We start from the raw sequence: 288,358 nt of genomic DNA on the forward strand, positions 1-288,358 counted from the left end.
ATATTCGTCATTGTAATACTTCTTAAGTTCATTATATCATGATAATTTGTCAAAGGTTTTGTTGATAATTTGTCTTTTAAAATTGATACAATGTCATGTTATTGTATGTTGATGGTTTGTCACTGTATGTTGATGGTTTGTCACTGTATGTTGATGGTTTGTCACTGTATGTTGATGGTTTGTCATTTTAAGCTTATAGTTTTTTTTTTAGTACATAAGCTAAAAGTTTTTCACATTATGATGACAGTTTGTTATTATCCAATAACTGTCACTGTATGCTGATGGTTTGTCACTGTATGCTGATGGTTTGTCACTGTATGCTGGTGATTTGTCAATGTATGCTGATGGTTTGTCAATGTATGCTGATGGTTTGTCATTGTATGCTGATGGTTTGTCATTGTGTATACTGATGGTTTGTCATTGTGTATGCTGATGGTTTGTAATTGTTTGCTGATGGTTTGTCATTGTATGCTGATGGTTTGTCACTGTATGCTGATGGTTTGTCATTGTATGCTGATGGTTTGTCATTTTGTGCTGATGGTTTGTCATTGTATGCTGATGGTTTGCCATTGTATACTGATGGTTTGTCACTGTATGCTGATGGCTTATCACTGTGTATGCTGATAGTTTCTCATTGTATGCTGATGGTTTGTCATTATATGCTGATGGTTTGCCATTGTATACTGATGGATTGTCACTGTATGCTGATGGTTTGTCACTGTGTATGCTGATGGTTTCTCATTGTATGCTGATGGTTTGTCATTATATGCTGATGGTTTGTCATTGTATACTGATGATATGTCATTATATGCTGATGGTTTGTCAGTGTATGCTGAAGGTTTGTCACTGTATGCTGATGGTTTGCCGTTGTATACTGATGGTTTGTCACTCTATGCTGATGGTTTGTCACTGTATGCTGATGGTTCGTCATTGTATGCTGATGGTTTGTCATTTTGTGCTGATGGTTTGTCATTGTATGCTGATGGCATATCACTGTGTATGCTGATAGTTTCTCATTGTATGCTGATGGTTTGTCATTATATGCTGATGGTTTGCCATTGTATACTGATGGATTGTCACTGTATGCTGATGGTTTGTCACTGTGTATGCTGATGGATTGTCACTGTATGCTGATGGTTTGTCACTGTGTATGCTGATGGTTTCTCATTGTATGCTGATGGTTTGTCATTGTGTATACTGATGGTTTGTCATTGTGTATGCTGATGGTTTGTAATTGTTTGCTGATGGTTTGTCATTGTATGCTGATGGTTTGTCACTGTATGCTGATGGTTTGTCATTGTATGCTGATGGTTTGTCATTTTGTGCTGATGGTTTGTCATTGTATGCTGATGGTTTGCCATTGTATACTGATGGTTTGTCACTGTATGCTGATGGCTTATCACTGTGTATGCTGATAGTTTCTCATTGTATGCTGATGGTTTGTCATTATATGCTGATGGTTTGCCATTGTATACTGATGGATTGTCACTGTATGCTGATGGTTTGTCACTGTGTATGCTGATGGTTTCTCATTGTATGCTGATGGTTTGTCATTATATGCTGATGGTTTGTCATTGTATACTGATGATATGTCATTATATGCTGATGGTTTGTCAGTGTATGCTGAAGGTTTGTCACTGTATGCTGATGGTTTGCCGTTGTATACTGATGGTTTGTCACTCTATGCTGATGGTTTGTCACTGTATGCTGATGGTTCGTCATTGTATGCTGATGGTTTGTCATTTTGTGCTGATGGTTTGTCATTGTATGCTGATGGCATATCACTGTGTATGCTGATAGTTTCTCATTGTATGCTGATGGTTTGTCATTATATGCTGATGGTTTGCCATTGTATACTGATGGATTGTCACTGTATGCTGATGGTTTGTCACTGTGTATGCTGATGGATTGTCACTGTATGCTGATGGTTTGTCACTGTGTATGCTGATGGTTTCTCATTGTATGCTGATGGTTTGTCACTGTGTATGCTGATAGTTTCTCACTGTATGCTGATTGTTTGTCATTATATGCTGATGGTTTGTCATTTTATACTGATGATATGTCATTATATGCTGATGGTTTGTCAGTGTATGCTGAAGGTTTGTCACTGTATGCTGATGGTTTGCCATTGTATACTGATGGTTTGCCACTCTATGCTGATGGTTTGTCATTGTATGCTGATGGTTTGTCATTGTATGCTGATGGTTTGTCACTGTGTATAATGATAGTTGTCACTGTGTATACTGATGGTTTGTCACTGTATGCTGATGGTTTGTCACTGTGTATACTGATGGTTTGTCATTGTATGCTGATTGTTTGTTATTGTATGCTGATGGTTTGTCACTGTATGCTGATGGTTTGTCACTGTGTATGCTGATGGCGTGTCACTGTGTATGCTGATAATTTGTTATTGTATGCTGATGGTGTGTCATTGTATGCGGATTGTGTGTCATTGTATGCTGATGGTGTGCCATTGTATGCTGATGGTTTGTCACTGTTTGCTGATGGTGTGTCATTGTATGCTGATGGTGTGTCATTGTATACTGATGGTTTGTCATTGTATGCTGATACTGATGGTTTGGCACTGTATACTAATGGTTTGTCACTGTATGCTGATGGTTTGTCATTGTATACTGATGGTTTGACACTGTATGCTGATGGTGTGTCGTTGTATGATGATGGTTTGTCATTGTATGCTGATAATGTGTTATTATATGCTGATGGTTTGTTTTTGTAAGGTAAATGACACTGTATGCTGATGGTTTGTCATTGTATGCCGATAGTTTGTTATTCTTAATGATAGTTTGTCAACTTATGCAAATAGTTTATTGTAATTTGCAAACTGTTTGTCATTTGTCTCAAAATTATTGTATGCTAATTTGTTATCATTATATGCTGATAGTTTGTTATTATTTTTCAAGAGTTTGTCATTTTATTCTGATAATTTGTCATTAAATGCTGATTAAATCTCTGTATGCTGATAATGTGTCATTGTATGCTGATAGTTTGTCATTGTATGCTGAAGTGTTGCCATAGTATGCTGATGATTTGTATATAAAATACTTTCATTTTGTCACTTTATATATGCTGATAGTTTGTAATTCTATCACGAAACTTTGTCATTGTACGTGCATGGCTATTCAATCTATGCTGACAGTTTGTCACCTTATGCTGATAATTTGCTTTTAAACCTGTAGGTTTGACATTGTTGCAAACTTTATAGCTTTCTTATAATATGCTGCAAGACATTTTGTCATTGTATGCTGAGAGTTTTTCGAAGTTTGCTGAAAGTTTGGATTGGATGCTAGTAGTTTGTGCTCGGATACTGATGGTTTGTCACTGTTTGCTGATGGTGTGTCGTTGTATGTTGATTGTGTGTCATTGTATACTCGTACTGATGGTTTGTTATTGTATACTGATAGTTTGTCACTGTATGTTAATAGTTTGTCATAGTATGCTGAAAGTTTGTCAATATATGCTGATATTTTGTTATTATATACTGATAGTTGGTCATTGTTTGTTGATAGTGTGTCATTACACATATGCTGATGGTTTGCTAGTCTTTGCTTACAGTTTATTATTGTATATGATGGTCTGTCATTCTATGCTGTTATTTTATTACTGTATGCTGATGAATTGTTATTTTAGTTAACATATTATTTTTTTTATCATATGCTGCATGAAAGTTTGTCACTGTATGCTGACATTTATTCAATGTTTTCTGAATGCTGATACTTTGCTTTTATATATGCTTATTCTTCTATTTGTCTTATATGCTATTATGCTGATTGTTTAACATTCTTTTCAGACAGTTTGTCATTGCATATTCTGTTAGGGGTTTTTTTTGTTTGTTTGTTTTTTTTGTGTTGTCATTTCGCTGTATATGCAGATAATTTGTAATATATGCTGATACTTTGTTTTGTATGCTGATAATGTGTCGCCAGCTGATATATAGTTTTTTTATTGAATAATGATAGCTAATCGTTAGGTAATAGTGATGATAGTCTTTCAATTTGACTTTTTTTTCATGATTATGATGAAATTTTAAGGGTTAGACATTTCCAAAAGACATCGCTGCTATTCTACTCAGATTATACAATTATCGATTCCTGATTATATTATTTAATGTTTTATCATCTCAATTTCCTTCACCGAATTGTCTCATTCCGTACTTTAAGTCTATCCTTTTGAATTGACAGAAATTGCCCCATATAATTTAACTTCTATTCTCTGTAGATCTTGCACGAACTCATTATAGTATAAGCATCGTCATAATACTATGTTGATCAAGAGAACGTTGGGGTTTTCCATAAACACTTTACATGAGTTCAACATTTGCTCGGGTTAATATAGGAGTGTGGGATTTATCTGTGCTGGTGTAAATATAACTAACGTATGATGTGATATTAAATACCTGACCCTAAAATACAGCAATGAACAAGATAAATATGACACTTGCCTTACTTATCTGATATAGGTAAAAGCCCTGTAAATAATTTTAACATTTGTACTACAATAATTTTGTCTATATCCTCTAATTATTATAACCCATGTAACAGAATAAATTTTATTATGAACAAATCATATATTATGGTACATAATCGAAAACAAATTTTAGAAAAAATGACCTTGTCGTGTTTTTGATGATGAAAAATTGTAGGAAATATAAGACATCACCCCGGTAAGTCCTTTTACAGTTTTTATTTTAGGGCACAATTCCTACTACATGTATACCTGAACTTGTCAGCGACAACCTCACATGGCTCTCCATAAGACTTTTCATTTTTTCCCACCTCAAATCTGGTTCTTGTGAACATAGGCGATGTTACGAATTTTACAGAATATCGCTGTTGGTCCAGGATGTGAATTTTGATCAAACTGATTTATAAATTCAAGAAATAGACTTGGACGCTTTCAACAAGAAAAAACAGAATTTTACACTTTTTATGGAATGTGTGACATACTTATTTTTATCTGATGACCTGGAGATTGTAAACCTATTTTACATCTTTAAGTAACATTACCTCATGTTTACATCGCTTAGTTTAAATCACGGATCCCATTTTCACAACTGAGTACTTACGCTGACATTGTTTGCATTGTCGCTTTAATTTTCAAAAAATTGCAAAACTTCGGAAAGCGTGTAATGTTTGCTCATGTAGATCCACCCGTAGCTGGGGTTTCAGGATGTGTGTATGTTAATTGTTCACTTAAATCCGGCGAGTCCAATGATCCATTGGTGTGATTTTATACTGACTTCAATACAAGATGTTCATAATTCATACTCAATCGAATCTTCACCGGGAAACCGTGCAAAGCAGTTAAAATACGCTTAAAGTGCAAACAAGGGCAACAAATAAATCACGTGTATTTTGCCGATATTTATTATCTGCGTTCTAATAAGTATGGGGGACTTCAGCAAGTGTAGTTCGATGGGAGTGATTATTTGTGTATTGATTCTCGTTGTCTCTGCATCGGTCACACAGAGAGTGCTGAACGTTCCCCTGTACGAGACCGGAAGACTGTGGATGTCTCATTGGAACTCTCCTGTGTGGAACCTTCTGACGGATTTCTCCACAATTTACACCTACGTAGCATATGCAGTCATTGTTTTTGTACTGTACAAACTGCATGGTATTCTGTTTGTACCTGTCAACAGAATTCGTTACCTTGGGGACCTAGGTTATATTTCAGATGGGGATTTAAAGGAGACGGTCAATAGAGTAAGAAAACAGAGAAATGTGGGGGACATTCCCCCTGTTTATCCCAATGGATGGTTTGCACTTCTGGAGGGATTCAAGTTACAACCCGGAAATGTACAAAACCTTTCAGTCTTAGGTAAGATGTATTTTACGTAGCTGCATGTTCACATACATTGTATCACTCCAACAACCTGTTCTCTTTTAAACATACACGTAGGTCATGCTTATTACAATAACTTTCTAACTTATATTTGACAGTTGACTTATTTCAAACGCTTTAATTTCCAGCGACCCATAATCTGTGTAACATTAAGCATTGAATTCGATATTGTTTACAACTGAAGACAGCAAATATCTTCTTCTCACGACAAAATAAATACTTTTTATCAAGAGTAGATTTTGAAATATACTGATAATTAGACATTCAAGGACCCAGTCAATTGACAATCAACAATATCATTTGTCTGTGCTTTTTAAAATTTCTTTGTCTTTACGAAGGACTTGAATTTTAAATTTATTCGTAATAACCTTGAATTGTTTGTTTCCGACCATGCGATCCTCTGGAACAGGATTTTGATTATTTTTAAGATAATTTCACTTTAAATTTTAACACTGATGCTTAAATGAATATGTAGATTAACTTTTTAACAAATCTCTAGAGTTAAACATTTATTTCCTTCTTCCTTATGAGTCGAAAAACTTGGGTTAAGCAATTTAAATTGTTCCTGTACAATAGAACCGATCGTTTTTAGGGAAAAACTCGAGTTTTACGAGTCAATTTGTGCGTGGTGCATTTTGCGTCGTAATTATTATAGATTCAATGCATTTTGAAGGTAATCGGGAAAAGGATGTCTATCAGGTTTTTTTTAAAGTGTCGTGTCGCTTTAGATAAATCTTTAGTATCATGCACATTAGAATATATTGCACTGTTAGTTAATGCCTCTAATTATTATTTTTACCTTGTAAAGGTAAAAAAAGAACCATAAGGGAAATATACCAACACAATACTGATATTTCAAATAATTGTTATGTAGAAAGGTAAACAAACGCCCAGCAAATAATAGAACTTTAATACTTAATGATTTTCATTTATACGATTATCGCATTCCTGTTAGAATTGTATTCAGATTTTTTTTTCTAAGCAGAATTAGAAACCAGAGGTGAATCAAGCTGTAGGAAGCTATAGGAAATCGACAACAAAAAAAATGCTCATATTGCAAAAGTGAAATATGCATGTACAAAACAGCTTTTTGTTCTGTCAAGTTTGACGTAGGTTCAAAAACTGGTGTATATAGACTAAAACTTATCTCTTTACAATCTCTTTAAAACAATTTATGGTTCTCCAGATATTCTGCAAATAGCTTTTGTCAGGTAAAAGATACGTTCTAAAAAAGCAATTTTTTTAATCTAGTTCCATATGTTGTCATCAAATTGTAGTTGGCATTTAAATTCCACGTGTATTGTGACTTTAGCACATGCATAATTAAGGACAATATGTGGTCTAAAATATTACCCCTCTCCCTACATTGAAATCTTTTTAGCCCATTACACTTAAAAAAGAAACATTAAGGGTCATTTTACATTAGGCTGTGCAACATACTACGCTAGAATTTTCCTTTACATGTAATTCGAGCACAGGTTTTATTTCACTGATATCTAACAGAAACTTGAATTTCAAAAAAAAAAAAAATGAATTGCTAGCATCAAGATCGATTGATATTTGTTTCCGGAATACCTGAACGTATTGCCCCAGTTCAGTGATATCGCTAGCTACCAATGCTTCCATAAAACCTGACATGGATTAATTATTCATAATCTGTTACCTTTGAAGCCTGTTCATGGCCATCAAAACAAAGTTTTTATTTTATCGTTAAGTTCATTCACAGAAAGCAAAGTATCATTTGGGGTTTGTCAATGTTAGGGGTTTTTTTTTTGGATGTCTATTCCTTGATATTCATTATATGCAATGAAAAAGGGTAAAGATAACGAACAGTGATCGATCTCATAGAAACTTAAAACAATACAAATATGTGAACAGGGCATAAACACGGACCCCTGGAAATTCCAGAGGTGGGATCAGGTGCCTAGGAGGAGTAAGCATCCTCTGTTGACCGGTCGCACCTGCGCGAGCCCTATGTATTGATCAAGTAGACGGAACATTCCGTAGTCAAAGTTAGTACAAAAACAAAAGCCTAATGATTGGTATGAAAACAAGTCAGCCAAAATATGACCCAATGATAGGATATATTTGCTAACAAGGTCATTTTAAATACCATAGAATTTACGGAAAGCTGACTTTAAACGAGGTTGTTGAAATCCCTGCAACATCAACTTATGTGTGAGTAGCCTGCCTTGGTTTAAAAATTGATCGTACTCAGAGCATGCTCTTGAGTATTGAATATGTTGGGAGACATAAAAACCGTATGCAGGTGATAGCGGACTATAGGAAGTTTGGGGTGGGCGCATAGAATGTAGAACTTGATGACATGATTGTAGAATGGATGACTGTTTTTAAAATAAACAATAAGTTAAGTTTAATGTCCCTAATCAAGGGGTTTTCTTTCATTTTTCCGATATAATCCATTCGATCTATCATTTATTAGATAGGTGTCGATGAGAAGCTATTGTTTATTCTAAAGGTCGCCAAACTTATGAGTGCTTCTTTGTACCTTTGTGGTCCTCGTATAATTTATAATCTCTTTTTTCCAAGTCTCTAGTCCAGAACATACGAACAACAGTGTATCCATGAACTTCAGATTATATGAATACAAAGGGCTCAAAGTATATCTTAGTGGTAAACAGTTTGAGTCCAGAGTGTCATGAAACTACTGCAGTATATACCATAATACTACAAAAGCATCGATCCAAATGGTTTCAAAAACAGTATTTCCCTGTTCTAGATTACACAGATTACACAGATTATGACAGATTACACAGATTACACAGATACAGATTGTTTCAAAAGCATCTATTTCGTCCTTGTGTAAATTTTAGAAAAAAAAAACTCAAACTAATTAAACAATACGTTGTGTGATTTTGCTATTCACCCGGACTGCCTCATTTCTTTACCACTTTTTTTTGTTAATAATTACTTTTTAAACTCTTGCCTATTTATCAGTGATCCGTGTACACAAAATTTGGGCATGATATTTCGTCAATTGCAATGAAGTAAATGTCAATATTTGGATTGGTCACACTCTTGTTGTACAATATAACAGCAGTCATTTTAAAAAGAATACTGTTAGTACACATTAAAATTTTACGTAAAAATACCACATTATTTGGAATCACAAAATGCCAGTATACTATTTATTATGAATACCCTTCCATTATAAACACTCCGGTGGGATATAGGCGGATTGTTGCCTATTATTTCACTGTATTAATGATAAATCCGATGATAAATTCGATTAAAATGTTGCCACAAGCTAATGTTTTGGCATTTTGTATAAACTCTATTGTTGAGTACCCACAATATATACACATATAGTAAAAATATTTACAAGAGCTTACATGGCTCTGTGTATAGTGTGTATTATCCCTTTGTTTGTCTTAGTTCTTTTAATCATTGACCATCATCAATTATTCATCTTTTCTGGCCCTAATTCTATACATGGAAGACAGAAATCCTTGATGTAGAATAAATAATGATGTAAGTCACTGTTTACTTGGTTACAGTAACCATTCATATGTTTTCCCTGGTCACAAATGGCTTTCTTTTTACTTTCAATGAATCTAATATTTAAAAGGCGTGATTCCGTGTATTGAAAGACGGCAAGCATGTGTGATTTACTAAGCTTTAGTAAACAGCGTTCCATTGACAATCCAATGGCTTTTTATCCATGTACAATATAAAAGAAGTTGAAGAACTTTCCTTAATATCTCAAAAGCGCATAATTATAAATCGACACCACAGTTACTTCAAAACGCAGTATATATACAGATAACCCCAGACTACAAATATCAAGATTTCAGTCATGTTTCCAGTGAAAGTCAATAGTTACCATTGTGACAAAAATATTTTTGAACAGCCTATCAGCTAAATGCTACATTTAACGTCTTTGATGTATAGTTTGCATTGTTTTTACTTTGTTAAGGTATAACATTACCATTTCTGTTAATAATAATGCATGTGTTTGTAAATTTAGCTTAACAAATCGAGCATTCATAACGTGACACAAGCTTCGTTTCAATCAAAATATTTTTAATGTTACCCTGGGTGACAACTCGATGACTTGACCAAATGTTCAAATGCGCAATATTAGCTGGCGTATAAAAATATTGATCTTGGACTGTTTTTTCCCTCTTTCTTCATGGTTGAGCAAATATAGATCAAAATAATTTGAAACGCAGTCATTGTACCTTACCTTTATCATATATCTCGTTAAAGACCACACAGCTGGTCAAGGTCTTGATCATCAGATCTGATTTAATAAAGATACATGAACTAACGACACCTTCTATAACAAAGCCTGTTGAAAGACCGTATATTATCCATGAGTTATGTATTTTAATATATAGAGAAAAAATCTAGAAATCAATTCTGCGAAGCAGGGGGCATTGGTAATCAAAGACGCCAAGTGTATTTGCAAAAGCTCTCAAATGCGTTCATTTTACTGTTGGTGTATTTTGTCAGTCAAGTGTAAGAAAAACTCTTAATAACATCATCGAAACTTGGTTGAAAAGGTGATCGATATAGAGTTTGATTTATTGCCAATTCTATGTGAAAAAGATCGTTAATTAGTTGACGTTTTGTAGGTGGAATTGACAAATATTTACAAATGTTTCAAAAGGGCGACAGAGTGTGGAAACGGAGTGCGACCTATGACACCTTTCAATTATAGTTCATATATACATAAAGAATATAAAATGTACTCTGAAAATGAGGCAAGTCCTGTTTAATATGGTTGGTAGGTAGAGAAAAAAAATATTAATGAGCCGCGACTTGCAGAAGTTTTTTTTTTTTTTTTGTTATTGCTTTTAAAAGAATGTGATGAATTTTTTAACACTTGTTTTCAGATGAAAACTTTGCACTTTCAATACAACGAAGTGTAAGACATGTTGAAGAGTTAGTTAGTCGAACTATATAATGTAAAATAGTTTTGAATAATGAATCGCAGGTTTGACTTAGATAAATAAATACTAGGATTCAATTTCATGCACAGAGTAATTAAAGCTTTAATACATGTACTTATATATTGTAACACTTGCACATTTCATTACCGGTATAAGATGAAGTCTTGAACTTGTTATTCGACCAAGCTGTTTAAGATAATTTATAAGACGAGAATTTGTCTTATCTTCCCTGTTAATGGATTTTCAATGAGTGTTTGTTCCCTTGTTTCTTTGGACAGGATTAAACTTGGCTGTTTTTCGTGGAGAGGATGGCGTTGCCCATGTAGTTGATGCCTATTGCCCACATATGGGCGCTAATCTTGCTGTGGGTGGGAAAGTTGTTGGAGACTGTATCCAATGCCCATTCCACGGCTGGCAGTTCAGAGGAAGCGATGGAAAATGTACCAAAATTCCTTATTCCGAGAAAGGTTGAAAAACATTTTAATTCATTGATACTCACTAAGGTTGCTTTTCACTTATTTCCTACAACATTGTGAATAATGTATATTTAATTTATATGTTGATTATAACTGCTGTTTTCATGGCTAACTTCATTAGTTGCATATTGATATGTTGGTCTTAGTCATTAATGAGAGAAACCCAGTCGGTGTTAACTACTTTGCTTACAATATCTTTATCATGACAGTGCCTGATATCGCTAAAGTCAAATCGTATACCTCCACTGAAGTCAACGGATGGATCTATCTATGGTACCACGCGGAGGGATCCGAACCAACATGGAGCATTCCGACAATTCCCGAGATAACCCGAAAGGAGTGGGTGTACAAAGGTCGTACAGAACACTATATCAACTGTCATATAGAGGTAACAAAATAATAATGTCTTCATGCCTTCTGTACATAGAACAGGGTATAGTGTGGACTAAATGTAGCCTGTTTTTGACGTTAAATACTAAACAATAAAAATGCATGCGAATTAGCGAAAGTGCGAAGAGCATAGACAAATTCGAAATAGCGGTCGAAGGAGCGATATCTATATCGCACCTACGCCTTTGCATCTAAATTTGCGGTTTCGCTCCTGCATCTTAGTAATTTTACTACAATAACTTTGTTTGTGCGGCTTCTTACTCTCGCTTTCGTCCTATAGGCGAAAGTGCAAAGCGTTTTCAGAAGTAAAATGTTCCTTAAAGTTCATGAATAATCAGTAAATTGTGTTGCGGATAAACTTTTTTTTATTTGAGATATCTTTAAGCCTGCTGGTAGTTATTGCAAAATTGATACATGTACATGTATGTATTCAAAACTGTCATTATACATGAATATAATGCGTCCATTCGTGTCCATACAGGAAGTGCCTGAAAATGGAGCCGACGTGCAGCATTTGCAGTGCGTGCACACTCCGCTGATGACATCAGGTATTGATCTACGTCATATGTGGAACAAGTTGTGGTCATTTGGCTCTCATTCGTGGTTGGCTAGTTGGGAGGCTCATCCTCCTCCGGAAGAACATATAGGGACCATGACATTGAAACACAGCCTTAATCTGTTTGGGAAGCAGCTCAGTGGGTTAGACATGGATGTCAAGGCCAGACAGGTGACATATTTATCCATCCATACAATTTCAGTCACACTAAAAGACACATTTCAAAACGCTCAGAAACATTTCAAAACGCTCAGAAACAGACTCGTGTTCAAAATGTGAAAGGTAGCTGTCATGTTCTAAATTTTGAATTTACCTAAGAACATGACATAGCTTTCAATAATAAATGTTTATTCCAACAATATTTTTTGTAAGATATTTTACTTTAATTTAACACAGTTCTTAGTACGCAATTTAAAATCAATTTGTTTCATGGCGCCAATTCATAGCAACGAATATTAAACTTTTTTAGATTAAGTGACAACTGGACTATCATAATTGTCAACCAGATCTGTAATTTTTAGGAAAATTAAGTACGTACTAAGTCTTGATCTTTGGCCCAGAAAGTTAAACGAACACGCACTGACGATTTAAAATGAAAGAAGTAAATACATGTACCCGTTAACTATGGGCCTGCTTGATTTCATCTTGTTTTATAACGTGAAATTCTATCGCCATTTTCATTTACATGACAAATACATGAATTAGTCGATAAATTTCACTGTTGACTGCCATGTATCTTGTCCGACATGATAAAATTAATAACATGCAGTTATACATGCATAGATTGAACTTGCAATCCATCGCAAATTTGAAAGACAAGGCTTTCAAAATTATATTTCGAGATCTGAGATCTGTGAAAGTTTTTCTTGTTTTTAAAGTTGAAGGTTATTTCGAATAGGTTTGTTTACCATGTCCTCCCGTAAATCCACTTGTTCAAGTGAGATAACGTGTCCCGTGTAAACTTTTTAATCGACTTCAAGTTTACCATTGACATTTTTTCAAATAACCTTAACATTTTATTGTACCGGTAAATTATTCCAGCTTCGTTAGTGATTATAGAATTTATCGATAAAAAAATATTACCATTATTTATTTTCAACCAACACTAAATTCCTTTACTTTTCAATTCTACTAAAATACCAACCAAAGAAATTTACAGGACGAATACTTTGTAGGGAAAAGCTGGCACTGTCTGTTTCATATTATGATTTGTCTGCGTCCCTGTAAATGCAAAAATGCAAACACTAACAGAAATAGTTATTTATGCTTACAGGTCAATTCAAACTAAACGTCTGGGCTTATGGCTCTCTATAATCGAATTAATTTTATTTAAGGAATTGCAGATAATTTTTGCAAATCGTAAATTCGAATGAAATTGATTAAAAGAAGATGGGCGAACAAGCCGATAAAAAATGTCTTAGTATGGTTCGACAAATAAATTGAAAAATTAAATCTCAATTATAACACAATTTTCTTTGGTATTTCAGTGAACATTGAAGTATACTTTGTGTAAAATCTCCAAAATTTGCCACAATCTCACAAATTTAAAGTTACTGGTTTATGAAATGACATGCACACACCAAAGAGCGCAAAAATGATCAATTCTTCAACTGTTACACAATATTTCTGTATAAGTGGGTCTCCCCTCCTCTTTTTTTTCTTTTTTTTTAAGTATATCTTCAAACATCGTCTCGAGCCACGGTTCGGAGTCCGCATATAGCACTCTCCAACGGGAGAGGATCGTACATTTTGGTCGTGGTTTGCGACGATGGTCTTCAAAAAGTATGTTTACATTTTTTGCTAACAAAAACATGGATCATAGACCCTCTCTACCATAAAATATCTTTTTAAGGTACAAATTTCGTATCATTCCGAGAAGTATTCAAGTCCAGTTACTTAAGGTATGTCACTCGTCAGCTTTTAAGAAAATTTCAGTCAGAACCTCTAACTTCAAAACTAATTATTATAACTCAATTTTTATAACATATTTGAATTTTAACCCCACATTCTTTTACTCAGAGAATCTTTTCCGTTATTATAGACTAGAAATATTAAGTATATAGGTTTCAGTTTATATTTTTAGAACAAATTTTACACATTCACTCAACAGACTTTGCCAAGAAGTGAAGATACATTAAAGAAGTCAAGATAAAACTGACACTGATTTTTGCCTGAAGATCGCATATTTTGACCAAAATTTCAAAATTTACATCACTGAACTCAACTCTTTCTTTCATTATTTTAAACTACACGATACCCCCAACCAATCAGCACTAAAGTCATAAAAAGTTTGATACAAGAAAATATTTTATTGCCTATTTAGATTTCTTATACCCCAAATATGATACTTTTTAAGTGCAAAAAGGTTACACAATAGTTTATGCGCATTAATTTGGATGATTTGTTCAATGATAAATATTATTCAAACTATTTTACGTAAAATAAGATTATATTTATTGCCATGATTACATCTGATAAAATATGATGAAGATTAAAGTGATTGACCTAAGAGTTACAATTTAAGTGCAAAAAGGTCAAGTTAATTGTACCGTTGCTCAGTAAGATGCACACTGACCCCCAATTTTCTTTGCGATTTTGAGTCATACTATATGAGTACTTATCTAAATTATACTTCTCAAAAAATCCTTGATATAACTAATTTCACGAGTGACATACCTTAAGGGTCATATGACTCATATCACAAACAAGATTTATATGCCATTACCCGTAATGAGATGTGTGGTGTAGTGGTTGGCGTGTCAGTATCTAAGAATGAAAACGATACTCTGGATTTTTTATCGCTTGGGTTCAAATTTGCAAAAAATCTTTATGATTTTTTTTTACCATAGAATAATATTTGCCGAGAGAATTTTTCCACAAAAGATTTTTCTTTGTCATAATTTCTTACCTTTCAATGATAAGAACTTTGCTTAATAATTGAATTTGATTTTTGAAATTTGAAGCTAAAGGCATTTTGCAGGCCGTGTTCGCCCATTTTCTTTTGAATAAATGTAAGATTCGGAGATATATACATTTAAAAAAAAAAATGCACTTCCTTGCAAATTTCATATTTTAAAATTTGGAGGTTAAGAATTCTACCATAGATATATGTGCAGATATTTGAGTTTAAATATTGCAAGGTATCCGATTTTACTCAAACATATCTTTATTAATATTTTTTCACTCAGATTGGTCCAGGAATTGTGTATCTAACCTTCGAGTCACCAGTAGGAAATGGAGCCTATATCCACCACATTACACCCGTAGAACCTATGTTACAAAAGCTTGTACATAATATTTATGTTCAAAGATATATGCCAACAATTGTAGCCACATTCTTCATGATAGCGGAAGCCATTCAGGTATATTACATGTCATAAATATTAATAATTAACCATGATCATAATTTTTTGTTAAATACGCAAAATTTATTTTCAAGAGCTATCTGCTAAAATTCATGAGAATATAGATTTTATTTCGTTATTACTATCATTTAATACATTCTTCTTGATCAATTTCAAAAATATAATCATTAGAAAAAATACTGAACAACAATAACATCCCTTTGTTCACTATATCATGTTTTAGGTGGAAAGAGACATAATGATTTGGAACAACAAACGATATGAAAGGAAACCGATGTTTGTGAAATCGAAAGAGGACTCTATGGTGGCTAAACATAGAAGATGGTATTCTCAGTTCTACTCCGAAAATAGTCCCAGATTAAAGTTCCAGAAAGAGTCATTAGACTGGTGAAATGACGTCACAATAGGACTCTTATAAGTGTAATAGAGTAAGCTTGATACTCCCAACAGGCAACCTTTGAAAATCACCTAAAAAGTACTAAAATAATAAAAATGATGGGATCTTTATACGTAACTTTCTTTCTCTTAAAAGGAAGAAGCATTAAAGTGAACATTGTTTGTGATGGGGGTGTCCGTCCGTCTGTTATGCTTTGGGGTACCCATTTCTTATCCGCAACTCCTCCTTATACCACTGAATAAAATTTAATGAGACTTTCATGGAATTTTTTTCCTCTGTGAAATACTCTTTTCAGAAGTGGCTATCGATAATATATCAAAGGATCTAATTTAATTTTGGTGGGACTGATTCAGTGGTTAGGGGTAGTCCTAGGGTTAGGGGTAGTCCTAGGGTTAGGGCTAAGGAATGCTGATTAGACTTTGATCATATTTTTTGCACAATTATATCTTTTATTCATATATGTTGGGGGGTATCCTCTCAATTTACGAATTACTCTCTCCATGATGTTTTCCCCCCCCCAAAAATAGAAATAATGTACACAAAATTGTGTCTTAGAAATTCTGATGCATAAACATGAGTTATCCCCCTTATAAAGAGGAGAATTTCTTTAGTATCTCTGAATACTCTGTGAATGACATTTATATGGCATTATCTTATCTGTACAATATGTACTGCCAGAATACTTGCTCACTAACTGTTGAGGCATAAATTTATTTTTAGCTTTAAAAATACATAATAGAATACACAAAGAAATATGTAGCATAACAGTATATAGTTTGTTTTTCAAATAGATTCTGTTTAGATTGCGATACAGTTAGTATTATTATTCAGATGAGTGTTCATGGCCTGCGAAGGAAACATGATACAGCTGAAAGTCAAACAAATGAGAACAAATGAATACAGAATTTTGAAAATTAAATTTTCATCGAGTCTTTGTGTCTTAAGATTAAACATGTACATACTTTCAACTTTTTAAACATGTTTGTAAAAATCAAGATATTGGAAATCTGAATTCCTGAGGATTTTTGTCAAAACTTCAAGAAAATGCAACTTCCTGTTTGATTCAAACAGACGATTGTAAGTACTTTGACTGGTGTGTTTTGCACTTTAAACATATCTGATTGGTTGCTGAATGTTTAATTTATTAATGTAAGAACGTTAATGATTTTTTTCTGTCGTTATTTTTGTGAAAGACGCAAAAACGTGGGAAAAGAGTATAACTTGTATTTAAACCTTACAAATGTCAACTTTGAAAGTATTCTTGTTTGAACTGTTCAAGGTGTGAAAGTTGGAAAATGTAAATATTGGTGACTTGTTTTTTTTCTCTTTGTTTGTTTGTTTTTTTTTTTTTTTTTTTTTTTTGTTTTTTTTTTTTTGTTTTGTTTTTTTTTTTTTTTGAATGATTATGATTTGATCCAATCATTGGTTGGAGGAATGTAAAATGATTTTGAAACTATGAATATGAATTGTATGTTACGATTTTAAAATTAAATAGAAATATATTGTCTTGTGATATTAATATCAAATGCAAATGTGTTGAAACCATTCAACAACTTGCTTTAACAAGAGGTCCAAGGGCCTCGATATATCTAAAAAAATACGTGTCATTTTACACGAAAAGTACACATATATGATGAATACAACCCTTAAAGGCTGTACATTGCTACTTTATCACTAATTAGTTACTAAAACAATGGACAAAAACGTTTCAAAATACAGCAAATAAAATATCCTATTTTCTATTACAGTAAATGCTAATTTTAAGAGTGATAATTACTTGCAGATGGTTGTGCGTCGTATATACGTCATATATACGTCATATATATAGAGAGAGAGAGTATTTTTTTTAAAAATGGATAATAGCCAAGGGGTCTATAACGAGAGGACGGTGTTGTCCTATATACAGTGTATTTTCAGAAAACTTGATGTCTTTCCAGGAAAAATAAAAATAAAATAAGATGCACAAAATTGTGTCATGGTAACATTGAAGCATAAAATGAGTTTTATTAAAAGGATAGATATTCCAGATAACGAGTTGAGTTAATCTCAGAATACTGTATGAATGACATACATGTGACATTAAGTTAAGGACGTATGGTAGTGACGATTTTGAATCCACCGCGCAACTCCGAATGACGTAAATGAATCGTATGTCGTTCATCTCTTTAGTAGAGTTGGAAATAAAATTTACAATGCTACTTAGTTTAAAGATATACTTGATATAAAATCATATAAAATGTGACTAAAATTTCATTGGATTCAAACTAACAACAAGTCGAGGTAATTTTACGACTTATCTTACTTTTCGGTAATGTAAACAAAGCGGATGTTTCGAAAAGAATGAAATGCGGAGAAAACGAGGATTTTCGTCAACCAAATCTATTCAGCGGCACAGCAAGGCTTCGTTGACTCAAGAAAGGCGATGGTGAGCTGCGTCTGACTGAAAATTACTGTGCAAAGATTAAACCCATCATTCGAATCACAAACGCATGACAACTCTAGCCTAGCAAAAACGATCTGCCCAGGTTTGTCTCTAGTATTTGACACCATTTAACTAACATTACCTCAGAAATTCAGTAAAAGTGATTGTGGCTCAGCAAAATACCGGTATTAGATAAGATAGATATATATGTATATATATATATATGAGTGAACTGGGTACTTTTTTCTGAATTGGGGGCATGAGTGAACTCACAACATTATACACTGCATGATAGATCATTTTTAGCAAAAATTAGGTTAAGTGCACATAATTTAGAAATTGAAAAAGGTAGATATGTTGAAATTAATAAAAATGATAGGTTGTGTAAAGTTTGTCAAAACCTTGATATTGAGGATGAAAAACATTTCATTTTGCTCTGTCTGAAATATGAAGCACAGAGAAAAATATTCAAAACAAAATTATCTACTTTCCCTAATTTCAACCAAACAATCCATAATAATGACAATTTGTTAAAATCATTGATGAAAACCAGGTGTAAAAGGGTTCTTAAAATATTATCTTCATTTTTATGTCAAATATCTGATATTAGAAAAAATGTTCTAGCTATAAATGAGTAACTACATTGTTATGAATCACCTAGTATCTGATGAGTACACTACATTATTTGCTACACCAATTGTTTGTATTCTAGTTGTGTTCTACTGTATTATTATACTTATTAATGTGTTCTGTATGGGCCTTTACCAATTACTGTAATTGTGTTTGTGCCAATAAAATATTTGTATTTGTATTTATAAATTAGTGACGATTCATGTTAAAGTTTTTTTTAAAAAAAAGCAGAGATTTTGTGATTAAAAATTGTTATATTCTTCCTTAGTTGTTGTTTACAATATAGATTCAAAAAAGTGATAAAGAGCACTACACTATATTATAATAAAAACAATACCACTGGTTACCAGTGCACACATGAGGGGGTAATTTACATGATTTATACACAATTCTGTTTTGCAATTTATTTTTATATTGTGTGACATGATTGCATTCCGGAATGTTGGTGAATCAATAAAAATTCAAAAATTTATAGATGTTATTCAGGTGCGCTTGATTTTGGAAAAACGTTTCGAGTTTCATGTACTCTATCATGTCTACATGTATGTATTGATGCTTTTAAATTTAGCAAACATAGAAAATATATTAAAAGAAACAATAATTTATTATAAATGTTAAGTCATATGAGACACAGTTATAACTCAATGAAATTTGAAGGTAACCAGATGCAAGGTGTTGGACACTGTCTAGACAATTTTCTTCCAAAACATACTAGATAAAAAATTCACTACACTACAACACAAATAATACTTACCACTAAATTCTTTGGCCTAAAACAGGACTTTTCTTTTTATTAAGATTATTTCTTTCCTTATTAATTTCCAAGTTATGTTGATGGTAGAGTGTATGAATTGCAATTTTGACTATAATCATTTTTTTTAATTGAATTTTCTTCTGAGTTCATGAAAGCTAAAAGCATCAATACATATTATAGAGTATGTGAAACTCAATCATAATCATGTAGACCACACAATATGAAAATAAAATAAAACACTCGTTTTGTTTATACTGCATCTACATTTACATATATGCAGTGATAGGGAAGAAATCTCAGCTATATAGATTTAGTAGTACATGTATATTATTTGAATAGGTATCCCTAATATTGTGGACATTGAACATGAAGTTGAGATGGAACAGGATCTGGAACCCTTAATATCTGCTATCTGGAAACTTGGAAGGAGGGTTATGGAACTGGGGGTGATATGACAGATGCTCAAAATGTCCATGCCATTTCAGCAGCTCTTTCATGCTGTGGATATCCTAACTTATGGATCATCAGCTACCATTAAGGTACATTTACATTTGTCAAAATGTTAGGCTGTGGTGTTGTTAGGCAAAATTGTTTCCACTTTCACAACCCAGTGAACCCACCCTATTTTGCAGCTGACCCCAATTTTTTTTAAAATGCTTTTTCAAGAAAAATATGAATATTCATTTTAAATTCCCCAATAATAGCATGTATAAAAAAATTTCCACCATAAATAAAACACTATTTCTTTGACTTCCAGTCTATGCAAAAGACATCGGACCGTCAGACCTGACCGATGTGTAGTGCCTCTGGTCCGATGCGTCATTTTTTACACCGGACCAGAATGTCCGATGTGTCTATGTCCAGTTTTGAGCATTATTATTTTGATGGGGAGTCATGTATATGTTCGTTATAAGTAAAAAATTTCTCAAAAATCCAAATACGTAAATGAAGGTGATTAAAACCGTATGGACCATCTACAGTACTATGCGGGAGCAATCCCTTGTAAAAGAAAAGGTGTTAGGCTTACTACTCTGCATTTTCATGTTTTTCACTTTTTTACATTAGGTTTTTTGGTCCAACAAAAATTGATTCGGTCCTGTGTGTTCATTGATTACACAGGACCCAATGTCCTGTGTGGTCCAAAAAACTTTCGCATAGACTGGACATCAGTGTTACTTGGTTGTTTTATTTAAAAAAGTCCACGCAAAAAAAAAGAATTAAAAATATGCCTACCAGTACCTACCGGAACTCTAAATTTTTCAAGCATGAACATGATAAAAGTGGAAACAAAGCAGGTTTAACCAATCATTTTCCTTGGCTTTACTTACTAGATTATTTTCTTTGATAATTGGCTAGATTTCACAATTAGTAAGCAAGTAAATTGTATTTTATACATGTAGTGATATATTACAGTATGAAGAAAAACATAAAAATACATGTAATCAGTCAATCAGACCTATGTGTCACTTTTAGACAAATACATGTATATCATAGTTGATACCCATGACAAGTTTTAGATAAAGTTGAAAGTACCATATGTAGTGATGTAAAGATTAATCGATTAAATCAATTATCTAATTGAAATGGTCCCCGATTATAGATAATCGATTACTCAAAATATTAGTTAAATGCAAATTATTCCTTTAATTTTTGATTCATTCTTCTTTGAATTTAACTAAATCCTAAATAATAATCTAATAAATGAATCAAATGATACAAATTATTTCAAAAATGTATTTTGGAAATCACTCCAGAATTTCTAAACAATTTATTCTACATTTGAAATTGAAGAAATATAATATTTGAAATTAATCAATTTTTTTTTCGATTATAGTGCATCCCATTATTCCAATAATCAATTATGAAAAAAATCCCAATTTCCCATCACTAACCATATGCAAGAATTGTAACTGTTTGATGAATACTAACTGGTATATTAGGTTTGACATTAAATATTATGAATTATACATAAATACAAACATACTTAATTATTGTTTATTTATAGTATCATAGGGACATACAACTTGTATGTTTCATAGTTATTAACTTATTAAACATTTCATGTTTGAAATAAAGCCAACAGGTTTAGGTATGTGAAATCACTAACTGCCCATATACATGTAACAAGTTTATTGATGCAGACCTCTAGTAAAAAAAAAAAGGGGGGTGCAACTGACATCTTAATGAAAATTTACTCTATAGCCAAATACTATTCTCAGAAAAAAGTTAGGAGGACAGACCCCCACCCCCCCCCCAACACACACAACCATTCTGTAGGCCTGTATTGACTAGATCAGGTGGACAAGATCATTTGATTGTTATTAAAATGAAAATTATTTTATCACCTGCACTAATAACTAAAACAAGATTATTGTTTCTTACAGAGAGCGGGAACATCATGATCATATAAGCAATGAGACGAGAAAAGTTTTCAACTTTTTCCACAAAGAACAATCAATAAACAGGCAGACAAAATTCCAGGTCTAAAAATAAATGGAATGAAGGTGTACAATAACAAGTGAACAAAGAAGTTTCTCTTGTAACAATCAGAATTAGACTAAAGTTTTGAGTAACGACAAGAAAAGTGTAGTCACTGGATACACTATCATATCCTATGATGTCCCAGTATTAATCGAATGCAGTTTAAAACTGGCATTGCCAACAAATTCGATATGGAGTTATTGATGGAAGATGTGAATTGAAAACTGTGTGTGACTCGTTATAAAAAGTAAAGTGGATTCTATCTCAGAATGCAGACTTTTTCAGTTGAAAGACCCCAGAGTTTTATATGAAAAGAGTCATATATCTTCAGTCTGTTTGAAATGTCCATGACATCAGTTGTGGATTCATTATTGGTGTTATCAGAATTTGCCATGTCTGTAGCATCATTTTTAGATACAATGTCAGTGTTTGGTACTAAATGTAATAAGTTTTCATTAATTCAAATTTGGTCAAATTACAAATTATTTTTCTTTTTTTTTTTAATTGTAGATAGAGCAAATAAGTTTTCAATATGTTAATGTATTTTGATTCTCATGAATTTTGCAATATTAAATACATTTCATTATAAAATTATTTCATTACCTTATCATTGTATGAACAGATGCTAAATACACTGCATGTTAAAAAAAAGAGTAGAACCTGGGAAATTCATGTTCCTTATTTTTAACAAGGTTTTCCATTGGAAAAATGATGAAAATGGCACACAAGGACTGCTAATGACCCAAATGCGTGCCATGACCTTGACTCAAGATCCTTTGATCAAGTTAAATGTCATTTTAAGAAAAACATTGAATTCCTGTATTTTGTATGGAGAACATGAGATGCTCATACTGATCGTAAATATTCCATATAACCTAAGGTTACATGTATGTATTGAGTAACTGACCTTGACTCAAGGTCATTCCAGCAAGTTCAAGGCTTCTGGCAGAAAAGGTGTGTTATTTGTACCTGGTCTATTACTCTCAAATGGAGGCTAATTGGTAGTTGATACTTGACACAAAAATTGCTTATGACTCAAATCTGTGTCATAATCTGACCCAATGTCATGAATGTATAATCTCCTACAACTTTCTTGTATTAATAATCTCCCGTCCCTCATGCATATGGTTACATTGAGGAGGTAATAAGCTGCCTCACGTCATGTACTGTAAGTTTTTATTTTCATTTATAAGCTCCTGTCAGTGTGTGAGAGTTATGTCAGGTGCAGTATTACAAAGCTGCTCAAGCCCGTAGAATGCTGGGGGGACCTACTTTTTCCGAGTATAGTAGTTTGCTATAGTGATTGCCCCCGTTGCTACAAGGTCAAGCACTGTCAATTTCCACAAAATGGACATTTAATAAGTTTGGTTTCTTTTTTTTTTTTTGCCCATCAGATTATTTTGGGAAGTTGCCCCTCCCCTATTTTTGGTGAGTTTAGTTTTTTTTTTTTTTTTTTTTGCTTGACAGATTTTTTTGGGGGAAGGTGCCCCCCCCCCCCCCCACTTTTGAAACCGTTGCTACAAGCCTACTGCTTGACTTGTAAACTTATGATACTTATTATTAGAGAAACAAAGGTTATTTTAACCATAAAAAGAAAACTAGAAAAAGATATTTAAGATAAATAGTTTAAAACCCTTCAAATTATAAAACATAAGTTCATCTATTTTAGTGAAGGACTATTTTTGTACTTTGTGGTTTTAGCTCTTAAAATTTTATCTGATTTTGTTAAATATTGCTGTTACTCTACACCATATTGTACACATGCATAGCAAAGTACAGTGTAGTATATTGTGGTGGTTTCACTATTTTACCTAGCTTCAACAGCATGTATGATGGTTTAGTCAGACTTGTAGCAACAATTTCAAAAAAGGGGGGGGGGACAACTTCCCAAAAAAAATCTGATAAAGGAAAGAAAGACCAAAAAAGGGGGCAATATTTCTCAAAAATCTGACAAGCAAATATAAAAAAACACCTAATTTCACTATCCAAATCCTGGAATTTGCTAGTGCTCGACATTGGAGACTAGCATCTAAGGAAAAATTTACAACAATATACTTTACTCAGACCCCCCCCCCCCCCCCGCATTCTACGGACCTCGGTTTAATAGCTGGTTAGTTAATACATGTAGTTACTGAATCATATCTAATCTTTCAATATTGCTCAAGATGGAAAATATTCATTCAAGAAAAAGATTTATTATTAATTAAAATTAAACATGGAGACATAGAACGAATGTACAATAAGCCTCGAGCATTCTGTCTTCGTCAATTCACTTTATTTCATCCGTTCCACTAAAACGTTAGAAATTATAAGCCGGAGTTTCAAATTCTATTTTTGTTTTTGTTCAAAACAATTCATAGATAATTGTAAACACCTCCTCCAAGTCTACTTTCAACTTTGATTCCGATTCGGCATTTTGTATACGAGTTGCAAACTGGAAGTGACATGTACACGATAATGTACAAAACCAAACTGGGAAATCGGAAGATTTTCGGATTGTTCGGCAAAAATCTGGTGAAAAGCATTGCCCGCCGTGTCACAAGAGAAAAATAATAACTATAATAAAAATTTGAGTTTAAAACGACAAAATCAGGAGAGTTAGAAACTATAAGCAAGTAAATAAATTGCAATCTCATTATTTTAACATTTTATAACAGCTTTTTGAGCAGAGGAAATTCGGGTCAGGAAATTCGGGAGCACATTACTCCAAAACTACACACTAACATTATAATTTTTTATTAGCAATTTGTAAAGCAAGCAAATCACTATAAATATAGCATAAGATATCAAACTTTTAATTATTCTTTCATTATTAAAAAATACGTTGTACATATACATGAACCCATTTTCCCAATAAATTGTCATGATATAAATGAATCAAAATTAATTTGTCTTTTTGGCTTTTTTCTTGCACTATTTTGTTTTGAAATTAAAATTTCAATATTGTGGATGACATTGTTTTCAAAAAAATATTTTTATGTTGTTTTTATTGTTGTTCTCAATTTTTTAAAAATTGGTTATAAAAATATCACTTTATCATACAGAGTTACCCCCCTTATTTTAGTGCGTCATAATTTTTGATTTACTCACTAGAACCTTTTCTTATAATATTTTATGAAATATATAAAGGTACTTCTTTCATTTTATGTGGATGTTTTAGAGTTTTAATTACTCTGAAATTAGGACTTGTCAGTACCATACTCCCTTAATTGTAAAATACATGTACTTCTAGTATACTTGCTCACTTAAACTTATTTTTGCTTTACAATTTTATAATAGAAAACATAAAGCAATATGTAGCATTACAGTACGTATATACTTTTGTTTGCAGTTTGTTTTTCAAAATAGATTCTGTTTAGATTACAATATAGATTTAGTATTATAATTCGGCGCATTGTTCAAGGTTTGTGCAGGACACATGATATAGCTGAAATGTCAAACGAAGAAAATCTGGGCCAAAGACATACATTGAAAACAGACTTGAAATTTCAAATTAGTGTAATTTTTTGAAATAATTTTGAAAATAAAATTTTCATCGTTTCTTTGTTTCTGAAGACTTTACACACGTGCACGTTTTTAAACATGTTTCTTAAAATTAACAATCTTAATTCTGAATTAAGTCTCTTTTCGTCTCAGTATAATGTCTAGGGGCGTGGTCGTTTTTTGATCTGAATTCCTAAGTTACTTTGTATAAAAACTTCAAGAAATATGTGATGGTATGTAAAAGAGCAAAGGTTACACCAATAAAAAAAAGAAAGGGGACAGAAACAATGTCCCTTATTACATGTACAAACCTATTGCTTATCTCCTTATTAAACCGGAAAAGTAATGGAAAGATAGATGATATAAAAATTATATATATATATATATATATATATATATATATATATATATATATATATATATATATATATATATATATATATATATATATATATATATATTTCTTAGATGAACTTATTGAAGACAAAATATAAACGCATCGCTATCAACCCCATCCCTCCCCCACTTTATCTGAACAATGTATCGAAAATGTGGGAAGTCATGAATTTTTTTTTAAAAGGCTAATGTAAACTGCACATTCAATCAATTGTTCTGAAAGCATCTCAACGTCTTCATGTACAAAGAAAACTTAAGTTTATCATTGACAGAAAATTCGAATATATACATTTGTGGTATCTCTCTATTATATAAACATACAGAGAGCAAATATCTTCATACCTGTATGAAGTTTTTCGAAGGTCATAGGTCATTACGTGACCTAATCACACAGCGCAGTAATATCTACATAAAAAAAGACTTGCTCTATTTAGCAATATAGCATGTTTTTCATGTATAAAAATGTACAAAATACGCAAGTAAAATAATAATCATTTTATTTACAATGTAAACCATTATTTTAATACAGTTTTTGATCGATTTTACATACAGAATAGGAAACTACGTGTTTTAAGTTCCATGTTTGAGCTGCATAGTCTCAACGTTTACCCTTATTTTTCTTGTAGACCTCTGAATGCTATAATTTTTTTTTTCATTAAACTTTACTCACAATAAATTTGAAAATCTGTTGGAAAATATCAATGTAATGCAATCACGCCACAAACAGCTGACAAACACTGCACTTCAGAAGTTCAGTAGGCACACCTCCATCACGAGATCGTTGTCTTAACAATGTAAGCTGTCGCGAGTGTCTCCGTGTCAACATCATAATAAATATGCCTTAATGAAATCGTAGATTTTATGTTTCTGATCAAATTTTATACTTGATTTCAAGTTAACTGGTCCGTCCATCCCTTTCCGACCGAAATTCCTCCAACTTTTTATTATCAAACATCGGACGTGTTTCCTGTGTTTTTTAAAACATCGAATATGGGTTCTTAAGAATACAAAAAATTCCCAGACACCAATATGCTCACTATAATTGATCACAAGTAGCCTTTCACAGAATATTCCCTTCAATACACAATCATTTGCCAGAGGAATTTGAAGCGTAACCGCTTTTCAAGCCGATTTACACCTTGCGTCATTTGTCAAAATCTACGGCGAACAGTTAGTGCAATATTTATATTTGATTATATCTGATTGTCCGTCTTAAATGTATATATAAGTAATAAATAACAAGTTTAAAAACTTCACTGGGAAATGAAGTGGGTCGGTACGTGATCAAATCTTCTGAGAAGGCCTTCGGCCTTCACAGGATTTGATCACGTGACCGACCCACTTCATTTCCCAGAGAAGTTTTTAAACTTGTTATTTATTTCTTAAATAAAGTAACGGTATATGGGGATAATATATCCATTGATCTTGTCAATAAAATTGAACATCTCAATATCGGGGCCGATAGTGCATGTATGACCACGTAGTTTGGGTCAAAAATATTATATGTCGTTGATCGGGTAAGAGGGAATGTTGGCGTAAAACGAGTGGCGCTGTGGGCCGGAAGAAGTAGTGCCGTATTCCTAGGGCTCTTCCCGAAATCACATATCATAAATCCAAAGTAACGGGTAATTTAGTTTCCGAGTTTATTAATAAAAGCATTTAATTTAATGATGGACAACAATTTTAACATTCAAGAAATACATGCGGGGAACACAGACGGAAGTGGCCAGTAATGCGTCAGGCCTCCGAACTGCCACATACAATTCAGATACTGGTATATAAAAGAGTTCTTTGACAAAAATTAGCAAATTGAGTGACAAAATAACATATGCTGAGTAAATTACAATCTGTGAGGAGTTTTGATAAGATAGACATGAAAGAAAGATAAATAAAATAATTACATGAATGTTTTTATAAGGTATTAGAAATGAGTGGTTGTATTAACACTCTGTCCCTTTGTAGTTCTCAGCAATTGTCCAAAGAGTGTCACTATGCAATTAAGTAAATAATTCGGTGTTTCATAGTCCAACAATGAATAAAGATTCAGAACTAATTTCAATGAAAATAACTGATAAAACATAATTATTTAAGTGCAAAATAAAAGTTCAAAAGAAAATTGGTAAAAAGGGTTAATTCTGCTCGGTGATAGTTTCCCACCGCTCCGGGGAAAACACGTCCTCGTGTATGGAATGGACTCGGTCGGTCACCGGTAGTAGCGTCGGTCTTTGTTCTGTTTGCATCTGTGGTGTCTTCTGCAATTTGGATAGAGTTCATTACGTAAATCATCGATAACTTCACGATGTTGTTTTATGGCATGTTCTAAATCATAAGTTTCTTGATGTAAGTCTTCAATTTCCTCCTTTTGATGTTTTATTTTTCGAATATGCCGATGATTATCCTCGCGTAGGTCATCTATAACCTGACAATGCTTAGACCTGGCATCTTCCAAAGCAGAATTGCGAGAACTTAAATGAGTTATTTCCTCTTTCTGATCTTGAATTATTTCCACTTGGTGAAGATTTTTATGAGTTAGGTCGTGAATCCGCTCCGAAGCCATTTTGATAACTTGTTGGGATGCGTCGACTTGTCTCTTCAGGTCTCCGACTTGCCGTTGCAAACTAATTTCTTGTGTGCTTGTTTTCAGTTTGGATTGAAGTTCCGAGATTTTCTGTTGCGAAGTCTCTTGAAGCACGGAATTTTGATTTTTGGTCGACTTCAATTCATTTTCTGTTTTACGAAGTTTTGAAATTATTTCTAACAGTTTGTCCCGGGAGTCTTTCACAGTTTGTTTTGTTTTGGCAAGCTCGTGTTTAAGAACAGATGAAAAGTCCATAAAATTACGTAAAGCCGAATTTCTAATGTTGTTAAACGGAAGTTCCTTAAGAAGTTCTTTTTGTCCATAGTATTCTTGAATTCTGCGCTGATCACGTACCTGGTTCGACTTTGATTTTAGTGCGCTGCGAAAATTGCAGTTCTTGGCGAAGTGTCCAGGTCTGTGACATCTGAAACACTTGGTGAAACGATGTAGAACTTGTCCATTAATCGTTGTGGGAAAGGTCCATGACGTCCAAGATGGTCGAAATTGGTAGTTGTCCATCATCATGCAGAGAAGTCCACGTAACGTGGAGAAACTCGCTAGGTTTAGGTACGGGATCAAACTACTGCAAAATATATGCAGTAACCCCGGGCGTTGTTTTACCCGGATTCTCCACCATTTATGACCACGTAGTTTGGGTCAAAAATATTATATGTCGTTGATCGGGTAAGAGGGAATGTTGGCGTAAAACGAGTGGCGCTGTGGGCCGGAAGAAGTAGTGCCGTATTCCTAGGGCTCTTCCCGAAATCACATATCATAAATCCAAAGTAACGGGTAATTTAGTTTCCGAGTTTATTAATAAAAGCATTTAATTTAATGATGGACAACAATTTTAACATTCAAGAAATACATGCGGGGAACACAGACGGAAGTGGCCAGTAATGCGTCAGGCCTCCGAACTGCCACATACAATTCAGATACTGGTATATAAAAGAGTTCTTTGACAACAATTAGCAAATTGAGTGACAAAATGACATATGCTGAGTAAATTACAATCTGTGAGGAGTTTTGATAAGATAGACATGAAAGAAAGATAAATAAAATAATTACATGAATGTTTTTATAAGGTATTAGAAATGAGTGGTTGTATTAACACTCTGTCCCTTTGTAGTTCTCAGCAATTGTCCAAAGAGTGTCACTATGCAATTAAGTAAATAATTCGGTGTTTCATAGTCCAACAATGAATAAAGATTCAGAACTAATTTCAATGAAAATAACTGATAAAACATAATTATTTAAGTGCAAAATAAAAGTTCAAAAGAAAATTGGTAAAAAGGGTTAATTCTGCTCGGTGATACATGTATCTTTTTTCTAATCTCTGATGACCTCAACACTTTAAAAATTGACCCTGTTAAATATTGACTCCATATACAGAGTTTGAAGTGACGTTGAACTGGAAGTTGTTTTACGCGATTTATCTGTATCTTTTTATTAATACAGTTAATTTAGTTCCAAAATTTTCATTTTTCTAGAATAATAAAAATAGGTCTGAGATCATCCCGCATATACATATGTACATGTACGTTGTTGATCAGTACACGATTTAAGTTGTTTTCATGTTAATACCACGAGGACGAAGAGGACTACCATTTGACTCTTAAATGGGGTGGGGGTAGCAACACACTTATTTCTAAGGTAACAGGAGCATATTATTAATAAGTTTCCCCAACAGGAAAAGGTTTGCAGAAAAAGAGATCCCAGCTACGGATTCCAAAAGTCTAAATTTGGGGGAAGAGGGAAGAAGGTTGCGCACCAGCCAATGGTTGACTAAAAAATCTATTTCAGGAAGTGGGTTAGATCATTCAAGGTCAAATTTTTTGATAGTGGAGGGCAATATCTTTCAAATTTTCAAGGACGGATTCCCAGGCAGGGCATTCAATGACTTATTTTGGTTACTTTATAATAAAATGTAAATAACGCTGTAAATCAGGATTTAAATAACGCTGAAAATCAGGGTTGTGAGTCCAAGCCCTTTGGGGGGGGGGGGGGGGGCGGAAGGGGGGTAAAAAAAATCAAATGCAAAACAGATACAAAAAATCAAAATGAACAAAATACAGCCACAAAAACACAAAACAAACCAACAAACAAAAGCAAAAAAAAAAAAAAAAACAAATAGAAACCTTGTCGGGGGTGGAGTTACTCCTTAAACTCTAGGCGATTTCCTTCACATGCATTTCCTAAAAATTTTCAAGGGATCCGTGTTACCTTGGACATGTTGGATGGTGCTATTTCATATACTATAGATTTTAAACTCTGAAAATCCCAAAGGGGAAGTCTCCCCTCTCCCGACGCTGGATCCTACACTAAACAAAATAAGTTAGTGTCACTGAGTTGGTCGTTTAACTGTTTGGTGAACATAGGCAGTGAAAGTCCTAGAAAGATCACAACTGTTACAAAAATCCCGATTTTTGAGATGGATATACTGTAGTTACTGACATTGCACATGACTGAGTATGCATGAAAATGCATCACCTCAAACTTCCAACATTTCCAAAATACTGAAATTTTTGGAAATATTTTTTTTTAAACTAGGGTGCGATTATCCTATAGCAAATCAAAAAAAAAAAACGCATTTCTACACTAAATAGTATATTGTGTTACCATGTTTACTAATATTCTAAATTAAGACATATTTCTTTTATATAAATATTAGAATACACAAAACATTGCGATTATGCGCGAAACATTCACTACAATTAATTAAAGAAGAAGGTACGGTTTTAGCTTTATTGTGCCCTAAATATTTTATGTTTTCAAAAAGTTTTGAAACTGGCTTAAATAATAGTTGAGCATGTGATAAGTCAAGAAAACATATGGCATGAAGGAATACCATTCTGGAAATATGACGTCATTAATTTGATGTATTTCTATATTTTAAATAGAAAAAGCCTCAAAATGACCCATTTCAAGGGTTATTTTCCTTAAGGAAATAGTGTCCACAGCCGTCGCCCACTTTAATCTTCGGATACATTGTGTAAAATTCTGTGAAAAATCACATATCTCAAAATCTTTGTGGGCGATGCTTGTGGATATTATCTGAAAGAAAGTTCCATTGAAAATTGGTGTCTTCTGCAACTTTCTAAGAAAATATGGGAAAATGCACAAGTTTTTGACATCACAATTAGCATTTAGAAGGTCATGTGAGAAAAATGATTTGAATGATCTTCCTGCATGGAATTTCAATGATTCAGAAAGCATGAGTTTTAATTTTTTACATAACTTTCATTTTTATGAAAAACAAGGGGCAAAATTTGTATTGAAACCGTACCTTGTTCTTACTTGAATATTTTAAGGGCTCTTCGGAAAGTTCTAGACCTTCAATTTTAAAGAGTTTCATGTTTGAAATTCAAGATATTAGGTTGCACTACAGTATTTAATTTTGCTATACATTCTCACCAAAAATGCACAACTTTAAAAAGGCGGTTTTAATATAACACAAACTTTTGAAAGGTTACTTTTTTTTTTAGATCTTTAAAACAATTCTTTGTAAACATTTCAGTACCAAAAACACTAGCCACCCCGCAAGGCATGTAAGTTTGCATGTCGATGTTATGTCGAAGTTGAGCAGGTGCTTGAAAATCAAGTAAAGGACTTAATCACTTCCCTCTCAAATTAATACAGTATATATAAAAAAAATCAACACACCCTAAATTTTAATGACTCTGGTAAATACAGGAAGTTTACATATATTTTTTCCATCTCATAAAAAAAAAATCAGCTCCAGTCTCGTGCGAAAATGCTCAATCGGGAGCGGATATTCAGGAATCATTTTTGCGTCAGCAATGTTTTGACCTGAATCTCAACAGAAAAATTCTCTATCCAGAGTTGTCTATGAGGCGCCGTTTTGGTATTTACTGTCATGAAGTGATATCACCTATTTGAATAGGTGATATCACCTATTAAATAAGTGATATCACCTACGTTTCGAATAGGTGATATCACCTATTCAGCTTTTGATTTGGTGATGTCACTTATTCGAATAAGTGATATCACCTATTGGAATAGGTGATATCACCAATTCAAAGGAATAGGTGATATCACTCATTCGAATAGGTGATATCACCTATTCAAATAGGTGATATCACTCATTCGAATAGGTGATATCACATATTCGAACAAGTCATATCACCTATTTGAATGAGTTATATCTCCGATTCATTTTGAATTGGTGATATCACCTATTTGAATAGGTGTTATCATCTATTCGAATAGGTGAAATCACTTATCCGAATAGGTGATATCACCATTTCAAGTTGAATAGGTGATATCACCTATCCGAATGAGTGATATCACCTATTCGAATAGGTGATATCACTTTATTGCAGTTAATACCAAAACGGCGCCTCATCTGCCGCTACGTTTGTGGGAGCGTAGCGGGAACGACAACTCTGGATAGAGAATGTTATGACACCTGCAACATGTTAATTTAAAAAATAACAAGTCGTGTTTGTGAAACACTGATGCCCCCGCATGGCAGCTTATGGCGAAGGTTAAATTTTCTCAAATGCAAGTCAAACTCTAAGGTCAAGGTCAAAATATCAAAAATGTTGGTACCCAAAGAAAGGACTTGTGTCAGTGGATATACCTGCTAAATATGAAAACCCAAGCACCAACCATTCAAAAGTTATGGTCAAGGTTAATGATTTTTAAAAGTGGGTCAAACTCCAAGGTCAAAGTCAAAGGGTCAAAATTAATGGTTTACATGGAAAGACCTTGTCATAAGAAATACACATGCAAAATATAAAAGCCCCAGCTCCAACGCTCAGAAGTTACGGCAAAGGTTAAAGTTTTTCAAAAGAAGGTCAAACTCGAAAGTCAAGGTCAAAAGTGTTGGTATCCAAAGGAAGGCCTTGTCACAAGGAATATACCTGTGAAATGTGAAAGCCCTAATGCTAAATGTTCAAAAGTTGTGGCTAATGTTAAAGTTTTTTTTAAAGTTGGTCAATCTCTAAGGTCAAGGTCAAAAGGCCAAAAATATTTACAACCATGTAAAGGTCTGTCACGATGAATAAACATGTGAAATATGAAAGCCCTAGCACCAACTGTTCAAAAGTTATGGCCGAGGTTAAAGTTGGTTACATCTTTTGCAAAAGTGGGTCAAACCCCAAGGTCAAGAGGTTTAATATGCTGGTACCCAAAGGAAGGTCTTGTCACAAGGAATACACATGTAAAATGTGAAAACCATAGCTCCAACCAATCTAAAAATTATGGGCAAAGTTAAAGTTTTTGCAGACAAACAGACAGACAGACGGACAGGGCATAAACTATATGACCCGAATTTTCGATTACGGGGCATAAAAATGAATTAAATGTAAATTTTTAATTTAATAAATCATTGTTATGAATAACAATTCATTTATGCTTTATGTTTTTGAATTTACAACCGGTTTCGGGATCAAAATTCCATGACGCTGCTCAATTTTCAACAGACTAGGTTCTAAATTCAACACCTTTGGTCTTAATATTGAACATTGAAAAATGACTCCAGGTCAATTTTCAACTCGGTTCAAAATTCTACGGTACACCAGCTCTACAAAACTTGTTAGTCTTCACAGTCTCTCTCAGAGAGACTGGTTGGGAATCTTTAAAAGGTCAGTAACATAAAAGTGAAATTAAACTGTTTCACAAAATGGTCTGTGGTTAAACTGCTCAAAAACACCACAAAATCAAGATATATACAAAATCATTCCATCAGAAAAAAATAAGCGTAACATAAAGTAAATTAAATGTAGAACAAGTCCTTCATCACATCAACTATCAAACTTTGGAACGAAATACCGTGTAGCTGGTTTCTTTAGCGGTGTAAAATTTGGCGTTTGGAATGCCAGTAATTTTGACGGAACTTTTTTTTGGCATACAAGAGTACCATAACGTTGAAAAAGATATAAAATTCATCTTCTAGAAGTATTTTCAGTACATTAAATGTACGTTTGAATACAGATTTAGGCAAGACATTGAGTAAAAACCAATACAGCTAAAAGGTAAATTGTCTAACATCAGCCTGATCAGTTATCTTTCTTCTCTCCAGTACTTATACGCAAGGGTGCAAATTTAGCGATTAAGATTTAAGCGGCGTTATTCAAAACCGCTAAAATAAGTCAAAGTTAGCACCCCGCTATACGGTACCTGATGCTATCAACAACAAAAAAATGCATCGTTATCAAATCTAAAACGCAATTTAAAACTGCTAATCGTAAATCCCCACAAGATTCTTATCCCGGTTAATGTAAGGAATAAATATTACACTCAAGACTACGACTCGACTGTAGCAGCATTCTTTTATTTTCTGTTGGAATTGCCATGGGTACAATTAAGCCCCCTTATTAGCAGACCTATTTTTGTATTCATATGAAGCAGAATTTATTTAAAAACTTCTACATGAGAAGAAGAAAACCCTTCCTGTGGCCTTCAGCTCGACATTTAGATACATGATCAATTAACAATAGTTACTTCCATTCATATGTCGACTCGATATATCCCAGTGAGCTTGAAATAAAAGATACCACAGAATCTGACACATCTGTTTCATATATGAATATTTTACTAGGAAAAGACTTTAATGGTAACCTAGTAACAAAATGTCACCGGGTTCACAGGTGTGTGAAAACCAGTCAATACATCGGGTCTCAAAAGCTCAGTGGTTAGAGCGGAGGCACGGTACAAGTCCCGGTTGAGACTTGATTTTTCAATACCTTTGACAAAAGCTTTATAATATACGTGATGACTTCAATTTTTCAATCATCAGCTCCCCTTACTTATGTAGCAATATACCTTTATCACCTGCATATGGGGGTTTTGTCTTCCAGCTGATTCGATACGCAAGAGTATGCTCTACGTACGAACAATTTCTAAAACGAGGCAAGCTATTGACAAACAAGTTCATGAAACAAGGACATCAACAGTCTCGTTCGAAGTCATCATTTTGCAAGTTTTATGGTCATTACAATGACCTTGTCAGCAAATACAACCTACCATTAAGTCAAATGGTGAATGACGTTTTTATACTAATTGTTAGGCCATTATTTACAAACAGAATTGTATACGGATTTTTTTTCGTTTTTCCCGATCATGACAATTAGCACACAGTGTGAACGGATAACAGGGGATGCTTACTCCTCGATGGTATCTGATTCATCCTCTGATGGCATCTCCATATGAGTGAAAAATTCTCAAGAGGGACGTTAAACAATAAACAAACAAAAAAAAAACATCCTCTGATGTTTATAGAGGTTCGTGTTTGCTCTGCTCCCTAAATGTATTGTTTCAATGGACTTTGAGCTTGAATACTGTTCGTTATCTCCATATTTCTTTTCACGAAATATTGTGAATAGCCCCAACTGTAATTGTGGCGAGATAGAAACCTCTAAACATATCCTTTTGCAATGTCCTTACGTTGAAAATCTCAGAGATAGATTTATTTACACTCTTCCACACTACATCAACACCAATATATTGTTAGGTGACCAAAATCGTCCAAACCAGCAGAAAATATTGCGATCTTTAAATATTGTAGCTACCAATAATTAACCTGATTTCAAGGTGGAGGATATTACATGAAACAGGTCTCGTATTAGGTCTTGTATTTTTTTATCACAAATTTAAGAATACTTAATAATGTTATTTTAAAATGAATATACTTAATACATGTATTTCATAAAGATCAGAAATACTTTAAAATAATATTGTTAAATCACAACTCGAAATATACGTGTCATTTTACACAAAAAGTACTCGTATGTGATTAATACAACCCTTAAAGGTTTTCCATGTCCTCCTTATCACTACTTAAGTCACTTGATATATAGACCTATACATAAAAGCAGGAATTTTTTCGCGGAAAAGCTGTGTCGAATCTCGAAAAAGTGATTAGTATTAATGGCTAATGTTTTGTAGTTGGATATAGAATTTATTTCATGAGTGGGACAGGATTTTTTTAAAAAATATTTTCACGTTTTCAAAGCACACATATCCCTTAACCTGGTTCAATAAATTCCTTATTTTCCTTCCTCTGTCAGTGTGTGTGTGGGGGAGGGGGTAAAGGGGGGATGCTTCGCAGTAGTGAAAAAATAAAGAAAAATTATCCATCCCAAATGCAAAAAAGTGCACAAAAGTAACAAATTATTTCATAGATTCGGAATTGGTCCAGTGGTTAAGCAGGTGGACTGTACGAGTTCTATTTTTACCGATAATGGGGTTTGAATCCAGCGTACTACAACTTGATAAATGTAAGAGAGATAACCCTTCTTGCTACACGTTCCACCATTCAAGAACATAATGAATTTGTTTACCTTACAGACTAATATTTTTAAGCATTTTAGATTGCTTATTTCTTCATTGAGAAACAAAAAACTAGATTTTTTTTTTTTAAATCACTTCTAGATTAAGAAAAAGAGGAACTGTCATCATGGCCATAGAAAAAATGGTAAAAGAACCATAGTGTTGAAAATTAAAATAAGCGCGTTTGGCAAAAATGAGGAAGAAAATTCCCTTGAATCAAAATCTCGTCTCATGCATATGCAAATCCATATGTTATGACTGACGTTTTTCTTCCATTCACAAGACACCCCCTATGACTTTTTTTTTTTTTTTTTTTTGGTTAATATTCATTAATTGTTAAAAACACCACCATTCTGTGCACTGTGAATTCAGATATTTAAAAATATGATTTTGAACAAGAAAAATACACTTGTGTTTTCCTTAATCCTGTATATGCAAGAAAATGACATTGAGCAACTCTGAATCACTGCAGGAACATTCTTACGCGTTTCTCTCTATCAATAAAAAATCTGCATTATGTCAACAATCAAGTAGTATATTACGTAATACCGATTATTGATCAATATATCACGCGACAAGTCCTCATGCACGCTTCCTTGTCTGTGCACTACATGTTGTACTGATGAAGCAACACAGGGATGGATCAAGAAAAAAGGGTCAGTTCAAAAGGGTCAAGTAGGCGCCTCCTTCAAGCTGCATGATTCATGGTTCATTTCTGTGGGAAGAAGGGGGTACGTCTCTTGGAACCTTATGCATCCTCCTTTTTATTTGTTTCTGTCTCATTATATAATAGATGGTTTGCTTTTAATGGAAATGGGGGGGGGGGCAAAGTCTCCGAAAGGTTTTTTTGTTTTTAAGGCTTACTTTCAATGTGAAGAAAATTGTCAAAGTTAGCTTATGGAATTTCTGGGGACTTCGAATCTTCGCTATCTCACTATGTTCATCGTCGGAAACCCACGGTCGGTCTCGGGTCTCTTACCTCGGTAAGAGAAGCGAGACTGACCGTGGGTTTCCGACGATGACTATGTTAGAAGGTAAAGTGAAAACTTCAGGGACCATATTGCATATTTTCTGAGAACAGATACACACTGTACACTTTTCAACCTATCCTTTTTTTTAACTATCACGAGTATGGGTCCATTTTTTGTCCTTGAGAGAGGATTGCATAATCTAGTTTTTAAAAAGCGTCTTGGTTTTTCTAATGTCACGAAGGAGGGGAGGGTTCGTGTCCAACCCTCTAAATTTAAATGTACATGACACTTTTCCAAACATATTAGAAAGTCGAAAAGGGGGTGTCTCTGTTCGAAGGGTGTTAATTTATACTTAAGATAAGTGCAAGTTTTAATCCAAATTTTGAACATTCAAGTTGAGAACCAATTGTTTGTATTCTAGTTGTGTTCTACTGTATTATTATACTTATTAATGTGTTCTGTATGGGCCTTTACCAATTACTGTAATTGTGTTTGTGCCAATAAAATATTTGTATTTATTAAAGGATTATGTACGTGAAATATCAGTTCTGAATTGAAAGAGATGTTTCTAGCATCGTCTGTTTTGTAGCATAATAATCTTTTAAAAGTATATTTTTTGTCAGAAAATATGTATTCTTGAAAAAAAAAATCACTTTGATTGACGGGATATGAGCAAGTTAAGTTAAAGTTTAAATACTAAATGCTTAGTACACAAAAGTAAATGATTTCTCAAATCGCACCAATAATTTTTAATAATAATGAGTAACTTGCATCGTGGCTAGCTGGGAGGCTATTTTGAACATAAAGTGTATGTGCGTGCAAATTTGTGTATTACTTTAAGGAAACATCAGCATTTCGATCTTTATTTCACAATTTTATTTACAAATTCCGTAATTTGCATGAACGAACTTGACCTAATTCGAGAAGATTCTTCAGAAGGTGCATTGTCGTTCAGAAAGGTACAATGTCATTTGATGAATTTTGCAATTTTTCTGGATTTTCCTAATTTTAAGTGTTACCATGTGACTTAAACATGTGTAGGTGGATTACAATTAAGTACCGGAAGTTTCAAGTAATTTAGATACAGATACCGAACTAGGATAAACGTCCATGTATATAGTTCATTCTTACCTAGGCTACATGATAAAACAATCTGTCGCAGTGATAAAGAATGTCAGTGTTAATGAAGTTTTTGTTTTTGTTTGTTTTATTCAAGATTAATATTAAGGAAACGTACAATAAATAATTAATTGCACTACTGTTGCAGACAATAAAATGAAAACTGAATTATTTAATTAGAGTTGTCTTTCTTTGAACATTCTTAGCACTAGCGCAAAATACAAAATCGTACCTTTTCAAGGAGAAAAAAAAATATGTTATTCACAAAGCCACATGTATCACAGATAGATTTTTGGGGCGTGGAGGTGGTTAATCAACTAAGGCCATCTCAATGGATAATTCAGTGAAAATATATAATAAGCATTACAAATACTTGATCTCCGTGATATCTTGTTGTATGTCAATAAAAATAATAGCAGCAGATAAAAGTTCATAGATTTTATAGAGAGTATTTGTGGTAAAAGAAAAGAGGGACAGGCAAGCGCAATATATAATTATAAGATGCAAACAGGGTTTTCGGGAATAATATGGAGAGAGAGAGATTTCCCAATTTCTCTTCTCAAAATCCAAATGTGCAGATTAATTTTTATTTATCTCGTGGTTTGAAGTATTGTTTATTAAAAAAAAAAAAGTATGCAAATTTGTACAATCTGCACAATTCACTTTATGTTTTTATCAATACATCAATTTGTGGGGGAAAAAATATCTAAAGAAAAATAAAATATGTCATTTTATCCAAAGTAAAGATGTTTTTTTTTTTTTTTTTTTTTTTTTTTTTTTTTTTTTTTTTTTTGCTTTGTTTTGTCATTTTATGAAATTGAGAAAGTTAAGATGGTGCGTTTAGAATTATTAAATTATAAATCAGTCAGATCTGTATATTTTAAAATTGTGGAGAAAAATATAATTTATACATTTTTAAAGTTCATTTTCTTTAGTGTCTCGTGTGTCTTTGAGGAAGGTGTCAATACTTTACAAGCAGTTGTAAGTGTGTTGTTTTATTTGTAATATTTGTCACGTGACGCTTAAATAAACAATTACTTACTAACTGTATAGGTATGGTCACGTTCTTTCTGGAGTTTTTCTTCTCTTTTCTTCTAATTGTTCATTTAAATCCAACAACAGAAATCAGAGTGATTTCAAAATGCACGTATTTTTATTGCTTAAGTCTCTACTCGCGTCCAATCATGTTAGCGGGCGGAAATATAAAAACACAACAGCATGGAATCTGTGTAGTATTAGAGTAAAGGGAACCGGTGAATGCACGTGAATAGAGTCTGTTAACAGTAACGCTACTAAGCTTAAATTATGGGGGACTTATTCAGATGTTGTTCTGTTGGTGTGACCCTTTTTGTGTTAATTATAGCAGTTTCAGCAACCGTCACGCAGAAAATTCTTAATGTGCCTCTGTACGAGACGAGCCGGTTGTGGATGTCCAAATGGAAATTCCCTCAAATTCAGTTTGGGACAGACTACATGTCAATAATTTCCTATATATTTTTAGCAGTGTTGTCTTATCCACTTTACAAATTATACGGTATTTTATTTCTTCCTATGAATCGGGTGAAGAATTTAGGTGATGTTGGATATATTCCGGAGGGGCACCTGTCTATGAAGGACATGGTGAATAGGGTGAGGAAACAGAGAGCAGTGGGAGATATACCTCCCGTGTACCCTAACGGCTGGTTTGGACTGATAGAAGGATTCAAAATCAAACCCGGGGAAGTGCAAAATATTTCTGTTCTAGGTATGTTTATTTTCAAAATACATATTGTAGTGCTTCATTAATTAATGATAAATTTAATTTTCAAGGAAATTTTCATTTCCTAAGCCATATATTATAATGATAGTTATAAATGTAAGATAATAAATGATATTATATTACTGTATCATAAAACATACATACACTGATTATTGATATATTTTAAATTAAACAGGCACATATAATCGTTTAAGAGCAAAGGGGGGAGGGTGCTGAAGAAAAAAATAATTGACCACTCATAAGCCAAAGAACAAAAACAAGACAAAACGAAAAGTTGCCCAAACTCGAAAAACCGGGGGGGGGGGGGTTCCTCCTTTCCTTTGCAAAAAATGTAGAGTATTACATTCTTGTTGGAAGATTTGACCATAATTGATTGAATATTCTTGAATAAGCAAAATTGTCATTTTATAAAATTACTTATATTAAACAAATACCCGAAATAGTGAAATGGAGTAATTATATAATTTCTAAGTTCCGGAGTGTAAACATAACCTCCCTTACACATGTATTGGCTTTTGGATCAATCTGATTTAAATGCCCCATGAATGGAAACAGAATTGAAATAGAAAACGAGTAAACGATAAAATTCAGTCGTGCGTTGTCTAAATGCATATCCGTAATTTAATTTCCTATTTTCTCACCTCATTCATGTTTTCTTTTGAAGTTTGCCGAGGGCATGTCATGCATTGTTACCTGTAAAAGCGACTATTGACATGTTTTCTTGTTTGGTTTTATCTTTTATATATGCTACTCAGGGTTCTCGTCGTGGTCAATCAACAAAATAACAGAATCTACAATATCAATTAATTAGTCGCCTTTGTGGTCAGTTTGACAATTAACATGAACCATTACACCTGTCCAAGCATGTTGGTAACTATCTAAATATCAAACATAGATACGCAGTTCATATTATATCAAGATCTGTTAAAACGTGAAATATATGATATTAAGAGATTTTTTTCGTAATCCTTATGTTATATAACTGGCAAATAATAGTAGAATAAAACTTATTTTTTATTCCATTATTTTCGAGAAAAAAATGTTAATTGATATAACCTTAAAGTTTCTATTCTTGTCTTGATTTTTCACCTGCAAAAGTGTAACGCTACGATGCAAAAAAAAAATGTACTAAATGAACCCTAAGAACCCATAATATACAGAAACGAAAATTTAACAAAGCTTGTTAAAAAAGTTCTACCCTTATTATCTTGAAGTAATGTTTTTGTTCCCTTTTATTTTCTTTAAATGTTTCCCCCCTAAATTATTTCAATATGACGTCCCTTAATATTTTGAGTGGCAATAACTGAGATATATTATCTATCTAAATGCCATTTGAAAGATCAAATTATTCACATTTCATTACAGGCTTAAATTTAGCAGTTTTTCGTGGAGAAGATGGGACTGCTCACGTGACCGATGCCTATTGCCCACATATGGGTGCCAATCTTTCTGTGGGTGGGCGAGTTGTGGGCGACTGTCTAGAATGTCCATTTCATGGTTGGCAATTCAGAGGCAATGACGGACAATGTACAAAAATTCCTTATTCTGACAAAGGTAGGAATCCTCAACAAAGTTTAATCAGAAGAAAGTCAAACACTGTAAAGTTAAATTTGGAAAATAAGGGGTTTTTTTTTCTTTAGAAATTGGAACAATTAAAAAACGACACATTAACCGGGTAAATTTGGGATAGGCATTAACTGCATATTATTAAGTACTATTGCATGTACTTGTTAAATTTATTCTGATACTATACTGTAAAAGTTCGATTAATCAGTAAGTGTGACTAATTAACTAAATACATGTAACTATAATTAACTAATAATAACTTTATGTTTTACTCTTACTATGAGACTGACTTTTCTTACAGTTCCAGAGTTTGCCAAAGTGAAGAGTTATATATCAGACGAAGCGAATGGCTATATCTACTTTTGGTACCACGCTGAAGGGATAGAGCCCACGTGGACGGTACCTAGGATAGAGGAAATTCACAATGGGGATTGGATATACAGAGGGAGAACGGAGCACTACATTAGCTGTCATATAGAGGTATACACTGACTATTAGCTTCTCTTTGAATAGGCTCCGGGTCAGTAAGGATAAATAACACAAAATAAGAATTTGATGCATGGAGAGAGAGAGAGACTGATTTTGAATAGAAATGACAAAGATAATAAATCCCATAAATATAAAGAATTCATAGATTTTTTTGGTGCTGAAGTATGCGACTTGGGCCATTTTCTATGTAAATCTAAACAAAATTTTTTGCACACATTTAAAAAAAAACATTATTACAAAATCTCATAAAATTTTTACACTTACCCTAAGCTCGTCTATAGTCCTGGAGCCAGATCTATGAAGTATTGGTTGAACAATTGAAATATATTTTAGTATGAAATTTAAGTTCGGCAGACCTTTCGTATCTCATTACTGCAGGGGAAATGATTCTGGGTGGATTCAGAATTTTCAGGGGGGGGGGGGCTGAAAATAAGTTTAAAAAAATTAAATTGCCCTTTATTTTGCTCTGTACTCTACATCTGGGATAAATTTCATTCAACATGCATTATATTTTCATTTCTTATTTATAATAAAAATCACTTAAATATATACATTTAGATACCAAATATTTGGAAAGCACAAATTTTGGTGGTTAGGTGATGTCAGAAGCCCTCTTTTATTAAAAATTACGCCGACAAGCATACAACACACATTTTCACATTGGATATACATGTTTGCCATCTACTGATCTTTCCTTTGGAAATTTACGATGAAGGTATGCATGTATGTTACTTTGTAGAGGAAATTCCTTCTTGTAAAAATAGATTTTTTAACAGCAAAACAAATACGGGAGAAAATTGTTCGACAAATTGGCAGTTGTAATATATGCATATTCCATATTACAAACTCACTGGCGGATTTAGAGGGTGGCCCGGGCCCCCCTATATGTCCAAAATATACATAAAATTTAATAAATCAATTTTTTTTTGGTGTGGCTGTGAGCCCCTACCCGACCCAAACTGCTCGCCCCCCCCCCCCTTTCAAGATTCCTTTATCCGCCACTGAAACTAGTAGCCTATTTATAACACAGAGACGACTAAGAGGAAAACATTGTCCCATACCGATAAATTTTCTTCGAAGACTCAGTACATCCTCTGATACATACCTCATGTTAATTATTCGTTCTTATAATGTTTTTAAAGTAATCTCAAATCAGTGTTTCAAGAGAAACAGTTTCTGTGTATACATGTAAATTGTCTTTGCCTAGGAAATACCTGAAAATGGGGCGGATCTTCAGCACCTAGAGTGTGTTCACAGTCCTCTCATTACGTCAGGGATAGATTTACGTCACATGTGGAACGAACTTTGGTCGTTCGGTAGTCACACGTGGACAGCTCAATGGGAACCAAGTCCGCCCCCTAACGAACATATTGGCACACTCCGACTAACGCATTCCATGAACCTGTTTGGAAAGGCTCTCCGACCTATTGACATGGATGTCACTGCGAGACAGGTATTTATATTCACTCATCTTTATTTACTAATTAAGTTGATCTTACGGGAATAATTAATATTTCTGGAAAAAAAAAATACTGGTCCATCAGACACATGTATATGCAAGGGTCAAATTTCCTTAATTTATTAGCCCCGGGCAAATGGTTCACTTAATTTTTTTTTAGCCCTGAACACGTTACTAAATAGAGGGAATTTTTCCTTCAAAATGAATATAGTTAGGGGTCATCTATATTTATAATATGTGTCGTTTGAAAATTTAAAAAAGTAATTATTATTGCGTAACCGATGTAAAACATATTATTTGGAGAAAAAAATACATGAATATCATAGATTTCACACTTTAGAAAGGAACATTTAAAACTTTAACTAAGCACTTGTCCGTGTAGTGTACAAAGCACTTTTAAAAACAGCGCAAAGATCGTAATGTTGCTGAGTGCAGTATTAAAATGACGCACTCAGTGGTTGGAGTTTATTAGAAAATGATGTCTTACAGAGCATTTCTTACGCTTCGCTGCGAGAAACTCATCGACTTTCCATATTTTAATCAATAGGACGAGAAAACGAGGGTTAACGTTATTAACCAGCGGTTTTAGTGGTTATTGATAATTAAATATATTAATTGTGTTTTAACTGGTAAAATTTATGATTAATACTGAGAAAATCTACGCATATCTATTTCTTATCAACTATATTAGATTTATTTTACAGTTGTGCAATGAAATTCATAATTATAGATTCCGTGCATTTTAAACCTATATTAGAATTTTTTACAATTAACTTTGTAGCATGACAAAATTGATTGTATTTTATACGCTAAAGATGTATTTGTGTTCCACAGTCTTAAACACATGCAGGAAGTAAGCTATGTAATATAAGTTTCTTAATTCGTTCAGAAATTAGTTAAAACCATAGAAGTATCTTATTTGAAAATAACAAGCGTGAGGTACATACAGTGGAGGAAAAAAATAGCAGAATCTGGAAACAAGTTAGAAACATATATCAGTGTTTCCTTATTATTTGTTTTTGTTGTAAGTAATAGATCCTTATTTAATAGTACAGAATAGAATACAAGAAAGAGTTTAAAATTGAATGTAAATGTTAAGAAATTGAATGTAAAACAAGGCTCATAGGAAGCAATTTCAGTTGGGGGAAGTATTATAACCAAATATATTTGGGGGGGATGCCAAGCAAAAAATCAATGACAAGCAAAAGAAGTCTTCATATTGAGGGAGCACATACATAATGTAGCTTGTTTTCCGTAGTATATATTATGAATCAGAAAAATTATTGGGGGAGGGGGAGGGGGGTTGCTTCTTCCCTCGGTTCCTACGTCCATGAAAATTGAGCTCATGATTTTGAAATTTAATTTCTAATTTTCTTTTCAGATAGGACCTGGTATTGTATATCTAACATTTGATTCGCCCATAGGAAGTGGGGCATTTGTTCAACACCTTGTTCCCACAGAACCACTGCTCCAGAAGTTAGTCCATAACCTGTACTTCCAGAAGAATATGCCAGCATTTGTGGGCAAATTTTTCTTACTAGGAGAGGCCATTCAGGTACATTTTATTTAAGTGCACAAAAATGAACCTTTAGGAATAGCCAGAGGAACAACTGTAACAAGATGTCATAATTAGGCAAAATAAAACAGGCCCGTAGAAGCAATTTCACTGTGAGGGGGCACAACCATACATTTTCAGTTGAGGGGGCACTTAAACTACCAAAATTCCTTGACAAGCAAAAAAAAAAAGGTCATCAGACGTTATTATTGAGGTGGCACAAGCATATAGTAGCTATGTTTTCTGTAGTTTTCTATATATCGGCAAAATTATGGGGGGGGGCACGGCCCCCGCCCCCTCCCCCCCCCTCCGCCGGTTCCTACGGCCATGTAAAATTGGCAAGAATTCCCCTTTGACTGGAGGACACAAACAACTATTAATTAAAAGAAAATTGTCTTTCTTGTATCAGCACACCATTTTTCAAACTGCTATAGTATTCAAATATGGTGTGAAGCTTTTAATGTAATTAGCATGAAATTTTATCAATCGTTATTATATATTTTGCAGTTGGAAAGAGACATAATGATTTGGAACAACAAACGATATGAAAGGAAACCAATGTTTGTGAAATCAAAAGAGGACTCTCTCGTTGCTAAACATAGAAGATGGTATTCTCAGTTCTACTCCGAAAATAGTCCCAGATTAAAGTTCCAGAAAGAGTCATTAGACTGGTGAATGGTGATACACTGTGTTTTATTCTCTTTAGAGGACCTGGTATACAAAACTTGGGAAAACAGTGTCACTTTTTTTTTAATAAAGTTGTGAATTAGCAATCTTGACAACAATCATTTCTTCGGTCTGTCATAACTTGTTTTGGATTCAAAATGATTTTATTACACATAATTTATCAATATGCTTTTTATGCTTCAGGTTTAATGATACCTGAACGCATAAATATGCTTCCAAATGCTTTTAGTGCCAAAACAATCTGGTTTTACCGTGGCATTAATGTGATAGGGTTTGCAAAGGTAGTCAACTGCTGTACACTAAATACATTAACACCTCACACATATCGCTGATTTAATGTGCAATTCTCATACTTCAATGCAACACATACATACAAATGTATTTATATACATGTACATGTATATTTATGCTATTTTGTTTGTTCTTTGATCATGTAGTGAGTACATTTATATACAATTCTGCATCGTATTCTACCTGTAGAATCCCACAATTCATAAATGTTACATTTATACGTATACATGTTTTTTATTTGTTTTATTGACATTTATTTATGCAACACTGCGATTTAAATGTATGTTATATATACAGTAACAAACAATCCATATCTTTTCTATTATTTACTTATTTTTATAATTGCATCAAAACTGCTGCTTTATTCAATAAATAATTATTTTTATCATTATTAAAGTGTTATATTTCATTTGATGTAAAAGACCTGTACACGTCATTGGTCTGTTCCTCACTCCCACTTTTTATCGGATTGTGAAGTATATCTGCAGTGTGGATTAATGATGTCTGTTTATTAGTCCGCCCGGGTTAATAAAGGAGATGGGTGGACAAGACTCGCAGAATGTCTATAGCTTCAGATATATAAAAATCATATTCAATTTGTGAATTTAGTATTTAGAGTGAAGTTCTCATCAATGAAATTATTGAAATAATGGGGAAAAAAACTTTTCTGAGGAAAATTTTCTCAGCAAAAAATATTCTGTTATTAAAAATAATGTGGTTTTTGTGGGGTTCGAACCCTAGTAATAGAAAAACCCTGGGTAACATTTTCCGTTGAGAATTACACGCTAACCACTACGCTACACATATCTTAATGAACGGTGGCATGTAAATCATGTTTGTGATATGACCCTTGAATAAATGGACTTCTCGGAAATATGCAAATGTTGTGTCATAAAAGGGCATTTTTAGGTATAGTGGGTCTTTGCTCCATGTTTTTGTTAACCAAAAAATGTTAATTTTTACGCAAACTTTGAGGATAAACTTTCAAAAAAAAAAATGGAGCGAAGACCCACTCATATAGAAAAATTGTATCATCGTATGAGAAAATGATCCTTTTTGTCCTCTTCAGTGTGTGTATGCTATTTCATAGTCAAATAATTTCAATCTTTGTGAGATTTTTGCAAATTGTGGAGATTTAAAATGAAGTATACTTTAATTTTCGAAGAAATATCAAAGAATTTTTTTTATAATTTAGATTTATTTTTTCACCTTCTCGTTTGTTGCAATATAGGCATTTCGCTCGATTTGTTCGCCCATCTTCTTTGTTTGGATCTAATTTGTGTTAATTAAACCCTATGTTCGGATTTTACAGAAAAACCTCAAATGTCCACATGTGAATAAAATTACCACCATATTTTTTTGTCATATTTTTATTTATAGCAGTTTGTCTCTAAACTTTTACAGAAGAGTTGATAAAGTTTGTGAAACATATTAAAAAAAAAGGTTCTTATACAGACTTGAGAGTATGTTGTTTCACTTAACCCCCCCCCACCCCCCAACATGAGGTACCGGTATGTTAGTACAATGAATGCGAACAGTTAACATAAAAGGTTTACGATATAGATACCAGTGTAACATAAAACTGTCCTGACATACGACTGACTACTAGCATATCATGTGGATGTTCTCCGACTAAAAAAAAATTAAAGGAGTTTTATTTTGCCAAGAGTCCCACCCCCTGCCGTAAAAAACTCTAAACCTATTATTGGTATTCTTTCAACATCAACGTTTCAAGAACTATTTTCTACTAAAAAAATTCCTGTGCTATGCCTCACAATTTGTATGAATTGATGTTATATTATGCAGTGAGATGTATGCTTTATATAGACAATAAATTGAATTTATAGTTAATAAATTAGTTTATAATACATAAACGATTTTAGCGAAAGCGAAGGGCAACAATTGCATCGATGAAATCTAACCTAGATCGGTAACACTGTACTTCAATTGATATATTGTATCGTTTGATGTTTTTGGGCGTTAAAGGATTAAGAAGGCTATAATTGTATAAATAGAGACTTAAGACACTTTGAAAGAACCCAGGATACTCGAAGATTAACGTCATCAGTTTAACCCTACATATCCCTAATCCCTAATACAATTAAGTACGCCCTTAAAAAGTCAGGGAAAACGGGAACATGTGACAACCATTATAAGAACACCATTTTCATCATTCAACTGTCATCTTACCAACCTTATAATAAAATCAAGGACATTCCAATGACGTCAAAATATAGATTTCTCTCTCTTTTTTTTCATTATTTACAAGTATTTGCAAGTAACTCATACAACTTTAAGAGGTCCATCTGGGTTTTTTTTTATTTCACAAAAAAATTATCAATTTAAGCTAATCTTTAAGCTTATCTTATTTATATCGGCATTTGTAAAATTGATGAATTTTATTTTATAAATTTTAAACTTTTAATATAAATACAACAGTACAGTGACGCGTATATTTATTGAATCCTTCAAAGTTTTAAAATAACAAAACTGCAAACTCTTCAAAGAAAAATCTTGTGAAACTTTATGCCAATATTTTTTTTATCAAATATAGAGAATGTCTGTCTTATTTTTTAAATAAAATATAGAGAATGTAAGTCGTCATACTAATTTGAGCCTTTCCAACCAAAATATCAGACTCTAATTCAGACATCAGTTTATGGAATTGTTCATATCGTCCATGAAAAGATTTTCTTTTGCCTTGAAGTGTAGCATATTGCAGCTTCAATCAGTAATTATTAATTTGTCACGTTTATAACGTGATCTGGTCATGAAATGTGCACGAAATGTGTCGCATGAATATCAAATCATTTTCTATTCAGTTTACTATTATAAAAAATCCTTTTGAACAGCCAAATCTTTGTCTTCAAGACACACCGGAATGATCTAGCCACCAATGACGACACTCCTGATCGATATCCCACGCCATTAAGGTGCACTCGAACATCAGCTGTTGTAACTAAACGTTGCTGGGAACCATCATTATTGCATATAAATGTATTTTACCATTCAAATAGGCGATACAAGCATTTTCTATTTGATGCTAGAAACATTCATTTGTTTCAATGTTTTAATGCATTTACCGGCAATGTCGTATATTAGAGGAGTTCTCTCTCTCTCTCTCTCTCTCTCTCTCTCTCTCTCTCTCTCTCTCTCTCTCATAAAGTTCAAAGACTATTTGAAATTTTTGTTTGTATCTAAAAATTGCACAATACTATTTGAATATGATTTGATATAACATATTGGTGTCTTAGCTCAAATGTACATACCTTTTTCCCATTATTTTGATTATTTAAACCTCAAGTATCGACCGAGTACGGTATAACCCGGCTGAACATTTTAACCTTAACTTAGCTTCATTTTGGTAACAATATTTATATACTAATATTTATACTGTCGGCCAGTGACAATTATAGGCCATTTTGAGGAAAACGTCAGTCAGACCACGTTTTCAAAATATTGAAGAATGCAATAAAAACATATCAATTCATTAAATGCGCCTACAAGACCAGTGTACGTCAAGAGTGATAAAATAACAAGCATTGAGTACATGTATGTCCTGACAGTTTCTCTCTCTCTCTCTCTCTCTCTCTCTCTCTCTCTCTCTCTCTCTGAGAATAGGATTTTCTATTTGAAATTTGAAAATATGTAAAACTAAAAATATTTTTCATAAAATATGCAAGTTTTTATTTTTTGGGATAGCATACTAGTACTTGTGTATAGTTATCTGACTGAAATTCGGATATGATAAACATTACAATTAAATTACTCATAGATCTACTACTCGATGTGAAAAAAAATATACATCCTTTTCATTCAGCTATTCAGGATTAAATCGTCAAGTCATCAAGAAGACAAAAATTACGGAATCGCAAATGGCTATCCAAAATTTTCAAGTACAATGTAATTCAAACATACATATATAATGTTGCACATGTTTATCTTATTTGTCTCAGTTGTCTTGGATGGATGCACTCAGTACTGATCTTAATTAAATCACCTTTTACAGCAAGAGTAATTCAAGGTCTTTTGCCCCCAAAAAATATATCAAGTAGACAAGTACTAAATTTAGAAACGACGAGAATCCCTTTCAAAATTACATGCTTAAGGAAGCTCTCAATACTGCACAGTAAAGAGTTCAAATTCCTTCTTAGTTTTATGCAGAGAGAGTGATCTACAATTTGGTATAAAATGAAATAAATGAAACTCCATAGTTAATGACACAATTTAGAATAGATTGAAGTATTCTTAACATTATATTAGATAATTAGACCAAAATAAAGTAATTGAAAACACTGTAACAGTTTGCATGTACATTCCAAATGTAAGTAAACAACAGTGATTTCTGTTCACTAATACTTCGTTGTCTTTGAACATTTTTTCCTGGAGAAATATGGCAAGTACCCTATGTTGAAAATGAACTCGAAAAATTCATTATATATACATCTTTTCTGCAGTAAAATTTTATCACAGTCCAAAAAACATTTCTTGTCAATGTTTAGAGCTTCCTTAAGGACATACGCAACGTACCTTACCTACTGATAATTTTTCAAGATATTCTTAATTTAAGATTCTAATGCCATCAGGTGTTCGTCGACAAAAAATCAGCATGCATTACCAGGGGTTTTGAAAAGATATCAATTGATGAAAATTCTTATATAATTCAAGAAAAATACACAAAAATTACTAAACACATATTCTAGACGTTTTGTTTATCCAAACTTGTTTTAAAAGAAGTGTACAACAGCAAATATAGACATACAAATGTAGCACACAATTTCTTTAAGTATTGGAACTCTTCAACTCCAGGGAAAAAGACAATAAAGTTCAAACTACATTGCGTATGTCCTTAAGAGCAAATGAGTGTGTTCAAAATTCAGGAGGAGGATCTTTCAATGTATATTTCCAAGTGTACCGGAAGGGGATGGGAGGGGGGGGGGGGGGGTTATCATCATGCAACACACATTAGAGTAAAACTTCCACAATAAATAAGAATTGGTGAAAGGGGAATAACTTCCATTCTTTATTTCGATATTGTGTATATGTATAGAAACGCATACTCGGCTATTATTTATAGAGAAATTATAACAGAGTCCTAAACGCTTTTTAGGATTACGTGAAGATTATGTGAAAACATAAATTATTTTTGCTTGTCATAGGCCTATGTGAACTGTGCATTATATAAAAAATTTCATTATGGAGAAATGAAAATCCGTCTTTTGATGTTTTCTGGTGTTGATTTTATTCTTCGTGATTTTGATCCATTTTGCAGTGTTTGTGTATACCAGTATCTCTCTTTTTCTATATCTTAATGTTTGCTAATTGCATAAGAACTTTTGAATTGTAAAAATCATCATTCTTGAGTATTATAACAATGAGATTAATCACAACAAATATATTTCAACATAAGAACCAACATATTCCTCACAAATATATATTTTGCAATGTATTTAAACTCTTTTGCAATGTATTTAAAAATCAAGTTTTTTAACTTAAATCTGTGTCAATCACAACAATAGCTAAGGTACGCCTACACCTACAGTTTTTATTATTACTAGTATTCAAATCAATTTAAATATCTTAAAGCTACCATAAATCATTCATTTCAAGGCATTAATTTAAAAGAGAAAAGAAAAGAAAATAGAGCTTCTACGTCACTGCTGTAATACGTTGAATGTCCTTGAGGTAACAAAAACTTATAATGGCAAGGATACGGTATATACAACAAAAGATTCATCTGACCGATTTTAAAGCTACCAGTACAATGTACTGTAAGATATTTCGTCATAAATTAATGACCTCGTCCAAATGACACAGGGTAGTGATATGAAACAAACAGAACACCTCTAATCAGTGCCCTCGTGAGCTTCTGATGTTTTTCAATTACAAATTAAGTTATGAACCAGACAAGAACTGTACAATTCCAATCTGATTTGAAACACAGACACTTGCAATTTAATGCTATTTTTTTCACTTTCCAGTGAAGAAATTATACAATTATTGCTTGTTTTTGAGGTCAATACTTATACAATGATTTAGACACCTGAGGAGTACAATATTCACCAAGCCCGAAGGGCGAGGTGAATATTGTACTTCGAAGATGGCTAAATTATCGTATTGACCAAAAAAAATAGCAATAATTGTTTTATTATATTATTCAATGATTGAATGACATTCACTCATTTTAGCAATACATACCATCTTACATGTAACTTGTTTACATTTCCTGAAGTACTAGCCAAACATAATGAGAGAAACGTGGTTAAAAAACAACCAGTTGTATATTTTGGAATTTATAAATTCTAGTTTAGGTGCTAGGTAGAAAAAATAAAAGTCAAGCACAGATATAGGATTTATTTTGAAAAAGGGGGCATTATAAGGAACAAAAATTACAACTTACCTGAAAACAAATCTCTGACCAGCCCCCCCCCCCCAAAAAAAAAGAATTCTCCTAACTAAAAATTTTATTTGATGTAAAGGTCCATAATCGAGGGGAGGGGCTTTCATTGAAAATTTTTATCCTAAAAATTTAAATAAAAAATTTACATTCTCAAAAGGTGGGGAGAGGGGCAGGCCTCCTGCAACCCCCCTCCCCCCCCCCCAACACACACAAGAATCTATGTGCTTTAATGTTATGTTCATATTAGTGGAGGTTAGATACAAGTGAAATTACTTTCCGAAACTATTTGCATCAATTTAGTCTAATGTGGAGAAAATAAATCCTCATATTCACCTAGAAGTCATGGGCAGGTGAATATACATAGTATTTTTTCTACATTGTTGGATCCCAGTGATCTGGTTTTGAGAGAATAAAAAATTGAAATTATTCTATACTGGTTAGCGAGACACACACGCCAGCATTTAATCTATTTAAACATTCCAATTCATAAAAGTTGTCAAATGTTACAATATTGACGTCATTTCTGTTTAAAAATTAAACTTGTAGGAGGAAGAAGATTAAATCTGAAAGTAAAATATTTTTTCTTAAATTCAAATGACAGCTTAACCGTAGTGACTTCTCAGATATTTTTAAATATTCCAACGCAATCAATATGGGAAGTTCTTGGTCTTTCCTAGGCGACTCTTAACGTTTAAGAAAATGATAAAAGGTGATAAAATCAACGTGGATTATCTTACAAACTACAAGATCTATAGTGTAAAACATATATGGGAGAACAGTCTGTTGACTAAAATAAGATTTGTATGTAATTTTGACGATTTTCTAATAGAAAATGGAAGTAATCAGAAGTCTCTGACAAGACGTAGCTCTACTGGTTTGTACATATAACAAAGGAAAAGAAAAGTAGCCTTTGGACTTAAACTTTGCAACAGCAATAAATAGAACAAGAGGGCCATGGGCCACAACACTCACCACAGTAAGTTTGGCCCTGCTGATCTTCACCAGATTTTCCTCCTTGTAATACCTATTATGGTCCCACCCTACCCCAGGGGTCATGATTTGAATAATTTAGAATCTACAATACCTCAGAAAGCTTTCACATAAGTTTCAGCTTTTCTGGCCCAGTGGCTCTTGAGGAGAAGATTTTTTAAAGATTTTTCCTATATATTTCAATGTAAAACTTGGATTCCCTAATGTGGCCCCATCCTATCCCCGGGGGTCATAATTTGATCAATTTAGAATCTACACTACACCAGAATGCTTCCACATAAGTTTCAGCTTTTCTGACCCAGTGGTTTTTTAAAGATTTTTCCTATATATTTCAATGTAAAACTTTCCCTATTGTGAGATTCCCTATTGTGGCCCCACCCTACCCCCGGGTGCCATGATTTGAACAATTTTGGATCTACACTACCCCAGAAAGCTTCCACATAAATTTCAGCTTTTCTGGTCTAGTTGTTCCTGAGAAGAAGATTTTTTTAAGGACCCCACCATATTTTTGCCTTTTCTTGATTATCTTCCCTTGGAATGGGGCTTGGTCCTTCATTTTAACAATTTGAAATTCCCTTTACCCAAGAATGCCTTGTACCAATTTTGGTTAAAATTGGCCCCATGGTTCTTGAGAAGAAGTTGAAAATGTGAAAAGTTTACAGACGGATGGACAACAGTCAACAGGTGATTAGAAAAGCTCTCTTGAGCTTTCAGCTCATGTACCTCAATGTAGTCTTAATGTATGCCAAGTTATATCAAAATCAGACCAAAACTTTAGGAGGAGTAGCATTTTGAAAGTATTTCTTAGAAATTCTATTTTTTGTAACCATGACAACATTCATCTAAATTAAAATACCGATATAAAAAATTATGTATCTTAGTGTTGTCTACTTGTGTGCCCCAAGGTATATGGAAATTAGACCAAAACTGTAGATGGAGTAGCGTTTTGAAAGTATTTCACAGAAATTTTTATATTTAGTAACCATGGCAACATCGTTCATCAAAATCAAAAACTGACTGATGGAAATATGTATATTAGTGTAATCTACTTGTGTGCTAATTTATACTGAAATCAGACCAAATCTATAGGAACAGCAGCATTTTGAAAAATTGTTTACAGACGGACAGCTAGACGGACGGACGATGGACACCTTACTATCGCATAAGCTCTTCTAGTCTCTGACCAGTAGAGCTTAAAACTAAATTTGAACAAATGAAGTATACCATATGAGGCAAAATACGAGACATTAAAATCATTTTACACTGTATACACTAATGAAAAATGTTTTTGAACATATAAAAATTATATATTATACAGATGTATAAACATCGAGTTCATTTTCAACTTAGAGTACCAGGATTTTACCCCCTGGAAAAATGTTCTCAGATTTAATCGATTTCAAACTGAGTATTTTAGATCTACGTGCACATCATTCTGTGTAAAAATACCAAAGAATTTTAATACCAATAGAACTAGAAGGTCCTTTAATCAAATAAAGAGTTACCTCTCTTGGCAAATAATTTCTTTTGTACATAATGATTATTCCCCCTCTGTTTGATAATTGTCTTCTTGCATGTCCTACCCTCAATCTGAACCCATACATCTGATATGAATCATGCAAGATTTTTTTTTGAGAGAGAGAGAAATAAAACCAGACATTATTTCCTGCACAGATATTCAGGTTGGGAAGTCTGAAGATTACTAGTACATGTATATATTAAGTTACACTCTGTTGTGCTGTAAAGTAACTTAACATCACTGGGTACAATAGATATTGCATACATGTCACATCCACAAAGCAAAAAAAAAACAAAAACAAAAAAAACAAAAACAAAAAAAACAAAAAAACAAAACCAATTCCAACATTTGTTAATTGTTGTTACAAAACATGTCATATTATTGCCCAAAAAATTCTCCTATACTACTCTCTGTCCCTTTGTTATACATATGGCCATGATATGGGACCCAAATATTGGCCAATTCTGATTCAGGAACACGAGTTTTTCCACAATTTTCAGCAAAAGAGAGATAACTCTTATGTAACCATTTTTTCTCCAGACCACTATACTAGATAACCTGAGAACGTTCAAAATTCAATGACAACAAAGAAATCTCTAATATAAAATCTGTATTTTCTCCAAAATAAAAGTGTTCACCTGCTTGTCAGTGTCAACCCATCCAACATTTCTACAAGGTCAATATCCACTTTGCTGTTGGAGTCTGTTATAGACTTTTGTAACATTGTCACATTGGCACTAACAGCCTTGATTAATGGGTCCACTGAACCCCCTTTCCTCTTGCCCCCAGTGTCAGGTTTCTCTGTGGGGTCAGGTAGGACAGGCTGGGAGGGTAAGGCATACAAAACAGTGTTCACATCATCTGAGAAGTCTTTAGTATACACACAGGGGAATACTTCCATAATGTCGTTGAGAACCTGACTTTTCAGTTTGTCATCTCTACAGACCACATTTATCATCAGTAGACCTTATAAAACAACAAAAGAGTATTCACCATATTTTTAAATTGATAGTTTTTTCTTAATCCTAAAGACAATTAAAATCAAATCTTTAAAAAAAAATTAATGTTTATTTTCAACATTTTTTGCTTTTCTAATTACGTTGCAAAAAACTTTGTTCCAAGGTTCCCTTTATGTACAAAAGCCCAGTCAATTTATCTGTTTATCATTTTCATTCTATGTCCAATTTTAAATTCTTGTTCTTCTTATAAGTTGAGACTACATATGCTTACACTTGGAAAAAAATATGTGTGGAAGTTTGTGGTAGAACAATTTCTGTGTGATAGAGGAAACACAGGATGTCCCTGGATAAAAGCCTTGGTGAACATGCTTTACCAGAGAATACTTGTAAAATTAGATCTTCAGCTCACCAGAATCTTTTAACAAATCTCTGACTGTAGAAAGGAAGGATGTGGCTACAAAAGGCAGGGGAGGACAACTCATTCCAACTGTTCTATCTTTACTATCCACATCTAGGATTACAAGATCTTTCTTCTGTCCTATAAAACATAAAACCACCTATATAAGGATCACACATATTTCTACATAGAGCATCCTAAGACCTAATGGATAAAGCATATAATTGTTCTTAAATTAAACACAGGTTTTAAAGCAAAAGAAGAAAATACTTTAGAAACATATATGCCCCCTGCTATACTGAAAAGGATTAATTTAACTTTTAATTTTGAATGTTTGTGATGTGACTTGAAAAAAAAACTGGTACTCCTTAGGGGGTGCAAGTGTACCAAGTTTGATGTCTGTCACAAAATATTGAGAGAATAAAAGTTTCCATGTCCACTGTAGTTTGACCTTTGACCTTTTATCTTGTGCCCTCAACATCAATAGGGTTTATCTATTTCTTAGGGGGTACCAGTGTAAAAAGTTTCAAGTATACCTATCAAGCAAGAGTTTTCAAGACATCATGCAGACAATATCTTAATATTATATATTATATCAAGAAAAGTTTGATCCTTGGCATTTGACCTCATGACCTCAAAATCAATGTAGGTCAACTACTTCTTAAAGGGGTTGCCTGTGTGGTGAGAGCATCTGCAATTGAGTCAAGGTATAAAGAGTTGATTGATCCTTACATCCTTGAATCCCACTGCGGGATGTGGAGACCAGTCCTTTGGATGAGACCTAAAACCGAGGTCCCTGTCGCAGTAGGTGCTGGCGAAAAAGATCCCTCACTGCTCAATGGCCCTGAGTGCCAAGTAACTGTCTACATTTGCAGCCCTCCACAGGCAAGTGGTGGCATCTCCATATGAGTGAAAAATTCTCAATGGGGAAGTTAAACAACAAACAAACATACTTCTTAAAGGGTACCAGCATAAATAAGCTTGATTTCTGTCAAGCAAAGGGTTCTCAAGATAATGAGCGGGTAATATCTTCCTGTGTTCAGAGTAGTTTGACCCTTGACCTTCTGACCTCAAAATCTACAGGATCATTTACTTCTTTAGGGTATAAGTGTACCAGTTTGATAAACAAAGTTTCTCAAGATACTGAGCTAACAACACCTTGGTCTACTGACAGGTGCAAACTAATATGCCCCTTTTTCAAAAAGGGGGGGGGGGGGGGGGGGTAAAAATATTTATAATATTAATTCAGTGTTGACAGCTACATGTATGTACCCTCTCTCACTGCATCTTGTACAAATTTTATTCCATCAGCAACATGAACCCTCTGTCTCTGATCTTCTTGAAATCCAAACCATTCCCTGGCCACCTCTACAATGTCTGGGTCTATATCCACACTATCTATCTCAATCTACAGTGTATAACACAAAATCAGTGTATATCACAAAATAACATGAGGACTTTGGGCCTTAATGATGAAAAAAATATTTGCCATTTTTAACTCTAAAATAAACTTACAACATTGGAATCTGTATATCATTTTCATAAGTGAATTCTGATTGCCTCCCATAACCAGGTATAAGAGTACAAATATATATTAAAGATTGAGCTTAAAAATGTTTTTCAATGCAAAAAAACTGCACACTAGTTAATAATTATCTTACCTGAGATATATGCTGATGTAGAAAGTTTGGCAACCCCCCTCCTCCAAGACCAATCAACATGCAGGTTAACTTCTCTGAGAGAGAAATCATATTTCATATAACAAGGTAGCCATTTTTACAGGTGTGTATGCTATTATTTAATGCTTTGACAACTCACCATCTTTATTTATTACAGACTTGAGAAATCCTAATCCTGTAACCATAGCAACATAATATTGGCTGGCTAGGTAACTGTGATCTATGACAGGCTTCTTCTTTCCCTTACCCTTCTTTTTTGGCTCTGTGAACAAAATTTTTTTCTCCACAATATCAAATTCCATAGGCGCTTGGGTCAAAGATAATGCATATTATCTATATAATGTATTGTCGAGGAAATTCGAACTATATTCGTAACATTTTTTTTTAAGCGCACAGTGGTAATTTTTAGTTTTTTGTAAATCTTTCTGCTTGATATAAACTAGACTGTCACATAAATTTGATATATTGCACGTTTTAAGAATGACATATCCCAACTGTATACTGTTTGGATATGTCATTCTTAAAACGTGCAATATATCAAATTTATGTGACAGTCTAGTTTATATCAAGCAGAAAGATTTACAAAAAACTAAAAATTACCACTGTGCGCTTAAAAAAAATGTTACGAATATAGTTCGAATTTCCTCGACAATACATTATATAGATAATATGCATTATCTTTGACCCAAGCGCCTATGTCAAATTCCAATGAATTCATATGAGAAAAAAAAAATTAAAAGAATTAATACAAAAACTAGAGGTACCATGAGAACACAGCCCACAAAATGATACCCCCCACTCCAATACGAATATAGTGGCAAAGTTCATTTTCTTGCTATCAGAAACTCCAAATATCTGTCCAATCAGAACATAAAATAAAATAAAATTGCACAATGACACTTTGTAACAAGATTCTGTGAAAGTCTCATTAAATTTTATTCAGTGATATAGGAGGATTTACAGATGATGCAGGGCTTTCAAAGAGATTAGAAACAGGTGGTACTTTTACAGAAGTAGGAGGTACATGTACCTTGTAATGGAAGCGATTTTAATTAAATGTTATCGAATTTTTCTCAGTCGAACATTCTGGCCAAAACAATCATGATTTCAGGCAGGTACAAGATGTGTTTGTGAAACACTGATGCCCCTGTATGGCAACTTATAGCAAAGGTTAAACTTTCTCAAATGCAAATCAAATATGTTGCCAAAGTAAGGTCTTGTCTCAAGAAATAAACCTGTGAAATATGAAAGGCCTAGCAGCAACCATTGAATAGATATGGAAAAGGTTAAAGTTTTTTTCAAAAGTATGTCAAACATCAAGGTCAAGGTCAAATGGTCAAAATTAATGGTACCAAAGGAAAGGCCTTCTCCCAAGAAATATACAGGTGAAATATGAAAGCCGAAGCACCAATCGTTCAAAAGTTATGGCCAAGTTTAAAGTTTTCCAAAAGTAAGTCAAACTCCAAGGTCAAGGTCAAAGGGTCAAAGTTGTTGGTATCCAAAGAAAGGTCTTGTCACAAGGATTACACATGTGAAGTATGAAAGCCCTAGCACCAACCGTTCAAAAGTTATGGCAAAGGTTAAAGTTTTCCAAAAGTAGGTCAAACTCAAAGGTCAAGGTCAAAGGGTCAAAGTTGTTCGTATACAAAGGAAGGTCTTGTCACAAGAATTACACATGTAAGGTATAAAAGCCCTAGCACCAACCGTTCAAAAGTTATGGCCAAGGTTAAAGTTTGGTAAAATTTTGCAAAATTGGGTCAAACTCCAAGGTCAAGGTCAAAAGGTCATATATGGTGGTACCCAAGGAAAGATCTTGTCATAATGAACACTCATGTCAAATATTAAAGCCTTACCCTTGACAGCACAATAGTTATGGGCTAGGTTAAAGTTGACAACAGACAGACAGACAAACAGACAGACAGGACAAAAACAATATACCCCCGGGATCTTTTGATCCAGGGGCATAAAAAAGTGTGGCGCTGGTACCGACAGATTTTGAAAGGCCTGGAGATGGGAACCAGTATGTACCCCCAATTCTACAGAAATATGGCAGTGCATGTCTTTGTTTTGCTATGGGAAATCCCAAATATGTGTCCAATCGAAAAGTAAACTAGGAGATGCACTACGTCATTACAAATTAAAAATTGGTGAAAGTTTCATTAAATTGTATTCAGTGATGTTAGAGGAGTTATGGTTAAAGGATGGCTATCCCCAAGTGTTACAGATGGATGGGCGGACAGTTCCTATTTACCCCCTACTTTTCAAGCTGGGGATATAAAAAACATCCATTTATAAATCCTTTTAATCAACCAGCAAAATGTTCTACATAGATCATCTAAGATGGAATTTCAAACCTCTTAAGTACGGTAATTATCTTGAAAGATATTGTGTCACAGAATTAAGAAAAAAGTTCTCTAGTACAAGTTTGAAATGATCGGAATATGGACAACTTGGACAATTTAAAATCTTATTTACTAGAAGTCCTCTATCAGTTACACATGGTAAGTATGCAATTTTCCTTTACAACATTTCAAATTGAACATGAAGGTTACTGCTGTGATTAAAACTGCTTAAAGATTTCCAAGAGATAGACAGCTACCTTGCTTTATTCTGGCCTCAGATTGAATAACGTTTGGACAAGAAGTGAAGATGAGTCGCCTAAAAATCTGACCCCCGTCTGCTACCACATCCTCCACAATATAGTCCCCACTCAGCTGACTGTGACCCTCACACACCACCGTCCGGCTTCCAATGTCATCCCCCAGGGACAGGAAGGGTATCTGTAAAGTATGTAGTGTGTGAACAAAATACATAAGCATCAATGCCAAGACCTTATGATCACCTCTCCAATTTTTGTTCTTTAAAAAACCTTCTCTGAATTTGATTTATAGAATTATATGCATATATGTTATAAACAATCATATAGAATTTATGGAACAATACTAAACTTCCATCATATCTTTTCCATGCTAATACATGTACATGTATAGCCTTTGTATTCATTTTGCCCTTTCATTAGTTGTATCTGCCAGATCTGCTGTCCCAGCCATTTAGTAGGGAACTCATTCACTATTATTTAGTTATGGTACCTTTACACATTGGTAACAGTTTTCAAAAGTCTAACTGCCTGCATTACCTACCTTTAAAAATTATTTTCTCCTTATAGATCTTATATTGGCTTGTACCTGTACTCCTTCTTTGAATCCTGGTGGTGCCAGCTCCATAACTTTAGAAGACAGCTCATGCTTAACACTATCCATATCAGAGTACGAGTGGTGCCTACTCAAGGAGACCACCACTAGCCGCTCAAAACCAGCGTTCTTAGCCAAGTGGTTCCTCCCTTCCTCAGAACCAAACAGCCAGTCAGTTTCTCTATTAAATACATATACGTGTATAAGAACTTAACAACCAGTCATGTACTACACAAATGTAAAATATACAGTTCACAACAGTTATAAAAAAGCATATCTGAAGCAAGAAGTCTCATAATTCATAAAGTCTCAAGTTACCTCCCCTGAGGAACAATGAATATGGCAAACTTCCTGAGGCCTGTCTCTGGAACATCAACAATATGGAGGGTGTATCTAGGTTCTGATGATGAGGATGTGAAAAGCGTCAAGGAAACTTGTTCACCATATAAGTTCCTGTAATATAATTTTACTTACGAGAAGTTGAGAATTTTTTAATGATATATTTACTTAAAATATTGCTTAAATATGTAAAATATGATGTTAATGTCTTTGTCGTGGGGCAAGACCTCCTACTTTCTTATGATATATACGCAGTTTTCATTTATTACCTCCCTTTTACTTTACTTCCTGTCATCTGCTATTGTTCAAATGACAGAAAGCCTATTTTATGTTTGTATTATTAAGGGATGTAAAACCTGGTAGTAATTCTAAAACAATGTTTCACTATCTTCTTTCTATTGTGTGGTACAAAACATTGAAAAAGTGAAAGGAATTCAGCAAAGAGAAGGATCTGATAGGGCTTTAATCTAACCCCATTTCTCTACATTCAGTCGTGTGTTCTTACTGAGCAGATATCCAAGCCTTCTTTGATCTGTAAACATTAGTCTCCTATGTCTACTCCTTCCTTTCCCCACTGTCTGTATTCTCCTTTGAGTTTTATAGGGAAAAATTCACTATAGAATTCTAAATATATTTTTAACCTGCCTTGAACACTTTCCAAGCACATTGTTCAAGAGTTAAATAGACCACATTTTTTTAAAAATATTTCCATTCTATATTGTTCAAAAACCCTCTTTAGCATTGACTTTCCTACATACATGCAAAACTTGAAGGAGTATACAGGACCTATATGTACATGTCTAACCTGAATGAATTGTGTCCCCTATCCATTATGGAGTACACAGTTTCCCTCTACATAGATAATCCTTTTAGGTGTCCACTTTATTCCCATATTAATATAAGCTGTTTCTGTTACCTCTTACTGAGTTTCTGTCTTATCATGGCGTAATACTGGACCTCTTTGATCAGGGTCTTCACTTCATCTACCGAGTTATATCGACTGATTTTATCCTCGGAGCTGCTTATTTCAAGTATCTACCAAAAAACAAAAATGACATGGTAAAAATACTATATTTACAACATTTAACATCAGAAAATCTCCCCATGATTTTTTTTTTTAACCAAAATCCAATTTGTTTCCTGTTGCTTACTGGTTTCATGTTTGGTAATTTCTTGAATTTGGTGAGCACAACAGCAAACACTGGCAGTGTGAAATCTTTGTCAGTGTTTTCAGAATTCTCTGTTTCTATCTTGTGAATCCTCACTGGCCATCCCCTACAAATACAACCAATAACTCCTCAAATTCTCAAGGCTTAATTTAGGTGATGTAAATCTGTATGGTTTTGGTGAATACCTGGTTACAAAGAGGTTTTATTCTAGAAGTAGAAAATAATGTTCTGATTAAATATATCAATATAGTACCTCTGAAAGTTCTTAACAGCACAGTGCTACTATTTAACAACCAACATACCTACTTCTTTGTTACCCATTTTTGCAATAATATTAGAGAAACTCACACATCAGGAAAATACTGTAGAGTTTTATTCAATATATGGTCTTGCATTAAAGAAATGCAAATGTATCGACCACCAAGCTTTAGTACTCTTCCGATTTCACTGAACATTTTATCGATGTCTTTATTCACAGCATCAGAATCATCAACCATTAAGGCATCTAACGTCCCCTTGTCCAAGACAACACTAAATGAGGAATCTTCAAATTCCATCTGAAAAGCAGGAAACAGGCAAAATAAAATGTAACTCAATTTGCCATACATTATACAAATGTATACTTTAACAGTAACCAACATATAGGGCAGTCTAAAAAGTTTGTGGATGATGGTGTTTTTGCCCTCTTTGAATGGTATTAGATATATATAATTATTTCAAAAACCAAAATATCTGTTGAAAAATTCCATATCAAAATAGTTTGGTTTCGATGGTTTGACCTTTAATTTTATGTAAAAATCACCATCTTAAAAGGTTGTGGATAGTGCACACAGCCAAGGGTTAAAGTACATGTTATAAACTTTGTAATAAAGTTTTTGGATTTGAATGATTACATTTTTCAAATCTAAACAAAATTTACATGTGGCATACCTAAATTGGCCGATCATTTTCTGATGTCATATTAATATGGGTTATTATCCAGATATCAAGAAAACAAGGGGCCCATGGGCCACCACACTCACCTGAGTCACTTTGGCCCTGCTGTTCTGCGACAATTTTTTTCCCAAACATACACATATTCCTCTGTATTTTTTATTACCTTTTGTGGCCCCATCCTATACACAAGGGCTGTGATTTGAACAAAAATGGATGTATACTACTGGAAGATGCTTCCACATTAATAAGATTCATCGTGGATTTTGAAGAGTTTCAAGGATTTCAAGGATTTTTCACTATATAATCCCTAACATGGACCCATCGACTCCTGGGGGGCATGCTTTGAGCAATTTTCAATCTATGCTAGCTCAGGAAGCTTCCACATAAGTTTCAGCTTTCCTAGTCCAATGGTTCTTGAGAAAAAGATTTTTAAACATTTTTTCTTTATATTTCAATGTAAAGCTTTGATTTCCCTTTGTGGCTCCACCCTACCCCCAGGGGCCATGATTTGAACAATTTAACAACTACACTACCTCAGGAAGCTTCCACATAAGTTTCAGCTCCTGGTTTTGTGGATCTTGAGAAGAAAAGATTTAAAGATTTTTCCTTTATGTTTCAATGTAAAAATTTGATTCCCTGTTGTGGCCTCACCCAACCCCCGGGGGCCATGATTTGAAGACTTTAGAATCTACACTACCTCAGGAAGCTTCCATATAAATTTAAGCTTTTCTGGTCCAGTGGTTCTTGAGAAGAAGATTTTTTAAGGACCCCACCCTACTTTTGCTTTTTCTTGATTATCTCCCTTTGGAAGGGGGCTTGGCCCTTCATTTTAACAATTTAGAATCTCCTCCACCCAGGGATAATTTGTACTAATTATGGTTAAAATTGGCCCAGTGGTTCTCGAGAAGAAGTTGAAAATGTGAAAAGTTTACAGACGAACAAACAGCCACACAGAGAGATGGACAGACGCCTGACACAAGGTGATCAGAAAAGCTCCCTTGAGCATTCAGCTCAGGTGAGCTAAAACAGAAAGAATATGTACATAAATGAAAAAGTAACATTGGCCATCCTAACAGACCAGTGTTTGACATGAAATTATTTGGGTTTAGTGGGAATGCTGTTAGACATGAGGAAAACCATGGTATCAACAAGTAATAATGGGAATATTTCCATTTCACTGATTTACAAGTGGCATAAATGGTTTTCACTGATCAGATGTTGTGTACAAATTGGAAGAAGATGCAAGAAACAAAAAACCACCATAATGTGATGAAAACATGAAATCCTTTAATCATGGCATTATTATGAATCTGGCTTAATTTAACAGTCAGATTGGGTCATGTGTCTAGAATATACAAAATATTTGTGCTGTTTACTTTTGTAATATATTGTGTATTGCTCTAAATTTTATACATGTATATTTACTCTATCATGGTCTGTGTAAAACTTATCACACATGCTAGGCAGTGTCATTATTAAAAAAAAATACAGCATATGTGTCCACAAACTTTTTGGATGATCCTCTTATATGCATTGATAATTACTGATATAACACAGTAATAATAAACAGGTGCTTTGTAGTTTTTGCAGTTTGCATTTTTTTGTAGTCATTCTTGTCAAATTTCCATGTAACATGATGAATCACAAAACCTTTATTCTCAAATAGAAATTTTATTTTTGATATAAATAAATTTGGGTTTTTTTCTTTTTAAAATCTGAACTCTATGTACAATGATTCATAGAATGAGTAGAAATTCTGTATCATAAAATTAATATTTTTCTTTGTGTGCTAAAAAAGGACTCTCACTCTTTATGTAAGTAATACATATGTATTCCATAATGTATTGTGAACAAAAGGCATATATTATCACATCTATAGAACATGGAATCTATAATTTTCCCTCTGCAGTTCAAAAAGGTCATTCCAAATTTTAAAAAAAAATAAAGAATATTAACAACACAATCTCATCCAAAACATAATTCAACAAGTATAGCCTTACACTGAGTGCATCCATTTTGATGTACTTCATGTATGGTCTCTGCCCCTTGTTTCTGTCTGTCATCTGTCGCACTACCACATCACTGATATCAATGTTTGTGATGTCATGATGACCAACATCATAGAGATTCTCACTCAGGACTGAGTTACCACAACCGATTACCAGGATCTTATCTGACGTCTTTACGTACTTATGAAGAACTCCACAAAGTTCTGGATATTCTCCATACCTAAAACAAAGTATAAGCTAGAAGTGAAACAAACTCAGATATCAAGAATACATGTTAATAACAGCCTTATTTTTTATTATAATGTTCTTAATATTCAAATTAAAAAAATTAACATTGTTCACTTTGCAACTTCAACATTTAAGAGATCATCTAAGAGTAATCATAAATTTATAAATTAGGGCTTCTTAAAAATTTCAAATAAAATCTGTAATGGTGACTAACAAATTTGTTTTATATACACTCAAGACTACATTAATTTTATGAAAAAATATGTCATTATTCTTTTCATTATAATGTAGATAAGAGGAGAAAATTACCACTCAAATGCCTTTGTTCCTCGCTTTTTGAAAAAGTTTTCCCAGTATTCAGCTGAGTGGAAGTCTTTATAATTTTGAGGAAGCAGATTCATGTCTTGTCATTCAACATTTACATAGTCATCCAAAATAATGCAAATCCTGTCAAAAAGGGAATAATTATAGTAATGAATACCAGTAGTTACTAATATTTCATTACACTGTGAACTCTAGATTGACAAAAGGGTTTCATAATGACCCAGAGTTTTGTATCCCTGAATTTAGTATCACTTTTTTTGATAAATTGGACATACAATACTACAGTGTTACATATTCTAAAAATCCAAATTCAGCAACAGTGGTCTGTGCTTCAACATTTCCCTTACTCATTTTTTAGAATAAATTCAAAAACGTTCATTTTCTGGGCATCAGCATTGAACAGCAAACAGAGCATTGTTTTATGTATTGAAATTCATTGATTTCTTTCTTTTTTTTTTTTTTTTTTTTTTTTTTGTAAATTTTAGTAAACTTTGGTTTGAAAAGGAAATTTTTCAGTTTCACCACAGGAGTGTAAACAAGAGGCCCATGGGCCACATCGCTCACCTGAGCACTTTGGCTAGGAAAAAAAAGAAATCAGTTTGGTATTGAAAAGTTTAAATATAAATGTTGTTCTGACATTTGATCTTCTTTTGGGGCCTTGCCCTACCTCCAGGAACATGATTAAAACACATTTGAAATTACTTATGGCTTTACTATTCTTGAGAAGAAAATTTTTCAAAATATTTTTCATATATATTCCTATGTAAAACAAAACCCAAATTGTGGCCCCACCCTACCCCTTGGGGTCATGATTTGAACAAAACTAAATCTATAATACCTAAGGATGCTTCCATATCAATATGACTACACAAGACTTTGCTGTCCTTGAGAAGATTTTTCAAGATTTTTCCTATATATTCCTAAGTAAAACTTTAATCCCCTATTGTGGCTCCACCCAATCCCCAGGGAGGAAAAAAACTATAAAATAAAAATCTGTGAATAGGACATAAAACATGGACCCAAGAGGTGGGATCAGGTGCCTTTAAGAAGAGTAAGCATCCCCTTTTTACCAGTCACACCTGCCGTGAACCCTATATATTGATCATGTAGAAAGAATTTTCTGTAGTCAAAGTTAGTATAAAAACCAAAGACCTAACAATTGGTGTGAAATATGTCAGTCAAAATACAACCCAATGTCAAGCTATATTTGCTATCATTCAGTCATTATAACAACCTTAGAATTTATGAAATGCTAATTTTAAATGAGGATGTTGAAATCACTGTAACATCAACTTATCTGTCAGTAGCCTGCCTCAGTTTATAAACTGATTGTACTTAAAGCATGCTCTTGAGTATTAAATAAGTTGGGAGACATAAACACCATATGCAGGTGAAAGCAATATACAATGTATATTACATGTACTACATAAATATGGGAAGTTGATGATGGAAAAGCTGAAGTTATCTCCTTTGCCAAACATTTTAGTTGTTAATAGGGCCCGTTATTTATCGAGGTCATAATGATCACATGTGAAAATGATGCTATGTGATGCATGTGCACTGAAAGTTCATGTTAATGTATAGTACATGCATGCATCCTTTTTTTAAACGTACACATACTATATATTTACATGAAGAGATGACAGAAGCAGAAACCACAGAAGTTTACCGAGAATTGTAACATCATTGTCATTTACGCATGCAAAGGAAATCTAACATTTGAACAGCTGTAGTATTTATTCATTAAGAAAACTACACTCACCCTAGTCCAAAATATCTGACGTTTTCCAGGCTTTTTCATGATTTTGAAATTTTACGTGCCAGGAAAACGTCAGAACCGGCGCCGTTACGAAAACTGGGAATTCGCCGCCTCCAACCAGAGGCGGCATTCTCGGGTTGATTTTCGATATTTGCAAAGCGAATGAAATGTCAAACTCACAATTTATCAATAGTACAATGTTTTTAGTACTCACCAACATCGTTTTTATGTTTGTTTATAAAATATACAATCTGATGAAAACATTTTATCTGACTGTCGAGATTTGTTTTCATTCCGTGCATTTTAAAATCTTTCAAGTCCTGTATCGAAATGATGAGTGATGTTTTCTTTTCATCGATATTGGTGAGAACTAGAAGCATTGTGCTATTGGTAAATTGTGAAAACGACATTCAATTTGGTTCCTAGGTATCGAAAATCAACTCCGAACCGAGACAGCGAAATTTCCAGTTTTTGTAATTGCGCTGGTTCTGACGTTTTCCTGGCACATAAAATATAAAAATAGTACTAAAAAAAAAGCCAGGAAAACGTCAGATATTTCGGACTACACTCACCCTAATGGATTGATCATCAAACATTTTATATCCCAGGAACAAGCCCCTTTGATCAGGTGATATTATCAAAAGTAAGAATATAGCAAGGACTCACATGACATCAAATGTTACAAAAGGTAGATACAAATCATAATATGATATACAGTTGAACTTCAGTATCTCGAACACCTATATCTCAAATACAATGGATATGTCAAAGTAATTTGGAAGTATAACCATATATTCCTCTAGTATATTACCATTGATATCTTGAATCCTCGGATATTTTGAATATATATTCTCAGTCCCATGGATTCAAGATAACGAGGTCTAACTGTATTAAAAATTAGGACTTGAAAAACTCCGAATTCAGAAACCATGTTTATAGGCTTTTCTGGACTGCTATACATAGAACATATAAGGAGTGTGGTTATAATAAAACCAATAACAATTCATTGGTGAAATTTTAAACAGGTTGGGACCACTCGATCAAATAAAATATGAATAGCCCATTTGGGTAATAATATCCCAAATGGGATATAAATTTAAAGTGCAAAAAATGAAAAATAAATATTTAGCTGAAAATCTTGTAAATCAGCATAAAATCAATGCAGTGACAGTGAGCACAGCTAGAAGCATGAAACACCACTCTCAAGACTAACATGTAAGAACAGAGAAAATCCTAACTAAATCTGTATATTTGTCTAGGAAAGTCCTTCTTATGTGAAGTCTTCCCAGAATTCTTTCACTACCAGTATTTCATGCGATTATGGCAAAGATAACAGACCCACAGTTATAGTGAATATTTGTTCTTAAAGAGAGCTTAGAAAAACATAGCATAATTGCATCTTCTCTACGATGTCTTTTGTTAAAAAAATTCCAAAAGGCCTATTAAAACTCCCTTATGGAAATGCAAGTTGCATACAATGTCATGCCACATAATCGTCTATACTGTGTCTCATGCGGTTTGAATAGGCGGATCAAAGTTACAAGTGTAAGCTTTTGAAAGGTTTTTGATAGTACAACAGAGCTCGCCCCAAAGGTCACACCATAAAACATTGAATGCAACGACTTTTGGCAAGCAAGTTTTTCTATGACCTTATAGTTTGAAACTGATCTCCAAGAAGTCTTGGATCTTCTGTGGGATCAATGACATAAATAGTAAGGATACAGAAAAGGTTGTTTACCAAAACTGATCCCAACCGTTCAACCTCTTGTAGTACGTTGTAGCACTTGAAGAATGGCGTTTGTGTTGTGAGGGTTATTTTTTTTTAAATGTAATTCTAAATCTTTTTTTTAAAAAAAGATCACTACGTGACAACCTACAATTTAGTCGTTAATTTGCAATTTATCCAATCCACGCTGTTTTGGTTATCTTTTTTTTAATCAGCGTCAACTTGACACCTAAGTCCCACATCCCGTTTGTCATTTTAAAATACGTTTTCATGATCAAGATTTCGGAAATAGTCTTTCGTACCTTTAAATGCAAAAGAGTCATTTTTCTGACACAGGAGCAAGTCCCTGTGCTGAAACTGAAAGGTGTCATATTACTAACCTAACAAATACTCAGAATTTTGTATTTAATTAATGACTGCACGATCAATATTTCTTGTTCGAGCTTCATTTGAGTTTGTTTTGGATGCCGATTTTCGACAGTGATAAGAGCAGTTTCATTTTTTTTTTCTTAGGCTGTTAGGCTCCTACCAGGCATACAAATTTATGTCTTTGCAGCTTCAAGATAAACAGATAAAATGAATAATTTATCAGTGTTTATTTTTTTACATGTCTTAAAATGATGTTTCAGTTTGAGGGTTGTTTGTCAGAAATTTGGCACAGACTCATTTGCATTTAAACATCATATATATGAAGAAAAATGATTGTCTTTTATAGTGATTTGTAGAAGTTTCTTGCATGTCTTTGTTGATGCTATCTCATCTATTTTTGAACAGTATCATTCATCCTGATGATATGATGCTGCAGATTTTTTATTATTATTTTGGTTACACATATGAATCTAAAATGTAAACTATGTGTAGAAGTTACAGTATGTAACATTTTTTAGACATTTGAGCATTATAATACTGTAATGATCTATTAATTTGTGTAATTACAGAATGAGCTGAAACTTTGGTGCAAAGATAGACTTCACAAAGAGCAGAGTCATGGCGATGATGGACAATACAGCTTTTTTACTCTCTCATATACGTAATTCATTTATAACAAGTGATGATACGGGCATGTGTGAATTAATCATTGAGAATGATGAAGCTGACAGAGATACAAAAAAATCATCCAGGTATGAAACTGCATTAAGGAAAATTAGTTTAAACACTTGTTTTTTTTCAACATGTAATAAAATTTATTCTTTTCTTTACATAGACAAGAAATCAATTACATTTTAATAATAAGACTTAGTTGTGATTTTTGATTTTCACATGCTTGGATAGGAACAGCTGGGATCAGATATAGGGGAATATTGCTCCCTGTAAATTTAACTTGAAAATTAAGTTATAAATTGACTAAAATGATTATATTTCTAATTTTTCCTCAATGTGGATCTACAATGTATATAATTTTTTTTAGGCTAGATGGATCCCTAACTGACAGTGGTACAGAGTTTTCAGATCATGAACTTTCTACTTCTTACGACATCCTTCCAGACATGGGATATGGTGTGTATTTTGTATTACATGCAAAATATCAACTAACATCTGAATTATTTGCATATTTACTGATCAAAGTTACGGGTAATTAAGTCTCTGTCACTGTTCCCTTTTTTAATGCATCTCCCCAGACAGGTTTGACTCATAAGAAATGTGGTACATGTATAAATCATGAAATGTGCATTAATTAACATGGTTAATTATGTATGGTAGTTTCATATTTCAGTGAGTAGAGTGGCTGCAGTTAGAAAAGAATAATCTTTAATAGGGGTTTTTCCCAAAGCAAATAAAAAAAATTGAAAATGAAATTTTAAGAGCTGATGTGCACATATTTTCTTGAGACCATGCATTCTAAAGCAGACAGTAGAAATATCGTCTTATTGGAGTACTACTATCTGGTGTGTTTACATTAACCTTTCCATTAAACATAGGTAATAATTTTTTTGAAGTACAAGTATGCTTCCAATTTTCAGCTAAATCCTATAAAAAAGATTAATAGATTTTGGAAAGAAAAATATATTATTAATTAAGATAAACTTTTGATATATTTTAACAATATACTCCAACAGGACATAGATTAAGATCCAATACTGCACAGAGACTGGAAAGATTAAAGAAGGAGAAGAAAAGTCAACGAAAAGTGAAAAATATCTCATGGCGCGACTGTCCATCCGATTACACAGGTACTGACTGGCTGACTACTTCATGTACTGTAAAATCACTTATTTTTGTGGGGTCAAATTTTCATGGTTTGAGGGAAAAACTATGGGTTTGAGGGGGTTTGATTTTGTGGATGAAGAATTGTTGAGTAGTTGTGTATATGACATTTAGCATTTCGTGGTGGACATGAATTTGTGGGTGTCTTCATATCTCGAAAACAATGAAAATTAAACCCCCATGAAAATTAGTGATTAAACAGTATATGACATCCATGCCATATATTTCAAAATTTTTGGCTATTTCTTTCTCAGGCAATTTTATATTTATAAAGAATGAACTCAAATGCATTTTGGTGTTAGATGTGTTTCATGCACTGAAATAATTACTTTGTAATCCTGTGTAATTATGATATATTGTAAAGAAAAAAAATCCTGTTTCTTTTGCAGCTGAAGATAAAGGTCATTTGTTTGAAAAGAAGTCTCTGCCCTACCCAGACTCGGACCCGGGCGAATTTTCAAAAGCTTCCAAACTGTCTCAGCAAATTGAAAACTATGCTAATCTGGGAGAAAATCCATTCCTTGAATATGCAAAGTTTGATGGAAGGGTGTGTTAAAAACTTAATTGTAGATTTTAGTTTTACTTTGTTTTTATGCCCCCGTATCGAAGATTCTGGGGTATATAGTTTTTGCCCTGTCTGTCTGTCTATCCACAAAAACTTTAACCTTGCCCATAACTTTTGATTGGTTGGAGCTGTGGCTTTCATATTTCACATGTGTATTCCTTTCTTTGGGTACCATCATATTTGACCTTTTGACCTAGACTTTGGAGTTTGACCCAGTTTTGCAAAATTTTACTCAACTTTAACCTTGGCCATAACTTTTGAACATTTGGAGCTAGGGCTTTCATACTTCACATGTGTAATCCTTGTGAAAATACCTTTCTTTGGATACCAACAACTTTGACCCTTTGACCTTGCCCTCATAGTTTGACCTACTTTTGAAAAACTTTAACCTTAGCCATAACTTTTGAACGGTTGGTGCTACGGCTTTCATACTTCAGATATGTAATCCTTGTGACAAGACCTTCCTTTGGATACCAACAACTTTGACTTTGTGACCTTGACCTAGGAGTTTGACCTACTTTAGAAAAACTTTAACCTTGGCCATAACTTTTGGACGGTCGGTGCTAGAGCTTTCATACTTCACATATGTAATTCTTGTGACAAGACCTTTGAATACCAACAACTTTGACTTTGGAGTTTGACCTACTTTTGGAAAACTTTTTACCTTGGCCATAATTTTTGTACAGTTGGTGCTAGGGCTTTAATATTTAAAATGTCTTTTCCTTGTGACAAGATCTTCCTTAGGATACCAACAATTGTAATCAATTGACCTTATTGTTTGACCTACTTTTGAAAAACTTTTACCTTGGCCATAACTTTTTAACAAGTGTATTTCTTGTGAGAAGGCCTTTCCTTGGGCACCATCAGTTTTGACCATTTGACCTTGACCTTGATGTTTGACTTACTTTTGAAAAAATTTAACCCTTTCCATATCTGTTCAATGATTGTTGCTAGGGCTTTCATTTTTAGCTCTTCTGAGCCAAAGGCTCAAAGAGCTAATGCTATGGCCATTTGTGCGGTGTGCGTAAACTTTTTAGAATATGGGCCATAACTCAAGAACCCCTTGGCCAATAATTGTCAAATTTGTCACAGGGTATCCTTGGCCCAAGGGCTCCCTTTAATACTAAAACTGGGGTTGTGACCCTTTAACAAGGGGAGATAATTAGGAAAATAGAAACAAAAGTACTGGTTGCTAAAAAATCTTCTTCTCAAGAACCACTGGGCAGATTATCACCAAACTTACACAAAAGGATGAGGATATGTTGTAGATTAAAATTTGCACGGGGATTTACCCTGGGGCAAAGGGCGTGGTTTCAAGTCAGTTGGTGCATCTAAGGACCTCATATCATGTTGACTCAAAAGTAAGTCACGGTGACCTACTTTTTAAATTTTGCGGCCATTCTTTTTCAAAATGATTTAGAGGCATATTTTGAACAATTTAAGGCCTATGATCATCAAACTTTGTCAGTTGATGCATCTTGGGTCCTCAAAGTACGTCAACTAAAAAGTAGGTCACCTTGACCTACTTTTTGAATTTTATGGCTAATCTTTTTAAAAACAATTAAGGTCATTAATTCGAATACGGGGAGGCTTAGAATCATTAAATCTTGTAAGATGATGCATCTTGGGGCCATAAAACATATTTATTAAAAAGTAGGTCACAGTGACCTACTTTTTGAACTTTGCAGGCATTTGATTTCAAAGCGTTTTAGAGGCATAATTTGGACATTTTAAGTCCTATGATCATAAAACTTTGTAAGTTGATGCATCTTGGGTCCTCAAAAAAGGTCAACTTAAAAGTAGGTCACCGTGACCTACTTTTCAATTTATATGACTATAATTAAATATTTCAGGTACTAATTGGCTTAGAATCATCAAACTTTGTCAGTAGATGCATCTTGGGTCTTCGGAGTAGGTCGACTAAAAAGTAGGTCACAGTGACCTACTTTTGAAAATTTATGGCATTAATTAAATATTTTGGGTACTAATTGGCTTAGAATCGTCAAACTTTGTCAGTTGATGCATCTTTGGTCCTCGGAGTAGGTTGACTGAAAAGTAGGTCACTGTGACCTACTTTTGAAAATTTATGGCTTTAATTAAATATTTCGGGTACTAATTGGCTTAGAATCATCAAAGTTTGTCAGTTGATGGGTCATGGGTCTTCGGAGTAGGTCGACTAAAAAGTAGGTCACCGTGACCTACTTTCGGAAAATTTAAGGCTTTAATAAAATATTTCGGGTACTAATTGGCTTAGAATCATAAAACTTTGTCAGTTTATGCGTCATGGGTCCTCGGAGTACAACAACTGAAAAGTAGGTCACAGTGACCTACTTTTGAAAATTTATGGCTTTAATCAAATATTTCGGGTACTAATTGGCTTAGAATCATTAAACTTTGTCAGTTGATGCGTCTTGGGTCCTCGGAGTACAACAACTGAAAAGTAGGTCACGTTGACCTACTCTTGAAATTTTATGGCTGTATTTAATATTTTCAGGAATTATTTGGCTTAGAATCTTCAAAATTTGTCAGTTGATGCATCTTTGGTCCTCGGAGTAGGTTGACTGAAAAGTAGGTCACTGTGACCTACTTTTGAAAATTTATGGCTTTAATTAACTATTTTGGGTACTTATTGGCTTAGAATCATCAAACTTTGTCAGTTGATGCATCTTGGGTCCTTGGAGTAAAACAACTGAAAAGTAGGTCACTTTGACCTACTTATAAAATTTTATGATTATAATTTTAAAAAATATCTTAGGTATTAATTGGCTTAGAATCATCAAACTTAGTTGATGGGTCCTCAGAGAATGACAAGTGATAAGTAGGTCATCATGACCAACTCTCAGGTACTAATTGGCTTAAAATCATCTTGGGTTCTCAGAGTGTGAATTGGAATTTCAAGGGTTTATGTAAATATACAGGATACTTCAAATAGAAGTGATAGGTTGTACAGTTTATCAGAAGAGCGATTCAAGGCCCATGGGCCTCTTGTTCACAGGTATATTCCTCGAAACAAGACCTTACTTTGGGTACCAACATATTTGATTGGCATTTGAGAAAGTTTAACCTTGGCTATAAGTTGCCATACAATGCTGTCAAACACATCTTGTTCAAGTAGTGTAGTTATGCTGGCTCAATGCAAATATCTCTAAAAATGTTATCTCCTTATAAGTGCTGTTAGTTGATTTTTTTTTCCCTATAGTGTTTTAGCTTACCTGAGCCGAAGGCTCAAATGAGCTTTTCTGATCGAAATTGTTGTCGTTGATTAACTTTTCACGATTTCATCTTCTTCTCAGGGCTCAAAATAATTGATGGCCCGCTGGTCTGGGGCCAGTGAATTTTATATCTGGGCTAGTATATTGCAGAGGGCATATGCCCTTTGGGACAGCATTTTTTTTTATGCATAATAAAATTCATTCACAGTCTGGCTAGTTAACTTGACAGGGTTGTGTGTCCCAACTTCTGCTGTTTCTTGTTTTTTTAAGTTGTACTTCTAAGTATCACAATATAAAAATAATATTACTATTATTATTATGGTTTTGGGCCAGTCTTTTTAAAATCTACTGGCCCAGTGGGACAGTGAAAGTACTAAGCTGACCAGTAAAAATTTACGGCGATAGCCTGAGTGACCAGTAAACAAAAATAATTATTTCTAGCCCTGCTTCTTCAGAACCACTGGGCCAATTTCAACCAAACTTGGCACAGAGTATCATTATGTGAAGGGGATTCAAGTTTGTTCAAATGAAGGGCCACGCTCTCTTCCAAGGGATAATTACAAATTAGTGAAAAATTAATGGCATCTTTTAAAAATCTTCTCAAGAACCACTGGGCCAGGAAAATGAAACTTATGTGGAATCATCCTCAGGTAGTGTAGATTCAAGTTTGTTCAAATCATGACCACCGGGGATAGGGTAGGACGATGGACGATCAAAGTTTTACATAGGGATATATAGGGAAAATCTTTAAAAATCTTCTTCTCAAGAACGGCAAAGCCATGATTGGTCATATTTATATGGAAGCATCCTCAGGTAGTGTAGATACAAGTTTGTTCAAATCATGACCCCAGGGGGGTAGGGTGGGGCCACAATGGGTGATCAAAGTTTTATATAGGAATATATACGAAAAATCTTCTTCTCAAGAACAAAAAGCCATGATTGGTTATATTCATATGGAAGCATCCTCAGGTAGTGTAGATACAAGTTTGTTCAAATCATGACCCCAGGGGGTAGGGTGGGGCCACAATGGGTGATCAAAGTTTTATATAGGAATATATACGAAAAATCTTCTTCTCAAGAACAAAAAGCCATGATTGGTTATATTTATATGGAAGCATCCTCAGATAGTGTAGATTCAAATTTGTTCAAATCATGAGTTGGGGGTAGGGTGGGGCCATAATTAAAGTTCAAACATGTAGAAAAAAAAGCCTCAATAATAGCCTCAGAAATATGTATGCATTTTTAGTAAGTGTAGATTCAATTTTGTTCAAATTATACCTTCCTTTTAACGGTAGGTCTGGACCACTTATGCATTTAAGCTTTTCAATACTGAACTGATTTTTGCTTTTTTCATAGTCACAGTGTGAGCGATGTGGCCATGGGCCTCTTGTTTATCATTTTAGGCAAGTGTGGGAACTCTCTCTAAGAAAATTGACATATTTTTAACCATGTGTCCACCAGGAATGAGGGAATATCCAATCACAGTCATTGTTGTAGCAACAGCTAAAATTCAAGATCTGATTGGTCTAATTTGCTGGCAATACACCAATGAAGAAAGAGAACCCAAGCTGAAGTAAGAAGTTTGAATTTAACATTGTTTTAGGAGAATAAATAGGCACAATGATTTGTACTTTAGGACTACAGTGATCATTTGAGAACCTTTAAAAATAGTAAGTCAATTGGTGTAGTTGTATAAGGTTTTCATGTTATGCAGTGAGAACATAGAGATGTACTGCCTTCATATCGCTGAAGATGATGGAGAAGTAGACACAGATTTCCCCAGTCTGGATAATAGAGAACCTGTCTCTAAGTTTGGATTCTCTAAGCTGGCTCTGGTAGAAAAAGACATTCCTCCCCCGGCCAATAACCGCTCCACACATGTTGTAACTGTGTAAGTGAATGTGTACTCACAATTGATGGATGTAAAGTGTTATCAAGACTTTCAAGTATGCAAGAACAATTAGTGTGTGTCATTATGAATAATATCTTCTAGATACAATGGCTTATCTGAATCCATACATACATGACATAAAGGATGAGATCAAAAGTTCAATGTCTGACAAAAAACTAAATTCACATAGTTTTCATGAAGATGATCCCCAAACTCCCCACCCCACCCCCCGACTAAACTTGATGAAAGTTGATTGAAATTTGATAATGAAACAAATATTAGTACTTATAAGACTGTAAATAACTTCAATTTCTTTTGTTTATTCATAAAAAAAGAATCATTTCAAATACCAATAACATAGTCTCATGTACAATATACACTTTTGATGGTGGACAACAGAAACTTTTAATACACAGTAAAACATGCTTATTGCAAACACTCTTAATAGTTATAATGAATTGATGCTTACAGTGAAGTGATTTTCTTTCCGGTGGCTTTAAAAATAATGGGGACTAAATGGAAATAATGAATAATGTTTATAACAAAGCAAAATCCTCCATCCCTGGCAATTCACTATAAGTATGTTTTACTGTAATTTTTTATTTGACACTGATCTCTTGATCTCACCCCTAATCTCTCTAATTCCTTCTCAGTCATCATATAGATTAATCCATTTACAATGTCTATCAATGAGAGATTGGATTTATTTATCAGACATGTTCCTAATGCATATATTGTGCTTCTCATCAATGGTACATTAACCTTCTTTCAGATCTTCTATTAGATAAATGAGAGCCTGCATATCAATGGATCAAAGTCTACTGATCAAAATACACATGTATTTATTTTTGTTTTCAGGCATGTTCCAAACAGAGGTTTTAACAAATTTCAAGTAGAGAATATGAATACAACAATTAGAGAAATTCTACAGAGAGTGTTAAAGAGGAGGAAAGTCAAGATAAGACCAGGTGACCTTTATTGTACAATACATATTTTGTTTGCAAGGTTAATTTGTTGTGTAATTTAACATAAACAGCATTTCAAAAGATCTTAGACTAAGCACAGAATAATTAGAAAAATTCATGTTAGCTAGCTTTTATTGTACCGGAAAGTATTTATTTCAGAATATGATAGCATAACATTCTGAGTAGATCACAAAAATTCCTATTATTATTGTATCTGCAAGTATTTATGTTAAAAGTATGATTATAGACTGAGTAAAATGGTAGTAATCTGAATTTCCTCTATAGGTCAGCAGTACAATATGATTAGACTGAGTAAAATGGTAGTAATCTGAATTTCCTCTGTAGGTCAGCAGTACAATATGATTAGACTGAGTAAAATGGTAGTAATCTGAATTTCCTCTGTAGGTCAGCAGTACAAAATGATTAGACTGAGTAAAATGGTTGTAATCTGAATTTCCTCTGTAGGTCAGCAGTACAATATGATTAGACTGAGTAAAATGGTAGTAATCTGAATTTCCTCTGTAGGTCAGCAGTACAATATGATTAGACTGAGTAAAATGGTAGTAATCTGAATTTCCTCTGTAGGTCAGCAGTACAATATGACTAGACTGAGTAAAATGGTAGTAATCTGAATTTCCTCTGTAGGTCAGCAGTACAATATGACTAGACTGAGTAAAATGGTTGTAATCTGAATTTCCTCTGTAGGTCAGCAGTACAATATGATTAGACTGAGTAAAATGGTTGTAATCTGAATTTCCTCTGTAGGTCAGCAGAACAAAATGATTAGACTGAGTAAAATGGTTGTAATCTGAATTTCCTCTGTAGGTCAGCAGTACAATATGATTAGACTGAGTAAAATGGTAGTAATCTGAATTTCCTCTGTAGGTCAGCAGTACAATATGACTAGACTGAGTAAAATGGTAGTAATCTGAATTTCCTCTGTAGGTCAGCAGTACAAAATGATTAGACTGAGTAAAATGGTTGTAATCTGAATTTCCTCTGTAGGTCAGCAGTACAAAATGATTAGACTGAGTAAAATGGTAGTAATCTGAATTTCCTCTGTAGGTCAGCAGTACAATATGATTAGACTGAGTAAAATGGTAGTAATCTGAATTTCCTCTGTAGGTCAGCAGTACAAAATGATTAGACTGAGTAAAATGGTAGTAATCTGAATTTCCTCTGTAGGTCAGCAGTACAAAATGATTAGACTGAGTAAAATGGTTGTAATCTGAATTTCCTCTGTAGGTCAGCAGTACAATATGATTAGACTGAGTAAAATGGTATAATCTGAATTTCCTCTGTAGGTCAGCAGTACAAAATGATTAGACTGAGTAAAATGGTTGTAATCTGAATTTCCTCTGTAGGTCAGCAGTACAATATGATTAGACTGAGTAAAATGGTAGTAATCTGAATTTCCTCTGTAGGTCAGCAGTACAATATGACTAGACTGAGTAAAATGGTAGTAATCTGAATTTCCTCTGTAGGTCAGCAGTACAAAATGATTAGACTGAGTAAAATGGTTGTAATCTGAATTTCCTCTGTAGGTCAGCAGTACAATATTATTAGACTGAGTAAAATGGTAGTAATCTGAATTTCCTCTGTAGGTCAGCAGTACAATATGGAGAAACAGAGTGAGCCCGGCGTGTCATTAGAGCTGGATGCTACACTGGCCAGCATGGACACACTTGAGTTCTGTCTTGTCAGGGAAAACAGTTTGTATTTTACGCTGAAATTATTTTCCATTATTGTGTCAAGATACATATTATTGAGATATTTACAACATTATACTTAAGCAATCTACCAAAATGTAAAATCAAAAAAATATGTAATTGATACAGTACTTAATTATTTTTTTTACAAAATTATATTAACTTTGTTTGTCTGTTTTTCATTAAAACTATGAATGATATTTCAATTGAAACAAACACTTTGTTAATTGCTGAATAGGTACAAGAGGGGAAATGGAGGATGAGAGAGAAGGTGACATGTCCACCATCGCAGACTCGCTGACGAGTCACCAGTATAAGAGTTACATAGTCAACATGATACACAGACTCCGGACTAACACAGAAGTTCAGCTAGGTATAAAGTTTCTACTGTTAATATTAAAGATCAGGTACATGACCAAATTTGGTATCATACGATGTTAATTTACTACTACAAGGTGAGATATATTAAAGGGATAAAATTCAAAAAGACTGCACTTATTGTCGATGATTTTAGTTTAAAGTGTGTAGGTCAAAAAAAAAGAATTTTTATAGATGGCTTTCACTTGTAAATTGGAAATACAATTATTTGGGTCATAAAACTATACAGCAGGAAATTAACTCATGGAGTTAATATTCGCTGTATTTGTTGAAATAAAAATTCTGCAGATTTAACATACAAAGAATAATTGTTTAAAAATGATAAGGATAAATTAAAATATTACCACTATCTGTGATTAGATTTGTTAACTCTGTGTTTCCATGCAAACATAAAAGCTGTAATTAACATAGCGGAGATGTAGACCATCTTTCTAATTATGAGGATGTACGGATCAATCACTAATATGTAGTTGTTGGTGTTTTTAAATCTTAATCGATAAATATTAAAATATCTACAAATAACCCTTAATTCTGCCACCAAGTGGAGATGAGATGTAATTACCTATAAAATGTATTGTTAGATTTCATCCGTGTGTATTACTCAGTCTTATTATCTTTAATCAAGCAACTTAACATAGTAAAACACATTAAACCAATTTTATTAACAGTTTGAAATTTTAACGACCAGTACTGACAACCGATTTAGATTCAGGGAGATTTAAATACTTATCTGTACCTGGTACTCAACTCAAAACATCTCTATAACGAACACCTGCCCAAGGGCTTCTTTTTTAACATGAATGTTAATAGATTTGGATACAAGTTAAAATCACTTGAATAAATCCCTAAATATAGACACGTATGTATTTCAAGAATATTAATTTAAAAGAAAGAAAGGAAAAGAAAATTTATCAGAATGCGTAACATTGTAAATCATACATTTTGATTTCAAATCAGGATCAGTACAGTGTTTCAATCTTTTTAATCGGGTTCAGAATCGACACAATACACAGGCAAAATACTTGCAGTGCTGTAAAAAGTGTTGGTATAATTTTTCTTTTCAGCGAATTCAGACAATTTTAATTTGCTGCAAATTGAACAAATCTTGATCTTTTCCAATGGCAATTTTAACCTGCTGTACAGTACACACACTTTTATGCAGATTGTATTATTGTGAAAGTATTATACATGTACATACATGTATCATCTGGAATTGAAGGATAAAGCAGCACATTGAATTTTATTCAATATTATTGAATAAACCGTTATCTGTTGTTGTAGGGATAAGTGGGGAGAAAGTAGAAATAGACCCAGTAGGAACAAAGGGTTCCGTCAAGTTCCTACGACAAAAAGCAGCTACTTATCCAGCGGATACGATAGCCTCAGCAGACATAATAGAGGAAAAATCAAATGGTAAGGATTATCAGACTTCTTCCACCTGAAAGTCAAAGTGAACCAAAAGTGTCACCAAATACCACTTTTCAGCTCACCTGAGCTGAAGGCTTAAATAAGCTTTTCTGATCAAAATTTGTCTGTTGGCTGTCATTGGCATTGTTGTTGTTGTTGTAAACTTTTTATAATTTTTAAATTTCATCTTCTCCTTCAGAACCACTGAGCCAATTTCAACCAAACTTGGTACAGAGTATCCTTGGGTAAAGGGAATTCAAATGAAGGGCCACACCCTCTTCCAAGGGGAGATACCCCGTAATTAAGAAATAGTAAAAATTGGGTGGGGTCATTTAAGAATCTTCTTCTCAAGAACCAGAAAAGATGAAACTTACTTGAAAGCCTCCTGACATAGTGTAGATTCAAGTTTGTTCAATTCATGACTCCCAGGGGTAGGGTGGGGCCAGCCAATATGTGAAAGCAATCAAACTTTTACATAGGAATACATAGGAAAAATCTTCTTTTTAACAACAGCAAAGCCATGATCAGACATATTTATAGGGAAGCATCCTCAGATAGTGTAGATTCAAGCTTGTCAAATCATGACCCCCAGGGGTAGGATGGGGCTTCAATGGGTGATCAAAGTTTAAATCAAAATTTATAGGAAAAAAATCCACTGATGAAGAACAAGAAGGGCCATAATTATGCAGGTGAGCATTGTGGCCCATGGGCCTCTTGTTATTTTATTGATTACTTGAATTTGCTGAATGGAATGAATCAAGATTCTGGGTGGTTAACAGAATCTTTTTTTCATACTTTCCAGTTTTTATATTTTTTTTGTATTTTTCAAGTAAAATTATTTTTTTGCAGGGAAATCACTGTTCCGCCTGACCTATTTTACTGATAAAGACAGTTATAAACACCATGACTTTGAAACTGATGAAGATATAGCTAACGAAATAGTGCAAAAAATTAAAAATATTCTGGAAATGAGGCTTAGTCCTGTACGAAAGGATTATGTTGCTAACAAGGAAAGGAAGCTAAAGAAGAGAGAGTCGTTAAGATTTAGTTAGCATTTATCATTCATAAATTTATACCGTGTCAAACTATCTCAGGTGCAGTTTACCACAGATACATGTATATGGATTGCAGAAAACAATATGTAGAAATAAATATGAAAAAAATCTTTAAAATAAAAAAGATCTCAGAAAATAATCCAAATACTTTGAGTTCTTTTTTTTTACTGGTTAAGGTTTATGAGCACTTGTGACTGATGTTTTAATGACAAATTTGGGTATACTTTATAAGGGCTTGTGGAATCAACATTGTGAACACTCTTGAAAATCATTTAAGATTATGTAGGTTACCTAGTTAAAGAATTGGCCACTCTATAATAAGAATTTGAAGTAAGAAGAAAGAACACATGATGTTGCTCAGAAGAACCTATTTCATGTCATCATGTGACTGCATGATAAACCCCCCTTTTCTTTTTGGTAAGGTTGGAGTAATGGTGTGTGTCTGTATCTATACAGTGTGTATATATTATATTTATTGTCATAACTAATAAGCAATACTGTTTGTCTTTTTAATGTGAAAAACTTGCTGTGGCTTCATAATTTCTTGTTGAGTGCAATTTTTGTGATTGAGGCACACCACAAAATTAAGTTATCAAATACAAAGTTTCTTAACAATAGATTAATTTTGGTTGTAAACGATGCAAAAAATAAATTTCTACAACATTAAGTAATTGTAAAATTTCTATGAAGTTCAAAATTCTTCCTTTCTGCAGCCATCCTTATTCATCTATACAATTTTTGACACATTCCCTGATCATGAGCTACATCTGGCTTAATTTCTGATTTCATTAAAAACTTAGAAACCAAAGAAGACTATCACATTTTCAAATTTTTGTTTCGTGTTTTTCTTCAAATGATCATGGTTCAATTTTGTGTCAAACCCTTTGGCCCAAAGTCACTTACCAAGATCGATTTCGGGGGCATAATACAATGTAATTAAGCATCCATAAACCGTCTCTAATTCTGCACTATCAAATCTTTTATTGAGAGATTGCAGGAAACGTCATTCATTTTGCATAGGGAATACTGTTTAAAAAAAAAAAAAATATATATGTACGAAGAACGGTAACAGACTGCTGTTTGGAAATAAATTACGCAACCTCATATCTGTCAAGTGGTCAGCTATTGCTTTACTATAAATATAGTTTAATTATAATATATAGTCAATATTTTTCGTAGCAAATATATTATTAACATTACTAGAAGGGTATCGGAATTTTTTAAATGCTGTTTTGACGGTAACCAAAATGGAAAAAAAAAAAATTTGCGTTTATGATCATCCAGTCTAATTATTTCACTAAAGGGGTTTGTTTAACAACTGCTATATTGAAATCAATCAATGCCTGAGTATTAACCACTTTGATCTTCAAAATGATCTCGGCGGTTAATCTGCTTGTTTATTTTTTTCCTATCGACTGTGTTGATATGTAAACCCTCTTCTACCTCCCAAGAAGTTGAATCTTAATGAATGGCATATTTTCCGTCTAAAGCTGACATAAATCAAATCGTTGGGAGGTAGCCGTTGTCGAAACTTTTTTTTTTTCATTGCGTCTGTCATCAGTTTTTAAAAAGGCATGCAGCGTACATCAAAGACTCAAAATCTCCACGTTTATACCAGCCTTAGTTCCTTGTCGGGAAGATGAGATCGCACGGAATCTATATTGATTGAAATATTCTCAGAATAGGCATTTCTTATTGATTCATGTGGCCACGATATAAATATTTTTCTTTTCTGTTATTACCTCTGTACTATTAGCGAATGCCACAGGGCACATAAATACTAGAGCTGTTCGATTTTTCTCCGAGTCACATTGTATCTTCCGCGACTATGTTTCATCTTTTTTACAGTTTCAATAGTACTCCGATAGCAACGAAAAGAGGATAAATATGCTAAATATGATTTTAAAAACGCTTCCCTAATTATTTTTCTAAAACGCCAGTTAATTGTTTATAATAATGGCTCTTGACTTTGCCACAAACCCAGATTATTTTTTTTTAGAAAAAGATCAGATATTGTTCACCCGACAGACGCCAAGAGCGTTGAAAAATACATTTCATTTTAGTGAAGTCACTGTTATAAATTCTCTTTTTGAAATACATCATGCGAAATCGCTTAAAATCGAATTCCCAGAACACTGAATAGTGCAATATTTAATTAACTTTTTTTTGTTTCCTTCTCATTTTTAAGCACTGTGCATTTCATCCGCAAATAATTAGTATGTTTCCTATAGGTACAATCTCATTAAGTATTAATTAAAAAAACCACTAAAAGGCATTAGAACTACCCATATTTGCAGTCTACTACCTGACGATACCGTGATCGATGCGGTGATGTACAACCCTTGAGCTACGCCCGGAACGTTATGGGTAGTTTATTATTAATAATGTGGACCTTAATCAAACTCTTCAGGAAAAATAAAGATCTCATTCGTCGATGGTAAATAGATTGTGAAATCTAATCTCCTAGCTAGGAGAAGATCGAGTCTGACGCGTTTTCCTGCAGTCTTTGACGCTAATTAGAGGATTCTGTGTAAAGGTGGGGCACTGTTATAAGGTACGTAGGATGTACACGTTTACGTACATGTAGATCTATAGTACGTGTATTGTTGATTTTTGTAAGATATAACAAAAAGGAATTACGAGTAAAGAAGTATGAAATGATCTAATAGGGTTAATTTTTTGATGTGTATGATAAATGTGTTCATTTATATTATATATTTTTTTTAGCTTTATCATTCAGGAACATTTTAAAAGTTTGTCGTCTTAAGCAATTTATCTTAGAATATTTCTTTATGTCAAATATCGCAAAAATAACATATATGGTAAATACTGGTGCAACATTTTGTGCTTTTCAGAAGATATGTCACGTAAAGAACCAAAGAAACACGTTTATAACAAATCACAGAGTTCCATAAATAATGTCTGGAACAACGTGTCTTCAAATTCTGACCAATCAGCGCAAAGTGTGCATCACAAAAGTCCCTGTAAAGTTAACCAATTAGATAAAGGACATTCGAAAAATGACAACCAATCAGAGCGAAGGAAAGTGTCTGAACTGGTGGAACATGTAGAACTTTTATGACGACAGTGTGCGTCAGTCAATTCTTTGGAAAATAATTTGGAATTTTATTTTATTTTAATACTTTGATTTCTTAAAGGACTAAGAAATGTTGCAAAACTTTACCTTAATATCTCGACATACCTCTTGAAAATTCTTCACTCCCATTCGACAAACCTCGGCTGATTCCGTCACCTTCATCAGAGGTACGAATCGGCCGAGGTGTGCCGAGTGTCTTCACTCCCAGTGCAAAGTCATGCACTTCTAAGACATTATAGCATCAGCTAGAACTCCAAAGCAACCGATCAGTACTTCCGATTAAGTATTTCGCTAGATGTTAGAATTTGTACTTTTATATTAATTTCATGTTGGCAAGACATATTTTAAAAATAGGATTGACACTTTTCACGAAGAAAATGCAATAAAAGTAAAAGATTTTGTGATTTCTAGTGTGCTTAATCAAGTAAATTTGTCCAAAGAAGAATATGCAGTATTGATTTTGTATATGTACAAAAGGGCATTGTCCATTCTTTGTATTTGTATTCACCACCCCAAACATTTCTGCCAAATCCCCCCCCCCCTTTCAAATGGCCTTCCAGAGGGGTATAAATACATACTGAAGATATAACTTGATTAAAATGATCTTGATATTTTTATTGACTTTTTATGACCCGGTGATACAAATATCTACATGTGTATTCCTCTAAAACCTACCTCTACAGTAAATATCAACTCTATAGGTCACCCGAGTCAAACGAGCAAATTCAGGAATTGTGGTTCTCCCCTTTCGGGGTCTTATTGGTTGGGTTGTAATGATTTATGGTATATTGTTACTGACTCGTCTGTCTTGACTTGTCTTATATATATATTTTTTTATATTTTGAAAGGATATGTAATATAAAAAAATTATGAAAGCCTTGTCTCCTCGGGTGCAAAAGTTACGACCAATGTCAATGTACGATATACATGTATTATTTTAAGGTCAAGGTCTTGTTGCAATGTCTGTTGCCAACCCATACAAGTTTACAAAACCAATACTTGGGACGAAGCACGAAAGAAGAACAGGAATAACATCTAGCAGAAAAACAGAAAACAGACAGAATGATAAAAGGCAATGGGAGCACTTAGGAAACTGTGAAAGAATAGAGAGTGTTCCAGAACAAGATGCACCGATGAACATTAAGGAATCAAGAGAAGTAGTAAGTGTAGAGAAGAAAGCTAGATCTGCATCGGCACCGAACGGGATTCCATACAAAGTTTATCATGCAGATTTAAAAAAAAAAAATCCGTGGAGGCTATTGCATGCCCGTAGGAAGGAATTTCAGTTGGGGGGATCAAACATTTTCAGTTGGGGGGGGGGGGGCTCTACCAAAAGTTCAAAATTTTCTTGACAAGCAAAAAAAAGGTCAACAGAAGATACTATTGAGAGGACACAAGCATATAGTAGCTATGTTTTCTATAGTATTCTATATATCGTCAAAATTATTGGGGGTGGGGGCAGGGATGGGGTAATTGAAAAAAATAATTGTAATTGAGTGTAATTACATTTTTCAAAGTAATTGGAAGTAATTTGTAATTGACCATTTTTTCAACTACTTGTAACTGAATATGATTAATTACATTGAAAAAATACCCTGTAATTTCAATTACATTTCAATTACTTTACATAATACATATTATGTGTATTTCATAGGAAAATATTTCCAAAAGAGTCACATTTTACAGTTAATTTAATTTATTCAGAGAAGCCCTTCTGTTTTCCAAATTCTTAAAACTTTATTGGCTTGTTTATAAAAATATTAGTTTGTTTTAGAATTATAATGCACATAAAGAATTAATTCTAGTTTTATGTTTATCAAAAAAAAAAATTCTACCTCTCATTGGTATCGGCATGAAAACATTTCAATTTTTTTTTTGCTTGATCATCAAAAGAATACAAAATAATTTAATGTGTCATTAAGACCTGCCTTGTTGCCCTTCAACTCCCAACTGTAAATTGCTATCAAAACAACCCTCCAAAGTTTTATATAATTTTATACCATGCTTTGTTTAAATTCAAAGATATGACCAGTAGAGGTGATTTATTAAATACTATTTAGAATGCTCTACTACATGTATATCTATACTTCAGAAAAGAACTAAATATTGAATCACTATTTTAACATTTAAACAAATCTTTAATCTTTATATACATGTATGCATTTGGTATCTGAAATAGTTATAACATAAAAAAAGAATTATTTGTCAACATTTACAATTTAACATGATTAGCTTGCCTGGTAGCTGAAATAATTTGAGAGTATTTTATAGTTGATTCATAAACTGTTGAAAGCTTGCTTTTAATCAAATTTTATAAAGGCAGTCAATTGATAAATGTAGGACTAGGTCTTATGTTGATGAAACACACAAACATGACAGGCACCTGATATTATTTATTTTAAATATCCCCCCTACCTTAAATTTACATGTATTTGATCTTAAAGATTTTTGAAAGGGAAACAAAAGTAATTGAAATGTATTTAATTACATTCTTCAAAGTAATTGAAAGTAATTAATTACATTTGTAAAAATCAATGCAATTGTAATTGCAAGTAATTGACAAAATATTCAATGTATTTCAAAGTATTTAATTACATTTCAAAGTAATTGACCCCAAGTCTGGATGGGGATCGAGGGTCCTACAGCCATGTATTAAAAATACATGTAGTGTAGAGGAAGGGGAAAATACCATCATGCTTTTAGAAAGCAGAGGGATGTTTCATTCTAAAAGAGGAGATATCAGAAAGCATCATATTTTGGATACTAAATGCATTGGAAGAGACAATATCATGGGCAAGAATGGCTTTCAATCCAATGAAATCAAAATCTGTGATAAAGATCATACACCAATTTCAACTGAGGGCGCAATAGGAATGGGTATCGCCAAAAATTTCGTATAGCGATATATCACGATTTTTCCCAAAACATCACAATATCATGATATTTTTACACACAATTTTCACAATGAAGGGCAATGAGAAGTCATTCCATCCGTAACTGACAATGTCAGTCAGTGCTTAGGACGCCCCTGGTGCAGTATTATTAGCAGCCAGGTATAATAACAAACACAGCTTCATCTACTTTATACATTTTATTTCATCAGATACATGAAAATTTATCATAGATGACAATGAAATAGCAAAGATTACATTGAAAAAAAAATCTGTTTTCTTTAAAAAAAAAATGTACAACAGGTTCATTTGAGGTAGATAAATAGGTCTTACAATTGTAAATCCTGACCATTAAACTTGTTTGTCACTACAGCAAACACACTCGCCTGCATCTCGTGGTTATAATATTACAGACCATCGTATACAATCACACAAATTACCTTCAATACATAAAACAGTTGTAATTTTTAAAAATCCTGTTTTATTCACAAATTTTATCAAGGATTTTCAACAGCAAGATTCAAAGATGAACTATGGCACCGGGATTATAAAGTCTGTCCAAAGACACGACAAAAAGCTGCATAAATAATTTAACAGAGTTCTGATGAGCATACAGACAATTATCATTACAATGAAAAAAACACACACAACAAATTTGCTACACATATTTTATACATTGATTTTTATATTTTTCAAACAAATTCACTTCAAGGGACAAAAATTCTGGACATTTTTTTTTTGTATTTGCCATTTATTTTTAGGAACTATAAATATGAAATGTATATGTAGTTTGTAACTTTTGTAAATAATTTGAATTTTTTATTTAATTGCCAATATTTTAAAAGCTATGTTTATTAACAATGCGATAATTTTTTCCCTGCCATATTTAAACCAGATACTTATATATGTACATACAGAGAAAACTACCTATCAATGGCCAATATACAGGTTTATGATATATAAATACAGCACTTATTTACATGCAAATTTTTACATTTCAAAACAAAGATGTAAAATGATAAAATGACATAATTTTAAAAGAAAAAAAAAACTGAGGTAGAGCTCAAGCTCATTATAAATAATTGAAATGTATTCAAAAAATTTCTTAAAAAAAAAAAAATTGAATATGTGTACATTTTTGCATTTGATTACCAATCAAGATTCCATCTTCTTGTCATGTTTCTGAATCTGTTAAACCCCAAAATAAGACTTTGATATGGCGATGATCATAATGAAACGATCATGAGGTAACAAACAATGTAAATGGCTGCATAAAACGTTGTAGTGATAATTAAACATGACTGAGGTCAGGTCAATGTGATATGAGTTCAACATTTTGACAACTATTAGGTACGAAGATGATTTGTTGAATAAAAACAGGAGAAAATGTTGGTCAACAAAGGCTCATTTTCAATGACAGACAATGAGAATGTAAAGTGAAACTTCTAACAGACAAAAATCATACCTAAATGCTACGTTAAAGATTGCTCAATAATGTATCTAAATCTTTTCAGTTGAACTTTTGCTTAAAAGTGCAATTTCTAAATTATAACTTAGCACACAACCTTTTTTGGAATTAATCTTAGCAACTTAAATAATTCAGCCAGTAACTCTATCAAAATTTTAATGCAAGAAATTCTAATTCACTGCCAACTCTTTGCAAGAAATTCAAAAATGAGAAATACTAGTGCAATGCATATTTTGTGAACTATTTATAAAATGGTTATATTAAAATGAGTGCTTTAAAAACAGCACCCATAACTGAGGTAGACATATTGACGAAAAAATAAAACCACACAGAATATAATGCGGTGCAAATACAGAAACAAACGAACAGACAGACAAAACAAATGTATGAGATATCTGTAGTGATCCAATTGAAGATTAAGCTACATGAAAGGTTCCCTATAAGTGACCATTGTAACATACAAAATTTATGCTGCCTTTTAACAATATATATATATATATGTGTTTTAACTTCAGTCTTTCTTATGAATGAAATGCTAATTCAATATTAAGTTTTACCACAAAATTTGGTGATGTGAAGAATATTGCTGCTTACAACTGCCTAGAATAAATGTATCCTGACCTTTAGTTACATTTTTTTAAAACTTAAAATTTTGAAAATGTATAACAGATCTGGGGTTTTTTAAATGAGAATTTTTTTGTTATAAATAAAAATGTAAATGTATAAATGAAACATAATTACCATATATTTCTAAATGGAAAGAAATTATATGTCTGGTCTTGTCAGTTAGCAACAGTCTTATTTTACCATCATATCAAACAACTTAGGCATATATATGTAAATTTGAAATTTCTGACAATATTTTCCAACTATAACTATCCATATACAATGTACATGAACTCACGAGAGTAAGGTTATAATTTTGTCAATAATTTTAATCTTCACTGAAAAACTTAAACAAAAACAAATCATAATGCATTGGTAAAAATGTCACACACAGCACTTAGAATAATAATACCCAACAAACAACTTTTCATAAACAACAAAATAACAACACTGACATCAATAACAACCGCGGGTCACCTTCTCTGCCCGACGACATAAAGCAGCCCCCTTCAATAACGGCTTGGCATGCTACAGGTCTAAAGATACATAGTGAAATTCTACAGGCAGTTCATATTTACAAAGTCTCAACTAAAAAAAAAATATCAACAAAAAAAAATTTAGAGAGGAGAGCATCCTTTCTACCCAAAAAACAACAGATCTTTCATGCATGGTCATGTATTATAACCCCCGAAATTTTGCTCAATTTGATTATGAAAAATACAAACATTTCAATTATCCCTCTGAACAAAGAATCTATTATACTAACACGACATAGAGAATAAATTCTCCATTAAAACGTCACTGTATTCTAAAAAAAAAAAAAAAAGATGACAATTTAGCACTATTCTGAATTTCCTTTTAAGAGAATATACACCAAATACCTGCCAACAAAGACAAGTAGCACTTTGACTCAGATCCATTCTAGGTTAAAAATATGTTTTTACATTAAAATCATCACAGACAAATTCTCCACTCTATTTAACATTCTAAATAAATATGAGTTTCAATGGTTACAGATTATAACTCAATGGTTTATAGTTTGTATCATATTCACTGGTATTCATGGTGATAATAGTCGAGATATAAAAACATATAGGTATATATGTAGTATATTACCATGAAACACCAATATCTATTTACATCAAAAGATCATCCAGATCATTTTTTAAATGCATTTATGCTCTACACAGAGCTAGAGCAAGTTAACAGCTTGACAGGTTCCCTGCATTTACATTATATACTGAGGTAACCGATGAACAAATCAAGCTACACGGTGTTTGTTCACAGAGCAACATATATGGATATTTGCTTGCGATCCTTACCAAAATTATTCACAAACCTTCTTTCTTGCCTTCACAAATTTTTTCAAAACTTAAGTTTTAAATACATTTTATGTTATCCATTACTTTTAATTCCTTTTTTTCCCAGAATCAAATGTAACATGACTCTGTCTTTTTCAAGAAGTAATTTAAAACAAGGATCCCTTTCCCCCATTTATTTTGCAAAGGCACAAAAGTGTCCCTGACCTTCCAGTGTCCCTGACCTTTTATATTGCATAAATAATGAGCTTAAGATTGAAACCTGAAGGATTTTAAAGGTAGTTGAGGTATAGAGACTAAAAAGCTTCCTGTTCTCATCAATTGTAAGTTCACCAAACAGATGGGTCTTCTTAAGTACAGAATGCCTGTATGAATACAAATACTAAGATAAACATGTACCTGTTGCATTTTATCCTGATTATTTTGAAAGAATAAATAAATAATTTGCAAAAAAAAAGAAGATAACAATATGTGGCACAAATTAGAAATACAGGTAGGTAATAGAAATATTCAGCAAATGAATCATGTGTTAGACATTACATAAATGATGTATCATCTACTGTGAATCAAAATGGCTGCTCAACAAACATGTCTGGCCATGTTTCAATAATCACTGATTTTACCCGTTTTACAAAACAAAGACAATTTTATTCCTAATGTTAACTTGCTCTAGCTGAGTGCTTTACTTGGTTAAAAACTTCCTTAGTTTAAACTCTGACTCCAAGAAACTTGAAGCTTCTCCCCTTCTTTTCTGGCTGGGAATCAATATAACAATAGGAAGCTCACCAAAATTGTGGCCATTTTAAAAATCCGAGGCAGTAATCCTCCATAATTAAATACATTTACTATCATACAATGTGTCTATTAGTTTTCAAAATATTAACTTCCAAAATAATTTTGGCTGCCATTAGCCAACACAGCTAACAGGTGCTGCTAATATCCTGAGAGACCCCATATGAGGGGCTATAATCCACAATATATCCTTTTCTTTGGTTTAAGCTGTGGTGCTGACCATTGTATGGTAATGTACCGCCATTTTGAACATGGTTCTTTTTTCTTGAATCCATGACAACACTGACTCCATGGTAACATCTACTATTTCTTTTCTGTCATACTTAACACATTTGCTGTCTTAATATCACACAAATAATACTCAGAAGTTAATAGAGAATCGTTTTGTATGTACACTGGAACATGCCATAATTTCATTTTAGGAATACCTTGCTTTGCTTGAATTTACATTGCTAAAGCAGTAGTTATCCCCTTTGTCCCCCTAGTGATACTAGGAGTTGATTTGTAGTGGTGCTGTAGACATTGGTGTTGATTCACCACTACCATCCAGTACTGCTCGAGATGCCACAGCATGCTTTATTGGGGCTACAAAACATACATAACTAAACATCAAAATCATAGTTTTATAGTCTGGACACTCTCCATAAGAATGTCAAAGGACAAAATCTAGTATGGAAAGCAAATAATTTGAATAGATATGAAAGTCTGGATTTTTATATCAATCATATACAATTTTTATTTGACACTGATTAACACCACTCCTTCAATCATCTACACAGTCTTTCTAGGCCACATCATACACAAGGCTGTCAGGCATTACTGGGAAAGCATTTGTTTTTCCCCATATTATCTTACTTCAATGAACATGACGAATTAGTATCTGGTAAATTACCTGTGTGAGTGTGAATAAACCACAGAGCAGACACCAACAGGACTCCAATGATGAATGCTGCAAAAGCGATTCCAATCACTGTCCCCGAGTCCAGACCCTCCACTACAACTGTTTGACCCCCGGCTTTAGATTCCTCCGAGGGCTTGCTTTCTGAGGGCGGGTTGACAATGTTCACGTGTGGTTCTCTTACTGAAAAAAAACATGATGGAAAATACATTTACCATGTTTACTGGATGCAACATCATATATATGAAACCATCATTTATGTTGATTAAATATTAATCAGAATCTTCTACTCCAGACTAACTTAAAGTCGAGTAAGGACAGAGACTTACTTATACAGATTTACTTATAGTCCATTTAGGACACAGACTTACTTATACAGACTTACTTAAAGTCGAGTTAGGACACAGACTTACTTACACAGACTTACTTAAAGTCGAGTTAAGACAAAGACACTTATAGTCGAGTTAGGACACAGACTTACTTAAAGTCGAGTTAGGACTCAGATTTACTTATAGTCGACTTAGGACACAGACTTACTTATACAGACTTACTTAAAGTCGAGTTAAGACACAGACTTACTTATAGTCGAGTTAGGACACAGACTTACTTATACAGACTTACTTAAAGTCGAGTTAAGAAACAGACTTACTTATAGTCGAGTTAGGACACTCACTTACTTATAGTCGAGTTAGGACACAGACTTACTTATAGTCTAGTTAGGACACATACTTACTTAAAGTCAAGTTGGGACACAGACTTACTGTCAAGTTAGGACACAGATTTACTAGTAGTCGAGTTAGGACACAGACTTACTTATACGACTTACTTATAGTTGAGTTAGGACACAGACTTACTTATAGTTGAGTTAGGACACAGACTTACTTATAGTGGAGTTAGGACACAGACTTAATTATAGTCGAGTTAGGACACAGACTTACTTATAGTTGAGTAAGGACACAGACTTACTGTCAAGTTAGGACACAGACTTACTGTCAAGTTAGGACACAGATTTACTTATAGTCGAGTTAGGACACAGACTTACTTATACAGACTTACTTACAGTTGAGTTAGGACACAGACTTACTTATACAGACTTACTTATAGTTGAGTTAGGACACAGACTTACTTATACAGACTTACTTTAAGTCGAGTTAAGACACAGACTTACTTATAGTCAAGTTAGGACACAGACTTACTTATAGTCAAGTTAGGACACAGACTTACTTATACAGACTTCCTTATAGTGGAGTTAGGAAACAGACTTACTTATAGTGGAGTTAGGACTATCGACCTCCTTCTCCTCGAAGGGTGGTAAAGAATTGGTGGCATACAGTGGACCAAGAGTAATCTCCTTCATCATGGCTATTGGGCTTTCACTGTCACACATCTTATCCTCAGAATTACACTGGAATGATGCAAACAAAATTCAACAAGAGTTGATGAACAGTAGTGTATTTTAAGGTTGTTTCTCATGGAAAGAGAACTGAAGTTTTAAAATGGTCATAGGAAAAGCTATCATCTCTTAACACTAAATCTAAATTTTTTAGCAACTTCAATATTTGGCCATTTCACTTTTAGGAACCATCCTAAAATCTCCAATTACTGTGAATTCATTAAAATTCATGGGGGCAATTTTCATGGATTAACTTTTACGTCTTTATGGAGACATTTTTTCGTGTATTCACCTGCATTCTAAAAGGAAAAATTACTCTGAATCCCTAGTTTTTAAATTCTTGGAGAACATAAAATTTATGGATGAAGGGTAACCAAGAATTCCATGAATATTGAGCCACCACGAAATCTAATGATTCCACACTATCTTGCTTCCATTGCCATAAAAAATAGGCTGCTTGCTATAAATTTTCTTATACTTGGAATGTTATTTTGATGTTTTCTGAGCCTGTTTTGTAAAGAAAAATAAAATGATTTCCAATATCAATGGAAAAAAATCATAAAATTTTGGTATAGGGTCTTGAATTTACAGTTGTATAATGTCACTTATTTTTATTTCTTTCCTTGGCACCTTGTTTGTGCAATTTTAAATGTAGATCTAAATGCATAAAATGACTTGTTAACATATTGATTATTTATTGTTTTTTGAATTAGCAGCTTCACTGAGTGCCTGAATATGGTGTAAATTAACAGCATGAGTTATTTTCTCCCATGCATTACTAAGCAGAAGATTAAAAGACAATGTAGCTCAAATAAAAAAACAATCCTATTTATTTCCTGAGGCGCCCATCAGTAATAAGAGCCATACCGTTGGAATATCTTTGTTGTTTTTTGTCTGCCAGTTTTGACAGATGCTCAGCTGACACTTCAAGAAGTGGTACGGAGTCGCATTACTCAGCTTAAAACTGAACCTCTCACTCTGCGTCAGGCTTCGCAGTATCCCAGGCTGACGTCGCACGTTCTTGTCCTTCAAACAGCTGCAAAAACAAAATGGATTCCATTTAGAAATTGTGTATTACATGTACTTTGTGAATATTAATTTGGAATAAAAATTCTCTTACTACAGAAAATTGTCTCCTTTGGCATGCTTGTTAGCGATGGCATTCTATTTATCAATTGCTTTACTTCATTTGAAAATGGCCACTTACCCATCCCTGATAAGCCAGAGACTTGGTGGGGAGTCATGAGTGTGAGAAATCCAACAATTCTGAACTACAACCCTTAGGGATTGATCTGTTATAAAATCAACAGTAAAATTCAACTTTCCTTTAAAGATGACTTATAATCTAACGTTTTTTGTTGTTGTTTTTTTCTATCCGAATTCAGTTAAAAAATGCCTTTTTGTCAATGAAATAAGTTTTTGTTCCATCTTCAATTTTTATTGTTTTCTCTATATATTTTCAAACATAGAAAAGCAGTACCTGCTTCAATGCTGGCCTTGGCGTAGACCCTGCTATTGGCTGGCAGGGCTAGTGGGAAGGTATGTAATGGGTCAGTGTAGTGTGAGGATTTATACAGGACAATATTGTAGTGAATTTCTGAGGATGGGTCCCAGTAACTGATGTTTCGGGGCCGACTTGTAGTAGGTACCTTGCGTAAACAAGACAAAGATTGATTCCATGGGTACAAATTGAAAATTTCTGCACGAGTTTTCAGGAAAAAGAAATCCTTAAGTTATCACTTTAGGTCAGATCATTGAATATTATTTACATATAGAGAATTTATATATAAAATTCAGATTTTTCAAAAAAAAAATTAAATTGTAAAATACTGCCCTGCTTTTAATACCCCCGACTACAATTTAAGACATAATCTGCTTATTCCTTTCAGATACATACAATATCTTCAGTTCTCCTTGGTGCGGTACAGCGGATAGGGATCTCTATTTTGTCTGGTGTCTGGTTCAAGTCCTCATCGTCAATATAAGTTCCGTCCATGAGGGACTGACCAGACCCCTCCATTCCAAAGTCTTCATCACCCTCATCCACATCATTCATCCCCAATCCACTCGGCTGGTCGTACATTCCACCATCCACTTCCTCTTTATGGATTACAATCTGTATTGAACAATTTGATACTGTATTTTAAACTTCTGGACTGCTGTGAGAGCAGTAACCAAATGAATTGCCATTAACTAGAAATAATGCATTCCAAGCCTTTACCACACTTCGACAACTGATATTAATTACTTAATCTAAAAAATAAATAAAAGGAGAAGACCTATTCATCTCTGTGATTCTGCCATCTCATCAGAGAAGTAACTGTACCAGAGAACTGTTACTGAGACCTTTGTCTGTCTTTTACCAAGTTTGAATACAAGAAATGGGTCCTTTTGTATGTTACTTACTCAAATTTTAAACAGCTACTTGGCCCATTTGAGTGAGACTTACTGCATTAGAGTACACTGACTTGGCCCAATAATGTGTTACTTACTGAATTTAAGTACAGTGACCTGGCCTCTTTGAGTATGTGTTTTACTGAGTTTAAGAACAGCTAATGGGCCCCTTTGTCTGTTTTACTGAGTTGAGTACAGGGACTTGGTCCCAATGTGTGAGACTAACTGCACTTGAGCACAGGGATTTGGTCCCATTGTGTGTTACACTGTGTGTTACTTACTGCATTAGAGTACAGGGACTTGGTCCATTGTGTGTTACTTACTGCATTAGAGCACAGAGACTGGTCTCCTTTGTGAGACACCAGTGTTTTACAGGTTTCTGGCATTGCTGTAAACACTTACTGCATTCGAGTACAGAGACTGGTCACCTTTGTGAGACAATGTTTTACAGGTTTCTGGCATTGCTGTAAACACTTACTGCATTAGAGTATAGAGATTGGTCTCCTTTGTGAGACACCAATGTTTTACAGGTTTCTGGCATTGCTGTAAACACCAATTCCTTCTTATTTACAGCACCTATACAGTCATCATCTAAAAGTGTGATCTGTTTTCTGGACAGATTGAAAATCTAAAAAGAAAAATATTTTTCATTAGGAATCTTCATCTGTTCATGCAGTCATGAACTGTCTCACATTTTTTACAAAGCTATGAATAATTAGTCATAGCCTTGTAAAATGTGGAGGAAACAAGTCTATGTATTTCTATGTAAAACTTTTAGCACCTTATGTGGCTATATCTGATTCTACAATTTACAAAGACACTGAAAGATGCCTCTATATAATTTAACAACTGTGGTCTTGCTGCTTTATAGTAAATCTGAAAAGATTTTTTAAAAATACACCTTGGAAAAAATTATCTCCTTTATACTTTGATGGACTGTGAACTTGCCATTCTTAATGAGAAGAATTTCAAGTTTTTGACATTTGACTCTTATTATAACCCCACATATAGTCTAGAAGGGTCGTGATTTGCACATATTTCAATCTATGCTAATGCATTCTAGCATTCTCTTAATGTAACAGCCAATTTTGTGATTTTCAGAGAAGCATAAAAAAATGAAAATGACCTTCATAACAGACTTGATCATATGCACAATAATCCGTCCTGTCCCATCACATTCTGTCTGTAAGACCCGTCGTATTACGGTCTTAGTATATCCCTGGACAGAAAATGGGTCAATATGAGTAGGATTCAGCTTAGGAGAGTTACTGCTGGCTGCAAGAGAAATGAAAACAATTCAGAACTGAGGAAAAAGTCAATGTCAGAGACATAAATGAAAGGGCTTTAAATACGCATTTACACTATATGATGATGTGGGTAATGCGAAATACAATTAAATCTGTCACTTTGTATACACTAATATGATATTTTATTAATGTGTTACGTTTTAATAACAAATATGAGACAGTTTTAAAAAAACACAAAAAATGGAACAGGTCTACACAAGAAAGTTACTGTATTGTGTACATATATCATCTCTATAATTGGCCTTTATTTTCATTAGCTTTTATCTTATCTAGCCATTCGATGATAATACCAATATGATTAAGTTCACATTGCTTGCAATGTTTCTTAATTTATTTCTCTATGTAAGGAAGAAAAAGGAAATTTGGAATACATAAAAAAAAGTTATTACCTGTATCAGGTAAGACAAGCTTAATTTTATTGGCCAAGTTGACCTTGGTGTACATAGCCACTGGCCCCAGGTAATCCTCCACCCAGCGGATAAGCCCCTGATTTGTCGCGGAAATCTCATCCCTCCTTACATTTACAGGATCCATCCTAATTCGTTGCATATCCACATAGCTATTGGCCTATCAAATGTAAGTAACAAATTAATATTCAAAGAAATACATGTATCAGCCTCCCTACAATAAGAGATGTGATTGTCTATGTAGTGATAAAACTTTTAAAGCCACAGTAGCTTCAATGTCTCTGAAGACAACATTCAAACATCAGATATATGATTCTGAGGTATTACAGTAATGTGGTAGACTCCATGGAGAGTCTAACTATCTAGCACTCAAAGTGCATTGTGCTGTATAAACATATTAATGCCCAAACAGAAAAAATACAACACAATCTCATCATAATAAATCATGACTGATAATTTTTTACAATTGCCTGCAAGAATTTTCTGAATTAATATTCGATTGTTTAATCATATTTAGTACTCTAGTAATGCTTTGACAGATACTGTTTTTGATCAAAGATACAGATAAAATATTATCTTCTCTAACATTATAAAACATGGTAAGTATGAAAGGATTTTTGTTCTTCTTCAAAAGATTTAGATCTCAATACTTGTGAAAACTTAGTGTACTATAATTAAAACTGAAACGGTATTTTCTAAAAAGCATAAAAGAAGAGCCTTTGTTTTCCTTTCCACTGGGTTTAAACTTTATTCTTTAACCGTATAGAGAAGTTACACACAATGACCAGTACTGTGTCCACTGACCACAATATCTATATATCCCTGTAGTTTGTGAGTGGACACTCTCCAGTTGACATGGTCCGGTGACTTTAGGACCAGCCAGAAATCCTTCTGAATCCTCTTCTTTGACATACTTCTGATGTCCAGGTGAGCCTCAATGGCCGCCGTTGTGTTCGACACCCGGCTTACTTGCTCTACCTCAATAATGTAAGCCACCCTTCAAAATAAACAGTTTATTGTCTCATTACATGTCATATTTTGATGCTCATTTGAATAAAGGGAAATCTTCTAGATTTTGCTATGAAAAAAAATAAATGTTTGAACTTCATTCATCTGCTATGAAATGCTGGGGACTTAAATCAATACATAAAAATCCTCACTACATGAAGTCATGACAAGAAATTCCTTCATCAACTATCAGTGAATGATACTTGACTAAGCAGATTATTTCAGAAGGTTTAACTTTTTTTTTAATGTCACCATATGCTTGCATCTGCTTTGTTAAGTTCACTAAAGCAAAATTACTAGACTTGTTTTTACCTTTATGAATTAAAACACAGGTCTTTGAATTATAAATACTGGGTATCTAGGTCAGATTTAACAATGATATAGAGTATTTGATGAGTATTTTTCACCATCATGCAACAGGTACTTTAATTAATTAGCTCCAAGGAAGAGCTGACAAAATAAAATTCTATAATGGGTCACCTCAATGATGGTAGATCTCCAGATCACAAAATCACAAAGCCTGAAAATCAAATAAACCAGGGCAATAATCCTTGAAAATATTTATCTGAAGGAGTGCGGCCGACTTTTCCATCGATTCTCAGTATTACCGACATAATCACAAGAATACATGAACAACTTTTCAAAGGCATTTAACACTTTAATCTCCCGTCTTATTTTCTAGGGTCAATAAAGTGAAATGGTACTACCTCAATGACCACTGGGACTGGTCAGTTACATAGTTTTACCTGTTGATTGGTATTACCTGGAGATATCGGTTTGTGGCACAATACAACCAGAGGAGAGCTCGGGCTGTTCAAATTTCGCCATCACATTTAACTTCTGGGAAGAGTTTTCCTGTATTACACAATCACTTGCTGCATTTTTATCTAAAAAAAAAATTCGATAAACATTAATGAACACTTTTAAACATGTTAGAAGAAAATAAATATTTTTTATTTTTATCTTTTTTTTTTTTGCTGCCTTCTGGTGTTTTATCATCAATTTTTTATGCATGTATGTTTTAACATGTATGTTCAGCATCTTAACTGCATGAAAAAAAATTGTTGCAATTGTGCAATAGTCTTAGTGCACAAACATAACATTTCTATGTTATCTCAGAATCTCTGTGAAAATGCTTATCATTTCTGAAAGTCATCTTGGTACATATACTCTGTCACCAAAATGCATTTGTGACAATCTGCTGATGGATGTCATAAGATATGTGTTGTATTTCACATGGTTTAAGTCTGCCAGAGGATGGGAGAATTCTCCATGTTGACCTCTTAATGTCACACCTAGTTATCAACAAGGCAGAAATGAAGATATATCATGGAGAAGGCTGTATGCTAGATTTACAACCAAAGGATGTTTTCACTGCAATTTCAAGCTTGGTTTGCTGGGATTTTAATCATTTCACTGACAGAGATTTAGATAATCCAGTGGATTAAGTGCATTGTAAACGTGTAAAAGTTGAGCAGGAACTCCCTTTACACAAAAGCTCAAAGATAAAATGATCCTCCATACAAGAAAATCAAGTTCCATTGTATTTACTTAGTACACATACAAATTCCTTAAATTCTATACCATAGGAATTAAGATATCAAGGCAGATTCCCTACTACTGTACAATATTTTGGTCATCCACATTTGTTTATGTAAAAATAAACAACTCAGGGATAAAACATCCTTTTTTCAATATCATATTTGATATTAGACTGAGATCCAAGAATCAGCCAAGGGACAAGAGGTCTTAGGTCCAGGTCTAAATTGTGTATAATTAGGGCCACTCAACAGCTCCAATCAGTACCTTTTTTTCTAAATGAGTCTGGTTATCTTCTAATTACTTAACAAAACACTAGAAATCCAAAATGTATACAGTAATGATTTTTTAAAGAACTTGACAATAATTTATATTAAAAAATTTAAACAAGATGTGCTTGTGAAACAATGATTCCCCTTCATGGCAGCTCATGGCCAAGGTAAAAGTTTTTCAAATGCAAGATTAAAAATCCAAGGTCAAGAGATCAAAAATTGGTTGGACAAATAAACTAAAAGATAAACAGATAAACATACAGACCAAAAACTATATCTCCCCCCTTTCCCCTGAATCTTCCATAATGAGACCATAAAAAAGAAAAACACTTTAAAACTAAATCATGAAAAAATTTAAGGGTGGATCAACAAATGGAGTGTGATTCATAACACATTGAGTTTGTATTAAGCTTTGTGATATAGTATCCAATAAAACAATTTATTATGCTTCAGACAAATTTGTAGAGTATGGCTAAAACAGATGACCTGACACTCTGAAATTTTATAATTCACTATCTCCGAGCAGGGGGTGTAGCATCAGGTGCAAGATTCTATTATACATGAATCTATTGTAAACAAAAGGCGGCAAGAAAAGGGTTTGTTTGTTGAAATATTCCCATCTTTAACTGTGATAATGTAATTCTGAGAATATATGATTTTCAATGATATTTTGAATTACATTTATTATGTTACTAAACTCTAAACAAATCTTATTTGATTTCTTCAGTGGGATAAATTTGTTACATACATTGTAGTAGTTTGGGACTTAGTTTCTCCTTATCCATTACAGATTTCCATTTTACACCATGGATGCATAAATATCCAAAATAACTGTGAAACCAACAATATATACTACATTTTTCTACTATTTTTGACTTTCAACCAATCAGAATCCAACTTTGATAAATTTCTGCAGAAAACTTTAATACTTCTTCAATCCTCTGTACAGTTTATTTGGATTTTACCCTTTGCCTGATTTATGTTTAACTTGAGATTTATGAGGCTTGTCATAGGAGCCAGGAATACCCGCACCAGCATCAGATTTGTAACACATGAGGATAACCTAAAGTGACATTAGACAATCACAAATAGCATCTTGAATCACCAGTTAACAACTTGTGAAGTCACAATGCAATCGAGATCAAAACAAAACCTGGGGAGATCTGAGGATATCCACATGTGGGGTCCCTAAAACAGCTGGATTACAATGTAAAACACATGGCTAGAATTGAAATGGAGCTCTTAATCACAGTCAAATTTTACCCTCTCGTTTTACGTGTAACAGTGGTAGGGAAGGAGATGTAACAGATACCTCATTGTAGCTCATTCTCCCCCTTTTTTGTTAGCTTTAAATCTTTTTTCTGACGTCATTACATAAAATTTATCAATATGCAAATGATTTACAGAGACTCAAATTTAATAATTGAGAAAGTTACCATTGTTAATGGGTTTCAAATACTGAGGTGTGATGTATTTTAGCACTGAATCCCTGGCAGCTTATGATTCACATGAACATATCTATGATTATTTACTGAAATTTCTCATATCTCTTTTTCTACATTGTCAGATATAATTATGCATTACTTGTTTTTTACCCCATAAATTTTCCCCTTTCTATTTCATAAAGATAGCAATTACATATTACCCATTTAAATCAGCCAAATATATCTCATAAGAATTGCTGGTATTTCAAAATAGAGAGTTATAAGTAGCATCAAAAATATCTCACTCCTTTGCATGTTTAAAAATATTTTGATCGAGCCATTATATTTCCAGGTCGAGAATCATTTTGAAAATAGATGTGTGTATACTAGAGGTTTTCAAAGGCAGTGTTTGAGGTTTAACTAGTCAATACTGTGATGTTCTGACATGTTCCTGTTTACAGTGGCCTTACCATGGCCTTGACAGAACCTTCCAAAAGAATCTATCAAAATCTCACAAAGCTCCCTGATATTCATCTGATATATCCCACAATTCTTTAAAAGCAATTTGATTTAAATGGGGTTTTTATGCCATGCTCATTGTTTAAACATTAAGTATTTGTTCTACACACATAAAACAAGGTAATAAAAAAGAAATGAGGTACAATCTGCATTTTGTTACACAAATGCTTGCATGAATAATGTAACAATTTTTATGAATTTGAAACCTGGCACTTTTGTATAATCATTTTTATCTCTTTAAAACATTGTCATAGTGGAATAGGTAGAATCCAATATCCAGCTCTCACTATTAAACTTTCCACACATTGTCAATGAATTGAGATTATTAAAGCTAATATGCACTGCAGATGGGAGAAAATCAATAGCCGGTTATTGTATGACATCCGCAAATAGCTCCATTCAACTTAATTTCTGGGTCATTTTTAATGATGAGTTCAGAAACAATTGATCAATTTGCACAAAATCTGGTGCAGCTGTTTTGATACAATTGCCTTAACTTTCTCTCATTTGTTCAAAATATCTGGTACCACTCCAACTCTAAAAATCCGAATTAAAATTCTTTTAAAGTTCAAAAATAACAAAGTAACACATCTGCAAAAAAATGATATATTTTACAACTATTGGTTTAACCCCAAATGAAATGTTTCATACAGTTGATCAAATCCAGAAAAATGTAAATTGGTTCAAAAAATTTAAAATTAAAAGATGTATAATTGATAATATTTTTCCCAACTAATATATGTATATACAGCAGTAATATCCTTGATAAACAAATAATTTGTATTTTCCAAACCTTTTCTTTTTTGGTGTGGGGCAACTTGTAGTTAGAATAAACTGACAGGAGCTATCCTAGAAGCTTTTATTCGACTACAAATTTTGATCCAATAAAAGTTGTGTGTTTATGATCATGATGACATCGTTTCATTTCCTTACGTAATCCTACTCTCACATGTCTACAACCCCACCCCTTTTCTGCTTTAATATTTTCCCTACCTAGTCCAATACTCAGTGTCATCTGGTTTCCTCTCCTGAGCTCTGTGTACGACGTCAGGGCTTTGTACTCAGTCTTGACCCAAGACATCAGGGCTGCGGTGTCTTGTGGCATTGTGTTCTTCCTGACTTGCTTTTTCTGACCACTACTAACAAGGCGAATGCTTGAATATGACGGAATCTATAATCAAAAGAATACAACATAAAAATGTTGGCTTGTAAATGAGGAAAAAAATAATTATTCTTTCTAGGATTTCGAAATAAAATTCTTTTATTTCATACTCAGTTTATGTGCTGTTACATAATGATATTGCAGTACAAATGATGTTAAAGTGCAAAAGAAGCTAGGCAAAACAGCTACCACAAAGAGATGCCGTTTCTTTGATGCCAGGGTAATATCCGTTCGAATCTTCCATCTTACAGGCTGCCTCGAATTCAATACGTATATGAAGGGTTCCAAATAAGCTGAAAAACAGAAGAAAACATTCTCATAAAGTGGACTCTTCACAAATAATTCATTATTTCTTGTATTATCAAGAGTTTTATATCGACAAAATCTAAATGTCGGTTCAATGTCAAATTGTACTCTCGAGTGGCTTTTAATGACACTTTTGAAAACCAAGTGGCTCATTAGAGAGAGTGACTTAATTATTTTGTTTTCCCTCAAACAGATCAGTAACGTTTCCATTTACAATCATACTGCATTACCTTTCCTATCAATAGGTCATCTGTACAAGGCATTTAGCTAGAATATGTCTATATTACAATTAGATTTGTAACAATACCACAATTCACACAACAGAAAAGTATCAAGTATGTTGTAGAGAAGATAAAAGTAATTCAGGCATATAGTTAACTGACAATAGATGATACATCTGTGACCTTGGCTTTTTTAATTTGCCTTTCAATTCTTGCCGGAGCTGCACTGTGAAAGCATATCAAGGCAGGGTTGCAAACAATTTAATAATCTGTTTATATATTTAGAGCACACCATCAGATAGGCATCAAAAAGTCACCTAGACACACAATTGAATCTAAAGCTAAACCATATCATGGCATCATGGCCTTTTCAAAAGCGTTGTGATCATATTTCAAATTAAATGATGTGTAATGAATAATTGTACTTGTTCAAAATATTACGGTTACACAACTCTAAAATTGGTGTAAACAATATTTCAAATCATATGATTCAAACACAGGCAGAATACACTCCAAAAGGGAGAAAAATTAAATAAATGAAGTGCCCTCCTGAACATAAGTTTCATGCTATTGCTTGTTTCCATTATTGGATTTAACAGTTACATAAACTAAACAAAAGATTTTTTTTTCTATTTTACAGAATAAAACATTCCTATATACAAAGAAGAACCTTGAGTGCATTTCATTATTTCAGCAAACCTAATGTCTCTCTACTCTCAATTGACGACCTCTGAGAATTCCCGGCTCCTCACAGTAGACATTTCTATCAATTCTGTGCAATACTGTCAAGTTGATGAAAATGGCACAGTTGTAGATATTTATTGTTTGATTTTTGAATAGCATTGATTTTCTATATATGGAACACAACTGATGATAATCTTGGACCAAATATGTCCCAGTTCAATGTACTCATCACGACAAATAGTCATATATCAAGTACTTTCTCTGTGTACTATTACGGTAGTAATATACCACAATGCAATTAAATGCTTTCATTTTTTTTTGCTAACAATCTGAGAACTTTCCTTGTAACAAAAATATCTTGTTTACAATAACCTACAGTAAAAGTACAGGTACCCAGGCTTTCTTTTCTAATTCACATTTTTTTAACAATAATAATGTAATTACCTTTTTTTCTGAATTTGGTCAAAATGCACTTTAGGTCCACTTAAAAACTTATTATAAAATTTTATTTCATAAACAAAGCATAAATGAATACCACATTAAAACAAATTAAGAAAATTATAAATCAAAGTTAAGGGAACATAAGTCAGTAATAAAAATGAAAGAAATTTGTTGAATGTGAATTTTTTTCCTGGATCTTAAATTTGCTGTCTCTGAGACTCTCTACAGACCACTTCACTACATGTATGACAATAATCCACTGAAAATTAGAGACACATTCGTATTCTGTTTACTTCCATATCAATGTTCATATAAGCTTATCTATTGTTTACATTCTTAAAAATTAACATATATTCTTCCATTTATTTATTTTTTTTGTTGATAGATAAAAAAAAAAGAAATTAACAAGAGGCCCATGGGCCCCAAAGCTTACCCGAGTGAACATTCTCTTTCTCAGAATGAGATTTAGTGCGTATGTTTAAATAAATGAAACACTTCACTGGCTTCTTAAATTAAAGTCAATAAATTGAGGCTTGATGTCAAATTTTCACATGAATCCTTCTTATTCTCTGTGGCTGATTTTGAAAGGGGGAGGGTTCCTATTAGAACTACCATAAATAATAAATAGACTTTTATATTGTTAGATATTGCATAAAGTATAGCCAAAATAAGTATCCCCCAAAAACCCCCTAAAATATAGGAACTTCCAATATGCCTCCATGGAGGGCCTAAAGGTGGCAATTCCCAGCCCACTTTTTTTTTTAAGAATCCTGGATCCACCAGTGATCTTTGTGGACATCTATATAAATTTACACATTACTCTGTTCCTGATCTGTGGCACCAACCCTATCCTTGAGGTCACTGTTGGAAAAACTGGAGGTAAGTGAGCAAGTTCACAAAATTATACCCCAGCTGCCTTTTTTCAAAGTTCAAATATACCATGGTCCAAATGTGACCTTTAACATGCAAAATGACCTTGGGTCAGATCACAACACTCCCTGAAGTCATAAGCAATCTATATGTCAAATATCAACTTCCAATAGACTCCAATTGAGTGTTATAGAATGAATAATACAATAATATATACTGTAGGACAGTTGGATTGTTTTGTGGAAAAGGGGGAGGGGTGCTTGATGTAATCTTGTGTGTTTGCCTTGTTGAATTAATTTTAAATGTTACATGTTTCAAAGACTTGTCAAACTAACAGACAACATCTATTTCCTCTTCAATGTTGGGACAAAATATTTCTGATCCATGTAATTTGGATGATAACTCAACTCCTATAACAATCTTTTTCAATTTCAATATCGATATGATGGACTTGTCCAATTCAATTGCAATTTCTGCCAGTATCATGTTTACTAAAACTGTATATCCTTTTATTTATTTTTACCTCACCATTCATTTGTATGGTGAGGCATAAAGGAATGCTCGACTCTTCTACGTTTGTACGTTTTCTACCTCTAGTCTGGTCTGACATTTTGGTGGCTTTCATTTGTCGAGGAGGCTTCTAATCGCAATATCAGAAATACTACGAAGAAAGCATTTTATTGATCGGTGTTGTTAAAATTAATGAGGAGATGAACTATTTTAACAAACAAACTAAATCGTAAACATTGTAAGACATAAAACAATTTTAAAAAAAGATCTTAATTTTTGCCCATAAATTTTTTTCAGTTGGGGGGGGGGTGGGGGGGGGGGCTTGAGGGCTGTATTTCACTGAGGCGGGCAGCAATTCCAAACAAACAATAATTATATTTTGGCCCCATTAGGAAGTTGTTGACCAGACAAAAATGTTTGACTTTTTCTGCCACACCTTGAACTTATCTGAATGACCCTAAGTCAAGGTCATAACAATTGTCCATCAGGAAAGCTCAAATGAGCCACTGGTTCATGTAAGCTAATGAAAATATTTTTTAAAAAAAAGAAAAAAAAAGAATAAAAACGGGCTTTGTTTTAAATATATAGATCAAATATATCTATAAATACACAACAATGGGATAATTGTAAAACTGTCATTTGTCATTGTTTTTTTAAATTTTTTTGTTAAATCTTAAAATAGAAATCAATTAATTAATAATATCAAGTCTATTCATATCTGTATAAAATTTACATGAGTAAAGTAATTTTGCATTACTTTACAAATATAATCCAGGTATTTGGCCTAGATCATTAGATCTATCATACAAAACTATACGCCAACTAAGGTACGTTGGCCTTATGACCTTTGAAAAGTTTGTTTGAGGCCAAAAGACCTTGTCAGATTCATCACTCTCAGAATTAATGACCATCAAACAAAAGAAATATTCCAGAGGAATTTATAAACATGAAATTTAATATCCAAATAATAGGCCTTTGTTTTTCAACATTATGCAAGACATTTTCCTCTATGTGTTTAAGAAATCTCTTCAAGCTATAAAATTCAAACTGCCGACTGTGCTGTGTATTATGGTGTGATGTTTATGTCTAAGTTGACAGTCATGTTTTTGAACTGTGAATAATTTGACAATTCACACATCCAACTTATCAAGTATGTCAAAAGACTAGGACCTTATAAAAGATCTTAATTCTTTGCCTGTTGTCATTTTAAATTCTGCTGCACATATCTCTTTTTTTTGGAGTCTAAATTAAAGGGTACCAAAACTTAACTCCTTGGGGGAGAGTTGTCAACTTTTTGATCTATTAAAAATAATTTATTAATGTTTCCAAATTGGTAACAAGACATAAGCAGTTAGTAAGTGAATCATAGTTAGTTTATGCAAAATCATACTGCTTCAAACTACAAGATAGTAACAAAATATATTAGCCAACAATACATTAATATCTTGAGTCAAAATAATAAGATTATTACTGTATACAAGGATATTTTTTCCCTCTGTTATTTTTGCCCTTTCACACCTGCAAGCAATTTTGCCCTGTTTTCAATTTGCTCAGTCACAGTTTTGTTTAAGAAATTATGCTGTGTTCTTTGAATTTGCCCCATTTTAAATTCACCCACCTGTGAGAAGGGTGAAAAGGGCGAAAATAAAACGGAGGTGAAAATTTCCCTGTATACAGTATTATCTTAAAATTCTTTAGTACTTTACTATGGAAACAAAATGAAAAAAATGTGACAGTTTTCCTTTTAAAGATATTCTCACAGTTTGTTGAGAAAAAAATCTAAGAGAGAAAATTCCTTAGTAGGATAACATGAAATTTTCATAATTGCATTTTCTATGAAAATATTTGTATAATGGGGATATGTATCATCACTATCATGTATATTATCATGATGATATGTATCATGTATATTATCATGATGATATGTATCATGTATATTATCATGATTATAGGTAGGGATGCGTGATTTTATCGGTATACCGGTATATCGCGATTTTTTTATTGCGTGATACGTATCGTGATGCGGAGACTAAAATACCGGTATTTGGTACATAACTATAAATGCCGGAAATTATTCATTTATTTGCCCAAACTATTGAATGACAATAAGAGGAAGTGTAAAAAGTGTTGAAAACAGTTAAACAATGGCATCAAAACGTGCTTTATATGAAATAAATGAAAATTTAAAAAGTAAAGTTATGTTTTTATAGCATATTTTTAAGAAATATTATGGAAATTCATTTGAAATTGTAGTAAAAAATGCGTGTAAAAATATCACAATTTATCGTGATATTTTTGGGAAAAAATCGTGATATATCACGTTACGAAATTTTTGCCGATACCCATCCCTAATTATAGGGATATGTATCATGTATATTATCATGATTATAGGGATACAGATATGTATCATGTATATTATCATGATTATAGGGATAGGGATATGTATCATGTATATTAACATGGTTATAGGGATACAGATATGTATCATGTATATTATCATGATTATAGGGATACAGATATGTATCATGTATATTATCATGATTATAGAGATAGGGATATGTATCATGTATATTAACATGGTTATAGGGATACAGATATGTATCATGTATATTATCATGATTATAGGGATAGGGATATGTAAAATAATGAGTTGACAGAAATTATAATATTTATAATATTGCCAAGACCTCATATATAAGAGTAAAAAATGCGATCATTTAGAAACACATAGGCAAATTTATATAATTTTTTTTTACAAACATTTAAATACTGAATTGTTTATAATGACAAGCAATAAATGAACATTTTTATACTTGATTGCTTCAGATGTTAACTTTTAGCCTTGCCCCACCTCCACCTGTAAATGTACTGCTACCCTTGTGGTCTCAACACTACCTGCTCGTTGATTACCCTATCTTAACACCTTTACCTCCTCAAACATAGATTGATATTTTGCCAACATGGCTGGAATAAACTACCACAGTTCACTCCTATCATAAGACCATCTGGTGAACTCTTCCTGTTTTTTTGGCAAATCATATGTCAAGCTACTCTGCAGAACGTACGCTTCCTAAGAAGTAGGACATTGTTACCTCCAATATTTTGGTACCCATCCTGAAGTTATTTCCTCACTTGGTACCCCATCTGAAATTTGTATCCTCATTTGTTACCCCTCCCTTGGTAACACCCCCCCCAAAAAAAAAAAGTTTGTATCCTCACTTGGTAAAAATTTGTCTGTATCCTCAGTTGGCACCCAACCTTGTGTTTGTATTCTTACTTGGTACTCCACCCTGAGTTTGTATTCTAACTTGTTACCCCACCCTGAGTTTGTATCCTGAGGGTGGGGTCCAACCTAGGTTTGTATCCTGACTTAGTACTAAACTTTGAGTTTGTACTCTCACTTGGTATCCCACCCTGAGTTTATATATTCACTTGGTTCCCTACCAGGTTTTATTTTAAAGCAATAAAAGTTTTGATACACAGACCCTATTTTGGGCAGTTTTATATATTTTGGAAATATTAGTACCAAACCCTCCTAATTTGGTACCAAACCCTGACTTTTTATCTTCACTTGGTACCCCATCCTGAGTTTGTATCCTCACTTGGAACCCCATCCTGAGTTTGTATTCTCAATTGATACCCCACCCTGAGTTTGTATCCTCACTTGATACCCCACCCTGAGTTTGTATCCTCACTTGGTACCCCACCCTGAGATTGTATTCTCACTTGGTACCCCACCCTGAGTTTATATCCTCACTTGGTACCCCACCTTGAGTTTGTATCCTTACTTGGTACCCGACCCCGAGTTTGTATCCTCACTTGGAACCCCACCCTGAGTTTGTATTCTCACTTGATTCCCCACCCTGAGTTTGTATCCTCACTTGATACCTCACCCTGAGTTTGTATCCTCACTTGATACCACCCTGAGATTGTATCCTCACTTGGTACCCCACCCTGAGTTTGTATCCTCACTTGGAACCCCACCCTGAGTTTGTATCCTCACTTGGAACCCCACCCTGAGTTTGTATTCTCACTTGATACCCCACCCTGAGTTTGTATCCTCACTTGATACCCCACCCTGAGTTTGTATCCTCACTTGATACCACCCTGAGATTGTATCCTCACTTGGTACCCCACCCTGAGTTTGTATCCTAACTTGGTAACCCCCCCCCCCCCCCCGAGTTTGTATCCTCACTTGATACCCCACCCTGAGTTTGTATCCTCACTTGATACCACCCTGAGATTGTATCCTCACTTGGTACCCCACCCTGAGTTTGTATCCTTACTTGGTACCCCACCCTGAGTTTGTATCCTCACTTGGTACCCCATCCTGAGTTTGTATCCTCACTTGATACCCCACCCTGAGTTTGTATCCTCACTTGATACCCCACCCGGAGTTTGTATCCTAACTTGGTAACCCCCCCCCCCCCCCCCCGAGTTTGTATCCTCACTTGATACCCCACCCTGAGTTTGTATCCTCATTTGATACCCCACCCCGAATTTGTATCCTCACTTGATACCCTACCCTGAGTTTGTATCTTCACTTGGTATCCCACCCTGAGTTTGTATCTTCACTTGGTACCCCACCCTGAGTTTGTATCTTCACTTGGTACACCATCCTGAATTTATATCCTCACTTGGTTCCCTACCAGGCTATATTTTCAAGCAATAATAGTTTTGATACATACAGACCCTTTTTTGGACAGTTTTAGATATTTTTGAAATATTTTCTTTAGGGATGAAGTGTTAAGTTACTCATTATGATCAAAGTATTGATTTGTCCTTCAAGTATTGGCAAAAGATTTAAGTCACATGTCTTCTTCCTCCATAACACACTTCCAAACTGATGGCTGTGTTTTAATTTATAACATGAGTACATGTATTTTGCATTGCTCTCCTATCAGCAATGACTTAAATGGTATATGTACCAGTAAAATATTAGGATAAATGGTTTCCTGCACAGAATGACGTAGTCAACTTTCCATTTGTTTTAAGAGGATTAACATACATATTGACATTTCTATTTTTATTAAGCCTATCACAGGATTAACTTACAACTTTAGTATTGAGGGAATTAATTCCCTCAACAGATTATAGCTTAGAGTTTGGGTTTTTTACAATGAGGATCAGTTGTGATTTGTGATTTACTGTTGATAGTACCTGACTTTAATTAAGAAATGTAGGGTAAGACGTAATATCTACACAGATGTTAGAATCCATTGCTTTACAGCTTAAGGTCGTGTTGCCCCCTAATCAAATTTTGTATCTCACTGACAAAGGTATTGTACAAATGTTCAGCAAAATATTAAAGGCAAAATTGTCAACAAAAATATTATCAAAGAGTCTAACATTGTTATTTTGAACTCAATTGAAGTGGAGAAAAAACTTCCAAGATATCTGAAGGTTTGACATATACATAAAAACCAGTTGTGACCTTCATCTCACTTTAGCATATTCAGGGTATTGGAGATATCGATGTTTGAGATACAAAGTTCTCGTGTATTCGTAATAATTTCTGGAGATGTTAACACTAAATCAAAGAATTAACACAAGCAGCAAACAACGCAGAACAATAATGTGAAATGAAAATTATTATAAATTACTTTTGACAAAAACAGATTTTGTGTAAATTCTTTTAGTGCTTGACACAATTTTGTATACTTTGTAATTCATTCTGGCCATTTCTGGCAGCCTGTAAAAGGAAGGGAACTATACATACATGTATGAAGACATGACTTAAATGAGAGTGAAATGTGCAATACTAACCTTTCTCCTCTATCCGAGATTTGATCAACAAGTGCACTTCAGCCATGTCATTTCTGAACACTGGGCCAGCATTAAGGAGGTTGATGGCGTGAACCTCCGCTGAGCTGTTAGTTGTAGCACTGCTAGTACACCCCTTCCCTTGAATGACAGTGTCATAATAAGCTGAGATGTACTGAGTATTCATTGGAAATGCAATTTTACATGGTTGTGACCCTGCAAGGCCTGAAAATTAAAGAAAAATTATGTTTATTCAACACTGGCAAAAAGACAATTTTTGGTCTCACTTTGGAACAATTACTATTGATCATCTTACATTAATACAACAGATTTAAACTGTAGGCCTTTCTGCATAAAGTGGTTGTTTTTGGACCATAGGTTATAGAAATAAGATCTATCTCTTTTCTGTCTGTCCTTCTGTCTATCTTTGTCAACACTTTATATAGCTGTGACAACAGCTCTAACATTTCCAAAGCATGATCTTCAATTTCACATAGGAAGAGCAAATGTTTTTAATACAACCAATTACAATACAACAGTTAAATGAGGATAAGTAATTAAAACTATAATTAAGGTTAGCCTTGACCTTGCCCTTTGACCTAGTGATTGTTTATCTCTGTTGCTGATGACCTGTGTGGATCATCAACTTAATTCACACATAGAGATTGCATAGAACGATCACAAAGATGTGTTTTGAATATTATCATTGGCAATGACCCATACCTCTGACCTTGATATTGAACCAATCTAAACCTCTGACCTTGATATTGGCAATGACCTAGATCCCTGACATTGTTGTTGGCACTGACCTAGACCTCTGATCTTGATATTGGCACTGACCTAGATCCCTGACCCTGTTGTTGGCACTGACCTAGACCTCTGCTAATAAAAGACGTTCATCTCTATGGAATGATCTAATGATTGGCTCAGGTAAACTGCTACAGAAATTCAATTGCAACCAACACTGGAAGTTCACCCTAACCTTGGCATATCAGTAAATTATAGCAATAAATAAGAATATTAAGATGATATTTTTTTCAATAATGCAATCCAATTTAACCATCACTTGACCTTTGACCTTGAAATTGGTATACAATAACCCAGAAGAAATCTGCCATATGTTTCATGTCTTATAAATTAGGATGCAGAATCTTTACACCAGTTTTATGTTTACTTAGATGTTTGTTTTGGTAAAAGATTAGCAGGGGCTTTTGTTTCAGTTATTCATTTAATGAAAAGGTGATTATGAACAGAGTCTGGTCACAAGAATTCTTTGTCTGGAATGGTAAATATTAAACAATCTGTTTGAATCATCTGGGGCAATTTTTTATAGCCATGTTATGCTATCTGAAAATTCACGTAATGGATTAAGATAATAAAAAAAATCACCACCTTCTATTTAGGCCAATTAAAAGAAAATCAATAATGTATGATCTAAAATTGTCTGTGTTTTAAGCAGAACATTTTAAAGTTTTCAAGTAAATTGCATTTTTTGCTATAGTGTGCTGTATAAAATTGAGAGAGTTCATATTACTGAAGTCTGTTACATTATACAAATTACTTTTTTTATTAACCAATGAACAAGACTCGCATATACATACAAATTCATCAAGTTTTCAAACTTCTGAAGCTTTGTCAGACATACTAGCTATTTATTTGACAAATTTATTTATTAATTACATTAAATTGTTGCTAGACTTCACAAATGCATGAGTGAGCTTTATGTGTTTGTACCTCTTGAAATCCCAAACTATAACTTCTCACAAGATCAAAGTAATTAAAAGCTCTGTGGGGCACTTTTAACAACATTGTTAATCTTTAAGAATTTGATTGAAGAAATCTGCTTCAAGTTAGTAAAACAAAAGTTAACAAATCATGATTTAATGATTACTTTATGCACATGTATAATTTCAACAAGAAAAAAAAAAAAATACTGAAAACTAGCGTGAAAACTTTGAGAATACCAGAATGTGCCTAGCATAATATCAAAGTACTGGTTCCTTCTCACTCATCAATTACTTTTTTACTGACTATAATAAACATGCATATTGCATTAATGATAATAGATGCAACTAGGCACCATTATGATAGCTATACTAGTCTTTAAATATCGGTGATTTATGTGCATACAGTTTTTCTCTAACATAGCTTTCTCAAAGGAAGAGAAAGTGCTCTTTCTTCTATAAAACTGTTACCACTTCAAATATATTATTTTTTTTTCAAATTGAAGTTTGACCTATAACTATGATTCTTGAAATTCTGCATATTGTTTCAAGTGACTATGAATTTGCAAAAGTGGAAACTTTCATGAGAAAAAATGGGAAGGGGGAATAAAGGAGCTTTTTTTGGTGGTTGTAAACATGATCTTACTTCTTAAATTATCATCCCTCAGAAAGGACTTGAAAAAGGAAAATAATTCAATAAATTCTTCACCCCCAGACATTTAATGACAAACTTAATGGAATAAAGTCTAGTGATCATAAAAAAGTCAAACTGAAAATGTGAAAACTTTATGTCAGAAATATACTGAAAAGAAAAAAAATGCAAGTTAAACATTTGAGGTGATTAAATCTTATTTTTCCTCCCATATTTTTATATTAATATTCATGCATCTTTCAAACAAGAAACAAAAAAAAAAGGCCAGAGAACCACTCAAAAGTACAAACTTTAAGTAAAGAAGAAAATTTGATATGATTATCAAACTTCAGATGCTTAGCTATTTCATAAACGTCAACAAAAATAAATGACAGAATAATGTGCACTGTGACGACATTGCATGCATCACTGCATACATTTGGGGAAAAATATTATGATATTATCTCCATCTTTAAAAATAATCAATATCACTGCAGTACTGCATATCTACTAAAATTTTAATCACCCTGGGGCATTTCTATGACTAGTTTTGTATATTGACTTTCTATGAACTTCAGCACGAAATAAAATAAAGTTGCAACAATCCTTCTAAACCATTCAATAATTCAATGTAATCTGGGTCTCTGTAGTATCTTTAACCTAAGAAATTCCCTTGGTTTCCTTGTAATCAAATATCTTCTCTGAATGAATGCAAGTGAACATCTTAAAGACCTCTTTAATATGTGCATAAAAATAACCCATTGGTCAAGTAAGTTTATTTCACCAAAAAAAAAGAGCACTCTGATGGCCTCATAATCTCTGGCAAGTCATTTTTTATCTATAATCTTTAAGATGGGAGGGAAAAAAATCAAATTAACCTGAGCTATTTGTGTGTTACTGTTATGCCCAATACGTGGTGGTTGCCAAATTTCCAATTAATGACTCTCTGTTTTATTTATTGGCCAATAACTATGCTCTTTCTAGCACCAAAGAATATGCATGCATTAAACCCTAATTATTCTCATCCACACTCCGCTACTATAAATTCCTGCTATTTTTTCCAACTCTGCCAGCTCTTTTCTTTTTTTTTTTCCCCCCAAAAGATACGTGTTCCTGATGTAAATAAACCCTTAGGAGGTGGAAGTATAACCATGTTCAACACACTACTTAGCCTTGACCTTGAGGAAATGGCTCTTTGATGTGGTAAGGTTGAGAAATAAACAAGGGTTTTGCAGAACATAATATCTCCAGTTTGAAGATAAAGCCCACACCTCTCAGCTTCACCCCAATACAAAGACGTATACAGCTTGTAATTAAAGCTACGCATGATGCATCATGAAACATTCGGTTCAAATCAAAATCGGAGAGACTTAATTGCCACAGATAGTTTTTTTTTTACCATCGTATTGAGTCATCTCTACACCTATGTAGTGTACTTTGTAAATGTGAAACTAAAAAAGTTCAAGCTATATTGTTGAAATCAATATTTGGTTGAAATACGTTTACTTTTAATGATACGCATACCTACAAGAACTAAGAGACTCTTTATAAAGATATTTCCACTACCATCCCATCAAGGCTTTTGCTCTTAAACCAGAATGAAACCTGTCTTAGTTGCTGCTTCTGGGTCAATCTTCTTTCCAATCAAATGCTACACCCAATGCCATATCCCCCCCCCCCCCCTCCCCCCGGTTTGTCTCTCACTTTCCAAGAAAAATTATCATCTATGACAGTCACAGGATTTATCGTACAATATGTACCCTTAATTGTAAAGTACAGAGGGGTCATGGTTACATGCTTATAACTTCCAAGTATGTGTATGTATTCATTCAGGGATAATCAAAACAAAGGTCAAGAGGTCGGGCCTATTACTCTGTCCAGGTGATGCAGAAAAGGCCAACAACATGTCAAAAGATGTACTTTTTTTCAATCACAAAAGCAGCATAAGTGGGAGATTTCTTCTTTCCTCTTCACTTAATATAAAAGTGAAATAACAAAATATATTTGTGATAGCCTTTGGTGGTGGCTTATTCAAAACTTAAAGTACAATTGTGTACCAGTACATTTTTTTGGGTGCGTCTTTTTACCACAAGGTACCACAAGGAACCACAAGGATACCACAAGGAACCACAAGGAACTCCAGGGATACCACAAGGTACCCCAGGGACACCATATACAACCTTAATTATTCTAAATATGGTTTATATGCACTTGTAAATTAAAAAAAATATGTTTTTGAAAGACAAATTAACACTTTTAAATTAATTGTCTTAAATATAGAGGAGTTACCGAAGTTAAAAATTTAAAAGTAAATATACTTATTTAAGCTAAATTATGCATTTATAGTTCAGAGGAACAGTTAAATTATTGTATCTTTTTATGATGTACAAAAAGTTAATGGTTAATTGTGTATTGCAGTAGTCAATACACAAACCAAAAGTTGATATCCAAGAAGAATCCTAATGATAACCCCTGTACCACTAGGATAAGCCAAGGTACCTGAAAGAAAATCCAAATGACACTCAATTCAACTTTTAAAAAATCTTTTCATGGTTAAAATGCACTTGTTAATTATGAATTATAACTGTTTATTGTATATTTGTATAATACAAAACATAAAGAATAAAAGAACCCCAAGGGACATTTAGGATCATGATGAAATCCCAACAAACAAACACAAAGAACCACTTAGATTAATAAATGACATTCCATTCAACCTTAATAAATCTAAATATGATTTATGTTCATTTGTTAATTACAAAGTAAACTGTTTATTGTAAATATAATTTTTTTAGGTCACCTGAGTCATTCAGGTGACCTACCAGTTGTGATTTGTTTATGTTTGTTGTTCATTGGTCATAAAATGTTTAAATTTTCAGCTTCTTTTGAACCACTGAACCAATTTTAACCAGTTTTATGGGTAAAGTTAACCAGTTTTTATAGGTAAAGGGAAACATGAATTTTGAATTTCATGGTCCTTGACCCCTCTCCCCTTCTGGGCTTGAAGGATGGGACTAAAACCATCAAAATACATTGTATATGCAATTGTTAAAATCTTCTTCTTTACTCTTGGAAATCCAATAGTCAAACTGTTGACATGAATGTAATAAGCATTAATTGAGCTCTCTATCAATTGTAAAATTTGTGGCCCAGGGGTCAGGTTTTAGGGTAATCTGGTGAAAAAGCATTATTTCTTTCAAAATATTCTTTACTCTAGGATATTAAATTAGCCAAACATGTTACAAATAATTGCATGGTGAGATGCATATATGAGCAAGGGTGCCTCTTACAAAATTGTGAAACTTTATGGCCTGTGGGTAAGCTAGGGGTTCTGGTGTAGGGTGAGGATCTATTGGTAATATAGTGAAAAAGCATCATTTTTTGAAAATCTTCTTTTGAAAGTGCTTACAATTGTGTTGAGAAAATGCATACGGTGCCATTTTCAAATTATTTCTTTTAAAACCCCTTCTGCCCCTGGTATTTAACACATAAAATAAATTATTTATGTCAGAAGTGCAACTATATTGGGGAAAAAAACTTGCATCCTCATTCAAGTATAGAAAGTATGAAAAACTATACCCATAAATGGTTTACAATTTCCGAACAATGAAGTGCCTTTAATTACAAAATAAAAAAAAAATGAGTGTGTTATAAATTTAAGATGATGTTTTTTTGTAAACAAAGACTTACATGTATCTAACTTACAAATGCATTACAAATGCATACATGTATGAACCATATTTATAGATTTATTAACTTTGAATGAGGTGTCATTGGTGTACCCTTGGGGTCCTTTGAATCCTAAAAAAAATGTTTTTTGTATTGAAATAAACAATAAACAGATAATGATGTAATTAAAAAATGCACATAAACCATATTTACGTTTATTAAAGCTGAATTGGATGTCAGTGATATGGCTCATTATTGGGATACTTAAGGGTATTCTTCAGATACCTAGGGTTTCCTTGGTATCCTTTTTTGTGTATTAAAATATGCAATAAACAGTTACTATGTTATTTACAAAAGCATAAAACCATTTTTAGATTTATAAAGGTCCAACTGGGTGTCCTTGAGGTATTTTGGGATAATTTTCGGGTTACCCTGGGATGTCCTTGTGGTAACTTAAGGCTATCCTTTGGTTCTTAAGCGAGTATCCTTTTGATTTGTGTATTGAAGTATATACAGTAAACAGTTACTGTGTCATTTACAAGTGCAAATATAAACCATATTTACATGTACATTTATTAATGTTGAATTGGGTGTCCTAGGGCACACTGGGATTTTCTTGTGGTACCTTAAGAGTATTATTTGGTTTTATGTGAGTGCCCTTTGGTTTTGTATATTGAAATACACAAATCATAGTTAAAACATGATTATTTATTTACACCATATAAAATATTAAAGTTCTTCAAAACTAAACATGCATAATTGAGCTTAATTGTTTAATTAATTAATATTACCTATAAATTTTTAACTTGGGTAACTCCTCTATATTTAAGACAATTAATTTAAAAGTGTTAATTTGTCTTTCAAAAACATTTTTTTTCTAATTTACAAGTGCATATAAACCATATTTAGAATAATTAAGGTTGTATATGGTGTCCCTGGGGTACCTTGTGGTATCCCTGGGGTTCCTTGTGGTTCCTTGTGATTCCTTGTGGTATCCTTGTGGTTCCTTGTGGTAAAAAGACATACCCCATTTTTTTAACCAGAGAATGTCTGTGTAACAAGTCATACCATTTTACCTTGCATCAAAATATTTTTCATAAGAAAGGGATACTAGAGAGGAGAGGGTGACTACAACTTTCACATGAACAAAGAAATTGACTTTTCATTTCTAGCAATACCTGATAAAACCTTCTGTCACTCTCTTCAATCATCATACAAAAATTAATGTTGGAGTTGACAAGCATATATTAAACAAACAGACCACGGACAATATTTACCATAAACATTCCAGACTTTGTACTACCAGTGCTTATGTCATTGCGGAACAACAAAAACGAAGAATGTCACAGTACAAGAGGCCCATGGGCCCTCATGCTCATCTGAAACACACTGGACTTTTATGGCAAATGAATACAGACATGTAGTGAAACCTCTTCTAATTGCTTTATTGCTACTTTTTATTCTGTGTAAACTATTTGCAAGATTTTTCTTGTTTTACCTCAAGTAAAACTGATCAACTGAGCCCCCACCCTAAGCCAGCTTGAATCTACTCTACATAGGGGTAACTGCACGTTAATTTGACTTTTTGTTGCAATGATGTTCTTCAGAGGAAGCTTTTTAAGAATTTTTAACTATGCATTTCTAAGGTAAACTATGGCATCATTTTGTTTCATGTCTACACCCTAACACTGGGGGAGGAGGGGGCAATGATTGGAGCAAGTATGAATCTGAATTGAATTTGGTAATTCATATCAAGTTTTAATTTTTCTGGCCTAGCAGTTCTTGAGGGGGATTTTTAAATAATCCCATCATATTTTCACAATTATCTTTAATTATCTGACCTTGAAAGAGAATGTGGTCCATTATTTGATTAAATTTGAATCCCCTTTCCTCAAGAATGCTTTGTAGTGAGTGCAAAATTTGTGCAGTGATTCTGGAGAGGAAAATGAGAAAAGTTAATAAATGACAAATGACAGAAAGACAGTAGCTGGACAATCTTCAACCAGTAAAGATCATGTCTTTGGCTCAGGTGAGCTATAAATTAGAAGCAGGTTAATTACTCTTTATCTATTCTTATTAATCAAGAATTTTCATCATGAAAATGAAATTCTTGTCAATATATTCAATAATATCAGAAAATATTCAAAATAACAAGAAAATGTAATCCTCTTGTCGCAATAAATAAAATCTCATGATCCATATTTATTTTTGTTTCAGAGGTTTAAACACTTCATCTATGAATTTAATGTCAGTCGCCATTTAAGAAATTGCCCGCTGCTACAAGAGTACTGCAGATAATGGCTGATAACTTACTATCGACCAGGTAAGTACTGGTAACATGAGAGATGTAAACAACAGATGGATTACTGATGTCAAAAGTTTACAAATATATTAAAATGAGTTATAGTAAATATTAATGTAAAATCTTTCTGCATAGAAAATTAATACCTGCAAGTTACATTGCTGAAAAGATGTATTATTGAAAGGAAATGAAGGTATCTGTTTTTTTTTCTTACAAACACAGACTGTATTTTCCTTCAATGTGTCCAATGTCCTTGAAGCCACAGATAAAAAAAAAACACAAAACAAAAAAAAGGACTGCCTTGATATCAAAATCAATGACAAAATTAACTCCAACACCATCCCCTTTAGTCAAGTAATAAACATCGTACTGCATGGCCTGGCCATGCGACGGTTGTTAGCCTGTATAAACACTTTCTTAGCTTGTACACAACAGCTAGGAATACCTCTCACCCCTAACTTCACCTGTCAATGGCCAGGCTATAAAATGCCCTTACTTAAATGACATCTTATTGATTACATTAAGACTCTTATTACAGGGCAGTCAACTAAACTACCTCAGTCTTTGTAAGTACTTCTAATGAATGCTTAGAAGGTCATTATACTGCAACCTTGCTGTGAAATTGGCAATGCCAATTAAAGTCATCTTCCTTTTGCATGTAAAAAATGAACTCCACAACTCCTTCTTTCAACAAAAATATCTTACAAACTTTTGGAAACTCTGCATCAATGTATTCTTATTAAATACTTAGCATAGCTAAGGAGCTTTATGTTTTACTTTTTTAACAATTTATCATGCATTGGAATAATATATATGTTCCTTGCATAAAATGTTAGTAAAACTTAGGTAAAATACATAAAGTTCACATCAAACATGCAGATTGTTAAAAAGATTATTTTAATCCCTAAAATAAAAAGAATTATCTGTGTACATGTGAAGGTAGTTGACTATATGTCATGTCTCTTTTGTCGTCAAGTTGAATTCAGAATTATTAATAATACAGTAGAACTTTTGTAAAATTTATCAATTATTAAAAACTACTTCTATTTGAGATAAAGTTTTTTTGTTTTGTTTTTTGTTTTGTTTTTTTTTTTTGGGGGGGGGGGGGGGGGTATATGAATTTATTAATACATGTAAGCATAATTTTGTGCAGTGAAAATCTTGGAAAAGTACTTTCCAATACATGAATTTCATGTGTATCTTAATTGCAATGATGAAAATATTGAACAGCCTTGTAATAAATGCTAAAAACATATTCAACCTGCAATTAACAGTGATTAATAAAAAGAAAACCCCAAATCTGTTTCATGGATTATTGCACAAAAAGTACATACATCTTCACATTTTATATACAAGAAAATTTACTTTGCTTTGAATTTGAAATTCCAATCTTTATCAGATTTTCTAACACACTGACAGGGATTAACCTTCGGGAGATTTTAGGTCAAGAAATTGTATAATCCCCAATTTGCTCGAGCCAACCTGACCTCAAGGCCAACTTTCATCACCCACTCTAGCTTTTCACTTACCATTCCCCGTCAGTAGAAAAAGGGAAAGACCCATGGTCACTAGCGGAACTGCTGGGGGCCACATTATTAGGTTACGGCATGTGCCCCTCCGCTAGTCCAATAACACATTTAGCTGCCAGAACCGCGTTCTCCCCTTAGATGACCTAGATTATATCTACAAAGAAAAAATGGCGATAGATCAAACATGTAAACAAATACACTGCCAACAGGAATTCCCTAAAGCCTGTGTTTACCAGTTTATTTGAATATAAAGTCCTATGATATTTGTACAAAAAATATGTAAAGATTTAATTTCTAGAAATAAATAACACTGTTAACGGTTAATAATGTCTCTGTTATTAGCAGATAACACTGTTTATAAGGCCAAAGCCAGGTCACGCTTTTGCTGAAAATGGCCGACCAAATTACAAAAGAGAAGTCAATAATGTTTCCTCAGTTACCACCGACTGTCACAAATTAAAACATAAATTACACAGACAGCAAATAAATTAAGCAATGAATACTTACATTAAAAATTAATCAAATTTCTATATACGTTTCAACCGTTTAGAATCTTATCTTCACATCAGATAGAGAATTGGGTCAATATACAGTTGATTTCATCAATCACATCCAAATTCCCATGTCTAAGGAAAAGGACACTCTTTAAAACAGTCAGATAGATTGCTGTAGTAAATAAAAATCGTTTAACACAAAATATCACTATTTTTCACCCTTGTTTGTATCTCGTAAAGTATCGACCTTTTCCCACAAAAAACTCTACGCCGTAATTGACACAATTCCGTATATGGATTGCTACGTCACAGCAAGTGCGCGCACGCTATCCACTCATGTTGGACTAAATCTGTGTATTGGAAAAGCTTGATACCCATGAGTACTGCTACAACTATAGTAAACGTTTCAGTTGTTGAATGCAAATTTTATGAATGAAAAAATATTGACAAAAAATGTACACATTGTAAGATTTTAAGCAAGTTAAATGTCAAATACGAAAAACTTTATATTGTATTAAACACTGATAGGACATTTTTTTTAAAGATTAAGAAAAAGATTTCTTTTATATAAAGAAAATGTGTTTATTCCATAAATAAATCTAGGGTCAAGTACAGTTTTATAAATTTTAAAGATAATTTTATTTTAAAATAAGTTCTGTTAAAAAACAATGATGAAACATTTATTTAATCTTGGAGACAAACAAAATAAATGTCTACTGAGGAAAGAAAGACTGACAGATAATTACAGTATTTTTTTTATATATCATGGACAGTTCTCAAATTGCCCAATGAAGATGAAAAATATTACTAAATATTAAAAATAAGTAAACTATTTCTTAGCTTTGAAATATATAAGATATTATTAAAGGTTAATCTTAAAGTGTTTATTTTCTCGCATATGCACTGTTACTTTCGTGTATCATTGTGTATGGGTTGTCTTAGAGTACAAATCCGTCAGTCTGACGCAGTCTGTACACAGGACGCCGTTTCCTACTACCCCCTGCATTCAAGCCACCTTTTTAGACTATAATATACTGTGTCACTATTTCTTTTTAAAAAGAATTATAATCATAGTAAAGCAACCTTAAAATGGAACACCCATCTCCCCCACGAATCACGTACAGATCCTAGCGGAAGTTGATAGGATTAGTCACTATATATGAGGGAAAATGGCTTAAGGGGATGAAGGACACATGGTCACATGACTCTGTTTAACTACGTCATAATCTCCGTTTATATAAGTGCAAACCGTGTAAACCATCAGTTCTTGTATTAATATTTGACAATTTTTTTTTACTTTGATTACCATCATATATATAAAAAATAAAAAGTTTTAACATTCTTGTAAACATTAACAAATTATGAAATTGTTTGATCCACTCCTCTGTTTCCCTAAACTGCGCGTCCAACAAGTTGGTGACGTCATACACGATCTGTTAGTACAGCAAGATCATACTCGGTGAATACAGGGGCGGTATTATTATGTAAAAACAGCTCATAATCAGTATGTGATGAAATATTTGAGAAATGGGAAACACAAAAATTATTTTTGCATTGCTGATGACGGAAATCTTATGTAGGTATATCTTATTTCGCTTATTTAGCTTACGCGTGACGTCATAGTTGGTTTTTCCCGTACTCGAGAAATGTAAACATGACACGGTTTTGTCATGCTTGTGCCTTTTTTCACGATGTCCTGTGCAATATTGAGGTCAGCTTCACCATTCGAAATTTTTACAGTTAATCAATAATACGAAGGACTTGCATTTCAACGTAAATTTAAAAATATTGAATGATAAAATTTTTTGTAAATTACGTTTTATGTTGTTTAAGTTGTCTTAAAAAGTACGTAATTTTCCCTATCCAGATGCAGAGTGATAGAAGAAACTTGCTTTTTCGAATTTTAAACCCTATTCATACTCTGAAATATTTTAAAAGATACATGTCCACTTACATATTTTTTTATAAATGCTTAAAAAATCCCAATGAGGACAGAGTAATGAGCCCGGAAACATGGAAAATTAAAACTCCACTTAGATACTGTAGGACATAGTATTTGTCAATCAATATCTCGAAAATAAGGTCAGAAACCTAATGATATTTCTGCTTTAAGATATGTGGGACATACTTAATTAGAACTATACAAAATATAAAAAAAATTGAATGACAAGTATTTTTTCAGCTCAAGGTCCTTCTTCCCCTTAGATGAAAGGCCATGATAGTTTTAACATTCTTGTAAACATTAACAAATTATGAAATTGTTTGATCCACTCCTCTGTTTCCCTAAACTGCGCGTCCAACAAGTTGGTGACGTCATACACGATCTGTTAGTACAGCAAGATCATACTGATACCAGGCAAAACCGACACCCCCCCCCCCCCCCCCGCACACACACATACCAATACATAGTTATTTTTTTTTCATTTCTGGTGTGGCACTTTGTTTGGTTGTTGTTTTATTTTATTAACCCCCCCCCCCCCCCATTGAAAGGCGGAAAATGTAGTAGTGATGGGGGTATCAGTCCGTACATCCGTATAGTTTGTTCGTCCGTACGCCAGGTACACTCAGAGTCGAGGCGTCGCGCACAGATTGTAACGTCACATTAATTAGCGTCATTCAACGCTAAACGTTGATGTCCAAGTGTTTGTATATATAAATCTTTCATATCGCGAATAAATGCAAGGTTCAAAATCTTTGTATATTTCCCCGGTTGAGTGTAATAATAGTTCGACAATATCTATTGTCATTTAATTATATAACCGGTGTTGTTTTCATCATCTTTAATATCATCATGTTTTACTATGAATGTAGAATGATTTCATATACGTTTAAAGTACCCGTGCTTAAACATCCCGTTTAGCAATGTTGACTTTTTTAACGAGAACTATTTTTTTGTCTTTTCTTTCACTTTCTATCTTTGTTTTCTTCTTTTCTTTTTATCATTTTTTCTGCTGGTAACAGGTTTGTATTTCCCTTTAAAATGGCAACCTGTGTCTGTTCTTGCAATAAATCCATTTTTGACGTTATTTCATATACATTGTCTAAGAGCGAAAACGTATAAAATTGAATGCGTAACAAATTAGACTTGACATCTAATTTTTGCTCTATTTTCTTTAAAAAAAAAAAGGTTTAACTTTTTTCTATTTTTATCCGCACCATTCAAAAAGAAAGATGTATCTGTAACAAGTCTTCCATTTAAAACAGGATAGAGCTCACTAACTAAGTTTTTGGACCTTGTGTCAAATCCGTCAATAAAATATGTTCAAAACAAGAGCTCACTATATGTACCGGTGTATATGATATACGTCCCGTAAATATCATAACATGCGTATTTGTGTTGTATAGTAACAAATCCGACTAGATATCAAAATCACTCTACCAATCTCTCCAAATGCTTGCTTATGACTTTTTACAGATACATTGGTGTACTTCTTAATTTGCATATTTCATTTATCACTCTAGTTTTACCTAAAAAAAACTTGTTATATATATTAAATATTAATTATGTACCAATAGGCCAGTATTTGAATTTTATTAATAAATTTTGTATGACACCATCAAAGGACGAATTAGAAGCTATGTGGAAATAGGCGGGAAAATCCATGCAGCCGAAACGAAAGAAATGAACAAAAACTACGAGCACCCGTCTTTCAGTGTTACAAGTTGTACGAAATAAAAAAAAAAACAAAACTCCGTAAGACGTCTCAGGGTACCCATCTTTCAAACGCAACTCCTCCTATACCACAGGGACTGAATAACAGTTAATGAAACTTCCACACAATCGTATACATAGTGCCATTTTGGCCTCCTATTTTACATTTCGAACAGAACGATTTTTGGGGTTTCCCAAAGCAAAACAAGGACTGCCATTCTTTCTACAATATTGGGGGTTTATACTCATCCCTTATCCGCAGCTACTCCAATAATGCCACTGAAAAACATTTACAGAATCTTTATTACATACATGTAGCACCATTGAGCACCTCATATCTTATATTTTGATCGGACAGATATTTGGATATTCCCCATAGCAAAGAAAAAGGACTTTTCCATTATACTCGTATGGGAGTATTATTTTGTGAGCTCATGCCCACAGAAAAAAAATCTCATTAAATTTTATTTAGTGTCGCGATTAAGAGATGGGTAGCCAGATATTACAGAAAGAATGGAGTGTCCATGTTTTCCTATAGGGCATCCCTCCGTCAATCGCAACTCCTATGACACTAAATAAAATTTAATGAGATTTTCACAGAATATTTATTGCATAGTGTCATTGTGCAACTTCTGTTTTTCCTTCGATCCAATAGATATTTGAGATTTCCTATAGCAAAACATGGACACTGTCATTCTTTTAATATTGGGGGGTTATAGTCATCTCTTATTTGCAACTCCTCCAATACCACTGAATAAAAATTTAATGATACTTTCACAGAATCTTCATTACATAGTGGCATTGTGCACCTTCTATTTATGATCTGATCGGACAGATATTAAGGGAATCACATATTTAAGAGAAACTGGGGTCTTTGCCATTATACTCATATGGGAGTGGGGGTATCATTTTGCGAGCTCATTGCTCACAGTACATATTTTATTTGTGGTTGTAAGATAAATTTGATTTTTAATTCGGTGCCACTTCCCCTCTTAGAAAATTTCTGGATCTTCATTCTCAAGCTGGAAAGGGGGATGAAGCGAGAAAATTAAAGGAAATTGATTTTATTGATCTGAAAACGAATAGTACCTTATTTCTCGGTATACATGAGTTTGCTAGTATACACTCGGTATACACTAGTTTGCAATTAAATTCTGAGGTGCGTGCGTGTGGAGGGGTGGGGAAGGGGGTTACCCGTTCTAAAGAATCAAAGAGCGTTGTATTGTGGGTTTCTTTTCTTTTCTTTTTATATCAATCAAAAGCTAAAAATTAAGTAAGTAAATAAAAATAATAAATAGGTAAAATAAATTTTTATGAGTGGGGGATCTTTGAGTTTGCTCACATCCACTTGAGGTGACCGTTGTTCCCCTTTCTTTATCTTTCTCAGTTTCGATTTCAGCTTTACTAGGACAAGAGTGTGGCCATTTCCTACATCAGCCCCTCTCAATGCTCTTACATTCTGCAGTGTTTGTTTATCACTACATGGTCAATTTGGTTCTTTGTGTGACCATATGTTGAAGTCCATGTTAGTTTATGAATGATCTTGTGTTGGAAGATGGTGCCTCCAATAACTAACTTGTTTTCTTGGCAGAAATCTCTTACTCCACTACCATTGTTGTTTATAACACCACAGCCATATTTTCCCATTATGGATTCTTTTCCTTCATTGTTGGTGCCAACTTTTGCATTGAGATCACCAAGTATGAGGAGTACACCATGAACTGGTGTTTCCTCTACGGCTCTCTGCAGTTCTTCATAAAAGGAATCCCTTTCTTCTTCGTCTTTGTCTTCTGTAGGTGAGTAGCAGACTATATACAACAGACAGTTTAGCATATTTTGAATGGAATTTTGCCGAAAGAAGTCTGTCGCCGTGTGCTTTCCAACCTTACATGCACTTCCCTAGTTTTCTACGGAGTATTAAGCCTACACCACTGCTGTGCTGTTCATCGTTTCTTCCTGAGTAAAGTACCTGATGACCAGTGGCAAGTCCCGTTTCCTGTCCATCTAGTTTCACATGTACCTAGTATTTCGATGTTATACCTGTCAATTTCCTTAAAGACTTGAGCCAATTTTCCTCTCTCGTAGAGGGTGCGGACATTCCAGCAACCAACTCTACACACTTCTTTAGGGTGGAGGATGTTGACTATCTGGGTGACAGTTTCCTGCTGGATTTGACTGCCATTCTTCATGTGTTCAGTTTCCTGAATAGTTTCCATCTTTCCCTTGGTATTATTATCCTCGGCTTTGGTCTCAAAGATCCCATGAAATCATTTCAGCTAGAAGTTAAAAACCGGTTTACCATCCTAAGATATAAACAAGAACTTAGTATTGAACAATTAAACACCACACTTGTTGAAGCAGGAAAGAAAACACTGGGATTGAAAAGGAAAAAGAAGGAAGAATGGATATCATCTAAGACCTGAGAAATGGTAGAACAAAGACGCAAAACAAAGAAGAAAATACTAACAGCCAAGTCAGCCAGGCTAGAAGACCAGCTTAAAAAAACATACTCAATACAAAAAGAAACATACTCAATACAAAAAGACCATCTAAAAGAAACATACTCAATACAAAAAGACCAGCTAAAAGAAACATACTCAATACAAGATAAAGAAGTTCAAAAACGAAAGCGGGGTCAAGTAGGGTCAGGCCTTATGTGCTCAAAGCACGAAGAGGACTAAGTAAGTAAAATAAAGTTTGATTGCGTTTTCATTCTTACCTGTTACCACTTTTGCATGCGATCGAGTTTATTTTGTATACTTGAACATGCATAAAGTAAATACTTATGAGCTTGTCTGTTTAGAAAGTCAATTCGGTAGACTAGCATCATATCATTTTGTAAAAAGAAAAAAAATATGAATTTCATCTTTTAAAATGTGGCATTTTAGATTCATTCAGGTATTAAATTACTAGTATGACAGAGGTTTTTGTGCGGATCGAGGAAGTCTGATTTTAATTAAAATGTAAATTTGTTTCCTAGAAAATCCCCGAAATAGATCAGTAAGCCACATCAAACAAGCAAAAATATAAAGAATCTGGGGGGATAAGACGTGCCATGTGCCCATGCCCATTTTTCGGCTATGCAAGAACATTTATTGGAAAAAATCTCTCAATTGTTCGAGTTTACTTAAGCATTTTAACGTTTACCGTAGTTTTCAAAATGATATGTATATTCTAAACAAGCTAAACAGTTGACTTTCATTTACTGTCACAAATGTCTAACATGGGTAAGGACTTCTATTAATTAATTTGCATATTGAGTGTTTACACTTACTGTGGAGATATTATAAAAATGTTAACATCGTTTATAATGATAATGGTGATCTAGAAGCGCTTTTATTTAAAATAAATAAGAACGGGAATAAAAGTATTCAAATATCTATTATAATTTTTATCCGGCATTTTAAATAATTTACTGTAAATAAGTTCATTACTACATGTATATATTTTATTTCCAGTGAAAAATATGTTATTCCTATAGACATTTTTTATAAAGTAAAACAAAATTAAAACCAAAGAAAACAAAAAAAAAAAAACAAAAAAAAAAAAACAAAAAACAAAATCAAAAAATCAGAGCATGACTCGAACACTTTCCTCAATAAACGTCCCTTTAAAGAGCTCCTCGCTAACCACTGTACCACGGAGTCACACATACATACCCATTTAAATAGCATACAGTTCTCTATATTTAGCAAGCGTATTTGGACTTAGAATTTTTTAAGAACACGGTGAAAATTTAAGTAAGTTAACTTAATTTTTTATGTAGAGTGGGTCTTCGTACCAAATATTTGCAAGTGTAAAAAGCAACATCTTTCCATTGCCTTTCATTAATCGTTCTGAAAAAAATGGTACGATGACCCACTCTATTTAAAAAATGTAGTTATATCATCCAATTTATGTCAGTTTTTGTGAAAATTGAGCGTGATGCCATTTTTTTGTGTTAATCAGAATCATTTTCACTGTTACAGTATTCAGGTTTTGTCAAATTTGTATGCAAATGGTAATAAGCATTACATTAATTCAACAAAAAGTGAAATTTTTGTAAAATGAATTTATTGATTTTTTATCGATCGTTATGTAGGCATATGGCTCGGCTTATCCCCCCAGTTTCTTTAACGTAATAAAATGTAAAAAAAAAAATTCTGTCTTTACGTCAAATTACAATGGATTAATATTCCAAGGATATTCTTACAACCGATTTGTAAAGCACACATACAATTTAATAAAAGGGGAAAAGTGGCAGACTAGAAGGTAGCAGGATCTATAAGATGTCTCTATGATATTATTTTTTTATTTATTTATACCTCGATGTGAGTAAATACAAAATATATAACAATAAAAACAAGATGTGTTTGTGAGATACTGATGCCCCCGTATGACAAATTTTGACGAATATTGAAGTTTCTCAAATGCAAGTCAAACTCCAAGGTCAAGGGATGAAAAGTTGTTACCCAAAGAAAGGACTTGTTCTCAATGAACATACCTGTGAAATATGAAAGCCCAAGTTCTAACCATTAAAGAGTTATGGCCAAGGTTGAAGTTTTTTTAAATGTGGGTCAAACTCCAAGGTCAAATCAAAGGTACCCAGGCCTTGCCATAAGAAAAACATACATATGTATGTGAAATATTAAAGCCCTATCATCAACCGTTCAAAAGCTATGGCCAAGTTTTTCAAAGGTAGGTCAAACTCCAAGGTCGAGGTCAAAAGGTCAAAATTGGTGTCTAAACAGAGGCCTTGTAAAATGAAATGCACCTGTGAAATATGAAAGCCCTAGCACCATCTGTTCAAAAGTTATGGCCAAGTTAATGTTGGGTAAATTCTTGCAAAATTGGGTCAACCTTCAAGGTCAAGGTCTAGTGGTCAAATATGTTGTTACCCAAAGAAAGGCATTGTCACAAGGAATACACATGTGAAATATGAAACCCATAGCTCCAACCAATCAAAAGTTATGTGCAAAGTTAAAGTTTTTGCGGACAAACAGACAAACAGATAAACAATCAGACAGTCGGACGGACAGGACAAAAACCATATACCCCGAATCTTCGATAACGGGAGCATAATAAAAATAAAATAAAAAACGGAGATCTTTAGATTACATTGGTCACCTGATTCACCTTGGCCAAGCTGTTCTTGAGGAGGAAGATTTTTATCAGAATTATTTTCACCCCTTTTATCATCACCGAAATGTTGACCCATATTGTGATCCTATCCTATCCTACAGGGTAACAACATGACCAAAATCTAATCCAATCTACAAACATGGAAATGCGGTAATAATAATATAACTCTGCTTTTCTTGAAAAGAAGATTTTACAAAGATAACAAAAATAAATAAATGAAAAAACATAAATAAAATAAAATAAAATTTAAAAAAATCGATTCCTGAATTCAGTCCCACCATTACCCCTAGGTTCATAAAATGAATCCACACAATTTGGGAAGATTATTATTTACATGATTTTATATAACAATATGGCCCCGCTTTTCTTGGAAGATTTTTGTTTATAGAGGTAGTTTAGGGCTCTACCAACAGCGACCACCATGTCCATGTACCAGTCAATAAATGGGCAGCCATAGAGAATTGGTAACCAATGAGACACTGAAGATTTTTTACACCATTGTCAATCTTCTCCCATTCCATATTGTGGCTACTAGGTGGCCACTTGATATTAGCTGATTTAGCCCTCTTCTTGCACCCTGGCTTCCATGCTACTGTTCTGACGTACAGAATAGTTAAGGGTCGAAAGTCAAAGGAATGGCGTCGATGTCTGGACAGATTTTGCACGAAGGAAAAGTAACAAACTAGAGGAGCAGCAAAGAATAGACAGAGATTAACATTTTGAGGCGAGAATGGAGACATCTGGTAAAAAGGTTCAGTACATCAGAATAGGAAATTGCTCTGGCTGAATTACGGGCAAATATCAGAGAGAAATTAAAGAGAAAGGCAGAAAGAATCACGCAGAAGAAAAAGGATGGACAAGAGCTCGATTTACAGTCAATCCATTACAACTTACATCTTGAAACGTGTTAAGGCAGAAAAGGATCTGGAAAGTTATCCGGAAAGAAAGAAGTTGAACAGCATCTAAGGGATATGTCTGGCGGCCGAAGCAGAGACGAAGATTAAGGCAAGTATGAGAAGCTGATTCAACAAGAAAAACTACATGTAGATCATTTGATTAATGAATCGGAACAAAAGTTACGATAAGCTAGAGATCATGAAGGCACCGTCATAATTAAGGACAAAACGGAATCTAATACAAGAATTTGTCCAAGGTTGACGCAACGATAATGGAAACTAGAGAGTCCTATAGAGAAGTGGGCAGTAAGCAAAAAGTTTGATGCTTCAAACAGTTCAATATTGTATTACTGTTGAAAACTGTAATTTTGGATAAGTGGGTGACCACCTGTATGAGATATGAATATAGAGAACAGTAATCGAGCTCAAAAGTCCATTGAAAAAATAAAAATTTGGAGCAGAGCAAACACCGACCTCTAAAAACATCAGAGATGGGATCAGGTGCCATGGAGGATTAAGCATCCCCTGTTGACCGGTCACTCCCGTCGTGTGCTCCTTGTCATGATATTGGGCTTAAGGAAAAATTCTTAAACAATTCAGTGTGAAAATAATGGCCTACCAATTTGTATGAAAAAAGTCAGTCAGCACTCGACTTAATGATCGATTGTATTTGCCGACAGGTCATTGTATAACGACCATAGATTTTACGAAATTTTGACTTTAAATGAGACTGTTGATTCTTGCTTCATCAGCTTATTAGTCCCCTACCGGTGAAACCGGAGGGGACTATAGGTTTTCTCTGAATCTGTCCGTCCGTCTGTCTGTCAGTCTGTCCCACTTGGTTTTCCTCACTTTTTTTCTAAACGCTTGCAGATATTGAGCTGATTTTTGGTATGTGAGTGTATCTTGATGAGTTACAGATCAAGTTTGCATTTGTCTCGCTTCAATGATATTTGATGGAATTACGACCTTCTCAATTTTTCAGGGTTTTCCGTTTTTTTTTTCTAAACGCTTGCAGATATTGAGCTTATTTTTGATATAAACCCCATATGCAGGTGCTTATGGTGTACTGATACACAAATAAGGGAAGTTGACGATAGAAAAGTTGAAGTCATCACGTTTATCATAAAGTTTTGCTGTTAGGTAACGATTTTTTCTAGTAAAATATCCAAATATGAAAACAGATGTGTTAGACTCTGTGGTATTTTTTATTTCGAGTTCAAAGGGATATATGGAATGAACGTAAGAATGAAAATGAATATTGTTAATTGATAAAACGTCGTTGATATATCTAATTGTTGAAATGCAGGCCACAGCAAGAGACTTCTTTTCATGTAGAGATTTTTGAAAAAAATCTGCTTCATATGAGTAAAAAAAAAATAGGTCTGCTAATAACGGGGCGCAATAAGTACCCATAGAAATTCCGACAGATTGTTGGAAGACTTGATCTCCAAAAACTACATAGATATTGTCAATCAGAAACTCAAACATCTTTTTAATATCAACTTCGGAGTACTTGTGTATGCCATCCGACAGGTACCTAAACATCGCAATGCAAAACAAATAGTGCCGCGCATTTCTTTCTGATGTGCTAAACATACGAGTGTTCTAGCGCAAATTATGAGGGAAGAGAAGGAGATAAACTAATAGACATATCGTTGGATATAGCCAATGTTTATGGATCTTTGCCTCATGAACAAGTCCAAATTACAATATAGCAATTCCTTTATACCAGATAGGATTCAGAAATCAAGCTGCTTAAGAGTTACTTCGACATGCTGCAGTTAAAGTCACCATGCATCCAAGATTTAAAAATATATTGGCAACACATGTGTGAAGGGTTGGTGTGAGACAACCCCCTTTCAGAACGATTATGGACAATTTGACAATCAGCACGTAGACCATCATCGAAGCAAAATGTTCAAGATGGAAGGAGAATGAGGACTTCTGACATCAATTGGACTCGTATAAAGAATAAACCAACAAAGTCCATGAACCTTGTCTTGAGGAAGGGAAGATTGACGGGAGAGAAGTTCAAAATAAAAGAAGAAATTATTCAATCAGTCCTAGAAAAAAACGGTCAAGAGCTAATTGGAAAAGTTCTCTGACGACGACTCGCCCTGTCACATGAAGATCTAGGAAAATACAAGGCATTGATCTACCAACATTGTGTCTTCAGCAACTTCTATTACCTCTACGTGTACAAATGTATATAACACTACCTTTGACAACAGTCGATGCTATGGAGCGGCTGCTAGCGATTACCTTAGGGGACGGATTTCAGGGAGCTTCTGTAGTAGCAATGGTTTGTACATCATAGGAACCAAGCAATGGTGTAAGAGTGAACATTAAAACTGGTAAACGTGGTTAGCCAAGAAGACATTGCAAGAAGCTAATTCTTCACACCTGGGTCATGAGGATATTATGTTTAAGTGTGGCGATAGAAGGGTAATCACTTGGTGCAAAATTCATTGGGGTAATTGAAATGAGTAATCTCGTAAATACTTTTTTTTTTCAAAGTGTATAATTGCAAGTATTTGTAATCGAGTTCGCTTCAATTACAAGTAATTGAACGTATTTATATACAGTCCAATCTAGTTGGAAATTACGAAAACGGACCGGCAAATATTTTTGAATTTTTGATATATATTGTATACATTTAAAAAAAAAAAAGTCAATCTACTGCACGCGTAGTTACACACATGTATAAGTTATCAACAAAATTGGTAAATAATAAATTTTCAATGAGAAAGACTACATGTGTTTACTTAAGGTTGCATTTTGAAGTTGATTCAATACGCGAGAGCATGTTCTCCATACGAACAATTTCTAAACCAAGGCACGCTACTGACAAATAAGTTGGTGATACAGGAATATCAACAATATCGATAAACTTCAACATTTTGCAATTTTTATGATTGATACAATGGCCTTGTTTGCCATTACAACCCGTCATTATGCCGAAAGTTGACTGACATATAGGTCAACAGAGAGGAAAGAAAAGGGTTGAAAAGGCTTTAAGGGTATGAAAAATACTAGGAAAATATACTAAATACATAGGCAATTTCGCCACATATGATCCACATATGCATTGCTTTTCATATGAAGATCATATGAGGATCATATGAGAATCATATGTATATTCAATCATATGAGTATCATATGTGGCAAATCATATGTGGATCATATGAATACGCATATGTAAATCATATGAAGCAATATACATATGATACACATATGAAAAGTTCTGCATATGAGAATCATATGCATACTTTGAGAATTATCATATGGGAATCATATGAAACAGATCTGTGTGTGTTTATTTATTTGTCCTTGTTATAAGCAGGTAAAATTCATTTTTATTTTAATTCAATGAGATAAAAAAAATACGTTTATTAACTGTTAATCAGTTAACACTTGAGTAATTTCATATTAAGCTTAATATGAATAAGTTGGTGTTATATTTTAACAAGTAGACTGCATGATTAAAAAATAATTTCAATAACATATATCAAGATGTGTAAATTTAAATGTATATTTATTCAAAAGAATCAAGATGTTCATTTCCTTAAGAAGCTTGGATAAAAAGGGAATAAGTACTCTGTTAACCCCCCCCCCAAAAAAAAAAAATCCTTTCATAAAATTCAAAATTTGTTTTCTTGAAAAACAAAATTCATCAAGAATAAATTGATTTGTATTTTATCCAAAAACCGTTATGGTTGGTTTTATTTTATGAGTAAAATTAAAATCATTCCACATTTTATTTACGGACCGGTTTCGGTTTTTATCAGATGAAAGTGTACGTCATGTTTGACGTCACTTCTGCAGCAGAAGAGTTGGGTGTTGAAAAAAGTAAGTGATTTCGGATACGTTTTAAAAGACTTTTTAAAGGCCAGTTCATTGTGTTTAGATCATTTCATTACGGTAACAGATCCGTATAAACTTTCTAGTACTCTCATCACTTGTATATAATTGTTAAATTAATGCAGTTCGTAAAAAGCCGATAAACCTAGTGATCAATAAATTACTTATTGAATGAGTACGGTAATTTTGTTTGTTAACGACGAATGTTTAGGCCATTTAGCATCACTTATTTTTCAGATTTATTTCCCTTTTGTTAATAGCTACGCTTGATATTTATATTCGATATGAAAGTGAAAGTAGAAACTTTGTAAAGCAGTTAACATAAAATGTTTGTTGAGATCGTTATTCATTCGGTTCTTTCATCAAATGAATGAGAAACGTGTTTTAAATAATGTATTTAGGAACTGAGTTCAGTGTCACAGTGCTGTTTTTGTATTTTTTTTTTTTTGTTCAAAGAACCCCAAAGCTGATTAGACTGACGATTGAACACAAAGCTGATTTGACTGACGATTTAAACCCAAAGCTGGTTTGGCAGACGATGCATGATCACAATGCAGGTAAAAATAAATAAATAAATACATTAATCATCACAGTATATATAAGTAATGACTTAAACATATATCAAAAACTAAATAAATCCAACTCTTTTTCTATAGAACAAATCCAGCACACTAATAAAATATATATACATGTATAAGTATGAAAACATATGAAAATATGTAAGTCATATATTATAGAACTTGCTGGCTATAAAAACTATGAAGAACTATAAAACTATACATTATCTTCTGGGGGATAATGACTTTTAGCTTAATCAGACATTCAAGGTACTATTACATGTGCATTGAAAGTACATTGTATACATTTTCATGTACTTTGGTTAATGATTTGGGGGTCTGCATCAAGCAGAAATGGATTATATATATTATATCTATTATTTTTTTATATAGATTAAAAATTTGCAGAGAGAATGTCAATTGGCTTAAAAAAAGATTTAACATCAACCCCTGGATTTCTTTTAAGGATACAGAAGTACAGGTATGATGAATATAAATGCTAGCTAACTACATGTATTTTGCAAGAATTGTGCATTTAAGTAGATGCACTGAGCATTTAAGTAGATGCACTGAGCATGTATGTCATGTTATATGAAACTAATAAAGTTTATAGTCAATATGTATAATAGTGAAGCATTTTTTCTTGAAGAATCTTAGTATGTGTTTGATGTATAGAAAAATAAGTGAAAAATGCATTGCTTTATTCATTCAGGAGATGCTCAGCAATCTGGCATAGAAGGCTGGCTGGACATGAAATGTTATGGGAGTTATGTCTAGCTTTGGATCCACTGAATTCACATATTACAGAAATCAGATCAGAGCAAAGGTGTGCACACATTTTATTTATATATGTTACATATCATCCTAAGAAGTATCAAAGTCTATTGCTAAATTGAATTACCTTGTCAAAACAAAATTTTGCACTGCATTCCATTTAAGCTATACATTGTGAATTGAATTGTTTAGAAAAAAATGTTTTAGCTGATGGGTAACAAAGAAGTTGATGTAGAGGGTCCCTCCATTAAGTCTCTACATAATTATCGATGAAAATGTTTCCTTCCTCCTACAATTATGCTAACAAATCCAGAGAGGGAATACTTCACACTGATGCTAGTATGAAAACAGTAAGAGTCAACATTTTAAATTGTAAAAATATTGAAGTTAAACTTTAATGTTAAAATTTTGAGATATATATTTGTTTATTGGAAGGACATCTTTGCTAGTAAATATGATCAATGATACAATGATAGAAAATTAGTTCATGTTTGTTGGATGTCACAAACAATTTTTCCAATCATATTCATCTTTAGAATCACTTGAGCCTTCAGCTCAGATGAGCTAAAAACAAGTACTTTCATTTTAAATGAAAGTACTTGTTTTTAGCTCATCTGAGCCAAAGGCTCACGTGAAGTTTTCTGATCAAAATTGTCCATTGTCCATCATCATCGTTGTTGGCATAAACTTTTCACATTTATGTCTTCTTCTCCAGAACCACTGGACTAATTTCAACTGAACTTGGCAAAGAGGACCAATAGTAAGGTACCAGTAGGGGTTCAAAGTTCAATCTACAGATTATATAGGGTAAAGTCTTTAAAAATCTGCTTTTCAAGAACTACCACACTACAATTTGTGATATTATTTTGCAAACATCCCTATGCAGTGTTGTTTCAAGTTTGTTGAAACAATGACCACTAAACCACCAGTGGGGCCCCTGAAGGGTTGCAAAGTTTTACATAGTAATTTATACTTGTGTATAGGAAAAAATTAAGTCTTTTTAACAATTTCTACATTGCTACAATAGTGGGGCCTAAGGAGGGAATCTTGAGTAAATTTGATCAGTATGGAACAAATATCAAAAAAATACTTTTGCAATTTATTCCAGCACTTTTTTTGTATTGACACACATTTCACAAAAGCCACTTGTGTCAGAGTTAAGTGAGTTTGCCATTGTTTGCTCAGGTGAACAATGTGGTCCATGGACCTCTTGTTATTATTATTAATGCTAATTATTTTAAAAATAATTTTTAGAGATTATTCTGTGCCACAAACAAATTGTTCAGATAGGGGACATTGGTGGATTTGCATTTTGGGTACAGTTCAAAGAATTTTCAATATGATGATGGAAGATCAGAGGGAGAACAAATGGGAAAAGTTGACAGAGAAAGAAAAGAATTAGGAAATATCTGGAATAAATATGAATGAGAAGGATGTACTTAATTTTGTCAGACTTTGACATGCAAGGCTTTCTATTTATTTGTATACTGGAATATCATTTTGATTGTAAAATCTCATTCTAATGTATTCACATTTTATATTTCATGCTTTATGCATAAATACATAAACATTTTTATGAAAAACTATATATATATATATATATATATATATGTATCTTTGTTCAATCGAGACATCATCCTTTGTGATTTCATACTCATTTATGTGTTAAATATGCTGTAGGTACATGTAATCTGAATTACTTATGATTTGTCATAAATTTACAATAGAGATTACATATCTTGACAAATGTTGTTGCAGATATTTCAATTTTGCTAAGGACACTTCCATGTCATATAGTATTTTTATACAAGTTCATGATCTAATTATTTTATTCATGGGTACATGTATACATGTTCATCTCCTTGATCATTTTGCTGAAATCCTTTCAAATAATTTGTACTCGTTTTAGAATATGTAAAATACATGTATCGACAAATGCTACTGACTTGTTTGTATACTTTCTTGTTTAAAGTGTGCACTGTGTGATATTAGTTATTTCTGTTGATGAAGATACTTTTGGAAAATTGTGCAAGCATTATCAAATATTTACAGGTATTTAATAGATCATTGGAATGTACTGAAATTTCATCTAAAGCAGAAATACCTGATTTTCAATGTGTACAAGTGTGTATTTCCTTTTGATAAATATGAAAAAAAAAACATAAATGTTTCATATGATATACATATGATGCCCATTTCATATGATTCTCATATGTAAATGACTTGAAACACACTAAAACTTTTCATGTGCAAATCATATGAAATTCTTTTCATATGATTCACATATGTGAATCATATGTGACTCATATGATTTGCTTCATATGATTCACATATGATGCCCTTTTTTTATGATTCTCATATGAAACCAATCATATGATACACATATGTGGATCATATGTGGCAAAGTTGCCTGTGTAGATGTCTAACAACTGCTTAGGTCACACTGGGAAAGGGATGGTTGAAACATCTGGGCATGCGGAAGGTAATACAAGAAGGGAAAAGAAAGCGAAAAAGAAGTTAATGGAAAAAAAAACAAGTGGTTTCATTCTTGGAGAGAGGAACAACTCTACAAGATAAAGGAAATGTTTATCTTCGTGTATCTGTAAAATACTGGAACCTTGTCCTTGAGAATCCAGAAGTAAGGGTATCTCTATGACAGATTTCTGCAATATGAAACTCAAATAAACCTCCTTCAGACAAACTTTTGGAATTATCATGTAGAAATGAAGTTTGAGGTGAAATATGTTGTTATCCCGGAGTAGTGCAGGGGTCTGAACCCCCGATTATATTAAGAGTTATTAAAATATAGCAAAATATCCAAAAATGACTCCAACCCCACCCCAGAAACATTCCCTAGTGAAGTCGTATGTATTATACAGTGGCTTCCATTTTATCGGATAGCGGTTTAACGAATATTTCGGCTATTTCAATATAATATCAGAGCACAAAACCATTTCTTATATATTTATTAATAATTTCACCTGATATTCTGATGAGAAAATATTGGAATTTCGTTTTATCCGATACAAAAATTTGGACTATCATAGTGTTTTTTGATAATCAGTACCTTGTTCACACCTCCAACTTCGTATGTGAAGCCTTTGTTTACACAGTTTGACACCAATTACCTTGACTGGCTTGAGTACGACAATGAGGGGTTTAGTTACGGCTGGACGCACACAGGCACCTTACCTGTGTCAATAGTGGGCATAGTAAATAGATATGTTTTGATTACAGTTGTGGTGATCAGCTTGGGTTCAATGATGCACTTGTTAATTATGACAATTATTTACAATTTTTTCGGCGTGAAATTTTAATTATTGAACTGATTAGCTTGTGTATGACAATTTGCTTGGATAATGAAATAAGCCTATTCAATCGTTTAACTTGGTCAATTGGCTTAATATTTATTCACTTTTCAGTGCAAAATTTATGGTAAAAATCATAAATGGCCCGTTCTATAAAAATACGTCTCAAAATTCATATCATCTTTCTCCACATGGTTCTCAAAATCTTTCTTCAGCAGACAAGAACGAGACTGGTAAACTCACACACAGTATAAAATACGTAACCGTATTAAAGAAACAAATAAAAATGAAACAATTACATATATTTAATATTTTTGTTTATTTTTAATTTACAATCTATCCAGGGAAAAATAGTTTACGGTTATTAGTCAAGCATTTAATCTACTTCCGTTTCCAAAATGGCGACCATCGAAGAAGGAATGTAAACATGTGCTGAAGAAAGATGGCAATAATTATCAAAGAATATATTCTATACGTCAATTTACTTGAAAAAAAATTTCATATTAAATTCATAAGTAAGTGAAATAAATTATTTTTAGTAAAGTCATTAAGTAAACATGTCAAAAGAAAACGAAAGTGCAAGCTTGAAATTTGCTACGATGTATTATCAATACATGTAGCTCTATCTATCTTTGGACTCGGTATGGAGCAATCGGCTATTCTAATTTTCGGCTATTCGGATAAAACAAGGCTGACAACTTGACTATTCGATAAAACGGGAACCACTGTATACGAAGGAAAGTGTCTACATAACAGTAATGCGTGATTTTCAATTACGTTAAGATTGTGGTTTCGTCGCAAAAAGACCGCAAATATTAGTACTTCGCGTACGTCATGGCCACAGTAAAATTACAAGTGAAAGAGAACCTTGGTCCGAGAAAAGCATTGAGCCTGATGAGAGAATCAAAAGGTGCAGGAATGGCCTCATCTCAAATCTTGTGCAGTTTGTCAATTTTGTGGATTTTAGGTTAACACAGAAAATTTAACAATTTTTTTTTCAAAAATTGTTTAACATTTATTAAATCTCATGCCTACTTAACAAAGAAAAGCCGCGGTAGAAAGAAAATGTCCAATAACCAGTTAGCAGAATATAAATTGGGAAAAAGAACTAAAAAACATGCTTTTTAATTTTCTTAAAAGTCAATTATCTTATCCCATATTAGTACCCTGATCAAGTTGCAAACTTAGGCATGGGTTAGGTGCAGTTCTTTATCAGGAAAAAGAGGATGGACTCGAACACTTTATAGCTATGCAAGCAGAAATCTTAGTAAAGCTTTAAACCAAATTATCAAGCACGCAAATTAGAATTCTTTGCGCTGAAATAGTCTGTTATGGAAAAATTTAAGGACAGATGATACAAAAAAAGAATGAATGCCTAGATTGGTATATATTTTTGGAACTATTTGGGTTGTAAATATTTCTAAAATATTAAGAAATTATTTACTTTCCATGATATTTAGAATTCTATCTTTCTGCAACAATCCTTATTAATCTATACATATTATTGTCACTTTAAATCCCATTATTGCGAAACTTTGAATGAAAAATTAAAATCTATGCGGTTAAACTTATTCATTTTACTTACATAAACATGATTTGTTATTTTCAAGATTTTTGTTTGTTTGTTTGTATCATCTGTCCTTAAAGACTACTTATATGGATATATTTGACTGTTTTTACAGATAACGATCTTCTGGCATCATACGTCTTGGCAAATGCCCAGCTTGATGCTACTGGTCATAGATGACTTATAACATTGCCTGCTTACAACTTTGATTAAAAATATTGAAAGGCAAAACAAAAGCAGATGAAGATATACTGGCACATTAAAAAACAAGCTTGTGATACATTGTCAACCTTTATTGGCTTTAACTCTTATTTTGAACAAAACAAGAGATGTTTGTGAAGCATTTATGCCCCCCCCCCTCTATAATTGGAATTTTTCCAAGTCCAAGCGGCATAACTCTGTCAAAAATTGATCGATCGTACCTTAAATAGAACTTGACCTAGATGTTTTTATGAAAAATCTGTATAGCAAATTTCATTTCAATATGTGCGACCTCTGCAAAGAAAATGAGCGGAAACTGTTGGTGGACCGACAGACATACAGACCGACAAACAGCAGCAAAGCAATATGCTCTCCCTTCTTCGAAGGGGGGCATAATCATCATGGATAATATCATTACAGGTGTCTATACTACCAATATTCCTGATCATATTGTGGCAGACTTAAAATTTTCCATATAAGTAATAAAAGCTTTACATACAGGTTGATTCCAATATCTATAAGAAATACTTAAACATCCTACATTGACCATATTGAATGAATAGGAGAAAAATTTTCCAGTCTTAACCAGTAAGATCAAAAATCAATCAAATTTGCTTCAAGACCAAATCTACATCTATTTATAAGTTTAAGTTAAATTAGTCATTTCTAACTTGGTCTAATTAGTGTTCATTCTAATAAGAGATGAACTGTGGAAAGGTTCTTTATATACATGTACTAGTATTTGGCCATTTGTTTTAAAAATAAACTTTTGACATAAATTCTGTTTGCAATAGCTTTTGAAATACCTCTAGCTCCAAATATTAATGAAATTAAAAGATGTGAATTTCAAAAAAAGACTTTACTTTCATTAGTATATCTACATACATTCAATACTTCAGTCAATATTCCTTTACAAAATTTGTTTTGAAACATTACAAGGTCATGAAAACAAATTGACAAAAGAATGATATCCAACACATGTACACAATGACATCATATAAAATTACATTTATCAGCTGAAACTTCAAGCCTAACACATTCATACATCTTTCACACATTCATTTTTATAAAAATCACATGAAGCTAAAATATCCTTCCACCAAACCAAGAAATAATTTTGTCTTTACTTATATATAAGCATTTTCTTTTCACAAAAAAGTTTTTTCAATGACATAACTTGATGCATGCTCATTGCTGGAAATGAAAATGTCCAATTAACAAATCTCTTTTCCTCTCTTCTGAACACTTTATGGATCACAAACTCCCTTCTCACTGGTAGTATAATTCCAGATTCATACCATCATGAATTTCATCTGTATCTAATTAAGGATTTTAAATAGGTGAAACACATGTACAAGGGGCATTTGAAAAGTTTTAATAGGGTTTGATAAAATAGTGTCTGTTTAATGGATATAAATTCTCAAGTGCACCTGCCAGACACAGAAATATAGCCGACAATCATGTGTCACATTTAAACCAATGCCATTGTGAAGAGGGAAAATATTAAAAAAAACAAGAGGCCTAAGGGCCTTAACGGTCACCTGAGTATAATACAACAATTTAGAGGATCCATAGAGTATAAAATGAACTGAAAGGTGAAGCTTTGTTGCCCAAAAGCAAGAAAAATAGGGTGATCAGGATCAACAAAATAATTAGTCTAGTGTTCATTAACAGTACATAAATTAGGTTCTAATCTGTTCCCCATTTATCACTCTCACCAGACAGTATATAAACAAACTTATAATCAGTGCTTCTGTACTCTTTTAATTCCTTGTAGAAATCTCTTACATTGGCCTCTCTTGGTCTTTGATGAACATTTAATAAGACAAGTTATTTTTGTCTCATTTTTATTTATCTGTTACTTACAAGTCTACCTGATCATTAAAACTATGAAAAAACTTTTTGTATCATGCAATAAAAATTCTTGCACAATTCTCTTATTCTATTAACCTTTCAAGTACATTATTTACAGAGATTACAGTCCCTGAAACGTTCTACTTTCCCATTTTTCCGTTCGCTCACCGTTCGTTCACCGTTCGTTCAGCGTGCGTTCACCGTTCGTTCACCGTGCGTTCACCGTTCGCTCTCCGTTCACTGTTTTGCGTTCACCGTTCACCGTGCGCTCGCGTTCACCGTTCACAAAGCGTTCAGCGTTCGCTCTTCGTTCCGTTCACTTTGCGTTCACCTTGCGTTCACCGTTCACCTATCGTTCAGTTTTCATTGTCATTCGGAACTCCGAAGTGAAAGGACTTATCTTTTTGTAGTTAAGGAGTTACAGGTTTTTTTAATTTATTAACTAACATATCGTATTTGAAGAATAATTATATCATGAGGAAAAATATCTACGATGTATATTTTTATTATTCTAACTTAGCTGTTAGGTTATTTATTAAATTACTCTGGAAAATAAATGTTGTTACAAACACATTCTGTACCTATGTAGAACGATGCTGAAATATTAAATTTAACTAAGGGCAGTGTGCAAATACTTCAAGCACTGCAAAATTTTGTTGTTTTGTTAAAGACGACAAATCGTTAATGGAGATATAATTATTCAAGTCAAATAATTACGCAGCAAAATTACGAAAATATTTATTTCTAATACGTTTTTTTTCAATTACTACAGAAAATATAATAGAACTAGTTCTGAGAGTTATACATAGTACTGCGGATATCCTGTCAATTTATTATCTTTAGAACGAATTAAATTGATAGTGTGGTTAAAGGAAATATTTATTTAAAATGTAATGCACTACAGAATTTCTCTACTGTAATATGTAAAGTCTATAGTTATAGAGAAAAAAAATCTTTCTTCACCGTAACTTTATATGTTTGCCATTCGATATGATTAATACCCCCCCCCTTTCCCCCTAAATCGGTGACTTAGTCAGTACCGTATTTTCAGAATATTTTAATTAACATTAAAAAAAAGCTACGGTCTTTTTTAGAACAAAAATTTCAGTCTCAAAACAAACATGCATCTTAAAAAAGTCACAAAACAATAGTAGATCAAAATGTACACGTGTCGGCGGTGGTATTTGAAATTGGCAGAGAGTATGTTTCACATTCAAGTGTTAATGCCCAATGTATTTACTAATTTATTATTCAAATGTTGGAATCAAATTTAGAAATGATAATAATAAATGTTATAACTTGTTGGAAATACTCGCACTTCGTCTTCGATGTGACGAAACTTTCACACCTGCACACCTGCACAGTGTCGAATGATTTTGATTGACAGGACAAGCACGTGGAGTTCGTGTGAACTTGAAGCAGGAAAATAAAAACGAGTATGACTGTCAAACAAATGGATATGATTTGTTGATAAAAAAAAAAAGTTACTTTCACTGTCTGATATATTTAGAAAAAAAATTTCAGAGTTTTTGTTTGATATAGGTACAAACATTTGGTGAAGCCTGAAAGGAGGGGGGGGGCTAAAACTGAATATTACTCTCTCTCTCTCTCTCTCTCTCTCTCTCTCTCTCTCTCTCTCTCTCTCTTTCATTTGTCTGTTTAATAAAAACTATAACACCATATTACTTAACAATCAAGTTCTGAAAATTGAATGTATAACAATAATATGAATATGTATCTTTGTATCATCTTGTCCGAGTATAATCACGGCCATCTAGAGATACATGTAGACGTCTGCTCAATAAATCATAATGAAAAATAGAAATGACACATAATATATTATTGTATTAAAAGTTTAAAATATGAGCGTATAAATGTAATTATTTTTTTTTCATAACTTTACACGAAATCGCCTTGACACGGAGATATTTATATATGAATATAAGTTACAACGGCTTTAATTCATTCTATAAATCATAAGTTTTCTCTGATTTGTTATCAAATAAGAATAAACATTTTTATTTTCCAAATAAAAACAATATCTTTTATACTTCAGCGTTCGGCAACAATTGCAATGTTTTAATGCGATAAAAATCGTGTGATTAAAAACTTACCGGTAATGTGCATGCACCGTCTTTCTTAGGACAATTTTGGAGAATTCATTTTATTGACTTATTTATTCATTCATTTATTTGTTTACTTATTTATTATTTGTTTTTTTTTGGTGTGTTTTTTTATTGGCACCTGACATTATAATACAATAAAATAGTTTCAATGCAAGGAAAAGATCAGAGGCATTCCGAATATATCGTTCATCCTGCGTTCACCGTTCACTTTGCGTTCGCGTTTGCGCTCCGTTCGCGTTCTGCGTTCGCTCACCGTTCACCGTTCACACATCGTTCACCAAGTTGCGTTCAGCGTTCACACATCGTTCACTCACCGTTCGCTCTGCGTTCGTTCAGCGTTCGTTCACCGTTCGTTCAGCGTTCGCTCACCGTTCAAGTGGGAAAGTAGAACGTTTCAGGGACTGTAATTATCACCAAACAGGGAATTATTTAATCTTAGACTAATTATAAATCCTGGATTTTCAGAAAATTCTGAAATCAGGTGTAGTGCCCGAAAACTAACTTAGTTTTGCTTGAAATTATCAGTTTTCACTGTAGTAGATACTGTCTTAATGGGTAAGTGTGTATATAAGAAGCTGATATAATTGAATTATTGTTTATTTTTATTCATTCATGTTTTTATTGTGTTCCAATTTCATATTTTTATTGTTTATTTTCAGTCATAATTATTATTTCTAGGGTAAATGTCTTTTATGCAGTGTATCTGGTGTTCTACTGTTGTAGCTGTAGAAAATAATGACGCATGCGCAGATGGGGGTTAGTCGATGCCTGGCATCAAAAAACGACTAACCCCCATTTGCGCATGCGTCATTATTTTCTCGCTAAATTCTGCAGTTTTCTGCAACCAAACGGCGATATTAAAATAATCCATGGAATTTCCGTCATTAAATTATGCTACGACTCCACTGTTATCGCAAAACGTTCCTTCCGAGTTGTAGATATCCGTTAAACATTGCCAACAACGCACGGCTTCATAGTCCCCATGAATGAAGACCCGACTGAAGAAATGACTCGCAGCAAACGAAAATACATACCGATGCGTATTCCGCATGACAACTGCAAACACTTACATATGTTTTCACAATCGTAACAACTTTTAAATCCAACGAAATGGTCAGAAAAACGCAGCGATGTAAACACTACCAAATTTACAGCAGCTTCCTTATGCAGACAACCACTCCTCGACGTCACAGTCGTAAAATACGACGTCACAGGTACACTCTTTTCCCGAACTTTTCTAAAGCAAAATGGCGATTAAGCATTGTACGTAATATAAGGTATACTGTCTTTGTTGTTCAGCACACGTACTTTTAATTGTTTGCAAAAAGTTCTCCTTTAACCAGGTAATTGAATATCACAAGAGGAAAGGAAACTGGAATGTCTTCAGTACAGAAATCGGTCTTTGAAAATTGAAGATCCATGATCCGCCCACTTGTTTCACCTCCAGCTAAGAGGTGCATATTTAGTGTGCAAATCGAGCGTTTTCAAGCCATTGTGACGTCACCCTCAATAATTTGTAACAGATCAGTGAAATCTTACAATAAAAAAAAGTAATAAAGAGTTAAACTGTGGAAATCATTAGTTTTCAAGTCTTGTGTACTATAAACAAATTATTACTGATTAATCAGGTGTAAGGCACAACGATTCTCCACAAGGCAGCATTGATATAGTAGTACTTGATGTACATGTAATACAATATGATAGTTAGTACTTGATGTACATGTAAATATACTGTAGATAATCCGTTTATTTGAGATACCCCACCTGCCCCCGAAATGAATTTGTATTGAACCCTTTTATCGATTGATTTGTGTATGATCAAGAACTAACGAGAATGGGGTTGACTGGAACGGGGGGGAGGGTGATTGGAACAGGGGGGTCGACTTCTTATCTTTTATACAGGTGCCTTAGGAAATAGCAAATGGATTTCAGTTAAAATATCTATAAATCCCCAGCGATTTTATATGATATTGGATAACGATCCCCTTTTTTATATTAAATATTTAAAAAAAAACAATTCTAGATACCTACCCCCACCAGGAAAAATGCTCCCCTATACTCGGTGAAATTCGTAAGTTTCTCTATTAAAATATCGAAAGCCACACATGCTTTTGTTCACACTTTATTTATATTATAGAGTCTTATACAAACGAATTTAAGATGTGTTATAAGAATTTTTGGTGTGTTTCTGTGTGTATTTGGGGGGGGGGGGGGTAGGGGTGTTTGCGGACATCCTCCCCAACATCCCCTTTAAATCCTCCATTGAGCACAGGTGCAAGAGACATTTCTATATATATTTACCGTTGGTTCAGCCGAGATATATGGATATAAAACAGCTTTTTATAATTTTTAACTAGTCTTTATAGATTATAAGTTCGACTAAAATCTTAGCTATATTGTCACTTGCCGAAAAATCGAAGTATATGGAATGAGTAAGATATATGTTACTGTCGACGTATTTTAAATAATTGTATGATATCCCCCGAATATACTATTAGTCGATCCATTCTTTCCCTATAATTTCTAGTAGATCTGTCATTAACGGGGGAAAATTCTTCAAATATACAGATTCGGTGTAATACATGTAGCACATTTCCATCAAAACTCTTTTGCTACAATTATCTATTTCATTATGAATAGCAATATAGAGATATAATATGCTCATCAGTTTTACTAGAGCTATTACTAGTATCCCTGCCAGGCCACCTGTGAAGGAAATGCCACTCAGAATTGCCGAGGAAAAGAAGGGCGGGGGGGGGGGGGTACCAAACATGCTCAAGGAAGTGCTGCTCTTTTATTTCCGTTAAATGACTCATGACTTAGATGACTTCCATTGCTCAATTTCTATAGTCTAAGAAAGCAGTTCTTCTACATTAAAAAATAACATTAAAAACATTTTGAAGTTTAAATCTTTGTTTACGATTTTTGTTTCAGAAAAGCTTATATATATATTTTATCAAGTGAAAACTCGATCACTAAAAGATACTTTCATAAATTAAATCTATTAGTATGTCAAATGGTCTGTCTAGGTGCTGGCCGCGAGTGTTTTATTTTGCTCTTCGCAAGTTAGATTCCTTCAAGAATCGTTTTAATATTTATCAAAAACACCATGAGAATATTTTGTCGACCTATACTGAATAACCCATTCAACAAAAATAAAAAAAAAAAAAAGGGAAGGGGGGGGGGGGTACAGTACTTGTATTTCCAGAAGTTCCATGTTAAGTTATTTATTATTATTCTAATAACTGTCATCCTCATCGGAAAGTCTAAAACGAATTAAATAAAAGTAATTACATAACATGTCTTTGCCTCCTGAATTTTGTAAAGACAAAAAATTAAGAGATTACACACACATTTCGTCCTCCTTTGAGTCTGAGACTCGCGCATCAAGCCTTGGCTTTCGGTTAAATGCAATATAGTGATACTGTGTTTTGTATATTTTTATATGATACCATTTTAATTTACTGAGTATGTAAAATTAGAGGTGAAAATCATGTAACAGAAATCTATGGTAACGTATTATATATGCATCTCAATACATGTACCTGCAATTCCATCTGTATTTTTAAAAGAAATGAAGTGTCTGATGAGACTGCAGCTTTACTGTTTTGTACTTAAGGACATTAGCAAGGTTCGTGGCTATTGTATAGAAGTCTCTTCAGCAGATTTAATGGCACTAAATTGGACCCCCCCCCCCCCGAAATAAGTTTTGCAAGTTTTGGTATTTTTCTTTTATTTCTTTTCTTTTTTCGGGGAAGGTGGTATGCTTGTCAAAATTTTTCAGACGTCATCAATTATCCCCCCCCCCCCATTTCTTGAAAAACGATGCTTCGTGCTTGGTTTATTCCTCAGGATGCCAGTAAATCTGTGAATTCTTTTGAATGAATTTGTTTTCTTTGTGCAATCCAGTTAAAAAGTTTTGAAGTCATGGATTTTGTGGCCACAAACATGAATTAATGCTTTACCCTTTGTTTGTAAGGATAAACATATACTCGGACGATCGTCCCTCTCCCCCTTTTTTTAAACACATGATCAATCCATTCTGTAAAGTATGCTTGATAATATTTTCACACAAAACGTCATATAACTAATATACTTTCACTTCATTTTTAAGTGATTATGCTAAATGCCCTTCATTTTCAAGCCCCACAAATACACAAATAAAGCAGCTGAGGTTTTTTTTTTTTTTTAAAGTAAAGATAATATTTGAATATCCTGTGAACTCCAGTTTAATGAATTACAAACACAAATATTAGCATTTGTTTATTATTTTAACTAGTGATTAGATACATGTACTTCATTTTGAGTTAGTCGTTAGGGTGGCACAGTGGTTAGAACGTCTGCTCTAGGGTTGCGGAGTATGTAGTTGATCCTTACGTCGCGGGTTCGAATCCACTACGGGACGTGGAGACCAGTCCTTCGAATAAGATTATATAAACCGAGGTCCCTTGTCGCAGTAGGTGCTGGCACGAAAAAGATCTTTTACTGCTCAATGGCCCTGAGTGCCTAGTATAGATCAAAATTTGCAGCTCTCCACCGGCAAGTGGTGGCGTCTCCATACGAGTGAAAAATTCTTGAGAGGGACGTGAAACAACATACAAACAAACATACAGACAGACATTTTGAGTTATGTATCCAAACTATTTAGATTTGAATGCATGCTTGTTAAATGAGATTGAATGTGCCAACAATCCTAACTATGAAACTCAGAAGAATTTGCTAGAGGAATATCCCCCCCCCCCCCCCCCCGACGAACTTACATGTAGATGGTGGCATAATGCTTTGTACCGTCTGTCCTTCTATCTGTCTCTATCTGCAAAAACTTCAATTGAAATTTGAAATGCTTAGTTAAGCTCTCCATTTTTCACATATTGATGCCGTTTTAAGTGCTGTTACCTTACCTCTCCTGGATTAGCCCAATGTTTGTGTTTACATTAAAGTACTGAATGTATGCATTTATTTATTAAAATAATTTGAAGTGTACTTTGCGTTCTCACCATCGGTAACGTTTGAGGAAAATACAGCGAAAATACAACACCATCAAAGTGCAAGTGTGTTCATTTTAGGCATTACCGTGAATTTTAGAATATCTTTTTCTTTGTTTATTATGAAAAACACTTAGTCTTCCTTTTGTTGATCCATTATCGCTTTTAAAATAGTAAGAACTATATAGATGGGTAGATTTTTGAAAGATGAATGGACGCTAAACAGAAAAAAAATTAATTAAAATGTTCTTGCTGCCATTTTACCAATTACAGTTGGAGAAGGAAACAAAGAAAGAAATCGGCAGCAATCTTTCAACGTGTGATCATCATACTACCCTGGATCTATGTTAGGTGGTGATACCAATATTAATGATTACTACTGAAATGTGATGCATCAAAAATAAATTATCGTGGTGTAACAACAAATTTTACTACATATTTTCTCTATTATTTTTTGGGGATCGGTTCGCTAGCAATTACGTTACTCTTTTTTTCTGGAATACGCATGCTCGACCTCACGGTAGGGCATCCTGGGAATACAACTGTAGATAAACTGTACCATGACAATTTCGTTTCATTATCTGTAAAAGATTCGTGCTTTGTTGTTTAACTTGTACATACATGTAAATGTACGAAATGTAACAGTTACTTAGGTCTTATAATGGAAAGACTGAAGATATCAGTTAATTCTAAAATTATGATAAATATATAGCTTTTCTTAACTACTTTACGACACGCTCGAATAACAACCTCGGATATGCATGCTTGCCGGAAAGACCAAAGAAGATGCGATTGCTACAAAATAGTGCCACACTGCATGGAATATTTTAAACTAGGTGCTCATTGGTTCTACTGAACTTTTATTTTTCACCTTAAAATTTAAAATACAGTAAACTATAGAATGCTTATAAAATGACTAATGAGTAATGCTATTACCGATGTGAAGCCCACTCTAGATTCACCTTTCTGAATTGACACCCCCCCTCCCCCCCCCCCCCCCCGTTCATCACTATGCCTTTTTTATTTACAATTAATGGATTCAGCAACTTAAACCAATGGTTCAGATATCTACTTGTGTGTTTTATGATGGCCACAGCGCTAGGTCAACTTTCTTTTTAAAGGATTTGCTTGTAGCTGATTCTATGTTACGGCAAATATAAACAATAACGCTTACATTATACGACGAACTACTTTATTTGATATTATGCACTGACAGCTTAATTATAAATCTATCATTAGCATTTACTGAGATTTTTTTTTGGCAATTACTTTGAGATGCAATATTTATCATGTCTATGCAGTAAAAAAAGCTAAAGTCTTCAAACTCAAAATACTTATTTCGAAGGGGGGAGTGTTGTACATTAGTATATTTCTTTTTCAACTGCAGGAGTTTGCGAGTGCTCGATCTTAATGCTGCAACAAAACGGGGGAGACTACAGGAAGCATTTAAATAAAGATTTACAACAGTGAAAAACTATACTTACCCGCCCCCCCCCCCCCCAGGTATTCTACGGGGCTGTATTGTCAATAAAAAGAAATCTCTCTTTTTATGCATCAGCTGAAACGAGACATTTAAAAATAGCATATAAAGACAAAAGGTTTACATTATCGATAATATTTAATCTACATTAGTATCAACAAAATTAAGGAATTGTAAACCTCCATGTAAAGTGTTAACTGTTGTTCGAAGAAGAAATAATACTGTGCATATTATAAAAGCATCACTCCAGTCTAACAATTTTCCCAGCAAAAAAGAACAATTATATGATTTTGCTTACATAATGTTACCTTCAATATCATTATTATGTTCCCCAAACGAAGTATGGGAACATATTGTTTTTACTCTGTTTCTTATTAAGTCTTCCGTTCACAACGGAAGACTTATAGTGATTGTATTGTTTCTTTTTATTAGGTCTTCCGTTCACAACGGAAGACCTATAGTGATTGTATTGTTTCTTTTTATTATTATTATTATTATTCCTCCCAAATTTTGTGAGCGCGATTACTCAGAGATGTTTTGATAGATTTTAATAATTTTTCGGTGGATGATAGGTTGATATGTGAAGTTTATATAAAATTCCGTTTTTTGAAAAATTCACTTCCGGTCCGGAGTTACGGCCGTATTTCAAATTTTAAAATGGAATTTTGTCCGGCGTTTTTCTCAGAAAGGGTTTGAGGTAAAGATGTGAAATTTACGGGAGTATTAGATCATGACATTCTCTTTGTTTCGAGGTTATTTTCGTTTGTTTCCGGCACTTCCTGTTCAAACCGGAAGTGAATTTGTGTTTCGGTCAATTTTAGACTTTTTTGTTTTTAAACATATTTTCAAGATATTTTTAGGCGCAATAGAGATAGGTCCGTAAATGCCAAATATATAATTTGTTTTGAAATCAGGTCACCTGTTTTATAGATTTCAGCTACTTTCGTTTTCCTTTTAAAAATCAAGGTACTAAAAGTACTGATAGCGCATTTCTTACTTTAACTTACATGAAGGTTATGTTTACATGTTTCTCTGCATACAAAAATCAATACATACAGCACCATATATAAGAATGAAGACTATATTTAATCGTAGTAAATATCAAAGTACCTGAAGTACTGAGAGGACTGTTTTATATACCCAATTTTTTCTAACTACAGTGTAGTATAAACAGGCATGTTTTTCTATACATAAAAATCAATGCATACAATAAGTTACCTATGGAAACTATTTTCATTAGCCAGTAAAAATCAAAGTACCGCAAGGACTGAAAGGATATTTACTATTCTTTTTCGACTTATATATAGATGTTTCTCTAAATGCAAAATTCAATTCATACACTTCATGTATTATAATTTCTTATGTTTATATATAAGGACGGTGGATACTTTCATTTTTGTAGTGAAAATCAAAGTACTGTAAGAACTGACAGGTTGTTTTCTAGATACCCCCCCCCCCCATTTAAATTTAAAATAGTTTAAATATACTTCTACTAATGAAAAAAAAAACATGCTTGCAATATCTTATATAAGGACAACAGATACATTCATTTTTGCAGTTAAAATCAATGGACTGCAAGTACCGAAGGGACAAATTTTAGATTCTTTACAACTTATTTCATACTGTACACGTTTTTCTACATAAAAAAATCAATGCAAACGGTATCATATAGGAACGGAAGACCTTTTTGTTGCCATGGCAACAAGAGTCTAGTTATTATTATTATTATTATTATTCCTCCCAAATTTTGTGAGCGCGATTACTCAGAGATGGTTGGATAGATTTTCACAATTTTTCACATGATAGTAGGCTGATATATGAAGTTTATATAAAATTCCGTTTTTTGAAAAATTCACTTCCGGTCCGAAGTTACGGCCGAATTTCCAATTTTTAAATGGACTTTTGTCCGGAATTTTTCTCGGAAACGGTTTGAGGTAAAGATGTGAAATTTACAGGAGTATTAGATCATGACATTCTCTTTGTTTCGAAATTGTTTTCGTGTGTTTCCGGTACTTCCTGTCCGAACCGGAAGTGAATTTGTGTTTGGTCAATTTTCAACTTCTTTGTTTTTTAACATTTTTTCAAGATATTATTATGCATAACAGAGGTTATTCTACAAATACTAAATATATAATTTGTTTTGAAATCAGATTCCACATTTTGCAGATTTTCGGTACCGTCATTTTTCCTAGTTACCTAGTGTGTAAACAATGGGCAAAGAAAGATAACTCTGACTTGTAAGTGAGAATAGAACTTTCGAGATAAAGGCGGAAATAGTATCGATGACGTCAGAGACATATACACTCTCCATATCAAAATATTTAGACGTTCTATATTCACTCTTCTAAATGTAAGAGTACGTTGGTTACCGCTTCCAGTGCATGTATAGTTTAAAGTTGCCAGTGTAGTGTAAGTCTGTATTGACAGTTAATTGATTTACACATGAATATATCTAAAAAAAAAAATAATTAATATATATGCTAGGTACCTAATTCAAGTAAATATATTATAAGCACTGAATATACATTTATAGTGATGGACAGGCATGCAATTTTATCTATCTCGTATAGTAAGTTCAGAATACGATAGTTATAAGCCTTCTATAATGCAGACGATTTATTATTCTCTATGATTTGAATGCGAAATTATCCCGATTTCCGATCGATATTGAAAAATATTACATACACTCAAACAGGAGCTGAGCGATAGAAAATTGTAATACAGTACTGTTTTAAAGCCTTTATAAATAAATTGATATCTGCCACTTAAAAGAAAGAAAATCAATCTATAGATTAGATTTGGTTATTACATGTATATTTGATAAAAAGTTAAATTATTTATGACACATGATATATACTCTATATACCCAAGGAATTATAAAAGATGTGAAAAGACGATTCTTGGATTCTTGTGAAATACTCAAAGAGTTAAAAAAAATATGTGAAAACGCGATTCTGTGTGAAATAATGGTACGCTATGTTTCTTTTGAAAAAAAAAATGAAAAAAAAAATTGCACAGGTCTGTTGATATGTGGGATAAGTATACCTGAATGAACACAATTTTATGCAATGATATATAATTATGTTCATTAACTGACGTCCGTACTTTTCCTTATAATTCATAAAACATAAAACTATCTAATTCCTTTGAAGCCCCCCCCCACCCCCCACCCCCCCCCCCCTCTTGATTAATATTTGGAGACGCTCGTGCAGCTAGGCATTTGAATTATATATTCGTTTTAGATTTAAATCTGGAACATGTGAATATATATAATAACCATTTACATGTATACAGAATTTCATATTCTATAATGGTAGCTTTGTCATTATGAAATGTTCAATTTACGTCTGAGAGAGAGAGAGAGAGAGAGAGAGAGAGAGAGAGAGATTCCCTCTTAATCCCGATCCTCCTATCCATTTACATAGACCAAAAATTAGTTCTATATCGGTCACACCCATTCTTTATTAAATGTTTTCTGATTTCATAGTCAGTCATGGTCACATCCTGAATATTTTTCAGCTTAAAAAGTATCACACGAAGTGCATGTGTGTTGACCTGTCAATCAAAATCACTTGACGCTGTATGCACTGCAGTTAAGTAGCCTGAGTTCGAAATGATATTGAAGTATGATCTTTAAGTAAATCTGATGCAACAAACTTGTGAAAAAAATAGAATAAAATAAAAAAATAAAATATCTCGGTATTATGAACTTCGATTGTTGGACGTGGAGACCGGTCCTTTGGATGAGATCATATAAATCAAGGTCCCTTGTCGCAGAAGGTGCTGGCATAAAAAAGATTCCTCACTGCTCAATTGCGGTAAGTGCCAAAGCATAGGACAAAAATTTGCAGTCTCCACCGGCGAGTGGTGGCGTCTCCATGTGAGTGAAAAATTCTGGAGAGGGACGTTAAACAACATACGTATAATCAATCAATCAATCAATCGATTGCTGAAGAATTACTGTAATTGAATAATCTGTCTTATAGGTATGCTGTCAAATCTTGATATTATAACTTTACAAAACTCAGTGACTTTACGTTTAATGTGATACTAACTTAATTCATTATATTTTTTTATAACACCAACACAATTATGCCAAGACATACACACAGTGAAGTTTATGATAGTACGGTGTTCGTTCGTCTGTTTGTTTGTCTTAGAAATGATTGCAAACAATTTTTTTTTTAAATTGGTAATGATATACGTATATCTCTTATAGGTGCCAAATGTATTATGCAAGATTGATAATGAAAATCAAAGTACCTTAAGTACTGAAAGGACTTTTTTTTCCAGTTTTTTTTTCTTTCACAGTAAATATGATATGTATGTTTTTTACACAGAAAAAAAAAGCAAATTCTCACAGATTTAGAAGAACGGAAGACTTTTTTGTTGCCATGGCAACAAGAGTCTAGTTATTATTATTATTTTTCTTCCTGGGTACTTTTTTGTCCGTGAGTGATCTCCGAAACTACACATCCGATTGAGGTGAAACCTTTTTAGGGTTAATAGGAATGTTATGTAGATTTGCGGAACAAAGGTCATTTTGCGCGCACGTGCATGCACGTGCGTGCGCGTGCAATACGTAAAATGACCAATTTAATTGATATAGCTGTAACTTTTGTATTTTTTGATGAAATGCTTTGATACTCAGAATATAAGGATATATTAATAGTGTAGACAAGATGACATGGTCAGAATGCACATGCATGCACGTGCGCGCATGCGCATTGATTGAAATGACCAATACAATTGATATAGACTTAACTTGTGCATTTTTTGATGAATTGCTTTGAAACTCAGAATATTAATATATATTAGAAGTGAAGACAAGAAGACTTGATCAGCGCACACATGCATGCATGTGTGTGCACGTGCGCGCGCGTGCAATGAGTAAAAGGACAGATATACTTGATATAGCCATAACTTTCATATTTTTTGATGAAATGCTTTGATACTCAGGATATCAGGATATATTAAAAGTGTAGACAAGATGACATGGTCAGAATGTATATGCATGCACGTGTGCGCATGCGCATTGATTGAAATAACCAATAAAAATGATATAGACTTAACTTGCACATTTTTTAATGAATTGCTTTGGTTCTCAGATTATAAATATATATTAGAAGTGCACACAACATGACATGATCAGCGCACACATGCATGCACTTGCATGCACGTGCGTGTGCGTGCAATGAGTAGAATGACCAATATACTTGATATAGCCAAAATTTCCATATCTTTTGATGAAATACTTTAATACTCAGAATATAAGGATATATTAATAGTGAAGACAAGATGACATGGTCAGAATGCACATGCATGCACGTGCTCGCGTGCGCAATGATTGAAATAACCAATATAGTCGATATAGACTTAACTTGTACATTTTTTGATGAATTGCATTGAAACTCAGAATATAAAGATATATTAGAAGTGTAGACAAGATGACATGGTCAGCGCACACATGCATGCACGTGCGTACGCGTGGAATGAGTAAAATTACCAATATACTTGCTATAACCATAACTTTTACATTTTTTGATGTAATGCTTTGATACTCAGAATATATAGACATATTATTAATGTAGAAAAGACGACATTGTCAACATGCACATGCATGCACGTGCGCACGCATGCAACGCTAAAATGACCAATATACTTGATATAGCTGTAACTTTTATACTTTTTGATGAAATGCTTTGAACTCAAAATATGTAGATATATACTAATAGTATAGATAAGATGACACGGTCAACTTGGATATGCATGCACGTGCGCACGCTTGCAAAGCGTTAAATGACAGATATACTTAATATAGCCGATTTTTTTTTTATCTTTTGATGAAATTTGAATATAAAGATGTATTGAAAGTGTAGACAAGTTGACATGGTCATTTTGTACATGCGTGTCCGTGCGCGCGCGTGTAATGCGTAAAAAAACAATATACTTGATTGTCTTATTTAATGAAGCTTACAGGGAATAAGACACCAAAAGGAAGTTGGGGAGCGTTTGGGGAACATCTGTAACGGTCCCCGTTACAATTAATACTAGTTTATTTTATTTTTTCCAAAATATTTTATCAAAATGTGACGTGATCTGTTTCCTATACAATATTGCCACGCGATTGCGAGTTTGAAAATCCAGCACTGCATTACTAGTACTACAAGTCGAGCCTGTGAACATCGACCAGGAAAATCATCATCAATGCAGGGACGCTATATGGAGAGACAGGATTTACATTTAGAAGGATTAATTTATGTGAAATATAAACAAATTAATATTTCTTACATGATGGTGTGCTTTGAAACGTGTGATTATTTTCTGAGGTTAGGAGAATGAGGGGGCAACTCCAACAGAAAAAAAATCTCAAATTTTTTGGAGTAGCCAAGAATCAGCGAACAATCTATTTGGGAGCGGGTGTTAGGACATGTAAATGACTCATTCGATCACATTTTACCAAGTGTCCTAAGTGTCTGAGTTTTTTTTTAAACGGGGGGGGGGGGGGTCATTTTGGTTTACTTTGCTATTTAAATTTTATATCTCAGAAAATATCCGAGGGTGGAGTTGGACACTCCAGATATCCCTCTAAATCTGCGCAATAATAGTTTGTCCGAAAAGAGTCCTTGTATGGACAATTTCATTCAAAGGCTTACAGCCCCTTTCCATTCCCATGTTGTTGAAATATGATATATAATAGTATGTTTATTCACCAATCAAGGGCCCTCAGAGGGCAAATACAATTATTACAATAAGATCACATTTAATTAAATAATATTAAAATATCGTAATATGGTAGAATATTAACCATGTTATATTTAACATGTAGGTATAAATGGAAGATTACAATACCACAAATAAGATACTCGTGAAAATGCAAGATTTGTAACATACCCACAATTGTCTGAAACGGGGACAAAAATATTGAGAAGGTAGAAAACCACATGACGCTAAAGAAAATGATAATAATAATAGATTAGCAGCATACTATTATATAGTGATCGAGCTGCGCAATTTATTATCCATAAGCTAAGGCAGCATCCGACATCGATTCCAATGCAAATTACGTCACTTCCGTTTCGCACAGAATTATCTCACTCACCCACAAACAAACACGCAACTCCGTTGCGAGGGGATAAAACACACACAGAAAAGTCGAACAAGTGTAAAAGTCTATCATAAAGATGCACTTTTCTACATGGGAAGAAATTCTGTGGATTTTCTCTGGTGTAGCTGCATGTAGACTGAATTCAATCAAAGCGCAATTAACGCTGGCTTACGCTTATCTTTATGTTATCCGAGACAAATGATGTCAACAGTGTTGAGGGAAGGATCCAAAACTTTTACAGATATAAGATTAAAGCTTTAAATTTTATTTTTAAAGAATAATATGACGCCTTTAATTTTTTTTTTCGGGGGGTGGGGGGTGGCATAATTTCAATATTTTATGTGCTCAATAATAATAATAATACATTTAAAATGAAACATATAATTATAGAAAATAAAAGAGTACACAATAAACAAAGTTAAATAAAAAGGAAATTAAATTTGGAATGTTGGAATTTGTATGTAACCCTTAATTTGATTTTAGAAAGTATAAGTATGCCACAGGTTACTAATTTACCCCATTTCATTGACCATGCAAAGCGCAGGGTTTTTTCCCGTAAATATGTCTTAGGATTCGCACGGAGTGGGATGGACAGATTTTAGGGCATAGATAGGAAGGAGAGTGTCTGGGGAAAAGAATTAAAATTTCAAATATTGAGAAATGTTGCCTTTGAACGTATGAAGGGTGTAAATAGGGCATGTTTACCTTCTTCTCAATGGGTAAGTGAAATATGCAGGGTATTGGGGTAGCGCACAGTGTCTTAAAAAGACTTGCACACTGTGGATTCTCCCTAGATTCAGAAATATTTTAAGGCTATAATAAAAAATAAAAAAAAACACTAAATTCCAAGGTGCATCAGACATGCCACTGAAGAAAATATTTATTTTTTTTCTTAGAACCACCTCTCCTAGATGCTGCCATAAATGCATTTTTTTGGAGGGGGGGGGGTGCTCTTTCTTTTGGAAATACTTCAGAATGCTCTATATATTTTTGCTTTATATATTTTTGAGGTCTATTTGATGCTTTGCATCAATTTAACTTGTTCAATTCTTTTTTGAGCCAATACAAATATATATATATTTTGATGATGAAAATAATAAAAATTAAAATATTTGAACTGAGTACTCGATCCGTTTTTCGCCAAGGGGGGGGGGGTATTCTGTCTTAAAAAAGAAATACGTTTGTAAAGTACAAGAAAAGAGGACACGGGGTGGTTTAATCTGACTGGTGTATTCAAATACTATTATTATTATATTTATGACGCAGTATTTTTCTCTGTTCCCCTTCATTGCAAGTTTAGGAGTAATGTCACAAAGGCTTGGGAATTTGTTTATTGTACACAAGAATTCAAACTAACGTTTTCCACAGTTTAACTATATTATTATTATTATTTTTTATTGATTCATGTGGGGCTCATGTGGGATTCATGTGGGGCTTTTATTGATTCAATTCAGATTTCACTGATCTGTTACAAATTATTGAGGGTGACGTCACAATGGCTTTAAAACTCTCGATTTGCACACTAAATATGCACCTCTTAGCTGGAGGTGAAACAAGTGGGCGGATCATGGATCTTCAAATTTCAAAGACCGATTTCTGTACTGAAGACATTCCAGTTTCCTTTCCTCTTGTGATATTCAATTACCTGGTTAAAGGAGAACTTTTTACAAACAATTAAAAGTACGTGTGCTGAACAACAAAGACAGTATACCTTATATTACGTACAATGCTTAATCGCCATTTTGCATTAGAAAAGTTCGGGAAAGAGTGTACCTGTGACGTCGTATTTTACGACTGTGACGTCGAGGAGTGGTTGTCTGCATAAGGATGCTGCTGTAAATTTGGTAGTGTTTACATCGCTGCGTTTTTCTGACCATTTCGTTGGATTTAAAAGTTGTTACGATTGTGAAAACATATGTAAGTGTTTGCAGTTGTCGTGCGGAATACGCATCGGTATGTATTTTCGTTTGCTGCGAGTCATTTCTTCAGTCGGGTCTTCATTCATGGGGACTATGAAGCCGTGCGTTGTTGGCAATGTTTAACGGATATCTACAACTCGGAAGGAACGTTTTGCGATAACAGTGGAGTCGTAGCATAATTTAATGACGGAAATTCCATGGATTATTTTAATATCGCCGTTTGGTTGCAGAAAACTGCAGAATTTAGCGAGAAAATAATGACGCATGCGCAAATGGGGGTTAGTCGTTTTTTGATGCCAGGCATCGACTAACCCCCATCTGCGCATGCGTCATTATTTTCTACAGCTACAACAGTAGAACACCAGATACACTGCATAAAAGACATTTACCCTAGAAATAATAATTATGACTGAAAATAAACAATAAAAATATGAAATTGGAACACAATAAAAACATGAATGAATAAAAATAAACAATAATTCAATTATATTAGCTTCTTATATACACACTTACCCATTAAGACAGTATCTACTACAGTGAAAACTGATAATTTCAAGCAAAACTAAGTTAGTTTTCGGGCACTACACCTGATTTCAGAATTTTCTGAAAATCCAGGATTTATAATTAGTCTAAGATTAAATAATTCCCTGTTACCAGTAAATGGCGAAGGGGAATAACTCCTTTTAGTAGAATACAAATTAATAGAGCACTGGCCTGGACCAGAACACTTGATCAAATGGTTCTGATGTTCAAAAATCTGGTAAAAATACCCTTCCTTATTAAAACTTTTACTCTTTTTGCCTCTGATATGCCCAGGTGCAGAGAATATTTTTAAAGCATTAATGCATTTTAACTATATAATAAATAGAGCCCCACCCTAATATCAGAACCTCTGATCCAGGGGTCATGAAATTCACAATTTTGGAAGAGGCATCCTTGCTTATCATAACCATGTATTTGTTCAAATAATACCCAGGAGAAGAGAAGAAGATTTTCAAAGAAATAATGCACTTTCACTATATGATCTATATTGCCCCGCCCTAGCACCAGAACCCCTGACCCTGGGGCCATGAATTTCACAATTTTGGTAGAGTCACTCTTTCTTATCATAACTATGTATTTAATTTGTTTGATAATACCCAGGAGTAGAAAAGAAGATTTTCAAAGAAATAATGCACTTTTACTATATGATCTATATTGCCCCGCCCTAGCACCAGAACCCCTGACCCTGGGGCTATGAATTTCACAATTTCGGTAGAGTCACCCTTGCTTATCATAGCTATGTATTTAATTTGTTTAAATACTACCCAGGAGTAGAGAAGATTTTCAAAGAAATAATGCACTTTCATTATATGATCTATATAGCCCCGCCCTAGCACTAGAACCCCTGACCCTGGGGCCATGAATTTCACAATTTTGGTAGAGTCACTCTTTCTTATCATAATTATGTATTTAATTTGTTTAAATAATACCCAGTAGTAGAAAAGAAGATTTTCAAAGAAATAATGCACTTTCACTATATGATCTATATAGCCCCTCCCTAACACCAGAACCCCTGACCCTGGGGCTATGAATTTCACAATTTTGGTAGAGTCACTCTTGCTTATCATAACTATGTATTTAATTTGTTTAAATAATACCCAGGAGTAGAGAAGAAGATTTTCAAAGAAATAATACACTTTCACTATGTGATCTATATAGCCCCGCCCTAGCATCAGAACCCCTGACCCTGGGGCTATGAATTTCACAATTTTGGAAGAGTCACTCTTGCTTATCATAACTATGTATTCAATTTGTTTCAATAATACCCAGGAGTAGAGAAGAAGATTTTCAAAGAAATAATGCACTTTCACTATATGATCTATATAGCCCCGCCCTAGCACCAGAACCCCTGACCCTGGGGCTATGAATTTCACAATTTTGGTAGAGGGCTCAATGCTTATTACAATCATGCCAACAGTTTGACTGCTTGATGTCCAGGAGTAAAGAAGAAGATTTTTAAAGATTGCATTAATTTTGATGGTTTTGGCCCCACCCCTCAGGCCCCAGGGGGACAGGGGCCATGAATTTCACAATTTTGTTCCCCTTCACCCATAGATGCTATATGCCAAAATTGGTTGAAATTGGTTTGCTGGTTCAGGAGAAGAAGCTGAAAATGTTCATAAGTTTACGACCGACGGATGACGCATGACGACGGACAAAAAGAGATAGCAATAGGTCACCTGAGTGACTCAGGTGACCTAAAAAAGTTAAATCTTTGTCCAAGCCCTAGGGCTTACAAGGCTGGTACTTATACCTGGTTTCTGTGGTGCTAAGGGAGTGAGAGTCATTGAGAGTCATCAACTCCCCCCTGGGTGTGTTCCCAGTCCATCGCAGATTAACCCCCAGCATAAGCCGGTCCCCCATTGTAGCTGGGACTGAGACAATGCATATAAAGTGCATTGTCTATTAAAGGACACAACACACACTCTATGTGAAAATGGCTGGGCTTGAACCAGTGACCTTTGGGTTACTGGCCAAACAACTATGACCACTGATCCAAATAATATTACGTTTATGAAAAGGATACAATCACCAACGGTCACATGATCTTTATAAATATTGTACCTGAAAATAAACAACATATTGATTATACTCCTTACATATATCAAATCTTGTAATGATTTTAAGTTTACTTCATAAGATAAATTACCAGAGGCCCATGGGCCACAAGGCTCACCTGAGTTACTATGGCCTGCTGTTTTTCATCAGCAGATTTTTTTCCCAATATATTCCAGTATAAATCTTTCATCTCCTACTGTGTCCCTACATTACCCCTAGGAGTCATAATTTGAAAAAAAAACTTGAATCTACACTACTTGAAGATGCTTCCATATTAATATGACTAATCATGCCTTAGTTGTTCTTGAGAAGAAGATTTTTAAAGATTAAAAGTGTTAGTTCATCTGTTTGTGTGTCTGCAAACTTTTTCTTTCCAAAATACTACTCCTTCATTGTTTTGGTCCGATTTAAATAAAACGTTGCACAACAGTCAACATCAACTATTGATTAATGAAACTTGGAATGAACATGCATTCAGGCTTTCAACCACATTTTGCTTTTGTGCAACTTCCTCCATGGTTAAATTTTCAGATGTGGAGAACCCTGGCAATGTTGCTTTGTGGCCTTTGGCTCAGGTAAGCTAAAAGCCAATTTTTACTTTATTGGTAAACAATATAAAAAAAATGTAAATCTGGAATGTATAAACTAATTGGATAAGCAACTCCTTCAGTGCCATGTTTATTTGCCTAAACTGTCACATACAACCTTACAAAGTTTATTACTAAAAATTTTGGTTTGATAAATGCAATCCATTCTAATTGTTTATGAGGATAAACTTTTAACAAATTTTAAAGCAAACATTGTAAAATAATTAAATATACTAACAAAATGACTTCAGCTTTTCCTTATTAATGTTATAACATTTCGCTATCACTTGCATATGATGTTGATGTCTCCCAACTTGTTTGATACTCAAGAGCATGCTCCAAGTACGATCAATTTTTAAATCAAGGCAGGCTACTGACAGATAAGTTGATGTTACAACCTTGTTTAAAGTCAGGTTATATTTGTTAACAAGATAATTATAATGACCATAGAATTTAGGATATGCTATATATGATATAACCTATCATTGGGTCATATTTTGGCTGATGTGTTTCATACCAATTGTTAGGCCTTTGTTTTTATACTAAATTTGACTATGGAATGTTCCGTCTACCTAATCAATACATAGGGCTCATACTGGGTGTGACCAGTCAACAGGGGATGCTTATTACTCCTCCTAAGCACCTGATCCCAGCTCTGGAATTTTCGGGGGTCCCTTTTTTATTCCCCCTTCACAGATTTGCATTGTTTGTAAATTTTTGAACTTGATCACTGTTTGTAATCGTCAACTTTTTTCATGTAAACAACTATCACAATTCAGAGAAATCTTGGAAAAACACACTATCAGGGACTTGTATTAATTTTGAAATACAACATATATTTATACTAAGACAAGGAGTATAAACAGTGCAAATGAAATATTTTGACTGATTTTTTGATTGATAAATAAAGGTTTTGTTCTGATTATTTGATAATATTAGAGAGATATATATACATGTATTAAATAAAACTGACACATGACATCCCGTCTCTAGCGACTTGCCAGATATCAGGAGTCTCGTGTGAGTTTTCTATCCCATTAGTTTACAGGTCCTTGGTAAATACTTACCATTTCTTCAGAACAATTTTTTCTGGTCGTGTTCCTGTTTGTGCTGCAATCAGCTTTTTAAGATCACCAATAGTATCATCAATGCTAATAAGGTTAAGGTTATTTATAAATATATATATATATATATATATATATATATATATATATATATGCTCTGAAAAAAGAAAAACCAAAAATAGGTGATTCATCTTTCAAGTACTTCATAATGAAGAACCATCGTCGGAAACCCATGGTCAATCTCACATATGCTTATTGAATAAGCGTATGCGAGATTGGCCATGGGTTTCCGATGATGAATGAAGTACTTACAACCTCAACAAGTTTAAAGAATTAGATCAATTAACAGATTTAACAATCAATAAACAAACCAGGTAAAATTTTCAAAGGAATTTTTATCAGATATTAAATCTATTCAGACTACACACCATACAGTTACAAGATGAAATGTAAGAGTTTCTTAATGACCAAAAGTATATTCTTAAATAAAATTGTTCTCTCAATTAGCCTAAAATGAGGAAAAGGTTCCAATATAAATGACCATATTAAAAATATCAACATCATTTTAGAGTGTAGTCACGGGTCTTTTGGATATGTCCTTAAAAAGTAGGTCCCTTGTCACGATAGGTGTTGACACAATAAAGAACCCTTAATGGCCTTAAGTGCTGAGTATAGGTTTAAATTTGAAGCCCTTCACCAGTATTTAGTGATGCCTCATATCGGTAACATATATACTAACAGTTACTATGTAGGTCCCTACTCATATGAGTGAAAAATTCTTGCAAGGGATGTAAAAAAAACAAACCATCCATCAAGTTATGTTCAAATGAATTCATTTGGTGAAAGGATACTTGCACTTCACTCTAACTTTCTTTCCTAGACGGTCATTACAAGTTATCTCCAGCATTGTTTCTGTCCTCTTGCTGTAAAGAAACAAAAAAGAAGACATGATCGTTAAATACTGAACTGTCATCTAAACAATTTATTTTCAGAAACTGTACAATATTCTTCACCTTATCAGTTTATCTGGACAGGTCTAGTACAACCAGTAAATTCAGTTAATTTTCAAATTTTAACTTATCTGAAAACATTTCATGAAAAAAAAATCCCTTTTCGAGATTTCTTCTTCAGCAGTTCTGTAAGTTTTAGGGGCTATAAACAACATTGAAATTGTGACCAAATAGTTACTTCTTGAATGAAATAACATATAAGACCAGTTCTGGTTAACACAGTGTGAAGTAATCATACTTATACATGCCTCACCATACAAAAGGTGGTGTACAGATACTCAGACAAAATACATCTTTTGCTTAAAAGTGTTCAAAAGCAGCAATATTTTAACTACTTTTTGCTCTGGGTTGATTTTTTAAAACTACCTAGTATAAATATTAGTAGTCACACACTTGTAATTTTTTATCTATAGTAAATAATCAAAACTGGGAAATAACTTTCGATACAGATCAACTTAACCATTGAAACTTTCACAGACTGAAAGTGACAAAGTTTATAAATTTCTGTCATCAACAGTTTTAGTGCGGTTTCTGACCTCTCTAGACTTTCTGTGTAGTTCCCGGATGCCTCAACATCTTAGTTAGAATTCATCACTTCTGTTGCTTTCAGATTCAGTGGTAGGTTAATCTCGGTTGAGATTTGGCTTGGCTAGATATTTGGTCTGACGCCTCCACCGAATCTCGGGACAGACCTTCATAATTCACTTCTGGAAATTCAGCCCCAACTTCAGTCGGCTATAGCAGGAATTATTCACCTAGGCAACATTGTCGTTCACTTCAATTAAGTCATTTAGTTGTAATTTCCAGACATGAATTATGAAGGAGATTTGGTGGAGGCGTCAGACCAAATATTTAGCCAAGCCAAATCCCCACCAATATTAGTGCTAGGTATCAAGTATGTTTTGGTTTACTGCATGTTTTATACACCAAGTTCAAATCAGCAGATGGTTGTTGGGTTTTATTTAATTATTTTTGAAGCTAGATCTCATCTGACACTGGTAGGAAAAGTGTAGATATAGACTAATATTTCCATTTCTATTTGTTTTCTCTGTGATAACTCTTTGAAAGTTAGCTGAGTTGATTTCTTGATAATTCTACTGGAATGTAAATTTCGCCAAGCGAAAGGTCAGGAGCTAAGGAGGCCTAATACGCATGTAATTCTCGTGCAGATGTCTTTGCGTTTGACGTCAGTGGTTGGGGACTATTGAAATTGACATGGGAGGCCTTGTGTAATTCAAATCTATTAGATAACATTTTTTAAATCTGAATTTACAATTTTATTTCACAATGAAATGGAAATAAAAATCAAGCGTGAACTGAGGCACCCCCTGAAATCCAAGACGGCAAGTGTCATACTTTCACTCTTTTCATATACAGTAATATATTTTTAAAACGTGCTAATTTTAGTGACTTTTTTATTTTATTTTAATGAGTGTATTCAGACACACCATTAACAAGAGGCCCAGGGGCCACATCGCTCACCTGAGCACTATGGCTAGGAAAAAGCAGAAATCACTTCAATCTTGAAAGGTTGAAAAGTTTAAATATAAAAGTGGTTGGGGGGGGGGGGTGTCAGGAATTGAACAAATTTGAATCTACATTATCTGAGGATGCTTCCATTTAAATATGACCAATCATGGCTTTGCTGTTCTTGAGTAGAAGATTTTTAAAGATTTAACCTATGTATTCCTATGTAAAACTTTGATCACCCATTGTGGCCCCACCCGACCCACAGGGGTCATGTTTGAACAAACTTGAATGTACACTATCTAAGAATGCTTCCATATAAATATGACCAATCATGGCTTTGCTATTCTTAACAAATAGTTTTTTTAAAAGATTTTTACTATGTGTTCCAATGTAAAACTTTGATGGCCCATTGTGGCCCCACCCGACTCCCGGGGGTCATGATTCGAGCACATTTGTATGTACACTATCTGAGAATGCTACCATATAAATATGACCAATCATGGCTTTGCTATTCTTAATAAATTGTTTTTTTTTTTTTTTATAGAATTTTTACTATGTGTTCCTATGTAAAACTTTGATCGCCCATTGTGGCCCCACCCGACCCCCGGGGGTCATGATTTGAACAAATTTGAATGTACACTATCTGAGGATGCTACCATATAAATATGACCAATCATGGCTTTGCTGTTCTTGAGAAGAAGATTTTTACTATGTGTTCCTATGTAAAACTTTGATCGCCCATTGTGGCCCCACCCGACCCCCGGGGGTCATGAGTTGAACAAATTTGAATGTACACTACCTGAGGATGCTTCCATGTAAATATGAGCAATCATGGCTTTGCTGTTCTTGAGAAGAAGATTTTTAAAGATTTTTCCTATATATTCCTATGTAAAACTTTGATCGCCCATTGTGGTCCCACCCGACCCCCGGGGGTCATGAGTTGAACAAACTTGAATCTACACTATCTGAGGATGCTACCATACAAATATGACCAATGATGGCTTTGTTGTTCTTGAGAAGAAGATTTTTAAAGATTTTTCCTATATATTCCTATGTAAAACTTTGATCGCCCATTGTGGCCCCACCCGACCCCCGGGGGTCATGATTTGAACAAATTTGAATCTACACAACCTGAGGATGCTTCCATGTAAATATGACCAATCATGGCTTTGCTGTTCTTGAGAAGAAGATTTTTAAAGATTTTTCCTATATATTCCTATGTAAAACTTTGATCGCCCATTGTGGCCCCACCCTACCACCGGGGGTCATGATTTGAACAAACTTGAATCTACACTACCTGAGGATGCTTCCAAGTAAATATGACCAATCATGGCTTTGCTGTTCTTGAGAAGAAGATTTTTGAAGATTTTTCCTATATATTCCTATGTAAAACTTTGATCACCCATTGTGGCCCCACCCGACCCCCGGGGGTCATGATTTGAACAAACTTGAATGTACACTATCTGAGGATGCTACCATATAAATATGACCAAGTATGGCTTTGCTGTTCTTGAGAAGAAGATTTTTAAAGATTTTTCCTGTATATTTCCTATGTAAAACTTTGATCGCCCATTGTGGCCCCACCCTACCCCCGGGGGTCATGATTTGAACAAACTTGAATCTACACTACCTGAGGATGCTTCCACATAAGTTTCATGTTTTCAAGCACAGTGGTTCTTGAGAAGAAGCTTTTTTAATGATGCCATTAATTTTTTACGAATTCTTAATTATCTCCCCTTGGAAGAGGGCGTGGCCCTTCATTTGAACAAACTTGAATCCCCTTTACCCAAGGATACTTTGTGGCAAGTTTGATTGAAATTGGCCCAGTGGTTCTTGAGAAGAAGTCGAAATTGTGAAAAGTTTACAGACGGACAGACAGACGGACAGACGGACAGACGGACTACAGACAAAATGTGATCAGAAAAGCTCACTTGAGCCTTCGGCTCAGGTGAGCTAAAAACACATAATACACAAAATATAAACCACCTGCTGGATATCATTATAATACCAAGACGCATGCAATAATACACAACTCACATACTATATTGTAGCTATATTTTGCACAAAAATTTCGCAAGGTACATGTGTAATTTCTTAAAATTTCCAAAAATTACACTGAGTTATACATAAAATACACATACCTGCAAAATTTCAGTAAAGTAAACAAGAACAGTCTTTTTTCCTTTTCAGTTTTCTACGTTTAGAAAACGTTGATTAAAATCTTGATCACCAAACCGTTTTGGGATTTAATGGTACAACATTAATATTTCCGGAAAATTTTGAGAGAGATGAGATTATGAAAGTTATAGAAAGGTATCGACTAATCTGAACAACCAGGCCCGTAGTACGCAATTAAGGGGGGGGGGGGGGGAGTGCCGCCCACATTTTTTTCTTAGAAGATTATTTTGCAAATAATATACAGATCTGTGCCAAAAGTGAAGATAATTTTATTTTTTCTCCATATATTTTATTGAAAACCACATATAGTTAAATGGTCAATTTTTCTCCAATTTCATTATTTAATTTCAGTACTTAAACCAGAAAATGTGTAGTTATCTTTTTCTAAAACATCATTACTATTAAGTTTTTAGAAAAAAGATAGTTTGATCATCACTTACATCATGCAGTTCTAAAATTCAAGATCAATGTTGACTATATAATTCATTGTGTGTACATGACTTAAATTTTCATGTCGCACTCAAATTACAATATTTTTTTTTACCTTTTAAATATCGATGCTGATAAGATAAAACGTATTGTTCTTATCAAATATAACAATTTCTTGGATAATCGAGAAATTTGTGGTAAAATCTGTCAAGAAATGTTGTCATTCCTGTGATTTTATAAAATGTTGTTTTCAATGAATGGTACGAGAAAAAAATAAATTTATCTTCACTTTTGGCACAAATCTGTACATGGGAATATTCTCATACAGCCCCCCCCCCCCATGTCCCACGCCCTTTGTAGAATGTTGGAACACTCAGGACTACGTTACCATGCGAAAACTGACAGTGTTACCCACCCCCAAACCTTTTAAGAAAATGAATATGAGCAAATCTAAGTGGATGTTAAGCAATTCCCTTGAACAATCCAAAGTATTATGGGTTGTGTCTTCCTTCATCTGTCCAATGGCACGTATAAAGTAATCGTTTTTCAAAGTGTTCAAAGGGGAGCCAGAAATGAGTACTAATGTGCAAGCCAAAAAAATTCAATAAATTAGGCTAATAAAAAATGAAAAAGACAAAAAACACTTTCTTCAGGAAAATGAAGAAATTGGAAGCGGGGGTAATCATGGTGATAGGCGGTAGTTTACAAAACCCAAATTCTTGATTTAGAATGGGGGGTGGGTGGGGAGGAGGGGTCCATTCTCATTTTGGGCAGAAAAAAATATTGATTACAACAAAGGGTTCGACACCTGGTTAGGGAGGTCAACTGAGTGCACTTTTGACTTTTACTGCCATATATAGGGAAGGCAATCTGGAAAAATTCAGAGTATTGAAAGCAAAGGAGAGAAAAATTAGTCTGCAGCGCGTGCATACCCCGGGGAGGAGGGACTCAGGATACGTCGTGTGGAAAAATTCTGGAAGCACTAAGTGAATACACAAAAAGTTATGTCCTTTTGCGGGGTCAACCAAAAGGGAAAGAAACGTTTAATGCTACCAAACATTTTGTTCAGATAAATCCACAAAGTCTATTTTTTCTATTTGTGGATAGCCCCATCATGGGGCAATCAATATACAAGGTGCAGAGTTTTTTCCCAGTCAAATGACAAAGTTACAAACCAGAAAGCTACAAATACTGTGAGGATATTCCATGGGTTTTCCCCAAAACATCGTGGCCAAGGGACATAACTTTGAAAAGTGTGGATTCAACTATACAAAGCAACTATGCATTGTGACGTCATACGTGGCATGGGCTAGTCAGCTTTTTGACGTCATTTTTGACTTGTTTCATTCGATGTGCAAGAGCATGCTCTGCATATGAACAATTTCTAAAACGGGACAATCTATTGACAAACAAGTTGATGAAACAAGGATGTCAACAGTCTCGGTTGAAGTCATCATTTCGCAAGTGTTATGGACAATACAATGACCTTGTCAGCAAATACAACCTATCACTGAGTCAAATGCTGACTAACGTCTTTTTTTTTTTTCATGACAAGGAGCACACGGCGGGTGTGACCAGTCGGCAGGGGATGCTCACTCCTACATGCGGATATGGCATCTGATCCCACCTCTAAATTTTGAGGTCCGTGTTTGCTCTGCTCCAAGTTTGTTCAACATCAACATATTGTTTTATTGGACTTTTGACATTGAATACTGTTACTTATCTTCATATTTCATTGACACATCAAAAGCTACACATACAGAGAAATAAAGAATAAGACCTATTTTGTTTTTTCTACATTCATTAATCATTTTAATGAGTTTATATAACAAAACAATGAGTTTTAACAACATAGGTTGTAATAACAAAAGAACAACATTCTATAAAAATAATCTTTTCAGTCCTTCTGCGTTTTCAGTAGCTTCTTCTCAGGTTTAGCGGGAAGCTCTTTCCTATTCTTATAGGTTTCATCACTTCCTCCACGGTTGTGGGAATCAGATTTTTTTAAGTCTCCACACTTGTCAGTCTGACTAAAGTCAGCCCCTACTATTTCACTTTGATCGAACGAAGTGAAATAGTAGGGGCTGGCTTTAGTCAGACTGTTTTAAAACTGGTCATTCATAATGTGCAATCCGAAGGAGTCAGACGTGTTTTTCTGGTCATGGCTCAGGTAGAAAAAAACAGTAATAACAATTGAAGTGGGTGGGAAGATTCTCCTATAGAATGCCTTAATTTTTTTTCGAGAAAAGCCGCTGTTGTCAAGAAATATCTGGACAGTTACATACTGAATAAACCTGACCCTGTCAAAAGTGCACCTCCTCAACCAGGATGCTTATACTACTCGACCGTACTGCAACAAAAAGTATGTGTGCGGGGGAGGGGCAGTTGCATGGCTCAACAAATTAACAGCAACTGCTCTTCTCATAAAAAGGCCTCCCACGGGAACTATGTGTCTGGTCTATCAAATTTCCATTCAACAACTTATCAGTTGTATTTAATCATATTTACTCTTTTTTGAAACAATTCACACGCTTAATTAACATAGTTCTTATTACATATACTTAAGCTGTTGTATGTTACTATTTGGAGGTTATATTTCAGGGTTCATTTTCATACCCATTTGAATTAGAGATGTCAAAATTGTTAATTGAAATAATTGGTAAGAGCCTTCAATATATTCAAAGAAAATTCAATAAAGTAAATAAATTCTGCTTTAATTTATACATGCACCACCCTACATTAAGCAAGTACATTTTGCGTCGGTATTCTGGAGTAATTTTTTTTTTGGTAGAGTTTAGTAAGTGTACAAAACTATCTTTATATAATATTCGTCAGTGTTTTATAGAAGTATATGAGTTGTGTGTGTTTACAGCTTCAATATTCAAATATACAAAATTCAAGAAAAACATTTTTAAAATCGAAATGATAAATTGATCGTCTTTCCGAAGACTATATGATAACGCCTACAAACGTAACGTATACCGTGCAGAATTTACAGTTGTCTGCCGAAAATGAATTATCTTGATGTAATGTTTTGGGGGAAAAAACGCATGCACTGAAAGGCAATTTTTCTTAATTAATTTCCTGATAATAACTTTTAATGAGATACATGTAGACAAGAAATCCATGCATGTCTCAAGAGCCTTTACAAACTTACTGTTATACAAATAATTCGTTGATCATATAAATAAATCCATTTTAATAAATATCCTTTTAATACGTTTTAGATGATCTAAAAGAAATGTCTTTTTTAAAAATACATGACTTTTTGTGCTTGATTTTATATCCGATTGTATTGCAAGGCGGGATTTTATTACCAAGGTACCGTTCAGCGAGATCAAAAACGGAAACTGATTAAATACTCTTAACCAGGCACGTAGCATCGTTTAAAAAAGGGGGGTGTTATTGACAAATTACCTGAAAACTTTGACAAGCAAATAGAAAAAAAGAATTAAAATTGTCCAAATTGACCTGACTCGAAAATCTTAAGCAAGAAGACAATGCTTTTGAATATATTTGTTGACAATTTCTACTTGGCAGTTGCAACTTGTGAAGAATAACAAAAACCTACAAGAGCTACAAAATATTAAAGTTATTTATTTCTTCTCTGCAGATGATTTAATTCTCCTTTCAAAAGAAGGTCTCCAACACAATAGACTGCATGTCTTTCAGAATACCGCATGAACTCAAAATTGACTGTTACCTTGATGAACATAACGCAATGATTTTTTTCTTCAAGCAATACAATTGACATGGCTCAACATTGTTTCTGTTATAAGTTATTTTGTACATGAATATAAGTATTTGCATGGCACGAATTTAGTTTTACATTGGTAAACTTAAATATGCAGCTGAACAGCTAACTAACCCTACAAGAAAAGCTTTTAATGCGATGAAACCTTCTTTACCCTTTAAAAATCTCTCCTAAAACTATTTTACGCTTACTGAGCCTATCATTTTGTATGGTTTTGAGATAATATGGATTTCAGACTATAATATTAATAATGATAATAATAATTGTGATCAACTACCTTTTGAGAAAATACAGCATCTCATATTTAAAATGACATTTTGCGTCTATAAATTTTTTTTAAATTGAGCCATTAATTAAATATATGAGCTAGAAACATTCCATCTCTATGTTTAAATCTTACAAGAGACTAAAGAGTTATAATAACGAAATGAAATTAAAAATAAAATTCTTATAGCTGATGTCTGTGAAAGCAAATTGGCAGGGACAGATTGAAAAATTAAAACATCGACTAAAACGTTCACCATTAGATATAATTGATAGTACATTTAGCAGCTATTTGAAGAGTTTCTACTGAGTATAATAAAAATGTCCATATCCAACTTCAGAACATTTAAATTCTTCGAACCTAAAAAATTATTATTCTACAGTCAATTTAAAAAGAAATATGGATTATACTACCTGGAATTTCCAATTGATAAATCAAAACGCTCAAAATTATATATATATATATATATATATATATATATATATATATATATATATATATATATATATATATATATATATATATATATATATATATATATATATATATATATATATATATATATATAATTTAGTAATTCCACCTATTTTCTTTTTTTTTCAATACGCCACATAATACAAGAAGTAGATAAAAATGTTTTGAAAATCCTTATGGAATTACTAAGAATGATGCCAAAATCAGGTGTAGTATGTAAAACTGTCATATATAAGTTCATTAAAAGTTCAATAACACTGACAATCAATTATGAATGTTCTTGGTTGACAGGTATTGCAGAGAGAGGAAATCATATGCCTTATGGGAATTTTTACTGCTGAAATAATTGAATTTTCAATGACAAGTAATTCTTTGTTTCATATTTAATGAAAAGAACTTCGCTATTTGTCAATAGATAATGGAGAATTGTGTTAAATACGGCATTTGTATTAGGTGTTCCATGCTTTGTTGTTTTGTGTATGTAAGGACAAAACCCCCACTTGTCAGAAATAGTGGATTTAAAATTTTACCCCCGAGTGAAAATTTGTCTCATTTCATCAATACACACTTAACCTTTTGAAAATCAGCAACACCAGCAACCGGTGCTGTATATAATGAGAGCAAACGTATATATAGAAATTATCCGCTACGGATAATCATTTCTCCAGGTTTCAAAATGCCGAAACACATCCCGAAAGTATGCAAGGAATTCACAGAATATACGTCTATGCATGGTATAGGTCGAATGGGAAGTGGACGATTCATTATACAGAAAATTGGTTGGTTAATGTTGTTTTGTGTTTCCATTGGATACTGTCTCTTCCAAACATATACACTGTACCAACAATATTTATCGTAAGTTTTTAATTATCATTGAAAAGTTTTCAGCTGTATTCTAGGAAATGTGTTTTTATGTTTACTTCAATTTGACAAGTACAATGTTTCAGTTTGAATGTTTTTTTTTAATTTGGTATATACTTATTATCAAATTTATTTTCTTAAATAGTTTGATATTGTCATTAAAAGTTTTCATCTGATTGACATATATCAATTCTGCAATCGCTATTTTTAAATATTTTTATTATTATAATTGCTGTGTATCACTTCTTAAAAAAATTGTAAGGTTATTTAAAATTGCAATTTGCCTAAATGTTGAATCAGAAATATTCATTAAAGGAAATGTTCCCTAACTTTGAGTAACATACTTGAAAATCATTCTTGTAAGACAAATGTTTAGCCGAAGCCATACTTAAAAGCAGGGGAGATGACTACGACAACGCCCTTCACAGAAAACAGACTTGACACAACGGACTTATTGCCGTGCTCTTATTCGTCAAAACGATATAAATCACATTTGGATATTTGGATGTTTCAAAAAATATTTGAGGAATTTCAATAATTAATATTCATGAAATATTTATTAACATGTACATATTTGTCGAAATTAATCACGAATTTCATGGGAAGCAATTTTATATAGAATCTGAACTCCATTTTCACTTGCACCCCCCAATAAATATTGGAAAAAAGTCCTTTACTCAAGTGTGAATAACTGCCAACTTGTGAATAAAGACTTTGGCATGCCAAAGGTCATCCACTATAAATTAATTTACTTAGTTTGTAATGTATATGTACCTCTGACCAGTTTGTATATATGTTATATAATGTACCCCATGTACCAATATTTTGGTTTGGGTTAATGAATTGAACCGGAACTTAAAATGTAATAGTAATTAGCAATTAACGAAATGACGCCCGGCAAATGGAAATGCCCTAGGGTCTGAGGCTTTACGTATTCAAGTTTCTACACACTTGCAAATAACAATAGATGTTTTGATATCGATGGTTCTTTTAGAGAATATTCTCCATGTGGATCTATATCCACGACTAACAAACAACTGGGACAGGACACAAGTCTCAGAACTCAACTTGTCCTCTCATAACACATGTATTTAATTTCAATCTTATACGGACACAAAGGTCACTGTTATCTATCTAATGGATTTTATATCAAAAGGAAGTCGTTCTTTGATGATATTTTTAAAGTTTTACCTTTATTCAGTTATCAATAACTATATTTGTTACAGCATTCTAAGCATGGTATTGTATCGAAGACATAAACTGTAAATATGTATTGAGTTATTTCTGCGCCTGGCAAATTTGTTGATTTTGCTTCAAATGAAGCATTTAAATTTTTTCCCCCGTTATTTTATTTATTTATTTTTTTTGACTCATTTCAATTTTCAAAGCAAAGGGAATTTGATTGTAATATTTAAGTTTTTGCTATTTTAACTAAAGTCATGCGAGAATTTGACAATTGCGAAAACTACCTGGTACACATTGTTTCCTTTGTTTTGCAATTAATAATTTTTTTAAAAGTAATTCTTGCCCCTGCATTTAATAAAATTGTTGATGGAATTTATTTGATTCACAAAGACTTCAGAGGTAGTTTTTGCCCTGATCATCACTAGGCTATGTTGTATAAAAAAAAAAAAAAAAAAAAAGAATTCTAATTATTATCTGTCTTTCAATTCAGTTTATTTTGTAAACATCATTAAGATTTTGTAATATAAATGATAGCAGATGTCAGTTAATAGAAAAATTCTTAACTTCAAAAATGTAGAAATAAGCAATATGGAAAGAAAGAAGATGGGTGAACAAGGCGGGCGAAGTGCCTATAGTGCGACAAACATGAATTGAAAAATAAAATCTCAATTATATAAAAATTTTCTTTGATATTTTATCTAACATTAAAGTATATTTTATGCTAAATCTCTACAATTTACAAAAATCTCACAAAGACTGAAATTATTTGCCTACGAAATAGCTTACACACACTAAAGAGAACAAAAAGGATAATTTTCTCACACTTTAACAAAATTTTTCGATATGAGTGGGTCTTCGCTCCATTTTTTTGAAAGTTGATCCTAAAAGTTTGCATAAAAATATACATTTTTTGGTTTACAAAAACATGGAGCAAAGACCCACTATACCTTAAAAGTACACTTTTATGACAAAGCATTCGCATCTTTCCGAGAAATACTTGAAGTCCATTAAGTCAAGGGTCATATCACAAACATGATTTAAATGCCGCTATTCGTCAGGAGATGCGTGACGTAGTGGTTAGCGTGTTGGTCTCAATACAATATGAAACTCCGGATTTTTATTTTTAGGGGGTTCGAATCCCACGAATACCATTTTATTTTTTAAATAAAAGAATAATTTTTTCCGAGATCTTTTTTCTCAGAAAAGTTTTGTTGATCATAATTTAATAAATTTCGATAATGAGAACTTTATTTTAAAGACTTAATTCATAAATTGAATATGATTTTATTAATATCGGAATCTATAGGCATTCTGCACGCCTTGTTCACCCATCTTCTTTATCAAGTAAACGTATGCTTTATTAAAAATTCACATAAAATAAATCGTCTCTATTTCTTAATTATTTTAGGAAACTTTTAATATGTTATGCATATCTGAACTTACAATGAAGAGATTCTGTTGGTTAAGGTTTCCCTTGGAGAATTAATTGTGGATTTTCTAAAACTTCAGCAATTATGTTTACTGTGAAACAGAAAATCTAAAAGACGTTTGTATATAGATTTTGAAAATTTTGTAATTGCAGAGTTAATATTTGTTTTAAATTTATTTATCACAAACAATTTATGTGTCTTTTTCAGGGAACCCACTAATACTATTATAAAAAATGAATATGGAAAAATTGCTTTTCCAAAGGTTTCCTTCTGTAATCTCAATCCTATGAAATTTTCAAAAATGTTGGAAAATGAAAAACTCTTCAAAATCATCAATGAAACGGCTACACTAACCGGAGTTGACATGCTGGATTTTGGAACAATCGTAGAGGTTGGGTCCGTTAACTGTCTTTGTGTGTAGACTTACATGTATACTATGGATAAGTTAATTACATTCAATTCTTTTGCTCTCTCTCTCTCTCTCTCTCTCTGGTTTTCAGAAATTGGTGTAAAAAAAACCTTCCTAGAATCTGCACTAGCATTGATATTTTGAAATATTTTCATTCTTTTCTTAAAAAAAAGCAACGACAATTAACAAAAGTATACTTATTGGAGGAATAAATCATTTATCATCAATCCTTTATCAATTAAAAAAATCAAATAATAGATTTGAATACAAGTGTAATACTTAAGAAAAATTCCTTTATAAAACTGTTAGTCTGTATCAATCTTTCATTAAAGGTGCTTAGACACAGATTTGAACTTAATATTTTCTCAAATTTTATATCTTATATAAATATCTTTATATAACTTATTTAAATCTTATATATTGCAATAGCATTTCACACGAAAATATAATTAAAAACTTATTTTATCTGGAAATTATTGGGACTACGAATTCCGGGACTCGTTTGATTAACACATCTTTGCACTTACATAAATTTTAACTTTATCCTTAATATTTAAGAAAAGAAGCGATTTTGTTATGTATTAATGAAAAATGTTACATCTATAATCCAGAAAATTCAAAACCAACTCACCAGTATTGTCAGTCCGTGCTCTGTGATGTGTACAGAGTTAAACAAATTGAACACACCCGTGGAACGTAAACTGTTTTTGTAAACAGGGCACGAGCTCTGTTATTGTGAATGGTTTACGATTCACCGGGCGTGTTCCATTGTTAAACTCTGCACACACCACTGAGCACGGACTTACAATACTGTGAGTTTTGCTTTCGAACATTTCTACTCTGAATTTTCTAGGTTATAGTTTTAATATTTTTCATTAATACACAACAAAATCGCCACTTCTCTTAAGTATTAAGAATAAAATTAAAATATATGAAAGCGCAAGGATGTGTCAATCCAACGCGTCCAGAAATTCGAAGTTTTAATAACTTCGAGATGAAATAAGATTTTTATTATATTTTAGTATGAAATGCTATAGCAACATATAAGTCATGGAATTATACAGAAAATTTGAGAAAATATTAACTTCAAATCTGTGTCCAAGCACGTTTAACAATATCTTTAAATTTATTATAGAAATACCTGAAATTATACCCAGCGACTGGCTTATTAGGTGAGTATGTACTTAATAGAAGGGGATGCATGCCCCAAATTTTTTTCGAACAAGTTTTTTTCTGTTAATTTAGTATGAAATTTTTATTTTGAAAGTCCGCCCCTATCCCCACTTTATGTTGCTGGTCAAATCGATGCTCATGTATCCAAAATTTTTGTTGTCGAAAATTTTTTAACCCCCCCCCCCCTCCAAACGAAGTGGGATTTTCGAGTTTTTAAAGTTTTTCCTTCTTTTTGTGTTTTTTTAAAAAAATAAAGTTATCAATTTTTCCCTTACTCCACCCCTGACATTCAAAACAATGCCACGTGCCTGAAAGAGACCAGCGTCTAAGAGCACCGTAAATTGAATATTTATAATAATGGTTCAGATATAAAGACACACTGCAGCTAGGGTATTGAGTTATTATGTCGAATTATAATTACTTGGTGTAGGTATTAAATGTATTACGTTTATATTTTGCATTTACGTCTCTCCAATTTAATAATGAGAAGAAATCCATCTGACATTATTAAAATACAATTTAATAGCATTTTCAATGTTCAATTTCAGGGATTGCGTCTACGTCAGATGCTAGAAATATGTTCTATCAAAGAATGGGGGAACTTTCTTGGTCAAACTTGAAAGCACAATCACAAGAAAAGACAGAATTTATCATATCGTGTGAATATCAAGGAAAGCCCTGCATCTTGAAGTGAGTGTTTATATTTTTAATGCCCCCATAATAGAAGATTCGGGGGCATACAGTTTGTGCCCTGTCCGTTCGTCTGCCTAGCTGTCTGTTTGTCCGCGAACACGTTAAACTTACCCATGACTTTTGATTGGTTATAACTATGGCTTTCATATTTCACATGTGTTTTCCTTGTGACAAGACTATTCTTTGGGTACCAACATATTTAAACTCTTGACCTTGACTATGGAGTTTGACCCACTTTTGTCAAAATGTTACAAAACTATAACCTTGGCCATAACGTTTGATCAGTTAATGCTAGGGCTTTCATACTTCACATATGTATTTCTTGTGATAACACCTTTTCTTGAGTTTAATTTTTTTTTTACTTTTTGGTCTTGACCTTGGAGTTTGACCCACTTTTAAGAAAACTTGAACCTTGGCCATAAGTTTTGAATAGTTGGAGCTAAGGCTTTTATATTTCACAGGTATATTCCTTGTGACAAGAATTTCCCTTTGATACCAACAATTTTGACCCTTTGATCTTGACCTTTGAACTTGACATACTTTTGGAAAACTTTAACCTTGGCCATGACTTTTGAACAGTTAGTGTTAAGGCTTTCATATTTCAGAGATGTATTCTTTGTGACAAGACCTTTCTCTGGGTACCGACATTTTTGATCTCTTTATCTTGGAATGTGACTTGCATTCGAGAAACTTTAACCTACGTCATGAACAGCCATACGGGGGCATCAGTGTTTCACAAACACATCTTGTTCGATATAGATTGATAAACTATGTTTTTTTTTGTTCCAGTGATGTGACGTCGTACAGAGATGAATTTTACGGCACATGCTACAGGTTCATTCCCTCGGAAAGAAAAATGGTAGTATCCCCTGGTCCGCAGGGAGGTATGTGGCTCCAGTCATGATAGCAATGATTCCATTTTCTATGTCATGCTTGATACTTAAATAAAGATAAACAGCCGAGGTTTATTAACTCCTTCATCAGATAGGTTAATAATTTTGCACATTCAATACAGCGTGTATGGTCATAGTACAGCCCCAGTACGTCAACGTGGGACATCCGAAAGTGTGTAACAAATTAGGAATGAACATATGTCAAACATTTTTGGGAAAACTAAGTGATAAAAGCAATTTTATTTCAGCATACAGTAAATGACCCAGGTAGGCAAGTCAATCACCCATGATCGACTATCCATGTCTGACATCAATGTAAATACATGTATGCATGTACTAACTGACAATACATGTAAATCCTTATCATCTTCACATAATCTAGGTTTGACTCTGACTTTAAATCTGGAGCAGACGGAATATATTCCTTTCATCGCTGGGTCTGCTGGTGTCATAATGGACATCACTCGAAATGAGAAAGATCTGGAAAATAAAATCCCAAGCATGAGAAGAACGGGGACTCTACTGTCCCCAAATGTGGAAACTTATATCGCTTTAAAAAATGTAAATCTCTCTCTCTCTCCCCATCTCTCTTTCGCTCTCTTGAATTTGAAACTCTCGTTTTTAGGTCACCTGAGTCACTCAGGTGACCTATTGCTATCTGTTCCATCAGTCTTCATTCGTATAGTCTTTTGAAAATTTCTGAACCTCTTTTCATAAACCGCTGAACCAATTTCAACAAATTTTGGTGTAGAGCATCTATGAGCAGAAGGGGACAAAATTGTGAATTTCATGGTTGGGGGGGGGGGGGAGCTGATTGGTTGGACTAAAACAATCAAAATTAATACAATTTTCAAAAATCTTCTTAACTCCTGGACATCAAGCAGTTAAACTTCTGACAGGATTATAACAAACAACGAGTTCTTTCAAAATTGTCAAATTCATGGCTCCAGGGTCAGGAATTCGGGAGTTAGGATGGGCTCTAATGATTATACAGTGAAAATGTATTAATTCTTTGAAAATCATCTTCTTTCCCCCTGTACATGTATATTAAGCACACAAAGTAAGTACATAGCAAGGGTGCCTCTTCCAAAATTGCGAAATTCAAGGCCCCTGGGTGAAGGGGTTCTAATGTTAAGGTTGAACTCTATTCATTATCGGCCGCAGCAGCGGCCGATTTATTTGTGGTTGTGTTAGAAAGTGCACATGGGGAAATGAGACGTTATTTCTTTATAAGTTCAGTAAAATAATTCTTAAATGATAACATATATAAAATCATGAGTAAAATATTTTAAAAACTTGCTTTAAAGTAAGTCGTAATGGTTGTTATTATGATTCAATTTCATTATCACTTCTCATCTGATAATTGATAATTCATGATTATATACAAAGATTTTAAAATAGGTTCTCCCCAACATGGGAATGTGTAAGATATGGAAGCAAATCGTTATGATTTTCCGAATAATAATGAAGTGGTAAAAGTGCTTGCTGAATAAAAATTGAAAAGTTGTTCAAATAGTAAAAATTGTTTTGAATATGCTGAAACTGCGAATGGCACTGCGCCGAGCAGCATAGCCTACTCTGTAGAAATAATGGACATTATCACGTGACACAGATCCAGGGTATCACCACGTGGTTCATCTTGAGATCTGAATGTAAATTTATAGGAATATTTATTTATTTATTTTTCTTTGAAGACAGTCTGAAATCAAAATGATCACTCTTTCAGCTTTGAATATCTTGTGCTTTCCTTGCATGGATGCTTTTCAAATTGTGAATGTACTTTTTGAAAAGCTAAAAGTTGCATGCGGCCGATTTGATGCTTTGCATCAATTTTACGTGTTTTATAGTGAAAATACATTATTTGTTTGAAAATCTTCTTCTCTATCTCCGGGTATTAGGCAAACATAGCTTTGACGAGCAAGGGTGTCTCTTCTAAAATTGTAAAATTCATGGCCCGTTGGTACAGGGTTCTGGTGTTAGTTAGGATGGGGCTCTATTGATCAAGTAATGAAAATACATTATTTCTTTGAAAATCTTCTTCTATGCCCATGAGTATTAGGCAAACATACTAAGTGATACCCATGGGAATTCCGAAAGATTGTTGGAAGACCTGATCTCCAAAAACTACATAGATATTGTCAATCAGATACTCAAGCATCTCAGAGTACTTGTGTGCACACTCAGAATGTTTAAATTAACAAAATAATTTTGCAAATGACAAGGTAAGTAAATTTATAGTTCCATTTTTATTGAAAAAGCAGATGTCTGTGATGTCAAAAAGCCTAGACTTTAATTTATCGTAGGGGATTGGTTGTATAAAGTGTTGAAAATTCGTATTTTGATGTTATTGATCTTGGTAAAAACTTTTGATTTCAAATTCCTCTTTGCTATTCACCTATGATAATTAATCACTGTAAATAATGTAACGGATAAATCAATTGAATAACAAAAATTACACAAAAATTTTTAATGAATAATACAAAAAAGTACTTCCAAAGTTTTTAATGGTCATGTAGACTTGTAAATAATAGATAAATAATAATGAGACAAAAATACCATATCTTTGTACATTAAATGTTCTTAAAAGACCTAGAGAGACCAGCGTGAAAGGCGGGTGCTTAAGCGATGTTGTTTTCTTTGGTCTGTATACTGATGATAGTAACAATATAAAATACTGGATGTAGTTGAGTGTAACATTGAAAATCAAATTATTATGAGTGTAACTTCACTTTACCTGAACTTGTCCATTCAGCCTTTGTCTGTCAGTAGGATGTGTAACATGAACAATTCTCTTCATGTATATTTCACAGAGAAGAACCTAGTACAACCCAAGAAAACCATTGTCAACCGAGGCGCAGCCTTGTTTTCGATGGGTGAAAATTTTCAATGTTACACTCAACTACATGCAATATTTATTATATTTATTATACTATACTGAATGTTTTATACAAATACATTTAACAGTGAACCTTGCGCGTAAGGTTCTGCGCTGTCACTATAATTTTTTTTGAAATATCACCCGTCGTCAAGCAATGTTGACTGTTGCTACGCTGGAGTGCGTGGCTTCATCATTCAGGGGTAATAGTGTTTTTTAACAAATGTTTCTCGACGAATCAGTTTCAACTAATTTACATGAAAGTATAATATTTGGTATTATTATACTTTCATGTTAAATACTAAAATCTGATTGGTTTAAACGCAGTTACCAATCCGAACTGTTATACCTTTAAAAATTGTTTCCTATAAAAAGTCTAACATTTCCAATACTTTACTGAGCGGTCATAAAAAAATCGATGTTTGACAGTAGAGCGAGATATTGGACCTGTCGATGAGATGTTGGACCGCTTACGTCACATTGTGGGCGGGGTCAGCTGTATCTCATTTGCATTCGTTGGAGTTTGACAGAACTTTACAGAACTGACCAAGTTTAGACCGCAGTGCGGGTAAACAAAATTTACATCATGTTATGTCAAAATAAAAAGTAAAAGGTATAACAAAACATTTATTGACTGTGTTCTCGGATAAACGCGTTTTGTCGACCCCTCGAACCAAACTGTTTGCCTTCGGCCCAACGGCCTCAGTTTGGTTCTTGGGTCCGACAAAACGCATATTGTCCTCGAACCCAGTCAATAAATGTATATTATTACATGCGTGCAAATCATGCGCGTACGGTTCACCGTAGAATTCTCAAAACGTCCGTTGTGCGTGATGTCAATAAAACCTTGCATCCGATGTAGCTTACTTGAAAACAACAAACGACAGACAAAACATGCTTGCGAGTGCAGAAATAACGAAACTTTAGGCACAGGAGTCGGCAGTTTTATCCATAAAACAACGTAAACAACAATCTGTGAGCTTCGCGAGCGTAGCGAGCGAAGCGACAATCGCTTCGACAATCGCTTCGCTCGCGAAGCTCACTGGTTGTTGTTTACGTTGCTTTATGGATAAAACTGCCGACTCCTGTGCTTTAGTTGATAAAGACTCTTTGAGTATCAGACAAACAATAAAAAGGTCGGTAAATCTTTTTCGAAGCCTTCTTATTGAGAAAAATAGAATCAGGGAATTTGAAAGCTTTCTAAACGTGAACGTAAAGACGATCGACGAATTTTTTTGCTGACACCCTAAATCAATATAGACATTCAGTATAATAAAATTAATTGTGCCAGTTTTGAAGGGTAAAAGTTGAAATTGGCACCCCAAGGAAAACCAATGTCAACCGATGAGTATAAGCGGAGGTTGACAATGGTTTTCCTTGGGGTGTCAATTTCAACTGGTTACCCTCCAAAACATAGGGACCTGAGACAATCTTAGCAAAATCGGGTATATAGTATAATAGGGTACTATATATTGTCTCAAGTCCCTGTGCTCCAGAACAGACACCATTAATATAGTGCATTAGCATTGGCAAGTAAATACTAGTAGGGACTTAGGATTTCTTACTGAGTACTGGACTAACTGTTCTGTTGATCTCTGATCATCTGTTTCTCTTGCTAATGGGCAACATATCATGCGTGAATAATTGAATATTACTATACATCCTCACAATGTCAAGGTTTTGCGATTTCGGAACTCCGCACAAACTGAAAGAGGGACATATTTGGTTACAAAACTTACCTACAATAAAACCTGTTTTCTGATTGGTTCCAGTCGATTCTAAACCAGGAACAAATGAAATAGTAGCTTTCTAGCCCAACTTTTAAATAACGATTATGTCAAGGGTTTGTGTGGAGTTTCGAAATCACAAAACCTTGACATTGTGAGAATGACTACTATATTGAAAATGGATTATTTCTTTGAACATCTTAAATTCTCTGCTCCTGGGCATCTAGGAGGTAAATAGAGTATTAAAGTTGTATTAAGCAGGGATGTTTTTACAAGAGTTTGAAAATCTGTACTCTTTGGTCAATTTATTAATTTCTGCCGAAAGAAGTTATTCCCGTTTGCTATTCACCTATATAAGTTAATCACTTTAAATAATGTAATTTATAAGGTCAATTGAATAACAGAATTATACAAGAAATTTTTTAAGATTTAATACAAAAGTACATTCATAGTTTTAATGGTCAGGTAAACTTTTAAATAATAGATAAATGAAAATGGGACAAAAATACCATATCTTTGTACAATAAATAATCTTTAAAGACCAAGAGAGGGGAATGAAATGTGTTAACTAATATTGTTTGATTGTTTATTGTTTAACGTCTCTCTCGAGAATTTTTCACTCATATGGAGACGCCACCACTTGCCGGTGGAGAGCTACAAATTTCGACCTATACACGGCACTGAGGGCCATTGAGCAGTGAGGAATCTTTTTCGTGCCAGCACCTACTGCGACAAGGGACCTCGGCTAATACGGTCTCATCCGAAGGACCGGTCTCCACGTCCCACAGTGGGATTCGAACCCGCGACGTAAGGATCAACTCCTTACTCCGCGACTCGCCCTAACCACTGCGCCACGCGGGCGACTGTTAACTAATAGTGCACTAGAACTATTGTTTTGTTTAGTGTGCATGAGGATCGTGGCAAATGGGGGAAAGTACAATAAATAGATCGACTTTATGATTTGTTATTTAGTACAAAATTAATATTTTGCTGATCCCTGATTATGCTATTTCTCTTGCTTTTGGGCAACATAGCTTTATTTATCAGTATATTTTGTTTTAATCTATGGATCGTTACATTATACTCAGGTGACCGTTAAGACCCTTGGGCCTCTTGTTTTACTTCTATTGATCCTTTACAGAGTTGAATTATACTCAGGTGACCGTTGAGGCCCTTGGTCCTCTTGTATTTCATAATTCCCCTTTTTGCAGGTGGAAAACATTCGAATTCCAGGATCGGAAAGGAAATGTGCAGATGGATTGAACAACGATGTCGCGGTAAAAAATTTAAAATGTGTTTTTATGGCCTATCATTTGAATTATAAAAACTTATATATATATATATATATATATATATATATATATATATATATATATATATATATATATATATATATATATATATATATATATATATATATATATGCAATATTTATTATATTATGCTGAATGTTTTCTACAAATACAAATTACAGTGAGTCTTGTGTGCATAAATTCTGCGCAGGCAATATTTTTTTGAATATCACCCGTTGTCAAGCAATAGTGACTGTTGCTATGTTGGAGGGCGTGGCTTCATTATTCAGCGGGTAACAGTGTTTTTTTAAACAAATGTTTCTCGACGAATCAGATTCAACTTATTTTATGAAAGTATAATATAATAATTTATACAGGGTTTATAAAGACAAAGGACTTGCAAGAAGTTCAATCATTAATTGAATTGATTGTTTTAGTGAAGGAAGGGAGATAGTTAAAAATGATGTTTGTTCTGGTGCCCATTGAAAGTATGCTGGGAAAGAGATGTGTCTTTACTTGAACAATTTGTTACAAAAGATCGTCAAGTTACAGTTAGAAAAATAGTTGAATATCTTAGCAATAAAATAATTATTAAATCCCGAAAATATCATTAACTTTCGACTTTAAACTTTTCAGTTATGAGAGAACGCGCCCATACTTGATTCATATTTTTAAAAAAATCCAAGACAGAAGAGACGGGTTGTGATGGTCACCATGCTCATTCTAGTAAAAGATATCCTTGTCCACCCATCCTATTATCGAGATTTGGTCATTTTGGACAAATGGACTGTTCTTGTTAAAAATAATAACCTGCGTGGTAATAAATATAAGATTCTGAAAAATCATTTTGCTGCTGTGAACATGTCACGTGACCGCCAGGACCATGTGTTTCGTGCACTGGCAGAATGGTGGCAGATGTGCATTAAAACTGGAGGGGACTTCTTAAAAAATAATACACATTGAAACATGATTTCATTTCTTTTATGGAAGTAATTGGATTAGTTCACGAACTTTTTGATCACCCCTCGTTAAAAGCATCCATGTACTGCATATAATTTTATTGTCTAAACATCAAGTAAACGAATGATCCAGCTTTCATTTTAGATAACTCAAGCCCCCTCTCCCCTCGTGCGATGGGGGTGGGGTGGGGTGAGGTAAGGGGAGTTAAGTAAAAATCTGCTGTAAAGTTGATCTGATTTTTTGACATATTACTCTAGGAATGTATAGAGTATTGTGTGGGGATTGCTGCTGCTACGGTGAGTGGTTGTGCCCACGAGTATACTTTTATAGGTGAACACTCCCTGTGTTCCTCGTTGAAAGGTAAACTGATAAAAATTCATTACAATAAATAAATAAATCTTTATAAAGATTTTGTTATGCGAGCTTTCTTCCAATTATTTTTTTTTTTGGACGAAAGAGTAATTTTTTTAAAAATTTTTATTTACATGATTTTAAAAAAAAATCTGGTTGGGGAAAGTGATCTAAGGTATAATTCGTTTATTGTCTCATTATTTTTTAGAAATTGAGAGCAACGAGTATGTCCGCACGCACCTAGATATTTCTGCAACGTGCTCTCATTGCAAGATTCCTTGCAAGTAAGTATGAATACAATATAAAATACCTGTTAAATGGTGTGTTCAATCTGACCGTTATTGAGTAGTTTTGTCAACTTGACTTCGATACTTTTATTTACACATCGAAAGAAAAATTAAATTTAATTCATCCACTTTCTGATAAATCAATTTTTACAAACATAATCTAAACTTAATGACCAGTTTTTTTATGACGCATTCTAAGAGATGTCTTGGGTATTTTCAGAGAACTGATATATGAAAAGACCCTATCAATGACAACATGGCCAATCGAGTCTTATATTCCTATACTTAAACAACAACTCAAGGAGGGCGGAGTAAATATTTCTCAAAACAAGTAAGTGTATCACTGTGTGTGAGAGAGAGAGAGAATTCTTCGTCACTGTGAATATCATACGCTAGTAAGCTGCAGGCGCGGATCCAGGAATTTTTTCCAGGGGGGGGGGGCACCCCAGTCCAAAATAAAATTTCCAAACCCAAAATGTCTTGACAAACAAAAAGAAAAAAAAACCACATTCCTTTCCCAAACGTATTGAAACCCAGAAAATTTCTCGACGAGCGAAAAAAAATAAAAAAAAATAAAAATAAATAAATAAATAAATAAATAAAAATAAATAAATGAAAGCCGTAAAATGCATTTCCCAAACGTGAAAAATACCTATTTTGTGGTGGTGAACGTGGGATCCACTTTTTCTTGGGAGGGGGGTCCAAAGTCATTTTTATTTTCTTCAGTATATATTTTATAACTGCAAATTTCGGGGGGGGGGGTCCGGATCCCCCTTCCCCGACCCCTCCTGTAGATCCGCGCATGAGCTGGCCATTTGACTATAGGGATTAAAGCTTGGATACAAGTCTAAATTTTTACATACATCTACAATTATATTGATACAAGTGATTTCCAGAGCAAGGTGAGTTGTGAAACACTGATGCCCCCATATGGCAGTTCACGGTCAGTGTTAAAGTTGTTCAAATGTAAGTTAAACCCCAAGGTCAAGAGGTACCCCCTCCCAAAAAAAAAGGTCTTGTCGCAAAACATTCACATCTGAAATTTGACAATCCAAACACCAATTTTTTAAAAGTTCTGCACAAGGTTAAAGTTTTTCAAAAGTAGATCAAACTCCAAGGTCAAGGTCGAAAGGTAAATGTAAATGTTGGTACGCAAGGGGAGGTCTTGTCACAAGGAATACACATGCAAAATATGAAAACTCCTAACATCAACTGTTCAAAAGTTATGACCAAGGTTAATTTTTTGCTGAGAAACAGCTAGACAGAGAGACGGACGGACAGACGAACGAGCTAGACAGGACAAAAAACTAATCGAATTTTCGATTAATTACGGGAGTTTAAAAAAACTTACCTAATTTCAGCAACAAGTCTAATGGTAGAATGCATTTATTATGAAAAGTTTTCATTTTACGAGAAAATGAGCTTTACGCATTTTTTCTACACCTAAGAACTATAAAGGTACTCGGTAAGCTTAGGACCCAAGAAATATTATGACCTCCTCTCAGGTGTCAATCTCTAAAATTAAAAACAGTGAAAAGGATATATCAGAAATAAGAATTCGTGTATTGTCTGCTAGAAATCCATGTATTTTTGATAAAATCATGGTGTCCAAAAAATCTCAGAAGGGGGTTGGGGGTTGTACCATCCAAACCTCAGGTGCCTGTGTTTAATATGAACCCCGCCTGGCTGTGAGCTCGGGTAATTCCTTTCCTTGATTTTCGTTTGCTTTTTTTTCAGTTTCTTTGACACTTCAAGTTATATGAAGCTTCATGTCTTTTTCTCGTCATTGTCAACAACTGTGATAGAGGAAGAGGAATCTTACACGGTAGGCGCAGCTTCTAAAGGTCCTCTATACGTCATTAAAATCTTATCATTTGATAGAGATATACAAATAGGAATGCAGCAGTTGTTATAAATTTATTCGATGAATTCATGAGAATAGGTCAAAATAAAGCGTAAAGATGTGGCTTTCAATAGCTCAAAATGTAAAAATTTGTTAAGAGTTATTTACCATTGATTTAAAATGCCTCTCCTTTAGATTCATGATCATTCAGGCCCGTATGAAGCAATTTCAGTTTGGGGGGGGGGGGGCACTATCAACTACCAATATTCTCTGACAAGCAAAAAAAAAAAAAGAAGGTCATAAGACGTTTTTATTGATGGAGCACGAGCATATAGTACCTAAGTTTTCTATAGTATTCTATATATCGGCAAAATTATTGGGGGGGGGGGGGGGGGGGAGGCACGGCTCCTACGGCTATGTCATTGAAATTATTCTAATCAAAAGAGCAAAAATTTAGCATACCTGTAATAATAATAATTTTTAATCCATGTAGCCACTTTGTAGCAGTGTATGAAACGTGTCCAATTATTGCATCATATCTTTATATAAATTCCACAGTACATGGTTTATGTTTTTAGTTTGAAAACTTCCTGAGTGACATCGGTGGTCAGCTGGGCCTGTGGGCGGGGATTTCTGTCCTAAGTCTGGCGGAAGTGGTGGAACTACTAGTTCTTATCGTCGTAGGATTCTTCGCAAGAAAAAACAAGACTGCGACCGAGACCGAGTCGGAGAAAGATCTCAAAAAGATAACTGCCTGATACTGAAGTTCTGTGTCTCACTGTGTATTTCCTAGTACACATGACATCTTTAATAATTTAAAAAAAAAAAATAAAGTCTCTTTAATGTCTGAAAAATTATTTTCAGAATTAAATCATTTTACGTCTTTTTGTTCATCATGAGAGTGGAAGATAAAATGATATATAGAGCTCCCTTCCTCATAATATGTAAACTATTGAAATATTCAATAGGATTGGATTTAATTGATTATCTAAGAAACTTTTTAAAAATGAAAAAAAAATTTTCTTAAGTAATGTGTGTGTAAAAATATATGTTTTTGAATACATGTACCATCTTAGGAAAAACTAACCAGAATAAATATTAGATTATTCGTATTAGTACAAATGTTGAGTAGTCATTACTATACTCACTTTTATAAGTTAATAATTCGGATTGCGTTTTTTTTTGTGTTTTTATGAGCCCCCCCCCCTCCCCCCGCGAAATACCTTTATGTTCTATTGTGCTAAAGTTAATCTTTTAAATAAATGTTTTGCCAACGATAACTACTCGTATATATATATATATATATACCAGTAAAATCCGAGGTTATACATTCATACTAGCCACGCATCTTGTAATATGTGTGAGCGAATTCCTTTTATGTCCTTCTTTGCTTGACAATGCACCAGAAGGTATGGCTTTCAATTAGGAACTTCACTGGAAGAGAGGGGTGCATTACATTACCGCTGTATTTTCAAAATGTTCATTACCGCTACATACTCATTACTACAACCGCTACAACGCCTCTTCCGTTTGCCAGCGTCTTATGCATGAACTGATATAAAGTACAACATGTATATGCATAAGACCTGTTTCCCCTGCTCACCACGGGGACTTTGAGCATGCAGGATGTTTTTTCACTTTGATTTTTGAATTCCTTAGCCATTTAAATTCTAAAAGACATATTTTTGCAGCTTTTTCCTACACATCTCCACACTTTATAATTTAATTTTGAAATTCTCATTGTATTTCGATTACGGGCTGAATAAAATAAAAATTTGAATAGAACTCATATTGAATTGCACTTCAACTTCCACTACATTGTGAGCAAATAATATTGAATACACAATATAGGGAAATTTCCGCCCCCGATTTATTTTCGCCCTACTCACAGGTTTGCCAATTTAAAACGGAACGAATTCAAAGAACACAACATAATTTCTTTATAACAGATCTGTGACTGGGCGAATTTAAAACGGGGCAAAATTGTTTGCAAGTCTGAAAGGGCGAAAATAACCTTGTATACCTGTAACTCATATTCTGTGCAGGCAGCTTTTGTGTATGTAGCGGTAATGAGTTGTATTCGCCAATCTTCTTATTGATAAGATGTAGCGGTAATGAGTTTGAATCCCAAGATCTTGTTATTTCTTGATAAAATATAGAAATATTATACATTTATTGACTGGGTTCGAGGGCAACATGCATTTTGTCGGACCCAAGAACCAAACTGTTTGCCTGAGGCCGATAGGCCGAAGGCAAACATTTTGGTTCGAGGGGTCGACAAAGCGCATTTTGCCCGAGAAAGCCAGGCCCGTAGCCAGAATGGAAGTGAAGTGTACGCAGAGAACGACAGGGTGATGCCCTCCCTGTTGGGGGCCCAGGGGACGAAGCCCCCGGAAGCTGCAGGGTTTTTCCAAATATTTCAATCACTTTCTTGCAGGAAATATATGCCGCTTCGCTTTTCTTTAGAAATAAAAAAAAAAAAAACTTAGTAGCATTGTTTTTAACGCAAAGTTCAACTTCCACGGAAACTTATTATACCAATACTTGTGGCTGGATATTTTAGCGATACATTGGTATCGTCTGCATTTTATTTTATAGTATAATGTTCAGCAACAAGTATAATAAATGTTAGTAAAAAAAAAAAAAACTACTGTAATTAAAATATATTTGATCAAGCCATTCAACGATATGATTAAAATTTAATTTCTCAACAAATATCTTTAAAAATTGTCAATCTGTTATAGAACACTTAAAAAACTAACGAATAATTTATTTGGATTTGGTAATAATTTCAAATTTCAAATTTTCAAATTTGATTTTATAGACATGATATCGCAGTAACTTATTCGAAATAATATGACATCAAAATAATTTGATAATTTGGAAATAATTTGAAACAGAAATATTTGCTGGTTGATATTGCAGTTCTCTCTCTATCTCTCTCTCTCTCTCTCGTATATTTTGTTGTTGTTGTTGTTTTTTTGTTATTTAAAACGATGTGTACGCACTTGCGTATGGGCAGCTACGCGCCTGAAAGCAGTTAATAAATGTTTGCAAGTCTGAACATTTTGAAAAACATTTTGGTTCGAGGGGTCGACAAAACGGATTTTGCCCGAGAACGCAGTTAATAAATGTTTTGTTATACCTTTTACTTATTTATTTTATCATTATTATTGATAATACAATAATAAATAAAGGGTGACCATCTAAATAAAGGTTAACTTTACAGAGTGAGATATTTGACATGTCGATGAAATATTGAACCGCTTACGTCACAATGTGGGCGGGATCAACTAACTCTTATTCGCATTCTTAGGTGTTCGTCTGTGACAGAATTTACCGAATTTTACTGTAGTGAAGGAAAAAGTAATTTACATCATGGAAACCAGTACACAAATATTCGTATGGAATAAATAAATAAATACATGTAAATAATAACGGCCTCAGGCTAACAGTTTGGTTCTTAGGTCCGACAAAACGCATATTGCTCTAGAACGCAGTCAATAAATCTTATTGATTTTTATTTATTTAAACTTTTAAAAACAAAGGGGTTGTGTACGTGAACTTGCTTATACAGACTTGCTTATTTTCTATATAATTCCAAAAGATGTAGTTACCACAGGCATTTGTTTCGTATACAGGGCATCGCTACTTATTTTTATTTTGGTAAAAATAAGTAGCGATACCCTGTATACAGAAAAAAGCCTGTGGTGGTTACATATCAAATAATCCACAGTACTTGTACTTTTACATGTTGCTTTTCCAGATATATTATCATCTGTGCGACCTTTACAATTAATACATTGTTGGCCTTGCAAAACTCAAATAATAATTTGCCATAACAAGTTTATCCACATTATTACGCTCTAAATGTCCTGATGTTAAATTAAATTCATATTGTGATTCTCCAAAAATATCATTGAATTTGTCTACGGTTTCATATAAAACCGGATGGATTTCAGATCCTGCTCCGGTCCTGGCATTAAAATCACGTACTAAAATCACGTTTATCGTTTTTTCAATCTCTAATAAACTTTATGCATCCTTGTTACCATATTTGGAGTTTTCTGGGGGGAATATACGCATTTCCAATGAAAATATTTTTATCAGTATTTGAAATTTTGGTTGTCATTTCAAACCAAAGTACAAATTCACTAAATATATTGCTTTTGTGAATAAAAATGATTTTACTGATTTTTTTCCTGTATGCCAATCTAAAAAAATCCTCCATTTGAAATTTTGGTTGATATTTCAAACCAAAGTACAAATTCGCTATTGCTTTTGTGAATAATGTTTTTACTGAATTTTTTCCTGTATACCAATACTTGTAATTCCTCCAGAGAACTTTTTACCATTTTTAATTCTGTTTTTCAAATAAAAGTCAAAACCATCTAAATAAAGGGTAACTAAACCGTCAGTTTTAGTTTCTTGAAAACATAGAATGTCATAATTTTAACTAAATTTTGGAATTTGGGGTATTTCAGTTTTTTCTTATTGCCACAATTCAAGGATAAGATCTTTAGTTTGCCACCAGACGGACAGTTATCAACATGTCCCCTTGCATACCCCTGTCAGGCTCCGGGGCCTAAAACTGATACGAGCTAACTTTTGATCTAAGTCTCACTTTTACAAAAGGAATATATAGTGGAAAAGTGAGACTGAGATCAACAGTGAGTTGCTTCCACACTTCCTGTCTGACATTTCGTCGGTGTTCCGATTGTATCATACGGCTGCCAATTAAAATATAATATATCTATGACTAATTTCACATGTTCATCGTTCTGTCTGTCGCAGTTCTTTCATCACTGGGTATAGGTTTTTTCTGGCTTGTTCGATTTCATCCGAATACTGCCTGTTAAGGACAGATGATAGAAACCAAAAAAAAAAAAAAAAAAAAACAAAACGGATGCCTAGATTGGTATATATTTTTGGACCTATTTTGGTTGTAAATGATGCAAATAATAAAGGAGATGGGTGAACAAGGCGTGCAGAATGCATATAGCTTCAGATATATAAATATAGGTAAACAAAGATTACTAAGCTCACCTCGGCGAATGTTATCTATAAGTAAGGCAAATCTCACATCATATTTATGCCCCGGATCGAAAGATCCCGGGGGTATATTGTTTTTGTCCTGTCTGTCTGTCTGTTGTCAACTTTAACCTTGCCCATAACTTTTGATTGGTCGGAGCTATGACTTTCATATTTCACATGTGTATTCCTTGTGACAAGACCATCATATTTGACCTTTTGACCTTGACTTTGGAGTTTGACCCACTTTTGCAAAATTTTATGAGACTTTAACCTTGGCCATAACTTCTGAACAGTTGGTGCTTAGGGTTTCAAACTTCACGTGTGTATTCCGTGTGACAAGACCTTCCTCTGGATATCAACAACTTTGACCCTTTGACCTTGACCTAGGAGTTTGACCTACTTTTGAAAAACTTTAACCTTGTTAACCAAGTTAACCTTGTTGGTAACTTTTGAATGTTTGATGCTAGGGCTTTCATACTTCACATATGTAATCCTTGTGACATCACCTTCCTTTGGATACCAACGACTTTAACCTTAACTTAGGGGTTTGACCTACTTTTGAAAAACTTTAACCTTGTTAACCAAGTTAACCTTGTTGGTAACTTTTGAATGGTTGATGCTAGGGCTTTCATACTTCACATATGTAATCCTTGTGACATCACCTTCCTTTGGATACCAACCACTTTAACCTTGACTTAGGGGTTTGACCTACTTTTGAAAAACTTTAACATTGGCCATAACTTTTGAATGGTTGGTGCTAGGGCTTTCATACTTCACATATGTAATCCTTGTGACAAGACCTTCCTTTGGAAACCAACAACTTTGACCTTGACCTTGACGTTTTACTTACTTTTAAAAAACTTTAACCTTCGCCATAACTTTTGAACTGTTGCAGCTAGGGCTTTCAAATTTCACAGGTATATTCCTTGAGACAAGACCTTTCTCTGGGTACCAATATTTTTTAATTTTTTGGCCTGGATTAAATTTTGACTTGCATTTGAGAAATTTAACCTTCGCCATAAGCTGCCATACGGGGGCATCAGTGTTTCACAAACACATCTTGTTTTTTCCAGTTACTGTGCATCCCGAAATCAATATCTATGCAAGTTTGGTTTAAGTAGGACTTATAGTTACGTTGAAATGGACCTGCTCCAAAAACTTCAACCTGTTCACTAATCAAGAAAATGTCTGTCAGTTCGAACATCCGAAGCAAGTCTGGAAGTGTTCATCACTAGATGCATCATCTATGCAAGTTTAATCATAACATTCCACATAACTATACTGTTACTCCAAAAACATTATCCTGGTCACTCATCTGGAAAATGCAGGTCAGATTCAGCATCCAAAGCTGATCAAGAAGTGTCCATCTGTAGATACATCATCCATGCTAATTTGGTTAAAGTATTGCTAAAATTCACTTCTGTGGAAAATAAAGGTCAGATCCAGCATCCAAAGCAGGTTGGGAAATGTACATCCTTAGATGTACCATCCATGAAAGTTTGATCGCAGTAGGGCATTTAGTTACTTGGGAATGGACCTGTTCCAAAAACTTAAACCTGGTCAATTATCTATAGAAAATCTAGCTCAGATCCAGCATTCGACGCAAGTGTGGTAGTGTCCATCCCTAGATGCATCATACATGTAAGTTTGGCCCAGGTAGGGCTTATAGTTACTTGGGAATGGACTTGCTCCTAAAACTTTAACCGGGACGCCGACGCTAACGCCGTCGAGTAGAGCTACAAATCATTATTTAATCTGTGAATTAAGAATTTGGAGTAAAGTTCTCATTATTGAAATTTATGAAATTATGATTAACAAAACTTTTCTGAGGAAATTTTTTTCTTTCAAAAATTATTCTGTTATTGAAAAATAATGTGGTTTTCATGGGGTTAGAACCCTAGCAATAAAAATTCTGCGTATCTTTTTCCTTTGAGACTAACACGGTAACCACCACGCTCCTGATAAATAGTGACATTTAAGGAGGACCGACCCTCTGATAAGAGAGGTAACTTTTCCAAGTAAAAAGCACTAATATTACTCATAGTTTACTTTATCAGAGTTTAATTATAGAGACCTTTAAGTATTCAATTCCATCAAACCTAACACATGATGGAAACATTACCTTCTATTTCCTTTGCCTATACTTTTCAAATTGTTTTGTCATGTTTGAAAAAATTATTAAATCCAGTTTTAAAACCCTTACTAATTGAATAAGTTCTATCTTTTTAAGGATCATTTTAAAAATGGTCTAATGTATCAATACCAAACGTAGAATTTTAATTAGTATAACATTTTTTTTCCAATGAAAAATATATACAAGAAAGATAACTCTTGCTAACAGATGTATTGTTTTCTTACAACTACATACAATATTGTGATATTCTTACTTAAACAGCGCTTTATTATGATTTCCAATATGAATTTTGTAGGTATGACACTAAATATTATTTTCACATATACCGCATATTTTTAATTTTATGTTGTGATAATAAATTATTACTCTTCCTATTCTCGATGTTAAAATTTCTTCATGTCATGATCTGACATAAAAATTATTTGTGAAAAAATAAGCAACGTTTCATACCTCATACTATTTTTCATTTGAATCTGATGCTATAACTCTTAATGAAAATCAATGTTGGGAAGTTTAAAAAAAAATTTCGTGAAGTTTAGGGCAGAGGGTCATTAGTCCTTAAAGGGGCATAGACACAGATTTGAAGTTAATATTTTCTCAAATTTTCTGTAGTATACCATGACTTATATATTGCTATAGCATTTCACAGTGACACGGAAATATAATAAAAACTTATTTTATCTGGAAATTATTGAAACTACGAATTTCGGGACGCGTTGGATTGACACATCCTCGCACTTTCACAAAGTAAACTTTATCCTTAATACTTAAGAAAAGTAGAAATTTTGTTGTGTATTTATGAAAAAAAAGATATAATCCAGAAAATTCAGATTAGAAATGTGAAAAAGCAAAACCAACTCACCAGTATTGTCAGTGATGTGTGCAGAGTTTAACAAGGTGGAACGTAAACTGTTTTGTAAACAGGGCACGAGCTCTGTTAATGTTTACGTTTCACCGGGTGATCCACAACATCAAAATTTTAGTAAATTTTATCTTTTAAACTACATTTATTTAGAGGATATAGACCTATCTAACCGGGTAGTGAAACCTTGACGAATTGCAAGAACTAACAAATGCAACAACGTCTTTTTCCATATTATCCTTCAATGTTTATCATCCCCAACAGCATGTATGGATATATAGTATATATATGCATGAATATTCAATCAAAAAATGTTCTTAAGTTTATTTTTTGATTAAAAAAAAATAATAAATACACCCTGTATTTTGAGTTAAACGAATCAATTTCATTTTTAGGTCTTGTAAATATTACAAATTTCAACAAATATATTGAATTCGCGATAAACTTTAATTAGATTAACCGAATTCCAATCAAATAGGAGATAACTGCACATTTCATGAGTCACCAGTGTAACGCATGCAACACTTTATCCCTAATCGATGTCAGCGCGTCCCCCAAAAGTGCTGTAACAGTTGTATGAATGAAGATATAAAGAGAGAGGGCCTGGTGTACCTTCATTCTGTCTGCATTTGAATCCGGTAAGTTATACTTTTAAACAAAGCGAATGTCTAAATGCGTTGATTTTGCATAACTTTTTGAAATTTTTAGGTGAATATGAAGACCTTCTTAGTCGTCCTCTTGGTGGTTTTCTTGTTTGGTAAGTATAAATGTATATAAATATATGTCAGATGACTTCATCTTTTGCATCGTCAACTTTCCTTATCAGGCCTCCATCTGATCTCTAAAATTTAGGCGCCAACTGGCTCCTTATTAAAAACGTTTAGTTGCCAATGCAAATTTTTAGTCGCCAGGTAAATTTTTCTTAAGCATTTATTTAAAAACTGACATCAATCAATATATAGAGACATGTCCATTGCTAACTTTTAAACTTCTTTTCTGCTCTTTTTTTTTTTTTTTTTTTTTAAAAATGAAAATGTTTATCACCAAGTCAATTTAAAATGGTCGCCAATTTGGCGACTTGAAGAATTTTTTTTAGGCGCCAATCGTAATTTTTAGGCGCCATGGCGACCAAATTAGGCGCCAATTAGAGCCCTGCTTATTTATGTGCTATCATCTGCATATGGTGTTTATGTCTTCCAACTTACTCGATACTCAAAAGCATGCTCTGAGTACAATCAATGCGTTAAACAAAAGCAGGTTACTAACAGATAAGTTGATGTTACAGGGATTTTAACACCCTCGATTAAAGTCAGCATTTTGTAAATCCTGTGGTCGTTATACGAGGGGTGATCAAAAAGTTCGCGAACTATTTCTATATTTACAAAACCACAATTCAGATCAGAATGAAATTTGGCACACAAATAGTCATAAACATGTTCTATAAATTTTTACGTAATGTTTTTGCTCCATGCTTGTGACGTCACAATGTGAAAATGACGTCAATATGTAGGTGACTTGTAACAAAAAATGGCTGACTCAGTCGTACTCGAGCAACGAAAGGCTGTAAAGTTTAACGTATATCTTGGAAATTCCTTTGCAGTAGCATATAGTAATTTGTACAAGGTTTATGAAGACAAAAAACTTGCCAGAAGTTCACGCAATCATTAATTGGATTGATTGTTTTAGTCAAGGAAGGGAGATGGTTAAAAATATGTTTGTTCTAGTACCCAATGAAAGTAAGCTGGAGAAGAAATGTGTCCTTAGTTGAGCAATTTGTTACGAAAGATCGCCAAGTCACAGTTTGAAATATAGTTGAATATTTTAAGAATATTATAATGATTATATCACTAAGTACCGTTTACTTTAGACTTTAAAACATATCAGATATGATAAAAAGAAAGCGCCCATACTTTATCCACTATGGAAAAACGACGCACCCAAGACAAAGAAGTCCGGCTGTGACGGTCACCATGCTCATTCTGGAAAAAGATATCCTTATCAACCCATCCTATTGCCGAGATTTGGCCATTTATGACAAATGGACGATTCTTGTTTTAAAAAATAAGTTGCATGGTAAGAAAAAAAGACTCGGAAAAATCTTTTAGCTTCGGTGAACAGAACGCTACGGAGCATGTCACGTGACCGCCTGGATCACGTGATTCGCGCATGGGCAGAAGGGTTGCTGTTGTGCATTTAAATCGGAGAGGACTACTTTACAAAATAATAAACACCGAAATCTAATTTTATTTCTTTTATGGAAGTTATTCAATTAGTTCGCGAACTTTTTGATCACCCCTCGTAGTAACCTTGTTAGGAAATATAACCTATCACTGGGTCATATTTAGACTAGCATAGGCCTTTTTTTTTTTTTTTTTTTTTTTTTTTTTTTTTTACTGAATTTGACTACGGAATATTCCGTCTACCTGATCAATACATAAGGCTCACGGCGGGTGTGACAGGGAATGCTTACTCCTCATAGGCTCCTGATCCCACCTCTGGAATTTACAGGGGTTCGTGTGCCCTCTTCACAGATTTTTTTGTTTGTAGGATTTTTTAGAGATCGAGCACTGTTCGTTATCCTCACCCTTTTCAGATAACATCTTTCTCAAATTATTTCCAAGTTCTAAGAAGACATGAAACATGTGGCGGTTCTTTACAATTTTTACGCTTGCAAACAGACCCGACTGTTTTTAATTTTGAAAAAAAGATGTTCATATTTACTAAACATATATGAAATAGATAAATTGTATTTTTTAGCTCTACTGGTCAGAGACCAGAAGAGCTTATGCGATAGTAAGGTGTCCGTCGTCGGTCTGTCTAGATGTCCGTCTGTCTGTAAACGATTTTTCAAAACGCTACTCCTCCTACAGATTTGGTCTGACATCAATATATTAAACTTTGCACACAAGAAGACTACACTAAGTAATGATGGCAACAACGCTCACAAATTACGGTTTTTGATTTTAATGAACAGTGTTGCCATGGTTACTTTAAATAGAAATTTCTGTAAAATACTTTCAAAATGCTACTCCTCCTACAGTTTTGGTCTGTTTTTAATGTAACTTGGCACGAAATTCCAAAGTAGACTACACTATGATACATAATTTAGTGCATCGGTTTTTTATTTTGATAAATGGTGTTGCCATGGTTACTTAAAATAGAAATGTCTGTGAAATTCCTTTAAAACACTACTCCTCCTACAGTCTTGGTCTGATTTCAATATAACCTGGCTTACAGTTAGACTACACCAAGATACTTAATTTAGTGAAACCGTTTTTGATTTTGATGAACGGCGTTGACATGGTTACTAAAAATAATTAATTTATATGAAATACCTTTAAAATGCTACTCCTCCTACAGTTTTGGTCTGATTTCAAAATAACTTGGCACACAAGTAGACTATACTTAGATACATAATTTAGTGCATGGGTTTTTGATTATTTTTTTTAAAGCAGTGTTGCGAAACAGAAATTTCTGTGAAATACTTTCAAAATGCTACATGTATTTCTCCTAAACTTTTAGTCTGGTGTCAGTATAACTTTGCACACAAGTAAACTATACTGAGATACATGATTCTTTTTATACATGTAAATGTTTGGGGTTTTTTTGTGAGCATTGTTGCCATCATTACTTAAAATAAAAATAATTGTGAAATACTTACAAAATGCTACTCCTCCTACAGTTTTGGACTGATTTGAATATAACTTGGATACAAGATTTCATACTCAGATAAATAATTTTGTGTACCGTTTTTGATTTGGAATAATGATATTGCCATGGTAACTAAAAATAGAAATTTCTGTGAAATACTTCCAAAATGCTATGCCTCCTACACTTTTCATCTAATTTCAATATAACTTTGTACACAAGTAGACTACACTTACATAGATGAACGGACTTGCCATGATTACTAAAAATAGAAATTTTGGTGAAATTCTTTCAAAAGGCTACTCCTCCTAAAGTTTTAGTCTGATTGCAATCTTGCCACAAAAAGAGAGTAAACCAAGGATCATTATTCTATTTATTGCTGTTGCATAGTTTCAAGTGCATGTGCTACTTTTCTCTTCCTTTGTTTTAAGTACAAACCAGTAGAGCTACAGTCTCATAAAAGATTTCTGGTTTTCTACTTTTTCCCTGTATACTTCTAAAAGCATGTATTTGATCTAAGAGATCACATTACTTTTTTGTCGGAAGAGACCGGGGCATAAATTGTGTCTTTCTATTTACAGCTATGGGAAGCACCACAAATCCACCAGAAGCTCAAGAAAAGGGATGTTGGTGGGGGCACTGTGGGAAAAAGAGAGAGATTTCGGAGGATGTTGCTAGAGCAACCAATCCTGATGACCCAGACTGTGGTTGGTGGGGGTGTGGTAAAAAAAGGCAGGAAAGAGAAATCCAGAAAACAATCATGCAGGCCAGGAGAGAAGCTGAGACAAATGAATAGCTATAATGGCAGATTTTCTTCTTTGTATGTTCTCCAGAATTTAATATAAAAGCAAAGTATTTGTTAATTTACATTTATGTTTGCTTTTCTTTCGATGCTCTTTTAAAAGATCCGAGTTGCAGAAGTGTATTGGCAGAGGCAGTAGGTTTTGCCATTGATCAAAGCAAGAAAGATCTATTTTATAGACATTAATTAGTAAGAAAAATGGAATAGAATTGGAAAAAGAATTAATTAATTAAAGAAACCAGGAACCTATATACTTAGCATATAGGTCCCTGAAGAAACCCATAATTTCACAAGAAAAAGGGGAAATAAATTACACTAGATTTTTATGTACATGCACTAGTATTGAACAAACCAGGGTTCAAGACATACTGATATATTTCTAAGGAAACATTAGAAATACATGGACTTTGACAATGGACTATAAATGGAACTTGAAGCATCATTTTTTAAATAATGCATAAAGTTGTAGATAAATATAAAGTTGTCTTATTTATTACACAGCAGGCACATGCCATCAATTTTCAAAAGGGGGGGTTGCCAAAAAAAAAATGATAAGCATAAGCATAAATACTCATTATATTTTGAAACATACACACACTAACAAAGATGGTGGGCTGGATCCTTTACTCTTTCCGCCTACACAGGTCCTAAGAAAACCGAGAATTGTCTAAAACAATGCTATCCCATTGATTTACCTGTTAAAGTAACTGTATTCCATTTAAAAATGGCCACAATAGAATGAACCAAACAAAGAATTGGGATTTCTGAGGGAAATCCCCACAATATCCTGTTCTCTTCCTATCGTGAATATAAGCGACACTGAGAGAGGGTTGATCACTGAACACTTCTTTACACGCACATTGGGTAATACACATAGCAAGACCTCTGTCTCTTGATCAACTTACATTCATATCCTGATTCAGTTTTAACAAAATTGAAGAAAACAATCCTACACCTCACGATTAGATAAATGTGAAATTTGATTAAATTTAACTCGTCACTATCTTTGCTAACCAAGGGTGTGACCATTGGCAACAATCCACAAAAGAGAAGATTGAAGAATCACCCTTGGCTAGTGAATTCCCCAGATTTTTATTGAAATTTCAAAACTGTTCATTACTTTTAGATTTTTCTTGTGGATAAAATGTTAAAAAAAAATAAACCTTTACCAGATCCTTAGGAGAAAAAAAAAAACATTTGACTAGACTGAAAACACATTCTTTGTAAAATTTCAATCAATTTCAATTTTTCAGTTTAATATCTTACAAAGAGAGGCAATCTTGGGTGAAAATGGAACCTTCTTCAAACTTTATTGATGGAATTAATACACAATAAATAACATTTCACATATAATACTGATATACCAATGTCTCTCTTAAAATCACACCTATGAATTAAGTGATAAATGCGCATGTCATGTCCATGGTAACCATCCTTTTTTCTGTCCAGACTCAGACGCTATGTCCGGTAAAGAAGAGGATTTTTTCACACTCATATTTTTCAGTTCTACCTCTGTGACTTGATTTTGTCTATTTTTCAGCAATCTACCCCCAAAAAATCCTGTAAGAAAAAATAACTGACAAATTGAAATGCAATAAGAATTTTCATACTGGGATCATTTGAAAAATTAGACAAAGTTAAATATCTCATTGTTCTTCAAATAAAATATTTTATCTATAGAATGAGACATTTTTCACACTAATTATTAGACCATTATTTACACACTGCATTGTCTATGAATTTTTCTGTTTTTTCCTGATCATGACAAGGAGCACACAGAAAGTGTGACAGGTCAGCTGGAAATGCTCACTCCTCCATGGCACCTGATCCCAGATCTGATGCTTTAGGAGGTTCATGTTTTCTCTGCTCCTGATTTGTATTGTTTAAATGGACTTTGAGCTTGAATACTGTTCATTATCTCCATATTTCATGTAGTGAAAAACTCTCCTTGAATGGGCTGAATCCTCCATCAAAGATATGTATGGTACAAACAAGTATATTGCATATAAGAACAATAATCAGGTAACTTTGTACTGGGGTATCGAAAATATACATCAATGAAAATTCAGGATAGAGATGCTCTGAGGCATGAAAAAATTGCCAAGATTTTGAGGTGGATGAAGGATAAGATTCCCAGGTACCAATGGCTGTACAAAGGATATTTTGGAGGTATGGGTTATATTGTTCAGCCAATCTGTATAAAGTGATACGGTCTATAACTCTGCATACATGTATATTTCAATAAAAAAAAAATATATTTGGCATAGAAGCGTATTTTCCTTCTTTGCCAAAAAGTTATGGTGATTCTGACTGTAAAATTTAAACCTCTGAGGTAATGGGAAAGAGGGAAATCAATTAAATTAAAATGCAGATTACTGAGGTCTGTAGCCAAAGCCATATATGGAAGATGGGTGGGTGGGGGAGTGGATGCTAATGTAAACACTTAGTCAATTTTCTTCAGATACATGGCTTTCCTTTCCATTTAAAGAAGGGTCCAATTACTGGGGGGAGGGGGGGGGGGGAGGGTGTCCAAGGTCATTACTGTTATTTTCACATTGAAATCAATTAACTCTAAAATTTCATGGGGTGGGGTGGGGGATGAACCCCTTGACCTCCCTCTAGATCCATGAATGTATCCAGATCAGTTATAGATGTTATGGCAAGACAGGCTTGCAGAATGAATAAAACTGTGGCCAGAAAATTTGGGTCAACAGAGGGATACATGCTGCATATTCCTTGGTACACAATGAAATATGTAAAAAAAAAAAAAGTTCGCAATCTATTGAAGGAAACTTTCTTTTCGTGGCTGTACATTTGCATAGAAATTTCTGGCCACTATGGCTCTACATTAAACATCACTTACCAGCTGTCCCTCCAATTCCCACCCCCACAACGCCCCCTATTTTGGCCCCAGCTATCAATCCTACTGGTCCTGCCACCACTGTACCAAGAAGGGCACCTGCTACTGGGAATATAGCAGCTTTGTATTTGGATGCCTGAAAGATAATGAATTACATTTAACAGTGCCATATGTTTAATGAATTCAACAAGCATATAGGCCATACACAATATATTTTAAACATTGATGTAAAAAAAAAACTGAAGCAAGTAATCAGCTAGTAATCTATATTTCATCCATTTGACTAACTGACTTTAATATAAGTGAACGGGGGAAAGTTTTCCATAAAGGTTGCATTGACAATCATTCGTTCCTATATCCTAAATTCAATAACTATATTTTGTGCATATTAATATCTTAATACCTTATTTGACAAATATATTGCTGAAGTAGCCAGTACACAAATTATTGAAAGTTCAATTCAGGGGCATAGCTAGGACTTTGATGATGTATAGGCACAAATTATGGTGAGGGGTCTGGGGGCCACTTGAGGCCCCCAACGGGTCCAGGGCAGCACACTGGTAGAGGGTTCAGGGTGTTGAAACCCCCCAACAGAAAATGATTTCCAAAGGAAAACATTTTGAAATTGACCCATTCAGCCTCAAATGTTTAACTAACTTTTCATGATGTAATAAAAAAATTGTTAGAGACTTAAAATTCCACATACATTTATATCACACATATTGGGTATTTCAAGTACACATTATGACCTGACAATTTATACTATGGTAAACATATCTTGTTAGCATCAAGGGAGTTTTATATCTACTTAATTAATTGCATTTAGAAATATTAAAGACAGTTTATAGAGAGTTTTACAGGAAAACAGCTGATTAACTATTGCGGGTTATCACTTTGCACAGTCTGGTGGTAGTTTATACATTAATGATCTCTATCAAAGGTGAAAATGATATTTAATCATTTATTTTCTTTCTTTTTATCATTTTTGTTTTACATAATTATTTTTATCTAAAAAAATTAATTGAGGCACATGCCTTAAGAGCCTAATGGCAGCTAAGGCCCCTGTTCATGGAACAAAATAGTACCTTTCCCAGTTGAATGGCCCCCTTTTGGACTCCTTCGTGTGCTTTCTCAATGTTGTCCTCAATTCTATCAACAGTTTCTTGTTGTGTCTGTAAAAAAATGTTTTGTAAAAAAAGACAAAATTAAACGCTACTTAAAATACACCAATATTTTACAAAAAAAATTCTAGTGTTGCTAGATTTACTTCTAATTACCAATTTAAAATAATTTAACAATGAAAAGTAAAATTCAAAAAGTAGGTCACTATCAGGGATGGGGTAATTGAAATGAGTAATTGTAATTTACTATATTTAAATACATTTTTTCTAAGTAATTGAATGTATTTGTAATAGAGTTTGCTTTCAATTACAAGTAATTGAATGTATTTAAATACATTCCAAAAATGTCATGTATTTTTCAATTACATTTCAAATACTTTATTTTTCAAGTAACATATTTAAAAAAGGTGTTTTATCATGATGCATACCAGTACTGTTTGGCATGAATTTGTGTTTATTCAATAATAAAATACCTAATAATGTTTATACAGCATAAACACACTGCCCAGGTCAATAGGAAAGGTAAAACTTATAATAAAATTGTGGCTTCAAAATATTCATGTATTTGTTCTTCAAAATTTTTGGAAATAAATTAAAATAATTGATATATATTTAATTACATTCTTCAAAGTAATTTAGAGCAATTAATTACATTTGTTAAAATCAATGTAATTGTAATTGCAAGTAACTGACAAAATTATCAATGTATTTGAAAGTATTTAATTACATTTCAAAGTAATTGACCCCAACCCTGGTCACTATGTCCATCTTTCAAGTTTATCATTTAACAATTAACATTGAATTAGTCTAGTGCTGCACAACATATTCAATTAAAATGATCTGACAGAAGCTATAAAATTTCAAAAGTAGGTCACTGTGACCTATTTTGTAGTTGTCATGATGAAAAGATTTAATGATTCTAGTCTTATGTTATGCTTATGTTACAGTGTATGAACCAGATTGGTCAAAATTTGACAACTTGATCTAAGAAGTAGCATTTTTAGCAACCAGTATGTTTTAAGTACAGTCAAGCCTGGTTATCTTGAACCCAATGGGACAAAGAAAATACTTTGAGATATCCGAGGATTCAAGTTATCCAGGGTAAAATACTTAAAGAATAAGGAGTTTGAACTACCAAATGACTTTGACGTATCCATGGTATTCGAGAAATCAGTGTTCAAGATACCAAAGTTCAACTGTATATTAAATTATCTACCCTTTTCAAAATTTGATTAAATCAAAGCAAGAACTCTTCCCAAAGATCTTTATCAATCTGTAATAAATTTGATGAATACAGGTACATGTATTGGCTTAGATAATCTCAAGACATGGACCAAATGGTATGAATGGCCTTAGTATTTAAACTATAGCTACATGCAGGCATTCAGTTTTTAAGATCAGCTGTAAGTTTTATTTGAACTCTCATTACCAAATTATAACTACTGCGGATCAAATTTTCATGACACCATATTTTCACGGGAAAGTAATTTATGATTTATAAGCAAGACAAAAATTTCAAGAAAGTTTGTTATTATAGTATATATTTTTTAATAGTTTAAATATAAGAATGAAATTTTGGCTTTGCGTAATTACATGAAAATAAAGTGATTTACAGTATTCAAATGCAATACATCTGGAAGGTCTGAAAATCTGTTTAAGCTTACCTTCACTGCACTTGAAAAATCATGTATTAAAGAATTTAATTCCACCAAGTTCTGAAAATGAATTAATGTATATCAAATTAGACATGCTAATTGCTATCAGTAACTTTTTGAGTAATAAATATTTGCTCTCATCAGAAAACAAGAGGCCCAAGGGCCTTAACGGTCACCTGAATATAATACAACAATTTAGAAGTTAAATACACTGATAGTTGAAGCTTTGTTGCCCTAAAGCAAGAGAAGTAGGAAGATCAGGATCAACAAAATAATTAGTCTAGTATTCAGTATCAACTCATAAATTAAGTTCTAATTTGTCCCCCACTTAACACTATGCAGACTATTAACAAACTATTAGTGCTTCTGTACTATTTATAAACCCATATTAAGACCTCTAGCATTGACCTCTCTTATGGTCTTTGAAGAACTTTTAATAAGATAAGTTATTTTTGTCTCATTTTTATTTATCTATTACTTACAGGTCTACCTGTTTATTAAAACTAAGAAAGTACTTTTTTAATTATACAATAAACATTCTTGCATAATTATCTTATTCTATTAACCTTTCAAATACATTATTTACAGTGATTAATTATCAAAGGTGAATGGAAAAGGGGAATAACTTCTCTCAGTAGGATACAAATTAATAGAGCCCTGCCCAGGACCAGAATGCTTAGACCAATGGTCCAGATGTTTAAAAATCTGGTAGAAATACGCTTACTCATATCATTTAAACTTTTACTCAGTTTGCTTCCAATATGCCCAGAAGCAGAGAAGAATTTCACTGGTACAATGCATTTTCACTACAGATTCAACAAAGCCTTACCCTAACACCAGAACCCAAGACCAAGGGTCAAGAAATTTACAAATTTGGAAGAGTTACCCTCATCATCATAACTATGGACTTTAAAGAATTAACACTTTTCCACTATATTATCAAAAGCCCCCCCCCCCCCTCATTATGCCAGAACCCCTGACCCTAGGACCACAAGATTTAAAAATTCTGTTCGAAGCTCCCATTTTCAACATAGCTAAGCAATTTCTTTATCAGCTCAACACTAAGGAGCAGACAGGATTAATTAATGATTAATAGAATTAATGCTTTTTCACTATATAATCAATAGAGCCCCCCCCCCCCTCCTCAAGAACCCCAAAAACTGAGGCCATATATTTAAAAATTTTGGAAGAGGCATCCTTGTCTATCATAATCATGCACTTAGTTTGTTTATATAATCTCCAGTAGCAGAGAAGAAGATTTTCAAAGAATCAATGCATTTTCATTATATAATCAATAGAGCCCCGCCCTAACACCAGAACCCCTGACCCTGGGGCCATGAAATTCACAATTTTTGAAAAGGCATCCTTATGCATCATAACCATGCACTTAGTTTGTTTAAATAATCTCCAGTAGCAGAGAAGAAGATTTTCAAAGAATCAATGCATTTTCATTATATAATCAATAGAGCCCCGCCCTAACACCAGAACCCCTGACCCTGGGGCCATGAAATTCACAATTTTTGAAAAGGCATCCTTATGCATCATAACCATGTACTTAGTTTGTTTAAATAATACCCAGGAGCAGAGAAGAAGATTTTCAAAGAAATAATGCACTTTCACTATATGATCTATATAGCCCCACCCTAACACCAGAACCCCTGTCCCAGGGGCCATGGCTTTCACAATACTGGAAGACGCCCACCTCCTCCTCATAACTATGTACTTAGTTTATCACCTTAACGCCCAGAAGCAGAGGAGAAGATTTTCAAAGAATTAATGCATTTTCACCATATAGTCGATAGAGCCCTGCCCTAACACCAGAACCCCTGACCCTAGGGCTATGAAATTCACAATTTTGGAAGAGGTACTCTTGCTCATCATAACTATGTACTTAGTTACTTTATTTAATATCCAGAAGCAGAGAAGAAGATTTTCAAAGAATTAATGCATTTTCACTATATAATCTATAGAGCCCCGCCCTAACACCAGAACCCCTGACCCTGGGGCCATGAAATTCACAATTTTTGAAAAGGCACTTTTGATCATCATAACTATGTACTTAGTTACTTTATTTAATACCCAGGAGCAAAGAAGAAGATTTTCCAAGAATTAATGCTTTTTCACTACATAATCTATAGAGCCCCGCCCTAACACCAGAACCCCTGACCCTGGGGCCATGAATTTCACAATTTTGGAAGAGGCACTCTTGCTCATCATAACTATGTACTTAGTTCCTTTATTTAATACCCAGGAGCAAAGAAGAAGATTTTCAAAGAAATAATGCATTTTCACTATATAATCAATAGAGCCCCGCCCTAACACCAGAACCCCTGACCCTGGGGCCATGAATTTCACAATTTTGGAAGAGGCACTCTTGCTCATTATAACTATGTACTTAGTAACTTTATTTAATACCCAGGAGCAGAGAAGAAGATTTTCAAAGAAATAATGCACTTTCACTATATGATCTATATAGCCCCACCCTAGCACCAGAACCCCTGACCCTGGGGCCATGAATTTCACAATTTTGGTAGAGGGCTCCATGCTTATTACAATGATGCCAACAGTTTGACTGCTTGATGTCCAGGAGTAAAGAAGAAGATTTTTAAAGATTGCATTATTTTTGGTGGTTTTAGCCCCATCCCTCAGGCCCCAGGGGGGCAGGGACCATGAAATTCACAATTTTTGTTCCCCTTCACCCATAGATGCTATATACCAAATTTGGTTGAAATTGGTTGAGCGGTTCCAGAGAAGAAGCTAAAAATGTTCAAAAGTTTACGACCGACGTACGACGACAGACAAAAACGGATAGCAAAAGGTCACCTGAGTTTACTCAGGTGACCTAAAAATCCCTTTTTCATTTATATGGATTGAAGTTTAATCTAGATTTTCTTTCTTTTTTATACCGTACTTGAATACATTTTTGGCATAAAAACTGTATTCTATCCAGCCTTCCTTAAATACTTTTCAAAGTACATGTATTTATCTGTACACATGTAAAATGTTTTGCCCAGCTGGCTTTCAGTTACCTCATGTAAATTTTCCCAGGATTCCTCTGCCTGAGAACTGTCAGGGATATGGTGTAACTGCTCTGTCTCCACAATAAGAAGCTCATTCTCACTCACAGTTCTCTGTCTGCCGGAGAACACATCTGTGTCATCAGTAACAGTATTGCCTTGGAAAAGAATTTGAAAAAGATTGAACACAGTTACAATGTCTGCCGGAGAACACATCTGTGTCAACAGTAACAGTATATTGCCTTGAAAAGAAGAATCAACATAGCTACTGTGAAAACATTTCTCCTGTTATCATTATGTTTATAATTTTCATCTTTTAGAATACACATTTCTGACAAACAAAACCATGGAATATGAAGTATGTTTTCATCCTAGACTTTTTCATTAAAACGTGAGTAATTATGTTATTACCATAACTTTGAGATATTTCTGTTCTTAAATTCACAAAATCTTGCAGTGTGTGTATAGCTTGTTGTACCATTGGGTCTGTTTTAGTGTCAAATTCTTCAATATCTTCATCCATGACCTGTGTTCTTAATTTTTTGATTTCTTTGATATTTGCCTTAATCTGTTGAACTGTCCTTGTAGCATTCACATTCTCTCGGTTAAGAGCACTCCAATCATTAAGTCTATTGAACTGAAATTTTTACAGGAAATTGAGATTGCAATCCACAGTGTAGCAAAGAATATGTATCATACATTATTTAAATTGGCAATTTCATATATAAAAAATGTATTTAAGAAAATGAAAGAGATGATACTTTTTCGACATTCAATCTGTGCTGCTGCAGTCTATCTATGTCTATTGTTATCACTTTGATGAACTTGTTGATAGATATTTCCAATCTTCTTAATGAAAACTTCTGCATTTCTTGAAGAGCAGTACTGCTTTGTTTTACTGCTTTGGATTCAAAGGAAGCCATCCTTAAGCTTTAAAAGATTTAATACATCACTTAAATTGTCAAGTACATCACTATCCCAGGGTTGTCCCTAAGACCTGGGGGCAGGAGAATTTCCCCACATTAATGACATAATCCCCAATTATTCTGGTACTCCCCCTCAACCCCCTGTTGGGAAAGGTACTCCAGACCCCATTTTACTTTTTAAATGTCCCCTGCTATTTCAATTCTTAGGGACAACCCTGTAATATTCTCTCTTTTCTAGTTACAAAATGCGTTTAATGATGCATATACATGTATTTTGGGGAGACCCTCTTTCAGAAAAGTTTAATGAAATAACTAAATCAAGCTAATTTGAATTGGTTAATCAACCTATATATCTTATTCAAGGTACATAGCTAATTCAAGAGATTGTGTCGGATTGTCACTGAAACATATGTCAGTATCTCGCATCAAGGCTCATTTGCCATGATTTGCAGCAAACTATTTAAGTTCCATTTTTTAAAAAATTTTTAAAGAGATAAACAAAAAATCCAGAGTCAAGCATAACTGGTCTTGAATATTTGTGTGAATTCATTTAAATAACTTGAACAGTGAACTTACTTCTGGTCGCAAAAGTGAAAGTAGAAAACAAAAGTAAGACGGGAAACGGAGCCCCTTTCCGTAATATAATTCTAATCTGTGAAAAAATAAATCTTATCTATGCTATGCAAAATTATTTTAAAATCTTCTTGTTTTGATCAAAGATATAATTTCATTCACTGTTGAAATCAGAAGGACAAATTGGTATAAAATAAAACAAAATAAGATTGTTTCCGTAGAATCCGATCTTTTTGGTTTCAGATTTTACTGTTTTCCCAAAAAATTTAATGATTTTGTTGGAAATACATTAAACTCAACAAATGACTGAGAATGAGGAGTGCCGAGTTTTGTTTGGCGATGGTAGTAATGCTGGTTAGCTTCACAAACGGTCAGTAATGTTTACACTAGAGCAGGTTTTCAATAAAATAAAATAATCTTTTGGATACCGTATATATACTCCAAAGTTTTATTATAATAATAAACTACAATTGCATAATTTGGTCATGAGGTCAATGGGGCAGTGTAGGCTTAAAATGAACATGGTAGGTTGAAGTAAGATACTTCTAATAAATTTGGTAGAATTTGTTTGCAGTCTTTTTATTGGGTGATAGCTGCATTTTAGTGAATTGATTATCAGGGACATGTATTCTTTGTTATATACGTCCCTGAAGTTATGAACTAATAGTTAAAAGTTGGCAGATAAAATATATTCTATGATATTGAGGTTGATGTCTTCATTATAGGAGATGTATCCAGTAAATTGCAGTATTATGAGTTTCTACAAATGTCAGATATTGAGCGTCGGACAAGACGGGGAGCGGATCCAAATCCTGCATCACATCTTCACCAATTTTGGTTCAAAGCATTTAATAGGTTTTGTACTTGAAGATTTGATTACTTTATCAATGTTTTTGGTTCAAAGCTGTGACAGTCAATCAGTCATATATATATATATTTCTTGGAATGCATCGTTTACTTGCAAAGAAAGCAAAGTTATAATTATCCTGAAAAACTTGCTCTGATCATGTTGATCATGATTTTATGAATTGTTTTTTACTTTATTCTTATCATAACAATCACTGTTTAAATTACTTTGGCAGCTAAAAATATGTATTTAAAATTACTTTTTCAGGAAATTGATAAATGTTGTTGAACATTAGCATGGTAATTACAAGGAACTCAAATTTCCTTATTAATTTTAAAAACTTCCTGATAAGGTATATAATATAAAACCATTTTATCATGTTCATACATTATATAAGGACTTAAGCTTCACCAGGAACTCCTTATTATATTTCAGGCATTTTCATTTAGTTCTTAAACAGTCCAATATTATAACTCAGGATTTTAAAGCTCGGACGCTGAGCAACCATTTGAAATATGAATTTTACGTTGCCAACTCAAACTTCCTCCAAGGCCATTTGTCAGGTAATAGCAACATGATGATTAATTTCCTGTTTATCTACAGTAAAACACAATTACAGCTAACATACTTATAATGAATTCACACTTACAGGGAATTGATTTTCATTCCCTGTAGTTTTAAAACATAACTTAATAGATATACATGTAATGAATTATGTTTCTAATAAACCAACATTGCTCATCCCTGGCACTTCACTATTAGCATGTTGTACTGTTATATGAATGAATGCTGTATACATAGATAAATGAAGTGAATTGTCTACTCTAACTTTCTAGTAAAGTGTAGATTTTTTTTTTAATTTCTGTTTGCTAATTGTTTCCTTTATTTGATTGTAATTATTTTAGATGATGACAGCTCACATGTTGAGGCTCATTGGGAGGGGGACATGTTATCAGCCAGTATAACGACAGCTGATGATATCATAGTACTGGAGGTACTGTTACACTTCATCATAATTAATTGTAGAAGCCATTTTATTTCGTGGAAAAGTACGGATGATCAGTATACACTACTTCATACCCACACTATCGAAAAGGGCAAGAGGACACAGAAGCTAACCCATGCTTATCTATCCCACCTTTGTTTCTGTGAAATAACATGGGAATAGTTCAAATCTGCACCATTATTTGATCTATCCCAGAGTGAAACCAAGTTGGGTTTATGGTCAGGGGGTCAAAACCTGTGGCTTTTTTAAATTAGATATATATATATGTCAAAAATCAATTTCAAGATGCATATATTTAGACTGTTGTGGTAGAGTGTTCAAATTAGTATGTAAACTAAGTGTTAGACACCAGATACCAGATCAGATTTCATTATAGAAAGTTTCTCGGATAATTTATCTGAATGCAAGATTTTGTGTACAGTGGGGACTTAAGTATCTCTTGAACTATCTTAATATGTTTGCCTTTAATTCATGATTATATATTATTAAAGTCCAAATCCTTTGTGTGATTTAGATATCCATAAGGATCAGAAACACTTGGCTAGTGAAGCTGTTCATTTTGATAATGAAACTAACTTTTTTTAGTGATCCTTCTTTCCTCATTTTGAAGTTTCTTTGTAATTACAGCCTTCATGGAGATTCTTGAAAGGTTCAGTGCAGAAAAGCAATGGTAGCATGATCATTTATAAAAAATCAGACATGGTATCTGACCCACAAAAGAAAGCTTTAGGATACAGGTAAGTTCATTCAGCACCATAACACATATACAGGACAGTTATTGTAAAAACATGGTGTATAGAAATAGGATATTTGACAATTTCAATACAAAGTATATTATTTTCAGAGTAAAATTTTGTGGTAACGATGCTGATATGTCCAGAGCAGCTGATGAGATTCCTTCAACACCTGAAAATATATTTTTAGAAAATTATTATACAGGTACTTGTAGCATTTCATAAGTTTTTAGTGTCCATTATTTTTGTGTTCTTTTATGAAACTGCAAAGTCTGACCAGATAAAATCTGTTTTGATTTTCTTTTAATTTTTCTAGTTTACAAGCATCGGAGATTAAAAAGAGAGCAAGATTTCCTAGGATCAAAGAAAATGTGTCGTCTTTTTGTTATTGCTGATTATAAATTTCATAAAAACATTGGAGGGAACAATAAACATACTACTGCCACATACATAGTAAGGAAATATGTCTATTACTGTAAACATACTACTGCTACATACATAGTAAGGAAGCCTGTCTATCACTGTAAACATACTACTGCTACATACATAGTAAGGAAACATGTCTATCACTGTAAACATACTACATACATAGTAAGGATACATGTCTATCACTGTAAACATACATGCTACATACATAGTAAGGAAACATGTCTATCACTGTAAGCATACTACTGCTACATACATAGTAAGGAAACATGTCTATCACTGTAAACATACTACATACATAGTAAGGAAACGTGTCTATCACTGTAAACATACTACTGCTACATACATAGTAAGGAAACCTGTCTATCACTGTAAACATACTCCTGCTACAAACATAGTAAGGAAACGTCAATCACTGTAAACATACTACTGCTACATACATAGTAAGGAAACATGTCTATCACTGTAAACATACTACTGCTACATAAATAGTAAGGAAACACGTCTATCACTGTAAACATACTACTGCTACATACATAGTAAGGAAACATGTCTATCACTGTATACATACTTCTGCTACATACATAGTAAGGAAACGTGTCTATCACTGTAAACATGCTACTGCTACATACATAGTAAGGAAACGTGTCTATCACTGTAAACATGCTACTGCTACATACATAGTAAGGAAACGTGTCTATCACTGTAAACATGCTACTGCTACATACATAGTAAGGAAACGTGTCTATCACTGTAAACATACTACTGCTACATACATAGTAAGGAAACGTGTCTATCACTGTAAACATACTACTGCTACATACATAGTAAGGAAACGTGTCTATCACTGTAAACATACTACTGCTACATACATAGTAAGGAAACTTGTCTATCCCTGTAATTATACTACTGCTACATACATAGTAAGGAAACATGTCTATCACTGTAAACATACTACTGCTACAGACATAGTAAGGAAACCTGTCTATCACTGTAAACATACTACTGCTACGTACATAGTAAGGAAACCTGTCTATCACTGTAAACATACTACTGCTACATACATAGTAAGGTAACATGTCTATCACTGTAAACATACTACGTACATAGTAAGGAAACCTGTCTATCACTGTAAACATACTACTGCTACATACATAGTAAGGAAACATGTCTATCACTGTAAACATACTACTGCTACATACATAGTAAGGAAACGTGTCTATCACTGTAAACATACTACTGCTACATACATAGTAAGGAAACATGTCTATCACTGTAAACATACTACTGCTACATACATAGTAAGGAAACATGTCTATCACTGTAAACATACTACATACATAGTAAGGATACATGTCTATCACTGTAAACATACATGCTACATACATAGTAAGGAAACATGTCTATCACTGTAAACATACTACTGCTACATACATAGTAAGGATACATGTCTATCACTGTAAACATACTCCTGCTACATACATAGTAAGGATACATGTCTATCACTGTAAACATACATAAATTAAGGCAATCAAAATTTAGTTCAATCATTCTCTTCAACTGATCGACCTATTATAATCTAGAGCACTAGAGATTTATCAACAGCATGAATGTTTATCATATATAAGCATGTGCATAAATTAGATTAAAGTATTTTTCATTTGACTTAATTACAGTAAAATTCTTTTATTACAACATGGATATAGTGAATTTACAGATGTAGTGAAGTTTTGGGGGATCCTCGGCATAATTTATTACAAATCCTTGTAAAATTTTATGTTGTGTAATGTAAGGAACTCTGATCTAGCGAATTTACAGGTCTAGAAAATTGATTTTTTTTTGTCCCATAGAAGTTAAAAATACAGTGTAATGAAATTTACATCTTTTATGATGAATTTTTAAAGATGTCAAAATGTAAAATATTGAACTAACATTATTTCTCAAGTACTTATACTACAAAGTTATTCATCAAAAAAACTTTAGATCTCCAGGGTACGTTTTATGTTAAATACTTCCCTGAACAGAATCTGTAGTCATACCTAAAGGAAAACATGTATAATATTTGTGAATTTGCTATACATGTACATGTATGTACTTTAACAAATTTGTTATATGGACTTGTGTATTTTATTAAATGCTAACACATGCTGACTTATTACTGAATAGACTGGATACTGAGATTACACACACTTGTTGTTTATTTTAAAGTGCTTCATTAACTATAAAGCTTTAGTCATTATGCTCTGTTATTTCTTTATCCAAAGATAGGTATAATGAATCGGGTAAACCAAATATTTATGAGAACCAGATGGCCAGATGAGAGTTCCAACATCCATGGATTAGGTTTTGAAATTGCTGAGGTAAGGCTTCATTGAATTCTCATGTTTTCATTATTTTCTGGTGAGATTGTAACTATACAGACCTAGTCAGGTATTGGTTAAGCTTGACCTTCAGCCTCGGTCAACCAATACCTGACCAGGTCCATATAGTCATGAGTAGACCTCATCAAAAGCTAATAATTGTATAGTATTGGAAGGGTATGGGGATATGGGTAAGAATCATCTATTTATATCATAATAGTGCAAATGTTTACATTATGGATGATATGCTATGGCTGCCAATTGCAAGTCAAAGAATAATTAAAACTCTGCTAAAAAATGATAAAACTCTGCTAGTTCAAGCTACCATAATCTATCAGGTTTTGACTTCCACATAGTGAAATTGCATTGCATTTTTAAGTGTAGAAGATCTTTACTTATCTAGTATTTTAGTGTCACATGGTTTTATTGGTACATTGTCAGTGAATAACATGTAAATAGGAAAAAAAGTTTGTTGCATTGTACAAAATTATGTGTTCTTGTTTACATTTCAGCTTGAAATCCATGAAAATTATACATACCAAGGAGTGCATTATAACAACCCAAATATAACCTGGAACACGACATACTTACTACAGGTAGCTAAGTACATGTATTACAGTTTGTGTCACTGTCATTTTTACTTGAATTTTTATTTAATGAAAAGCAGAATTGTATGAAGCTTTATAAAATTGGTCAGTATAGAATTCCTGCCTTTAATTATTACGGATCTGTCTAGCTCAACTATATTCATGTCTTGTTTTTATTTTGTTTTAGGTTTTCAGTCGTGGGACAGCCTTTAAGGACTACTGTCTAGCTTACCTGTACATTCATGTCTTGTTTTTATTTTGTTTTAGGTTTTCAGTCATGGGACAGCCTTTAAGGACTACTGTTTAGCTCACTTGTACATTCAAGTTTGTTTTTATTTTGTTTTAGGTTTTCAGTCGTGGAACAGCCTTTAAGGACTACTGTTTAGCTCACCTGTACATTCATATTTGTTTTTATTTTGTTTAAGGTTTTCAGTTGTGGGACAGCCTTTGAGGACTACTGTTTAGTTCACCTGTACATTCATGTCTTGTTTTTATTTTGTTTTAGGTTTTCAGTCGTGGGACAGCCTTTAAGGACTACTGTTTAGCTCACCTTTTCACTTATCACAGATTCTCTCGAGGAGTGCTTGGTCTTGCCTATATAGCAGGAAGGGGAAACAGTCAGCCAGGGGGCATATGTTCTACAGGCCCATCCCCTGGAAAAGGTAAACAGACATTTCAGTTCAAATATAAAAGTTATATCATGATTCTGCATATCTCCTATGTATCTATATATGTAGATAGAGGGTTTAAAGATGCAGTAAGCAAAAATTCATATTATCTTTGGCTGGGAAAGGAAAAGACATATTAATGCATTAAAAAATTCCACGTAACTTATTGAAATGTCAATATTTGTTGTCTTTGGAAAAAAAAATTAGTAAGAATTTTACCTGTTGGACCATTTATTTGTGTTTAGTATGGAATAACCTTTATGATATAAAGTTGTTTGTCTTTTTCCAAACTGTCTCATCTAGCCCAAGTCCTGATTGCAGGCAGTCTGGATCCCCCTTGTAATGTGGTCACTTGATTGTTTTATGCATGTGCTTTTGAAATTATTAGAATGTGGTGTTTCCAGTTTATTTTCCCTGAAATAAATTGTTAGTTTGCACATTTTTAATACCATTTGCCTTTATTGGTTTGCATATTGAGGTTAATTTTGTATGGTTTGGTTAATTGATCAGATACTGTACTTGCATTTTTATCTAGAAATAGATTATGTCATGGAATTGCTCTACATCAATTACATAATGTTTAGATGATACACAGCACACTTGTACAGCTAAATTGAAGGAGCATTGGTTACTATTCAAAGTCAATTTTGATTTTCACTTATGACATTGCATTCCCGTAGTGTTCAACTTTTGTAGCCTCAAAATAAAAATTTTGACTTAACGTTTTGACTTCCCCATCCATGTATTTGTGTTTTGAGTGCCAAAGCTTTCCACAAACCTTCAAGGAAAATACATGTGGAATGTAAAGATCTATTGTTGGTGAATTAACTTATTGAAAGTAGAATATACAAGAAGTCTTGTAGTTCTATAATAAGTCTTTCACATTTTCCAGGTGATTGAACAGTTAAAATTTTCAGGACAGGTCTATTCTATAGTCACTTTTATGTTGCATCTAGAGATGCATGTTTGATTACCTATGTTTCACCCTGCCAGGCATTTATACAAACACAGTCAAACCTCATTATTTAGAACTTGATGGGACTGAGAAAAAAACTTAGAGATATCCAAGGGTTTCAGATATTGAGGTTAAAATATGTAAAGAAAAATTGGTTCGGACTTTCCAGCTCACTTCAACATATCCATGGTACTTGAAATATTGATTTTTGAGATACCAAAGTTCAACTGTATATTGTTTGAGCTTTTTTAGAACTTTCAAACCCTTACATATGTTCCTGTATTATCTAGACTTAAGTATGTTTTATGGCGATGGGGCCTGGACAATAAAGGAACATAAGAATTTGAAAGTTCTAGCCCACTCTTGCCATTGAGCAGACAAAGTTGCAGAAAAGTGGCAATATGTATGCAACTTGGGCTTATTTTTGCATGCTAGTAAAATTTGTTTGGTAATCTTATGAGGCAACTTATACAAGTATACCTTATAATTTCTTGCTCCAACCCTTTTTACATAAATTTTAACTATAAGCTTATATGTTCTCAGTTTAAAGTTTGTTTTTCCTCTCAAAGTTAAGCCATTATTTTAGTCAAAAATAAAAATTATGCAAAAATTAAGATACTAGTATAGACTTCTTTCAAAAATCATTATCAGCAACTTGTTCCAAGTTGTATGGAATCTATTTTATACTTTATTTGCATTTCTATAAAGAAGTTATCTGTTGAATAATATACATGTATTTAATAATGAATTTCAATGCAATATATTTCATTTTATGCCCTCTCTTTCTTACTCTGTGTTTGTTCTGTAGTTTTCCGAACTCAAGGCTTTGACACAACATTTAACACAGGATGGAGCTCAGCTCAGAACAGTGAAGGGGACAGAGTTCTGTCCCTTGAGGCAGCACTTGTTATTGCTCATGGTAAAATAAAGAATTTAATGATTCAATTTCGTGATAGTATAGAAATATAAAAATCTACTCTATCACAATTTATTTATATAAAACATGGGAAAAAATTGCATATTTAAGAGATTGTAAAATCATGTACATGTATGATGTGTCTAAGTTCAAAAAGTGAAAATTTTAATTCATATGAACTGAAATATGTATATGGAGCCTATATGCCTATACATGTATATATAGATGTCTCAAAAAATATTCTGCTGACTGCTATATTATAAACCAGTTTTTACTCTTTAATTTTCCAGTGTTTTTTATATACTCGCTTATCAGAAAAATTGTAGGCATTTTCACCTACATTGGGTATTCATTCTTCTGTAAAACTTTTTTCTTCTTCTTTCATATTGACACAGAACTAGGTAAGTCTAACCATTGAAGATGTGTAAATAGTTATATTATTTGCTTTGAACAGATAAAAAAATTCATTGAAGTTGTGAGAGGACCAGTGAAGTTTCTGAATTTGTATCCAATCTGCTTAAAACAATATAATCCTTGAAATTTCTTTAAACATAATGTGATTTAACATGATGTATATTCATTAATGTGCAGTTTGTGTATACAATTTTGAGATAAATGTGCTTTCCTAATAATGACTGAGGTATGGTGTAGTGTTTTTCAAAGTGATTATTTAAGATGGTGATGTTCTTGACAATTTAGGACACAATTGGGGTAGTGAGCATGACCCTGACACACCCAGTTGTGCCCCGGGGGTAGAGCAAGGAGGGAGGTATCTCATGTATCCATATTCTGTAAGCGGGTATGAGCATAATAATCAAGTAAGTATCCCCAATTTTTAAATATTTATTACAATTCAAGAACTACATGATTTTAATTTTGCAATTCCTTTAGTTTTTGCACTTTTTTTTTTCTAGTAAATGAATTTAAAAGCGTGTAAGCATATAAGAGAACATGTATTTCATTTTAATTTTCCTTGTTTTGTTTCAGATTTTTTCATCCTGTAGTAAAAGATATATCTATAATGTCATTAAAACTAAAGGTCCTGGGTGCTTTACAGGTAAACACTGAATTTTTGTTTAGAGTGAAGTAGATAAATTTATCATATAGCTAATATCAGTTTTGAATTTCTTCTTGTGTGTATAATTCTTTACTTGTATGCCCTGAGGGGCCCCAAATTGGGATCAATAAATCTTATCTTATAGCTAATAAATAGTCTATGTTAAAAAACTACTAAAAGTCTAGAGAATTTTAGTGTTCAATATCTTGGCGTTTTATTGAACACTGAGTTGTATTACATATATGAGTATGCCCAAAACATTCCGAATACGAGCGTTCAATATCGAATGCCCCGTTGTAAACCAAAAATGTCGTCTGGTCAACCTCTCATAGGCAAATTTATGATAGGTAGTAGCAGCTAGGTAAGATATGTTTATTTCCATGCAAAATTGAATTTATTAATAATTTAGTGCATGTACCTATTAGCCTCAATAATACCTCAATAAGTAGACCATGATGTTTGGAAGGGTCGTTGGAATGATGTGATATTGAACACTTACAGGCCAGACGTTAATTTAAATACTGATACTGAAAATTTTTCTTGAGTTATTTAGTTGAAATAATTAATATACTGTAAATCAATTGGAGATGTTTTAGCTGTATAATAGAGGAATTATTGAACTTATTTTGGTGAATATTGGCACTCTTTGTCTGTACAAATGTACTGGCAAGCTTATGCATTTGTACAGTCAACTCATGATACTCACCAATATAAGTTCAATAACCCTATAATATTCATAATTGAAGTTATCAAAGATTATATGTGGTGTGGTATATTTACAGAATATAATGTTAATCATAAGTGGTTTGAATGTATGAATTATTGACAGTAACTTTGGGGCATACATTTTCAATGAAAACTACATGTATGTCTAAATACCATTATTCATGTATATGAATGTATTCCCTCATTATAAAGCAGTCCTATACATGCCCTATAAAGTGACTGGTGATTTCTATGTATATGATTTCAGAGAGTAATACTTTAACTGTGTGCGGTAATGGTCGGATGGAGGCCACGGAGGAGTGTGACGCAGGGTTTAACGGAGATAATTGCTGTACTTCCGATTGTAAATTACGTGCCGGGGCCATCTGTAGTCCGATGAACCATGAATGCTGTGATGATAAATGTAGTACTGCTCACAATCAAACAGTTTGTCATGCCCTGCCCGACAGTCTGGTCTCGTGTAAAGAGGATTCAAAGTGCAAGTATCCTTGAAAAGCAATGTTATCATTGCGTCCATACATGTAGTTAGAGGCAGCTACATTACTATTACACAGTACTTGGACAATACATGAATATTTTGTTAGGGTAAGGTGTGAGATTATAAGGTTGATGATAAAAACACTAAGTTCAAGATCCCCCAAAAGTTTCTGTTGTCTTACATAAAAAATTATTACACAAAAAGTGCACATTGTACGTGAGACTTTATTTTATTGGTATTTGAAATGATTTTTAGAAATATGAGTTATTTACAGTGTTAAAAATACTAGTATCTATTAAAAAATCAAATTTCAATCAACTTTCATCACATTTAGAATTAAGGGGGTCTTAATGAAAACTATGTGAATTAACTTTTGATCTCACCCCTAACAAGATTTGTCTTCATAATCGAGAAATTAATAAATCGCATTGATTTGATCAAGTCATTTCATTCTTTGTAATAATGATTATAGTAAACATATCTGTGAACAAAGTTTAAAAACTGAAACTCCTGTTAATCACAGAAATGTAACATTTCTCATGTGAACACACTTCTCTTATGAATATATCCAGTCAATGCATGCACTTAATCAAGTCCCAAATTTGTTTAAAATGAAGAATTCCTTATCTGGTGCCCAGTGGAGTAGATTTGACTTGTCCTGAGGCAGAGAATAAAGATGATGATGAGCCATGTGTGGACGGGTTTGTAGACAGTACCATATCTAGTCAATGTTCATCCTTTTGTATACTGTCCTTAACAATTTTCAGTTGAAATCATTGAAACTTCAGTTCTGGTTAATTTAACAGAATGAAAGTGAGTTTTACTAAGATTTACAATTTACATGAATTACAATGTACATGTTTTAAACAGTATGCACACATTTATTTTTTATGTGTTTTATAATGACTTTATTGCAGTGGAAAGTGTAAAAGTGGAGTTTGTCGTAATTTTTGTGAGTTACGTGACAAGGTGCCTTGCATATGTTCCAAAGGTACTTACAGTTCTGTAATTATTAGCAAATTCATTTGTGGTTCATTCTCCAGTATTTATGGCATCAAATTCAATAACTTTATAAGTTTGTGCATGACACCTAATCCCACCTCTGTTTTCAGAGGTCTTTGTTAGCTCTGCTCATCATTTGTATTGTTTAAATGGACATTTGAGAATGATCAACATCTTCATATTTCATGCAGATAACACTGCTAATTTTGTTGACCCATTTTCCCAGTTATTATTCCTTATAATGCCTTGCACACCTACAATGTATTATTCTGACATTGTAGAAAGTGGACATGCATGTCACCGCTGTTGTCAAGCAATAAATGACACGCAATGCCTGCCTGAACCCTCTCCCCCTACCCTTCCGGAGAACCTTCCCAATGGCCGGCCATGTTTCCATGGAGTGTGTGTGGATGTGAGTAGTCGGGATTGTGTAACATTGAAATCATGTACATGTAATTATCACAACCCCTACAACAGACAGATTAGGGAGAATCCAGCCATATAAAGCAGGGAATGAAATTATCACAACCCCTACAACAGACAGATTAGGGGAGAATCCAGCCATATAATGCAGGGAAATCAATGTAATTATCACAACCCCTACAATAGACAGATTAGGGGAGAATCCAGCCATATAAAGCAGGGAAATCAATGTAATTATCACAACCCCTACAATAGACAGATTAGGGGAGAATCCAGGGAATGTTGGAGTGGGTGTTCCTCAGATCCCTGTTTGCTTGAAATTTGTTTCACGGTGATCTGTTTTTTGCTCACCTCAACTAAGTTTGGGGGAGCTTATGTGATAACCTCCGTGTTGGTGTCCCAGGTTTAAGTTTTTGGTGTAGTACTTCTGTGCCCTACATTAATCAGAGATGCAAGGAAGATGCTTCAAGTGTGTTTCATTGTACCATTGAAGATTTCAGATGCCGCAATTTCAGCTAAGAAATGACCTGGTAAAGCTTTTAGGGCAGGTTAAGGTTTTTAGAGCAGGTTAAAGTAATGTTGAACAAACTTGCATGGATGATACATCTAAGGATGCACATTACCAGGCTTGCTTCGGATGCTGGATCTGACCTACATTTTTTGGATGAGTGACCAGGTTAAAGTTTTTGGAGCAGCTTTATTCTAAAGTAACTATAAGGCCTATGTCAACCAAACTTGCATAGATGATACATCTAAGGATGCACACTACTGGACTCCCTTCGGATGCTGGATCTGACCTACATTTCCATATGAGGGATCAGGGTAATTTTTTTGGAGCAGGTTCATTCTAAAGTAACTATTTGTTGCAGCTTGACCAAACTTGCATGGATGATACATCTAAGGATGCACACTACTTGATTTGCTTCAGATGCTGCATTTGACTTACATTATCCAGATTAGTGACCAGGTTAAGTTTTTGCGCAGGTCCATTACCAAGAAATTACAAGACCTACCTGAACCAAACTTGCATGAATGATGCATCGAGGGATAAACACTCAAACTTGCTTCAGATGCTGGATTTGAATTACATTTTCTGGATGAGTGACTAGTTTGAAGTTTTTGGATAGGTTCATTCGCAACTAACTCGCATTAACTGCAAGCCCTATCAGATCAAAATTGCATAAATGTTGCATCTTGGGATGTACACTACTAGATTATAAGATTAATGTGGGACTTTGCCTTACTTGAAGACAACATTTCTTGAGGTGGGCTCTGTAATCTCTGATTATACCTATGCTTAGCTCACATGAGACAAAGTCTGAAGTGAGCTTTTCTGATCAAAGATTGTCCGGCATTTGTCTGTCGTGTGTTGTCTGTAAACTTTTTCATATTTTCAACTTAATCTCAGGAACCACTGGACCAATTTCAACCAAACTTGCCACAAAGCATCCTTGGTTAATTTAGAGGTGATCAAAGTTTTTCACAAATGAAAGGCCACACCCTCTTTCAGGGGAGATAATTAAGAATTAGTGAAAATTTAATGTCATCTTTTAAAAATAATCTCGATAAAACTAAGTCAGAAAAATAAAACTTAAATGTAAAAGCTAGATTAGATAGTGTAGATTCAAGTTTATTCAAATCACGATCCCTGGGGCTTGGGTGGGGCCACAGTGGGTGATCAAACTTTTACATAGGAATATATAGGAAAAATCTGTAAAATTCTTTTAAAGCCATGATTAGTAATATAGATATGGAAGCTTCTTCAGTTATTAAAGATTCAAGTTTGTTCAGATCTTCTATTACATATTACACATGTAAATAACAGACATGTTATAATGAAAAACCATGTTAAGATACAGTAAAAATAATACATACATACATGTATGTTAATATGTTAATTTCAGTTAAAGAGAAAAAAATGATCATTCTTTAAGATATTGTTTGGTCTATTACAGGGTGTGTGTGAAAAACAGAAGAATCATATTGTTCAGAGGCTATTCAGCATTATTGATACTATTACTGTTGATCAGTTTGGTAAGTTGACTTGGTGATTGCTGGGGACATCATTTAATTGTGAAGATCAAGTCATAATTCATTCAATACCTAATTTTTTGTTCACCATACTTTAACACTTGTATTTAACAAAAAGTTCCACATTAGAAATGCTATAAAGTTAGATATGGATGATATACATTGTATCGTAGTAAATGTTGAAGAACAGATGTACCTAGTAAGTACTGAGATTTGGACATCCTTGTTTGTTTTCTCTTTTTAGTTGAGTTTATGAAAAGAAATATTGTTGGTACCATTCTTGTGTTCTCTTTGTTACTGTGGATTCCTGCCAGCTGTACATTTAGTTATTTTGTAAGTATTACCAAATTAATGAATTAATCAAATTAATAAGAAGTATTTTGAGCTAAAAAATAGTGTTTAAAATAATTTTCATGTCATGATGTGTATTTAAATGTATGTCAATTTGACATGTATTTACACGTGTTCAGGAATACAAATTTCTTCGAAAATTAAACTTGTGAAGAATTACGTTTTAAGGTCACCTGAGTCACTCGAGTGACCTATTGCTATCTGTTTGTGTCCATCGTCGTGCGTTGTCCATCATGCATCAGGTGTTAACATTTGAACATTTTCATCTTCTTCTTTGGAACCACTGAATCAACTTCAACCAATTTTAGCATAGAACATCTATGAGTGAAGGGGAACAAAAATTATGAATTTCATGATCCCTGCCCCCCATAGGGTCTGAGGGGTGGTTATAAAACCATCAAAATTTATGCAATCTTTGAAATTCTTCTTCTTTACTTCTGGACATCAAGCAGTTGCCATGACTGTAATAAGCATTGAGCCCTCTACCAAAATTTTGAAATTCATGCCCCAAGGGTCAAGGGGTTCTGGTGCTAGGATGGGGCTATATTGATAATTTATTAATATTAATAATTTCATGTCCCCTGTATATTTAGCAGATAAACTAGGTGTGTGTTAATGCTGAGCAAGGGTGCCTCTACCAAAATTAATAATTTCATGGCCTCTGTATATTTTGCAGATAAAATAGGGGTGTGGTAATGATGAGCTAGGGTGCCTTTTCCAAAATTATGAATTTCATGGCCCCTGGGTATGGGGTTCTGGTGTTAGGACAGGGCTCTTGTGCTTATACAGTGAAATTGCATTAATTCTTTGAAAATCTACTTTTCTGCTCCAGTGAATCAAGGAAAAAAATCAATTGCATGATTATGATGAGCAAGGATGCCTCCCAAAATTGAATTTCTTGGCCTCCAGGGTCAGGGGTTTGGTGGTGGTGAGGGCTCCATGAATTATATAGTGAAAATGCATTATTTCTTCTCTGCTCCTGGGTATTAAAGTAAAAATAAACTAAGTGCATGGTATGGTAAGAAATGGTGCCTCTTCTGAAATTGTAAATTTCTTGGCCCCAGGGTCATGGATTCTGTTTAGGGTAGGACTCTATTGATCATATATAATGATAATGCATAAATTCTTTAAGAAATTTCTTCTCTGTCCCTGTTTAACAAACATACAAAGTGCTTGGTTATGATAAGCAAGGGTGACTCTACCAGAATCTCGAAATTCATGGCCCCTGGGTCAGGGGTTCTGGTGTTAGGGCAGGGCTCTAATGATGATATAGTTAAAATTCATAAATTCTTTAAAAATTTTCTCCTCTGTCTTTTTGTATTTGTAGTAGACAAACTGATTGCACAGATGTGCAATGATGCCTCTTCCTAAAATATATAATTCGTGGCCTTTGGGTTAGAGGTTTTTGTGGTGGGAGGGGCTTTATCCATTATATAGTGAAAATGCATTAGTGTGTTGGCACTGACAAGTACAATCACAAATAGATATGCTTAATGATTTGTTATTGAGTTCTACACTAACTATTTTGCTGATTCCTGATCATCATATTCTTTTGATTTTAAGCAATATATCTTCATCTATCTGTTTTTGTGTTATTTTATACTTCAATGGATCCTTTGCAGTGTTGTATTACACTCAGGTGATCATTAACGCCCTTGGACCTCTTGTAATATTTCATGAGGACTTTAACTCAATATCATATAATTATAGCACTCAATATGCAACTGTCTGGAAAAAAATAATTCACCTACCCTCTGTTAAATAGAAAAGGTATTAAATAGGTGTGCATTGTATTTCTAAATCAGTAAGATACATACATACATGTATATGTAATGGACATTTTCATTAATTCACAGGACAAAAAGAGAGAAAAAAGATTACGACATGGAAGATGGAAAAGTCGTTCAGTAAGTTATTCCTTGATGATTTATCATGAACTAGCATAGATTTTTTGTTATAACTAGATAAATCAGTTATTATTAACAACGAATTCATAGTCAAAAGGTTTACACCGTATGCACTATTGGATCTTTTATTTTTGTTTTGTTGGGTAACACAAAACAATCTTTTAAACATATACATGAACAAGGATGGAAACCGTTAGAGGCAAGATTTGAAGAAGTTTGTATCTGAATTTAAAATCATTAGACTGATATTATTTAAATATTCAATACAGAGATACACCTTACTAATGGACTATCTAGAGGCAGAAGGGCAGAAAATCAAGCAAGCCGGAAGTTTTCGTGTAAAACACTTTGGTGGAAGTGTGATCCGCCACACTGGGTTCCGTCCAGGACACATGTACCTAACTCAGTCCAACTTCACCAAAGAAGTCTTACAGTACGCAGATGACTTAAAGGAATCCGCAGTCTAAAAATGTCAGATGTGAAGAGTGTATTACCTATATCTTTCAAATGTGTGTGATAGTCTATAACCAAAAGTGCATTATTTTGTATCTAATTCTCAGTCAATTCATACTTGTATTTACAATGGCTTTATTTTTTATGTTACAGTTTTTATATTGTGATGGGAACAAGTATATTTGTATATGTTTTGCACAGAAAGTGCATTTATTGATCAACTTAAATCCAGATTTTATGTATTTTTATGTTTTAAAAACATTTATTAAAACAATTTTAACATGGTAAGACTTTGTTATTTTGATGAAACTTGCTTTAAAGCTGAACACGACTCATAAATAGGCATACACCATATTCGATTATACTATCTACAATAGCAGCATCGGGGTATACCCTTCACTTTCGTTACACCTGACTGCTTTATTTTCATGGGTATCAGCGTGGAATGGCGACATGTGTTTGTGCTGTTTGTGCTGGTTATCTTACATTACATTTGTTTACATTTTATTGCAGTCAGATGTATTTGTGTTTGTTTGCACACTGCACTGACCTGTGCAACTGTTGTAAGTTTCTTCAGTATCTTACTCTCCTGCAATAGAACGTACGAGTTGCTGTGTAGCATGCGTCTGTCTACACCGGTGACGACTGATTACACTGAACAGTGACTAAGTGAGCGGCTTTATATAGGGGCCTTCAGATGTAGCAAGTGAATAATCGAATATGGTGGACAAAATCCTTTTACGAAGGGTGTTCAGCTTTAAGGAAGATCATACTAGTGATGTGCCAATAGGTTTTCAGCATGAAACACATTAGCGCAGGGCATTTAGATATTGGTATCAAATCCAGACTGCTTTACATGTAATTTTATGTTATACAAGAGGCCCAAGGGCCTTGAATCGCTCTTCTGATAAACTGTACAACCTATCACTTCTTTTTGAAGCCTCTAAGTATCCTGTGTATTTAGACAAACCCTTGAAATTCCAAAGGTAGGTCATCATGACCTACAGTTTAGATGAAACACACTGAGAACCAGAGATGATTCTAAACCAATTAGTACATGAGAGTTGGTCATGGTGACCTACTTATCACTTGTCATTCTCTGAGGACCCAAGATGCATCAACTAAGTTTGATGATTCTAACCCAATTAATACCTAAATTATTTTAAAAATTATATCCACAAAATTTCAAAAGTAGGTCACACAGTGACCTACTTTTCAGATGACATACTTTGAGGACCCAAGATGCATCAACTGACAAAGTTTGATGATTCTAAGCCAATTAGTACCTGAAATATTTAATTAAAGCCATAAATTTTTAAAAGTAGGTCATGGTGACCTACTTTTCAGTCAACCTTCTCCAAAGACCCAAGATGCATCAACTGACAAAGTTTGATGATTCTAAGCTAATTAGTGCCTGAAATATTTAATTATAGTCATATAAATTGAAAAGTAGGTTACGGTGACCTACTTTTCAGTTGACGTTTTTTGAGGACCCAAGATGCATCAACTTACAAAGTTTTATGATCATAGGCCTTAAAATTCCAAATTATGCCTCTAAAATGCTTTGAAATCGAATGCCTGCAAAGTTCAAAAAGGTCACTGTGACCTACTTTTTAATACATGTAAATATGTTTTATGGCCCCAAGATGCATAATCTTACAAGATTTAATGATTCTAAACCTCTCAGTCTTCGAATTAATGACCTTAATTGTTTTGAAAAAGATTAGCCATAAAATTCAAAAAGTAGGTCAAGGTGACCTACTTTCTAGTAGACGTACTCCAAGGACCCAAGATACATCAACTGACAAAGTTTGATGATCACAGGCCTTAAATTGTTCAAAATATGCCTCTAAATCACATTGAAAAAGAATGGCCGCAAAATTTAAAAAGTAGGTCACCATGACCTACTTTTGAGTCAACATGATATGAGGTCCTTAGATGCATCAACTGATAAGATTTGATGATTCTAGTCCTTATAGTAAGCAAAATATCAACATTTTAATAGAATGTAATTTTTGGTCAACTTTGAAGTGACCTTGAGACCATGCCCTTTGCCCCAGGGTAAATGCCCATGCAAATTTAATTTACAACATATCCTCATCCTTTTGTATAAGTTTGGTGATAATCTGCCAAGTGGTTCTTGAGAAGAAGATTTTTTAGCAACGAGTACTTTTGTTTCTATTTTCCTAATTATCTCCCCTTCTTTAAGGGTCACACCCCTAGTTTTAGTATAAAGGGGAGCCCTTGGGCCAAGGATACCCTGTGACAAATTTGACAATAATTGGCCAAGGGGTTCTTGAGTTATGTCCCATATTCTAAAAAGTTTACGCACACCACACAAATGGCCGTAGCATTAACTCTTTGAGCCTTTGGCTCAGAAGAGCTAAAAATATATATACATGTATCACTAACTGTATGTATATTTACTTTTACATGTTATAAAATCTTACTATTTCTTTTTTTTTACATCCATTAACAAGAAAATCAATTTAAAGAATGTGTCTTACTGCAAATGTTCACTTTTCCTATAGTGAATACTATTGCAACTCTGTTATACCTGAGCTAACTAGAAATATCCATTGCAATACATCTACCACCTTTACCACAGGGTTTAAAAATAAAAACTATCACTAATTGTAGAAGTATATTTGCTTTCTGTTGAAGACTGCCTTGCAGTAAGCAATGGGGCAGCAGTAAGCTGAAATAAGCAACAGAAGAAAACTACTGTGGGTGTAAAAGCTTTATAAATAAAACATGATGTATAAAAAATCAACAAATACAATTCTGCCCTCACTCAATCATGTACAGACACATACACACACACAAAGGTATGTTTTAAAGTCTTCACACAAATATCACGAAGGTGTAAAATGAACAACCATGTAATGAATGAACAACCGTGAATCACATTTATCTGCGACCAGAAGTCCCGAACACAAGATTGACTTGTCTGTCATCAAATTGATGCAGATCTTTGAGTTTTTGCATAAGGTGTACGATAAGTCCCGCCTGACGTGATTTGATTTTCACTTGGCGGGGATCACTAGAATCATTGACTGTGTAAATCTCCAGGAAGGAGGGTTGGTCATCCGGGTGAGACCATCGAATGTCAGAGTACAGAAAACTGTAAAGCATCACCTGTAAAAAATACAAAATAACTGTAAATAAACCTCACAGAAACCTGTAAAGCATCACCTGTTACAGACCAAAACTAGAAATATGTCCATAGGACATGAATGCCCCGCCGAGAGTATATTAGTAATGCAACATGAAAATTTGTATTAGTGTATGAAATCTGATGAGAATATCTTGAATAGTTTCTTTAAAATTGAAATTAAAATCTAAAAAGTTGGATATAGATGATAAATTCTCGCCAAATTATGTATAAGTGCATAAACATACATAAACATATCTTAAATGGTTAAAATTAAGCAAAATGCAAATCTAAGAAAAATGAGGTCAAGGTAACAGGAAAGTTCAAGGTCAAATGTTTTTGATGCAGTTGAATACTTCTCACAAATACATATCAGCATATTTTAGTTTGATAAAAATATTTTGAATGGCTTATTTAAAACTGAGCTAAACACTAATTTAAAGTAAATGAAGTTAGGTTCAAAGGAAAGGTCAAGGTCAAAAAATGTTGATGCAGTTGAAAAGGTTACATCAGTATGTATTAGCATATGAAGTTTGATAAATATATTATGAATGTTTTCTTTAAAACTGAGTTAAACACAAATAGTGAAAAGTGAGGTCAAGGTCAAAGGAAAGGTCAAGGTCAAAAAATATTGATGCAGTTGAAAAGCTTACATCAGTATGTATCAGCATATGAAGTTTGACACTAATTTAAGAAAAGTGAGAAGGTCAAAGGAATGGTCAAGGTAAAAAAATGTTGATGCAGTTGAATAGCTTACATCAGTATGTATTAACATATGCAGTTTGATAACACTATATTGAATGATATCTTTAAAACTGAGCTAAACACTAATTTAAGAAAAGTGAGGTCAAGGTCAAAGGAAAGGTCAAGGTCAAAAAATGTTGATGCAGTTGAATAGCTTACATCAGTATGTATCAACATATGAAGTTTGATTACACTACCTTGAATGGTATCTTTAAAACTGAGCTAAACACTAATTTAAGAAAAGTGAGGTCAAGGTCAAATGAAAGGGCAAGGTCAAAAAATGTTGATGCAGTTGCAAAGCTCTCATCAATATCGATCAGCATATGAAGTTTGATAAAAATATCTTGGATAGTTTCTTTGAAACTGAGCTTTGAACAGAGCTAAATTCAAAGTGTGATGGAAAGACAGACGGAAGACTGACATGACAAACACTATATGCCCTGGCCATGTTCATGGCGGGGCATAAAAACGACTGTAAATAAACCACACAGAAAACTGTAATGCATCATCTGTAAAACAGACAAAAATGACTGTAAATAAACCCCACAGAAAACTGTAATGCATCATCTGTAAACAGACAAAAAATGACTGTAAATAAACCCCACAGAAAACTGTAAAGCATCATCTGTAAACAGACAAAAAATGACTGTAAATAGACCCCACAGAAAACTGTAAAGCATCACCTGTAAACAAAGACAAAAAATGACTGTAAATAAACCAAACTGAAAACTTTAAAGCATCACCTGTAAACAAAGAAAACAAGATGTGTTTGTGAAACACTATGCCCCCGTATGGCAGCTTATGTCGAAGGTTAAAGTTTCTCAAATGCAAGTCAAAATCCAGGCCAAAAGATAAAAAATGTTGATACCCAAAGAAAGATCTTGTCTCGAGGAAAACACCTGTGAAATTTGAAAGACCTAGATACAACTGTTCAAAAGTTATGGTGAAGGTTAAAGTTTTTAAAATAAAAGTCAAACGTCAAGGTCAAGGTCAAAGTGGTTGGTATCCAAAGGAAGATCTCGTCAGAAGGATTACATATGTGAAGTATGAAAGCCCTAGCACCAACCATTCAAAAGTTATGGCCAAGGTTAAAGTTTTTCAAAAATAGGTCAAACTCCTAGGTCAAGGTCAAAGGGTGAAAGTGGTTGGTATCCAAAGGAAGGTCTTGTCACAAGGATTACATATGTGAAGTATGAAAGCCCTAGCATCAACCATTCAAAAGTTATGGCCAAGGTTAAAGTTTTTCAAAAGTAGGTCAAACTCCTAGGTCAAGGTCAAAAGGTCAAAGACGTTGGTATTCAAAGGAAGGTCTTGTCACAAGGATTACATATGTGAAGTATGAAAGCCCTAGCATCAACCATTCAAAAGTTATGGCCAAGGTTAAAGTTTTTCAAAAGAAGGTCAAAGTCCAAGGTCAAGGTCAAAAGGTCAAAGTGGTTGGTATCCAAAAGAAGGCCTTGTCACAAAGAATACAAATGTGAAGTTTGAAACCCCAAGCTCCAACTGTTCAGAAGTTATGGCCAAGGTTAAAGTCTCATAAAATTTTGCAAAAGTGGGTCAAAGTCCAAGGTCAAGGTCAAAAGGTCAAATATGATGGTACCCAAAGAAAGGTCTTGTCACAAGGAATACACATGTGAAATATGAAAGTCATAGCTCCAACCAATCAAAAGTTATGGGCAAGGTTAACGTTGACAACAGACAGACAGACAAACAAACAGACAGACAGGACAAAAACAATATACCCCCGGGATCTTTCGATCCGGGGGTATAAAAAGACTGTAAATAAACCTCACAGAAAACTAAAGCATCAACTGTAAACAAAGAAAAATGACTGTAAATAAACCACACAGAAAACTGTTAAGCACCACCTATAAACAAAAACAACATTGTAAATAAACCTCATAGAAATGTTTTCAGCACAAAGGGCAAGCCTAACACATTTGTAGAAGTGTGATTTCTTATTTACTACAGGTAACTCTTGAAGTTCAAGGTACCCTAAAAAGATCAAGAGTAGAGATCAGAAGTGAAAAATGAAGCCAAAATTTTGAGGTCAGATCATTATGGTTCTATTATTACAATTACTGAAGTACATTATTCAATTGGGTTCAACATGTTATTATACATGATAATTACCTTGTTAACAATTAATGCCTTTAACAGACATGCCAAAACATCAAACTTCATATTGCAAGTCCTTAGATTATAGAAGTATGTATAGGATGTGAAATATCTTAGACTTACTTTAGACTTCATATTTATGATATGTATCCCTACATCATTGACTCCAATATGACAGAGAATGGAGGATTTACTGTTGGGTTGGAGGTTTCCAGTGAAGAAAGCTGATCCATACACCGTCAGTTTCCGACAGAACTCCAGGAATTTTCCTTGCAGAAACTGTTTTAAAAAATTACAGTTACAATATTAAATGATGTAGATGCACTCTGTGAATAAAAAAAAATTACCCTTGAATGTTCTCCAACTATTCTATTTCCCATGATTTGATGAACTTTTCTAGAATTATTATGGCATTAATTATTCAAAATTATGAGGTTAACTTTAAATGCATTGTGCAGACTTTCATTATTTTCAGATGAGTCCTAACAATTTTCCCTGTTTTATCTGACCTGTTGATATCGATTCTGCTAGTTCTTTTAATTTTCCCCTACAGATTCCCCCCATTATATCTGACCTGTTGATATCGATTCTGCTAGTTCTTTTAATTTTCCCCTACAGATTCCCCCCATTATATCTGACCTGTTGATATTGGTTCTGATAGTTTTTGATTTCCCCTACAGATTCCCCCATTATATCTGACCTGTTGATATTGGTTCTGATAGTTTTGATTTCCCCTACAGATTCCCCCCATTGTATCTGACCTGCTGATATTGGTTCTGATAATATTGATTTTCCCCTACAGATTCCCCCCATTATATCTGACCTGTTGATATTGGTTCTGATAGTTTTTGGATTTCCCCCTACAGATTCCCCCATTATATCTGACCTGTTGATATTGGTTCTGATAGTTTTTGTTTTCCCCCTACAGATTCCCCCATTATATCTGACCTGTTGATATTGGTTCTGATAGTTTTTGATTTCCTCCTGCAGTCCCCCGCAATATTCCTTGTATCTCTTCATTATTGTAGAGTACAAGTGCTGTCCCTTGGCTTTCAGTATTGGGGCTGGTACCAGACTACTGATGTTTTTACTGAAACAGAGTTAGATATTACAAGTCTTGTGTGTGATTTAAGATTTAGATAATCCATATCCACATCAGGCAAATTTTCATGAAACACCAAGCATTTTTCATTTGCATTCTTTGAAATCATAAATCTTTTTCACAACAGTCCTTTTTTGTTTTAACTTAAATGGATATTTTGAAAAACATTTAAAAACATCAAGTTTTATCACATTTAAAAGAACCTCTCAGGGTTCCTTAACAAGAATAATTGCCTATAATTGATTTTTTAGGAATTGAAACAGCTTAAAACAACTTCTAAGGAATTAAAACAGCTGGAAACAACTTTTTAGGAATTGAAACAGCTAAAAACAAAACTGGGCACTTCATCCTTGTGTACAAATATCCTCCCCCTCTCCCGATAATTTTTTATACATCATTCAACCTGCAGAATAGACATGGAGAAATGCTAGCAGAGCTGCCAACATCATGAGATGAAATATTATAACTTTGGGGTCCAGGGCTGCCTAGGCCCCAGCTGCTGTGGATTTTTTTTCCATTTTGTTTACTTTAAAATGATAAGAAAATCAGAAATCAGTTAAAAAAAAAAAACAGAGAAATCATAAGGTGTATTTTAGATGCTTGAACCATAAGCCTTAATCCAAAATCTTAAGGGTTGGCAGCTCTGCTCTAGTGTATTACACTTACTGTAGATAGTGCTTGGCAGTGCCTGGATCATACTTCCCTCCATGCTCCAGGAGAATCAAAATGGAGGCAAAAGTGTGGACATCTTGATCTTTACAGGGATATAAGGCATTAATATAGTTATGCTTAGCCTCGTAAAACAGAATTTGGATGGCCAATGGATGAAGGACCTCCCTCTGCTCCGAGACCACACCCACTTTGGCATTGCGCCGCCATTTAAGAGTGGGGTTCTCCTTGGTGGTGTCAGTGGTGCCTGTTAACATGCTGACTATACGCTTTCGCCAGTTGTTGATGTGCTCCACCGGTTTGTGCTCCAATTTTAGTTGTAGTTCTGCATGAATAAAATTAAATTGTCAGGAAGACACAACAATAAAAATTAAACTTCAAGGTTCATAAACTCTGCTCACTCATATAAATGTTGCTTTAACTGTTCTGATTTTCCAAAAGAAATGTGTTTTATGTGTTTTATAAGTAAAATACAAACAATTATAGCATAGCTTGTGGGGCAAAATTGGACAAAAAAAGACACCTCAACTTGTCATTTATAAAGGATTAATACACATTTATGTCATTAAGAGTTATCTCTCTTATCAGAGTTTCAATGAACTTTACGATGTTTCATATCACAATAATTCCCTTCATTCTTACCAAGACTTTTAGAGCATATCCATATTGTAAAATACTCTGCATAGGGCTTAGGGGGTAGCTGAAATGCCTGAAATATCAAGACACATTTTGATATGCTAATGCTAAAACAGAGAATAAAAACTTGGGGAAGAAAGTTCAACATGGCCATTTTTATAACTAGATACATACCCTCAGCAACTGGAGATTAAGTTGCTGAACAGTGGTATGGTCACCATTAGACAGGTTCAGCATCTTTGATGTTCCATCCATTAAAAACACTTGTATCTGCCTCTAAAATGTGTACAAAAATATGTACGTTTAATGTCAATAAATATCAGAACATTTTTTGTAACTTATGTGAAGTTATGAAATTACTTTGATATGTTTTTCATTTCAAAGGTAAGTAAACACATTGTACAATGGTGGACAAATGCAGTACAGTAAAAAATTAAATTTAATGACATTTTCTTGATTTCATTGAGTGCATGGTCAGTAATGACAATAACAGTAACTGTTTTCTTAATGGCAGAGATGATGAGATTTGCCGTCTTCTGATGTTTTGGAGATCTGGGATCCTGTTCACAGAGGTTTAATGGTGTCCTGTTCTGTTTATCCAACAGCTCCTACAATGGAAACATTCAAAATTAAATTTTTAGTGCAAATTCAGTGAACCCATAATAAAACTTTACAAATTCGCTACACATATACCGGTAGCTAATTATAGATATAATGAAGTAAAATTCTGAGATATTCTGAAATTCATAATAACTGAGTATCATTGTAGTTTTGGTTTAGACATGGGCTCTGGTTTTCTGGTTTCTTTACAAACTCTAGTTCACTACTCACCAGACTGGTTTCCTGCCTCTTTGTAAGTTCCTGAACCACATTCCAATGCCCCTCTTTTGCTGCGATGTGTAGCGGTGACTGACCAAGCTCATTTAGAGCATTTGGATTACACCCTGCTTCCAGAAGTATTTTGGCTGCATCTACAGAACCTTTGCTGTAAAAGTAGCAAAAAAAATATTACAATGTTCCATAACATCATGATCAGCTGATCATGATGACTTACTTTTGTACCAGTACTTTATCAATAAAAGAAAACAACAAACTTCACCATAATAAATCTGATAGATAAATAAATGAAATAAACGCAAGAAATTTCATAGAAGTCATTCTTTAATTATGATGGCAGAAAAAAAATTGAAAATTAAAGTAGGAGAACTATGATCTAAAATTTGAAATGCCTTCAATATGCAATAATTATAAATGTTTGAAGTAAATTAATGCACTTTTGTTTACAAAGAGAAGGTGTAGATGACATGAAACTAAGCTCCACTTTGTTGTCCTATTACTTACTATGCCGCCATATGAAGGGGCACTCCATACTTGGGATGTTTTTCATCCACTAGATGTGAGGCAAAAGAAATGGTGTCTCTGATGGCTTGGATATTGCCCTCATTAACAAGTTTGTGGATGTGATACTTCTCTGGATACAAACTAAAAAGTCAATCCAACCAAGCATTATCTACAGATAATTTCTAAAAAAAACTATTGAAAAATTAAGGACTAAACATCAAAGATATTCATGCATTTAATAAAAATCAAAAAATTGGTCAATGTTTGAAAGTACATGTAGTTTTAAAAACATCTACAAATAAATGACAAAACTTAAGAATACATTTCTGAATTGGGAAACATTAATTTTATAATTGAGGATACCTATCAAAAGACCCCCCTGTGCTGCTATTTCTATGGGAGCTGGGCCATGTGTAGTCAGGGACACCCATCCCCCAATACATGTTAACTTCTGCCCTGTCAACCTGAAATATAATTATATAATTACCTACCATCTTACTCCAAATATCATTTAAATTTTACATACCAACTTTAAAGAAAGCTTACATAAATTCATATACTGTATATTGCTGCAAATTTTTCTTAATAATTACGTATGGAAGACAGACAGACAGACAGAAGGACTTGCCTTAGGTTTACATGGAAATGAGGAGCCAAACACAGGATTCAGGACAACCTTCTCACATTTCTCGATTTCCAGCATCCTTGTGAGTGCCTCTCGAGCTGTGTGCCTGATTTCATCTGGGGTGGAGTCTATCACCATTCCTGTCGTCTTGTGAGCATGCTCAAATCGACTAGGTAAAAAGGCTGGATTGTTGACACTGAGTTTGACTCGATAGTCAGCACGACGACTAAATAAAATGTTTATTGCACCAGGCATGCTATGTTTTTCTCTTAGCCAACTGAAAATAATGCCAAAAAATTTTCATAAAAAGCTTTATTTTTGAAAACATAATACATGGAACACATTTAGATTGTTGAATCCAAATCACCAAGATGGAGTTGTGGTGTATATTTACCTCTCTAGCTGGGATATAAAAGTTCTGGTTGGGGGAGGATAGGCCACTGTGTCATTGTTCAGTGTATCAATAACATAGTCCAGGGAGAAAAAGCCTGGGTAATCTGGAGATTTCTCCACAAACATACGATTCAGTTTATCTGAAATGGACAATACAGGTAACACATGGGCAACAAAAGTTTCCACTGCAAACCTGTTCAGATATTTCTCAATAGTGTATCTTGTCAATGCATATCTTTCTAAATAAGCAATTCACTTTTATCTTCCTTGTAAGATCTTACTGCTGCTGGTTCTTTAAAGCTCATAATTTTAGATTACTAGAGAATCAAGCTTGTGCATTACCTCCCTTGTTGACTGGAACACAGAAGAGGGCAAATCGTGTGAGTGACTCCCTGTACTTGTCACTGGACCACTGAATCTGAAGAGCACGCTCTCCTACACATGGAGGAAAAAATGTCATTAACTACTTCCCTCCTTAAATTGCAAGAGTGGAAATTCCCCTCTACTCATTGTCACAATCATAATAGCATTTCAGAATTCTTGATGAGCATCACATTGAAAAATTGTTGCACATATTCATAATTTGTTTGCTTTTTTTGAGTTTTTGAGTACATCTAAATTCATATCTGTTTACATGTACATGTTATACACATACACTGAAGTATAATACACATTAACATAGGAAGTGCTTTCTTCAGGATATGTAATAACTGAATGATTGAATTAAATCCATATTCCATTTCTTCATAATCCTGAATATAACACAAATGCCATACAAGCACACATATCATCATCTAACAACAAGCCAATATAAATTATGTGGGTACACCTTCATATATAGCACAATGAGTAGATAAAATATTCCCGTACCTTTAATGCCGACATGATCCCCTCCAGTCAGCTGATACAGATTGGCCAGGACCTCATCCCCCGCCTCCTCCTGGACACTGGTCAGCGGGAATGTGGGGAGGTACTTGGTGGGCTTCCCCTTCTCCCCCGAGGAAGCAGTTTTGTGGTCCAGCAGAAGAATATTATAAAGCTTGGGTCGGTATTCCTGACTGAAGACATTTTGTTTGGGTTGCACCACAGCAAGGATGACCTCCATTACATAACTAACCACTAGGTGTTCAAATGCCTAAAATTTTATTTCTGCTGTTTATCATTAATATCACTTTAACGTGTGTCAAACACTGATTGCTTCTACTACGTGGTATATTTTCACTTTTCATGAAGAATGTTTCTTGTCAAATCATAAAGCATATTATAATTCACTTCCCAGTCTCAGTCCTATCTTACATTGTGAAGTATGCATAATAATAGACCTTAATATCATAAATATGTAAATCCTGGTTCATATGCAAATTCTCCCTCATCTCCTGCTCTCATTACTATACACTTATCAATAACAATCTAGCGATACATAATGTACCCCAAAGTGAGCAATCTAACACGATCAAACATAAAATCCCTATTTAAAAAACTTGGGTTATAAATCCTAAATGTCATTTTTTGTTATTAAATCTAAAAAGTTAAGGCCCTATGTAAATAAAGTTTTCCTCCTGTGCATACACTTTCCAATCCTTTGTTCAAATAAGCTATTAAATTTCCAAGCTTAGCTCTCTCACTTTCTACATGTGACAGACAAAACAAACCATAACATTCTCTGTTTTCTTGTTCCATTTCCATTTAATAACTTTCTATGCTTCACATATTTTATTTAGCTGTACAACTGTACCACTTGTATGTACACCCTACTTACTTATACATATTAATCCTTATAAAGTCTCAGCACGTCTAGATGATGATCCATACGTTTAACGATGATTACATTACTGACAGTCCAATAGGCTTATGGGATACTGCAATAAAAAAATGTAAACTTCCATATCTGGCTTGCTCACATAAATGTATGATACTCATTTTGACCATCCAGCAGTCCTGTTATATTCATAATGCTGGTATTTATCATAAGTTTGTGTTTTTTCTCTCAACAAATGTATACATGCATTTTGATTTTTGAATAAGTGGTTCTTGTTGAGATATTCAAATTGAAAAACTGAAATCCACTAGCTACCAGCACTGGTACTGTCTAAATAAAAATAAAACCTCAAGTCTCTGATGAAACTGTTGCTCTACTGGTTTGGTCTATGTTATGTTAAAGGAAAAGTACAACCTGGACATGTAGCTATGGCAACACCAATGAATAGAACTGGAATCCTTTGTATATTCTATAACCAAATTTTGATGAAAATTTACCAAAAAATGGCGAGGAGAAGCCTGGAGAAAATGGGGACTTTATCATGATGCATATCGCGATATTTTACTGTCATACTTTTTTCATCAAATTTGTATTTATATTTTTGGAAAGAAAAAATTCTCTTATCATAACATGCATAATGTGAAAGGATAAAGTTGTTAAGTATTACTACAGTTGACAAATACATTATGAAACATTTAATAAGCTCTGAACACAATAAAAACAACAGAAAATAAATTTGAAAGGTAAACCTAAAGTGAATAGAAATAGCATAAACTGCTTTGTTTTATAACATGATACACAGTTATATATTTTCGTCCTGCTGTAAAGGTACTTTACAATATTTTTTTGTAAATGTGACATACCAGTATATCCTATATTCTTACATCCTAGTAGTAATTATAGTAAAATGGAAGTACTTAGGGGAAATCTCTCAAGGTATCAATTTCAGGAGAGCTATTGACAACAGTCGTGGGGTGTGTTTTGTTGCAGAAATAGTAAAAGAATATTTAGGAATATATCATTAGAAACATTTTGAGATGGCAGCTTTAAAATACTGAGATATAACTGTCAAACCATGCACACTTTGTCTGTGGGTAAATCTAATAAATAAACAGTCACGTTTTTCAATGGGTGGATCTGTAGCTCTCTGGTCATCCATCCTAATTTTCTCAAACCAGTGAGGTTACAAATCTGCAGATAATGATGATTGATGAGACAGTGTAAGACTGTGTAAGCTGAGGTATGAAGAGACAGATCTAAATGAATCCACTGAAAACTATATCTGCACTCATCCCAACTGTTGTACTATCAAACATATCAATTATAATATTTCAAGGCAAGAAAATGAGGGACTTAAATATAAGAGTTAGATTATAACGAGGATAGAATGTGCAATGAATACAAAGTACATATCTTAATTAAATCATGACACATTAAAGCTGAACATGATTCGTAAAAGCAATGTGTCCGCCATTTTTGTTCGGATTCTCGCTATATCTGAGGACCCCTATATAAAGGGCCTGACTTGGACACTGTTCAGTATGATCAGTCGACACCGGTGTAGACGGATGTATGCTACACAGCACTCGGTAGCGACAAAAATAACTGTGATACCTCGTCTAATGTAGGAAAGTAAGATAAAAAGAAACTTACAATTATAGTTGTACAGTTCAGTGAAGTGTACAAACAAACACAGATACACGTAACTACAATAAAATGTAAACAAAGGTAATGCAAGATAACCAGCACGAACACGGGTCGCCATTCCACGCCGATACCCGTGACAATAAAGCAGTCAGGTGTAACGAATGCGAAGAGTATACCCTGGTGTTGATGTATCGTAGATATAATATCGAAAATGGCGTATGCCTATTTACGAGTCGTGTTCAGCTTTAAGCCAGGACAAGGAAGCAGATGCATATCATCTTTATGCTTTGCTCCCTATTTAAACCTTTTTATTCTCATATAGTTGTCTGCAAGTTGCCCTTGCACTGTCATCTCTTAGCATAGAAGCTCCTGCCCCTACCCTCCACTCTCCCTTATCTTCTTGTTCCCTCCCTAAAATGAGGGATTATGGGACTGAGTGCCCTAATCATGTAATGGCACAATAGCTGAAAATCTCTAAAAAAGTCTAAAACTATTTTTCCAGATAACTATTTAACACTGAAACATTTAATCCAATTTATCTGGATAAAAAGTTTTAGACTTTCTTAGAGATCAACCGGGTTCAAACGCAGTTTTGAATGAATAAACGAATCCGGTGACACAGATATTGCAAGTAAGTGTTCTACCGTGATGAATGTTTTTTTAAGTCAGCAGAATCGGTATTTTTAATCGCATTTCCATTGCAAAACAACATCTGTGCTTCCAAAATATGTCTATGATAATGCATCAATCCTAAAACACCGATCGAAGTGGGACCCGGTTTTGGTTCTTCATTTAGTCAATTTCTGAACTGCTTTTTTTAGGCCTTTCGTAGAGAAGTTGAGGGGGTATTAAAACGAGCCATCAATGTCTCAATAGAGAATATATTAAGAGGCAGATCTAAGCTAAAATTGAATAGGTATGCAGTAATACACAACTGATTGCGCTCGCCCAAACAGTCGCACCATCAACATATTGCAGCTGTTAAAGTATGGCTTATAGGTCCAGGATTCCTATCAGAATTGACAGAAACAATGCCAAATCTTATATCGTATCCAGAAATCAATGATAATAAACACTTGGGTGAGGTTGTTATAAACAAGGAGGTCCAGTGCAATCTCTGCATTTACTATGATTTAGATTAATACTTAAATTACTTCGCTCTATTTAGACACTCAAAGTGGATTGATTTAGCTATTCTAATGCAAGTTTACACCAGTTTTTTCGACCTGGTTAAACAGTAAATAACACAGTAAACATTGAATAAACCTATAGTACAGTTTACAAACCTTCACTTTAAGGAAAATCGAATTACTAAAATATATCCAAAAGAAAATATACAGTGATCAAAGGAAATAATGTGTCAAAATCTTATTTTGCAGCAAGTTAAGGGAAATGCAAAGGGGGTTTCACACAAAAACTTGTTGACATTCCTGCGTTTTCAGCCAACTTGCACCATACGGAACCGGAAGTGCATGGATTAGACAGAAAATATTATATTCGGAAGAAAACGGATTATAAAACTGCCAGTTGAACGTCAATCAATTATTATTTATATCAGTAAAATGTGTTTGTAAGATTAACTTTGGTGTTGTAAATTAATGCCAAGAAAATTTTTTATATTATCCAAAGATTTTATAAAGATTTACGCATTATCGAAAAATGTTCAAAATATATTCCGTTTTATCTGATTATTTTTCTGCCCTTCTGCATAATGTCAACAAAAATGTGTGGAGATGCCATGTGTCATTGGCACTGTCAAATTTTTAAGAATTGTTTGACTGTGCTATATTATGATGTCAGTGTTGACCATAACAGTAAAATATTTGTAGATTTGAGGTCTTTCTAGAAATAATTCATTAACAGGGCTGTTTTTTAGTATACGACCTTTTTCATGCAAATTATGTAATGCATCTGTAAGGAAGTTAAACGTGAATGGCCAAATATAACAAAATAGATCACATGTTTACAATCTACAAAAATAGAAAACGCTTATCAAAATGTGCAGTTAAAGAGAGACTTATGGATGCAGCCAGGTAGGTCTAAATAATTATAGTTATTGCATATTTAATTCCAACTTTATGGAATGTGTATACAATTTATATGATCTCAATATATAAGAAATAATTATAAATCTAGCATGTCCTTTTGTGTTAAAAGAAATTCTTTAACGTTAGTTGAATATGTGTAATCGGATCAGGTATCACTATGTAAATGCTATGTGTATGTAAAACTTAATATTTATGAAATGTCCACCTTCATTGATTATATACATGTATTTAGCGTTTGGGACCTTAAGTTTGTAGTGTGTGATGGATATGAGTACCTGATGAATTGCAAGGGAAAAAAATCAAATGGAACCCTTGTTATATTTCATAACTTGAAACTATTACAAAATAAACTGTATATATACACATGATACAGTCATGTGAATTAATTCCAAAATCACACGCACACATTTTTAGGAATGAAGATGCTGATCAATAAAAGAATTTAAAAGGAAGTGAAATTTGTATAATATGTTTTATGATTATTGGGAAGATATATATATATATATATATATATATATATATATATATATATATATATATATATATATATATATATATATATAGGTGTACTTGAATCCAGAAATCAGAGAATTCTCAAACCAAATGGCAGATGATTAAGATCATGATAAAAGAGTGCATGCAGATAAATGCTTGACTGACTGAAATATGGTAGTTAGAATATGTATGAATGTGATGACTTCAGATTCGTAATTCTCTCCGAGGAACCATATGGCATCCGAAGATTATTATTGTAAGTACTGTGCACTGGAGTCTCAAGGCTTGGATGATCCATTTACCTATCAGATAGACTCGGAGAAAAAAAATTATCGAGAGATTTTTCCTGAACTTCTTCATCAAGACTTTTATTCCAAATCTGAGTACATTTGTTCCAAACATCGCCATGGATCCGTGCACCATTTAGGCTTTGTTCAAAAGGCTGGTAAAAGTGGAAGTGTGAATGTCTCAAATTTTAAGTACAATATTGCTAATCCTGTGGCAAGGGAAGAAAAAAAGAAAGTTGATGAGAGGACATTGCACAAGCATGGGGAAGTAATTCCAAAACCTGGTACATGCAAGGCACCATCACCAGTAATGGACGTGGGTAATACAAAGTCACAAGGGGCATTAGTAAAGAGTTCTAGTAATAATGGGCTAGGGAGAGCGAGTCCCTCACACCGTCAGTGCTGCTGCTGTTCTGAATATCATCATCATACTTTTGAATCTCCAGAATTTTACATTCCCAGGGATGATACTTGCTCAAAGCTAGAAGAAACACTCTCAAAAAACCACGGTGAAGTGATATTAGCCAATGAAACATTCCTAAACATAAGCAATGCATTCTGGTATCCAAGCTTGTGTCTGAATCAGTTTTCTTCAGAATTTATTTATACAAACTTTGAGTCTTTATGGCCTGAGGAGAATGTGTTGCGAGACATTTTGCGAGACAGCATTCAAAACACAGTCTTGCGTTCTGCCATTCCTCAACTCACAAAGGTTGCTATAGTTTGTGGACCAGTAGATATGTTAAAATCTCTCATCTCTTTATCTTTAGTCAGTAAGTACAAAATATACAATTTTTTCTTAATGTTATTCTTAATTCTACTTAAGACATATTACCATTTGCTATTTTGTGTTTTATATAATCATACAGATTTTCAAATACAATATTGAGTATCTGATTATGTGCCCTGCTGTTGCATGTACCAATGTGTTTCCCTCCCTGCAAATTAGAAAATCAAATATTAATTATATTATAAGTAACTGTGACAAGTATCAATAGTCCTATTAAGCATCCTTTTTTTTGAAAAAATCTTTTGCTCTATTTAAACTGTTTTGAATTTTATAAATAAAAAAAATATTTTCTTTATATTCCTAAATTTGCTTTAAAAGCTTGTGAAAAACAAGAGCTATTTACATATAAAAAATTAAAAATACTCATTGCTATAGCAAAAGAAAGTCATATTTTTTTGCTCACTTTCATTATACATTTATTTTGTCACAGAATTTAACATTTATTATGTGCTTGATTTAGGACTTGATACCTCAATAGAAGAAGAGGCCGGACTCTTACATTATGCCTGTCTGTTCAAGAGACTGGATATCATAAGTTACTTAACCAGCATCGGAATCCACCCAAAACTCAAAGACAAACATGGTGAGGTTAATTTTGTTAAATTTCTTGTTTAAAGATCAGAGTACATTAAAATTACAATATATATATATATATATATATATATATATATATATATATATATATATATATATATATATATATATATATATATATATATATATATATATATATATATATATATATATATATAAAATAAAATTACAATATTGCATTAAACTCTAAAATCAAGCAGTATATATATACAAAATTATGTATATAACTCCAATCTTTTTCTGTGATGAACTGGTAAATAGAAAAGTGATATTTGATTACTTTGGGGAATGTCATGTGATGTGATTATCTGAATTATCACATGATATCAACATTTCAAGAGGATTGTTCTACAGTACCTCTTATTTAGTGCTTATTACAGTGATCAGTGATTCTTTACATCAATCAGAAATAAAACAACACAGCTTTTCACTTTGTATAACCAATTATTGTAAAACAAAAAGAACTTAAATATATCATGACTATCAGTGAAAGTCACAATTCTGTAAGATATCACTGTTAAAAAAACTGTTGAGAAAATAAAAAAAAGAAATATGAACAGTTACATGTAATTATGGCCGGTGTGTTAAAAAATTTAAATATTTCGAAAAATGATAATGGAGCAAAATGAAAAAAAAATCCACTCAAAACTTAATTGTATAATGAAAGCAGTGCTCATGCTGCTGCTGTTTTTTTTTTTTTTTTGCCAATGTTGCAAATGGTATATTTTTCATCTAAAGTGGCAAAAAAAATTAAATGTGGCAAAAATACACTTTATAGATATACAAGTACATCCTATAAACAATAACATAGACATTAAATCTCATTTTTTTTCTGTGGAATCATTTAAATTATTGGGGGCCAATTTTTGTGGACTACTTAAATTTTACAGGTTCATGGGGGCATAATTTTGTGTATTCTTTTATAACTACAGAAGGAAATATGAATTTGTAACCCTAGTTTATTAATTCATCATGATTCATGGAGGATGTTAATTTGTGGATGAGAGGTATCCATGAATTCCATGAAAATTGACCCACCACAAAATCTAATGATTTCACATTATTCAGTCATTTTATACAAGTCATAAAATGATTTCAAATGAGTCTAAATAGTTACTAATGTATGCATCTGACAGAATTCTAAAGGGACATGAAATAGCTTATCCTTTTATGCAGTTAGAAATTGGTGAATTTTTTTGGTTCCTTCTTTAAAAAAATGGTTCATTCATTTCATATACAAATATATTATTAGGGGATTTATTTACTAGCACTTACATAACCTCTTTCAGATTTTATTTCTATCTTTTCAGGAAATTTTGCAGATGCTTTGTGTTTTAGTTCCAAAATATATAAACATCTTCCCAACAAATATCAGCTAAGTCATGTCATGTGCCCCTCCCCTAAACTCCCCAGTGCACAGGATAGAAACGTCATCTTCACCCTGGCAAGGTCACCAAGGTCACTGTATGAGATTCAGAGAATGTTACAGGTAAAAACAAAAGGGAAGAATGAAATAATTCTGTCCTTGATTCACAATAGTTATACTTATTTGAGCCATTTTTTGATGCAATCAATTGGCCCTGAGTAAAAAGACATTCTCTTTGAATAAAATCAACAAGGTAATTGTTTTTTTCTTTTAATACAAATAGAGATATTCATTTCCAAACATATAATAATGAAGTAAGAGTTCTGTCAAGTGTTATCAATTTATTTTTCCCCAAAACAATTTATTCAGCTTAAAATGAGCACTGCCAGTTATGTAGTTATTTTATATTCCTTGTCTTACAGATGTTTGAATTCAATGTGAATACAGAGTGTGATGAGACTGGGAACTTCCTGATACACCTGGTCACTGAAACAGGTAAACAAAACAAAAAAACAGGTAAACAAAAACAAACATCATGTGATGGCAACCCTGCATTGGAAAACACGATTTGATGGATGAAATATACGATATGTAGCATACAACAGATTAAATATGATAAAGGATGCAGCGTGACATGACGTGAACCAGGTAGAACTTGTTAGGTGTTAACAGGTAACAAAAGGTTGATAAAAGAAGGGTAGCAATCAAGTGCAGATCTGTTACTGCGCAGTAGATCAAGTGGTTCCATGTAATGTGAGAGGCTTGTCACGTAAAAGGGGTTATTGAAAAAAAATCATACAAATAGATATATATATTTATAGGCTGATTTTAATTTGTAATTTTTAAACTTGTTTCCTGAAACATACATGTACTTTAAGCCCAAAGGAACTGGTCTAACTCAAAATACTTCAACTTTAATTACTCTATGGTGCACAATACTTTAGATACATCTTCCTGTTTGGGATTGTGTCTTTGGGTTGCCAATTCACATAATTTTTATTCAATCAATGTTCAGCTAGTTTAAAATCCAAAAGCAATTTCAAAATTATAGATGAAACAATTTGTCCTACCTACTCTATTAAGGTGACATGACCACATTTTGATGGATGTAAGCATGATTATATAATGACATATAGTTTGTTAGTTTAATTAATGTGCACATGAAAATCCCATTTGTTTCAATTCCTACCCATACCAAATCATTCTCACAATATGCTCATGAGCAGGTCACATGAGGGCTTACAAGATTTCCTCATGTGTGTTGCTCATATGAGTCATGTGTAATTTAACATGCAAATTAGGTGAAATGCTCACCTAAGCAAGATTTTGCACTTGAGCATGCTCATGTGAGGAATTATTTTTCTCAATTAGAATTTTGGTCACATGAGGCTCATTAGTCTCATATGCAACAATTACTCTCTCAAACAAACAAAAATAGCATTTAGATTAAAAATACATGTGTAATATATACATGTATACCTTAAAATATGATTCATCAATAATAGTGAAAATTATATGTTCTTGTCATGAACATCATGTAAAAAAATAAATGCATGTATGTTCAGTGAACTTCATTTTTCTAACTTAATTTAAATCAACCTAAATTTAAAATTAAATAAAAAATTAAAAATGAAATGAACAACTTGTACATACTACATTGTACATATTTCTTTGTATTAATCTTTTAATTATACATTTACATGTATATTTATGTCCAATACATATTAATACTGTTTAAATTATGAAAAAGATAGATAGATTCTCAATAGGTTAACAGTACATCCATGTAAATGCAAGTCCAGCCAACATTTTTGGACTGCACTAGATGGATTCAGAGTTGTCACGAGTATGCCAGTTTATGTGGATTTCTCTCCTATTGCTGAATGCATGGCAAGATACTTTGGTGTGAAATAAAAATTCCAGGAGAATTGTAAGAATTATCCTTTCATCAAGTTCATTTTTCTTGCATATCCTTTAAATGTCAGATCCAACTTAGAAGAGCTTGGTCTATATGTATTGGGGTATATGCAGATCCCTCAATCAGCAACTTTCAAATCTGTAAAAATTTTGTATTTATGATTTATTATTATTAAAGTTTTCAAGGTTCAGTTGGTCATGAAATGTCAGTCAATCAAATATTCATATACATCAATGTTATATGCTTTTAATGTACTTTAGGTATGCTAGGACAAATTTCCATGAAAAATTTGTGACCGCTTGCATTAGCATAAATTAATACATGTACCACACAGAAAAAAGTACTTCTATATATATTTTATTATATTACAATATACAGTTAAAATCGGTATCTCGAACACGTTTATCTCGAATACCGTGGATATGTCGAAGTGATTTGGAAGTCCCAAGCACTCAATATTTTAAGTATTTTACCCCCAAAATCTCGAACCCTTGGATATCTCGAAGTTTATTCTTGGTCCCATTGAGTTCGAGATAACGAGGTTTGACTGTATATACCTTTACATAGAGAGAGAGAGAGGGAGAGATAGAGATATTATAAATTCTTTGAGCTATTCACTGACTTTATAACTAATCATATATAGTTTTAAACAAACCTATTAGCCTTGTCAGAAAGAGTTTGCATATTGAGGGATGTATGATCCTATATCCAAAACTATAAACATTATTTACATTATCTGGTAATATGTACATAAACCGTAATTGAAGATTATAATTACTGATAACATATTGCATTTATATTTAAATTAAGTATTGATAATTAACACACAAACAGTACTGTATAAATCTATATACTTTTATACCCTCACACAACTTTGCAAGTTGATGAGATGAAGATTAGAAGCTCAAGTGTTGTTTTTTTTTATATTTTAAATACTACAGGATATGTATAGTCTTAATTTATTATAAACTACTGTAAAATTTTTTCTTTTTTTTCACTACTAACTTTCTTTTTATTTGGTGATATGATATTTGATAGGCTTAAGAATTGTTTCAGAGGCAAAATTATTGAAAATGTATGTTTATTGTTCTGTAACTTCCCAGATGTAATATTTAATATAGGTGTTATTCTAGTACAATTATTTGGGTTGGTTAGGGTCACCTCCTAGATAGTAAATATCTATCATTTATATCAGTTCATTATCTCGTGTGTACAAATTATCATGTTCAGTTACAAAATTCAAATATTGATTCTTAAACAAATAACCAGTGATAGTTCATAAATGAATAATTGTATATATTTGTATCAGAAGTAATGTATATAATAATATAATATGTGATAAGATATATACTAGTACCTATACTGTGTAGATACGGTGTATCGGTGAAGCTTCTCATTCCTTCTGGATTCTATCCAAATATGATACAGTTATTCACCTCAGTCAATATTGATATTTTTCTGGTGAATAACAAACCATATTCTTAAGTGAAAGAGTTCATAGTTGTATATTATGTCCTTATATAGTCAGGTAAAACTAAAATTATTAAAAAAAAACAACAACTAAAATTATTAAAGAAAAAAAAACTAAACTAAAATTATTAAAAAAAACAAAACAAAACTAAAATTATTAAAAAAAAAAAAAAAATCAGAACTCCTCATATGTCTCGCACACTTAAGAATGTTAAGACATCCGAGGAGTTCCGATTGATAAATTAAGCATCATTAAAGAAATTCATTTCTCAGCTTTGAGAGAAATGAAGGATTCTTTCATTTACTAAATATTGACTTTAAATAATCCAGGACTATGTCAGTTACCTCTGATCTACAGTCTCTGGCAGATACAGCATGCCGGCATAGAACTCGGTAACTCTGTAAAATGTATTTATGTTAATTATTCCAGGACTTTGTCAGCTACCTCTTATATACAGCCTCCGACATATACAGTATGCCGACATAGAACTCTGTAACTCAGAGGGTCTGACCCCCTTAATGATAGCAGCTGTGGAGGGAGCCAATATACTCTGTGATGTAAGAACTCCCATATCTGATATTTCATACTCAATATACTATATTAGCAACATTTATTTTTAGTTTTCCCTCCAAAAGTAAAAATTATATTTATAAATTTGAACTCTTTGATTTGAATGTGTTAAAACTCAGGCATGTAATTCCCCATGAGCTACAGCATGTTTTTAATCTTGAATCAAGGTCATGTTTCCAAGTTCAAGGTCACAGGACAAAGGGATTTTGAATTTATTATAGTAATCATGTTATAATAGAATTTTATCTTTTATTTTTTGTAGGTCCTTATATGTGTATTTGGAGCAGATCCCAATAAGAGTAATGTTCACAATGGCCGCACAGCGTTACATTACGCCACCCAGTACAATCATGTCAGTGTTGTAGGGTGAGTACAGTGTCAGACAATATTGTAATCAAGCGTTATATACCCAGTACAATCATGTCAGTGTTGTAGGGTAAGTACAATGTCAGACAATATTGTAATCAAGCGTTATATACTTAGTACAATCATGTCAGTGTTGTAGGGTAAGTATAGTGCCAGACAATATTGTAATCAAGCGTTATATACCCAGTACAATCATGTCAATGTTGTAGGGTAAGTATAGTGTCAGACAATATTGTAATCAAGCATTATATACCCAGTACAATCATGTCAGTGTTGTAGGGTAAGTACAGTGTCAGAAAATATTGTAATCAAGGGTTATATACCCAGTACAATCATGTCAGTGTTGTAGGGTAAGTATAGTGTCAGACAATATTGTAATCAAGCATTATATACCCAGTACAGTCATGTCAGTGTTGTAGGGTAAGTACAGTGTCAGACAATATTGTAATCAAGCATTATATACCCAGTACAATCATGTCAGTGTTGTAGGGTAAGTACAGTGTCAGAAAATATTGTAATCAAGGGTTATATACCCAGTACAATCATGTCAGTGTTGTAGGGTAAGTACAGTGTCAGAAAATATTGTAATCAAGCTTTAAATACCCAGTAATAGGAAACCACAGTCAAATTTATAATGTATATTTTGAGACAGTTTTTAATTAATGTTCAGTATGTACTGTTGTTTACCTTTAACACCTTTAAATAGAATCTTCAGCTAACAGCTGCCACTTACTCTTATGTGTTTGAAAAATTTGCTTAAGTAAATTTTTAATAGAAATGTTTGCTTTTAGAACTTTGATCAAGAGGGGAGCTGATTTCAACAAGGACGATTATCAAGGTCTGCGACCTGATGACCTCAATATCAGCGTGTATCACCATGACGATTGTCTGGACATCATTACATCACACAGAGCACAAAGAATCAAACATCTCTCAGATGTTATTCAGAGTGTAAGTTTATTACATTTTACCCAGAGCACAGAGAATCAAACACCTCTCAGATGTTATTCAGAGTGTAAGTTTATTACATTTCACACAGAGCACAGAGAACCAAACACCTCTCAGATGTTATTAAGAGTGTAAGTTTATTACCTTTCACACAGAACACAGAGAATCAAACACCTCTCAGATGTTATTCAGAGTGTAAGTTTATTACCTTTCACACAGAGGCTATTCAGTGTAAATTTATTACATTTCACACAGAGCACAGAGAATCAAACACCTCTCAGATGTTATTCAGAGTGTAAGTTTATTACATTTCACTCAAAGCACAGAGAATCAAACACCTCTCAGATGTTATTCAGAGTGTAAGTTTATTACCTTTCACACAGAGGCTATTCAGTGTAAGTTTATTACATTTCACACAGAGCACAGAGAATCAAACACCTCTCAGATGTTATTCAGAGTGTAAGTTTATTACATTTCACTCAAAGCACAGAGAATCAAACACCTCTCAGATGTTATTCAGAGTGTAAGTTTATTACATTTTTTAATGAGAAGATGTGGGTTTAATGAAGTAAAAATTTGGATCTTGCACAAGAAAATGTCAAAATTATAATTTTATAGTGCCATCGGTCCTACATAAAAAGTCATATTTATCTGTTTTAATTAAGTAACAGTATAGGCAGAGAACAAAATTTTCAATCGTTTAAAATGTGTATTTAGTTAAACATGTTTAAATCAAACAATGAAGCTGTAAATATCTATGTCAGTTGAAAACAAAGTCTTAAAGCAATTATACTAAATATGATGAATGCAGTATATGCGTGCATTGATTTAGTTTTTAGATTTGATGATTCAATGTCCTTGTTTTCGTTACAGGGGATGCTGAAGAAGACAGATCTGTGGGAGTCAGACACCAATGTAACTGATGAAAACAATTTCACTCTTTTGATGGTGGCAGCCATTTTTAACAGGTACATAACTTGTATTTTACAACCTCTAATATGCCTTAAGTCAGTGTATGATATTTGAATAAAAGATGATCTATTTTTGTTGTAGACTTGAGAATGTTAAAACCATTCTGGAAGTTAGTACAAACTCCATTAATGCTCAGTATTATCAGGTAAATATTATTAATGATTGGTATTATTGCTCAATATTACCAGCTAAAATCATTAATGCTCAGTATTTCTACAATGTAGGTAAAAACTTATCGTGCTCTGAATTACTTGGTGTAAATCATTAATGTTGGCACTAGCAGGTTAAAATCATTATGTATTGATACAGGATGTAAGACAGTTTCATTAATTCTTTAGAAATAAACTGCCATGCAATTAAATTTAATAGTGATGTTTTTGATATTTTTATTGAGGTGATTCTACAGAAAATATTAAGCTCACCTCGAGGAAGTTAAGCTGAACTTATGTCATAGCCCGATGTTGATGTTGGCATCCAAGTTAAAGTTTTAGGAGCAGATCTCATTCCCAAGTAACTATAAGCCCTACCTGGACCAAATTTGCATGAATCATGCATCATGGAATGTACATCTGAATTGTTTCAGAAGAAGGATCTGACCTACATTTCCAGAATGAGAGACCAGATGAAAGTTTTTAGAGGACATTAAAGTTTTATGAGCAGGTTTCATTTCAAAGTAATTATAAGCCTTATGATGACAAAACTTGCATGGATGATGCATTGGATGCTGGATCTGACCCACAATTTTCAGAGGAGTGACCAGGTTAAAGATTTTGGAGCAGGTTCATTCCCAAGTAATTGTAAACATTACCTTGACCAAATTTGCATCTATGAATGCACACTCCCAAACTGACTGGGGAGGTTGGACTTGACCTTCATTTTCTGAATGACTGACAGGTTTAAGTTTTTGGAGCAGGTTCATCCTCAAGTAATTATGAGTAACTATAAGCCTTATGTTGACTAAACTTGCAACAAACTTGCACAGATGATGTGTCTAGGATGCTCTCTACCAGACTGGCTTTGAATGCTTGATCTGACCCACATTTTCTGGATGAGTGTACAGGTTAAAAGTTTTGGAGCAGGTTCATTCCCAAATAACTGCAAGCCTTACCTGGACCAAAGTTGCATGGATGATGACTGAATTTGCATTACTAGTTATGCACACTATCAGATATATGCTTTGGAAGCTGGATCTGACCAACATTTACGGAGTGAAATGAACAGTTTAAGTTTTTGGAACAGGTCCATTTTTAAGTAACTATAGATTTAGACCAATACTTGAAAAGATGATGTATCAAGGAATGCACACTATCAGAACATTTATTTGGTGTGAGACTTTGCATTATATATTAATACATAACATTTTTGAGGTGAGTTTTGTAATATTTGATTTCTATGTTTCATTGAAGTGATTATACAGTAAAATTATTGATTACAAATAAAAGCAGTGTTTCATTTGATTTACTAAAGAGAAAATTGCTATTATCCTGTATACTTGTATATTCCCATGTCTTGCCCTTCGCAAATTACTTAATGACGGATATAGATTCAGATGATAAAGAGATAGAAAACTTTATACATTTTGAGTGTTTTTGATTTGGCTAACAGTGTGCTATCACCTTCACTGTTTCATTATTTAGCTGAGTGAGGATCCTGACAGTGTATACATCACAGGTATGACAGCTCTAAGTATGGCAGCCATGAGAGGAAATGCTGATGTTATTCAGCTCCTTCTATCGTAAGTTAATTGTACACATACCTTCACTCTTGTATAGAGTCCTTCTATCATAAGTTAATTGTACACATACCTTCACTTTTGTATAGAGTCCTTCTATTGTAAGTTAATTGTACACATACCTTCACTTTTGTATAGAGTCCTTCTATCGTAAGTTAATTGTACACATACCTTCACTCTTGGATAGAGTCCTTCTATCGTAAGTTAATTGTACACATACCTTCACTCTTGGATAGAGTCCTTCTATTGTAAGTTAATTGTACACATACCTTCACTCTTGGATAGAGTCCTTCTATCGTAAGTTAATTGTACACATAACTTCACTCTTGTATAGAGTCCTTCTATCGTAAGTTAATTGTACACATACCTTCACTCTTGTATAGGGTCCTTCTATCGTAAGTTAATTGTACACATACCTTCACTCTTGTATAGAGTCCTTCTATCGTAAGTTAATTGTACACATACCTTCACTCTTGTACAGAGTCCTTCTATCGTAAGTTAATTGTACACATACCTTCACTCTTGGACAGAGTCCTTCTATTGTAAGTTAATTGTACACATACCTTCACTCTTGGACAGAGTCCTTCTATCGTAAGTTAATTGTACACATACCTTCACTCTTGTATAGAGTCCTTCTATCGTAAGTTAATTGTACACATACCTTCACTCTTGTGTAGAGTCTGTGTCCAGATCAAGGATTTGTGTTGATAATTATCAGAATTGGTATGTTATGTTCAGTCTTATTTATGATTATCCAATATGGTATTCAGAACTCCAGGTTTTTGTATTCTTTATTGTCCATTGTAGGAAGGGAGCTAACCCTGTAATCGCAGACATAAAGCAGTTGTTTCCCCTTCATCATGCAGTGTTAAACAATCAGGAAGAGGCTGTAAAAACAATACTGGAGTTCTTCCCAACATCTTACTGGGTAAATCATAAAAGCTCTTACTGGGTAAATCATAAAACATCTTACTGGGTAAATTATAAAACATCTTACTGGGTAAATCATAAAACATCTTACTGGGTAAATCATAAAACATATCTTACTGGGTAAATCATAAAACTTTATAGATCTTTACTGGAGTTGTACTGGATGGTCAATTATAATTTTTTAAGTGTGGCATATAAATTGCTTCAGCACAAGTGTTTAACACAATTTTATTATACCCCACCGCAAACGAAGTTTAGGGGGGGGGGTATATTGGAATCAGCTTGTCCGTCTGTCTGTCCGTCTGTCTGTAGACGAGATTTTGTCCAGATCATTTTTTGGAAACTGTTGCAAGGGTTTGTCTGAAAATTTGTACACTTATTATTCGCCATATGAAGGTGTGCACCTGGTATTTTCATCATGATTGGATAATTCTTTTGCATTTTATAGGTGTTTTTTTCAATTTTATTATGTGGTTTTGTCCGGATCTGTTCCCAGAGACTATTGCATAGATTTGTATGAAAATTTGTACACTTATTATTTACCATATGAAGATGTGCACCTGGTATTTTCAACATTATTTGCTGATTTTTCTGCATTTTACAGGTGTTTTTTTTTTCATTTTTATTGACTTAGTCATTTTGGGTTCTTGTCTAAGGTTTGAGACATAGAATCTAGAACATCTGTACAAAAATGTGAAAGCTTGAAACTACTCATTAGAACTAAAAAAAAAAATCACGAAGTATTAAAAACAGTTTTTACATTACACAGCAGATAGTGTAAATCCATTTGTCCCTTGGGAGTAATGAGTGGACATGCATCCAGTTAAAGATTAATTAATGAGTTCATTGTGGGAAGCTGTTAGGGCATCTCTGATCAAGCAGGTCTTATCTGTATCTCCTGGGAATTGGGCAGAAAGAAATAAAGATCTCTGTTGTCTAAGTCTCTTAATTGTAATTTATGTCTGTCAAAATACATAGTTACTGGAACCAGCCATTTATTTTTAAAATGAGTTTGATATAAAAGGTATTAAGATCAATTTGATTTTGTATAATTAATTATGATATTTATGATATTTTTTTTTTCAACAATTAATTTGCAGAGTGTCATGTCTCACAAAGATGACAGATAGTTGCAAACTATTTTTTCAATGTAATAAAAAACATTAATTATTAGTATTGATGTTTTATTAGGCTGCACCTTAGTTTCATTCATTAAAAAAATATAATGAGTAATTAAATTTTCACTCTAAATGTTTAAGCAAATTGTGAACACCTCTCACATCTAGAAAACATTAGTGATTTGGTACTAGTACCTTCTCTGAAAAACCCAGCGGGGGGTATTTGTCCCTTTTGGACAGTTCTAGTTTACATTTTGTTACAGAAATAAACTTATTGTGTCTTAATGTACCTGAAAAGTGCTTGGGACAAGCCATAATATTATTAGTGTAATATATATTACATGAGAATATCAACTTACCTACACATCTGAGGGTATTTTCTACTCTTAATGGTAATTTATGAAACCAAAGCGATTACACTCCCATCCCAAGCAAGATTCAATTAGAGAACTTTTTCTTCTGATGAATTTTCACAAATATTTAAAGTTAATCCTTATTAATCACTTGCATCAGCCTGTTATTATACACACATATAAATTCTACCTCTAACCAGGGTCCAGTAAATGGGAGTATTTCAAAGTCTTGTTTTTGCAATATCATATTATTAAATGCACTTAATTTCAATCCAAAGAAATTAAACAAGGTACCGTTTTAATATTCAATAATATTTACACTCCTTCAGACTTAAAACTACAGTCAAGACATGTGAATTTTACAATAATGTTCTAAAACTTTAGTTGTAGTTTGATGTGAACTTCATGATACTGCCATATTCCAGTTTGACGTCATGTCTTTGTAGTTCAGAAAAGTGACTGCTTAGGATGTACTGTGATATTTTATGGGAAACCTTAACTTACCCACAATGCTTTATAATCCTTTAAAAAGTGAATAAAAATGAAAATAAACTTAAGTTGTCAAAACTAGTAAGGAAAACAAAAATCATGAACCTCAGGTATTGATTGCAATCAATGTGAAGCGAGAATGTTGGATATTTGACATCATAATGACAAGTGTAAAAGTAGGTCATAAGAAAAGTTTATGAGTAACTGTCATTTTAAGTATTTTTGCTAAATATTTTCCTAATTTTTTGACAAATACTGTGAAATATTATAAAATACTATTTGTAGGATGCATATAAAAGTTGACTAAACATGCATCAATGTTCTTATTTGATATATTTTACATTATAACCAGCTTTAAAATACTTTCAAGATGGTTAGAGCTCTCATAAAGTTACGATAAACTTTATGCTTAAGAATCTCTTAAGTACGAGGGTTGTTCGAAAAGTTCGTGGACGATGTCAATCCTCGTTATACTACTTTCAAGAAATTTTATATAAGCACATTATCATATGTAAAGATATTTATTTTGTTGATGTGTGAAGTTTCATTTCATTCGATTTAATAGAAATCAATTTACTTTATTTTAAAATCAGCATGTTTGGTAACCCCGGAGCAAACTAAACAACATTATAACGTCAAAAATATAGCGTCATGAGGTTCTCAAAATATTCCCCCTATACATTTCACACAGACTGGTCCAATATCTGCTCATTTAAAACGTGTCTCTATCAATTGAAATTCATTTTGTTAATAATTGTTCCAGTAGCATAATTTTGATTGTCAATGTTTTCTTTTTTTACCGCTTAACTATGCTTTCACAAGACCAGCAACCGTGAAACGCCTTTCTGTTTCCAAGACGTTACTAACTGAACGTTTTTGGTTTGATTCTTTACAGACAATCCATTTTCTCACAGATCGTCCTCGTCTGATAGAGAGTCTCTATCATTCAAATACCGCCAGGGCCATTTACACACTCATATGCATGACCCGCTTTTGAGATATTTCATGTTTCTTACAACATTTTCAGATTTTATTCTGACGTTTTCCAGAGTACAACAGAAAATCGTATCGTAAACTGCTGCTCCGTGACGTTCTACGACGTCACCTTTTTCGCCTTTTTCAATGAGAACTATCTATCTTCAGAAATTGATTTCTTTTCCATGAAGCAAACTATTAATTCATAATTTGGAATATGAAGCGATGTAACAATTCTTAATTTGATGATCTAGATTTATTTTGATTTTCAGCCATTTTACAGAGGATATGACTACAGAAATTAATTAGTGTAATGTTTGTAAATTGCTAAATTTTGACTTGCTCCGCGAACCAATTTTTGCAGATTTTAACTCCTAATAAGTTTGAAATAAATCGAGATGCTTTAAAATTTTTCAATACAAATCATTTGAATTTACTGTTAAAATATTTCTACCAAATTTGGATATAATATGACGTTAAATAAAAAAGATATGACAGAATGAAGTCCACGAACTTTCCGAACAACCCTCGTATTTTCATGAAAAGGAAGAAAATCTTTAATTTTCTTTTACAATGAAAATTAATTAATCTTATCAAAATATTTTGTGAAAAGGAACTGTAGGGAAGATAATTTTTGATAACATTTAACAGTGTTTTTTTTTCATTTCATTGTGGCAAAATCTTTAAAAAAGATATCCTTGTGTTACTAAGTATGGACCAAAGATAAATAATTGTTGGTTTTTATGATAGACCAAATGATTTCTGGCATATTTTGATAGGATTTATTTGAAGCCATGAAAATGAGCAAGAAGACACACATCCACAGTATTATAAAACAGGCTTGGCAGAGGTGAGGGAATTCAGCACATTTCATTTTTCACATTCATTTTTCTTGCTTCATAATGATATAAACCAATGATTTTTTTTTAAATGCAGGACTATTTGTCTTATATTTGCAGTCTTCAGTGTACAGTAAAACATGATTATAGTGAACATGCTTATAATGAATTTATGCTTAAAGCGAAGTGATTTTCATTCCAGTTTCAGTTTCATTTCAGTTTTGAATAGCATTATGAATTAAATGGCTATAACGAATTACATTTATAGCTAAGAAAATTGTCCATCCCTGGCACTTCACTATAAACCTGTTCTACTGTAATTTTCCTGACTATCTGATATATAACTTTAAGTATATGATTAGAGATACATGTATAATGGTCAGTTTGAGACCTGCTGGTCAGTATGTAGAAGACGAGAAGAGATTGTGAGTTGTGGTCTGTGTGAGTCCATTATATAGTGTTTTGAGTTTCTGTTTGTAGAAGATGAGAAGAGATTGTGAGTTGTGGTCTATTTGAGTCCTCTTTGTAGTGTTTTGAGTTTCTGTTTTAGAAGACAAGAGGAGATCGTGAGTTGTGGTCTGCTTGAGTCCTCAATGTAGTGTTTTGAGTTTGTGTTTGTAGAAGACGAGAAGAGATTGTGAGTTGTAGTCTGCTTGAGTCCTCTATGTAGTGTTTTGAGTTTCTGTTGTAGGAGACAAGAAGAGATTGTGAATCCAGGTCTGTTTGAGTCCTCTATGTAGTGTTTTGAGTTTCTGTTTGTAGGAGACAAGAAGAGATTGTGAGTTGTGGTCTGTTTGAGTCCTCTATGTAGTGTTTTGAGTTTCTGTTTGTAGGAGACAAGAGATTGTGAGTTGTGGTCTGTGTGAGTCCTCTGTGTAGTGTTTTGAGTTTCTGTTTGTAGGAGACAAGAAGAGATTGTGAGTCTGTGGTCTGTTTGGGTTTTCTATGTAGTGTTTTGAGTTTCTGTTTGTAGGAGACAAGAAGAGATTGTGAGTCCAGGTCTGTTTTGAGTCCTCTATGTAGTGTTTTGAGTTTCTGTTTGTAGGAGACAAGAAGAGGTTGTGAGTTCAGGTCAGTCTGAGTCTTCCATGTAGTGTTTTGAGTTTCTGTTTGTAGGAGACAAGAAGAGATTGTGAGTTGTGGTCTGTTTGAGACCTCAATGTAGTGTTTTGAGTTTCTGTTGTAGAAGACAAGAAGAGATTGTGAGTCTGTGGTCTGTTTGAGTCCTCTATGTAGTGTTTTGAGTTTCTGTTGTAGGAAACAAGAAGAGATTGTGAGTTGTGGTCTGCTTGAGTCCTCTATGTAGTGTTTTGAGTTTCTGTTTGTAGGAGACAAGAAGAGATTGTGAGTTGTGGTCTGTTTGAGTCCTCTATGTAGTGTTTTGAGTTTCTGTTTGTAGGAGACAAGAGATTGTGAGTTGTGGTCTGTGTGAGTCCTCTGTGTAGTGTTTTGAGTTTCTGTTTGTAGAAGATGAGAAGAGATTGTGAGTTGTGGTCTGCGTGAGTCCTCTATGTAGTGTTTTGAGTTTCTGTTTGTAGAGACAAGAAGAGATTGTGAGTCTGTGGTCTGTTTGAGTCCTCTTTGTAGTGTTTTTCTGTTTGTAGGAGACAAGAAGAGATTGTGAGTTGTGGTCTGTGTGAGTCCTCTATGTAGTGTTTTGACTTTGTGTTTGTAGAAGACGAGAAGAGATTGTGAGTTGTGGTCTGCATGAGTCCTCCATGTAGTGTTTTGAGTTTCTGTTTGTAGGAGACAAGAAGAGATTGTGAGTCTGTGGTCTGTCTGAGTCCTCTATGTAGTGTTTTGAGTTTCTGTTATAGGAAACAAGAAGAGATTGTGAGTTGTGGTCTGTGTGAGTCCTCTGTGTAGTGTTTTGAGTTTCTGTTTGTAGGAGACAAGAAGAGATTGTGAGTCTGTGGTCTGTTTGGGTTTTCTATGTAGTGTTTTGAGTTTCTGTTTGTAGGAGACAAGAAGAGATTGTGAGTCCAGGTCTGTTTTGAGTCCTCTATGTAGTGTTTTGAGTTTCTGTTTGTAGGAGACAAGAAGAGGTTGTGAGTTCAGGTCAGTCTGAGTCTTCCATGTAGTGTTTTGAGTTTCTGTTTGTAGGAGACAAGAAGAGATTGTGAGTTGTGGTCTGTTTGAGACCTCAATGTAGTGTTTTGAGTTTCTGTTGTAGAAGACAAGAAGAGATTGTGAGTCTGTGGTCTGTTTGAGTCCTCTATGTAGTGTTTTGAGTTTCTGTTGTAGGAAACAAGAAGAGATTGTGAGTTGTGGTCTGCTTGAGTCCTCTATGTAGTGTTTTGAGTTTCTGTTTGTAGGAGACAAGAAGAGATTGTGAGTTGTGGTCTGTTTGAGTCCTCTATGTAGTGTTTTGAGTTTCTGTTTGTAGGAGACAAGAGATTGTGAGTTGTGGTCTGTGTGAGTCCTCTGTGTAGTGTTTTGAGTTTCTGTTTGTAGAAGACGAGAAGAGATTGTGAGTTGTGGTCTGCGTGAGTCCTCTATGTAGTGTTTTGAGTTTCTGTTGTAGGAGACAAGAAGAGATTGTGAGTTCAGGTCTGTTTGAGTCCTGTATGTAGTGTTTTGAGTTTCTGTTTGTAGAGACAAGAAGAGATTGTGAGTCTGTGGTCTGTTTGAGTCCTCTATGTAGTGTTTTTCTGTTTGTAGGAGACAAGAAGAGATTGTGAGTTGTGGTCTGTGTGAGTCCTCTATGTAGTGTTTTGACTTTGTGTTTGTAGAAGACGAGAAGAGATTGTGAGTTGTGGTCTGCATGAGTCCTCCATGTAGTGTTTTGAGTTTCTGTTTGTAGGAGACAAGAAGAGATTGTGAGTTGTGGTCTGTTTGAGTTGTCTATGTAGTGTATTGAGTTTCTGTTGTAGGAGACAAGAAGAGATTGTGAGTTGTGGTCTGTTTGAGTCCTCTATGTAGTGTTTTGAGTTTGTGTTTGTAGAAGACGAGAAGAGATTGTGAGTTGTGGTCTGCGTGAGTCCTCTATGTAGTGTTTTGAGTTTCTGTTGTAGGAGACAAGAAGAGATTGTGAGTTGTAATCTGTTTGAGTCCTCTATGTAGTGTTTTGAGTTTGTGTTTGTAGAAGATGAGAAGAGATTGTGAGTTGTGGTCTGTTTGAGTCCTCTATGTAGTGTATTGAGTTTCTGTTTGTAGGAGACGAGAAGAGATTGCGAGTTGTGGTCTGTTTGAGTCCTCTATGTAGTGTTTTGACTTTGTGTTTGTAGAAGACGAGAAGAGATTGTGAGTTGTGGTCTGCATGAGTCTTCTATGTAGTGTTTTGAGTTTCTGTTTGTAGGAGACAAGAAGAGATTGTGAGATTGGTCTGTTTGAGTTGTCTGTGTAGTGTATTGAGTTTCTGTTGTAGGAGACAAGAAGAGATTGTGAGTCTGTGGTCTGTTTGAGTTGTCCATGTAGTGTGTTGAGTTTCTGTTGTAGGAGACAAGAAGAGTCTGTGAGTCCAGGTCTGTTTGGGTCCTCTATGTAGTGTTTGTTTTGAGTTTCTGTTTGTAGAATACAAGGAGAGATTGTGAGTGTGGTCTGTTTGAGTCCTCTGTGTACTGTTTTGAGTTTCTGTTGTAGGAAACAAGAAGAGATTGTGAGTCTAAGTCTGTTTGAGTTCCCTATGTAGTGTTTTGAGTTTGTGTTTGTAGGAGACAAGAAGAGATTGTGAGTCCAGGTCTGTTTGAATCCTGTATGTCAGGAAAGGCAGAGCAATTATACTGTTTGTTAGAAGAAGGGGATAACGTAGACCCAAAGGTATATTTCTAATTCTAGCATATGTAATAAAGTAACTAATATAGCAAATTTAAATAGAGGCACCAATAGTTCTTTCTACCCTAGTTTGGTTATAGGTTTATACTTCCTCCACTGATCTTAATTTTTGTTTCCATTTAGAGTGGTGTGGGAAATTGGCCATTGTTTTTAGCTGTTGAAAATGGACATTTAGAAATTGTTAGACTGCTGTGTCAGGTAAAGAAGATAGAATCTGTTTGTATGTCATCAATCCTCAATAAAAGTTCAGAATGAGATCCCTGGTGAAAATTAATATATTTTAATGGTCAAGGATATGGTTAAATTTATTGGATGTTTTGAAACACAAATATCCATTCATGAGCAAGACCCATTAACCTCCCTTCAGGCTACTTCAGAACAGTGCATGTTTGAAAATTACACAAAAAACTGAACAATCATTAATCTCTTACTCTACACATACACCCTCCACAGATTAGCTACTTTTTGACTAGATATGATTTCTACTCATTAATTTAAAAGTTACTTGCAAGATTGAAATTATTGAAAGAGAAGACCAAAACAAATCAAGAGAGAGACACACAGACTATAGAAAGCAATACACCTTTCAATCTTTGATCTCAAGGGGTATAAAATGAACAGTAATTGTTAGCCCCAAAAATGTAGAATTAAGATGATGAATTTAATCCAATAATAGAAAGGAGCTGACATTCGCAAGCGATACACCCCGAATGGATCCACCCTTCTACACACAGCAGCCTTAATGGGTCGTGTAGAGGTGATAGACTACCTTCTGGAGTTGTGTCGCCCCCTGAAGAAGAGCAGCGAGGAGTACAAGTTTGGTTACTTCCATCGGGGACTGGATATCAATGCAGTTAATAAGGAAAATAAAACTGCCCTCCAGGTGGCTGCTGAAAAAGGTACAAATTTTACAAAAAAAATGTAAAGATTCTTATAATAAAGCAATACTGTGTCAACTTGATATAAAGACTTTATCGATGTATTGTAAGTGAAAGTTGTTTCATTTGGGAGTGATAGCAAAGATTTAAAACAATAGCAAAGATACAAAGTATTATTTAAATAAGAATCTAGATTTAGATAGAAGACTAATTCTTTGGTTTTTTATTTCAGGATATTTAAAGATTGTTAAATCCCTTCTCTTACATGGAGCCACTACCTCCCTTTTGGATGCCAGTGGCACCCTTTTCTGTCTTTCTGAGTTTGGAGGAGTTTGGCAAGAAATCAGTGACCATAGACAAAGACATTCTAATCATATCTTTAATTTCATCACTCAGGACACCAAGAAAAACTTTGCGGCTCTCATGAAAATATGGCTGGTAAGTTTTCCCATAAAAACCTCTGTATTTTTTAAAACCTATTGCAAATAAAGCAATTTACAATTTCCTTTTACTGTGAAATCACTCATTTTCGTGGGGGTTTAATTTTCGTTGTTTTCGAAGTATAAAGAGACCCATTAATTCATGTCCACCACAAAATGTAAAATTTCATGTTTATAACTACTCAACAATTCTTCATCCACGAAAATCAAATCCCCACAAACTCGGTTTTTTTCCTCAAACCACGAAAATTTGACCCCATGAAAATATATGATTTTACAGTATCTAAAATTACTATTTAGGTGTGTCAAAGTTTATTTTGAGGCAAATAATTCTTTCATATGCCAAGACATAAAATGAATCCCATGATCTGCCGTAAATTAATCCTGTTTTTCTCAAAAGCCTGGATTTGATCACAATCTGCGAGACAAGGCGGGGAATACCCCATTGATGGTGGCTTGTCAAGTAGGAATACAGGAAATCATTGCCTTCCTTCTTCAATCTGCCGTTTACCCACAATCCTTAATGTTTGAAGATGATGATGCCATGTAAGTTATATGCCTTGTAATAACAATCAGACTGAGTGTAAGCATTTCAATTTCCTTTAATACACAGAGTATAGAAAAAATACAAAGTTTGTAAGACCCAAATTTGGTCCCTTATATACAGTGAAATCATTTTTTTTTCATGGGGGATTGCCAGATTCTTGGTGATTTATGGAAATATATTTATGAAGACAAACATTTATTTATAAAAGATAATTGAAGTACATATATTTTAATATTTTTCTGAGGCAGTACTTTTGTTGGAAATCCTTGAAAACTAAACCCTCTGTGAAAGTATGATTCCACAGAAACATTAACTTAAAAACATAGTAGACTGTGATACATTGTAATTAAGAACCTAAAATAAAGCTTACAACAAAACCAGTATTGATTTTAAGATTCTAAGAAGATGTACATCTGAAAATCTAAATAAGGTGAAATATATCAGTGACTCTGTGTGTTTCAAAAGCAATATATTCTTCAAAATTGAAAAAAAAAAGATTTAAAATAGAAAGTTCGCATACAATTGTATTTAAGAAGTTTCTGACCTTTGTGTTGTAACAGGAAGGGAAAAATGTCGGCCAGACTGGGACTTGAACCAGGGACCTCCCGCTAACTATGCGGGTGCTCTAACCACTGAGCTACCGGGCCGACATACCCAGTCCCCGTTACACTCTTCCCCCCTTTTTTTTGAGGTTTTCCATCCTGAAAACCTCATCGAGACTCTTTTAAACCACCCATGGGTTTTATTGTTGGGCGCCAAATGTAACAGGCGGGGAAAAATGTCGGCCAGACTGGGACTCGAACCCGGGACCTCCCGCTAACCGTGCGGGTGCTCTAACCACTGAGTTACCTGACCAACGTACCCAGTCCCTGATACAGTGTATACTATCTCTTGAAATCAATTCTAGTTTGACTGTGAACAATCATTATTCTGAGTGTCACACTATACTGGGACAAAGAAGGCTCTCCTTTACCTGATCAAAACATTCCATTCATTAAAGAAGAGTAGGGCAGAAATGTTTTTTATTAATATTCATTTTGAATATCAAAAATGTTTATAAATAAAAATACAAACATTTATCCTTTATGACCCTTGGATAATTTCCAGATAAGAATATATATGATAATTTGATTGGTTGTTTGATGACAGATCTATAATTTGATTGGTTGTTTGATGACAGATCTATAATTTGATTGGTTGTTTGATGACAGATCTACTTATGATGACAATGACTCTGGTGTCCAGGACACAGTCTCACCAACAGCCAATAAGAAACCTTACGCTTCTTACACAGACGGTATGATATCGATCTAACTAGGACCTGTAATATGTTGTTTTTTTCATTGATTATATGTTTAAAGAATTGTAAATGATTGGAAATATAAAAAATGTGTAATATTTGATAATTCATTGATAAGATGGTATATAAATGCACCTGCTTTCCATATGCCTTAAATATGTTTTCATTGCAGATGATTTACTGAGAAGTTTTGAATTCTCTCGTGACTATGGCAATGAAACTTTTGCCCACAGGTATGTAAATCAGTATGAATGATATCTGTTATGCATTAATGAAATTTAAGTTTAATCTTTGTCTTGTCAATTTTGAGATAGTGAGTTTTGACTGTATTTAGAGACAGTAAGCATAAAAGTGATGAATATGGGATGAGTTGAACATATACATGTATACTGTAAAACATATTCATGAAATTTCTTTTTTGCAATTCGTCAGTTTGAAATTCATTCTTGACTATTAAAATTTGTGACTAATGAAACATTATGTATGTATATAGATACACAAAAGGATTTCAAGTAAAAGAAGGTTCCAAAACTCACAGATACTTCTTGCATGCAATTATGAGGGCTGTTAAAAGAATATGCAGACTCTGCTTTTATTTATTTTTACTGACGTCGAATAGTGATGAAATTTTACAGAAATATATTTCTTTAAGATTTCAGTGAAATTTTTGGAATTTTTTTTATATAATTAATTTCTCATAAAAAATATTTCTGTTTTTATATTGCCGATGGTGATGTATGGAGGATGACAAAAAGTTTGAAAAATGAAATTACACAGAATCTGAATTTTTATTCATTTACTTTGTATAATTCACGAGATAATTCAACAATTTTTCCGAAAGGCTCTTTTCTTTGTTATATTATTGTCCATTTAGATTTCTGACCTAAAATTTGAAGTACATGTACTTACAAAAATATTTTAATTTTTCTCTGATACTGAAAATATGATGTGAAAATATGATTTGACAGAGTGGAGCACTTTTATCAAAGTATGTGTTGTGTTTCAGGAAAATGCCCAATAGAAACATCAAACAAAATGATAAATACTCTGAGAAAATGAGCACAATTTACTTTTACTGACTTCACGATAGGTCTTAAGTAAACTTTCAAAATTGATATCAATTTACAACATTTTTAATAAAATAAAATTCTGTTGTCCACAGTATCAAAGATTCTTTTATAATTTGTGTGTCTTTTGTATGTTTTTGTCACCAAATACTGTACATGTACATAAATTGACGTATTCAAAATTTAGCGCAATCACTGGGAACTGAGTGGTTGGCTTAATCATTAACTAGCGCTACACGTGTCTGTGTCGTGTATTGTATTTATAAATGAATTATTAACGGTATTCATGAATTAGCGCGTTGTTGTTCGAGCCAAAAAGGCTTAAATATGAAGCCTGCTTTTTTAAGTACACATACAGTATTTTTTCTGTGTAGCAAGTCTGTGTAATTTTTGAACAGCCCTTGTAAAAGTTGGTTTACAGCATTTAGTTAAGCACCCTGTATATGACTGAATATGTTTCAGACTAGACCATGACTTGTCATCAAGTCGCCTAGAAACACTACTAAATGATGTAGAAAAACCTAAAGGACTTTCTATCATTCATGGTTAGTGCTTATATTTTTATTAGAAAAGGAATTGTTAAGAAATTGAAAATAACATTGAAATACTAGTTCATGTACAGGAATATAAAATATTGTTTCATACTGTAACATTATATTTTAAAATAATGCTCAAAGTTTAAAAAAAAATTGATCTACATGGATTCTGATTTAAGATAATTAGATCATAATCTTTGTTGTTACATTTTTCTCTTTGCATGGATTGGTTTCATTATAGATGGACTCGTAAGTCATGTGTGTGCAGTGAATCCCAATAATGGTTGTACTGCTCTTCATCTGACACTTGAGAAGGGAGATAACTCAAAGATTGTCTCCCTTTTGTTGGAAGCTGATTCCTGCTGTGTAAACATCCAAGACAACAAGGGTTTGAGTCCTCTCCATTACGCCTGTAAACTTAAAAGGAAGAAATGTGTGGAAGTTCTTTTGGTAAGTGGAAAACAAACCATTATAATTGTCTTTAATTTGAGGGATAAGAAAGTTCATTTCAGTTTAGTTCTTGTGTGTTTTGCCATCTAGGAATATATTTTAGAATAAGTATTGTATAAAAGATTATGTTTACACATAATTTTTTTTTGGCACTGTCACACTAAAACAATTTTTCCCTGATTCAAATTCACCCAGAGATGGTTGTGTTCAAAGTAATAACTCTGTCTTTGTTGAATTCTCCCCATTTTAAATTTGCCCACTTGTGACAAGAGAAAGGGGCAAAAATAAATGTGGACAAAAATTTCCAGTATATAGTAATCATTTAAATAAAATACTTTGAAAAGATTGTAAAGACAGTCAGTAGGGCTGAAATTAAATTTTGAAATGTTTGTCAGCAGATGAAAGGCTGTGTTGCTTTAAAAAGGTTAACCGTGTTTTTGAACTTTGTTGTTTATATTTGATTGCAAATTATAATCAAGGAAATGAACTTGTGGAGTTAACTTACCGGTACACTAAATACATGAAAAGAAGTTTTCTGAATTTATATGCCCCATTGCATACAAATGCCCCATAATGTATTTTTAGCATTGATAATTTTTATGCTTGTTTCCCAGTAATAACTCTCATGTTAAAGATTCTGCTTTTGATCTGCTTACTGTGGAATCATGGGCAATTAATGCTTGTGAAATTTGTGTGTCAATCTTGCCCACAAAGTTACATCTCCATGAACATAACTTTATGTAAATATTTGTTCATTGAATTTTCTTAAGTACAAGTTATTCTCAAAAATCTGCCCCCACAATTCATAAAAATGTAGATTGCCCACCAAAATAAAATCATAGGAATTAAAATGATTCCACTGTAATTAACAAAATCTGTTAAATCTCCATGATTATGCTATTAGAAAAAATTTTCAGAGTGTCGATGAGATAGACGTCAATCTACTTTCATTGAATGGAGGTCTGGCAGAGGACATGACTACAGATAAATCTATCATTAAACTGATCCATCATCACAGGAAGGGACAGCCTGTCAGGTAAGTCTATCATCAAACTGATCCACCATCACAGGAAGGGACAGCCTGTCAGGTCAATCTATCATCAAACTGATCCACCATCACAGGAAGGGACAGTCTGTCAGATAAATCTATCATCAAACTGATCCACCATCACAGGAAGGGACAGTCTCTCAGATAAATCTATCATCAAACTGATCCATCATCACAGGAAGGGACAGCCTGTCAGGTAAGTCTATCATCAAACTGATCCACCATCACAGGAAGGGACAGTCTGTCTGGTAAATCTATCATCAAACTGATCCACCATCACAGGAAGGGACAGTCTGTCAGATAAATCTATCATCAAACTGATCCACCATCACAGGAAGGGACAGTCTGTCAGGTCAATCTATCATCAAACAGATCCACCGTCACAGGAAGGGACAGTCTGTCAGGTCTAGCACTCATAAAATAATGCTGTTTTGCTAGATGAACAGACTCAGACTCAAAAAAGTTTTTATAGTCTTCTTAGCAGAGCAGAGCAGACATCCCTATGTACATGTACATGTGTGTAGGCTATCAAACAATTTTATAGAATGTGCTTGTGTCATCCAAGTGTAGGAAACATGTTTTGGTCATCATAATGTCAGCTCATTTTGGAATATAATATAAACAGCATAATTTTGTTCAATTCCATCCTTTTTTTGTTCGAGATTGACTATTTATTCCATATATCTTGAAGAGCTGTGAAATTTACTTAAAGGACTTATCGCATGTTTCTAAATTATTTGAAATTAAAAGCGTATTACGTTCCTTATGACCACTATTTATAAATTCTGTGTTTTTACTGTGGATAAATCGCGGTAATTAACCAATTATTGACTCAAATGAAAACCCCTGAATTAAAAATCTAAGTTAATTAGATAGCGATCACGTGACCCTGTGACGTCAAAGGCGACAATGGCTGATCAGCTCTTCATTAATCTTACTGAAATATACGCGATACAACCTGAATTTTCTGCGTTGTGGACGACCAAATCACTTATTTTATCGATATAAATTGAATATTCAACCTTATATGCTAGAATTGTCAGCAAGAAAAAATCTGAAAAATCTGTTAACATTGTAAAAATAGCAGCGACGATAGCGAGGGAGATGCAGCGAAGACGAAGAAACTCGCCATAACAATGCAGTTTGATTTGTCATCTTATCACATGGTTCACAAATTAAACATTATATAACTTTGTTATTCTTCGTTTTGTATATAACATTAATTTATGCAAGTCTTCATATGTTTTTTAAAGGATGGCGATCTTGAAAAGTAAATTCCCGATCACGAAACATTGCCGTAATTAGAGCTACAGGTTCTAAATATTTTGAATAAAAAACGAAAATATCTTAAAAGCCTTATACCTTAGAACTAATTAATGTTCTATAGTAATTGAAAAGCATATAAGGAATTCATTTTTTCAGCATTTTTCGTAATTAAGCTGCATTTGTCGTTGATAACTCCGTAAATAGTGTGCATGTTCTCATCTCTCTATCACCGAATTGTCGCCTATGACGTCAGAGCAGTATTTCGCCGAAATCCAACTGAAATATGCATATTGCCGTATTTGAATTTCAGCTCTCCATATCTCTTAAAATATGCTTTCAACAACGTTTATTGTATTCAGTATTTTAATAAATAAGGTTATAGATAATATTTTTCATAAAATTACGATTTTTGAAAGATCATGCGATAAGTCCTTTAAAGATGTCTACAAGTGTCTTTCTGAATTAATCTGTATGATGAATAATAGACATGTTTTAATTGATCTTTACAGACAAAGGATGGAACCAAGAGGGATTGCGCCATCATCAGTCTCGGACTTCTGCCTCAGGTCAACACCTAGCACACAGATGGCTTCCACAGTTAACTTCGAGAAAATTCAAGGAAGATTTGAAGCTTTGAAAAGGCAGAAAAAAGATTAAACAGTGGAAGTGATTCTTTCAGTAGTTTTTATTACAAGGGATTTTAATTTGTCCTGTCACATTTTTAAATGGTAAGAGTACAATGCTGCAGAGTAGTTATATGGTGAAGTTTAATTATTATAATTTTTTTAATTTTTGGTACAAAAATTAAACTTTTACACTTGGAAAATTCCACTTATTGTATTTTTCATGAATTATAGAATTCCAAGCATAAAGCATAACGTGTTACTGATATTCCTTAATATATTTGATCAAAATGAAGAATATTTCACAAACAGCCATAAGGTTGGAGGTTTCATATGGTACAAGTGTTAATTTTTTAGATGTAAGGCTCATTATGAGGGGTGTTTACTTGTAATAAGAGATCGATAAACACGTCTGTATGGTTGTACATAGCACATGTACTAAAGGAAAAAAAGTTGTTATTAATTGATTGTGTTCAGTTCATAGTTGAGGATAGTCTTTAACTTAACAAAGAACTCAGATGTGAATTCATTGAAATTTAATAGACCACTGTACTATATCATTTGCCAGTAGCTGTATTTACAATAGAAAAACAACAGCGACAGAATAAGTGCTTTTGTTATACAATGTGGGGTTGATGTCCTTACAGACACATAAACTGATCTATAGCTAATAAATCAATTGTTGATTAACCTTTAGTTAATTAACCCATTGGACACTGGTTGCAGTGTATAAGTTGTCACAAACTTTCTGTTGTTGACCATTTCAAATGAAATGGTTAATAATTTTTGCATTTATTTCATAAGAGAAAAAAAATCTGCAAAATCATAGATCATGTCACTTTGAAATAAAAACTTCCTTGAAATAATGACTGGTACAATTTTGAGGTGCTAACAGTTTTTCTGATTTTTTTTATAATGTGTATTTATGTATTTCAAATTGAATAAATACTCTCATGTTGTAATAATATTTTGTATTTGCTGCACCAGATAGCAGATATTAAGACTTAAAGGTTGTTTGAAGCTTGAGATATTGATGTACAAAGTGAATTCATTTTCTTATATGAAGGTCAGTACCTAATATTTGAATGCTTAATAGTGTCAATTAATTATTACTATTTGTAAAACATTTGTTCAATGAAGGTCAGTATCCAATTAAAATGTACATGTGTTATCAATGAATTATTGCTATGCAATATTAATTTATCCATAGAAATGCCTGGTGTATTTGTTAATATCAGGTTTTTTGACACTTTAGATTTTTAAATATACATAAGGAATTTATTATCGCATAATTTTGTAAGAAGCACCGCTCACAAACATAGGTGCTTAGATTTAAATCTACATGTATATGAATTTGTATGTACATTTATATGTATATTAGGTATCATATGAATTCATATAGATTAAAACCAAAGGCCAAGCACCTGTGCTCACAAATAAAAAATATAAATACTCTTTATCGTTATATTGCTGAAATATATCTAAACGCTCAATCAGTGTTCCACTCGCCAATTCGTGTTCTCACAATTTGACGTCTACCGTCATTTTGTGATATTAAGTACTTGCATAAAACAAAGAATCTAACATTACTGTATGATAGTCCGAACACTGTATGAAGAAATTGATACATTCACTGAATATTTTCTCCTTTATATGAAATCCATTTCCCTTAATTAATCCATTAACTCTGAACTAGTCTAGTTAGAGATGACCATTTGATGGGGGGGGGGGGGGGGCAAATTTTGATGAGTCAGATTATTTATTTCATACCTCCTGCCCTAACGGGACAGAATCAGAATCAGAAATTTTTATTTAAAGTCGGATTTTTTTAACAAATAACTTTATTTTATTTCCAAGATGACCATCTAATTATGACATTATTATAATAATGACCCCTTAGAAACGTTTTTTTTAAAGTCATCAGTATGAAAGCTTTCCTGAGCAGTAGGCTCTTCCATCACTGAAACATACCTTGATATACCTACATTGCTACTGCTTAATAAAATTGGGAAATATGTGCAGAAATTTAGGATCTCAGTCATATATGAACTGATTTTGGCAAATTTCATAGTCTTATACTAATACATGTAATATACTTGTTGAAGTTGTAGTTATTTGCCTGTGAAAATTTTGAAAAGTGCTGAATTTTTAATGACAATAATGCCAATTGATAATTTATTGTTTATATTTAAAATTCAATTTAAACTTTTATTGTTGTTTTTTTCCTAAGTTTATGTAAAGTTTAACTTATTTAATATTTTGTTGATATTCATGTTCATTATTATTTTATATATATTCATAAGTGATTTCAGGTGTGCACATAATATTATACATATGTAGATGTATAAGTATTCATGTGTACAATTTATATGATGATTTTAATGATGTGTGCAATGTTGAAAAGTACATACATATATTGTGATTGTTGAAGTTTCTGAATCAATAAATTCATAATGATATTTGTTGTCATCAGTATTTTATAGTTGACCCAAAACTTTTTGCTTGAATGTTTGAAATATTAATTTTTTTTTTTAAATGTAACTATCTTAAGGAAGGGCAGAATTAAATTTCTTCAAAATATGGTGCAGGAAGTGTAGGGCTGGAACAATGTTTTACTTTGGAATATATGAGAAAATTAAAAAAAAAACTTCTCAACACAGATTAATATGAAAGTCTACTGCAGATCCATTTCCCCCCCAAATTTTGGCCTCTGGGGCTAGGTTAAGTCTTAAAAATTGCATAAGAATTATTTTTAAAAAAAATGAGAAAAGCAGGGCAATACAAAATCATCATTATAAGTAAACATCCCCTTGTTTTGTTGATTTATGTTTGTTCAAATTCTGGACATTAGAGTTGGGTGAGGCTAAAAGATGACATGTAACATATGTATAGGAAAATAGAAATAGAAAAATCTTGAACTAAAAAAAGCAAGAGGCCCAAGGGCCTTAACGGTCACCTGAGTACAATAATTTAGAGGATCCATAAACTGATAAATGAAGCTTTGTTGCCCAATAGCATAAAAAATAGTACGATTAAGACGAACAAAATAATTAGTCTAGTATCTTTCTATCTGTTGTCCCCCATTTATCACTTTTACCATGCCAACTTTTAACAAAATGTCTATATTATTACCTTTCACATTGGCCTCACTTGGTATTTGAAGAACATTTAAAAAGAGAAGTTATTTTTGTTTCATTTTTATTCATCTATTATTTCCAAGTCTACCTGATTATTAAAACTATGAAAGTACTTTTTGTATTATACAATAAATGTTCTTGCATAATTCTCTTATTCTATTAACCTTTCAAATACATTATCTACAGTGATTAATTATCAAAGGTGAATGGCAAAGGGGAATAACTTCAATCAGTAGAATACAAATTAATAGAGCCCTGGCCAGGACCAGAACAGTGAACTCCCTCAAAATTCTGGTAAAAATACCCTTGCTTATTAAAACTTTTACTCTGTTTGCTTCTAATATGCCCAGGAGCAGAGGAGATTTTCAAAGAAATAATGCATTTTCACTATTTAACACAGCCCTACCCTAACACCAGAACCCATGATCTAGGGTCATGAAAATTTACAAAGTTGGAAGAGGTACCCTCATCATCATAAATACGCAATTAGTTGAAAATTTTCAAAGAATTCACACATTTTCACTATATAATCAAATAGAGCCCCCCCCCCCTCAGAGAAACAACAGAACCCCTGGGACCACAAGTTTTAAAAATTTTGTAAAAGCATCCTTGCTCATCATAACTATACACTTGTTTCTTTGCTTTATAACGAGGAGTAGAAAAAAATATTTTGAAAGAAATTATGAATTTTCACTATATAATCAATAGAGCCCCCTCCCTTTCACCAGAACCCCTGACCCAGGGGCCCTGAAATTCATAATTTTGGAAGAGGCAGCCATGCTCATCATAAATATGTACTTAGTTAGTTTATTTCCTACCCAGGCGCAGAGAAGAAGATTTTCAAAGATTTAATGCATTTTCACTATATAATCAATAGAGCCCCACCCTAACACCAGAACCCCTGACCCTGGGGCCATGAAATTCACAATTTTGGAAGAGGCACTCTTACTCATCATAACTATATACTTAGTTCATTTCATTCCCAGGAGCAGAGAAGAAGATTTTCAAAGAAATAATGCATTTTCAATACATAATCAATAAAGCCCCGCCCTAACACCAGAACCCCTGACCCAGGGGCCATGAAATTCACAATTTTGGAAGAGGCAGCCATGCTTTTATTATATCTATGTACTTAGTTAGTTTATTTAATACCCAGGATCAGAGAAGAAGATTTTCAAAGATTGAATGCATTTTCACTATATAATCAATAAAGCCCCGCCCTAACACCAGAAACCCTTACCTAGGGGTCATGAAATTCACAATTTCTTTAGAGACACTCTTGCTCATGATAACTATGTACTTAGTTAGTTTATTTCATGCCCAGGCGCAGAGAAGAAGATTTTCAAAGATTTAATGCATTTTCACTATAAAATCAATAGAGCCCCCTCCCCCCCTTACACCAGAACCCCTGACCCTGGGGCCATGAAATTCACAATTTTGGTAGAGGCACTCTTGCTCATCATAACTATGTACTTGGTTAGTTTATTTCATACCCAGGAGCAGAGAAGAAGATTTTCAAAGATTTAATGCATTTTCAATATATAATCAATAAAGCCCCGCCCTAACACCAGAACCCCTGACCCAGGGGCCATGAAATTCACAATTTTGGAAGAGGCAGTCTTGCTCAACATAACTTTGTACTTAGTTAGTTTATTTAATACCCAGGATCAGAGAAGAAGATTTTCAAAGATTTAATGCATTTTCACTATATAATCAATAGAGCCCCGCCCTAACACCAGAACCCCTGACCCTCGGGCCATGAAATTCACAATTTTGGTAGAGGGCTTAATCCTTATTACAACCATGCCAACAGTTTGACTGCTTGATGTCCAGGAGTAAAGAAGAAGATTTTTAAAGATTGCATTAATTTTGGTGGTTTTAGCCCCACCCCTCAGGCCCCAGGGGGGCAAGGACCATGAAATTCACAATTTTTGTTCCCCTTTACCCATAGGTGCTATATGATAAAATTGGTTGAAATTGGTTGAGTGGTTTCAGAGAAGAAGCTAAAAATGTTCAAATGTTAACGCACGACGAACGACGCACGCCGACGGACAAAAACGGATAGCAATAGGTCACCTGAGTGACTCAGGTGACCTAAAAATCCCAAGAACAGGACGCCACACTCATTGATATTCATAATCCCTATGTAGTGTTGATTTAAGGAAGCTCTGAGCACTGCTCACTGAAGAGTTTTAATTCCATTGTAATTTTATGCAGTTAGAGTGATCTGCCCTTTGATGTAAACTGGATTAAAAGAAATTCCCTAGTATGCTCCAGAGTTCCCTACCAAGGAAATATCTCAAATGAATCCCTACCAAGGAAACATCTCAAATGAATCAACACCAAGGGAATATCTCAATTGAATCCCTACCAAGGGAATATCTCAAATGTATCCCTATATCAAGGGAATATATCAAATGTATCAACACCAAGGGAATATCTCAAATGAATCCCTACCAAGGGAATATCTCAAATGAATCCCTACCAAGGGAATATCTCAAATGTATCAACACCAAGGGAATATCTCAAATGAATCCTTACCAAGGGAATATCTCATATGAATCCCTACCAAGGGAATATCTCAAATGAATCCCTACCAAGGGAATATCTCATATGAATCCCTACCAAGGGAATATCTCAAATGAATCCCTACCAAGGGAATATCTCAAATGAATCCCTACCAAGGGAATATCTCAAATGTATCAACACCAAGGGAATATCTCAAATGAATCCCTACCAAGGGAATATCTCAAATGAATCCCTACCAAGGGAATATCTCAAATGTATCCCTATACCAAGGGAATATCTCAAATGAATCCTTACCAAGGGAATATCTCAAATGAATCCCTACCAAGGGAATATCTCAAATGAATACATGTAGAAAAAAACTGAGGGATCAAATAAAATCATTAAAATCATCTTTTGAAGAACAGCAGGCTATATACAATTGACAAACTAATATTCAGATATTCCTATTTTTATGGAATATATATTCAAATTTCTTCAACCCCCCCCCCCCCCCACCACCACCACCACCACCACCCCTCACTGAAGTATGTGGTGAGTTTTATATGGGAATAAATGTACTAGTACTTAGGAAAAATCGTTAATTTTTTTCTCTCAAGAAGACTGCAGGGCTACTAATCTTATTATTCCAAATCCCTGTAAAGTGCAGAATTCCTGGTCTCCAGTGCAAGGAAAGGGCCACAGTAGGTTTTGGTTTACAAAGATTATTGAGGGCAGAATCTTTTTAAAATTCTTTTCTAAAAAACAGGGTCTCAATAAAATGATGCATGTTAAACACACACACGCACACCCTCTCTCTCTCACACACACACACACACACACATGATATGTTGTGGACTTTGGTTTCTGTTAGAATTCATTTATAGAAACCCAAGCATGAAACACGATATATCATGGGTATGAATTGTTATTCGGTTTTCATGGGTAACTTGATACCAACAAAGTCGTGCTACTTATATATGCAAGTACTTGAGTGGTATTAAACAGGTGGAAATACCCACAATATTAAATTACAGGTAGAAAATGTCATTTAATATAATAAAACTAGATTTATAATCTCTTTATCGCTACATTTAACTTTAATTTCAATTAAACTTTTTGGTATACTCAAAATACGAAAGCCTAGTAAATCAAATTAGGAAATAAATGTCGTAGTGGTGAATAAATAAAATATTTTTAGAAGTCTTATTATTTTTAAACTGAATGTAATGCGTATGTCCCTTTTACGGAAGCAGCCCAACAAAACAAAATGTGTCAAGGAATGACAAAATTAGACCAGATTATCGACCCCCACGTCCTATTTTCAAATGAAAATAAATCTTAGTTATTAATCTTCACAAACAAGCACCTGTACATACAGTTAGACCGTGCAAATACAAAATAAACAGGGTGTTTAGAATATCCGCTTAGCTGTTTGTATGTCAAAATACCCACCTTTCTCTGTAGGTATTATTGTTTTCAGTTTGAGAGAGAGCAATGGTCTATAAGATTTTGTAAGAGCAATGATCGCATTTTTATACGATATGAAGAAAATGAGTACTGTGACGTGCTAATGATTCATCCGAAAAGTGTAGTATTTGATTAGGTTGAATGATCTGACATTTAACAGCAATAGTGTGTCAGAAAGGGATTTTTCTTCAATGGAGTGTATATAAGTTATCATGAACTGAAATTAAGTTTTTATGTTTTCAGGGACGTAGCATCGTTTTTTGAAAGTTGGGGGGGGGGGGGAGCCAGAGAAAAAAATTCAACTTACCTGAAAAAAAAAAACTTGAGAAGCAAAAGAAAATTGAAAAACTGTCCAAACTCGAAAATCCTATTTAGTGGTGGTGGTGGTGGTTGTGGGAGGGGGGGGGGGGGTAGGTTCCAACTTCTTTTACAAAATCTTAGTCACACACTACTACATTACCCTTATTTGACTATACTGCAACAAAAAAGTTGGGGGGGGGGGGGCTTTCAATGAACATTTTTATTTGTAAAATGTTATGATTGAAAAAAGGGGGCAGGTGTTTTTAAAATTGTGTTGAAACAACTTTTTTTCCCTCTGACGATTCAAGATTTTAAATTCGGGTAAACTTTAGTAATAATAATTTCATTCACCTACTTAATTTTTATTTAATAATACTTTTTTTCAGCAAACCGCTTAAAAAGAATACCTACTTATTTTGTCACTAGTAATTGTGAGCTGGATATCAAGGGGTTTGGCTGTCTAAAGGTGAATGTACTGAATTACGGATATAATGAAATGTGAAAATTACAAACACTGATCGTGCTCAGAAGTCCAATTAAACAAAACAAATTGTGAGCAGAGCAAAAATGGACATCTGAAAATATCTGAGGCGGCATATGGGATCGGGTGCCATGGAGCATTAAGCATCCTCTGCCGACCGGTGTCTCATAATTTGGGTTTCGAGTAATTTCTGTCAGAAACGCTAAATACAAATAGTTCCGGGCTGCAATAAAGGTTCTGGCTCGCGTAAGTAAGTTTGATTCCGGCTATAATACTAGTTTCGTTTTTTAGCACAGATTTCCTCGCGTTGTTTTTACTCTCGAAAAAAATGGGCCTGGGTTAGACTTTCCCATAGGAAAAAACAACCGTGCCCAGTTTTCTCCAATAGGAAAGGCCACAATATTATAGAATTTCCCCCTAAAGGACAGTACGCTGTTTCCCTATTCTATCTTTCGGTTTTCGTATAATAAACTTATTTTTTACCTTTTCTTGATAACATTTACTTTGAAAGGGCCGGGATTATCAATTTTGAACTCCTTTCATCCATGGTTACTTCAACAAATTTGGATTGAAGTTCTGGAGAAAAAGAAAGGAATGTGAAATTAAAGTTTACAACGACGACATCAACAACAACGCTAAAAATGACGACGCCGAACAGAAAATATACTCTGGTCAAATGGGCTGCGTTCCAGACCATAGCGGCTACATAGCTCCACATAGCCGCTACGATCTTGAACGATATGATAGCCTAACCATAATGGACATTTGCGGAAGAGCTAGGCAAGCTACTACGATCTTGAACGCATCCCAGCTGCAGATAAGCTTGAAAAATTTGATCGTAGCAGCTTGCCTAGATTTTCCGGAAATGTCCATTATGGCTAGGTTATCATATCGTTCAAGATCAAAGCGGCTATGTGGAGCTACGTAGCCGCTAAGATCTTAAACACAGCCCAGCTGCAGATAAGCTTGAAGCATTTGACTCAGACGAGCTATTAAAAACAGCAATTTTCGAATGTATTAGATAAAGGATTATCCAGAAACGGTATGATTGAAGATTCCGGTTGATGCAATCTGGAAACAATTGGGAACTCTGTGCTGACTTCGAGCTGGGGGGTAATGATATGCTGGTGCGTTGTTTCCCTCCCCAGGGTTAAATCTAACCTGGGTCCGTTTTCCGGGGGAGAAAAAACTATGCGGGGACAAGTCTATGCTATAACACCGGGCATTCACTTATCGTTTAAAACATTAATAATAAAATATTTGCAAACGTTTGTTATATTTTTCCTTTCTTTTTTCAGGTTTCACAATAATCAAGACAGGAGGGGGAAGGGAGGGGCTCTATTGATCGTAGGTGAAAACGCATTAATTCTTTGAAAATCTTCTTCTCTTTTTCTATAAATCCAAGCAGCAGACAAACTATGGCAAGGATATGATTAGCGAGGGAACTTTTACCTAAATTGATTCGATATTCGCAAGAGCACACCGGCGGATTTAGAGGAGGGCCCAGGGGGCCAGGGCCCCCCTTTTGTGTCCCTTAATCATTTTTTTTTGTGTGACCCTGGGCCCCTACCCCGACCCCAAACTCCCCCCCCCCCCTTTTCAAGATTCCTGGATCCGCCACTGGAGCATGTTCATGTACGAACAATTTATAAAAGCGAGGAAGGCTATTGATAAATAAGTTGATGATAAAAGGATATCAACAATCTCGTTTAAAGTCAACATTTTGCAAATTCTATTATCGATACAATAACTTGTT

The 288,358-nt window shown here is 33.6% G+C and overlaps 10 protein-coding genes and 2 long non-coding RNA genes across 15 annotated transcripts; 8 read left to right on the forward strand and 4 right to left on the reverse strand.

Annotated features, from left to right (window-relative positions):
* The first annotated feature begins 5,149 nt into the window (after nucleotides 1–5,149).
* On the forward strand, nucleotides 5,150–17,268 carry LOC133174131 (cholesterol 7-desaturase nvd-like). Its single transcript, XM_061309181.1, has 6 exons — nucleotides 5,150–5,838; nucleotides 11,057–11,245; nucleotides 11,464–11,642; nucleotides 12,126–12,371; nucleotides 15,389–15,562; nucleotides 15,789–17,268. The coding sequence occupies exons 1-6, from the start codon at nucleotides 5,406–5,408 to the stop codon at nucleotides 15,954–15,956; spliced, it is 1,389 nt and encodes a 462-aa protein (XP_061165165.1). The 5' UTR covers nucleotides 5,150–5,405; the 3' UTR covers nucleotides 15,957–17,268.
* Nucleotides 17,269–40,361: 23,093 nt separating this feature from the next.
* On the forward strand, nucleotides 40,362–47,066 carry LOC133174130 (cholesterol 7-desaturase nvd-like). Its single transcript, XM_061309180.1, has 6 exons — nucleotides 40,362–40,835; nucleotides 42,216–42,404; nucleotides 42,718–42,896; nucleotides 44,113–44,358; nucleotides 45,746–45,919; nucleotides 46,427–47,066. The coding sequence occupies exons 1-6, from the start codon at nucleotides 40,397–40,399 to the stop codon at nucleotides 46,592–46,594; spliced, it is 1,395 nt and encodes a 464-aa protein (XP_061165164.1). The 5' UTR covers nucleotides 40,362–40,396; the 3' UTR covers nucleotides 46,595–47,066.
* A 9,335-nt stretch (nucleotides 47,067–56,401) lies between these two features.
* LOC133174126 (eEF1A lysine and N-terminal methyltransferase-like) lies at nucleotides 56,402–70,685 on the reverse strand. The gene is made up of 14 exons (XM_061309170.1): nucleotides 70,535–70,685; nucleotides 67,023–67,160; nucleotides 66,477–66,705; nucleotides 63,889–64,097; nucleotides 63,523–63,646; nucleotides 63,288–63,406; nucleotides 62,351–62,485; nucleotides 62,027–62,213; nucleotides 61,441–61,621; nucleotides 58,981–59,103; nucleotides 58,824–58,897; nucleotides 58,435–58,570; nucleotides 57,175–57,303; nucleotides 56,402–56,772 (listed from the first exon to the last, which is right to left on the reverse strand). The coding sequence occupies exons 2-14, from the start codon at nucleotides 67,112–67,114 to the stop codon at nucleotides 56,441–56,443; spliced, it is 2,070 nt and encodes a 689-aa protein (XP_061165154.1). The 5' UTR covers nucleotides 67,115–67,160; nucleotides 70,535–70,685; the 3' UTR covers nucleotides 56,402–56,440.
* Nucleotides 70,686–71,460: 775 nt separating this feature from the next.
* LOC133174222 (target of rapamycin complex 2 subunit MAPKAP1-like) lies at nucleotides 71,461–84,048 on the forward strand. Its single transcript, XM_061309296.1, has 11 exons — nucleotides 71,461–71,643; nucleotides 71,931–72,019; nucleotides 72,580–72,693; nucleotides 73,117–73,274; nucleotides 77,908–78,077; nucleotides 78,219–78,395; nucleotides 79,254–79,363; nucleotides 80,965–81,072; nucleotides 81,308–81,442; nucleotides 82,729–82,860; nucleotides 83,704–84,048. Exons 1-11 carry the CDS (start codon nucleotides 71,510–71,512, stop codon nucleotides 83,904–83,906), a joined length of 1,530 nt encoding a protein of 509 aa, XP_061165280.1. The 5' UTR covers nucleotides 71,461–71,509; the 3' UTR covers nucleotides 83,907–84,048.
* Nucleotides 84,049–86,247: 2,199 nt separating this feature from the next.
* On the forward strand, nucleotides 86,248–87,408 carry LOC133174314 (uncharacterized). The gene is made up of 2 exons (XR_009719116.1): nucleotides 86,248–86,463; nucleotides 86,765–87,408. It is a non-coding gene; the product is annotated as an uncharacterized LOC133174314 (long non-coding RNA).
* A 2,674-nt stretch (nucleotides 87,409–90,082) lies between these two features.
* On the reverse strand, nucleotides 90,083–125,833 carry LOC133174370 (transforming growth factor beta receptor type 3-like). Its single transcript, XM_061309486.1, has 17 exons — nucleotides 125,563–125,833; nucleotides 125,056–125,209; nucleotides 115,204–115,425; nucleotides 106,595–106,698; nucleotides 106,237–106,414; nucleotides 102,253–102,376; nucleotides 101,286–101,478; nucleotides 100,464–100,641; nucleotides 99,894–100,042; nucleotides 99,246–99,395; nucleotides 98,271–98,489; nucleotides 97,854–98,022; nucleotides 97,581–97,665; nucleotides 97,241–97,409; nucleotides 96,247–96,385; nucleotides 94,975–95,163; nucleotides 90,083–94,667 (listed from the first exon to the last, which is right to left on the reverse strand). Exons 2-17 carry the CDS (start codon nucleotides 125,117–125,119, stop codon nucleotides 94,573–94,575), a joined length of 2,427 nt encoding a protein of 808 aa, XP_061165470.1. The 5' UTR covers nucleotides 125,120–125,209; nucleotides 125,563–125,833; the 3' UTR covers nucleotides 90,083–94,572.
* A 13,056-nt stretch (nucleotides 125,834–138,889) lies between these two features.
* LOC133174277 (uncharacterized) lies at nucleotides 138,890–141,991 on the forward strand. Its single transcript, XR_009719104.1, has 6 exons — nucleotides 138,890–139,070; nucleotides 139,539–139,639; nucleotides 140,033–140,120; nucleotides 140,352–140,465; nucleotides 140,621–140,763; nucleotides 141,668–141,991. It is a non-coding gene; the product is annotated as an uncharacterized LOC133174277 (long non-coding RNA).
* A 29,041-nt stretch (nucleotides 141,992–171,032) lies between these two features.
* Nucleotides 171,033–195,530, forward strand: LOC133174044 (amiloride-sensitive sodium channel subunit beta-like). Its single transcript, XM_061309085.1, has 12 exons — nucleotides 171,033–171,118; nucleotides 182,477–182,660; nucleotides 183,814–183,850; nucleotides 184,400–184,541; nucleotides 185,334–185,428; nucleotides 185,820–185,998; nucleotides 191,251–191,316; nucleotides 192,549–192,651; nucleotides 192,851–192,926; nucleotides 193,150–193,260; nucleotides 194,667–194,754; nucleotides 195,351–195,530. The coding sequence occupies exons 1-12, from the start codon at nucleotides 171,033–171,035 to the stop codon at nucleotides 195,528–195,530; spliced, it is 1,347 nt and encodes a 448-aa protein (XP_061165069.1).
* A 12,937-nt stretch (nucleotides 195,531–208,467) lies between these two features.
* Nucleotides 208,468–216,828, reverse strand: LOC133174145 (syntaxin-17-like). 2 transcript variants are annotated; one of them, XM_061309202.1, is made up of 7 exons: nucleotides 216,667–216,828; nucleotides 216,323–216,542; nucleotides 215,918–216,063; nucleotides 212,898–212,948; nucleotides 211,198–211,284; nucleotides 210,116–210,248; nucleotides 208,468–208,812 (listed from the first exon to the last, which is right to left on the reverse strand). In XM_061309202.1, exons 1-7 carry the CDS (start codon nucleotides 216,826–216,828, stop codon nucleotides 208,667–208,669), a joined length of 945 nt encoding a protein of 314 aa, XP_061165186.1. In that variant the 3' UTR covers nucleotides 208,468–208,666. The 2 variants fall into 2 exon arrangements, with proteins under 2 accessions (XP_061165186.1, XP_061165185.1); XM_061309201.1 differs by having other exon boundaries at nucleotides 216,317–216,542.
* Nucleotides 216,829–217,656: 828 nt separating this feature from the next.
* LOC133174118 (ADAM 17-like protease) lies at nucleotides 217,657–234,588 on the forward strand. Its single transcript, XM_061309158.1, has 23 exons — nucleotides 217,657–217,774; nucleotides 218,130–218,259; nucleotides 218,687–218,814; nucleotides 219,157–219,245; nucleotides 219,885–219,994; nucleotides 220,102–220,196; nucleotides 220,308–220,444; nucleotides 222,682–222,777; nucleotides 223,290–223,373; nucleotides 223,870–224,026; nucleotides 224,336–224,371; nucleotides 225,796–225,906; nucleotides 226,299–226,304; nucleotides 226,603–226,721; nucleotides 226,891–226,960; nucleotides 227,934–228,168; nucleotides 228,803–228,865; nucleotides 229,082–229,155; nucleotides 229,448–229,578; nucleotides 231,545–231,623; nucleotides 231,865–231,953; nucleotides 233,828–233,878; nucleotides 234,148–234,588. The coding sequence occupies exons 1-23, from the start codon at nucleotides 217,717–217,719 to the stop codon at nucleotides 234,343–234,345; spliced, it is 2,346 nt and encodes a 781-aa protein (XP_061165142.1). The 5' UTR covers nucleotides 217,657–217,716; the 3' UTR covers nucleotides 234,346–234,588.
* Nucleotides 234,589–237,056: 2,468 nt separating this feature from the next.
* Nucleotides 237,057–249,945, reverse strand: LOC133174125 (krev interaction trapped protein 1-like). 2 transcript variants are annotated; one of them, XM_061309168.1, is made up of 16 exons: nucleotides 249,806–249,938; nucleotides 246,873–246,972; nucleotides 245,984–246,248; nucleotides 245,456–245,548; nucleotides 245,115–245,253; nucleotides 244,724–244,997; nucleotides 244,459–244,559; nucleotides 244,096–244,236; nucleotides 243,586–243,739; nucleotides 243,252–243,362; nucleotides 242,929–243,030; nucleotides 242,761–242,827; nucleotides 242,116–242,443; nucleotides 241,296–241,437; nucleotides 240,471–240,626; nucleotides 237,057–237,469 (listed from the first exon to the last, which is right to left on the reverse strand). In XM_061309168.1, exons 3-16 carry the CDS (start codon nucleotides 246,216–246,218, stop codon nucleotides 237,242–237,244), a joined length of 2,271 nt encoding a protein of 756 aa, XP_061165152.1. In that variant the 5' UTR covers nucleotides 246,219–246,248; nucleotides 246,873–246,972; nucleotides 249,806–249,938; the 3' UTR covers nucleotides 237,057–237,241. The 2 variants fall into 2 exon arrangements, with proteins under 2 accessions (XP_061165152.1, XP_061165153.1); XM_061309169.1 differs by lacking the exon at nucleotides 237,057–237,469 and adding an exon at nucleotides 238,778–238,912 and having other exon boundaries at nucleotides 249,806–249,945.
* Nucleotides 249,946–251,247: 1,302 nt separating this feature from the next.
* LOC133174400 (ankyrin-3-like) lies at nucleotides 251,248–280,422 on the forward strand. 2 transcript variants are annotated; one of them, XM_061309532.1, is made up of 24 exons: nucleotides 251,248–252,122; nucleotides 252,600–252,722; nucleotides 254,044–254,222; nucleotides 254,522–254,594; nucleotides 257,918–258,045; nucleotides 258,321–258,424; nucleotides 259,216–259,375; nucleotides 260,246–260,340; nucleotides 260,426–260,489; nucleotides 261,982–262,079; nucleotides 262,884–263,004; nucleotides 266,721–266,791; nucleotides 267,472–267,497; nucleotides 270,460–270,539; nucleotides 270,678–270,752; nucleotides 271,231–271,453; nucleotides 271,665–271,870; nucleotides 272,273–272,418; nucleotides 273,631–273,716; nucleotides 273,892–273,952; nucleotides 275,249–275,331; nucleotides 275,564–275,772; nucleotides 276,690–276,808; nucleotides 278,596–280,422. In XM_061309532.1, the coding sequence occupies exons 1-24, from the start codon at nucleotides 251,297–251,299 to the stop codon at nucleotides 278,741–278,743; spliced, it is 3,504 nt and encodes a 1,167-aa protein (XP_061165516.1). In that variant the 5' UTR covers nucleotides 251,248–251,296; the 3' UTR covers nucleotides 278,744–280,422. The 2 variants fall into 2 exon arrangements, with proteins under 2 accessions (XP_061165516.1, XP_061165515.1); XM_061309531.1 differs by lacking the exon at nucleotides 267,472–267,497 and having other exon boundaries at nucleotides 270,434–270,539.
* The last annotated feature ends 7,936 nt before the right edge of the window (nucleotides 280,423–288,358 follow it).

The sequence above is a fragment of the Saccostrea echinata genome, unplaced genomic scaffold, assembly GCF_033153115.1.
Source record: "Saccostrea echinata isolate AGI-Se365-2 ecotype Australia unplaced genomic scaffold, CSIRO_AGI_Sech_v1 ptg000057l, whole genome shotgun sequence".
Taxonomy (NCBI): Eukaryota; Metazoa; Mollusca; class Bivalvia; order Ostreida; family Ostreidae; genus Saccostrea; species Saccostrea echinata.

Coding starts and splice junctions, on each gene's coding strand:
- LOC133174131 (XM_061309181.1), top strand. CDS start 5,406: ATGGGGGACTTCAGCAAGTGTAGTTCGATGGGAGTGATTATTTGTGTA. Junction 12,372..15,388: donor TGGATGTCAAGGCCAGACAG/GTGACATATTTA, acceptor TTTTTCACTCAG/ATTGGTCCAGGAATTGTGTA. Junction 15,563..15,788: donor TGATAGCGGAAGCCATTCAG/GTATATTACATG, acceptor ATCATGTTTTAG/GTGGAAAGAGACATAATGAT.
- LOC133174130 (XM_061309180.1), top strand. CDS start 40,397: ATGGGGGACTTATTCAGATGTTGTTCTGTTGGTGTGACCCTTTTTGTG. Junction 42,405..42,717: donor AATTCCTTATTCTGACAAAG/GTAGGAATCCTC, acceptor CTTTTCTTACAG/TTCCAGAGTTTGCCAAAGTG. Junction 44,359..45,745: donor TGGATGTCACTGCGAGACAG/GTATTTATATTC, acceptor TTTTCTTTTCAG/ATAGGACCTGGTATTGTATA.
- LOC133174126 (XM_061309170.1), bottom strand. CDS start 67,114: ATGAATCTGCTTCCTCAAAATTATAAAGACTTCCACTCAGCTGAATAC. Junction 63,407..63,522: donor AATTACCAAACATGAAACCA/GTAAGCAACAGG, acceptor GTTTTTTGGTAG/ATACTTGAAATAAGCAGCTC. Junction 56,773..57,174: donor AGATTTGTTAAAAGATTCTG/GTGAGCTGAAGA, acceptor TTGTTTTATAAG/GTCTACTGATGATAAATGTG.
- LOC133174222 (XM_061309296.1), top strand. CDS start 71,510: ATGGCGATGATGGACAATACAGCTTTTTTACTCTCTCATATACGTAAT. Junction 72,694..73,116: donor CTGTCCATCCGATTACACAG/GTACTGACTGGC, acceptor TTTCTTTTGCAG/CTGAAGATAAAGGTCATTTG. Junction 81,073..81,307: donor CTGTCTTGTCAGGGAAAACA/GTTTGTATTTTA, acceptor ATTGCTGAATAG/GTACAAGAGGGGAAATGGAG.
- LOC133174370 (XM_061309486.1), bottom strand. CDS start 125,119: ATGTGGCCCCCAGCAGTTCCGCTAGTGACCATGGGTCTTTCCCTTTTT. Junction 102,377..106,236: donor GACACTGAGTATTGGACTAG/GTAGGGAAAATA, acceptor TTTTTTTTTTAG/ATAAAAATGCAGCAAGTGAT. Junction 98,023..98,270: donor CAAGGAGAACTGAAGATATT/GTATGTATCTGA, acceptor TGTTTACGCAAG/GTACCTACTACAAGTCGGCC.
- LOC133174044 (XM_061309085.1), top strand. CDS start 171,033: ATGAATTATGAAGGAGATTTGGTGGAGGCGTCAGACCAAATATTTAGC. Junction 182,661..183,813: donor ATTTTGGAACAATCGTAGAG/GTTGGGTCCGTT, acceptor AATTTATTATAG/AAATACCTGAAATTATACCC. Junction 192,652..192,850: donor CCTGTGTTCCTCGTTGAAAG/GTAAACTGATAA, acceptor ATTATTTTTTAG/AAATTGAGAGCAACGAGTAT.
- LOC133174145 (XM_061309201.1), bottom strand. CDS start 216,828: ATGGCTTCCTTTGAATCCAAAGCAGTAAAACAAAGCAGTACTGCTCTT. Junction 211,285..212,897: donor ATTTTTCAAGTGCAGTGAAG/GTAAGCTTAAAC, acceptor ATTTTTTTACAG/ACACAACAAGAAACTGTTGA. Junction 208,813..210,115: donor GGGAATTGGAGGGACAGCTG/GTAAGTGATGTT, acceptor TTTTTCTTACAG/GATTTTTTGGGGGTAGATTG.
- LOC133174118 (XM_061309158.1), top strand. CDS start 217,717: ATGAGGAGTGCCGAGTTTTGTTTGGCGATGGTAGTAATGCTGGTTAGC. Junction 219,246..219,884: donor ATGATATCATAGTACTGGAG/GTACTGTTACAC, acceptor TTGTAATTACAG/CCTTCATGGAGATTCTTGAA. Junction 219,995..220,101: donor AAGAAAGCTTTAGGATACAG/GTAAGTTCATTC, acceptor TATTATTTTCAG/AGTAAAATTTTGTGGTAACG.
- LOC133174125 (XM_061309168.1), bottom strand. CDS start 246,218: ATGGAGGTCATCCTTGCTGTGGTGCAACCCAAACAAAATGTCTTCAGT. Junction 244,560..244,723: donor CATTTCCATGTAAACCTAAG/GCAAGTCCTTCT, acceptor ATTATATTTCAG/GTTGACAGGGCAGAAGTTAA. Junction 240,627..241,295: donor ATCAGAACCAATATCAACAG/GTCAGATATAAT, acceptor TTTTTAAAACAG/TTTCTGCAAGGAAAATTCCT.
- LOC133174400 (XM_061309532.1), top strand. CDS start 251,297: ATGGCATCCGAAGATTATTATTGTAAGTACTGTGCACTGGAGTCTCAA. Junction 252,723..254,043: donor AAAACTCAAAGACAAACATG/GTGAGGTTAATT, acceptor CTATCTTTTCAG/GAAATTTTGCAGATGCTTTG. Junction 254,595..257,917: donor ACACCTGGTCACTGAAACAG/GTAAACAAAACA, acceptor TAATTATTCCAG/GACTTTGTCAGCTACCTCTT.